The sequence below is a fragment of the Podarcis gaigeae genome (assembly GCF_964106915.1).
Source record: "Podarcis gaigeae genome assembly, chromosome: 14".
Taxonomy (NCBI): Eukaryota; Metazoa; Chordata; class Lepidosauria; order Squamata; family Lacertidae; genus Podarcis; species Podarcis gaigeae.
The window spans coordinates 35,689,089-35,974,961 of record NC_139690.1 but is presented as its reverse complement, the minus strand read 5'-3'; the positions used below and the strand labels follow the sequence as shown (position 1 = coordinate 35,974,961).

Genomic DNA, 285,873 nt, shown 5'->3' with positions numbered 1-285,873 from the left:
CTGGCTTAATAGAAAACCAGGATCTTCGGGACGGAGCCAGCATTCATTGAGAGGAGGTGATGGGAGAGTGATCTTTGCTAGGAACACTGGAAGTGGCCTTATACAGAGTCAGACCACTAGTCTGTTTAGTCTAGTATTGTCTACACTAACTGGCAGAAACTCACCAGTTTTTAGCCCTACCTGGAGATGCCAGGATTGAACGTGCAGCCTTCTGCATGCAGACCATATGCTCTGCCTCTAAGCTATGTCCTATCCCAAACCAGGCCAACAGCAGAAGCAACCTTCTAAAGATGATGGAGGAGACCTTTCCATTGACTAGAGAGTTTTGACAATACTACTGGTCAACCCAGAAGTTCATGCACAATATCATTTTGGAGGTTCAACTAGGGGACTAACATTTTCAAAGCAAAACAAAAGAAGTAACCACTTCAGCAGTTAACACTACCTAGACAATGCCTTTCTTGTCAGGATTCCTCCAAGTCTGCCGATAGCTCCCTCCAGTGTGTAGGTGCTGCTGTTTTGGCTACAGAAAGCAAGGGCAGTCACAGCCTAAGCATCAGAATTACACAATTGTTGCAATGACGTCCAAGATCACGTTGGCACACCTCTTTGAAGAGTCTCAAATGCACACTATGGGAGCCCCAAGGGCGATTAATTGCAATTAAGGTGACTTCGAAGAATGGTTGTTTTTTTAAAATGCAAACCTGTGAGATAAGCACGACGACCTGTAATGAGAATTAAATCCACGTGAAGGAATGCCATCTCAGCCAACTGTTTAGGCTGAATAGCTCCCATATGGTGTGTGTAATAGAGCTATATATACACCCACACAAGCCTTGATGTAGAACGCCTTTGACATCTTGCCTTCGAGACACTGCTGGATTACTCTCATTTTTATTATGCCACATTACTCCACTCAGACATCCTCTCTTAGAACTCCCATTTCCAACATCTTCTAAGTAAACGGATAGGTAAGGTGTCTAATTTGGATTTTTTTAAAAAAGAGACCAATTACGTACAGCATCTTCACCGAGAATGAAGTAGGCTACCTGCAACTGCACATCTGAAGAGTTACACCCAGGCACACACCCTACAGAATAATGATTTGTAGCACAGTTTTAGGCTAGCATTATGCAAACACGTGCCAGAACTCCTCCTGCTCTTTGGAATCACTGTTTACCCTTCACTATTCACCCCCCCACACCCAATTTTTGATTGCATCACATAGACAATTGCAGCAGGTTTCACCTGCAGCAAAGTGATATTCTGAAAGCTAAAGCCATGCCAGTATCAATGCAAACAGATAGCAAATTTCCCAAACCTAGTAACATTTGTTTTAATGGGAATCTAGGGGGAAGATGGGGAGCGGAGGACCAGGTATGCAATTCATGTTTCCCAGGTGTCTCCAGGTGTGCACAATTTGGCATCGCAAAGCTGATGCTCTGCTTAACATTTTTGCTCCCATCTGCAGTAGAGGCTGGTCCATTAGGGCAATTGGGGCATTGCCCCCCAAAAATTTCAGGCAGCCCCACCTGCCTCCCTTCTTACTTACAGCCAGTCAGGGGGTTGCTCCTGCTCTGGCGGCACCTGCTGTTGGTCTCCCTGCCTCCTGCCCTACCAGTCCCAGGGGGCACCAGTCGCCACTGCCCACCAACATTTCACCCCAGGTTAAACCTAGTAGGTAAAAACAGCAGACCCTCCCAGCCAATTAAAGAAAGTTAAGTTGGCACACCTGTGCCAGATCTGAATTTGCCCCTCACATCACCTCTAGTCTTTTTACTGTTTCATCAGATCTCTACAGCCAACTGGAAGACTGACAGCACAAACCAAACCACAGCTACTCAGCAGTAACTCCTACTGAATTCAATGGGGCTTACTCCCACATAAACAGGGTTAGGACTGCAGCCTTATGTAAAGAAGGCTACAAAGGCAATTTTTCCCCAACCCCTTCCATTCATGGTTCTCTCTATTGTTCAAGATGAGAACGTCTATGGAAACAGATACACACCAAGCACAAAAGTAGATATCAAATTTGATCAGATTCCATAATACCACTTAAAAGTAGGTGGGATCACAGTTACACACACAGGTGATGGTTACAGTAGATGAAGAAATTAAAAGCTTCCAGAGCCTTTGGCCCCATTTCTATATACAAAAAATAAAAATCAAGCCACAGCTGGGGGTTTTTTTCATGGTCTATGTCATTTTTTCCTACAGGTCAAAACAGCCATGTGTGAATGCTTTCCCCATCCAAACACACAGTGGAAAATACCTTGTATATATGGTAGAGCAGACATAGGCAAACTCGGCCCTCCAGATGTTTTAGGACTACAACTCCCATGATCCCTAGCTAACAGGACCAGTGGTCAGGGATGATGGGAATTGTAGTCCCAAAAAAGAGGGCCGAGTTTGACTATGCCTGCAGTAGAGAGCTGGCTAGGCCTCACCTTCTCAGTGGCCTAAAACAGACAACCTCAAAAGAAAGCCTTGTTACTGGTATAAACTGGGCCTAAGGCTGCACTCTTCTTACCCGTACTAAGTCAGCGCTGGTCCTGCTATTAGACATCATGAGACAGCCTCCCCAGGCAACCAATTTAGGACATCATGAAATACTAAGTCATTAGTTATTTGTTTTTGTTATCGTAAGTCAATTATCATTGTATATTTACTCCCAGGGAGAGGCACTTGTGAGACTTTCTGTCTCAGGTGTCAATGTAACTTGGCTACACTTGAGTACTAAGTTCCACTTGACGTAAGGTGGCTGTGCAGTAGAATATCTTACCAGACTTGACTTGAATGTAAGCCTCACTGGCCTCTCTGGGGCTTACTTCTGAGTAAACATGAATAGGCCTGGGCTGTGAAATGAGAGTGCCATTAAGAGCATAAGCATTGGCTGGAACTGTTCAGTACAACTGCTCTTCCTCAATTCAACAATGGAAGCATCCACGAAAACCTCCCTCATAGAACCAAAGTTATGTGTTGGCTTGGCTACAGAACAGAATAAGATTTATATCAGATACACATATTTTAAAGCACAGGGTAATTCACTATACACAGGAGAAGCCATCAACCCTCAACAAAATTAGCCTTAAGAAAAAGAAAACCCTGTTACCTGCTCTGCTCCATAAACCGTAGCAAACTGGACAAACTCCTCTATCCGGACAAATCCATCACCATCACGGTCCAGGGCATCGAAGACGGCTCGGAGCCGGGGAGCATCATCTGGAGAACTTGGAGATTCCTCCTCTATGTGTTCAGTGTGCCCAAATTCAAGGTGTGGGCTGAGATTATTGGGAGAATGGAAAGCAGGAAAGAGGTCCACTCCCGTGCCAATTTGGGGAGCAAGAGCCAAATCCAAAGGCCGCAGCAAAGGGCTCTGCGGACACTTTTGAGAGTCACAGCTATCCATATCTTTAGTCCAAGGTGGGCTTGGAAGGCCTCTGTCTAAGGGGCCTTCTTCCTCCTCCTCTTCCTCTTGAGAAGGCTCACCAGCCAAGATCAAGGGTTCCCCACCTTCCACAGGCTCCTGGGGTTGTGGAAAGGGTTCTCCTTCACTCCACTCCTCTACAACCAGTTGTAAATCCTGAGGAACTGGAGACTCAGCCTGGCTGGAGCAGCAGGAGACCAACTGCTCCTCTTCCCTCAACGCTGTGCTTTCCTCCAAGGCCAACCCATCCCGGACAGGGGCAAGCCTCAAATCCAAACCCTCCCCAGGGCTATCCGGATTACTGTTATCGCCCACACCTGAACCGGTTTCCCCGTCGCTGATTGGCCCCTGGGCCTCCCGGTCCACCTCCTCCGGCTCCTTCTCCACGCGGTACAAAAATTCAAGGGGGCCGTCGGGGAACAAGGCTTGGCGCTCCATCTCACCCAGCTTCATCCCGTTCAGGACGCGCTCCAGGGCCAAAGGCTTTTTAATGTCCCCTGTTCCGGGCAAGATCAAGGCGGTGTTTCCCGCGGTTGTTTCCCGGGAAAGCAGCACGAGTTCGGGGCTGGGCAAAGCCGGTCCTCTCTTTTGCTCCAGGAGGAGGTATTTCCCATTCTGGAGGGGCCCCAGCGTCAGCAGCGGCTCTCGATCCGGTTTGGTCCCTGGATCGGAAAGAGTCATTAGCAAATCCGGATCCATTTTCATCAGAGAGAAACTGAAGGGGGGGAGGGGAGAGGAGAGCGGGTTGCTTTTTCTTGTTTCCTTTTAAATAGAAAAAAGGGACTGCGAGGAGGAGAAGGAGGGGCGGGGAGAGAAATGCAATATAAAGGCCGCTCCGCTTCTCCTTAGCAACCGCCGCCCCGCTACTGGAAAAAAACCCGATCTCCGGTTATGGTGCCGTTTTGGACGCCTCGGAGGAATCGCTGATGCCGCCGCCTCTCCTACAAACCGGAGCCGCGCTCCTATGCCATCGCCTCGCGTCCATCACCTCCACACCCTTCGCATCTCCCCTTCCAGAAGGAAAAAGCAGCCCGCAAGCACACGCACACACCACCTCTGCTCCGGAGGAAAATAGAAGAGTTGATCTATTAGATCACGTGAAAAAAAAATCGATTTCAAGGAAGAGTAAGATGAGGTGCTTGCAATCCAGGCAACGGCAGCGCGCGCACTCGCAGAACAAACCCCCCCCAAAAAAAAGATTCAATGGAAGGAGCAAAGGGAGGGGGAGGGAAATCAGCAGCGCCCCCACAAGAAGCAGGGAAGGAAAAAAAAAAAACAAGCCAGGCAGCGTTTTGCAAAAGGAGGCCCCGGTTCAAGCCGGCATCCAGAAGGACGCAGAGAAAGCGCGACTCACTCCGGGGGTACAGGAGGAGAAATCAGGTGTCCCCCTCTTTTTCCCCCCTCTCTCTCTGTCGCCTCCTCCTCACTCGCCTACCCGACGGGTCTGTATCCTGGCAGCGCTGCTCTCCCCTTGCGGCAAGAGGTGCATGGCAGGCGGCGACCGTCTCGCTCCTCCTCTCTGCAAGCAAAGCCGGCTGGTGGCGAAGGAGGGCGGGCGGGCGGCTTGGCTTTTCGTCTGCCTCGGCGCCTCTGAATCAGGCTCCTCCCGGGCAGGGGGAGGAGGAGGCCGGCTTTGTGTGCGTCTCTCTCCGGATCAGGCTCCACCCGTTGCTTGCCTGGCCGGAGGGGACATGGGAAGAGGGGAGAGCAAGGAGACAAGGTGTTTTTTTTTTAAGAAATAAAAACGGGCCCAATCTGGGGGTTACTCAAGAGAGTAGGGAGCACTTGCCTTCCAGCTGTGCGTGCGGGAGATCCCACTGAATGAATCTATTGTGTTCATTGACTGCATTTACAATATCCTCCCAAACAGCCTTCGGCGTTCGCACTCGCCACTTAAAACAGCTTTTAACCTTCTGCTTGACTTGTTTGCTTCTTAACTCTGTTCCCGTAATTCTGTTCTGTAATTCTACCACAAGTGTAGAAAACCTCTAAAGCGAAACGGGCCAAAGATGGCACCGTATACCGGAGCCCACCTTCCTAACTTTCTGCCAACTACTTAAGACCCCCCTTTTTCCAGGCAGAAGGTTGTCAGGACTCCTAGGGGAATCTTAGCCACGTCTGCTCATAAGTAAGCCTCATTGAAGTCCGTTAGGTTTACTCCCAGCAGGTAAGTGTAAAAAGGAGGGCTGCTCTGCTACCCCCAGGGGATGGTGCACCTCACTACCAACAAGTGGGCCAGAGCATGTTGGCACGTGATTATGAGGGGGCATAAAGTTGGCACCGGCACTTGGCAGTCTGGGGCAACTGCCTTGGCCCCAGTCATGAGGACAGCCAAGGGGGGGGGGTCAGGGAGGGACAGCTGCCCCCCTAATCAATATAAATCCATAGCAAACTGAAGTTCTGCCCCTCACTAACAAAAATCCTGGCTTTGCCCATGGTCCCAGCACCCTATCTATCTAAAATGGCTCCATCTGGGTGTTACTCAAGTGTGTGGACAGCACTGCCCTCCAGCTGTGGGGCTTGGGGTGTTAACCCACCTCATTTCTAAAATCAAACAAACCCCAAAACAAATTGACTACTGGACTTTGAGCTGCACCAAGCCAGTTGATCCAGCTGCCATTTTAATTTCCCACACTGCTCTCACCAGAGGTGTTCAAGGGCACTATGGGAAATTTAAAATGGTGGCAACTAGCCTTGCTTGAAGAACACATGCTGATTGCACTTAGGTTAGCTCACGGCAGAAGTCCAAAAAAAGAAAGGGGCTCACTAGACAAGTTCTTCCCCAGAGACCGCCCCCCCCAAAGTCATAGCCAGATGAGTCCTTTGTCTTCACCATCCAACTGTTGCCTCATTCAGACTGACACCTGTCACCTTGGCCAGCTGCAGACGTCAGAGGTGACACCAATATGGACTACAGAAATGAATGAATAAATGTTTATTATGGCCAAACAGCCAGCATACATGGATTACAGAAATAGCATAACCAGAATGTTTGGGGCACTGGTTTCCAAACTCTTCTCCCCACTACTGGGGGAAATGGCTGAGGGTCTTGGCGGATCACTTAACAATTCTTCTACCTGTTGTAGCCATTGTAGTGCACTGTGTCAGATGCTGTATGGTTTTTCATTGTAAGGTTGCCTTTTATTGTATTACAATTTGAGTTCCATAAAATACAATAGAAATCACAATAGAAAATAAAACACAATAATAATAATAATTAATAATAATAATAATTTTTTTATTTATACCCAGCCCATCTGGTTGGGTTTCCCCAGCCACTCTGGGCAGCTTCCAACAGAATATTAAAATACAATAATCTATTAAACATTAAAAGCTTCCCTAAACAGGGCTGTCTTCTAAAAGTCTGGTAGTTGTTTTTCTCTTTGACATCTTTGACAGAAATAAAAAGTAGTAATAAAATCCAGTTACAAATATATTTGATGCGCTGTGCCTGCCATTAACGACCACTGCTCCTGCTGTTCTTTAGACACACCACAGATACCATGTCAGGTGGAAGCTGAATTAAACACATAGACGAGAAAATATTTTTGTGGAGCATAATTTTTTATTATATTTATTGCACTTGTACCCCACCCTTTTCTCCAAGGAGCTCTAGGTCTAGGTGGTGTACATGGTTTCCCCCCTTCTCATTTTATCCTCATAACAACCCTAAGCTTCCTAGCTGAGTGAGTCCTTGAACCCTGTTCTCCCACATCCTAGTCCAATGCTCTAACCCCTAAGCCACACAGGCTCTAATCACTTTTCTCTAATGTACCATAGCAGGATAGTTACACAAACTTGAATAGCCCCCAGTAACCCCCAAAGGAAAACCCAAACCCCCTGCAGTATATTTTATTTGTGACTTGCACCTTCTGTACTTATTTATTATTCTTTTAGTATATAATTTTATATTCATTCATACATTCAGCCTTGGGGGAAGATAAGCATTTTAGATCTGAATATGTGATTCTGCAGTTCTTGTTGTTTTTATTTAATAGATGGTTGTTTGAATCTGTTTTGTTGTATCTGCCAGTTTTAATTAGTGTGTTTTGTTACTCAGAAGAAATGCTTTGTGTTTCCCATTATCTGCAACCTTTTATTTGCTTTGAACATGCAATATTATATAATGTAGTTATCTTTTATTGCACAAAGTATGCCCCAAATGGCCCATGTATGGGGTCTCCACCAGGTTTGAGGAGTCTCTGCGCAAAGCATCATGTCATGAGCCCTCCCCCCATGTCCATTGGTAGGTCCTGGTGGGTTTACCTAATGGTGGAAGCAACAGCACTCAAGGCAGCAACAGACAGCTGACTCTAGCCATCCTTTTAATTTCCCACAATGCCTGTGACATAGTTTTGCTCTAGGGCATTATGGGAAATTTAACTCAGGTAGCTTTCAGACAACCTATCTGAAGAAGTGTGCATGCACACAAAAGCTCATACCAATAATTAACTTAGTTGGTCTCTAAGGTGCTACTGGAAGGAATTTTTTTATTTTGTTCAGACAACCTGTTCATTGAAGGTTCATTTGGACTTGTTTGTGGGGCAGTTAGATGACGTTGCTTCTTCAAGCAGGTGTTTATCCCACATGTTCCAGTGCCTTTACTCACCACTTAACTTTATCACAAAAAGTCCAACCTTTGGGAAACCTTTGTTGCAGAAAACCTCTCAATCAACTAAATGTGCAAGCTGAATTTGCTGGCACATAATTGAATCCCACTCGAAAATAGTGGCTCTTCGGTGGAAATGTAAAGAAAAAGATGGTACATTTTATCATATGTGGTGGGAATGTAAGAAAGTGAAAAGCTTCTGGGAGCTGATATATAATGAGTTGAAAAAAATGTTGAAATATACATTTGTCAAGAAACCAGAGGCTTTTCTCTTAGGAATTGTTGGTAATGAAATAAATAAAAAGGACCACAAACTTTTCCAATATGCAGTAACAGCGGCAAGAATATTACTGGCCCAGAAATGGAAACAAGAACAAATACCAACGTTGGAGGAATGGAGAATGAAGCTGATGGACTATGCAGAACTTGATAAACTGACTGGGAAGATTAGATATCTACGAGATCAAAAGTTCATCGAGGACTGGGGGAAATTAGCTGAATACTGGGAATGTATAAGTGATAACGGAATAACGTTAGTGGCATTCAGAGAAGCTCTGTAACAGCATAAGAAATATTGTAAAAAAGCAAAATAGAAGTGGGGGGTAGGCATAAAGGCAATACTAAAATTTGGAAAGGTGTATTTAAAGAAAATAATTTGGATGATTGGCAGAGAAGCCGAAGGAAGTCAAAAACCGAAAAGTTTAATAGAAATTGTAATGTGGTATGAATGTATGGATTGGGACGCAGGTGGCGCTGTGGGTTAAAGCCTCAGCGCCTAGGACTTGCCGATCGAAAGGTCGGCGGTTCGAATCCCTGTGGCGGGGTGCGCTCCCGCTGCTCGGTCCCAGCGCCTGCCAACCTAGCAGTTCGAAAGCACCTCCGGGTGCAAGTAGATAAATAGGGACCGCTTACCAGCGGGAAGGTAAACGGCGTTTCCGTGTGCGGCTCTGGCTCGCCAGAGCAGCGATGTCACACTGGCCACGTGACCCGGAAGTGTCTCCGGACAGCGCTGGCCCCTGGCCTCTTAAGTGAGATGGGCGCACAACCCCAGAGTCTGTCAAGACTGGCCCGTACGGGCAGGGGTACCTTTACCTTTACCTTTATGAATGTATGGAAAATTAATAAAACATATTTTTTTTAAAAAAGAAAGAAAATAGTGGCTCTTCGGAGCACCGGGCCAGAATTTTTTAAAAGGGTGGTTCAAAAGCAGATGTCAGCAGTGGACTTCAGCAACCAGTTGGGGATCTGGACTGTCCAAGAATGCCAGACACTGGTACTTCTCTAGTCTTCCCTGCATCGCCACTCTTTAATATGCAACACGGTTCAGGAGGTGACCTCTAATGCAGCAGCCAGGCTGGCTTAACATATGTTGAATGAAGTGGTGTCAATACACATTGCTCTTCCCCTGCCCAGAACTGGGATAGGGAACCTTCGACTCACAGGCCAGATTTGGCCCGTGAGTCGTCCCCATTTGGCCTGCAAGACCTTTTTCCCAAAAAAAAAACCCACCCACTTGCCCACATCTGATGTCATAAGTGTCATCAGGCATTGAGCAGGTAAAATTGTGCAGCTGATTCCTACAGAAAGCAAGCTTGATCCTCCTTGGTCACTCTCCCCACCCCCATGGGGCAACTTTTGCCTGTGGGCACTTGTCAATCACCTGATGCAATTATTGTCAAAGTTGTCCCACAGGGTAGGGTGATATAAAGACATGGCCCACTGGGTTCCCCATGAGCTAATGTAGAGTCTAAAAGGACTCCTATCTGCACCACAGTCTGAAGCACACTCTTCAAATGAGAGTCCTTCCCATTTCTCCAAAGAGCTCAGAACGACTTATATGGGGAATGTTCCCATTTTATCTTCACAACAGCCCAAGAGGTAGGTTAGATCAGGGATGGCCAATTTGGTGCCCTTGAGATGTATTGAGCTCCATCTCCTGTTATCCCTGACCATTGGCTATGCTGGCTTGGACTAATGGGAATTGTAGTGCAAGGGGTACCATTGAGGGTTACCAATGAGTTGGACTGAGGCTGGTGGCTGGCCCACACGATTTACAAAAATAGCAGCCTTCTGGAATATATCAGATGGTTAGTGTAACTAAGACTGCTTCCAGGTGGGTGTTTATCATCAAATGGGGCCCATTCACACCCATGCAGGCTTTTTTTGCAGTCCACAAAACATCAGCATCAATACCAGCCCCTATTTCTGCCCCATTTTTCACGAAAATCTGATTTAAAAACAATGCCAACAGCCCATTTGCAATATTAAGTCCCAACTGCCACTACCACCTAGGTAACTCTTTGTGGTTAGCCAGTTTTGAGGGGGAGCACTCTGTGCATGCTTAGCTATGCTCTTCTGTCTTTATTTCACAACCTGGGGAAACTGGTTTCATCAGGTCCTGAAGTAGACATGAGAATATTTTGTACCATTTATTTAGGCTGAGATTTTAAATTGTAGATGTTGGCTGACCTCCGCTGTCAACGGCAAGCTCAGATTAGGCACCGGGTTTCTCTATATTCACATGCCATTCCATTCATTAGGCAGGCCTGCATAAATGAAAAGCTCTCCTAAAGCGAGGTGGGTTGTCTAAAACAAGTGCCCGCGCCGCTTTTTTTTCTGGAAATGCGATCTATGAACCACAGTATTTATTGTCTTTCTGGCTCCGACCGCCGCCGCTGCAGCAGTTTCGTCGATGATGTCACACCCGCAAGCGGGGAGGCGGCTTAAGTCACTTTCCCAGCCCCCGCCAATGCCGCTTGTCGCGCACGCGCACGGAGAGGGTTGATTTAAAGGGCCAACAGCTCGTTTTAAACCTATGAAGTTTGTATTCCGGTGTCACCATCGTGGAAAACTGGTTTTGCACGCAGCTCAGGGTAAAAGTTAACTCCTGCAATCCTAGACACCCTGTGCTCAGCCTTTTCGACCCGAGTCTGAAGACGATGCGAAGGGCGACCTTTTTTCTGTGGAAATTGCAGGTGCTGAACCGGCTTTGTGAATGGTTGCAAGATGAATCCGCATCACCACCACCCCAAGATTCCTTCAGATGCTTTAGGGCAGGCGTGGAGAACCTCAGGCCTTGGGGCAAAGGCGTGTGCATGGGAGATTTGCCCAGTGAACTGTTCTGCCTCGTGCATTAATAGCGGAGGCTTCGCTCCATTGGATGTTATGCTCCGCAGCCTGTAAATGTCACTGCTTTGTTTATTTTCCCACCGCCACAACTATTCATTGCACAGCTCAACACGTCCCCCCCCCTCCACTTCACCAACTTCAAAAGAAAGAAATCAAAGAACAAACAGCAAAGAAAGCGAGAATCTCATGACTTTGACCCTTCTCTTTTCAGCCTGCACTGCCTTCCTCCACTTTGTGCAGCCATGCCAGCTCCCTAGTCCTTAATGTTGAGTGCAGGCTCTTGTCCGCAACAGAGCCTAAGAGCCCTGTGGGCTCAGACCAAAACTTCAGAACAACCAAAGCTCAGTGGCTGACCTGACTAGCATGCAGAGGGTTCCAGGTTCAATCCCTGGCATTTTCTAGGTAGGGTTGAGGGAAGACCCTGTCTAGATGTCTGGAGAATCATTGTCCATACACTTGACATGTATTCAACTTTTTTTCTTTTTTAGTGTGGGGTATCTGACAGATAGTTTGTACTGCTGGAAAATCTGCATTAATAAAGCCCTGTGCTCTTAAATTACCTATCTGCACCACTATTTCAGAGAAAAATGCTTCTGTGTTTTCCAAAATAAGACAGGCTTCCCAACTGCTGTGGACATACTACTGTTTTCTCCCGAGAAGGCTGCCAGCCCCCCCCCCCAATTTTAGGAATTCATTGTTGTTAAAATAAGCTCTCTGTGCCAAATTAAGATGAAAAGAAGAAAGCTGTTCCTATCACTGAATCACACAGCATTTCTGGGCTGTAATACACCACCACAGAAGGTGTCATTATTGCACACTGGGGCTATTTATCATGCCTTTATTTAGCCTGCAGCAGAAACTCACTCAGGTCCAAATATGGAAAGCGAAATCTGTCACTTGAAGTAAATAGAAAGGGATGAATTTAATTACATAACACCAAGGATCGGGAGAAGAGCATATGCAAGCTTGTGTTGGTTGCTGATGAGATCTTACAGCCAGCGAGAAGAGGTTCAAACTATGCATTATGGGCAGGCATGGTTTTCTCCAAAGGTGCTTTAAAAAACAAAACAAAACCCCAGCAGTTTCTGATGCTTTGATCTGATTTTGGGTGGAGGAATGCTGGTGGAAAGGGCTCCTCTACACTTTTGTTACCATATTCCCTTTAAAGTAATTCCCAGACACTTTGCAATACGTGGAGAGGAAATGATCCAGGTCCCTGGATTTGCCCCATGAGGCAAAAAGCAGCTAGGTGGGTTGTTTTGAATGGAAACGGAGCTGGAAGAGAGAGGGTTGAGCCACTTCTCCTCAGCTCCTGTTGCTGCTTTGTGAAATTTGCCATCTCAGAGAAGGCCTGTGTCAGCTCTCCAGTAGAGCACAATGCACTGTTTCAAATCTCCCATAATGGCCCCGAGTGCCCAACATAGGGCAGGCGAGCCTCAGGCCTGGGAGCCAAACACCGGCCTCCAGAGCTCACTGGCTGGTGGTTGGAGTTCTTCCCAGGCTCCGCTCACCCTTCTGGACTGCACCTCTTACGAGCTCCAATTCCCACCCACTCTGAGTGCTTTGGCCTGGTCTGAATACCCCCTTGAACTTTGATAATCTCTGTTGCTTGCCTGGATGGAGGGCAGAGAGGGGTGCATGAGAGTGTGTAGAAACAAGGTTGGAAGGGCTGGGTGTGCACTAGCAAATACTGCTGATTCTTCCCTTGAAGTTTGACACTGGACCTCGTATGGTGTCTGGTGATTGACAGGTGGACAGCCCTGTCAACCTGCCAAAAGTGACCCGTGAAGAAGTGTGGGCCAGATCCAGTTCCCCATCTCTGATCCATATCCTGTCTTTCTGCCTGCCAGAAACAAACCTGGGAACAAAACGTTGCATTGTGGAGCATTCTGGTTCAGGGTTGCAACTAGTCAGACACACCCTGTTTCAGAATATACAGTTCTGTTCCCATCTCCCCTCCCATTTTTAAGGACTGGGAGTCTGTGACAGGAGGGAGTTAATGGACCCAATATTATTTCTGGAGACTTCCTTAATGACCAGGGCAAAATGATCAAGTGCCTATTTTGTTAGGGAAACTATAGGCATTGTGTTTCCATGGGCACTAATTGTTACAACAATCTTTTATGCTATGCTTTCTACATTAGTTGGAAGCCACCCTGTGAGTACTAATGCAATGGACAATTTATCAAGTTGGTTAGTAAATAAATTTGGTTGCTGAAACATGTTTCTGAAGTATCTGCATAGCTAGGGAGTACCTGAAAGAGGGTGTGCCTCTCTCTCTTTTGCCACTCCCATGACTGGGGATGTTATAACCTAGGTATCTGAGATTGCAAAGAATCATAGACTACACAGCAAGCTCAATTTTGGGAAGCTAACGGCATTGGAGATGCAGAGATGCCCTCTCTGAAAATCCAACAGTGGATTTGGCTATCTGCCATTGGGTTTTAGCTGTGCTCCCACCTGTGTTTAAGCAGCACATCTGAAAAGAAACGAAAACATTGAAAAATAACACAAACTCCCGGTGACACCACCACCCCTTCCAAGGGAAGTGAAACCCAGGTAAGTTTCTCACCTTGTGAGCTCCTCACTGAACAGAGAAATGGGATGAGCATAGCAATATAGCTGTTCTTCAGGCATCCATCCTGCTTAAAGTTCAACTAGGGTCCCTCTTTAACCAGCAAAGTGTTACTGTATTTGCACAGCAAACAGTGATGAACAAAACCATTGTCATTTATGAGAAGTTCTTCTAAGTCAATTACGTGGGTCATTCCTCTCTCCTCCACTGAAGAAGCACTCAAACTGCAGAGGAATGGAAGCAGACTTGGCTTTGTCTTGAAAGCCCACCTTCCCCTTGGGGGTGGGATAAGGGGTGGGGGGGGGGGAGAGCAGATGAGTTTTTTTGTTGAGGGGCAGCAGCTGCACTGAGTCAGCTCCAGCAAATGGAACTTCCAGAGCAGGCGTCAGCAAACTTTTTCAGCAGGGGGCCGGTCCACCGTCCCTCAGACCTTGTGGGGGGCTGGCCTATGTTTTTTGGGGGGAGGGTATGAATTCCTATGCCCCACAAATAACCCAGAGATGCATTTTAAATAAAGGACACATTCTACTCATGTAAAAACATGCTGATTCCTAGACCGTCCGCGGGCCAAATTTAGAAGGTGATTGGGCCGGATCTGGCCCCCAGGCCTTAGTTTGCCTACCCATGCTCCAGAGAGTACTCCAGGCAAAGCTTGCCTTCAATTTGCACAAGTGGGACCTGTAGCAGGTTGTTGCAGTATTATTATTATTGTTTGAATTTATATACCGCCCTATACCCAGAGGTCTCAGGGCGGTTCACATGGAATGCGCCTCTTCAAGGTCCCAGCCAGTCTCCCAGCCAGCCAGCCATGCTCTTTTCCTGAACTCTCCATTCCAGCACCCCTCCACCAACAGACAATCAGTCTTCTGTGACTAGAGATGAAAGACAAATTTGGTTCAGTTTTCATTTAAAGGAGAACCTGCTGGCTGAAACAATATGCAAACAGAAACAAAGCCCCCCCCCCAAAAGTTCACACTTCTTTGGATTTTGCGATGCAGTATGCAATATATATATATATATATATATATGCATATGCTAAAATGCATTTTCACTAATATGTGCATATAAAAATTCACGTATTAGTGAAAATGACATAAAATATGCTGTAGTAGAGGAAATTGTCTGGCCAAAATGTGTTTATTAGGGAATATTTCATATGACAATGTGTTTATTAGGAGAAAGTCACACTAAAATGCTGGTGAATCTCCATGAGGATTGCAAATTGCTGCAGAACTGAATTTGTGACTGGAAAAATGATAAAATGAGAGAATCAAATTTGATAGATCTATCTGCCTTGCTAAGTCCTCATTAGCTTGTTTTTAAACACTCTCCTGGGAGCATTTTTCCAGCAGAGCTTTCTTGCCATGCTGCCTGAACGTTCTCATTGGAGATGCTGAAGTCCAAATCTGTGTGTAAAACATTTGCCCTACTACATTTGCCTTGGCTTCTTAAATTATTACTTTTAATGAAAACCACTGACAAGCAAAGGTTTGCAGGATTGTGCAGGAACCACCTGAACTCATATTGCATGTTCTGAGGATTGATTGTGGCCATGTGGGCTCCTGCACCTGCATTGCCAGAGACTTCAGGTGCCACCCAAAGACATGCTTTGAAAATCTGCCACCCAAGCCTAGTCATCCTAAAAGCACTGATGGGGATGATGCTATCATATCGCCTGCTGGTTGCTATAGCTACAAGGGCTTCTGTACAGTAGTAGGAAGTGCTGCAGGGTGCCAGCTTGAGAAATCCCATTGGCCACAGAGGGGAGGATGGATTAATTGCCTAGCAACGGTTCACTTGACAACCTTCCATGCGAAGGAAGGAAGAATGACAGGCAGAAACCTGCCCACTCACTACGCAGTCCTAAGCAGCAACTGCATTGCTTGCCTACAACAAGCATGGCTTAAGTTGGGGGTGGGAAGTGGGGAGGAAGCATTTTTCAGTCTGAGGACCACATTTCCTGGGGGGGGGGGGCGCAGGCCAGTGGTGGTGGGGCCTAGAGGCAAAAGTGGGTGGAGCAACAAATGTGAATTTTACCTTTGTACAGTAGGCCGTTTTCTGTACCCACTTGCCCACTCGCTTGTCCATCAGGGCAAGCGAGAGGGATTATCTCAGTTCAAGGGCACTTTCTGGCCAGGTAAAAACACTCAAAAAGGGTGCAAAGCAGAGCAGGTGAGGGGCGGGGGGCTGCAGAAGGGGTATTCCAAGGTCCAGTTGTCAGGAGCTGGAGTCAGGCATAAAGGGACCCCGACCATTAGGTTGCGGTGCTCATCTCGCTTTATTGGCCGAGGGAACTGGCGTACAGCTTCTGGGTCATGTGGCCAGGATGACTAAGCCGCTTCTGGCGAACCAGAGCAGCGCACAGAAACGCTGTTTACCTTCCCGCCGGAGCGATACCGATTTATCTACTTGTACTTTGACGTGCTTTCAAACTGCTAGGTTGGCAGGAGCAGGGACCGAGCAATGGAAGCACACCCTGTCACGGGGATTCGAACCACCAAGCTTCTGATCAGCAAGTCCTAGGCTCTGTGGTTTAACCCACAGCGCCACCCACGTCCCCGGAGTTAGGCATAGGTCAGCATAAAAAGTACCTGGCATCAGTGAAGTTAACTCTTTATTCAAAGAAAACAAAGCAGCTCAGGCCTCGTGACCCCAGCAACTCTTTCCAGCATGTCTTGCCTAATGAGGCAGTTGTAAGGACTGAGGTCTCCACTTTCCCACTGCTCCCTAAGGCTCTACCCCAGGGGGACGAGAGCTGGTTGAAACAGGAGGGGGAGACTCCCTGGGTTCTTCAGCAGCTTATCTTATCTCTGTCTCCTGGCCCCACTCCTCTCCTGCCTCTGAGTCTGGACTGCCCTCTGCCCCAGCCTCTTCCTGCTCACTAAATCCTGACGCCTCGTCGTCCCCCCACCACCAATCCCCTGGCTCTGAGCCTTATTCCCTTGGGGGATCCCCAGCTGGTTTCTTCCACCATCCCTCTGCATCCTGCCAGTCCATGACCCCAGAGAGAGAGAGAGACCTGGAGGGACACATTTGGCATAACTGATGGGCTCATATCTCCCCATCCTTCCAGAGGGGAGAATAAAACCCCTCCATCATCATCAAGTTTCCATCCATCAGCAAGCATAAAAAGGGAAATTTCCTAAAAAGGTGAGCCCCAAGTCAGGCCAGAATCATTCTACATTAGGGTTAAATGAAGACCCAAATGCCTGGATGAACAGACATGATTAAAGGCCAATGACACTGGCGCCAGGCAAGTCCTGTTTGTTGACGTCATTTAGTCCTAAGAATAAATGTGAATATTAAAAACCAAAAGTACGGTAAATAGAAGACAACACAGAGAACAAGGAAGAAAGCAGGTCTCTTTACCGAGAGCAAGAAGATTAAACATTCACTGATGGATGTGTGAAAGCCGCAAGAAAAGAGGAGGCAGGAATTCAACAAAGATATAATATACAGGAGGTTACAGGACAAAAAACTATTTTTAAGCCTCATTCTCCTTCCCTCGGGAGTTACATGAGGATGACGAAGAGAGCTGGAGGGGGGGAAGGGGCAGGCTCAAGTACAGCTCTTCATGTAAATGAGCTCTTGCGTCATGAACACGACTATCTGCATGCCCTAATTCTTCAGGAGCAGTGCTGGTGAGAGAATTCAGAATATTAAAAACAAAAAACCAAAAAAACCCTCAACTATAATTTAAGAGGAAAAGAACACATTAAGTTCCTGGTCCTCATGGAGGTAAAGGTATGTGTGAAAGGGTGTGGGCAACAACTGCTGAAGGTTAACCGACATTCCCACTGGTTGTGGGCAGGACCACAGTACCACACATAGCTTCTGGGCATTGTGCCCTCTAGCAAAACATTCATCAGTGTCAGATTTGTTTCTGTTTGTGTACATACCAGAGGGGATGGGGGTGTCTTTACCCTATGTACCTTGCCTAGATATGGATTAGGGATAGCTTAAGGACTCCAGTCGGTGTGAAACAGATTTAGAATAATAGAATCAGAGAATTGTAGGGTTGGAAGGGACCAAGAGGGTCATCTAGTCCAACCCCCTGCAATGTGGGGATCTTTTGCCCAATGTGGGGTTCCAAACCATGACCCTGAGATTAAGAGCCTCATGCTCTACTGACTGAGCTATCCAAGTGTGAGAAACAATGCAGCGAACACCAGTATTTTTAAAAAGAAGTCAAGGATAAATGTGCATTTGGGATAAATGTAATGTGAACAGAAATTAAAAATCCAGCCCTGGAAATGAAGCGAGTGCCTAGTAAACAGGTGTATTAACAAAGCTATAAAAGGGCTGCTTATCTGTGGGGATTAACTTGTTTTCCCCCGTTAGAGATGCATTTACTTTGCTTAGATTCCAAACTATGTCCATACAATACCTGAGGAGTAAATTATTTAATAGGCCTTTGTGTGCACAGATCAGGCCGGATCAAATACATTGTGCACTATATCTTGTTTGGCCTTTTACACAACTCACCCAGGGATAGAATTTCTTAACTCATTTCATAAATCTGATGATTTCAAAATTAGATGGTTGCTGAACAATCATAGACAAGTTTATGACCTATACCAGTGGTTTTCAACCCGAGTGCCGTGGTACCCTGGGGTGCCTTGAATGTTGGTCGGGGCACACTGGCAACACTGGTCTCTGTCCTTCTTTCCTTCCCTCACTCCTCTGATGCCCTCTTGTGTCTCTGCCTCCCAATGGCTTGTACAGCTGTTTGTTGCAGCAGCCCTGGCTATAGTCCCCTCTCTTTGGGGTGGGACAAGGCAGCTCCATGGCTGCCCAGAGGACTCCAAGAAGAGGGGAGATGAGGCTGAGGGAACACTCCACAAGGGAGGATGTTCAAAAAAGGGTGAGAATCTGCCGGCAAGGGGTGACATAACTGGGCTCCTGAGCCCCACAGGGGTGCCATAGAAAGAGTGTAGTTGGTCAAGGGAGCTGTGGGCTCAAGAAGGTTGAAAACCTCTGACCTATACAATAGGTTTGAACACAGTAGCAGTGACAAAAGCTATTGCTGCTGTTTTGATTCAAATCAAGTTAAGCGTCAAGGAAATCTCTTTTTAACCTAAACAATTCGGGTTCATTCTGTATTGTTTTTAATCCTTTTATTAGTTGCTCTTTTGGTACTGTTTTTAGAACTATTTTCATGGTATGTTTGTGAATCATAGCACTGTAGAGCAGGAATGCTTTGCCCAACATGGGGCTTGAATCTATGACCCTGAGATTAATGGTCTACCAGCTGAGCCATTGCAGTTCCATTGCCCCATGACAATAATTAAAGGTAAAGGGACCCCTGACCATTAGGTCCAGTCGTGACCGACTCTGGGGTTGCAGCGCTCATCTCGCTTTATTGGCCGAGGGAGCCGGTGTACAGCTTCCGGGTCATGTGGCCAGCATGACTAAGCCACTTCTGGCGAACCAGAGCAGCACACGGAAACGGCGTTTACCTTCCTGCCGGAGCAGTACCTATTTATCTACTTGCACTCTGACGTGCTTTCAAACTGCTGGGTTGGCAGGAGCAGGGACCGAGCAACGGGAGCTCACCCCGTCATGGGGAATCGAACCGCGACCTTCTGTTCAGCAAGTCCACAGTGCCACCCACGATATTTTGCACTTCCAAAAATTGATATGTTTTAACTTACTTTTGGGTTGGTTTTTTTGTTATTAATATTCATAGAATCCTAGAACTGTCAAGTTGAAAGGTACACCCAGGGGTTGTGCAGTCTACCTCCAGCAATGCAGGAATCACAGCGGAAGAACCCCTGACAGATGGCCACCCAACCTCTGCATAAAAACCTCCAGCGAAGGAGAGTTCACTACCTTCCCACGTGATCCGTTCCACTGTCAAAACACCTTTTACCATCAGAAAGTTCTTTCAAGTGTCTAGTTGGCCCCTTTCTTGTAATTTGAACCCATTGGTTTGGGTCCTACCTTCTGGAGCAGCAGAAAACAAGCTTAAGAACAAAGGAAGAGCCTGCAGGATCAGGCCAATGGCTCATCTAGTCCAGCATCCTGTTCTCAAACCAGCAAGCCAGAGCCTTTCCCCTTCCTGTGGTTTCTTACATTTGGCATTCAGTAGTGCTGCTGCCTCTAACCGTGGAGGCAGAGAATAGCCATCATGGTTAGTAGCCATCAATTGCCCTCTCCATGGATTTGCCCAATCCTCTTTTGAAGCCATCTAAGTCAGTGGCTGTTGCTGCTTCCTGTGTTTTCCATCGTTCAACTATGTGCTTGCTCCATCTTCCACGCGACAGCCCATATTGGAATGACTATTGGCTACAAGCAATAAAAATATGACTGCCTGACAAGGTAGCTGGGGGCCTTTTAAGTTATTAAGTAGTGTTGTCTTGGTGTGTGTGTGTGTAGTGTAGTGTTAGTAGGAATCAGTTTTCAACCAGCAGGTTTCCCTTTCCCCAGCCCCACAGGGCTCACTGAGGAAACTGCAGTTAAAGGACACACTTAAGGGAGCTTAAGATCCGTGTGCACTTCCCTCTCTCTGCCACTTTGCTCAGCAATCTCCGAAATCAATAGCAATTGCATAATTTCCTCACTTGCCTGCGGGTGGTGGGCAGGAGCAGAAATGCTGGTGAGAATCAGCATCACAGCAAAGAAACAAACGGTGCAAGCATCCTGTCCCTCTCCATTGTAGGAGGGCATGTAGGGGGGAAAAGGGATCGGGGTTTTTTGAGTTCATTCAGTGGCAGGCAAGCAAGGGAAACCCGCATGTGATGAGCAACTTTCTGCTCCTACCCACCATTCACGTGTGACACCTCCTTGGAAGGCTGTGCATGAGATAATGTGGCCCCTGAACTCAGATAGCTTTTACTCCAGGGATGGGGGACTTACGGCTGACTCCAAAGGAAGCAAAGCTGCTTTCATGGAATTTTTGGAGGCAATATATGGGCTATATACCAGGAACAGAGCCTGCTCCGCTTATTTTTTATGATCTGCAGTTCCTTTGTGTGTGTGTATGGATTGTTTTTATAAGAAATGCACTAAGTTTAAAACACAAATACCTGTAGTATTACTTTCTAAGTATGTAAAATGGACTTAATTCGCTGTTCATATGTCTTGAGACATTTGCGGAAGGTGATTAATAAATGCTAATAAAGTTCCTGTAGCACATTTATCCAACACAGGCCATATTCCAATGATCAAATATCAGCTTGATACGATGAGATAAAAATGAACTTCATGCACCCATATACAGCCCCTTTGATCCCATTTTACTCCCCCTTTTTATGAGTGAACAAGACAGGAAGCTGAAGGTAACCACAGCTTCCTGTTACACCCAAACAAGAAGACTATGGTTGGTGGCTTCCAAAAAAGCCAGGATCTAGAAGGCAACTTTATACCATGGTTTTGTATTCCAGCTTGTTTGAGAGTCACTAACTGGGTTCGGATGTAACAGGAAACCATGGTTAGCTGAAGCCTTCTCCCCTCTCATGCAAAGGGCAGTGGAGCGGGAGCAAAGGGTTCACATGTGGGTTCATGAAGCTTGTGCATGTTGCAGCTTATTAAGCCAAGATGTGATCACCCAAATGCAGCTCATGTTTGAGTGCTGACTGCAACTCATAAAATGCCATTTTAGGGAGCGCAGCATAACGCAGTACAATATCGTCAAGGGGAATAATGAATTCTTCCTTCAAGGAGCAGAGACTCTCATAGGAAAAGCATGCTGCTTTAGGAACTGGAACAATACTGAAAGCACAAGCTTAGCAAGAAGCAAAGATTGCATATGGAATTTATTAGATGAAAAAGAAGAGTGTTGGGGTTTTTTTTGATGGGGAGAGAGGTATTTACCCTAACAGAAAAATAAAGAGCATTGGCAAAAAAGTGTAGAATCACCCTGTTTGGTCCAGAACCATGAAGATTAGAGGTGGACAGGATTCAGGCTGGAGGGGCAGATACACAACACAGACGGACGGATGGACACACTCATCCCTTTCCTTGACAAAAAGGCTCAGATGGTAAACAGCACAGGCAAAGCAAAGGATGCCAAGGTTTAAATGTAAATCAAGCCAAATCTCTGTTCTTCCAGGCTGCCACTGCAGACAACGGTTTTGTGCCACACAAGGCATTCATGGGAAAGCTTTTAGGTGAGAATATAATAGGCTGCAACCTCCTAGCCTCTGCGCCCAGCATCAAGCTCAAACAGCACCATTACCACTGTTGTCTACAAGTTATCTTGCTGCTAGAGGTGGCGAGTGGCTGACTCCTTTGGCTCTGTGGAGAGTAGCGTCGAAGTTGCAGTGTCCCATCCGTCAGGTTCCCAGGGTCATGTTTCATTTCTCTTTCTTTAATTCTGTAGCCCAGACGCCTGTATGAGAGAGAGGAGGTTGGAGAAAAACTGAGATGGAATCCAAAGCAAGCAGCTGAAATTGTTGCAAATGTTAAATAACTTGAGAATCAGAATACCTTGTGGATCTACTGTCATTCCTCCAATTTATCTTCTGCTTCCCCCTGCACTGGAGGGGCACATGACAAAAATTCTCACCTGAAGACTGTGGCTTTCTTGACACAAGGACCTTTACAACAGGTGTGGGGGACCTCTGGTTCTCCAGATGTTGCTGAACTACAACTCCCATCATCCCTGGCCATTGGCCATGCTTGCTGAGGCTGATGGGAGTAGTGGTCTGACAACATCTCAAGGGCCAAAGGTTCCCCCCAAGCCTGCTTTATAACTATCTAATCAGGGACGTTGCTAGGGGGTAGCCAGGCCCCAGGTCTTCTGTGCTGGGCTCTCTGGATAACCCTGCTCCTCCCTCCCCTTTTATTAAAGGACTATTTCTTTTCTTTTCTCTCCAATTCTTAATGGGCTGTTGAGCATGCTGCAAAGTGTGTTTGCATCCATACAGACACATGAGCATGTACTAATTCAGTGCAAATGTGTGCACCGCAGCACATGAACACCCCCGCCCCGCCATGGCCCTGCAGCCTCTTTATTTTTATTTTATTTTATTTTAGTACCTAGCAACGCCCCTGCTTCCAGTCCCACAGAGGGGGAAAGAAACGTCACCTAGAGCTTAGCAGAGTGTGAGGCAATACCCAACAGTGCGGGGAAGTTGTTCTCAGAGGTCATCCAGGCCCCGCCGTCCACCACCAGGGTTGTGCCGCTCACGTACGAGGCGAGGGGGCTGGCCAGGTACAGGACGCTATGGGCAATCTCCGTCTTGTTCCCCACCCGCTGGAGGGGGATATTCCGAAAGAGGTTTTGTGCTTCCGGGTGAGGCTGAACTAAAAACAAGGAGGAGGAAAGCAATGTCTTTGCTTCAAAGTGGCATATATAATTTTTATTTATTGCATTTGTAGTGCACCTTTCCTTCAAAGAGCTCAAAGTGGCCTATGTAGTTCTCCTCCCCCCTCCCCATTTTATCCCCACAACAGCCCTGTGAGGCAGGTTAGGCTTAGAGTGAGCAAACAGCCCAAGATCACCCAGGGAGCTTCAAGGCCGAGGGGGGACTGCTAGGTCCTAGTCCAACACTCCAACCACTGCGCCCCACTGGCTCTAAGTGGTGTACATCATAAACAGTATCGTTAAAACAAAAAATGCAACATGAAAACCAGCATACAGTGGTACCTCAGGTTAAGTACTTAATTCGTTCCGGAGGTCCGTTCTTAACCTGAAACTGTTCTTAACCTGAAGCACCATTTTTGCTAATGGGGCCTCCTGCTGCCGCTGCGCCGCCGGAGCACGATGTCTGTTCTCCTCCTGAAGCAAAGTTCGTAACCTGAAGCACTATTTCTGGGTTAGCGGGGTCTGTAACCTGAAGCGTATGTAACCTGAAGCGTATGTAACCCGAGGTACCACTGTAGAAGAATACAAATTGAAACCTGGTCCCAAGTTGTTCAGAGCTTTAAAGGTTAATAACAAGGCCTTGTTGTTGCACGTCCCTCAGTACAGATGTGCCATCTAAACCAGGATTCTGTTTTCACAGTAGCAACCAGATTACTCTGGGAAGCCCACATAAAAGAACAAAGCCCAACATCTCCTGAAGAACTCCTTCACGTTTCCTAAGCACTAAGACCTTATTCCAATGGTGGTGCCTCAAAGGGAGGAGTCCCCCCCCCCCTTTTAAAAATGGCCTTTCTTTTCTCTCCCTCCCTTTTGTACCTCATTGCTTAGCTGCAAAGGGGGAAAACCCCCATTCTCCTCAGCTGATTGGCTTACAAGCAGAGAGGGGGTAGTCCGAATTTATGTATGTGGTCTGCACCTCTGTTAGCCACCCCTATTGTAAAAGCAACTCCAAATGCTCTGTGATGTTTGAGTATAAATAACATATTGTCTGATTCCCTGCTTGGCACAGAAGATTGCTGGAAGTGTTTCACTGCAAGTTCATCGAGTCTCAATCTAACAAGTCTTGATTCAAGTCATCTACTGAATTTTATTAATTCTTATGAACCACCCACCCTGGAAATTCTAATGGATAGTATAAGGTAAAGGGATTCCTGACCATTAGGTCCAGTCGTGACCGACTCTGGGGTTGCGGCGCTCATCTCGCTTTATTGGCCGAGGGAGCCGGCGTTCAGCTTCCGGGTCATGTGGCCAGCATGACTAAGCCGCTTCTGGCGAACCAGAGCAGCGCATGGAAACGCCGTTTACCTTCCCGCCAGAGCGGTACCTATTTATCTACTTGCACTTTGACGTGCTTTCAAACTGCTAGGTTGGCAGGAGCAGGGACCGAGCAACAGGAGCTCACCCCATCACGGGGATTCGAACTGCCGACTTTCTGATCGGCAAGTCCTAGGCTCTGTGGTTTAACCCACAGCACCACCCGCGTCCCTGATGGATAGTACAGGCATGCCTATTTACTTTAATTTATTAACGCTGTGCTCTTCCCCCAAAGAGGTAAAGATGGTATGCATTCTCCCCCACTTTACTCCTAAAACAACCCTGTGAGAGAGGTGACTGGTCCAAGGTTGCCCAGTGACCTTCATAGCTGGGTGGTCTCCCCAGTTGTTGTTTTTCCAGGTAAATCACACAGACACAGACAGCACTTCAAATTATATTTAATGCTTTACCTAAGCGGCGGTGACCCTCTGTACCCGAAATAGGACCTGGCGCCAAGCTATTCACTCTGATTCCATTAGGACCCCATTCCACAGCCAGATGTTTTGTCATTGAATCTGTAAGGGAGAAGACAGACAGAGAGGTTCAAGAGCAAATCTTGAAAAGCTAAGAATTGCAGCGCTAGAAGGGACTGGAAAGTCATCAAATCTAAATCTGGTTCTTGCCCATTCATAAGGCACGACCCTCCCCGCATCAACTCTGCCCCTGCAAAAGCACGGTCTCTTGGTGATTGAAAGAGGCCCTATCCACAACAAACTGGAATGGAATTCTCCTTTTGCACAGGGAAGAATTACACATTGCATGTATGTGAGTTAAAAATATATATTATTAGGATAATAAACAGAAGCAAAACAAACAGAATTTCTCAAGCCATTCAGCACTTCACAAGAAGAAAAGAAATAGTGAAACCCACCACACAGAAAACAATGAATGAAAGCCAGCTGAATTTGCAAAACCCTTGACAAGACATTGGGCTGATTCAGATGTTAATGCTTAAGTGCAGGCTTCCTCAACCTCGGCCCTCCAGATGTTTCTGGCCTACAACTCCCATGATCCCTAGCTAGCAGGACCAGTGGTCAGGGATGATGGGAATTGTAGTCTCAAAAACATCTGGAGGGCAGAGGTTGAGGAAGCCTAGTTTAGTGCCAGGAGAACGCGCCAAGCACTCATACAGCTTCCCTTCCTCCTCCAGCACAGTTACAAGTTTGACTTCGGAAGCTTTTGCTTCTGTTTTTGATTAACCATTTTGCTTGAACCTGGACAAACTGTTGAAATGAGCTAATGTCAAACCATAATTGATGAAGCCAGCTTGTTTTCACTAACTGAAGTTACGGTGAACCACTGTTTGGAGTTCAGACAACATGCTGAACTGCAATTAATCTAGAGCAGAACTTTCCCATAACTTCATTGTTGCCATGCCAGGGAGGGGAATCACTGCTGTAGGCTCACTGTAGTAGTAGTAGTAGTAGTAGTAGTAGTAGTAGTAGTAGTAATAATAATAATAATACTTTCAAATAAATAATAATAATAATACTTTCATTACTTATACCCCGCCCATCTGACTGGGTTGCTCCAGCCACTTTGAGTGGCTTTCAACATAATAAAAACACAGCAAACCATGGCTTAGCATTACATCCAGACACAGTCAATATGATAATACTATATGCATTTGCAGATGGCAAATCTTCTTTTAAAAAATCAGACGGGGGGGTGGGCACCCATGTCCTAGACGTGGTCTTCCCAGGACAAATTATCACTGTGGGCCAGAAGGCTTCTCTGTTGCTCAATCTGGAAGCTGCAACATCTCTTCCAGACTGTAGGTGGTGCCAGAACACCATAACTTGCACTTGGGTGGGAGGGACAGGGAGTGGAATAAAACTCGATTAAGGGTGTAGATGAGAAGGGGAGCCAAATTGCTTACGATACCTATGGCTGCCTTAGCTGTCCCTGCATGCACCTGGAGAGCCTGACCTCTGTAGCTCAGGGTTGCCGAGATATTGACAATGACTCCGCCATGGTCCTAGATCAACAAAATAAAGTCAGCTCTGGGAAAGAATTAACAGCAAATGCAGGAGACACAACCCAAAATGAACATTGCTGGCATAAATAGAAACCTTCCCCCAAATTCTTTTCTTGAAGGGAACATGTCCCTCAGGTGTTAAAAAAAAGCTCCCCTACCCCTGCCCAGGGCAATTGACCCTAGAGCGCAGGAGCTGAGGAACGTCTCTGTCCGCAGGGAGAAGAGCCTCTGACGGAGAGAAACTTACGCGGAGACACTTCTCATACAGCACTTTGGAGACGTTGAATGTTCCCAAGGTGTCGATCTCAATCACAGTTTTGTAGGCATTGAAGGACAGAGCACTGGCTGGGCACAGGAAGTTTCCAGCAGCATCTGGGAACAAGGGAGAGAGAAGTTGGAGACTGAATCAGCATGGCAAGGCAGGCATGGCTGGTACAAGGGCATGCCATGGGCCTGCTGTGGCATCAGAAACCACTCCATTCCACTGCTTACTACAGGGGTGGGGAACATCCAGCCTAGGTTCCTGATGCAGCCCTTCAGGACCCCTTTATCCAGCCCCAAGCCACACCCTTCAATGGCCCTGCTTTTGCCTGGATGGGATGTTTTCTTCAACTTCAAGGATGCCTCTTGCTTGTCTGGACAAGCAAGAGAGGGGTATGTGCATCGGTGTAGCCAGGATTTTGGGGGGGGGGGCAGTGAAGGGGAAGGACAACCACCTGTCCTGTTCCAGAACTGAGCTATCTGCGATGCAATTGGCCAGTTTGCGGAAGCCACGCCTATTGCTCAGTCAGGTTTCCAGTTGCATTGCTAGAATGCGCCACAACATCATTCAAGTGACCTCAGCGAGACTTTCAATTTTGAATGTTCTGGTTTTTTTCTACTTTTGGTTAAGTATTTTTTATTTATTTACTTGATTTACCGGGGGGGGGGGGGAGGCGCAGCTGGGGAGAGTGTATGTTTGCAGAGCAACTAGTTTACGTTCATTGCTCTGCCCACTTTTGTCCTTGCCCCCCCCCCCCGCCAAACACCCCTGGAATATGGCTCTCAGAAGGTTTCTCAGAAGGTCATGTGGCCCTTGGGCTGAAAAATGTTTCCTATTCCTGGCCTCCTACTAAAACAGCCCTGCCAGTACCCTCAAGGATCACCCTCCCAGAGCATGCAACAGTGAGCAGTTTTTTTTCAGCTTGCAGACAGGTGGCTAGCAGTACGCCCCCTGAATGTCCTCTGCTGATGCAAATAACTTACTGTTGACAAGGATATCAATCCTCTCAAACTCCTTGAGGGCCTCATCCACGGCTGCCATGATCATCTGTGGCTGCCTGACATCCAGAGTGAGGGGCAGGCATCGCTGGCCAGTGGCCACTGACAGTTTCTTGGCAGCCTATAAAAAAAGGAAAAGAATATTCGGTAATAAATGACCACCCTCTTCTGTCTTCCTGCTGCAGCATGGCGAGCTGGACACATAACAGACTGGGAAAAGGGATTTGTGTCAAGAATTAGGGCAACATTTCCATGTTACGCACCTGCTGTGCTGTTGGATGGGGAAACCCTTCCTGGTTTCAGCAACATATTGCATTGTTTAGGAAGGTTCTCAAAAGGCTTCTGCGAAATGTTTCAGGTACCTCTTACGTGGAAACAGAGGCTCACCTCTGAGAATCTATGATGTGGTATGCTAAGGGCTGTGCACCCAGGAGCATTTAAGATGACAACAAATATTCATGGGAGGGACCACATCTCAGTTGTAGGTAGACAAGAATGGATCTTGCAGTTTTTGTTCCCTACATTTCTTATTTCCCCCAATCTCAATTCTCTGCATTTCTGCAACGATTTGGGTGGAAGATGGGGAGACCAACAGTAGGTGGCGTCACAGTCAGTGACAGAGCCAACTAGTTTTAGTTTTGTCCTTCTCCCCCCTGCTCAGTTCTGCCAGGCCAACCCTGAGACTAAGGAGAAGGAAGCTGATTGGCTGTTCCATCCCTAGACTGAATGTAAGAAGGCAGGTAAGCAGGGGCTGGCTGGTGGCAGACTGAGGTTAGTGGGGCAGTTTGTCCTAAGAGAGAAACACAGTTTAGGATTTTCTTCGCTCCGTCCCCTGCTTCCAAGTTTTCTTCAGGCCTCACTCACAAGTTCTCCTATCTACCACCTTTTTCTTAACTTAAAGAAGAAGGAAGCCATTGTCTTGTGAAACTTTTCTTCCTTTGAACAGATCTTGCACAAGAGTGCCCACAGATCAGATCCATCTGTCTTCGTGTATGCCAGCGCTTGTCAAGGGTGAGGCCACATTGGAGAGGGTGGCAAGTGTGGCAGGAAGATTCAAAGGCAATCAAAGAAACATTTAAGTGAGGTGTGTTTAAACTTCATTTAAGTGAGGTGTGTTTAAACTTGCCAGTGTTGTTTTCCAATGTATTTCTCATCAATAAGAAATTTGGTGTGGAGCGAGCAAATTTTTATTCTGAAAGTGTGGTCCAGAGAAAAAAGTTTTAAGAACCGCTGGTCTATACCATCCTCAACACCTCCCCAATCTATTGCTTGAGACAGGTGACTCCAGCAGAACTGCCTCTGCCAAGGCCTTGCTTTGCATCTGAAAGGGATGACAGTCTCCCATCCACTCACCTCTGTTAGCCTCTGAAGGTTCCTGCTGGCAATGATAGTATGGCAGCCATGCCTGCAAGCAAAACCTTAGATTGTGAGGGTGACACAGAACACCTTGTGCTCATCACTCGCTTGTCTACTCAGACACACCTCTGCTACCAGCCGTGGGGATTCAGTATGCTTGTGAGGTCTCCATGTGTACCTGCAATCTGCCATCAGATTGGATAACCCAGAAACCATAAAGCTCAGGTATTAACACTGGCCAATACTGTGCAGTTTGGATAGGTTTTAGATATAGTCATTTGTATATTTAATTTGGTTATGCTTAGTGGGGCTTGTGTTCTTCTCCCAGGATGTGGAGCTATGCATTCAGATTTTTCACAAGTATGTGTGTGTGTGTGTGTTTTGGGGGGACAACTCTCCTTGATAACATCCTGCCACCTTTCCTTCCAACCAGGCTGCTACATGGCAACTGGGCGTTCCATGCAAAGTGCAGAGATACGTCCTGATATATGCAGTGGAGAACCCCAAACGGCTGCAGTTCCATGGCACATCTCACCACATGTTGTAGGACACACATTGCAGAAAAGCTGCAGACAACACAAATGGCACAAAGCACGATGCAGCTGCAAAGGGAAGGAAGGACTTGCTTCCTAGGAACAGGCTGGCGGCTGCTGCAGGAGAATACAGCAGAGACCAAAAGCATCGCAAGCTAAGTAAGGCCTGGCTGCTCCCGCACCAGAGTGTCCATACCTCATCAGAATCTCAGCTGTGCGGAATCCAATGCCGGAGCTGCCGCCAGTGATGAATGCAACTTTGCCCCTTGAAAGAAAAAAAGAAGACGACTGAAACCAGTGGGATCCATATAGACTTTTCATAATGCACGTTCAGAAAGAGCAGCATCAGTGAAGATCGTGACACATACAAAAAGGATGGATGAGGGAAATTCAGTCAGGTCAGACCACATCAATCCCAGGCAGACCAGAGGTTTCCTGCATCCTCCACTTAGTAGATGTCACTTGTACAGTGGTACCTCAGGTTACATACGCTTCAGGTTACAGACTCTGCTAACCCAGAAATAGTGCTTCAGGTTAAGAACTTTGCTTCAGGACGAGAACAGAAATCGGGCTCCGGTGGCACGGCAGCAGCAGGAGGCCCCATTAGCTAAAGTGGTTCCTTCAGGTTAAGAACAGTTTCAGGTTAAGTACGGACCTCCGGAACGAATTAAGTACTTAACCTGAGGTACCACTATACTATGAAATGCATGTCTTAAATGGGAAGGCAGTTTACTAATATGCTAAGAGTCAGTCTTGATTTGTCACGGTAATTGAGGCCTCACAGGAGTCTCGTGAAGTAGGTTAGGCAAAAAGATAACCACTTGACCAATTCAACTGCATGAGCCCTCAAAAGGCAAAACCATCCAACATTTTCACCTGTTCTGCTACAAGTAGTGGCATAAACACATACCTAATAAGGAATTCTGTTTGAGAGGAAAAATATGAACTCTCAGAAGTAAATAAAAAGCACACTGGATCTGCTGCTGGTAGAGGCTGTGACTAAAAATTGCACCTTTAGAAATCTTTAGAGATGAGAGCAATGTACTTTCAAGCAGGCCTAAGACATGGACATATTTCTACAAAGCAAACAGCCATTCCAAGCTTGAAGGAGCTTGGGAATGAAGAGGATAGTATGAAAAGATAAACTGAAACTGCACGAAATCCATTTTATGATGCATCAGTTTTGCCTCTGGGAGAGATATTTGAGCCCTTCATCTCTTATGCCACGTGTACCTTATTCTAGTTTAAATGTGTCTCTGACAGTATTTTTAAAATGTTACATTTCCCTATCTTTGACAACATGTAAACTATTGGTACAAAATCTGAAAGGAGGGCTCAGTAAAGATGATTTCCCGAGCTCTGAAGATGCATCTCACATCTTCCTAATATTTTATTTTATTACAAAACACACAGTTTTGTGGCTACTCTGACTCCTACTCCCTTTTTTAAAAAAGAACACAAGTTAAAATAAGCAACACACCACTATTAATACGCCAACACCAACTATAAATTGACTAACACCAAAGATCAAGAGGAGCAGGTGAGGAGGTAGACATAGCAGAGGTGAGGAATGAAAAATGCACAGGGTAAATTAATCTAGATAAAGGTTTCAAAGCAGTGTTTGAGTACTTGGTAGTACTCACTTGAGAATGTCTGGACTGAAGAGGTAGGAGTATTCCGGAAGACAGTCATCAGTGTCAACATCAGGAGGAGGCTGGCAAGCAAAGCCTAGCTGGGACATGACTTCCAAGACAGTTCTGCAGAAAACAAGACACAGCCATCACAAGTCCTGAGAGGGAGAAAGAACCAGCAATATTTCCATACAGCCCGAAATTACGTAATGATCACTATGCCCAGCACATGCTGCCAGCTGACCTGATCTACGAAGAAACAGCTGGGAGGCAAAGAGGCGTAATTCATATCCAAGATTACCCATGGCCAGGCAGCTTCATTCTTGACTGATAGAACTGAAGACAACTTCAAATTATCATTTCTAGTCTAACATGCACACATACCCTCCAAATAATTAGGGGGAAATGTGAGTTTGTTAATGAAAAGATTGGAACTTAATGTTATGCACTTAGTTTCTTATAGAAAAATGCTGTTAATAAACTGTAATAAAAACCATGTGCATGGATAAAACACTCAATACTATATACCGGTGTTTCTCAATCTTTTTGCAACTGTGCCCCCCTTCCGACCTTGTTTCCTTCCTGTGACCGCCCCCCCCAATCCTACCAGTAGAAAGGTAGCTATCTAAATGTTTTGTTTGTAAATAGAGCATGTTTTATTTATAATTTTTTATAATGTATACAAATACAATTACATAAAAAATTATACCATTTCTGTATCAATGTGAACCTTGTGCTTGATGACAAAAAAGGGCTTTTTTATATCCAGTTCTATTGCCGGGAGGGATAACCAAAGATCATCTCTGTCCGTTATGTTAAGGTGATTCTGCGTTAGACTGAGTAAATAATTCACACGACTGAACCCTTATTCTACCAAATACAAAGTAGGAAATGCCATGGAAAACAATTTTGCTTTATCCCAAAGTTATGGAAACTTTTTAGATATTATACTCTTTATCCAAAAATGGTGTTTTTCTTGACTGAAAGTTACTTTGGCTGCTATGTCACTCTATGAGCACTTCTTGCAAAGAAACATCAACTTCTTTTTTTCTTCTTTCTTTTCTCAGTCACTTCTCTGTTCTCTTCACTTCTCATTTCCCTCTGTGGCCCCCTAGTCTCGTGCCGTGGCCCCCCATTTACACAATTTTCACTTGTGGCAACCGCTGCTATACACATTCTCTCCCCACCCCTAATTGACTCTTGCACCAACCCCACACATACGTTTTTAAAATTTAGGAGTGCTTTTTGTGTCATGCCTTCTAGACCGCAGGTCTGAAAGGGAGTGACTGTCTTGGTTTCCTTCACTGAAGTATAAGCTGCTCTGGGTACCATTTTGGCTGAAGAGTTGGGTAGAAATGCTTTAAATTAATAAACAGAGGACGAATTTGCTTTATCAGATATGTAACAGCCATTCAAATATTTGAAGGCAGCTAATGTATCAACTCTTAATTATCTCTTCCCCTGGCTAAACATTTTCAGCTCCCTCAGCTCTAACAAGCTTTCCCTGCCAAGCTTATCAGAAAATGGTTGGATATTAGCAAATAATGCATTCCAGAAAGCAGTGGCAGGTATATCTTTGGCATCCTTTTTGGTTTATTTGTCTTCCTCCACCACTAAATTATTTAATTTATATACTACCCTCTCATAAAATTCAGGGTGGTGTGCAGCAACACAGAAATATAGAAACATCCAAAACAACCTCTAATATTACTGGCTACTCAAAAATAAAAATAAACAATTGCATAGGCCCCTTGGTGTAAAAAAAAACACACTCTTCCAATATTTTTGGAAGTCAAAACTACACCTACCAGCCCATGAGAAAATCCTGCTCTACAAATTACATAAGAAGACTAACTTCCAAGACTAACTTCCAGTGCATTTATGGAACTCCCCACCAAGCAATAATCACATCTAGAAGTTGAAGGCACAAAGGAGGTGGAAACTTCTCCAATATAGCAATTTTTAATCTGGGACTAAAACTGAGCATTGACACTCATTTATCCTAATTATTATCTGAGCATGTGAGCCTGAACTCTGTACTACTCGCCAAACAACGGAACATTAGAAAGGAAAATGCTATAACCAGGAGGAAGTTGGGGAGAGACTGTACTATTTTACCTCAATAATGTGAAAATATTTTATATATAGATTAAAAAAACAAAAGCAAGAATACCTGCCAAATATTTACTGGAAGAATGTACTACAGCATGGGGCCAGCAGCCGAACTTCTAGTAGAGGCCAGTTAGCTCTGCAACACAAGGATCAACCCATAGTTTTACTCCAGGCAATTCAAGCCACTGGTCTTCTACTGGGTCACAGCCTGATGCAAGGTGGGTCACAGCAGGAGCACTACCATCATGCAAATATATGGCAAGATATTAAGAAAGGAGTTCCCAAATGCATGTTTGGGTTAAAAGTGGGTCTTGGGTCTGAAAAGGTTGAAGACTACTGATCTAAGCAATCCAGCTGGGTTAAAAGGACTCAGGCAATCCTCATCCTTAAGGATGGCGTTGCTTAACTAATAGTAGATAGTTAATGAATTATCCAGCTTAATCTTTATATCACATCTGAAGCACTTCACAGGCTTCATCTAGTTGTGCAATCCTTACACAACAATCCAGTAAGGGCAAGTCAGTATCCTTCCCCCACATACTGCAAATAGGCTGCCTAGTAGTCAATTCATAGCACAGAAGAAATTCAAACTCATAGATTCATTGCTCAGTCTCTCAGCTTCTATGCTACTCCAGCAGATGTAACCAGGTTTTAAGAATGGGTAACTCCCCCATTAGTCCTTCCCCTTCAATGTGAGTCTATAAGCTCTTTGAGGACACGGCTCTAACTATTCTGCCTGCTTTATAAACTTCGTAAGGCACCCATGTGCAGCAACACTGCCTAAGCAAACCCATCAAAACCTTTCTGCTTTTAAGAGTGCTTTTAAAACATTTCCTTTCAGCAAGGCTCTTTAGGATTACAGTGGTACCTCGGGTTACATACCAGTATGCTTCAGGTTACAGACTCCGCTAACCCAGAAATAGTACCTCGGGTTAAGAACTTTGCTTCAGGATGAGAACAGAAATCGCGTGGCGGCGACGTGGCAGCAGTGGGAGGCCCCATTAGCTAAAGTGGTGCTTCAGGTTAAGAACAGTTTCAGGTTAAGAACGGACCTCCGGAACGAATTAAGTACGTAACCAGAGGCACCACTGTACTTTAACTTTTAATTTTTTAAAAACATGCATGCTTGCTGGCTTCTATAATAAACCCTTTCTACTGTGCACATTTTATTGTTATACCATGGACATTATAATGTTATTTTATCTAGATCCCTGGGTAAATAATTTGTGAATCACTTTCTGAGAAGGCTTTCTAAAAGGCTGGGGTATCTAGGTCCATAAAATAAGAATAAAAATATTAATACAGCTTGGCTTTTATAAGAAATCTTTCCCCCCCCCCCCTACTCTGCTGTTTTTAGCATGCTACTGTTTTTCTGTACAGATTAAACAATGCAAATCACCTTTTGAGAAGCCTTTCTAAGGGTGTTTGGTGGGGGAAGTCTATAAAACAAACAGTGACAATGCCTTTAAGTGTTACTGCTTTGGGATTAATGCTCCAGGATTACAGAGCATTGAAGCTGGAGCCCCACATGTTGTGGGGGAAGGGAGCTGAATGGCTTTCTCAAATTTGGGAATCCGGGGCCCCCATAGAAACGCTGCAGGGGCGGCCTCTTCGCCCTCCTTTACTTATCTTCTTTCTCTCTATATTTTGGAGGCTCATGGCTGTCCTAATACCGCCGCTGCCGAATCCCCTCAGGCGGCTCGGCTCTCACTTACCTGGCCAGCCGCGGACTTCGCACGAACAACAGTATACCTGCGCGCAGCACTCACCCGCAAAGCATGCTGGGAATTGTAGTTCCCGGCCAAGAGGCGCTCGGCCACCCAAGGGCATTGTGGGATGTGTAGTTCCCTTACCCAGCGGCAGCAAAGCCGCTCGTCGTCCCCATCCTGGTAAACCTTTCCTGCCTTGGCGTGGTCCTTCCACACAGCTGTGGGAGGACTTCTAGGCCTTGGCCGTTTCCCCCCTTTGTTTTAAAAGCCCCCAACCCTGCATAAAGCCCGCTGTAAATGGAGAAGCACATTTCCCGCCGCCCCCTCAAAGAATTCTGAGCAATGTAGTTTATCCTCAGAGGTACAATTCTGAGCAACTCTTAAGAAACTGCGGTGCGATTCTTTGAGGGGGGGAATGGTGCTTTAAAGGTATAGTGTTATGTACTGAGTTGAATAGGATCCAGAATGCAGCAGTCTGATTGGTCCACAGGAGCCACCCAATCCCTCTCCAGGTGGAAGTGAATCCGCAACCTGATTGGCCTACAGGAGAATCCCAGAAGTAGCCAATCACGTGGGGCCCATTGTGTAAATAATGTATATAAAGCAGACATTCTGGGGGGAACTTCCATTCCTCCTCACCGCTATGAGCTGAATAAAGAGCATGAAATCCACTCTCGACTTCGAGTATATTTCATATAATGTGAACCATAGCCCAACTAGTTTAATGTTGTCTACATTGGCAACAGCTCAGCCATGTGAAGAAACGTATTGGGCGCTCAGGAATTAAGAAATCCTTTTAGAAGGAAACAGCGGGGTGCTTGTGGCTGATAGAGGGTAGCCCCTTTACTTTTATAAATTCTAGCAATTCTAGAAGTATGTTTTCTGCCTTGGTCAGACCCCGAATGAAGTCCTGTGTCCGGTTCTGGGCACTACAAATTAAGCAGGATGTTGACAAGTTGGAACGCGTGCAGAGGAGGGCGGCCAAGGTAATAAAGGAATTAATAAAGGAATTCCTCTGAGTATGTGAAGAGTGTCTCTCTCGTGCATGCTTTTAAAAAGGTAATCAAAATGATGAGTCTGCCTAAGGATGCACAGATGTACACGCAAAACGTTTTTGAAAACCAAAACCACTCCCACCTGGCTACATTCTGAATAGGTTGGCTGTAAATAAGGCTGCAAACACACAATGCATTTAAAGAATCATGTGAACTGTAAAGGTGCTGGGAATTGTAGCTTTTTGAGGGGTAAACTAGAGTTCCTAGGATTCTTTGTGAGGTGAGCTTTAGATATATTCTGCGTACACACGGCCTGAAAAATTAGAGGTTTTGTTCTGTGAACGGCATCACTGTTTAAAGGGGTGTCATACTGCTATAAATGCAGAATGCAGATGGGGTCTGTGACTCAACAAAAAACGCAATGGTGGTAGGCAACATTTGGTAATTGTGAGGAACAAATACAAGAGGGGAAAAACCACCTTGACAGTGTAGAAGGAGTTTTGATGCTTTTAGGTGTAATTTTATAAAGTAGAGAGTAACATAAGCATACAGGCGTGAAAACACAGTGCCGCACGCAGAAAGACCACTCACTGCCCAGTGAATTTAAACCCTAAATGTTGACAGTGGATTGGAGAAAAAAGAATGAAGACAACAAGAATGAAAGTAATCTGTCTGTAATCACCTAGTCTCAAAATGTATTAAAATTGGACAGCTCCAGGCTGCTACAGAAGCCTCAATTTTTGCCCATTAAGTAACTTTCAAGTGGTACTTGATATTTTGTCATCTGTAGATCAACCCTCAATTCCACCTGTGTCTTTATTATGGCTGAAAATGGTTCCCAATTATTTCACTTGAGTAAAAGACATTCAAGTTAGGTACAAAACCTCTTCAGGTAAGAGGCTCTTAAGCAGTACATTCATACTAGGAAATAATGAATCCCCTTTCCTGCACATCTTATTTTTAATTATGATCTGCCGCATTGAGCTTATATGTGTGTCAAGGTCTATTAACCAGAGAAGCAAAAATAGCTGCATTTATGTAAGCTGATTCTGTTCCATTAACAAGTGCAGAATCTTCTTAATTTAAAGGAGTTACTGACTCGGCAATTTGTGGATCAAGAATGACAGATTATTGTTTTCTCAAATCCTCACTCAGCCATGATGCTCACTGGATGGCCTTGGACCAGTCACTGCCTCTCCATCTAGCCTACTTCACAGGGCTGCTGTGGGGATTAAATGAAGAGGGAGGAACCATGTACTCCACCCTTGAGCTCCTTTGAGAAAAAGGTGGGGTGTCAATGCAAGAAATAGATTCCATTGTTTTCCCGGTTATTTATAATTTAGACTATTACGGCATTTTATTGGAAAATTGGAATTGGAAACAAAATAGATTGGAAACAGTCAAGAAATGGCAGCACTGTTTTTATTTCAAACATTAAGGCAAATTATTTCACATTCAAAGTGCGAAGTCAGCTTTTAAATTTAGCATTCAGAATTTGCAGGTACAAGTTTGGAATGCTGCCAGGTTTTGAAATATTTGCAAAAGTTTCAGTTCTATCTGGGTCAGTTGGGGCTCCCCCCCCCCCAAGTACTTCATATTGATTGATGCTCCATCTATAACCCATTCACCTTCAGGGGAGGAAACAGCTGCTTCTGGAGGGTCTCGTGAAAAACACATGTTAATTTGTTTTCTGTCAATTGATCCTTTTGTAGCAAGCGGTGAACAGAGAGTCCTCCCACAACAACCTCCCGACAAATATGTGGTTCTCAACATCCTGTCTGCAGGTTGGTTTGGTGTCATGCCATAGCCTGTGCAGTGCGACAATGCCTTAGAAAAAATGATGATCTAGAATTCTTGGTCCAGACAATGTGATGGGGAGGCCAGGCTGTGTGTGCTCCGCAATTTTATGTTTGTTTGAATTTTACAAATGCAAAATTCGGCATTGTTTGCAAAATTCAATTCCACTCAGCTGTTAAAAACAGCAGTAGGTTGTTTTTAAAGTTCAGTGATTACTAGAAATGGGCAAGTCTGTCTCATTTTTTCCAGTCTTAAAATCTGTTTGTGATAGCATATTTTTCAAAGTCCTTATGCAACTGAACCTATATTTTAGTGTGCATTTATCCTATTACACACATTTTTGTATACAATCTTGCCTAATATACACATTTTTTGCAAAACATTCCCTCCTAATAGAATGCATTTCCCCAATATAATGAAACCGATCATTAAAGACATGGATGAGGATTCTGCGTCTCAAGTCCCTACCATTAGGCAGAGTGGGGCAGCAGATCTTAGGTGCCAGGAAAAGACAGCAAATCGTTAGTTATGTAGCATCTGCTTTGCATGTCGGAGGTCCCAGGTTCCACCCCCAGAATCCCCAGGTAAGGCTGGGAAAGACTCACTGGCTGAAACCTGGAGACCTGCTGCCAGTCAATGTTGATGCCCTTCAAATGATGTTGGACAACAACTCCCATCAGCCTCTGCTAGCCAGGCCTCTGGTTGAAGATGATGGGAACTGTAGTCTCAACAACAACAAGAGGGCACCATGTTGGCTACCCCTGATGCAGATAATACCACACCCCTGTATTTCTGTAGCAGGTACAGAGAGAGTTGTTTGTGATATTTATGTATTTATTTTGGTCTGTTGATATATTGCATCTTGAGTTGGGGATAGACACCAGGCAGCAAAATGTCTTGGACCAGCCCTGCGCCATGTGAATTAATCATAGGGTGGGGGCGGTGTGGATTTTCCCCTTTGGGTACCAAAATGCCCTGTTGAGCAAGCATGGGAAATTGTTTTCTCTGTGCCTGGTAGCACAATGCCAGACACTCATAACTTTGCTAGTTCCTGGCAAGTGTGGGCTAGGTCTTTTTTTTTCCTGTAGTGGTCACCCTTCTGCACTGGGTTGTCTTGCAGCTTTTGAAATGAACAGGAAGGAAGATCAAACGAGACCCACAGCACAGGAAGAGGTGAGTAGCATTTTTTAATTTATTTAAAAAAGAATGAGACGGAAAGAAAGCAACTCAACTGAAACAGCAGCAGCAGCAGCAATACAGAGACAAGGAAATCCGTAGTTATCTGCGTGGCTCAGTCTTCTTTATAATTCTACTTTCCTTGAACCGAGGGCGTTCAAAAGAGGCTAAAATTCATCTTTGCCTTATGCCAATTGCCAAATGTTTGGAAGGAATCCTAATAGATAGAAGGTCTTACTGGAAACGACACGTTCTCTTTCAGTTCAGGCCATCAAGACAAGTGCATTCAAGTTACCCAGGAAGCATCCTGGTTCTGACAAGGTAACTTTGAAGCAGGTTGCAGTGGCCTTTGCTGGAAGGCTCAAAATGAGACACCTGTCTTAACAGAAAACCCCGGGGAGTCTGCAAGAAATGGAGGCATTAAAAATATATGTATTTATGAATTTATAAGAGAGCAAAATACAGAACTGAAGAATAAAAAGGAACAAACTGAAAGAAAAGGAAGGGGGAAAAGGAAAACATTACATCAATCCATAATTCTATTCCACTGACTTTCCTTCCATGGCTCCCTAAAGTTTCCCATTCCTGCTGCATTTGTGGAAAAGGTAAGGGGGGGGGGAAATGGTGTGATTGATTTTCATAGGGTTGGGATGGGTTCTTGCCAAGTTATTAAGGGGAAAAGAAAGAAAAATCCTTCTCGGGTCCTTGGGTGGGGTTCATTCTTACATTTCCTTGAAAGTTGCACTTAAAAGATGCAGTCTCCAGCTTCTCATGCAGGTATGATAAATGTTGAAACTTGTTCTATAAACAGCAGACCTAAGAATGCACTTATGTATTGTTGCATTTTTTCATTTACATGATGCTTGCTTTGGTTTTTGTTTTTTTTACATTGACCTTTTCTTCCATCCCTCCTCCGCCTCTTCCCCCATAGCTGTCTATTTATACCTGGGTTTTCCCAAAGTGGTTGATGCAGCGCCAAATTTAGGGCAGTGCTGACACTTCCCTTGCAAAGAGTGCTGAGCTGATGGGGTGCAAAATCGGGGTGATCCATAATTGAGAAGATCCCTTTGGGGGGGGGGTCACCAAATTTTGGCCTTGCGCAGGGCGCCATAGTACAAAAGATTACCAAAGTTGATTACTGGGTTGATGGATCTGTGCAGGGGGTGAATAAAGACAACGGGGTCAAAAGGGCAGATGGAATGAGCCTGGGGTGGAAAAGAAATTTATAAGGTATGGTGGGAATTTTTTTATGAGCTTCAGATTGTTTTAAATGTTATTTAAATGTTGTAGCCCTCCCTGGGGCCTTATGGTGAAAGGCAGGTAATAAACAGACAAAGAGACAGACAATATTGATGCATTTCCCTTGCCAATGAGGAACCTCTGAATTCCATCTCATTAGAAAAAACAAAATGCATAGTATCATTATTGATGGAATACTTGTTTTACTTCCTTCTTTTTTATATTTTATGATTCACATTAATCACAGTGATGGATGATTAACAAATGTTGATTATATATTGGTATTTCTTCACTTTATTTCAATTGCACGCCCAAGAATTTGGGTTGGGGGACGACTCAAGCTTTGTTAGCTTAATAAGCTGATCGAGGGATCAGTAAATTCCAGGGGTCATATACTCCAACCCCTTATAATGCAGGAATCTGTGTTTTAATTTGTGTAAGCCAAATTGGTTCCTGGTCTGCGGCATATATAAACAAATATAATAATAACAGCAGCCACTACTACCATTGGCAAACCGGCACTAAAAAGGCCCTGTCACTCTTATTTTTTATTTTATTTATGAATTTCAGATTTATACATTTCAATAATTTTACAGACATTTTAGCATTTCAAAACTTGACTTCCTCCCCCCTTTTTCTGCGGTTCCTTAAATTTATTTTAAATATCTTTTGTATATCCAAATTCACCTAATTTGTTCACTCTTCAGATACTTCGATTGCAACCCATTTCGGGCTTTCTATGCTAGTACTAACACCTTGAATTTGTCCTAGTAGTTCACTGGCATCCGCAATGCTTCTCACCCATTGTGAGAAGCGATTCCCCACACAGCTCCTGCTCTGTTGAACTCCTCTGCATAAACTGTGTAAAGAAAGCAGGGAACACGTCAGGGTCGTTGCCAAAGGAGCCACTTTCCAAATGCAGCCTGCCACACTGGAGCTGCCTGTTCTTAGCCACGTTTTTGCAGAGCCATCCACACAGCCAGTTCCAATTATGAATTGAGTCTGAGATATGTAAAAACAAAGTTAAACTGTAGTTTCCCTGAATGAGTAGTAGGAACAAATTATTTATAGAACCTATGTAAAGACACACACATTTCTATGTTTTAAGAATGAGTCTGGATGAGTATATCAAAATTTTGCTGTCTTGCTGCTGATACCAGTATTTGTTTAGTCACTTGATGTGCACACTGCGCCTTTCCAGGCTTCTAAAACTGGGATCTTCTCCTACTCTTCCTGAAGATGCCACGGAATGAACCTGGGGCCTTCTTCATTCAAAGCAGATGCTGTTCTGTAGGGGGCAGGTGCTCCCTTGAGCTAGATAGTCGGGAGCACAGAATGAGGCATAATGGGGCTCAAAACCTGGACAGCTCAGTTGGTTAGAGCCAGGGCTGACTTCAGCAGATGTGGCGCCAGGGTGCAAATATCCGCCCAGCGCCCCCAAATTACCACGGGTAATGTTGGGGTGGCCATAGCTGTGCACTGCCAGCCATCGGGGGGGGGGGCTCAACTTGTCGGGATCTCCGCTTGGCCAAGCTCATTTTCCTCCGGCCAAGCCTTCGGAATCGCCCCCGACGAAATTAACGACCTGAGCCATTGATGAGGCCTCAGGCACATTCCCATCCAGCAGAGAATCCAGCAGCATGCGGAAGTGATGAGATTTATGGCTACATCGCTATGCTTTATTTCTTACTACGCAGACAGCAAAGAAAAATACATCCTCTCCCTGTGAGAGCAGAGAGCAACTGAACAATAAAGGAAGAAAGGAACAGGAAACCAGTAACGTCACATCCGTCTCCTCTCCCATGAGACTTCCAACAGTATGGAATGTGTCTGGAATGTAAACAGAGTCCTGTGACTCTAAGCAGCTGCACAGTGGCAAACAGAAACTAACACAACTCTCCCCCATGCCGCTGCGGGAGAGTGATTCCTGCAGAGGCTTGGGAGGAAAGTTGCGCCCCTCCCAAGGCTCCGCGGCAGGAGAGCGCAGCTTCCCTCCCAAGCCTCCTCAGGAGGAGAGCTATCCCTGCAGAGGCTTGGGAGGGAAGCTGCACGTCTGCCAGCCTTATGGTTGGCGGGGTGCAGCTGGCGGGCGTGCAGGGAAAGGGGAGGTCACCGGCAAAGCTGTGCAGCTCCCCCACTAGCTGGGGCCCCCCTGAGAGGCCAGCGCCTTGGTGCGAGGCACCACTAAGTCCTATGGGAAAGATGACTCTGGTTAGAGCGTGGTGCTGATAACACCAAGGTTGCAGGTTCGATCCCCGTCTGGGGCAGCTGCAGATTCCTACATTGCAGAGGGTTGGACTGGATGATCCTCAGGGTCCCTTCCATCTCTACAATTTTTTTATTCCCAACCCCCACTGATTTTTTTGTTTTGTTTGGCATCTAAAGGGAAAAATCTGTTGGTGAGAGAGATTGCCCAACATCCACTTTTCCCCCTCAACCCATTTTCTCATCACTGGGCTGGCTGCAGGGTGGGGCTGATAATGTGAACTGCTGGACTTAGATGAGATCATCTCCAAAGGGGGCAGCCTTAATGCAAATAGGGCGCAGGGGATGTGATAAGTTAATCACATGCCAAGAAAACCCACAGCTTCCTGAACTTTGCAGGAAAGTTCAGTTGCATTTCCAAGCCAGTGGTATTTATAAGAAAGTGTTAAGGGTGTCTGATTATTTAGTTAGGTGATGCCTTGAACTGCATAATCTATTCTCATTTCAGAGGCCAATCACACGAACACTTGAAGGAATTATTTATAAGCAGTGGGGCAGCGTCCGTGGCAGGTAATTCAGCCGAGTCAAGTGTGATAAGTTCCTGAGTCATAAGCTGGGAGGTATGCCAGCCTTGTGCATCCATAGCAGACTCCCTGCAGGTTAGGAAAGCATATGTATTATCTAAGCTATGTGTATCTGAATGACTCAGCTATGCAACTTGCAAAATGCCATTATGAGCCGAAGCTGGATTACTCTGTATTTGTTTAAAAGGATTTTCTTTTTAACCCTGCCTTTCCCTCCATCTGAAACTGAAGACAGTTTAAAAAGAAAAAGGAAAAAAAAGAATATATCAGATTTTTAAAATGACAAACAAACCAGGAAAACTAAGCAAACAAAAACCAACAGCATTTATCATTGCATCTTCCCCATTCCTTGAAAAGTCTTTGGGTTGTACCCAATGCTAATGCTGCTCAGAGCAGACTCCATCCACCTAACTACTATTGCCAAATCCCCCCATTTAATACAGATTTAGCCTTTCTAAGGGAAATCTGATAAGTGGGGAAAACCCAGTTGCAACGATCCCCTTGTGATACTTGCGTGATCCAATTGCAATATCAAACCATTGTCTGAAGGTACCCAGTCCACTTCTGCTTTCTGTCTCTCTATCCATCACTTGCAAACTATGGCCTCCCTTCCTTCTCCAGCAGAGCCATGGAGAAAGGCTAGCCCAGGGAATCTCCACATGCAGCATGGACAGAGCAGGGTGAAGTAGAATCTCTGACCTGCATCCCCCACGTGCAGGTGCTCATTCAGGTGCTCCAGGTGATGGTCAGAGCAAACCCCCCATGGATGGTAAGTGGGCAGTCGGTCCTGCTAGCAAGGTAGGCAGAAACCCCTTTCCCCCAAATTTGGAGGAATTTATTTCCCCTCCTCCTGCTCATTATTTTTGAGGAGGGTTTCGCTCACCAACTCAATGATAGAAAAAGACTTGATTTCTCTACCTCCAGCATCCTGGGGATCCATGCCTGTGTGAACAATGACATGGATTCAGGTTCCTCCTTTGAAATTTGGTCCCCCTAATTATGTCAACAGAACTGTAACAGAAATCTGCATTTCCCCACAAAAGCCTGTACTGGCACCACTGATTTACCTTTTGGGGGTTCTGATGAGTTTCTGCACAGTTGTGGCGCCCGTGGTGGGTCCTAGCCTGCCCAGTGGTATAGTGGTTAGTGAGTTGCACCTGGGAGACCAGGGCTCAAATCCCCACTCAGCCTAACCTACCTCACAGGGTTGTTGTGGAGATTAAATGAGGAGAACCTTGAGCTCCTTGGGTGGGGAAAAGGTAGGATGTGAATACAATAAATATGTAAATGATTTAAGGTGTTTGCATCCTGTTCTAATTCCTCTTCCGACTTCTTCCGCCGCAGAGCTGATGGTGCAAAAACATATGGAGACTCTGCAGAGCTGGTGTGGCACCAGCACAGGAGGAACCTCCTTGGAGAGACTGACTGATCTCCTCCTGGTGGAAGGGCTGACCGATCTCCAGCAGAAGCAACATGATTTTGTACAGATTGAAACGATCAAAGGAGTGAGGAACATCTCCAAGAAGATCCCCTTGGAGAAACTCTTCCTGCCTTTGTCCAAATTCACCATCCCCCCGCGGATTTCGGTGACCATTGGAGTTGCCGGCATTGGCAAGAGCACTTTGGTCAAGCTGTTTGTCCACACCTGGGCAAAGGGAGAGATTGGCAAGGATTTTACCTTTGTCTTGCCTCTCACCTTCCGGGAACTGAATGCTTACGACAAACTCTCTGCAGAGAAGCTGATCCGTCTGGCAACCCCCCAGTTAGCTGAGCCCAGCTTTCTCTCCATCGACACGGCCAAGACTCTCCTGATCCTGGATGGTCTGGATCAGTTTAAAACTCTGCTGGATTTCTCCAATGCCGTCGTTTGCACAGACCTCCGAAAGGAGGTCCAGGTGGATAACTTGATCACCAACATCATCCGAGGCAATCTGTTGCAAGAGGTTTCTGTCTGGATCACCTCGCGGCCGACGGCAACCACGCAGATCCCAGGAGGTCTAGTGGACCGGATGACTGAAGTGCAGGGCTTTGGAGATGCAGAGATCAAAGACCATTTAGATCACATGTTTGCTGAGAACCAGGGCTTATCCGATGGTGTCTTGCGGCATCTCAAGGCCAGCAGGTCTTTGTACATACTGTGCACAGTGCCAGCTTTCTGCCAGACCTGCGGGTCCTCCATGGGGTACTTTCTAAGGAGCGCCCATCAATCTCCAGAAGCATTGGCTGCTCCTAAAACTTTGTCAGAAATTTATTCCTGTTACTTTAAAATGGCGCTGTGTAGCGAATGGCCAGGGAAACCGAAGGAAGCCCTCAAAATAGACCAGCTGCTGAACAATGGCAAGAAAATGATGAACTGCCTAGGCCGCTTGGCATTTTACAGCCTAATCAAGAGGAAATATATGTTCCATGAACAGGACATGAAAGCCTATGGCGTAGACCTCTCTTCTCTCCAAGTTAGCCTGTGCAATAGGCTCTTGCTTAAGGAAGAGACTTCACTTTCCACCATTTACTACTTCCCCCACTTAACAGTTCAAGAATTCCTGGCAGCCACCTATTATTACACTGCCGCAAAGCGGGCTCTTTTTGACCTCTTTGTGGAGAGTGGCATGTCCTGGCCAAAGTTTGGCTTCCTCAACCACTTTAAAAACGCCTTCCAAAGATCTCTGCAGTCTGAGGATGGGCACCTGGACATCTTTGTGCGCTTCCTCTCAGGCCTCCTCGCTCCACAGGTGAACAAAGTCCTGTCTGATTGGTTCTTGGCGAGAGACGAGCACCACGGTTACCGAAGTCATGTGGTTGGCCTCCTGCAAAACCTCCTGGGAGCAGACCAAGCTGTCTCTTGTAGGTCCGTCAACCTCATGCGGTGTTTACATGAGATTCAGCACGTGGAAGTTGTCGCGAGCCTCGAGGAGGCAATGAAGAGCGAGGCTCTGGCTGGGATGTTGACGCCGGTCAACTGCTCTGCCTTGGCTTATCTCCTGCAGACCTCAGAGGTTTGTGTGGAAGAGGCAAACCTCTCCAACTGCCTCACCTACCATGCTTTCCAGAGCCTTCTCTCTCAGCTCCACTACTGTAGTAATCTCAGGTAGGTCACATTCAGTGCTTGATGGGAGCCAGGACTTGCCAGGACAGGAAGAAGAGGGTGAGGAGAGCTACCTGTGATCCTCTGCATAGGTTTTGCTGGACTGCAGCTGATAGCCATGCTGGTTAAAGGATGAAGTTCAGAGGTAGTACGCCTCTCTGAATAATGGTTATGGAGGGGAAGGGCCATAGCAAACAAATCAGGATGGCGGCTCAAAAAACAGGTTGACTAGGAATGTGAGAGACTTCAGATGGAAATGGAAAGATAACAGAAATCACTGGGTTAAAGCTGACCAAAAGTCCAGAGGTAGCGCTATTATCAATTTACGATGAGGTGGAAGGTTCATAGGCTATGAAGGACTTGCTCACAAATTTATTGACAGCTGGAAGTGGAAGGGGTAAGCTGAATATAAAATGGAAGTATGGTATAAAGAGGTGTGGGATATAGCTATTAATGATGAATTAACATGTGCCATTAAGGTAAGACGCGGAATATGCAAGAGAAATGATTCTGAGGAGATATGGAGGGTGTTTGTAGAATTTGTTCTGTTAAAATGGAAAGGGGTCAAACCATTGCAAGAGGTGTTGAAATTTTGGGAGGTTGGATAGTTACAATGGAATGGCCTTGGTGGTGGGATGCGCATTTTTATACTTATTTATTTATGATTATTACTTAGTCAAAAAAAATATAAAATGTAAATTAATGTATAAAATATAAATAAACGAATGAATTTAAAAGGGAAGGGAGAAAAATGGAAATTGAAACAGGAGTGGAAGTTGCAGATGTTTGCTTATTTGTCCAGAATGGGAAGTAGATCCAGAGAATGTGATTAGTATTCACAGCTGCTGCTGCTTTTAGGCTGCAAACATTACTTGATGGATTATGGGGTTCCTCCCTTTCCCATTCTCACTGTGGTTTCATCGTGATGAAACGAACTGGGTGGAATAGCGTAATGACAACATCATTTACACAGTTAATTAATTAGCCAGTTGCATAAATTTGCCATAGCAGACAGTGCGACAAATAACATTGGCTTTGGGAGGAAGACAAATTGCAGTGGAATGGAAACAGTGCTGCGTGTGAGGAATACAGGGCAGAATGGAAAAGTGTTCCCTCTTACATCCCTAGAAATGGCCTGTTTTTCAGCCATACTCACATGACTCACCCACCTTTTCTCTCTCCTCTGGTTGTATGTACTAAGAATATGCTTTGTTCTCTCTCCTCCTGGCCCTCCCCACCCCCGGCCATAATTTGGCCCAGGCTAGACTACAACCAGTTTAAAGACAGTGCTATGGACCTGCTGGGCAGCGTGCTGAGCGGAAAGGACTGCCAGATTCAGAAAATCAGGTGATGCAGAATAGCTAAGTGTGCAGTACTTATTTTCTGCACAATGTGTACAGACTTATGGCTTCTTGTGGGACAACTGTGGTTGCCTCTACCTAGGCTGGCAGTTACATTCATGCTTGATTTGCTTGGGAACAACCACAAAAAAGGCTGAAGGGCACATGACTGTAGCAAGCGTATGGGTATAGCCAAGGGGTACGGGGGGATCTCCCCCCCCCATAATCAATAAAAATCAATATGAATCTGCCCCCTCCAACAAAAATCCTGGCTACGCCCATGAGCAAGAATATATTGATAAGAAGTTACAATAGAAAGACAAAATATTATTACAATTGCAAAGTGTGCATATCAGCAAAGCTTTCAAAAACAGTTGCAAAAGATATTGTTATTGTGTTGGAGAAAGCTGTAAGGAGCTGACAGCAGGCTTTTGGATAAAGCCCTGCTTCAGAAAATCTTCTTCAGTCATAATTGCAAAACAAAATAAAACAAAACAAAATTCCCCATAAGGGTTTACCAAACATTCATAAACTACCATTATAATTACCAATCCACATGTGAATAACACACCACCTCAAAATACATGGTGGTGGACTCTCCTTCATGGAAGGTTCTTAAACAGAAGTTGAATGGTTATCTGTCACTGATTTTTTAAAGTTGTGATTCCTGCATTGCAGAGGGTATCGTATATGGTCTTTACAGTCATGTGCTCTTCTGCACTTTTGTGGTTGCTATATACAGTGGTACCTCGGGTTACATACGCTTCAGGTTACATACGCTTCAGGTTACAGACACCGCTAACCCAGAAATAGTACCTCGGGTTAAGAACTTTGCTTCAGGATGAGAACAGAAATTGTGCTCTGGCGGCGCAGCAGCAGCAGGAGGCCCCATTAGCTAAAGTGGTGCTTCGGGTTAAGAATAGTTTCAGGTTAAGAACGGGCCTCCGGAACGAATTAAGTACTTAACCCGAGGTACCACTGTACTAGTATTGTGCCTTTGTATGTGATTTTCACTTGCTTGGGAACCAGATCTAGCAGGGTACCTCCAAGCCATCAGTTTGTTGTGGGAGGGATCCAAGCGCTTACTGGGAAATTGAGGTTTGCAAAAGTAAAGTGTATTAAATCGCTCTGCCCCACAAATCTACTTTAAAAAAACCCCAAGACAAAACTGACTTTTTGTGCTTGAGAAAGAGAAGGGGAAATGTACTGAAAGGTGTGTGATGGATGAATGATTAATGGGCAGGTGTGAAAACACCTGCAAACAAATCAGGATGAATACTGAATAAAGACTTGACCAAGTCTGACCTCTGTGTGAGCTTTGTGCTAGTAAATCAGGATAAACAAACAGCTCATCTGGAGGATCTTGCAGTCTGATTAGGAATAAAAGGAGCTACAGTTGCAAAGGAAATGCTGTGCACACTCCCCTTTGCAAGGCAGTGAGAGGTCCCCAAGGGTAGTGCTTGCAAGGGTTTTGCTTCCTGTGGTAGGAGAGATCACCAGAATCTTGTGGCATTTTGCTGCATTTGAATTAATTGCAAATATAAAAGTAGAGCACAGTGGAGGAAAGCAGCTTAAGCGCTTCTACAAGGAGCAAACCTGCTGATCTCAGGTGCCCACGAAAGTAGGGAAGGCCATAGATCAGGGGCAGAATATTTGCTTTGCTTGCAGAGGGTCTCAGGTGCATTATAACCAAAACCTTTTGCCCATTTGATCATGCCTTCTTTAACTTTTTCTTCTTCAGATTCAAATTTCAGCAAGAGTCTATATGTTTTTGCAATAACTATCAGGCCACACCATACGTAGAGGAGAGCACTATTAAATTACTGCTAAGGCAACTTCCAATAGAGTTACAGGTCCAGTAAATAAGGAATGGGTTATATTACTTAGAAAATGCATTTAACCACCTTTGTTTTACATCCCTGGACAGCTTGGTGGAAAACAAGATTGGTGACAAAGGTGCTAAAGCTCTTGCCCGGTCCTTGATGGTCAACAGGAGCCTGATGGCGCTGGAGTAAGTATCTCAGAAGTTCTGCTTTAAAGGGTTTGGCATTTGTCATGCACTGCAATAGGGATCAGCAACCAGCAGCCAGTGGGATGAACCTGCCCCTGATGGAACTGTGGAACTCACTGCCACTGGGAAGGCTGGTAGCCACCAACTTGGATGGCTTGAAAAGAGGATTAGGCAAATTCATGGAGGGGAAGACTCTCAACAGCTACTAGCCACAGTGGCTATGCTCTGTTTCCACTGCCAGAGGCAGCAATGCTTCTGAATACCAGTTGCTGGAAGCCACAGAAGGGGAGAGTGCTCTTGTGCTTGGGTCCTGTTTGCAGGCTTCCCACAGATGCAGGAGTCACTGTGAGAACAGGATGCTGGGATAGGTGGTCCATTGGCCTGATCTTGCAAGGCTTTTCATGTTCTTAGCCCACGTATAGCAGATGACAGCCCAGGGACAAGAGATGTGCACAGAGAGACCTGTTGCCTGTGCCCAAGGGGGAATCATGTACAGTGGTACCTCGGGTTACATACGCTTCAGATTACAGACGCTTCAGGTTACCTTGGGTTAAGAAATATTACCTTGGGTTAAGAACTTTGCTTCAGGATGAGAACAGAAATCGTGCTCCTGCAGCTCAGTGGCAGCGGGAGGTCCCATTAGCTAAAGTGGTGCTTCAGGTTAAGAACAGTTTCAGGTTAAGAACAGACCTCCAGAACAAATTAAGTACTTATCCCAAGGTACCACTGTATGACTGCCTTGATACTGTCATCGTGAAGAACATGATGAAAGGGACACTGTATAAAGGAGGTCTTGGTGAGCAATCTATAGGTAACCCCAGCAGCGTAGCTAGCCGCTTGGGTGCCTGGTGTGGGGGCATGTCCTGCAGCCGGGAGTGGGATGATCCATGCCTATGGGGGCGGGGCAAGCCTCTCCCATACTTGGAGCCTCTCCACCACCTCCCCCTCAGCTGCAGGGCAGATGAGTGAGGGGCAGTAGGTAGACGCAAGTCCCACACTGTCGTTTCAGGCAACACAGAACCTGCAGGTGCCTAAACCACCACGTCACTCCTAAAAAGTTTTGTGAGCCCAATTGTTAGTTTTTGTTAGCCCAATGGTTTTTTTAAAAAACTCACCCCCCCCCCCCCCGTGATGGCACCCGGGGTGGTCACACACCCTGCACCCCCTTCCTCCACCACTAGGTAACCCTGGTTCTCTCTCCTTTCTTTACTTTTTTCGGATTCAGTCTTCGGAGTAATTCCATAGGACCCAAAGGAGCGAAGGCCCTGGCTGACTCGCTGAAAATCAACCAATACTTGCTTTCTCTCAAGTAAGTGCTTGCTTTTCTTGGTCTCTAACCGACAGGCGAAGGCAGATGTGCATGGCATTCAATATAGCACCATGCCACTGTCTGGTAGTTTGCTGCTTCTTAGCCTATACAAAGGCTCCCTCTAATACCAAACTTGAGTTGGCTGTGCCAATCATGAAGCATGCCCAGATGGGCCTCATCCACACACACAAAAATAAAGGTCTCTGAATGATTAGGGAAACCCCAGGGTTTTCAGCACTCGACAACATGGCACACTGCCAACTCAAAGCAGAAGTGAAAGCTTTCAGACTCCTTAGTAAGATTATGTTTAGCTCATGCAGACTAAGCCTGGCACCCTCCAGATGTTTTCGAGACCCATCAGCCCCCATCAGCATGGCCAATGAACAGAGAGGGGGAAGAGGAGGATGGGAGTTGTAGTCCTGCAGCATCTGGAGAGCCACACTAAACTATAGCAAAACACTCAAGCCAGACCATTGTGAACTGTTGGCGAGAGACCTGAAAATTGCGGAATGGCATAAATTTACCAAAGCCCTTGTCCGTGGCAAGGTCGGAACATTTGTCACTTCCTGCCCCTCAAACGCTGGCTGGAAAAAGTAATGGAGTTTATTTTCCTCTTTCAGCCTCCAGAACAACACCATCAAGGAAGAAGGTGCCAAATGCCTGGCCGAGGCTCTCACCAGCAACCACAGCCTGAGGACTTTGCAGTGCGTCTCTCTGGTCTTTGCTAAGCAGCATCATGGTTTACACACCTGTTCCTTCCTGGGTGCCTGTTCTTCCAGTCTGTGCAGTTGGCTGCTAAAACTGTGTTTGGGTTGACATCTCAACTAGAGCTAGATAAAGGCCTGTGTATGCAATTAGCTGGGACGCGGGTGGCGCTGTGGGTTAAACCACAGAGCCTAGGACTTGCCAATCAGAAGGTCGGCGGTTCGAATCCCCGCGATGGGGTGAGCTCCCATTGCTTGGTCCCTGCTCCTGCCAACCTAGCAGTTCGAAAGCACGTCAAAGTACAAATAGATAAATAGGTACCGCTCCAGCGGGAAGGTAAATGGTGTTTCCGTGCGCTGCTCTGGTTCACCAGAAGCGGCTTAGTCATGCTGGCCACATGATCCGGAAGCTGTCTGCGGACAAACGCCGGCTCCCTCCCAGTAAAACGAGATGAGCGCTGCAACCCCAGAGTCAGCCAGGACTGGACCTAATGGTCAGGGGTCCCTTTACCTTTATGCAATTAGCAGTTAAACAAGAAAAACTTTTCTCAGGTTATTACACTGCGGGCTGAAGGTACTGGGGTGGGTGGACTTGGCATGGTTGAAGGCGTCCCTGCTGTTGGGAAGCAACAAACCTTGCATGTAGAAAAGGGGAGTGTCAATGACATGGCTCAGTTAAAAGCCTTCTCTCTGATGTGCTAGGATTCTGTCTGTAGAGGTTTTCCTTCCCCTAACATTCAGCCCATCAGACCTGCAGTACAATCCAAGAAAAACTATGCCATTTGATTTTTCTCTGATGTACGTACTGCCTTCTAAAGCCTGTTTGATTGTGTTTCTTGGAAGAACAGGTATAACGCCAAACGAGCAATTAGCAATGGTGTGATTGGCTTATTTAGTTATTTATAAAAGTATTTATATACTGCTATTTAAATAGATATAAATATAGGTATACTGTAGATATGGATATCTCAAAGAAGTTTAGAACAAACATAATATATGCAATAAAAGCCATGCAAAAGTTAGAGCCAGAGCTAAACTAACAGATAGATATCTGCTTTATTGCCTGCAGAAACCTGGTGGGATAGAAATGTTTTCAGCAGGCATTCAAAGGTTAAAACAGAAGGCACCTGCTTAATCTCTGTTGGCAGAGCATTCCATAGGACTGGGCTGATGACACTAAAGACTTGGTTTCTTGTTGCTGTCAGATGAGCTTTGCCAACTCTGCTGATGCTTAACCATGTTCCTGAATATGATATCAGTGATCGAGCTGGAATATAATAATCAAAGACCAGTATTTAAAGAAAGAGCTTTGTACAAATATGTAAAATAATACCAAGCAAAACAAAACGAGAGAGCCATAAACAATAAAAGTAATAGTAACGGTATCAGTAATAGAGAACTGACATAGAGAACAAAATTATAATTTTGCTAAAATTAGTCCTTGGCAAGTTTTACATGCATAAGCTTTTCTTCTTCCTCCTCCTTGGAAGAGATGGGTCCATTTGGGTCTGAAAGGAATAAAAAAAAACCCATAAAAGGCATCTTTTTCCTGGGAATCTCCATGAAAGCACTCAATTAAAATCCTATGTCTATAATGATAAAAGGAGCAGTTCATAAGAACATGAGTTATTGATTCCACATTTCCAGATTCACAGGGATATTTGCGATGACAATAAGGGATTATATTTGTTTGCTTAAAGTGGCAGCGCTGCAGCTGCTGATCAAAAGGCTGGGGGATGACCTCCCTCGGCTCACTGCTCATTAAGGATGTCGTCTCCTTTGCAGCCTCCAGAAGAACTCAGTTGGACCCCAAGGTTCAAAGAAAATAGCAGAAGCACTGATGACTAACTGGGGCCTCAAGGAGCTGATGTAAGAGCCGAGAGAATTGACTCACAGATTTGCATGAATAGTGAGGCAGTGGCATTGCCCTCACTGTGGGGTCTGCACCTCTTTAGAGAGTGCCCAGTAGCATGGAGGCAAAGGCTGCTCATCAGACGTCTACACCATGGTAAAGCAGAGGGTTGACTCCCCATCCTGCCTCTGCAGCAGGGAGTGGGGGAGACTTCAGATTCAGTTGGCATTTAAAGGCAAACCTACCTAATTTGCCTAATTCACACTTTCTGGCACAGTACAGGAACACAGTTCCATCGAAACCCACACGTCTCCCAAACTTGCCGTGCAGTTCTCCAACCGAGTAATGAGTCAAAAAACGAATAAGCTAGGGTAAAGCATGCCTTAAAAACCACATGCAAAAAATGCATTCTACTGGGGGAAATTGCTTGGTCAAAATGTGACTGTTAGTCAACACGCCACTCACACATAGTATTAAAGTTTTTTAAAGCCCTGGGCATGGTTGCTAATCCTGCTGTTAAAGTAATGTCTAGTGCTGGTACACATTACATTTCCCTTTGTTCCTATTCTAGATTGTCCAGTAACTCTGCTGGAGACACTGGTGCTGCAGCCCTGGCAGAAGGACTGAAGGTGAACCACACCCTTTTAACCCTGGAGTAAGTGACTTCCGCCTCCATTGCCCACATGTGTTTATTTTGCTGCTCCCCCCTTTCCTTGAAAATGACTATTGAGAGAGTTCTCTAAAGCAAAGTGATTCTGGAGAGCAGAGTTTCCCCCTTCCCTTCCTCAATCTCTGTTGCCTTGATAGCCTGTGTTGGCGCACAAAGTCTGAGGGACCCTGGGAGGATGCCACAGCCCTCGAGGGAACTGCAACTTCCCCTAGTCCCACATCCTTTGTCCTCCTGGGGCTTACAAAGCCCTCCTTCGAGGCAGGCTTTTTTTTATGAGCCCCTGAAGCTTGTTTCCAAGGCTGTGCTTGGAGGACTGTGCCAGCATCCTTTCTTTCAACAGGTACAGCCCACACACTTTTAGGTTTTCCTCTCCCTCAACACAAGGTAGGGATGTAAGAAGGCATCGTTGTCCATTCTGCCCTGTATTTGCTGCATGCGGTGCTGTTTCTGTGCTGCTGCAGTTCATCTTCTGCCCAAGCCTACATCATTTGTTTCACTGTCTGCTGGGAGAAAAATACATAAGTTATGCAAGTTACGTCATCATTAGCTTTATGCTGCCCCATTCCTTTTGATACAAATGAAACACAGTCAAAGACTGTAAGATAACCAATGACAATTCTATAACTGATGTACTAAGGTAAGTAAAACTAAAATTAAAAAATAGGAAGGAGAGAAAGAAAGGAAGACAATGCAAATGGTAAGTCACATGTTGTTTGCTGAAAACAACAGCAATACCAATCCCAATCATATTTGCAAGATTGATTTCTGTTCCAGACAATGGAAAAAAATCAATGAATGTCAGCAAATTCTGCTCTCACTTAAGTTTTATTTGGAGTTCTCTGGCATCCCTCCTCTGAGGGGAAGATACCTGAGGGTGTTTGTTTGGGTTAACTGAAAGCCAAGCCCGGATTGCATGTAAGAGTAGAATTAAGACGAAATCCAGCGTGCCTCCCTCCCTCACCCATTTCCACTTTTCTGTGTTTGCCTCTTCAGTCTCCAGAGCAACTCAATCAGCGACACAGGGGTGACTGCGCTCACTCGAGCCCTCTGCTCTAACCAAGGCCTCATCAGCCTCAAGTAAGTCCTAGCCTATGCTTTGCCACCTCCAAACCCCATCACCTGCCACAGTTCTTGGAGTAGACTCAGGGAAAGAGAGTATGGGGGCTACACTGCTATAGAGAGCACAAGAAGAACCCCTGGGTATTCCTAGACTAAATATTTTGGGGTGGGATTGGTTGAATCACATACCAGCAAACAGAGGCGGGGCTAGCTGCTCCAGCACCCACATGCTGTGCACCTGGGGGCAGGGCGAGCTGCCCACGGGGGCGGGGCAAGCATCCCAGGGGGGTGCCGGCCATGGCAAGCATCCTAGGGGGGCAGGGCAGTGATGTCACACTCCCCCCCAGGGATGACACCCGGGGCAAGCCCTCCTTCCTCCGCCAGTGCCAGCAAAATCAGACTGTGCAATTAAACCTGATTTGGAGCTCTTGTGAAACTTCCCCAGATCTGGTTGATTTATTTTTGTGGTGAGGCAGGTGCACTAGTTTGTGTGGGCTTGACATGAGGTTGCTGAGACTCTGGGTTTTCATTAAAACAGGTTTTGCTTGTTTTGGGTGCCTGCTGGTATTTCCCCCTTTCACATATGTGATTAGGATAAAGTCCTCTGACAAGGAAACAGAACTATGGAAGTCTGCCCCCCTCCCCACTATTTTCCATCCACTTGGGGAAGAGCAGTGTGTGAAAAACAACAAAGGCATTGATAAGGATGCAATAATGACTTTTCTCCATATGCCTGTAGCCTGCGGGAGAACTCTATAAGCAAAGACGGAGCTCAAGAGATTGCCAGTGCCCTTCGAGCTAACAGCACCCTGAGGAATTTGGAGTGAGTCATTTGGCCTTTGGAAAACAGGGGCTCTGAGAAATATTTTGCACACCCTAAAAGGCTTTATGGCCTGGCAGCATGTCCTTAATTTGGTGCTTTGGGGCTCAGGGTGGTATAGAATCATAGAATTCTGGAGTGGAGAACTTTAGCAAATGCTTCTTCTTCTTCTTCTTCTTCTTCTTCTTCTTCTTCTTCTTCTTCTTCTTCTTCAATTCATCTTATGACTACCATCAGCAGAAGCCCTATGCAAAGACCTCCACCTGCACAACAGGGCTTTCCCTCCTCTCCTCTCTCCACATGCCTCCCATGTCTCCTGGAATTGACTTGGGGGGGGGGGAACCCCAAAGAAAAGTGTGCAAGGGGAGGAGGGGACACAACATCCCATCTAGCCAGCTTGAAATGTTTACGCTGATGTGGAACATTCAGCGGAGCGATGTCAAATTCCTCCCAGAATGGTGGCTATTGTTTTCCAGGCTCACGCGCTGTAACATTCTCAGGGAGGTGTGTGAGTGCAGGAGGAATGAGGGAAGAAAAGGAGAAAACTCATGAAGGGTCCAGGCAGGGGCAGAGAACATTTCCCAGACTGAGAGTCGTGTTCCCAGCCTTCCTAGGGCCACATTCCAGATTATTTATTAGATTTATATACTCCCCTCCATCAAACGATCTCAGGGCACTTCACAGATTAAAAATATGAGATGAAAGCACAAATAAAGAGTTAAAACACAAGCAACAAAACAACAACCCCTCCTCCCACAAACACATTTAAAAAGCTGTAGAATATTAATCAGTAAATGTGGCTTTTTGTACTGTAAGCTAGCTTGTCCCATCACTCACACATCCCCTGATCTCTCTCCAACATTCAGGCAACCTAGAAACATGGTGAAAGTCCAAGGGCACATTCTAGCCTGGCAAAAACACTGAAGGAGGGTGCATGGCAGGACCAGTTGTGAGCATGGCCTGGTCAGAGTCCCAAGGGTCAGATAGAGAGGTCTGGAGGGCCACCTCAAAGCTGAGGCTCCCTACCCCTGCCCTAGAAGCAGGACAAGGCTTTTGGGGACTGATGGGGTTGAGGCCAAAGTGGCAAGGCCTGGATTTCATGTATTACTGTAATTGGAACCAGCCAACCAGCTCTTGCAACCAGCTCTGCATTGCTTTAACTCTCATTTTCCCTGGGCTTTTTTTTCTAGCTTGGCTGCCAACCTGCTGCATGATGAAGGTGTCCAGGCCATTGCGTTGGCACTGAAGGAGAACCAAGCGCTCACTTCCCTGCAGTGAGTTTCAACGGATTAGTCTGCATTGCTCAAGCATAAATGCATCCAAAGAGTTGAAACAGGATTGTTCAGGCTTTTGCAAAGCGGTGTCTCAAACATTTGGAACTGGCTGCTATAATCTGAGACTGCTGCCTAGATGTTGGCATTGTTTTTCAGAATGAATATTATGTGGCTGGCACCTGTAAACAGCACCAGTTCCACCAATCAATTCAGTCAGATGGGTGTGTATTAGGCAAGGTGATCTTGTAGGTAAACTGGTTCCAAGTTGGCCCCTCCCTGCTTATATGCTGAAGTGGTACAGTCTAGGAAGGGCTGTACCAGGCGGGAATGTGTTGTTGGGTCCTCATTCCTTTTCTCGTTCTCTCTCCTTCTAGCTTGCAGTGGAATTTCATCCAGTCCAAAGCAGCCAAGGCCCTGAGCCAAGCCCTGCAGGTCAACGAGAGTCTCTCTATCTTGGAGTAAGTCCCTGACTTTTGCCTCAATAGTGTGACCAGTTTTTGTGTTAAAGCAAACAAATCACTTTTGAAATCACTTTAATAATAACAATAACAATAACAATAACAATAACAATAACAATAACAATAACAATAACAATAACAATAACAATAACAATAACAATAACAATAATTTATTATTTATACCCTGGTCATCTGGCTGAGTTTCCCCAGCCACTCTGGGCGGCTTCCAACAAAGATTAAAAATATATTAAAATGTCACACATTAAAAACTTCCCTGAACAGGGCTGCCTTCAGGTGTCTTCTAAATGTCAGGTAGTTGTTTATCTCTTTGACATCTGGTGGGAGGGTGTTCCACAGGACGGGAACTGCCAGAAGGCCCTCAGCGCTGGACCTCAGCGTCCGGGCAGAACAGTGGGGGTGGACATGCTTCTTTGGCTTATTTAAGCAGCAGGATGAGAATCTGGAGGTGGTGGGACAGAACTGCATGTTCACCCATATAAACATTTATTTTATTTCGTCTGAGGATTACAGGTAATTTTATCATGCGATGGAAAAGGGAGGCTCTTGCTGCTTCTGAGTGTGGGGGGTGGGTGGGGTGTAACTTTTTGCACATAAGTGTACATTCCTCCGGCTTGTATAAGTAAGTAAGTGTTTATTTCAAGCTATTGGAGACAAAATTACTGAAGAGAGTAACATTGTTAGGGATAACACAATGTTCTGATCAATTCCTTCTAAGAAGTGTCACATTTGTTACATTCATTCTGCAAATCTAAACTCATTTCACACCTGTTTAGCTGCTATAGCTTTTAACCTGGATCTCTGGGAATTACAGATCTGTGAAACAGTTCCCTGGGAATTTGCCATAAATAATAGTCCATCCCTGTCATAACTATAACCCCCAAGATTCGGGGCGGGGAAGTCATAGAAAGGGTTCATTGGAGTCGAGCTCTGTAAGCATTTTCAGGGAGGTGCCCACAAAAATTTAGCTCTCTCGGGGCTTCTTAGAGCTGCACCTTATATGGAATGAGGACTACACCACTTCAGAATGCAGGTAGGGTGTGTTTGTCATATTTTTTTAAATATCCCGCCTACACACCCTGGAGCAAATAATCAAAAATTCCCAACATGGAGCTCTTGCTAAACTCTTGCTTCTTCTCAAAGTGTAGGGGAGGTTTTTTAATGTTAAAAATGTGGAAGAGTATTAAAAAAACACACCAAAAGCTTTGCCTCTTCTGTGTTTCAGTTTACAGGAAAATGCAATTGGGGATGAAGGAACAGCTGCCCTGGCTTCTGCTCTGAGGGTGAACTCAACACTCACTGCTCTCTAGTAAGTTTCCATGTTATACACAAGGATGGAATACCTGTTAGGGGATTTATCAAGAGGCAAGACTCATGGAGGGGGTCAGCAACTGCTGGCCTCTTAAGTATATCTGGCCCAGTGTTGTGTACATGGCTGCTTGTGCCACATGCCCTTAGTGACTGTTGGATGGACGAGGAGGGCTGTAGAGGGTACAAGGGACTTCCTGAACAGCACATTCAGTGGCTGATGCCACCATGGAATCCAGAATGACCATGCAGAGAGGAAGGAATGATGTGGAAAGGCTCAATAATCAAGCTATTGGTTAAAAACCCCAGAAAGTAAACTGTGAATGTTAAGAGATGGGGAAGCTATAGCCCTCTGTATATTGTTGGACTACAACTTTCATAATCTGTGACCATTAGCCATGCTGACTGGGGCTGATGGGAGCTGGAGTTCGGCAAGATCCAGAGGGTCTCAGCCCTGCCTTCCTGCTTGCCTCTTGCTTGGGTGGCTGAATGGTGCAGGACACCTTCAGAAATGTGAATATACCAGTTCCCACAGGCATCTAGCTGGCCACTGTGAGAACAGGATGCTGGACTAGATGGGCCATTGGCCTGATCCAGAAGGCTCTTCTGATGATCTTAAGATGGGAGCTGAGTCCAAGGCCTGTTCCCCGCTAGAACTTCCTTAAAATTAAAAGCCAACACAAGCCCACCTTCATTTCTCCTGCCTCTCAGAAGCACTTACTACTACTACTACTACTAATTAATAAATAATAATAAATTTTTATTTATACCCTGCCCTTCCCAGTTCAAAAACTGGGCTCAGGGCGGCAAACAACAAATTTAAAACACTTAATTAATGCAACAAAAAAGCATAAAATACAGTAGAAAATGTGAATAACAATAAATTCAGAATTGAAAAATCAATTTAGGGGGGATATCCATCCAATAAACATTAGATGATCACCAGGGCTAGCTGGCTAAATTAGTCCTATTTGGGCCAGCGAGGAGACCAGGGGAGAATTAGCTGTGGGATCCCAGAACGGGTAATCTTCAAAAAAAGGGGAAGGGGAGGGAAGGAAGGGGAATAAAAGATCAGGCTAAGTTCAAGTTGAAAGCCAGGCGGAATAGCTCTGTCTTACAGTCCTGTGGAAGGAAGTTATATATACCAGCCATTTCAGGTGAAAGGAACACAAGGCAAGGTGGGGGGGGGGGAGGCCTTTCAGCATCCAAGGGTGCCCTAAGCTATTTTGCTGCCTGAGGCAGAGAAACAAAAAACAGCCGAAATAGCAGCAGCACTTGGTCAAGGTACATCATGGAGAGCCAACACGATGCCCTCGTTATTGTTGGATTACAACTCCAGTCATTGCTGGCTGGGACTGATGGGAGCCAACAACATCCGGAGGACACGACACTAGCTATGCCCCTGAAGAACACAACACCCACAGTCAGAGTTACTTTGACATCTGAGGCAGACAATTCCCCTTTCCTGGCTGCAAAAATGCAACAATAATAAATTGAATGACTATTTGCTGTCCTTTCAAAACAGCCGACATCAGCTGCCTGAAGTGGTTGCCGCCCTTTGCCTAATGGTAGGGCTGACCCTTCCAGCCCTGCTTGAGTGTCCTTGGCACAACTTGGTGGTGCTACCTTGAGTTTGTTCTAAATGTGCCCTGTTTTGTTGCAGCCTCCAGGTGGCGCTGATAGGCGAGAGTGGGGCCAAAGCTCTAGGAGACGCCCTGGTTCTTAACAAGAGCCTCGCGACACTAGAGTAAGTCCTCCTCAGACCCTATGTTCATCCAGGAGGGGGTGGGGGAATTATAAGTTTAATGGTGCCATCACAGAACTAGGCCAGTTGGTGCAGCCAATGGCCCACCTGGAATTCAGCAAGACTCTTCTGGCTTTGTGGAATTGTGGCTTCATTTCAGCATCAAACTGAATAAGGTAAAGGGACCCCTGACCATTAGGTCCAGTCATGGCCAACTCTGGGGTTGCGGCGCTCATCTCGCTTTATTGGCCGAGGGAGCTGGCGTACAGCTTCCAGGCCAGCATGACTGAGCTGCTTCTGGTGAACCAGAGCAGTGCATGGAAATGCCATTTACCTTCCCACCAGAGCGGTACCTATTTATCTACTTGCACTTTGATGTGCTTTTGAACTGCTAAGTGGGTAGGAGCAGGGACCGAGCAACGGGAGCTCACCCCATCGCAGGGATTTGAACTGCCGACCTTCTGATCGGCAAGTCCTAGGCTCTGTGGTTTAACCCACAGCGCCACCCACGAACTGAATTCCTGCCCTTAATTTATCTTCCTTGTTTCTTTGACAGCTTGAGAGGAAATGCCATTGGTTTGGCAGGGGCCAAGGCAATGGCCAATGCCTTGAAAGTTAACGGTGCCCTCCGCAGGCTGAAGTAAGTAAAATGATGGACAGGATACAGATGGGGTCAGTCTGTCATTCAAGACTGTCAAGAGATGGCCTTTGGGTTTGCATAATGGCTGAAAGTGCTTGTTTAATGGCCTCGTGAGGTTGGTGGCCAATTCTGAACCAATAAAAGGTGTGCCACATGTATCTTGCTTCGGTTAGGGCTAAAAGAAATGAGAGTTTTGCAGTGGAATTCCAGGCAGAGCAAATCACTCCCCTCCCCCAAAGCCTGGGTTTTGCACCCAGATGGCAAAAATCACATTGAAAGCTGCAAAGGTTTGTTGTTGCTATTGGAGTGACTGATACAAGGCTAGAACCACCTGACTAGGTGCCAGGCTGCTCATGTAGTGCATTTATAAATAGATACAGCATTGTGAAACCATCACAGATCTCCAGGCATTTCTTCCCGTAAGACAGCTGACCCTGTGAAAAGCTCTCCTGAACCTTTCTAACGCTTGGGGAAACTAGCAATACAAAACAATATTTGGGGGGACAACTAGTCTTTTAAGCACTGCTTTTGAGTGGGGGACCTTTTTCGGCTTGAGGGCTACAATCTCTTCTGGCTGACTTTCTGGGGGTCAGTGCAAATGTGGGTGGGCACAACCCCCCCCCCCAATCTACCCATATGCATTCATGCACACTTAACACAGTCATTCATTCTTTCCCCACACAGAAGCAGTTAGACTTGGCTGGGGCAGGGGGAGAGGCACTTTTGTCAAGTTTAATTCTGGGGGCTGAGGAATGTGCTGGTGGAGCTGTCGCAGTGCACAGGCAGGGGAGGGCAGCCGTGATCTCCACGAATAGCCCAAACGATTAGGCTAGAAAATGGTCTCCCCTTGAAGCCAATAGGAGGTATTTTTCCTAGGCCGACTGCTACATTTTGACAGGGGGAATCAGAGCTCATGAGGTTTGACCCAGCTATGAACCCCACCAAAAATACCATGTGGCAATTAGTGTTTTATTTTTTAAAAAACTAATTTGCACCAATGGAAGTTATTGTCTAAAAAAAATAAAAGGCTGCATGTTGGGAGGAGAAAATGGCTTTGTGGACTTCATCTGGGCTGTGGGATGGAACTTACCCTACCTGTATTGTAGATACTCAATGGCCATGCAGATGTTACTTTACACTTTTCTGGGGGAAGCGAAACAAAGCTGGAGCAGACACTGTGTGTGCGCCTGTGCATAATGGATTGCATATGCCCATGTTCTCTTGCCCACAGCCTCCAAGAGAACTCCCTGGGCATGGACGGAGCGATCTGCATTGCCACAGCTCTGACTGGAAGCCACAGCCTCGCCTACATCAAGTAACTCACTTTTCAGTGCTCTTGGTCTAAAAAGTGTGTGTCAAAGCCATTTCATATCCAGACCCCATAGGATTTGGCAGGGATGGGTGACTGGGGTGGAGCAGAACTTGCTACTTAATCACAAACATTGCATTCCATACATTAATGGATGTACCATGGAAGCAGAACTCTTCTTCCCGAGCTCCTAAACTTTTTTGAAAAAAAGTTTCCAGTCCATTTATGGCAGAGAAGCTTGAAAACATATGGATCAGTATGTGGTTTAATCTCAGGAGCCAGAATGGAGGTGTGCAGGAAGCAGTGAGAAGAGGGTGCCCTGCCCTAGTTAGGTAAAGGTAAAGGTACCCTGACTGTTAGGTCCAGTTGTGAATGACTCTGGGGTTGCGGTGCTCATCTCACTTTACTGGCCAGGGAGCCGGTGTTTGTCCGCAGACAGCTTCTGGGTGATGTGGCCAGCATGACTAAGCTGCTTCTGGCGAACCAGAGCAGCGCACGGAAACGCATTTACCTTCCTACCAGAGCGGTACCTATTTATCTACTTGCACTTTGACATGCTTTCAAACTCCTAGGTGGGCAGGAGCTGGGACTAAAAAATGGGAGCTCACCCCATCGCAGGGATTTGAACCACTGACCTTCTGATCAGCAAGCCCTAGGCTCTGTGGTTTAGACCACAGCACCACCCGCGTCCCTCTGCCCTAGTTACTTTTCTTTTATAGCTACCACTCCTTGGCCCTTCTCCCGCAGGAGCTAACCTACCCCTTCCCTCTTTTCCTACTGAAAGAAGAACACAAAGGACTTATAAAGATGGATGCTGGAGCCAGGGCAGATTCCTGGAGGAGGGACAGGCAACTTAGACTGATAGCTGTATGATGGTTAATTTTACTTCTTTGTTGTAATAGTTATTAATTCCTGAATATTCAGCAAAGGAGTTAAGAGTTAGCTGCTGTTTCGTGGGCCTGGAGGACAATCCCAACCTAAAAACTTTTCCTGTGGGGTTGAGACTGGCTAAATATTGACCATGGCTTGGCAACCAAAATGCATTAGCTGTCTTCCCTAGCCCCACTGCTTCCCTGTATCCAGCTTTTAGATATTAATTGGTTGGAAAGCACTCCAGTCCAAATCTGTCACAAATCTGGAGTGTCCACCCTCTGCAGCTTCTGCTGTCCAGACCTTTAGGGCACAAGCACAACAGTTATCACTCGATTAAGTTGCCCATTGAGCAAAAGCTCCAACTGGTTCAAGGAACCTAACAAAGTCATGTGCAACAGGGAAAGCCATTCAACCTCTCCCCCAGCTCAGAGCTGCTGCTGCTTCTTTTTTGGTGATTCTGACATGGGAGAAAATTGCAATTACTGCTCAGACTGTGAGTAGTGCCCAGACAGTGATGCTGCATTAAGAGTCAGCCCTTTGTCTTCCCTCCACAGCTTACAGGGAAACAAAATAGGTGAATCTGGAGCCAAGGTGATTGCTGATGCCATCCGTACAAATGCCCCCAGCTGCGTTGTGGAGATGTGAAAGAGAAACTTCCCTGGAGGTGGTGCTCTGGGATTCCAGACATCCTGCGCCTGGAGACATGCCCCTTCCTCACAAATGGCTCACTGACAAGGATGTGGTGCAAAGGCAGATCGCCAGGATGCTGCAATGGATGGTACTAAGTGGGGACGTGGCCTGAGCTGAAGGCAGTTGTGGAAGAGGATGACAAACCTTGTCATTTTCATTCTGGACATTTGTTCCTGCTGGTGAAGGTGGTTGGGTGCTTCAGACATTTTGTGGGGGATCTGCAGAAGTGGTTTGTGCCTTCCTCATAAACTGAAAGCAGCTGACACCACAAGAGGAAACAAGATTGTAAAGTCGTTTATTTTGTGAAACGAGGGAATGAATGTAAAAGTCAAAGAGGTTCAGATCGAGTCTGGAAAATACATACAACTTGCAAGGCATAAGGAACTGAGGAATCCTCAACACAGAACTAGCTCAACAGGTGATACCTGCCACTGTTAGGGGATTGAATCTATAAAATATTTCTCATTTATCCTCTGAAAATAAAATTATACCCAGAGGCATTCAGAGACTGGTAGCACTGTGTGGCTTGTGACAAGAGGAAAGTATTCAGTCAAGCCTGTTCAGTGCCTAGAAACTTACTGGCCCAGAATAAGGGGAGAAAAACAAAATAAAACTTGTATTTCTACTAAATGAGGTGTTTTTAAAAAATATATATGAAAAGTTGCTTAGGAAAACCAAACTGATGCCTGGTTTTACATTAGCATGGACACGTGTGGCAAGGACTTGGTATTAAATAATGAGGTTGGAGATATTATCATTCCTAGAGCTTCTTTTATCCCAATATGACGGTGCTTTATATGTGCTCATATAGCAAAGGGGTAAATTAAAGACAAAGCAGACCCCCAAACTAATTGTGGGCTCCTTTCCTGCCTTGTCAGCTTTGGTAAAAGTGATGGAAACATTTGCTGGGGCTCTAATATTCCTTTGTTCTTGGCAAAAGACAGAATTCATTTTCTTCTGCCACGGTTAGTGAGGCACTTGGGATGATAGTTCAGAATTCAATCTGAAGCCCAGCTGTTAATTTATCCTGAATTGTCCTTTGAAACAATTCCAGATTCATGTTTGTATCAAAAAGATACCAGGAATCTTGTAGGAGTCTAAACTGCTTTGTGTTGCTGGATTGTGTGTGTGTGTGTTGCTGGGTCTCTTAAAACTTTGGCACCATGGAGCGTGACATGACAGCTCCCCGAATGTAAGTGTTCTTTCCTTGTTCATGAACTGACAACAGCAAAAGAGCTAAGCTACTTTGAGTTCCAAGATATATTACTACTTTGGTACTCTTTTCACTGGTATCAAGGTTGCCTTACTCTATAGAGTACATCCTGTCAGAGTCATGTGGGTCAATGTTTTAGCTGCTCTGTGCTCCTCAAGGTTTGTCCCTGGAGATGACCCGGCTGCTCAAAAGTCATTATCACTCTCCTCCAGGGGCTCGGGCTTCCTCACCCTCCGACTCGCCTTGTTGGGAGAGAGATCCATGCTGTCGTCTTCCAGGTCGTCGTCATCATCATCATCGTCATCATCCAAATCAATTTCACTGTCTTCAGTGTCCTCCTGTAAAAATATTTTATTTATTATTTGGTGTTTTTTTAAAAAAATCTGCCTTGTCTTGAAGGCTCAATGTAAGAAACTCTTAGACTCAAACCACTAAAAGAGCTTATCATTATTAATAACAAGGCTGTTATTCAATTTAAAATATTTGTCAATCAGCTAAAATTGATATGGTTAAGAGCACAAGAAGAGCCTTGCTGGGTCAGGCCAAAGGCCAATCTAGTCCGTCCCCCTCCTCTTGCAGTAGCCAGTCAGATGCCCCAGTGGGACGTCCTCAAGCAGAAACTGAGGGCAACAGTAACCAGTATTCAGAGACATGCTGCCTCTGACACGGCAGGTGGAACATCCAGCTACCAGGGCCTTCACAACATCTTATTGGAGCAAATGCCATGAGGTGCTGTGTGAGGAAGGACATCAATTATTGCGTTCCACCGCACAACCTTGGGGGGAGGTGTGGCAGGAAAAGGGATTTGAAGAAAATCACGTGGCAGCAGCTTGCAAGAGTTGCTTTTCCATTTTGACCATGCCCCGCTTTTAAAGTAACAGATAGGAATATCGTACAATAAAGTATATATCTGAGCACGCACAGAGTGTTTTGCTTTCCCCAAAACAAATAGCTCTGCTTAATTCTGGCGTGGCTTCCAACCAAGATCTGTCTTTTTAAATGCTGCCCTTGCCTCTCCCTGGATAGAAATCTAAGAAGACAGGCCAAAACATTTTTGACGCTTCTCCTGACTGTGTAAACTCCATATGCATCTCGCCATTATTCACTCTTTTCACTGAGTGCTACCGATGGCTGAAAATTGCTAAAGAAGCTGCAGGGAAGGAGGCTGTGCACCATCAGAGCTGTGTGTGGGGGGGGGCCTGGCATGTGGAGGGGAAAGAACTGCAGACAGGAGTCACACCCACCTTAGCCTTGGCTCTGGAGACTTTGGGCTTACTGGCTTGGGCTTGGACTGCCCCGACCTTGGAAGAGGGAGCAGCAGCGCGCAGAGGCAACGCGAGATGGAAGCAGAAAGGGGAAAAATTAGGAGAGAGAGAGAAATGAAACCAGCAAATACTGCAAAAATGAATGGGAGTGAAAGAGGCACTGGGGAGAGGGGGCAGAGTCTCCAAGGGAAGGAGAGAGGAGAAGACGACAGGTGAACGGCACAACTGGGTGGGGTGGGGCAGCTGCCTGCCTGCCTGCCTGCAGAGAATTCAAGCAGGGCAGGTTGACAAGGTACAGCCCCCTCTCAGTGGCACCAAAGAGACCACACTCACACCATACATTGAAAGCACTTGTTCCACTTTGACAGCCACGGCATTCCTCAAAGAATCCCGGGAACGGTAGTCTGTGCTGAGAGAGTCCAGTGGTACATCGGGTTAAGAACTTAATTCGTTCCGGAGGTCCGTTGTTAACCTGAAACTGTTCTTAACCTGAAGCACCACTTTAGCTAATGGGGCTTCCCGCTGCTGCTGCGCCACCACAGTGCGATTTCTGTTCTCATCCTGAAGCAAAGTTCTTAACCTGAGGTACTATTTCTGGGTTAGCGGAGTCTGTATCCTGAAGTGTATGTAACCTGAAGCGTATGTAACCCGAGGTACCACTGTAGTTAGGTGTCAGGAGCAGGTCAGCAATAAAACACCCAGTGTCAGTGAAGTTAACTCTTTATTCAAAGACCCCCAAACAGCTCAGGTCTAGTGATCACAGTATCTCTTTCCAGTAGGTTTTGCCCCAATGAAGCAGTTGTAAGTTTCAAATATTTTTTTCCGGAGAACATCGTGTTTGTTTAAGTCATATGAGAGTGCTTTAAATGTGTGGTGTGGATGTGACCCAAGCTTCCTTAGAGGTGCCAGGAACCTGCTTGACTGCAATTCAGGCTGGGAGAAGGGGCTTGTTTAGAATCACTGTAGGATTGGAAGGAACCCCAAGGGTCATCTAGTCGAGCCCCCAGCAATGCAGGAATCACAGCTAAAAAAATCTCTGGCAGATGACCATCCAATCTCTGCTTAAAAACCTCCAAGGAAGGAGAGTTCGCTACTTTTTGAGGGGATCTGCTCCAAATTATAGCCCAAGCTCTGTGTGGCTGTTATCCTGCCATACACCGTTTAAGGGCATCTGCTTATTTTGAGGCTAGGGCAGAAATGTTCCAACAGGGTTAGGGGCACATTAGTGTGCCAAGAGAGAACTGCTGGAGTTCTGAGAAAAATCACTCCCCTATGTGGGGTATGCCACTGTCCACTGCTGGCCTTGGCAAATGCAAGACCAATTTCATATCTGCCTTCGCTGCCACCCTGATGCAGTCATAATTAAAAACAACAACAACAACAACAACAGAAGAACAAACCAAGTTGCAACAACACTTTAAACCTAACACCACAATTTAAAACAGCTATCCAAACAAACACAGCCTCTTTGTCTACTTCAAGTGAGCAGCCACCACCCTGAGCCATTCAAAGGAGGCCTTTGTGTGGGAGCTCCAATTCAGTAAACTTGGTTTTCACACAGGAAGTGCAAATGCTTTAGTATTTCCTGCATCCGTGCAATGACTTCAGGCTGACCTGAACAATGCATATTTAAAACGCAAGCAGCAGTTTCTAGCCAGGGAGGTAGTCTGTCCTAAGAGGAAGAGCCCAGGAGCTTGGCTCCTACATGAATAAAAATGACAGACTTAAGAGAAGCCCAAGCTTTAGTGGCAAATTGCTTTAGAGACAAAAGGTTTTCTTAGTCAGAAAGTACTTAAAAACATTCTGCTGGGAAGAAACACCCTGATATTAAATACACAGAGTGAAATCTTGCAGATCTTAGGGTGGCCAAATCCCACTGAAAGCAGTGGGACATAAAAGAGAGTTAAATTGCAGTTAGATATTTACTTATTTCAATGGGACTCAGGCCTAAGCTACAAATTATTTAATTTTTAACCCCCACCTCAGGCCAAAGACTCTCATAAGGCAGTTCATAACTAAAATAAAAACAAATTTCTAGCCCAAAACAATTAATTTTAAGTTATAAAAGGAGCAGCAGTTTACATGATATAGACAAACAACCAAATTCTTTTGAAAGCAGTTTAAAGCACATTTGAAAATAACTAAAGGGAGATCCTGTGCAAAGAGGGTGAGCAATTCAGCAGGGATAGAGCCACCACCGAAAAGGCCCTGTTTCTTGTGCCTGCCATCCTGATGGGGCTTAATGGTGGGCCCTGATATCACCACAGTAATGCTTAGGTATGAATGACCTGGAACCTATCAGCAAGACAGCTAGGCCTTCCTTGTCCTCTGCAAGTTGCACCAATGACATGGCATGTGGGGGGGGGGAGCAGAAAAGCATTGAGCATGGTGTGGTCATGTCTTTTCTTAGATGTCATTTTCTTTAGCAAAATGTTACTAGGAGGACAGACAAGAGAGAAAAAACAGAGCTGCCGGCGGCCACATGCTCCTCGTCACTTTCATCTGTCCCACTGGGGTAGTAGCAGCACAGGTTCCGCAAAGACCAATTAGCACCCCTGTCAATCAAGATCTGTCTTTATCTATTGTAAAGTGCTTAATGCTTTTAGTAACAGTAAAATTACCAGGCGCCGTATGATAAATTTTGAAGGCAAAAGAAATGATAGTGATGACATGATCACAAAAGGAGTCTCTGTCCCCAGAGAAAGAGGGGAGGGGGGAGGGAGGGAGGGGAGGGGGAGGGAGGGAGGGGGAGAGACAGACCTCTGAGAAGCATCGCTTGCCAGTCTGCTGCTCTGCTTACCTAACTTAATCGCAAGAACAGCAGGAAAAGGAAAAGAAGTGGCTGCACTAGGAAGGAGAGAAAGAGACCTACAGTGAAGAGAATAGATGAGATGGGGAAGATGCAGGAGCTTTTGAGGAAAGTGGGGGAGACAAAAGCAGAAAGTGAAATAAGGCAGGGGAAACTGAAGAGACAGGCTACCTGTTGCGGAATGAGAAGGTATGCCATGGAAAAAGCACCTTTTTGCCAACAGCGTCTTTAGCGACTACTTACATCGTCCTCTGTGTCTCCACCTTGCATCGTTCCTACAATCCGTTTGTTTGGTCTCCCTGGAGCAGAGAAGGAGACAGAATCAATGAGAATGTGGCTGAACACACAACAATGCTGGGTATCTTTCTTTCTAGGGAGCCAAAGGTGGTATAAGAGGCACTTGACTCTCAGACTCATCCTGCCAGTATCCCTGTTCTCAGATTTGGGGTGGGTGGTTGTAGGGTTTGTTTGTGTGTTTGTTTGTTGTAGTCTCTTTGAGAGGGAGACGAGAAAGTGAACATGGGCCCAGCAAGCAACAATGCCTCAGGTCACACCTTTCTGATTGTGTTAGAAAGAAGATGCTTTGAAAGACTATGTTGGACTTAGAGAAATAATAAATAATAATAAATCAAATGAAGTGCTAGAGAGCCCTAAATATGTGATCTGTTTTCTGCCTGAGAGGCCAAGAGAGGCAAACGTTCGCTGCCTGTCAGAACGGGACCCTTCCTGACGGTGCTCCTGTCTTTCCAAAAGCTGTAGGACAATCCGCATGCCATCTATAGGGAGCACCTTTTCACTTACCCCTGCCTTTGACGGGATGACACAAACTTAAATAAAGGCACATTAGGTTAAGCTAATATGTCAGCTTTGCTCTAATGACTGCTTTCTGTGTTCCAGTAAAGGTCACAGCTCTTTTGCAAGGAGGAGCCGAGAGCACTTGACCAAAGCAGGAGACAGCTGACATTCGGAGACAGATGCAAGAAGCTCCTGAAGTCATTTGGTGCATTAACGCTTCCAGCTTAACATTGTTGGTGAGGCTGCAGAGAGCTCCACAATGCACTGCCATCCTTGTGGTATCCTAATATGAGAATCTGGGGAAGGAGTGGGAAGGCAACTGCATCTCTTGCTCTTGGTTGAACTAGAGGAGCCATTCTGGGGATGGAGCCACATGCACAGGGTTCAGTTATAGCAGAGGTGGGGAATCCTTGGCCCTCCAGACATTCCTGAATCATCTATGGCTATTGGCCATGTTTGCTGGAACTGATGGGAGTTGTAGTTCAGCAGCAGTTCAACCACGTACTTCAGAAGGGACAAATATTCCCCACCTGTGAGCGAAACCATTTTTTAAATGAGTCCAGAGCTCCACTTACTGTAAGGGCCATGCTAGAAGTGACAGGACAATTCTGTGTATTTAAACATTAAAAAGGCTCCAATTATGTGGAAAATGTGGCAGGGGGAGGAGGATTTGATTCGAAAAACAAACTGGATGCCTGGATCTCTCCTGCCCCTGCAATAGGGAGATGCTTTTCCAATTCTGAAAGTGAACCAACATGGAGAGAAGTTCTTCAGGAGAGGAACTGCGAGATAGAAATTACGCAGCTTGCCCGTCAGCCATAAAAAAAATCACCTCATAGCTCCTAACTTCTCAATGCCTGAGGCAGTATCATATTCAGTAAACACATAATTGTTCCTATAAATGTGCAGCTTGGCCAGAAATGCAAGTCCAGAAAGCGGCTTGAGAAAGAATATATTTTAGACTCCCAACCTCATTTTGTTGGCCAGCCCTTCCCAGAGCTGAGAAAGTATTTCAAAATTGTAGGCGGCACCATCAAGTTTCTAGGCACTTGCTGTTTCCCACCGCCCTGCAGGACAAACCACTCAGCCCCCTGGGTCCCTTTCATCTGCAATGGAGCGTCCACCAGGTGTACAGGTACAGACAGGTACCTTGCATCAGCATCTCCATGGCCGTATGCTGCTTCATTAGCTGCCTGTCTTCCATGTCACTGTCAGATCCCTCATCCTCATGGATCTCTATGTCCGAGTCGTCATTGTCTAAATAAAAACAAGAATGCCCACCAAAGACGGTTATTAGGACATCAGCTCCATCTCTTTCTGTTCTTTGCTTCAGCTTGAAGGAATGATTGTGGGCTGACAGGCAGACCACAGCTCAGCAACAGAGTAATTGCTCTGTGTGTAAAAGAGATCTCCGGTTAAGACTCGGGAAAGAACTTTGCTTCAGGCATGGCACAGGGGAATCCACAGTCAAGAGTACACAACTTTAAATAATAATAACAATAAAAACCCAGTCGAGGTGAGGAATGACCTTTTAATTGAGATGGCAGAGAAGAGGTGCTCCAAGCTTCCCCTCAGTGCTGCTGCTTCTGTCAAAATTATTCCCTTCTGGGACTACTATTAGCATCGTTTGATAGGGGTGGAGAGGATAGGGGGATAGGCTCTTGGTTGTCATCTCCCTCACACTGTAGGTGTTTAAATCCTACTGCCATTTAAGCAGTCTGAACAATGTGCAGGATTGCAGTGCAAGAAGACGGAACTGCTTCTGTCCAGAAAACTCACATATTGATATGAATGGAACAAAGGAAGACCGTCCACTAAAGGAGACCCTCCCTTTATTGATTTCAGATCTTTTACTCTCAGAGATCTAATTCTACAGTGTGTGAAGGTCAGGAGTAGCTACGTGGTTACAGCCATTAGATTTTTCATGTGGTCTCTGCAATTATCACACTTAAGAGAATCAGCTTGGAAATTTGATAACATTGCTCATTCCTTCTTATCATGCCGGCTAGCTATTCCCAACAGAACACAAGATGAGCGGTGATAAATATAGGGTGCATTTGCTGTCAAGCTGTGTGAGCCCGCTCACAGATAACTATTTACCCCTGTTCATAACACTGGAACCTGCAGCTCAATTCAATGGAGCTAGCCGGACTTTGAAATATGCCAGAAACAGCTCCCCAAGCTGCCTTCCATCTCATCTCCTGCAGATAAATGACACAATTGATTTCCATGCCCTTCTCAAACACAGTTAAAGGATCCAGAGAAATTGGACGCCTATCAGAACACACAGAGACACAAATATCCATAGGCTTGCATGGGGAAAATAGTGGCTAATCAGAGCGTTTCAGAAGTTACAAATGTAGGGGTGGAGAACACTTTGAAATTTGATTGTTGCCTACACATTCATCACAAACAAGGTTTTGGAAGTTTCTCTCTCTTTTCTTTTTACTGTGATCTTTTCTAAAGAGAATCAGCGCCATCCAAAACCACCAGGAAGCAGGGAGGTGCCTCACTTAGGGGAAAGAAAGATCAATATGTTCTCAATTCAAGAAGATTTGTAGAAAATTAAGGATCTCTCACCCAAGTGAAATTAACAAACTGACGTAGTAATAATTATTGTAACAACAACAACAGGGACAAAATGGGCTGCAGATTAATTACAAAATGTTCTTCTCTACATTCCAAACTTCTATTAGTTTTTGGTCCTGGTTCAATGGTTATGGCTTCCCCCAGAGAATCTTGGGGATTGTAGTTCAGGAACTTCTAACAGAAGATTCTCAGCACCCTCACCCAAGTCCCCTGCAGAGAGGACAGACCATTTCATCAGTTTAGAACTGAACGTTAATGGGGTGGAGGAAACTGTGCTGCACACCATCAGCCATGGCATGTCACCTGTCCTTCCTACAATAATGCAAAGTGGGAACAGAAAGGATGCAGTTCTAAGGGGGAAGGCTTCCTCTCAGAGGCGGTGGAGTGATGGTTGCCTGCCTGATATACTGCTGCCACCGCCACCTTCTTTCCTCCAGGCAGGGAGTGGGGGACATCCAACCCACAGGCCAATCCTGGCCCACAAAGGGATCCAATTGGCCACCAGGCCATTTTCCCCCACCCCCTCATCAGCTGAGGTCACAGGTGATGTCAGCTGATGGCTGGGAGGGTAGAGCATGGGCGTAGCCAATGGAGGGGGGCAGGAAGGGGCAGCTGCCCCCCAATCAATAAAAATACATAGCTGAGGTTCTGCCCCCCCAACAAAAGTCCTGGCTATGCCCATGATTGGCTGCACCACCCCATTCCCAGCAAGGACCAGGATCATGCAGCCTAGGCAGCAGGATTTAATCTCAACTCACCAGCTGCCTTCTCCTATAAGGGGGCAGGGATGGCGGCTGGCAGATGGAGGAATCCCTCATGCCACTGCTTACACCCATCCCCTTTTGAAAGGAAGCAAAGTACCATTTGAAATTGCCTCTCCCCACCACTTTAAAGGAACCCATGCTGTTATTAACTAAAAATACAAATGACTTCCCTAAAATATCCTAACATGTAGATGGAATCAGATGAAAAGGTAGTACAAATTGTGCCTTTGTATGCCACTAATTTCAGATGAAAACCAAAACTGAAGAAGGAAAGAACGACCCACACCAAACCCCAAATGTGTTTAATAAATCTTTCACTGATCATACTTTGTTTCCACCTTAGCTGCAGGCAGAACCCACCAATAGATGTGTCACTTTCTCAATAAAGCTTTGTTCAAGCCAAGAACAATATGTGCTTCATGTTCACTGTGGGAACTCAGATTTCCCCACGGATCAAAGCTGCTCTTGTTTGCCCCAGTTGCTTCAAATCTTTGTAAACAAAAGCAAATATGTGACATACTCCATTTGAGCGGCTAAGCCCCAGGAGCTCATCCATTGCTTCCCCAAACAGAATTTTGCCAATACTGTAACGACAAACAACTGAGTTTGTAAAACAGAGGCAGTTTTATGATTGAGAAGGAATTATGCTCCAAAGGAAAGCTCTGTCATTGAAAGTCCAGTCCTGTGTACTTCAGCAGACAAGCCTCTGGGATGAGGATCCTGGTTCAAATCTCATCTTACCTATATACTCACTGAGATGGCCTTCGGCAAATCTCAAAGCCTCAGTACGCCATCAGCATATGGTGATCACTGAGAGTATGTCCATGAACTGCTCTGAACGTTCTAAGAATTACGTATGTGAGCAAGTGTATTTATTCTCCTTCAGACTCCTCTAAATTCATTTTTTAAAGTCCTTCGGCGTCATGTTCAAGTCTGATTATGCTCAGCTTTGCTCATAGCCATCTTTTCAGAGAACCATCTACAGTGGTGCCTTGCTAGACGAAAAAAATTCGTTCCTCGATTCTCTTCGTCTAGCGGTTTTTTCGTCTTGCGAAGCAAGCCCATTGACAGCTTAGCGGATTAGCGCTACAGCTGTCAAGCGGCTTCCAGCGATCAGCTGTTAAGCGGCTTATCAGCAGAACAGCTGATAAGCGGCTTAGCGGCTTAAGAAAAGGGCGAAAAAAGTGAAAAAAACCCATGGGGGAGATGCAAGATTTTTTTCGTCTTGCGAAGCAACCCCATAGGGAAATTCGTTTTGCGAAGCGCCTCCAAAACAGAAAACCCTTTCATCTAGCGGGTTTTTCGTCTTGCGAGGCGTTCGTCTTGCGGGGCACCACTGTAATTGTAGAGTTGGAAGGGGCCTTGGAGATCATCTGGTTCAACCTCCTGCTCAATGCAGAATCAAGTTCCAGGGTAAAAATCAGCTGGGGGAAGGCCCTTTCAAGTCTCCTTCTAGAAGACAGCTGCAAGATGAAAAAAAATTCAGGATCCATAACAGGAATGGGGAAACTTTGGGCCTCCAGATGCTGCTAACTACAACTCCCACCAGCCCCAACAAGCACGGCCAATGAGCAGGGAATATGGGAGTTGTAGTTCATCAACCTCTGGAGCACCAAAGTTTCCTCATGCCTGATCTACAAAGACCCAGCAAGCCAAAACACTAGTCCTCAGCAGAACCAACAGTGCTCTGCTACTTAAAGCCTGCTGCCACATACAAAAGGACAAAGACAAGGAAGGTTGAGATAAAAGTATTAACAAGCCGGAACTATCAAATGCGACTTGAAAAGCCTCAGCCAGTCTCAGTCAAAAGCAAAAATTCCCTTAACTGATCCACAAGAGAAAACCTTCTGGGTTTCTCCCTCACATGCCCCCTGCCTCCCAATAAATGTTCGAGGCATACAAAGCAATATTAAAATAACTGGGATGATTCACCTAAGGGTCTCTGCTGACGTCTTAGTTAAGAATAAGCCAAAATTGAAATAACAACATCAGGATAAAATTGCTCCTTCCAATCTGTCACTGATCCAAATTTTCTGTCAAAAGTTAGCATGTGGGCAACCTTATTAATTATAGTTCCCTTGGTATTAAAAGCAGGCCTAAATACTCCCTCCCACTGGAGAGATTTGACCTAGAGTAAAAAGAGAGGAAACATTGACTGGAATTGCTTATCAGATGAAGAGCAGCATCTTTGGCCAATAAAATAGAGTTAGTTATTTTCATATGGCTTAAACAGGACCCAATACTATAAGACCCGGTTTTAGTTCAATGTAATCCGCAAATCGGTGAATTAATCCAGTTTTGCATATTCATCTGCAAAAGTTACTAGCTCATAGAAAGTTTTCTGCTTGCCTCTTGCATGCCTGTAACTTATATTAGCCATTTATACCCTAAAGGAGGAATATGTTGTTGCTCCTTGCCTGGTTGTAGGTTTTCTTAGCTAGTAGCCCAGGTGAGTTGCAATTTACAGCTTTGAATTAAAAGTCAGGTGGATAATAAAAAAGCCAAAACCTGTTTTTTGTTGGATAGGCCATCCATCAATTTCTTTCACTCCATTGGTGTCTATTCATTCCCCATAGTTGCATGAGCTGGAGAGGTGAGGCGGTGAGGCCCCTTCCACCAGACCAGTTACCATTTGGCTCTTCCACTCCACTAACAGGCAATGCACCGGCCACATCAGAGAAAAGAATGTGAGAGTGTAAGGCCCCCTTCTATGGGACCAACTACTGTTTGGTTTCTCCAAGATGATGTGCGCCAGGCGCATTCCACCCAAATCATTATGTAACCTTATTACAGATGAACTGGTATGTGAATTTACTCTTTACCGCCTTCTATTATCACCCTTTCCTTTTTGTAGCCAATGGACTGGTGGCCATTATTTTACACAGCAAAGTGTCTTGAGCAAATGGGCGAGCGGGGGGGGGGGAGTGGCATATAAATGCGGTCAATAAATAATACAACAAATTCGCTATTATTATCGCACAGCATGGCAAAACTGCTTCATAGAGTTGTAGAGTTGGAAGGGACCATGAGTTGTATAATTGGAAGGGACCATAATCCAACCCTTCTGCAGCTAAGGGGTTTGATACTACATTGTTAAAGTGAAAGTGACTCACCTCTGTTCCTAACAATAATAGGGCTTACCCACCATGCTACCCATAATGCAGCTGATTTGGGGCTCAGAGATAGATATTTAGACAGTAAGCAGCCATGACTTACCCAAAGCTCCCAACAGACAACATACAGCCTTGACTTCCCATTCTGCCTTGAAAATAGTAAATTGAGTGACAGAACAATCAAGCAGAAAGAGAAAACTGCTGTAGCTCCATATGCCTCTCTGCCTGCCTGGTGTTTAGTTTCCACCTCAAATGACCATGGTGACATGCAAATGGAAAGGGTCAAACTGCATGGGACCCTGGGTCTGCAGACACCCGAAAAAGTTAACAAACAGAGCTCACTTCCACTCTTCAGCAAGCGCTTCTCTTCCTCCTTCAGCTTGTTCTGCATCAAGCGCAAAGTGTTCTCTGCTTCCTGCAGGGAAGGGAAAACATCAAAATCAGAAAGGCAGCTGCACCAGGCTTCCGCTCAGGAGGGTAACAAGACATAAGCTGTTGCTTGGGTTAATATCAAAGGCTTTGCAGCCAGCTTAGTTCCATAGAATGGGACTTAAAAAAAAAGTGACTATAAGCTTCTCTCTAAATTAGATCAACTCTAGCTGTTCAAAAGTGCTGCAAACCTTTGAATCTGGGCACACTCCTGTTTGATTCGTGCCAGCAGATTATTCCATGAGGTTCAGTAGACTAAAACACTTTTTATGTAACTTGTTGGTTCAATAAAAGAACATCTACAAATGTTAATCAACTGTCTATGAGAATCTATACAATTTTTGTGTGTGCTAGCCATGAGGGAAGTAAAGCCACTTTCCCTGCAACCAGTATGAAAGCTAACTGGGCTAACTTTGGTCCTTATCCCTAGCCTGCTTAGAAGAAGCACCACCTGAGCTCGTTCCAGTCATGTCTTCCAACTTCATTTGCAGATAGAGCCAGCTCAGAGGTGTTGCCTTGTGGCACAGCAAAGCACAATGGTAAATGTTAACAGGAAGGGTAAGGACCCCTTTTTAGTGCTGTCACCCATAAAGGGAGTGGGGGAGAAGAGCAGAATGACAAAGACAGAGGAGAAAGTGCTTCTAGCCTCCATTTTTATTTACTAGTCTGCTTTTTTTAAGCCAGCAAGCAAAAATTCAGATATGCACTGCCAGTTGTGTTGGTTTTACGCTTCTTTGTACGGCAGAATGAAACAAAGAGCTATATCCTAAAGCCATGCACAACACTTGAAAATGTATTCCAAGTGCTTCTGTGACTTCTTGTACACCTGCACATGGGTTTATGCAATTAATCTAGGAAGGGAAATATCCTTCAAAGGTCAAAAACATAAAGCAATTTCATCACTATTATGCTGACAACAATATGGCAAAGCAGCCAGTTCTATGAACTTTCCTGCTTTCTCTGCCTAAGGTAGAATGCATGCTCCAGAGCGATGCACATAGGCTCATGTTTCTTACCATAACACATTTTCTTACATTGCTTACTCCTTGATTCCAACTATGGTCGAGAGAAGCAAACTTATGTGAGCTCTAGCCCACAAACACCGTTCAGGACCTTGAGGGTAGCTCACCGACATACAGAGGGAGTGTGGTGGGTGGGGGAGATGTGCCATTAACGAATGAGAACAGGAGTGCAAGATCTGCCACCCTCCTGCTTCCTCTGTGCCCGCCACCTCTTCTCTCTCACTGGGTGACAAACAGGAAGGAGGCAGAGACCCAACAGGACGAGACCCTTCTCCTGCCAGTTTGCGTAGGATCACACCAGGGCTCAATTTATTTGTTAGATGATTTATAAACCACCACTCATCAAAACAGATTGGAGGGATTTCATAATTTATTATGTTTATTTTCATAAATAGTTTTCCTTTTAGAATTGTATGATACAATTAAAGCAACAAACGAAAAATAAAAAGGAAAGTCAACATAGTAAAGGAGGACACAAAGGCTTCCTATGGGCATCTAGTTGGCCACTGTGGGAACAGAACGCTATATACCAAAGGGGTCTTTGTCCTGATCCTGCAGGCCTCTTCATATGCCTACCCTTCCTGTCCACTGGGCCAGCTTGGACAGAAAGGGCTATCCAAAGGTACCCTTTGGGGCCAGGACCTTGCCTAAGCCACACCATCTTCTTGGCTTTGGGACATTTCTTGGCATCCCTTGGCTCATCTCACATTGGACAGCTACCAGTGGCTGGCCCCTGCCACAGAGGGAGAGAGGAAAGGGAAGAGGAATGTTCTGCATTATCAGGGGGGTGGGACTAGATGACCCTTGAAGTCCCTTCCAACTCTGCAATTCTATAATTTGCATCTAATGGGTACTGCCTCTGCAAGCAATCCTGGAATGACAACATAAGAAGGGCTTGCTGAATCAAGCCAGCAGCACATCGATTCCAGCCTCCTGTTTTCACAGTAGCCAACCAGATGCCTCCCTCCTATAGGAAGCCCACAAACAGGACCCAAACAACACTCTCCCCACTTGTGAGTCCCAGCAACTGGTTTCCAGATGCATAATGCCTCTGAAGGTGGAGGTAGAGCATAGCTATCATGGTTAGCAGCCTCTGTGAATTTGTCTAATCCTTTTAAAGCCACTAAAAGAAATCCATCTAGTTACACTAGCCCACTAGCTACAGTTGCTCTGAACTGAACTGAACTCATTGCAAATCTTAAGATGATTTCCTTGTATCTCACTCCTGCTCCAATAGGCACAACAGATTGCCCGATAGCATGAGAGAGAGAGTCTCCAGCAAGAAAGTGTTAGACATAGCATTTGGGAGCCCTGTCTACCACAATAGTAAATGCATCCATTTATTTCCCATTGTCACAGATACTAATTAATAGTTTTCCAAATGTCACCCCTGGGGGCAGAGTGGGGAGAGTACAGGACCCAGAGGCAATCAATCATTTTGCAAAAAGCTATAAAAGGAGGGTATTGATATTAGAAGCAGAACGGAACTGAGCGTCTGCAAAGCTATTTCCAAAGAGTCTAATAGCAGCTGCTATGGAAGGTTGCTGTGAAAAACATGCCATCAGTTAGCAGGAGGCTGATGATCTATTGCTAAACAAGCTCTGAAAGGCACAGCATTGTTTAACCAATGATATTCCCAGTGAAGCCTCTGCTGCCTTGGACATCCACAACCTGCTCAGGTCCACATTGAAAGCATTCTGCTTACCACAAAGCAATCTGACTGCTATAGGCAGAATTAAAATACAATTAGAATGTAAACCATTTACTGCCTTTATTCCAAATTCTATCTTGTCGGTAGGACTTTGGATGCCAGTTTTCTACCCTTCCCTGAGTCTTCTCTATTCTTGGACATAAAAACTGCTGTAGAATCTATATGGCATGTTTCTTTTGACTGATTCAGCAAAAAAAAACCTTTTTTGGGTATATTGGACTCCACAGCAGCTCTGTATGAAGGGGTTGTCTAAGCCAGATGCATTTTGGAGGTGTAATGCTAGAAATGTCTCATTGAGGCATATGATGTGGGCTTCCCCTAAAATGCCCTGTTTGGTCTGAAGTTGCTGTCTGTATAAATTTTGTACTGGCAAAATATTTGCAGATGTTTGTGTACTTTAAGTTATATTCCTGCAAAATAAGGACTAACAACTGGACAACAAAAATGGAATTTATGAGCCCTTGCAGTTGCTAAGAGACATATACCTTGAGCGTGGAAGGATAAAAATTCACCATCTATTACGCAACAGTTTAAAGTCCTTAATGCCCTTGCTGCAGTTGAATGCACTTTCTTGAAACACCAACTTCCTTTGGATATCTGTTTTGACATTTGGAGGGCATTTATGAATCTGTATGTGTATCTTAAGATGGACGTATTGGTTTTTATTTTATTGTGAATGTGAGATGACAATTGCGCTTTTGCTTTCTTTAATAAATCTGCAGTAAAAAAGAAATGTAAATTTCTTGGAGCAAGAAATGTAAATCTTATCTTTTCTCAGTAGACTGTTTTCTACATATCCTTTCCTAGCCTCCCTCCAGGCTTTGTGGAAGGGTTTTTATGGTTTTTTGTTTTGTTTTACTATGCATTTGGTATGCTTTATTTTGTATTTTTCTGTTGTGAACCACTCTGGAATCTTTGAATAAAGGACAGTATACAAATTAATTAATTAATTAAATAAATAAATAAATAAATAAATAAATAAATAATACTTCAAACTCAATATTCACAAGTCAGAGAAAGCTACCCTTTCAGAAGGCATCAGGGAAGCTATGTGATTCCCCCCCCCCCCGATACTTGGCTATATGTACCAACAGTTTGGCTTAGTAAAAGGTAGCTTCTGAGGAGCTGGGTTTTCTCAAATCATACATGACACATGACTTTAAGTTGCCAAGAAAACGTCCCTGGACCTTTTTTGCTAGCAATAATAAAATAATAATAATAATTTTATTATTTATACCCTACCCATCTGACTGGGTTTCCCCAGCCACTCTGTGCGACTTACAGCACATAAAAATTGCAAAACGTTAGACATTAAAATTTTCCTGATACAGGGAAATGTATGACTGATGGGGAGTTGCAGTCCAAAATATATGGAGGGCACCAGGTTGGGCAACGCTGTTTTAGCTGGAGAAGCCAGAAACTGACCCTGGGTCCTCCTCCTCTGTGCAAAGCAGTTGTTCCGTCACCAAACTACAATCCCTGCCCAGCAAAGGGCCTTTTTGAAAGACAACTGGCTCAACACTTGCACAGCATCCTGTCCCCTGACTGATCATGACTTATGCTATAAAAAAATCATTACAAATCAGTCTTTAATTTTAAAATGATATTTCCTAGCCTGTAGTTGAACTCCCCCCCCCATGTGTTCTTGAAGGAATTAATGAGCATCATGACTGATTGCTTCATCTGGCAGTCAACAACCCTGTCAACTTTTAAAAAGATATAACTAAATGAATTTTGACAAGCAGCTGGCAGAAAAAAGTGAAACTTCTGTAATATACTGGAGAAATTCCCAACACAGGTGCACAACCATTTTCAAGCTCTCTTCACCATTAGCCAAGGTAAAGCAGCCCACCTCAGGCAGCAGATTTGAGAACACATTAAAAAAAGCAGCAAGTTCTCATTTAATTCTTATATTTTCCAACATTTGGAACCTATTTGCATCATCTGCCTCAGGCAGCAGGCCATATCCACCAGAGAGAAAAACCTTCCCGCAATTATTCGTGCTCTGGTAATACTGCTGTTGGTTATTGCAATATGTCATTACAGCCATCCCATCAGGCCATAGCAGAGGGAGAGAGACGGGACTGAGGGGCATTTTCTTGCCCTCTGCTGAAAGAACAGCAACATTTGCCTCCTCATCTCCTTGAAATCGTTTCATTTCAGTGATCATTACAAGATTAAGTGTTTGTGTCTATGTTTCTTTTTCTCCTTTTCCCTCCCTAATGTCTGCTCCTATTGCATCATATTTTTTCTTAGATTGTATGTCTGAAGGACTCAGTTAGTTCTCTGGGAGCATTTCTCAGCTGAGGAGCAAAATAAAAATGTTTAAAATAAATATGAAGACTAGGTGTTACCTTAAGAGAATTGGTTCAGAACCTGACAGCAACATTTTAAAAGCCTTTCTCCACCCTCCACCCTCCAGTATTTTATTTTTAAGCAAAGAAGAATTTGAGGCAAATCTGATACATCTATCTAAGCTTAGTGGCCAGTTCCTTAACATTTGCTTTTTCAAGTTTAGGAATGTGAGCCACTGACTTCGGTCCCAGAACGTTGCCACCCCAGTGATGACCAATCTCACCATATCTCTCATTGTAGTTCCTGTGAGGCAGTAGATAAGAGGGAAAGATGGGAAGCAAATCCCACTTCTCCAGCTTTGCACTGAATTTTCAGTTTCATTATGAAAATGCTGACCCAGTGAGCATCTGATACCAATGGCCCTGTTTCCAAGCATCCCTTGGGCACCTGGCTGGCCACTCTGAGAATAGGATGCTGACCTAGATGGTCCTTTTGGTCTGATCCAGCAGGGGTTCTTCTTATGCCCTTAAATAAAGCATTGCGTTTTTCGTCTAAACTGCGTCTATATTCCTCATTCTTAATAATGTTGTACACTGGAACTCCCACCCTTTCATGTTACGTAAGTCACAAAATGTCTGCTCATTCTAAGGAGGGGGTACACACTTCAGTTAAAATATTGTGATGAAAACTGAGATCCTGAGCTAGGTGGAGCACAGTAACCAAAAAGAAGGGATGGGCAAAGGCTTCTTGAATCCCAGCAACAAAGATGTGTGCCTCGGGTATCTTCACAAGGCTATATTCGGAAAGACAGGTGAGCCAGAAGCTCTGTGACCTTCCAAGTATTGTTGGACTCCAATGCCTGCCAACCCCAGCCAGCATGTTATCCCAGAAGGGATGCTGGAGTTTTATTACAGCAACTTCTGGAGGACCACAGGTTCCCCATCTCAGCTCTAAACCTATGTGTTTCTTGCAGCCTTTCATTCCCTAAGGTCCTGGGCACAATGGCGCAAGAAGAGTCCTTGACCGTGCAGCATCCTTATGATGCTATCAACGGGAACTTCAAGTTTCAACCGTCCCTTCTTTATGTCAGCAGTTCCAGAGCAGGAGACATTAATCCTGCCTGGTATCTTGTCCTAACAGCTTGCAGATAAGCACAATGTCCAGGGGGAAATGCCAATTTCCTACTAACAGGAGCTCAAAATCTTCACACTTGAGCACAATGCACAATCAATAGCAAAGAGACTGAAATTCAAAATTATGGCTGGGAGGGAGATTAAGGAAGGAAGAAACAAAGTGACAACATAGGGCAAAAGAAAAGAAAGGCCCCTCAAGAGACCATGGTGTATTAACAGAGTACTCTTCAAACAATGAGTCCCCCGTTTTCAATGACCAAAAAACAAAGCCACCAATCTGGGACATCTCCAATTAACTCAACCGTGCCTATATTGTAATACAAATTGCCTCAACTGCTCTCATATTTATTTGCTTACTTCTCTCTCTGGACCTAGGGAAAGTACAAATTGTAATGATTCAATAAAAGCTCATTTGCTACTCTCCTGGCATATTACAGTTCTGTTGTATTAGTTTATTTGGTGTGTTGGTTTCCATGCATGGTCTTTATGTAAATATGTGGATGAGTCCATGGTGTGAACATAGTTTATCAGTGTACATAGTTTATCAAATTATGTCAGATGAAGAAATTACTAGAGCAGCTGGGGCCTCTCATAGCCTTATAAAAAAATATTTTACCAGCAAGGAATATCACAATTTACTCTTGTATATTCTGCTATTGTTTAAGGCACACCTGCGCAATCGGAAGCTGCACCTTGGTTTACAAACTTTTCAGAAGTCGAATGGATTCTGTTTGACTTCTGAAGTACGTCTGTAATTTATACTGAAAGCAGGGGTTTGGAGGGGACCCCAAATTTCAGGGCCCGTAGTTAATGAAGCTCTTTACATGGTGTTAAGGGGACAGCGCTGGTGGCTGCTCACACCTACAGCATCAGTTAGCCTTAACAAGGACTGAAAGAGGCCACCTATGTAAAAGCACTCAAAAATCAAGCACAATAAAAAATAATTGCGAGTGTAGCATGGCTTAACAAGTTTTTGTTTCCCCTCCTCCGTCTCGGTTAACTTGACCGCAGGCCAGCTGGTGCTTTGATATCAGAATGCTTCACTAGCAGACCATAATGACGAACTGGGATTTAAACTCTTCTCAGCAGTTAAGATATGTCACGATTGCATAATGAATGGTAACTCAGATACCAATAGGCAGCACACGCAAGCTTTCCCAAGCCAAGCTTCTGCAGGAACAATTTGTACACAAGAATTTAATTGTAATGAATTCTCAATAGAAGCGTCACAAAGGAGAGTTAATCATTTCAGGATTGATTGCGCTACATGGAAATTTAAATTACAGCTCCTGCTGCCTCCTTGAAGGAGAATGGCAGCGCTCGGCGTGCATCGCAGATGGTCAGGGGCCTTCAGGGAAATGCGGGAGATGACTGGCATTTCTGGGCCTCTGTTGTCCCCAGGAGCATAAGAAGAGTCCTGCTGGACCAGAGCAAAAGGTCTTCTGGCCCAGCAGCCTGTTTCCAAAAGTGTCCAGCCAAATGCTTATGGGAAACCCACAGAGCCTCCCCCTTGCAAACCCTGTGTCCTGCCCCCACCTCACCACCAGAAATGGAGATTCAGAGAACCAAGTGGGATCTGGGGGGGGGGGGGATGTCGCAGCGTATTCCCTCTCCTAGAGGGAGTGCTCCTAATCAGGTTTCCAGCTACTTACTCCCTCCAAAGCAAGGCATTCCTTATTATTCCAATTTTCTTTTACAGTTGATATTCAACATCCTGAAGCTACTGGGCTTCCTCAGTCTCCCTTAGACTGCCTTTTTTTGAGTTTTCATGAAATATTTCCTTTTTGTACTTCTACCTACTTCTTGCTTCACCCAAGCATGCAGATACTACCCTCATTTTCATTGCCTCTGTTTTGGCTCCATGGCCCAAGATAGCTATTAGAGATAGGCTTACTACTAATGGATACGGTAGCACAGCACCACCCTGTGTTCTTCAGCTGATGCCCTTCTCTCTGTGTGTGAGGAGGGTAGCAAAAAGAGAATGGGACATGAGAGTAGTGGCTCCCCAGTTGTGAAATGCTCTCCCCAGGGAGGCATGCCAGGCTCCTTCACTATCTGCTTTTATTCAGCCAGGCCTTTGGAGTTCTCTGCATGTTTTTAGTGGCGTGGCACTGAGTTGGATTTGCACTTTTATGCATATTGTTGTATTTTAAAGGTTAAAAGGTAAAGGACCCCTGACAGTCAAGTCCAGTCGCAGACAACTCTGGGGTTGCGGCGCTCATCTTGCTTTACAGACCGAGGGAGCTGGTGTTTGTCAGCAGACAGTTTTCCGGGTCATGTGGCCAGCATGAATAAGCCGCTTTTGGCGCAACAGAACACCGAAACCAGAGCAGCGCACGGAAATGCCATTTACCTTCCCGCAGGAGCGGTACCTATTTATCTACTTGCACTTTTTGGCGTACTTTCGAACTGTTAGGTTGGCAGGAGCTGGGACTGAGCAACGGGAGCTCACCCTGTTGTGGGGATTAGAACCGCCAACCTTCTGATCGGCAAGTCCAAGAGGCTCAGTGGTTTAGACCACAGTGCCAGCCGCGTCCTTTGTTGTATTTTAGGTTGTTTTTATTCTTGTTTTTCTTAACAACAACATGGTTAGACATGCATATTTCCCTCCAAGGACTATGCTAGTGCTTGTATAAGAGCAGGAATCTTGAGGACAAAGATCTGCTATATTACATAGACTTGTAGGCCTTCCGTCTTTTGGGGATGTAGGGAAGAGGGGGTAGTTTTAAGAGACTGCTGCATGGCATCCACAGTGCTGCACTAATTAAAATGTGAAAACCTTTCTTCAGCCTTTAAATCACTTTTCCAATTATGAAACGCAACCTACCCGATGTCATTAGTTGTAAAACAACAGCAGAGAACATCTGCCAAGTGTTCCAGAGATTACAGGCCAATTACTCAATGATGCTCTTTAGGCTGGAACACAGTTTCACTTGATAAATATTCATTTGTCCACCAGCTCATTCCTCAATACCCAAAGAAACCAGGGAAGCAGATTAACCTAACCACACAGTCATTGCCATTGTCTTAGCATGCTGTTGAGTGAAATTCTGGAAAAGGCGGCACAAAGCATACCATTTCCTCTGCACAATAATTGCAAAAGACATATTAACTGGAACGAAGGCAAGTCAGTATACAAAGATCAATGAGCCATCTGATTGTTTAGATGAATGGGTGTTGCAAATATTGGAATTCAATTATTTATGATTTCAAGTCCTATTTTTCTTTGACTCCCAGCAAGCGGCACATATTCCAAAGGGGCAGGGCTTATCTGACACCAAATTGTCCTGGCAAACGTGATGAAAGGACAGTCAGGAAGAAGAGGAAAGGAAGAGAGAAACAGCCCTTTTAGAACTGTGCCTTGATCTCCCATTGTGTACAGCACTAAATCATAAATCTGCAGTGGTTCAGAAAGTGGGGTGAGACAGGCGAGGATTTTTTAAGTCCATGGTTCTTCTTTTGTTATGACACACTACTTAAATCAACAACACCTGTCAATGGGCAGGTTTTCAATGTTGCAGACCCTGAATGGGGAAGAGCTACCTGTGAACAGTGCCTATTGGCTCATGCATACAAAGTCATTAACCCATTATAACCACACACACACTTGTGTCCCCCGAGCATTTCTCAAATTTTAAAACCAATGTTTGAAGTTATTATTAAAATAAAATAAATAAATAAATGACAGACAAGTCAATCAAAATACATGACCATTCTGGGCAGACCATCTGAAGCAAGGAAGCAAGATGACTCAACTAGTATTCAAGGCACTGCCATGTATACCTTTCATGCAAATTACATAGGCAGGAGGAAACTGTGTTAAGCGCATGACTGAACAACCCACTTGACTTTTTAAAATTACATCTGTCTTCACCCAGAGTTTTAAATTTATTTATTTATAATTATGTTTTATTTTTCTTGGTCTTTATATACCTCATTTCAAAAAGAGCAACCCTGGGCAGATGGGTAACAGCAGTCGGATTCTACCATAAGCAAATGGGTCAAGCCCCCAAAATAGTGACAGAAAACAAGAAAGCAAGCTTGTATTGGAACCTGGGTTGGTGCACACTTGAGGATAAATACAGACAAAACTGCAGAAATGCATACAGAAGCATGTGGAGTAGAAATAAAGACTAAAGGAGTTCATGTAATATTTGAGAACCCTCACCTCAAATCTCTCCTGCTCCATTCGGTGCTGGTCATCCAGTTGCTGTTCCAGATATGTAAGGTTACGGAATTTTTCCAGGTAACAGCTATATTGTTTCTGCAGTTCCTCCTCAATCTTCTCATATTCATCCATAAAAGCTGGGCTGATGGGGACACAAGAAAAAAGGAACATGGGAGAATCTGTGAGTTTTGTTTTTTTAGCTGAACTGAGGGATTTCAAGCACTACCTTACCTCCCACCCAGCTCCTAAATATTTTCTGGGAACATTTAAAACATTCTATCAGGTTAAACCAATTCTAGAATATGCTCAACTACTCTTTTTCCAATATCTTCCAAGAAAAAATACAGTTAATCCATTATTATGGATTCATGCTTCATTAAGAGAGCCAACAAAATTTAAGGTCCTAATTACATCTGAAAACTATGTCAAGGGAGTCTTAAGTAAGATTTGATTGCTTTTGAACCATCTGGGCATAAATATCTAGTTAAGTGGCAACAAAGCATGCTGATAATAATTCTAGAAGATAAATGAGTATGGATTTGGGGGAAAAAATCTTGCTTCACTTTAATTTTTTTTAAATATAAATTCATTGATTTTTGGCTCCAGTGAGATTGAACAAAATATACCCAGAGACTACAGGTGATTGTTGCATACGTAAAACACTTGAAGCAAATATATTCCACATTATGTGGTGATATACAAAAATCCAGATATTTTGGAATCTAGTATTATCAGAAATAAAAACTTCTAGGTTATGATGTCCCAAGAGATCCAAAGGTAATATTATTTCCTTATCTAAAGGGCAGTATACCAGAAGATGATTTAGAAATGACAGCTTATTTGTTAACTGCAGCCAGAATGATAATCTGGCAGAATTGGAACAGTATCACCCTTCCTTCTGTAGATTCTTGGCTAGCTAACATCTGGGATGTTGCATGTATGGTAAAGCTAATAAATCTGGTCAAAGCAGGAGAGGGCAGACAGTGAGAGAATCTGAGTACAACCACTAAATAGGCCTGCTCTCTTATCTCACCCAACTGTGATTCCATCCTAAATGGGCCAAGGAGAAGGTTCTCTCCTTCTGTTCTTAGGAAGTAGGCAGGATGGTATGAGAGGAGGCAATCTTCAAGGTATCCTAACATGCATAAAGTTTTTAAAGGAGAAACTGGCTCACTTGTCTTTTAATGATCCATAGTTCAAAGAAGCCTGATAGGAAAGGTTTATTGGCCTGCATAAAGTCCAACAGATCCTTGACTATAACACATTATAAACCAGCTTTCATTTTATGATTTAAATATCTAGCCCATGAGTCTGCAGCTGCATTTGATGAAGTCACAGTCAAAAACACAAAAGCACACAAATACTCAAAGTCCCAGAAAAAAGGCACCAAGCAAAAACAAACACCTTTCCCCCATTTCTTTATGATTTTTCACTCTTATATATGCATCTGGGATATGCCATGCAGGATCACAATTTTTAAAAAACTAAAATCAGCTATATGGTCACTACAGACTGACCTCTCCAATATGAACCCGTTTCTTTTAAAAACAAAGAGTCAAATGTCACAGATTCAATCTCATTTTAACAACTTTGTTTTTGTGCATTTTTAAAACAAATCATTTTTTAAAACACAATTATCAAGTGATGCTCAGAGTAGGAAAATGTTGAGCAGTTTTCAAAAGGTCAAATGACTGGAAAAATGGATAATTACATAATTGCAATTAGAGAGTGTACATTAGCAGGTACAGTGGTGCCCCGCAAGACGAACGCCTCGCAAGATGAAAAACCCGCTAGACGAAAGGGTTTTCCGTTTTGGAGGCGCTTTGCAAAACGAATTTCCCTATGGGGTTGCTTCGCAAGACGAAAAAAATCTTGCATCCCCCCGCGGGTTTTTTTCGCTTTTTTCGCCCTTTTCTTAAGCCGCTAAGCCGCTTATCAGCTGTTCCGCTGATAAGCCGCTTAACAGCTGATCGCTGGAAGCAGCTTGACAGCTGTAGCGCTAATCCGCTAAGCTGTCAATGGACTTGCTTCGCAAGACGAAAAAACCGCTAGACAAAGAGAATCGCGGAACGAATTCTTTTCGTCTAGCGAGGCACCACTGTAGCAAGTAATTCTACTGCAGAGAGTGCTGTCGGGAATGACCTTGGATTGGCAGGCTCTAATGCAGGAGGAGGAAGAGGAAACAGAGGAGAAGACTGAATGGGGGAAAACTGGGCTGGAGTAGATCTCCTCTTTCTGCCCAAACATCAGCCACTTTGGATGCGAGAGCAGGGATGCTGGCTTTCCCCACTTAGAACAGAGAGCCTCAGTGGAAGATGGAAAAAGATCTGTTCAGCCAAGGGAAGGAAGCGAAAGAGGAGGCAGCAGTGACTGAACAAGAGCAGGGTGCAGTCTTGTTACCTAGAACCACATGGTAGCAGAACCCATCTACTCTGACGGAATGTGTGTTTGCAGTGCCAACATTCCCACAAGGCAAAAGAATCTTGATAGTGAGTGCACCATGCCTCTTCTTTAAAAACTTTGTGGGAAGGACATGGAAACTTGTCGAGACATCTTTGTCACTTTTGAACTTCCTGCGCTGCTCCTGAATCGTGCCTCTTGCACCCTGTGTCTGCTGCTGACCCTGTTCCACTGCTTGCCCGAATAAATATCTGTTTCTTACTTACAAGTAAGAGCCTCTGCTTGTGTTTGGGGCCTCAATACTTATAGCACTTCTTGGACAAGAGAGTTTCTTAGGCTCATTGCAGGCTCTTCACTCTCCACTGCACTAGGCATTAAGCATGCACATTAACACTCTGCATATTCATTTCTCATGGGACAAACAGTACGCCAGTAGTTACCGAACACTTTGAAGGGTCTGTAACCGCTTGCGGTTTCTTTCCAGCTCCAATTTCCTCTTTTCAATCTTGGCCTCCAAACTGGTTTCATCTGATGCCACGTTGCTCAGCATGTCTTTGGTTTTCTGGACCTGCTCCTGAAAGAGATACTGCAAAGATGAGTGACAGTTGCTGACGGAATCAACAGATGACATTTTTAGTTCCTAGCTCTGTTCTGGCCACATTTTCTGATGGTTATATTTATGACTGTGTGTGCTAAAAACCACTGGACTAGGACCAGGGAGATCCGTGTTCAAATCTCCACTCAGCCACTAAGCTCATTGGGTAAGTCACAGCTACTCTCCCTCTCTTCACCTACCTCATAGAATTGTTGTGAACATGAAATACAGCAGTGAGGTAGGGGTAGAGGTGGAAAAACATGCATATCACCTAGGAAGCTACCTTATACTGAGTTAGACCATTGGTCATTCTGGCCCAATAATGTCTACACTGATTGGCAGTGGCTCTCTGGGTTTTGAGGCAGGGGACATTCCCAGTCCTACTTGGGATCTTCTGAATGCAAAGCAGATGCTTGAAGGATAGGTGGGATTAAAATGTAAAACAATTATAAACAAAAATTATACACCAAAGCAGCACACGTTCTGCACCAATATAAATGCATATAAACAATGAGAACAGGAACTGTTTGCATAGTTTATTCTGCAGTTGTTCTCATTTTTCTTGTCATGAGAAGGGGAAATTTTATGCATCTGCTCTTCTGACTTTTTCCAAGTCGTGCTGGAGGGTTTTTGTTTTTGGGTTGCGTGTGTGTGTGTGTGTGTGTGTGAGAGAGAGAGAGAGAGAGAGAGAGAGAGAGAGAGAGAGAGAGAGACAGCGTGCTACAACTCACAAACAGGACAAGAACTTACTAGGATAAGGATGAGTAATTTTGAGAAAAGTTTGGGCTAGCACACAAATGCCTTAAGAATCTAGAAGTGATAGCCAGGATAATTCAAAGGAACATGCCAGACTTGGATGTGGAATATTTCAGAGCAGGACCAGTCCCATTTAGGAGGAAGGCAGAGTCCACTTCTGCTTGCTTCGAACTGCACACAAATAAACATTCCACAGCTCTTTGGTTCTAAGCATATTAGCAAACCAGAACCTTCATATGTTCAGAGGCAGTATACCTCTGAATACCAAATGCTGGAGGCAATTAATAAGGAGGGTTGTAACCTTCATCCCTTCCTTGTGAGCTTCCCAGAATCATCTGGCTATCCAATCATGCACCTGTTTTGTACCGGGTCCTTGTCTGCTTGTGACTCTCTTGATGCCTGTTTCCAAGTGCAGGCTGACACCTGGTTTGGAGTCTTTGCACTAGGGATGGGGGACTTGTGGTCCTCCTGATGTTTTTGGACGACAACCCCATCATTCCTGCACACTTGCTATGCTGGCTGGGGATAGTGGGAGCTGGAGGCCAGCAACATCTGGGAGGTTCCTCACCCCTGCTCCATCCCTAAAAGCTGACCAACTAGTAACACCATGATTCAGAAACCTGTTGTGCAGCCAGGACTTTTATAATCAAAGAGAATACCCAGACCCAAGTTCTTTCTGTTATCTGTACCAAGTCATGCTTTATGTACCGTAAAGAGGCTTGATGGTTCTGTCTCAAACTCCCGATTCTCTGCGTGCATTTTTAATCTGAGGTGGAGGCCGCTGGGATCAATTAGAGCCCCATTAAAGTGAGCAAGGCAAATTGTTGATGGTACAAATCCAAGGTACTTGGGTCCTAAATGATCCCAACATGGGAAAAACTCCATTTTTAACAATGCACAGGCTACTTTATACTGATGCAGCTGCTAAAACACAGCAGTACTAACCATTCAGCTTAACCAAGGAGCTGTAGGGAACCTGATCTCACCGCTGCCTAGTTGTACCCCAGTACTATCAACAAAAATGCTTAAGGAAATTTTATAATTACTTTTACATTAAATTGACATCATTGTCCAAGTGCAACCCTGTTATCAGATTAATAATGTGCTTTCTACCAAACATACAAAGAAGCAAGAGCTCCCTGGTGGATACCTGAGAAGGAAAATAGGAAAGATCAGCTCTGGGGAGTGCTGTCTGCAAATACAAAAGCAAAGGAACAACTGTTTGCAGGTTTTAATCCTCTGCCAATGTTTATAGCTGCTTAGGATAAATCTTCATTCAGAAGTGCTGCGTGTAAGGGAACATGCAGACCGCTTGGGCCTTGTTAAAAAGCCTCACTTATAGCCATTTCTCTCCCACACAAACCCAAATGTAATCAAAAGGATGAAAGGAAATCAAGAAAACAGGGAGGGAAGGGGAGAAAGGAAATACAAAAATGTGCTGCACAGAATCAAAGTACTGATGACCTTGAAAACCTTGCTCTTTCAGAATTATTAATTGGCAAAGAAGGAATATTTTGACATTTAAGCACCAATTGGGATTGCTCTAGCAGATGGCTACTATTGATTGGACTCACTAGTTCAGGCAGCTATGAAAGCAGGGCCCCATCTGCACTACGCATTTGAAGCAGTATCATACTACTTCAAGCAGTTACGACTTCCCCTAAAGAATCCTAAGGACTGTAGTTGTTAAGAGTGCTGAGAGTTGTTTGGAGACCCCATTGTCTGCACAGAGCTATAATTAAAGCAGAGTGGTTTAACAGCCAATCCCTCTTCCCAGGGAACTCTGAAAAATGGGGCCAGAGTGGTTTCTTGAAACTGTGCTTTATGGCGGGGTGGTTCTGGGGTGGAAGAACAGAGAGAGAGAGAGAGAGAGAGAGAGAGAGAGAGAGAGAGAGCAGTTCTGCTCAGGTCCAGTTTGCAGGTTCCCACAGGCACCTAGTGGACCACTGTGAGAACTGGATGCTGGACTAGGTGGGTCACTGGCCTGATCCAGCAGGGCTCTTCTGATGTACATATCAAATTTTTATTACAATATATTTCAAGTTATAGTCATGAAACAGGGCCTCTCTTCCTAGTTATACATGTATAGTCCACTAGGTGGCTTTAGGCAAGCTATTGTCATTCAGCCAAAGGTCAACACCTGTAAAATATGGGTAGAAGAATATGCTAGCCTATTTTCACAGGGATGTTGCAAAGATTACTGGGGGCTAACCACACGTGGGATGTGGGTGGCGCTGTGGGTTAAACCAGAGCCTAGGACTTGCCGATCAGAAGGTCGGCGGTTCAAATCCCCGCGACGGGGTAAGCTCCCGTTGCTTGGTCCCTGTTCCTGCCAACCTAGCAGTTTGAAAGCACATCAAAGTGCAAGTATTTCCGGCGGGAAGGTAAACAGCGTTTCCGTGTGCTGCTCCAGTTCACCAGAAGCAGCTTAGTCATGCTGGCCACATGACCCAGAAGCTGTATGCTGGCTCCCTCGGCCAATAAAGCGAGATGAGCACCGCAACCCCAGAGTCATCTGCGACTGGACCTAATGGTCAGGGGTCCCTTTACCTTTACCTAACCACACATTACATAAAACGCATGTAACAGACTCTAGCAGATTTTAAAACATTTTAAAGGGGAAACTGTGGGAAGGAAGGATGAACTGGAAGAAGCAGGTATGGAAAGGCTGATGCACTCCTTCCCTGCTCCAAAACACCCTCCAAGCCACACATTTGCCATAGGTTCTGATCTGTGGCACACAGAATCTAAAGAGGTTTTAGGAATAAAAAAAAGAACATGAAAACTGAGTAAGATAGTATTGAACAAGATAACCGATTCAAAATAAAGCCACAGAATAAAACATTTTTTTAAAAAGACCACCTTCCTTACCAAAATGTCTTTGATGGCAACTCTCATCACCTTTTCAGTCTCATTTATCTCCAGAGGTCTGGCAATTGCTTCTGTTCTTATTTCCTGAAAGACAAAAACCCACAAGAAATAGTTCCAGGTTTGAGTCTCTCATTAATATTCATTGAATGGCAGGCAGCTGAACCGCTTTGGCAAAGTGATTTGCATAACAAATGGAGTGTAGTCTAATATTTATGCACCAACAGCTTAAAGGCCTTCACAGAACTGGAGCCCATTAAGAAGGTTAACAAAGGTCCAGTGTTAAAATGTTTTCTGACTTGGCAGCCATTAAAGCTGCCAACTAAGCAGCAAGTTTCATTAAAATTAAGGGTATTTATGACAAAATGTTGACTGGATGCTGAGAGTTCCTCTTAGCTCCCTTCCCTCCCCAGACAACAGCCTGTAGATCAGTAGTCTTCTTATCATTAACTCCTTTTTAATAGATTCAGGTAGGTAGCCGTGTTGGTCTGACGAAGTCGGAAAATATATATATATAAAAATTGTCCAGTAGCACCTTAGAGACCAACTAAGTTTGTTCTTGGTACAGTGGACGCTCAGTTGCGAATGTGACCTGTGTGGGAAGCACGTTCGCAGCCCGCAGCTTTTGCAACCTGCAGCACCGCATGTGCGGGTTGCAATCCGGCGCTTCTGCGCATGCACAAAGTGTGATTTAGCGCTTCTCCGTTCCAGTGCTTCCAGGTTTCGGCGCATCCGTAACCCAAAAAAACGCAACCTGAAGCGTCATGGAGGAGAGAGGTCTATTTTGGCTAGGATAGCTAAAACAGAACTTCACAATCCAGGGGCAATTCACCTTTGAATACCAACAGATAAGAGGCAATAGCAGGGAAGGAATGTTGCCTTCATTCCCTGCTTGAGAGTTCCTAGAGGCTTTTGATTAATCACTGTGGAAAGGGGGATGCTAGACTAGATGGACCTTTATTCTGGTCCAGCAGGGCTTTCCTTATATATTCTTTAATACGGCTACAATCTAATTAAATAATTGAATTGATGAAGTTCTAGCTGACTAATCCTTCAACTAAATTTGGATAGGTGTAAAAGCAAGACTAATGAAGCCTAACGTGTACTTTTTTCCCCAGAAGATGCCACACTGGCCTGAGCAAGCAGAATCTTAGAAGAGACCTGGTGGTGGTACAGTGGTTGGAGTGTCAGATGAGGACATAGAAGACCAACTGTGAAGCTCACTAGGTGTCCTCAGGCCAGTCAGTGTCTCTCATTCCCTTCTGCAGCTTTTATAAGTATTTGTATTAAAACAATTATATATATTCAAAAATGCTTCCAATTAAATCAGGCACATCTTTAAGCTATTAAAGTTGCAACCTCTAGCTGCTAGATCTTGAATGTACTCAAGTCTAAACCTTGTGTCCTGAGAAGCAGCTCTCCTCCAACTCTGGCAGGTCTAAACTTCAAAGCCAACTTTTCTTTGCTATTTGTCAAAGCAATGACTACAGCCCATTACTCATCACAAGCGGTCAAACTTGGTTGCACATATGGCATCCAAAAGCCTCAGTGCCTCATTCAATTTCAGCAAGTGATTTGGCCAAGGAAGAAATGTAGACTGCAATGACAGGAAATGCAGGATTCCCCACCCCCACCCCCGCAGCCAGGAGTCTGCACTAATGTACTCAATCATTTCACGTAAAATACCCAAGGATTCTTAGAAAGAACTACCAGCACACAAGAAGGAAATGTGCTGAACGCAGGGAGAGAAATCTATTTTGTGGCCAGCAGGGAGAAGGAAGAAGCAGATAACAGCTCTGCATTTACAAACAACAGGACTTTTCCTACATCAGGTTGTCTTGCAAAACTCCTTGAAACAACACAAAAGTATTTATAAGTGCAGTTCATATTACAATGCGAAGAGGTGGCAAGTTTCAGACAAACTGGCATTTCAAGCAGACACAGGAACTATTATTAAATAATGCATATTGCACTTTTAATACACAACATGGAGTGCAATTTTAAAACTTTTCCCCAGATGCACAAAACAACAGATAGCCACTGTGGTAGGGTGGCTTAAGCTCAGGGATAAGATCACATGCTTTGCATACAAAAGGTCCCAGGTTCAATCCCTATCATTTCCAGATAGGGCATGGGAGGAATCAATTGTAGAGTTGGAAGGGACCACAAGGGTCATCTAGTCCAACCTCCTGTAATGCAGGAATCTTTTGCCAAATGTGGGGTTCGAACCCACAACTCTGAGATTAAGAGTCTCATGTTCTACCAACTGAGCTATTCCATCTGATGTCTGAAACTCTGGAGACCCACTGAAAGTCTGTCTGGGTAGTAGTGAGCTAAATGTGCCAATGTGTCTGACAATATTATTTCCTATGTCCCTTGAATGACTATCAAGGAACTATAGTGTTTTTTTGGATGTGTCCACAGCTCAGCAGCAGAACACAGGCTTTCCATGCAAAAAGTCCCAGGTTCCATTAACTGGTACCTCTGCATAAGGCTGGGAAGAATCATGGCCAGTCAATGTGGACAATACCGCACAAAGTGAAACAGTGATTTGGTTTGGGATAAGGCAGCTTCCTGCGTATGTGTTGTGTTCATCAGAATTTTTGTGTGAATTTCTCCCAATAGACACCTTTTTGTATGCATTTTCCCCAATATACATGTTTTTCTAAAGCAATTTCCCCTAATGTAGTGCACTTTTGTATGTTAATTTCACAAATAGATACATAGACACATGTACACTTTACTCCAAGTATATGTATTTTTGTATACATTACTTGGCTGGAGAACCGCATTGCAATATTTGGAGAAGTGCAAAGAATGACTACGTTTCGGTTCTTGTATTGTTTTGGGAAGTGTACATTTTAATACGTTCACCTTTAGATGCAAACTGAATGGAATTTAACCTCATTCCTAGTTGCAAGCCACCTTGGAGGCGACTGGGAAGTGACAGCATAAACAAAACTGTTTTCCCTTGGCAAGTGTTCACAGTTTCACAGAGAAAAATAAAATGGCATGTGAATGGACACATTTAGTCCAAGACAGCAAGAGATGGAATACTTATCGCTACAGCCAGGACATGCTATTCCAGTATAACTAGCCTGAGATTACAGTCTCTGCATTTTGATTGGGCTAAGCAGCCCACAAGTGGACAGAATGCCCTTTTAAAATATGGAATGTTCTATATCCCTTGAGCACTACCAAGGGAGCACAGGACAATGAGAACATCTTTCTCAGCATGAAATGCACACAGGCAGTCAGATCAAGGGGGGAAATAGTAGTGATTAAGTCTTGACGGAACCCTCTGTGGAGATTACAGAAATGACAGTACAATGAAGCTACCCTAGAAATATGATCGTAAATCAAAACTTGATAAGTGAATAACATTTAAGAAAATATGTTTAAAACTCAGCCTCCCTTCATGCAGCAGTTGTGGATACTAGCAGAATCTAAGGCTGCAATGCTATATATACAAACTTAAAAGTAAGTGGCACCGAAGGGATAGGATTTACTTTTGAGAAAGCCTGCAAAAGAACAGGCTGTAAAGCTGTTGTCCTATGCACAAACCTACCTGGGAATAACCTCTGCTGAATGAAAATTTACTTCTGCAAAAATGTGCATTGGATTTGTCTTACAGTACACCATAGCTTTCTTTTTGTAGTTTAACATCCTAAAGAAGAAAGTTGGTGTGGGGAGTTTAAGAACATATGGTCTGACTTGCAAGATCAGACACAAGGGAGAATGACAACTGGAGAACAGCTATGAGATGGGAACAATTATGAATATTATAATTGAAAGATATATCTTATGAATATTAAATTGATTAACAGAAAGGAAGAACTTGCAAAAATTGTTGCTTACTGTTTACTAGGACCATGATGTTGTGAAACAACTGCTAATTAGAAATCAGGGGAGCAGAGTGTAAAATTAACGTTGATGAGCAAAGGAGGAAAATCATTTTAAAACAATTAACATGTACACAATCTCACAGAGATGCTATTAGCAGGTGTTATTAATACTGCCAGTGTTGAATCACACTGCAAGCAAAGGAAGGATACAACATCAAAGAAGTCCCCCAAAAGTTGAAGGGAAAAGATTCAAAAATTAAGCCAATTTATCTCTTTTTACATCTTGGCCGAGGAGAACAGTGGAAGGAACATAGCTTTAGGTCCTGTGATTAGAAATGGCAGTCTCAAGCATGCTTTCTCCATGCTTTAACCCTGTGTCAGTGGTAGTTTCTGCATAGGAGCAAGCAGCTATTATCTACTATATAAATAATGATTCATTTCTGACTCTCTCTCAGTTCAGAAACTATCAGATGCCAAGAAGAAGAAAAAGAAGAAGGGGGGAGGGGGAGGAGAAAGAAAAAGGAGCACTTTAAGAGTATAGTAAGCCTGCAACATAAAGCACGTAAGTTGCAAGATTGCTGTATTTACAATAATGTGATGAAGCATTATCGGCCTAGAGATTAGGAAGATGAAGTCCTTGTCTTAAAAGAAGTATGATGTTTTAGTATGGTTGAGGCAGTTCGTCTTAAGTGTGCAAACTGAAATCATTCTACCCTTGTATAATTTGTGTACATCAGGTGTTGGCAAACTACGGCCCCTGGGCCTAAATCTGGCCCGCGCTGTGAAGCAGAGACTCCCGGCAATGGCAACGGGAGGAAGAGGCTGAGCAGCCGGCGGCTCTGCCACTCAAACGCCGCACCTGGTTTACCTCAGCGGTGTTTGATTCGCAGAGACACCCCGTGCTGCGCTGAGGTAAACCAGGTGCGGCGTTTGAGTGCTCGGCCTCTTCTTCCCGTCACCGGCAAAGCTGCCAATGCTTGGCCTCTTCTTTGCCATTGCCACCACTCGGCCTCTTCCTCCCATTGCCGCCCTGATGCTCCTGTGGGCCAGAGAGTGCAGCAGACGAGCTCACTCTGCCCACCCATGAGAAGCAGCAGCAGTGGCGGTGGTGGTGCTGTGGCAGCTCCTGGGAAGGTAAGCACAGTGGCTGGGACTGGGGGCTGCGGAGGACTCGCCTCTTCTTCCAGCTCCCCCCCCCCCCAGTGCCCCTTCTCTGGCCTGCCACAAGGTCTGAGGGACAGTGGACTGGCCCACTGCTAAAAAAATTTGCTGACCCCTGGTGTACATGCTTTCCCTGACATTGCCTGTCATTTATGCGCTTAATAAACACATACACTTAATGTGTCTAATTTCACCCCACTGTTCAGAATGCATGTTATTAGCTTTCCAGCTGCAAACCATGTTTTTCAACTTCACATTTTTGTCCACTGCATACTAAAGAAACAAAACACCCCTAACCCTTGTCTTCAAATCAGAAAGGTAAAGGGTTTTCCATCATCTTCCCCTCCTTGGAGGGACTATAACTTTTTCCCACCCTTTTCATTTTTGCCGCCCATAAAACTAATGTGAAAACCACCCCTTTCAAAAGTAAAAACATCATGATTAAAAAAAAAGACCTGAGAGATCCCTGACAGAAACATGTCATGAACTCCATCCACCCCTGACACCCTGCAGAAGCAAAGGCCACATCTTGCATGAAGTACTAACACCAAAGTAGTTCACTGTTGTCCTCCTCATCTAATTTGGGGCTTTCCGATTTGGAAAACATACCCAAGAGCTTCTTGCGGATATAGTTTTGGACAAAGATAAAGAAACAGCAGCAATGAGCAGCTCAGTTTGGGAGCATCTGTGCTGTTGCAGAATGAATGGACATACAGCAAGAGAATGAATAACTACAGACGTCCTTTGTAAGTGAAGCACAGGGGTCATTTCACATTTTTTCTTTCCAATAACCAAAAAATAGGTGGGGAGAAAGCTCAAATCGAGAGTACAATAGGATGTTGCATAAGACATCCAGTTTCTCTGCTCCTTGATAAATTGCTAGAGATGCAGATATATTTGCTTTCAGCAGCGGTCATCTTCCATTTTATGGTCACTCAGTGATGAGTGGGGATGAGGAAGAAATTCATTTCAGTTTGCATCTAAAGGCAAAATCTAATTTGCACTTTCCAAAACAATATGAGAACCAAAACACAGTTTTCCTTCAAAAATTGCACTTCTCTATATATTGCAATGCAGCTTTCCAGCCAAGTAAAATGCATATACTGGGGGTGTCTGTGTATGTGCTATAAAATGCGTATGTTAGAGAAAATAACATACCAAGACGTGTGTGCTTATCCCACATAACAGAAATGCAACTTGGAGCATCTTCATGGAAGTGAGGTATTCTCAGGCATGGGGATAAGCCAAATTTTCCTGGCTTGGTGTCAGACTATCTTGGCACAACTCTTCCTGGCTCCCCTCTTAATAAGCTGTCTATAGCTCCATCCTAACACTGTACAGTGGTACCTCGGGTTAAGTACTTAATTCGTTCCGGAGGTCCGTTCTTAACCTTAAACTGTACTTAATCTGAAGCACCACTTTAGCTAATGGGGCCTCCTGCTGCCGCCGTGCCACCGGAGCACGATTTCTGTTCTCATCCTGAAGCAAAGTTCTTAACCTGAAGCACTATTTCTGGGTTAGTGGAGTCTGTAACCTGAAGCGTATGTAACCTAAAGCGTATGTAACCAGAGGTACCACTGTACAACATCCAAGATGGGATCACATCCCCACTTTGCATGTATGTACCTAAGATCTTGTAAGGATACTCCAATGAATGCATTGTGTGAAGTGGTCCATGCGCTTGTGAAATTGTTTCAGGAACAAAAGGAGCTTTCCCAATACCTTTTCTGATATATTGTAAAATTCAGTCTCATTAATTAAGATGTTCAAAGAAGATGTAGTCAAGCATGTTTTTCATGTTTTTTTAAAAGGTCATTCCACTATAGAAGATGTTTTGGGAATTTTTTTTTTATGCCTGCTGAGCGTAAGATCTTACCATGTCAAAGCAAGGCCATTTCTTGACAGGCTCCCGCTTACCCATCTATGACTTGACAGATGGGAGAGCGCCAAGAAGAGCTGTGAAAGACAACCAGCTGAGCTGGAGACATTTAAACACACACTTCCAAAGCAGGGAGGGGGAGCTATAGGACACTGGCCCCCAAAGGACCTGAGTCTTTGCTCAACGCTTCAATCAATCAGTTCAGAACAAATCCTACAGGTGTACAGGTCTGACCACCTCATTTCAAAAAGGATATCACAGAGATGGAAGCCGTTCAAAACAGGGCAACAAAAATGATCAAGGGGTTGGCACAACTTCCCTATGAGGAAATGTTACAACATTTGGAGCTCTTTAATTTAGAACAAAAGATGGGTAAGGGACATGATAGAGGCGTATAAGATTATGGGTGGAAAGTTTTTCTACTTCTTTCATAATACTAGATGGAAGCCATCCAGTGAAGCTGAATGTTGGAAAATTCAGGAGAGGCAAAAGTGCACTGTTAAAACTATGGAACTTGCTCCCCCAAAATTTAGAGATAGCTAGCAACTTGGATGGCTTTAAAAGGATTAGATAATGATTAGACTACCAATGGCAATGTACTTTGTTCTCTACTGGAGGCAGCATAACTTTGAATGCCAGTTTCTGGGAATCACAAGTGGGAAAAGCATTGTTGCACTTTGGTCCTGCCTGCTGGCTTCCCATAGGTATTTAGTTGGCCACTGTAAGAAAAGGATGCTGGACTAGATGGAACTTTGGCCTGATCCAGAAGGCTCTTCTTAGTGAAGTAGGAAAATACTGGGTTTTTAAAACTTCGTGCAAATCAACAGTGTTCATGAAATCTCAGCACTTTTAACATGGGGGAAAATGTTGCAATGTACTTATTCTAAATGACCTGGATCCTTTCCCTCGAACCATCCTCTGACAGATCCAATGCACACCAGAGGAACTTCAATGCACTGACAGCACCCACAAATGAAGGTAAGCACTGGAGCTTGTCTCCCACCTGCTAGGTTGGGTATTATAAGATGCTCTTCCAGTGGTCTATAATTGGCATCTTTCTACCACTTCAAAATTGCTCAAACGGTAAGAAGTGTTTTTTCTATATAACAGCTATTTCGACCACTAACTGAAAGGGCTCATTTACACCTGCCTTGCAATGATGGGAAAAGAAATTTCATTTCAGCTCTCAACTAATATAGCAAGTCTAAAGTATGCAATCTATAATCCTTAAGAAGAAAAAGAACACCTTCAACCTGTACAATGGAAAAATAATGGAAAAGAGACAGACAGATTTAAAACTCAAAGAAGCATCTCATAATGACAAACCCAAGCGCCTTTTGTTATAGTAAGGTCAGAGAGATACCAAGTTGAGTTTTTAAGAGAGAGCAATTCTTACGCCTAACTTTCTTTAGCAAAAGTGTACAAATATGTTATATGAGAACTTTCAATATATGTTCCCCACCCTTGCCTGCCAAAATTCCTATCAGTAATAAGGAGTTAATGGTACAGACCTACTTTACAGGGTTGGTTGTAAGAATTACTGAGGCAACATATGAAACACACTTTGACAGCTCAAAAAAGGGTAATCTATGTGATGCTGTTGGCAAAAGGTTTGTATCTGAATGGGGAAATCTGGATACAAAACCCTATTCTACCATGAATTTTTTTGGGGTGACCTCAGGCCTGACACACACTCATCTGCTTCATAGGGCTACCATGCTAACAAAATAGGGAAATGTCACATAAACAGTCCTTTGAGGAAGGGAAGGAAGCAACTGTGATAAAGTATTTACTATCAGCAATTTCTAATTATTGGTTACAGGGTTTCCTGGCATCAGTTTTAAAAACAGCACATATATACAAATACATCCATAGATAAAACACAAAATTTCCCACCTCAATCTTTATTGTTGTATACTGATCTGGAATCTGTTTTGATGAAATATTTCAAATATATAAATGTAATTTATTGCCCATAAAACCTAGCTATTAAGATTTAGCAGGGGCGCCGACTTATAAAAAATATTGGGGGGGCGGGGGCCCATGCCGACTTATAAAAAATATTGGGGGGGCCCAAGACCTCCAAACCGCTGCTGGGGGAACGAAAGGGGCGAGCCCGGGCTGCCCTGACCTTAAGTGAACCTGTGAGGGCCCGCCCTTTGCGGCAGCTGATTGGCTGCCGCCGTGGGCGGTGAATATTAATGAGCTAGGGGGAATCCCCGCTTCTGGCGGGGCTGACACCAGCCCCTCGAGATTGTTGATGGGTCGAGAGCCCGCAACCCCACCCCCTCTCTAGATTGGGAGTGGCTTTGTTTTAACTCATTACTGAATGTATTTTAAAAGGTAACTATCGTCAAACAAGGAAAATAAAAAATACCAACATAATTTTGTGATTTTACAAAGCATAATATAACTAATAATTTTCTTAGATTATTGGGGGGGCAGAGCCCCCCCCCAACGAATTTTTGAGGGGGCTCGGGCCCCCTCAGGCCCCATGGAGTCGGCGCCTATGAGATTTAGCAAACATATCAAAGTAGACCCCCAACATTTCCTTACACTACGGTGTGAGTGGCATATAAGCAAAGCACAGGCAAACTACATGTAACCTTGAGTTCCCTAGAGGAGGAAGGCTAGGATTAAAATCAGATATAGGAAATAAAGGAAAGACAAAGATTCTGGGGAGGGAGGGTGCACTGCAGAACCCCTTGATATTTATATTAAGGGAGGATTTGTAAATATTAAGTTCACACATAATTAATGGCTTAATTATGGCTTAATACCCATAATTTTGCCAGTATAATTACCATAAAGTTCAGCTTCCCAGCAGCAAAAATGGATATCAATACACTGTTTCAATAACAGACTAACGCTAATGTATTTCAGAACATGCCATGGGCCCAGATCCCAGAGAGAGCAGAGAGAGTTCAGCTTAACTATCCAGCCTTGGGCTGGAATTGCATTTCACAGTTTTAATTAATTGCTCAGAACAAAAAAAGCAGACACATATCATTAGGAAGGATACCGGAAAGCGCTGCTTGTTACTTTCTTGAAGGTTTTTCACACAACTGGTCTTTTGCAAAGGCTTTGTACCTTACACTAACAATGTCATACCAACTCTAATGAGGCAGAGTCATTTCTCCCGAGACAGGATATGGCAAGTTCAGTCTGATAACTATTTTTGGCTTAACATTATGTATGCATTATGTATGCATTAGAGCACTGCCTTTGAGGGACAGCTCAATACAGCACTGACCAAGCCTGCTAAATCTCTAAAAAAAAAGGGATGGGGAACCCCCAACCTGCAGGCCAAATTTGGACCACCAGGCCTCCCTGTGTGGCCCACTACGATGTTTTCACCAAACTATGCCCACCTGCCTCACACCTCATACATGACTTCAGGTGCAGGGCAAGTAGAGAAACAGCTGAATCCCACAGATGGAAAGTAGGATTGAACCATGCAACAGCTGTTCAATCCTGCTTAGTTTGGGTGTATGAGCAGTGACCTTGCTGGTGTACCTGAACCCCACAGCAAGCAAGACGGAACTGCTTGCGCATCATTATAATGTCAGATGATTGGAAGGGGGGAAATAAAGATCTGCCCTGCTTGGCTGAAAATTTCCCCCCTCTTGCCTGAAAGATCAAAATTATTTGATCAGAATACTGCAAAACAGAAGCCTTTACAAGGCTGGATCAGGAAACAAGCAGTATGTTTCGGAGCACAATTCAAAGTATTGGTGCTGACTTTTAAAGCCCTAAATGGCCTCGGCTCAGTATACCTGAAGGAGCATTTCCACCCCCATCATTCTGCTCACTGAGAGAAATGAAGCTACAGGGAATCAGGCAGAGGGTCTTCTCAGTAGTGGTGCCCACCCTGTAGAACACCCTCCCATCAAATGTCAAGGAAATAAACAACTATCTGACTTTTAGAAGACATCTGAAGGCAGCCCTGTTTAGGGAAGTTTATAATGTTTGATGTTTTGTCGCTTTTTTATATATTCTGCTGGGAGCCGCCCAGAGTGGCTGGGAAAACCCAGCCAGATGGGCAGGGTATAAATACTGTAATAAATTATTATTATTACTACTACTACTACTACTACTACTACTACTACTACTACTACTATTATAGCTGGCACCTGTCACAAATACACCAGCCTACTGCCTTCTAAACTATCTCAAGTTTTAAAAATAATTAAATTGCTGCAATCCCAAAGCTCTACACATAGAGCCTTGCACATCCCGGAGCTGCCTTGTGCCTTGCCCTATGTCAAAGAATATTCTGTGTGCACAACGAGGAAACTGCTACTCACAGAAAACAGGAGAGTATTCCCTATGTGTGCAGTTGCTGGCTAAGCTATCCTAATGTTCCAGTGGGTCTAGCCAGGCAGACAAGCCTCTAGATGCCAAAGATTAAATTGCTCCGTCTGATCCATCTTCTCTAAGAGTTGCATCAAATTAACTTTTACTCAGAGTAGACCCACTGAAATTAACAGCTCTAAGTTACTCATGAATTTGAATGGGCCTATGCTAAGTAGGACTAACACAACACAGAACCTTAAGTTTAGAGCACCTCCTTTAATGACACTTGTCTTTATGCGTGGATCAGACAGGTCTAGAGAAAGAAGAGACAACTGGCCAAAAGAAAAGAGCAATGGTGGATGAAAAGGACTGGAAGAAGCAATTCCTGAGATGGAAAGCAGGGAGGAGAACAGGAAGAAATCTGAGAGGGGATAGAAAACTGAGTGAGAAAATAAGCAGAGGAGAACTGTTATCATGACCAGGAACTGACAACTAAAGGAGAGCTGAAATCCACAACTGGTTGATTTGAAATAACCCAATTTTGGGTTTCAGGATTCTAGAAACGTTACAGCACAAAGATGGATTGCTTCAAGTATGATAGCTGAAGAATTCTATTGTTTTTTCCCCAGAGCTTGCAAGTTCTTTTTACCAACTCACCCTCAGCTCTACTTCTTTGCCCAGTAAATCAAAGAGAGATGCTCCTTTGGAAGTGATTTCTGAAGCAAGCTGCCTGGCCGTCTTCAAATCGCTGATCTAGATAAACATCAGAAAAAGAAGAGCTTTACCTTCATGAAAATTCCAGGGGTGGGGGGAAGATAAGGATATTTCAAGTGAAACCACCATATCTGGTCAGTTCTGCAACTGGAAGGGCATGTCTCAAAACACATAAAAAGAAGAGATCATATCTATACCAGTTATGGTGGAAACAAATCATGCTTTAAAGGGACAAGCTGCATATCATGTTATTTAGGGTATAGGGTGGTATACAATATCATCATCATCAAGTTGTCCACTTTTATTCAGAAAAAAGAGCAGTCATATGAGATCCCAATCCAGATTGGAGACCTACTGTTCCCCATCAACAATCCTCCAATTTTCTCTCTGCTGTTTGCCGTGAACAACATCTCTGTGAACATGTAGCAACCGGGGGTGGGGGGTGGGTGTGATGTTCAGCTACAAACTGATGTGGAACTGAAATCTGCATCGGGAGCACATTTTGCATTAGGCCCTCCCATGGATACCTTTCCTTTAAAAAAGAAGCAGTTAGTTTAAGCACACTTTTAAATAACTGTGAACAATCTGAAATGTGTATTCCAGCCTAAAGATAGTATTAAACAAGTAAATGAAATCATACCCGTAAATGAATTTTTTACATTGCCAAAAAAAGAACATTTCCTGAGTAGGAGGTCATCTTAAATGAATGAGCTGCAGCTTCCATTCAAAAGAGTCATTTTCTCAAGACGCTTATAGTTAGTATATTTTTGCACAAAAGTTGGAAAAGGATGAGAGAGATAAACGAGTTAAGCGGATTGGCACAACCTTAAAACCTGCAGTTCTTCCGGTCTCCAATGGCAACTACCAATTATCGTACAAAGACTAGATATGCCATGATGGGGTGTACACACAACCTACTCCAGCCTCTTTGTTGTCTTGGGGCTCCTGGCCCTTTTTAGGAGGAGAGAGGCAGCCTGAGATGGCAGAGAGCCACAAGGCTTTCACATCAAAGGAAATTAGCCTTCCCGCTGTGGGGCAACAAAACACACAGGTGTCTGTCACCTTGGATGAAGATCAGCACAGCCAAAGCATCAGGATGGTGGCCCTAACCCTGTTCACACAGTGGTCGACTAGATGCCTCTTCTGGGAAGGATGCAAGCAGGCCTTGAGCACAACGGCATTCTCCTCTACTGCAGTTTCCAGCAGCTGGTATTCAAAAGCACACTCTTTCAATGGAGGTAGGACATAGTCATCCTGGCTAGTAGCTACTGACAGCCTTATCCTACATGAATCTGTCTAGTCCTCTCTTAAAGCAATCAAAACCGGTGGCTATCACTACCACTTGTGGAGCAAATTTCCATTCAACTATGTGCTGTGTGAAGAAGTTACTTCTTTTTATCTGTCCTGAATCTTCTGGCACCCAGCTTCATTGGATTTTTATTCATCTGAGAGAAACGACAGCTGTGGAAGAAGGCGAAGCAAGAGAAGAGACAGTGGGGGTGGGCAACCTCCCCGCTCCATCACAGTTGGCTTGACCCATTTACAGATTCATAATTACTAATACTCTTACAAAACATTTTTTTTTTTGTATGCAATGTGCAGACTCATTGACAGGCCAGGAAGAAAGGCCAGACACACTAAGTAATGGGAGGGCAGAAAAGTATAAAAACAGCTGGAAGCCAGAATGTGAACATATTCTTGGTGATAGTGATACTTTTTCTGAAAACCTGGGAGATGGAAGACTAATGGGTTGGAAATTGGGGCAATCTCACAGTAAATTTGGGCTGCAATCCTCAGGTCACATCCTCCAGACAAGCCTATGGATGATAGATGCTAAGAATGTAGGGACAAAACAGTCAGCTTATTATTTGTATGTATACTTTGCCTTTTTGCCAAATCTTTTCTGAAGAGGATGGCAGTGATAAAAGAAGCCACAGTTAACACATACAATAGTAACAAAATTAATAAAAATGAAAATATAAATAAATATATAAAGTACAGTAACCTCAACAAAAAACGTAGCAAAAAAGAATTTGCAACCACACCGTGAAATGTAGGTGTTTGAGATACACTTGTAGACCTCAGTGGGTCTCACTGGAGAGAAAGTTCCGTAACACCAGAACCACTGCTGAATTGGTCTTAGAGCCAATACTCAAAGGATATTCATCTGCGATTCTCTTATGAGTACTGGCTCCCAGTCTCAAATACAGGAACAAACATTTAAAAATTAGTGAATAGTGAGAAATACTGCTATTGTCTTCACTAACACATCCCAGGCCTAAAGCTTTATCTGGACTATACCTTATCTGGACTATACCACTTCAGACTGTAAGGGGAGCTTCAAAGGAATGAGTGCTCCTCCATACTATTATTAAAAAATAAATAAATCATTGCATATGGAAAAATAGCATGTCAGGAAGAAGGCTAGTTTATTATATACAGGAATATATTATATGCTGTACGGAGGAACACCCCATTATATGATCCCCCATCAGTGGTACTGGCCAGAGACAAGCAGACCACCTCCATAAGGACTAGCTCCAAACCACTGCTGATCAAATCAAACTTTGCATCAAATCAGGGACCAGTCCCCAGAATTCCCCACGCCAACTGTTTTAATCAACTAGGGTTGAATGTGTGGTTAACACATCCCTAGATTGTACACATTACTTCAAAACAACAACACAGGGCTTCTACAGCTAGTGTGAATTGGCTAGGTGGCCCTTTGTCTCAACTTAACCTGGTTGACAGAGAAGTTGTGAGGCTAAAATAATACTCTAGCGTTCCTGAAAAGAAGAACAGGCGCAAATGTAATAAATCTTGAAAAGAAAATGAAAGAGAAAGAGAAAGAAGCACAAAGCTCCTTACTTTTGAGCCAAGGTCAAATTTGAATTTGCTTGTGTCTTCTTCACCCACAGCAGTGGCTTCCATTCCTTTGGTCTTCATAGCATTGTAAAGAACAGAGGTGATCTTTAAGAGCTCCTTCACTGCATAGCCATCTGCTTGGTAGAGCTTCTTGGTGTTGAGCTTGATGTGAGCTTTTGTCGCCTATTAGAAAGCCAAAAATAAATGCCGATTTGTTTTACTGTATTTTCTGCTCCACCTTTCTTCCATGACCAAACTCAAGGCAATATACATAGCATTCCCAAGCAATCTCCCATCCAGCCACTAACAAGATCTGGATCTGCTTTGGCTTTCATAAAGCTGCTTCATCATGTTTTTAGGCCATGCTCTGGGATCGCCAGACTCTGAAGAGGCAGATCTCAAACTCCTTCTCCAAGAACACAACTTATATATCTTAGCAAGTGTTTCCATTTTTAAAAGACGCTTTTGCCCATGCAATAGTTGTAACACAGTAATTCAGATTGCAAAAAGACAGCTCAAGCCGTTCCCTGATGCTGTCAGGATAAAAATGACCCTTATACAGCAAACGCCCTTGGAATCAAGTGGTTCCTTAATTAGCCAAAAGAGAAAACTCAGCACAGCAAACTTTGCTGATCTACTTCGCCAGGGTGGAACTGCAGCTGATCAGACCTTTGCTTAAATGGCAGTTAAGTGCTGCCCACCCGTGCCCACCTTCCACACAGAGGTCAGTGGCTTCCCAACCCCACTGTGAATTGCCATAATGAGATCATTTACCTTAATGAATTCTTCCCTTTCAATGATTCTTGTGGACAGGCAATTCAACATTTATCTATTAAATTACTGTTTTGATTTCTCTCCCTGGTATGTGCCATGAAATCAATCCAACACCTCTCCGTGAACACACATAAACATTTACCATCTGGAAATTAAAAGGAAGGGTGTTGAGGAGGGGAGGGAGTTCCATAGTGGGGATCATTGGGAAAATGGAAGGTGCTGGCATGGAACTGTATGTAGCAGTTCAGAGCATGGAAAAAAAGCCAGAGGGGTTTCAAAATGGAAAATATTTATAAGTAACGAAAGAATGAAGTAAGAAGTAATAATAAGGTAGCAGGTTTGCATTTCAATATATTTACCCCTTGCCAAAGAACTGAAAACTCTTCACTTTTGAATCACACTTCTTGGAGTAACAACCCTCTAACCAAGAGTGTTGTTACTCAAATGCCTGGGTGCATGTAGCAGAATCACAGTTTACAGGAATAGCAAACTAATGAAAGGAAGAAAATAGGGGGGGGGATATTGGGGCTGCCATCTATGGATAATTCTCCAATTTGTTTCTGAACAAGTATGAAGTGAGATACAATTCTGAGATCTTGTCTATCTTCATCTATTTTATTTCCGCAATTTTGTTGCTGTTTATACAGTGGTCACAGCTCGGGTGACTTGCATTTTGTATTGTGTACACATATATTTGCATATGCTGACATGTTTATGTTTCAATAATCACTTCTGTTTTGTTACTTGGGTTCCTGTGACTTTGTCTTTTAGCTACTCATAGTTCACTCCATGACATGAGTGGATACTCAAGGAACTAAAATCATAGATGGGGATGGTGTGGGCCAGGGTGGTGGAAGAAAGGTTTGCCTTGAGAGGCTCTTGGCAGAAAGGTGACATATCCCCCTGCTAAGCAAGATGGAAATATTTTCACACTGCAAACATCAGTGCCTGCAGACAACACAATTTGCTTTGGACAAACCACTAGGGAGAAAAAGCAGGGAAAGTGCACAGCAGGAGGGGAGACCTGCCAGGAGGAGGTTTCAACAGCCCAGGTGAAGTTTAGCCCAGACAGTGATAAAAGCTTCAGCAGGGAGGTACAACAAGGAATGGCTACTTTAGAAATGCTGAAACCGAAGAAGAGGAAAGATCAAGTGATTGCCTGATGTGAGGATTACATGAAACAACCTCAGCAAGAATAGAAAAAATGTAATTGCTGGACTAAAAATGGCAATTCTTTATAGACACTGAAAAGACCTAAGCAATTTTTGAGCAGCCCAGAAAAGGAAGAAGTGGTCAGCACGCATTGGCAAGAAAAAGTATCATGGGCAATTGTTTAAAAACAACAAGCAAAGTGTTTTTCCTTCTGTTTCTTTCAGCCAGAAGATTGTGAAGTGTTGCTTCATGACAGCATTGAGTGCAAAGTTTTGAAAGAATAATTTCTATATTGGTAGCACCTACAATGTCAGTTTCACTGGGAGGCTGATGGAAAGCAATCTGAAGGTATTGTTAAAAACTGAAGTGCTACAGATCCATTTAAAAAACGAAGAGGAAAAATCAATAATTGTTATGGAAACAGAGACCAAAGTTAGTAATGAGAAAAATAATGTACTTTCTGTATTTCTCAAAATAGCAATAAAAGTGCCAGTCCTATAAGTTTAGAAATCAAACACTTGAGTGATATTCACATCTGCTACCAGCAAAACATTTGCAAAGGTCAACAGTTCTTCCTAGTCTATCGCTTTAAGATTGACTCAATTACACCAGCAACATTTCAGAACCTTCATCTTATTCTGGTACCCACTCTTGTTGGTTTTAATTTCTACTGGATGTGCTCCACAGAACAACAGGAAAATAAAACTATCCAATATGGACAGCAGAAGCAGTGTGTAAGACTCACTTCCAAGGAAATTTATTTTCAATAGTAGTAAATCAGTGCCTTGACCTTGCTTGGTGATGTCTCTGCTTTTTAAGATGCTGTCTAGGTTTCTCATTGCTTTCTCCCAAGAAGCAGTCGTTTTTTAATTTCGTGACTGCTGTTACCATCTGCAGTGATCACAGAGCCCAAGAAAGTAGCCGGGGAGAAATGTTCAAGAAGTGCACAAACAGGACATCTAAGGCAACAGAGCTCTGCTAGTCCTGCTGCCCATCAACTGCCTCTTAACTGGAATGTTTCATTTAGCTAATGGCCAGTGACAGGCACATCCTTCTCTTAATGTTACCTCAGCCAGAGGCCATCACCCCATCTTGCAGCAGATCATTCCATTAATTTAATTATGCTAGATGTATGGATGTACTTTTTGTGATCTGTCCTGACCCTACGGTAACCAATTTCATTGGATGACCCAGTTCTAGTGTTACAAAAGACAGAGAAATTTCTATCTATGCATGATATGGAGAAAGTGGATAATTTGACAACTTTTTATCATGTGGCCCTTAGTCATCTTTTTCTAACATAAAAAGCTCCAAATGCCTCATACCTTTCCTTGCAGGAAAAATGCTCCATTAACCTGATCATTTTGTGCCATTTTTTCTACAGTTTCCTTTTTTGAGATGAAATGACTGGAACTGGGTTGAGTACAATACTGGGATTTTAAAATTTTCAGTCCCTTTACTAGTAATCCCCAGTATGGAATATGCCTTTTTCACAGTTGATACTCACAGAGTTGACAATATTGTTGAGCCCCAAGATCTCTTTCCTGGTTAGTCATCATCAGTTCAGAGGATGGCTGAATATGTCACCATATATGTGAAGTTATGGTGGTTTGTACTTTACACTTAATTATACTGTAACACATTTGTCATTTTGCTGCCTATTCACCTAGTTGGAGAAATCCTTTAGGAGCTCTTCACAGTCTACCTGAGTTATCACCATCACCAAGTACTATATATTTTAGAATATGGTTCTCTATGCATTCTGATGTCTCCTGAAATATCATCACCAAGCTCAGCATAAGGGTTCCCAAGGTGGGGGTAGGAGTTTTTGTCAACACTGGGATGCCAAACACCATTGTGAATTAAGATGGCAGTCCGAAATATTACTTTAGTGTGCCTTCACCTCATTTTTGGCTCATTTCAAACTTGGCACGAGGGTTTGTGGAGTGGGGCAGTAGTTTTATTTGGGGGGGTGTATTTATTGAAGATTTTCTTAGGTTACAAAAGTACATACATCGTCTCTGTTTTCAGATCATAAAGTCCTTTTTTCAGATCATTTATAGTCAATGTGAGACTTTAATATTGTATACAGTATAAAGTTGGGAGGGAGACATAAGGGGGGTTGAAAGAAGGGGGTGGCAGCAGTTTTTGTTGACAATGTGCCATTGGCCACCATTCTGAATCAAGATGATGGACCAAAACATGACTATGGTGTGACTGCCTGATTTTTTGGCAGCCATTTTGGATGCTGCTGAAGAAATAGTTGCCCTGCATTTCAACATTGTACCTAGTAATTTATTTTTTCTTCTTCCAGGACCACAGCTACATTTTCCCAATGCCAATGGCGCTGATGTGTGCCACAAGTCCAACCTTATCAACCAGACAACGCCTCACAAACCCATCTATTACAGAGCCAAAGCCATAGTTCTATGTTAAGAGTGAGTCATCACATTACACCAATAGAAGGATATTTATAAAGACCGAATCATCCGCTGTCAAGAAAGTCTTTAATATTTTCAGTCTCAGGATCTATATTTAGCCTCCACTTGCAACACAAGACCAATTCTCCTTAGTGTATTCCTGGGCAGTTATTTTAAACCTATAGGAACCTTATTTTACATTGTTTTCATTTGGAATTAAAGTCACAGTGGAAAGGATGTGTCAATCAATAAAATGCTAGCAAGACTCGGCAAGGCAAGAGGAGACCTGCTGGTCTCTCCCCCTCACTTCATGGTAAAGCGTAAAATAAATAGACTCACCATAAATTGAGCAACTGCTTTAATGAAAAAGACCCGATCCTGCTCCGTATCAACATCTGAAGGAATATCAGTCTGAGGCTCATACCTGCAAAATGAAACAGCTCTAACAGTTTAAAAGGTATGCTGCTAGAACATATTATTTTACCCAAATGTTTCAAACTGACAAAGAACTTTAAAAAAGAAAAACACATACTGAATACATAAAAATCAACACAGGCAGTCAACAAAAGGCAAGAGTAAGAGCCCCAATACATCAAGAAGCAAGAAACAGATCCCAGGACAGTGCAACCACTCACTGAGAAGTACAAATGCCCTCTGAAACAAGACAGTCCTAGCTTGACCCTAGAAAACCAGCAGCAAGAAGGGATTTGTAGAGCCAGTTTTTTGCAGTCTTGGAGGACCACTACAATAAGGTCCCACATGAAGATGAACTTTGTATTTGTGGTCAACCTCAGGTGGAAGACATTCTGAAACCTTCATTCACAAAAGCAAGCATGTACATCCTAGCAGAAATGGTCATGTTTCTTTTGAGTGACAACAATAACATAGAAGTGTTATGTACTAGCCGCAAAAGGAAAAATCAGGAAAAGGGATTTAGATGAAATCGTTATAAATTGTTGTGGTGATATGGAGGCTTAATTTGAAATCAAGCTGCATATGAGTTTGTTAGTGTCTCTGGTAACCTCTCTCTTATATCTTGGCTCATGTTATGGATGTATTACTATTATTATTATTATTTATTAAATTTGTATAGTACCCTATACCTGTAGCTCACCTGCAGTGTGTCACTAGAGTGGATGTATGATCTGTATTGTTCTATTGGTACAGTTGCTGCAGCTTTGTCATGGCCTTTGGCTAGAACAATAAACTTACATTGTGTTTGATTTGGGAAAACAGTGTGAGGCTATTTTAATCTCAGGAACATGTATGACTTTGAACTGAGGAAGAGTCAAGGGTTTAAGTTGCTCAAGTATGAAAGAAAGCTTCAAAGATGTTCTAGAAGCAGAACCGATGCTATTTTTTGTGGGCTTGAGATCTTGTAGAAAAAAACAGCATCTAAAGTTCATCTATAAGCCTGTTCTTTTCCAAAGATCCAAGTATTCCTCTGGTAATTATCACATTTTAGCTGATATTTGCTTTCAAATGAGGATAAAGTACCAACCTTTTCACCAGCCAAATGAGTATCTCTGAAACCAGCATGAAGTTTGGAGTGCGAAAGTTCTCCATCGAGATGAGCCGGGGATAGCCTAGAGCCCTCATCATCTCAGTAAAATCTTAAGAAACAAATATGCAATTTTTAAATGTATACAGCATCATGATCTTCTGTCCTTACATCTCGATCTCAAGGGCAAAACAGCTTTTCCAATTATACATGGGAAAGGTATCTAGTAGATCATACATATATTCCCTAACTCACTAGTCATCAACTAATGGATAATGACCTAATACTAGGCCTATGGTGGGTAGCAGCAACAACAAAACTTTCTTTCTAAGAAGAGAAAAACAGCAGACTGTGATAAAGAAAATGGCTTCTGTGCTGCATTTAAATGTTGATCCAGTGTCTGTGAAGTCTGCACTAAAGCTCTTCTAGTGCGAACTATTATTCTCAAATAGTTGTACCCTGCAATGGTCAACCCTTCCTTGACCTTCTCTCATGGCTTTCCTATGACAACTACCAGTGTGGGCAAAGCCAGGGCAGCAATTTCAGAAACAGGGTTAATTCCAGTTGAGTTTATGGGCACTGGACATGCATAATGGCAAAGGACAGGAGTTTTCAAGGGTGCTGCTGAATCTGTGCACCACATTTCAGAGCAGGAAGTGCCAGCAAATTAAAACAAATTAGCTGTCATCCTGTTGCTTTCCATAGTTCATTAACTAGAAGGACAGTGTTTATTGTTTGGCAACTGGGGAAATTTGACAGGAAATTAGTAACTAACTGATGTTAACAAGTCAGTCACAAGTCTGAGAAGAACAAACTAAATTCAGTTGTGCATAAAAGGTAAAGGGACCCCTGACCATTAGGTCCAGTTGTGGCCGACTCTGGGGTTGCGGCGCTCATCTCGCTTAATTGGCCGAGGGAGCCGGCGTACAGCTTCCGGGTCATGTGGCCAGCATGACTAAGCCGCTTCTGGTGAACCAGAGCAGCACACAGAAACGCTGTTTACCTTCCTTACCGGTATCTACTTGCACTTTGATGTACTTTCGAACTGCAAGGTTGGCAGAAGCAGGGACCGAGCAACGGGAGCTCACCCCATCACGGGGATTCAAACCACCGACCTTCTGATCGGCAAGTCCTAGGCTCTGTGGTTTAACCTACAGCGCCACCCGCGTCCCTTTCAGTTGTGCATAGATATCATTTTAAAAAAAAAACTACCAAAGAGAACTACAGCACAATTTCTGATCCTGCTTTTTAGTACATGAGCCATAAATAATTATGTGTACCTATGATGATGGTGCCTGGGACTGCCTCTCTTCAGAGCTCAAACTACCAAAGGGACCAGCCCCTGTAATTTTTGTGTGCCAGCTTGTTCATCAAATGCAGGGATAGCCAATGCTGAGCATTTCAGAAGTGCTGGACTACAGCTCCCTTAATCCCTCACTACTGACAATGCTGGTCGATGAGTTGTAGTTCAAAACATCTTCAAAGCACCACACTGGTTATCAGTAACCTACTGTTTTTAGAAGACTAAGGGGAAAGGACATGACATTGGAGGTAATCCAGAGTTGAGGTTTGTGGGTTTCACAGGCCCCACTTTTCCCCATATAACTCAAACAATACCTTCCTGCCCACTTGCCATCTTCAAAATATCACCTCCCTCTCTTCTTAAAAATCTCACCTCAGAACCTACCTTTTACCTGCAGTCTTTCCTTGAAGCCTCAGATCAGAAGTGTGAGACCTATGGGTCCTCCATATCTTGATAAACTAAAACCTGCCACCATCACTGACCATCAGCCATGCCAGATGGGAGTGATGGAGGCTGGGGTCCAAGAACAACTGAATAGCCACAGGTTCTTAATCCCTGACTTTGATCTCTGCACCTGAAACCAAGACCAAAATACTGCGGATTTTAAAACTATACTTTTAGCTATTGTTTTTGATTATGGTCTTATTGGATTTTATGTTGCAAGCAGCCACCTTTCAAGGAGGAAGGGCAAGATATAAGTAAACCCATATGCTTCTCCTGTTTACTTCCCTGCTCCAGTCAATCTTCCTTCCCTCCATATTTTGCAACTGTTGTGCTCAAATTTGTAAGTTCCTTGGGGAAAGGACACCATCTTCTTATTACGTATTCCATGCACATTATTAATACATTAATAACAATTATTTACACATCACCCTCAATATACATGGCATTTTGCAGAGGTTATTGTGCCAATGTGAGATCTGTACACAAAGCTTTTGCAATTTAAACTCTGACAGGCAGAAACGTTAAATGTAAGTTGTGGCCAGGTTTTGAAAAGAAGGGTAGAAAATGCAATTACATGTTTTAAGGCTTGCACAGATCTGAGGATGAGTATTGGTGGATTAAGCCAGAGGATTCCAACCTTTTTGAATCCATGGCTCCTTTGACCAACTACATTCTTTCTGTGGCACCCCTGTGGGGCTCAGGAGCCCAGTTATGTCACCCCTTGCTTGCAGAGCTGGCAGCCTCTCACTCTTTTTCAAACATCATCCCTTGTGGAGTGTTCCCTCAGCCTCCTCTCCTTTCCCCTCATCTTGGGAGTCCTCAGGGCAGCCGCTGCCACTACCCCTGGTTTCTAAGCTGCCACCCCCCCCCCAAAGAGAGGTGCCTCCTCACACTGCCCCACAGGAGCCTTGGAAGATGATGCCCCCAATGGAGTCCGGTAAATGTGAGGCCAGCACTTACTTTGGGAGGCAGCAGTGGCAGCAGAGGACAACGCAAGGCCTGCATGGCAGAAAGGCTCCCTTTCAGTGCCGGGCACTCAGCTCCCAGGCAGGGATTGTATACAGCAAGCACAAGAAAAGCCAGCACAGTGCCTGCCCAGCCTCCCACTTTTCTGTCCAGACTGGCTGGCTGGGCTCTCTCACCCACTGGCTTGCTGACTCTGAGGCTGCCTCAGTTCTGGCAGCCAGCACCCCCCGGCCAGCCCCAGAGGCACCATTCACCTGCAGAACTTGTAGCCAGGGCTGCTGCAACAAACAGCTGTGCAAGCCTTTGGGTGGCAGAAACGTGAGAAGGCATCAGAGGCAGCACCCCTGACCATCCTTCAAGGCACCCAGAGTGCCACAGCACACTGGTTGAAAATCACTGGGTTAAGCAATAGGCTTCATAGCAAAGGCAAGGTTTGAAGGGTCTGGTAAAAGTGTGACCCAATAGGATTTAATATAGATCCTCCTGAACTACCACAATATCTGGGGTATGTTGGCATCCCATGTAACTTAAAACCCCGTAAGAACCACATTTCTGCGAAGATGCGATTTTTAGCATGCAGTCTATAGACACGAACATAAGCTTTGAATTCGGAGTGGGGTGGATCACGTGTAAAATTATGCAGATTTAAGAGGATTACAAGGGACGCGGGTGGCACTACCACAGAGCCTAGGGCGGACAAAAGCCGGCTCCCTTGGCCAGTAAACCGAAATGAGCGCTGCAACCCCAGAGTCGTCCGCGACTGGACCTGACGGTCAGGGGTACTTTTACCTTTACCTAAGAGGATTACAGACATGGTCAACAACAGGTTCGGTGCCTGAGGCCTGATCAACTTTGGGAGCCAACGTGAGCAAGCGCGTACTGGACTGCGGTCAGGAAACCCAGATTCAAATCCCCCTTTAGCTATGAAGCTAACTAAGCCTTGCTCACAGGGTTGTTGCAATGATAAAACGAGAGCGCGGGATGGGGGCATGCACGCTGCTCCTCAGCTCCTTAGGAAAGGTGGAATCATAACAATGATTAGTAATTAACCCCCACATTGGTGGTACGATCAGCGATGCCCGGGAACAGATCGGATGTTGGACACTGCATCATTGTGGGCAGCCTTCAGGCACATCGGGAAGACAGAGGACGGGGAGGCGGGGGGGGGGGCTCTAAACGAAATAAAGGCCACTCGACTCACTCCGGAGGTCGCGAAAAGACATGGTGGCTCCAGGAAACTCTGCGAAATATCCTCTGCTGTTTTGACTCACTCGGCCAACGCTACACTCGCCGAGGCTTCCCCGCGCAGCTTTTCGAGACCAGGCCGCGGCGCTTTGGTCGCTATGACAACAAGGCTACGGCGCACCGCCGGGCTCAAACCGCGCAGGAAGACGAAGAAACGCCTTTGAAAGAAACGAGCGATATGTAAATCGAATGCGAGGCTCAGACGCGGGGATGGGCGGGGCTAGGCTGGAATCCCAGCTGCTTCTGAGGCCCTGTGACAAGGGAGGGGCGTGGCTTAGCTGGTCGTCGGAGACAGCCATCCAAGCAGAGATTTTTATTTGTAGGCGGGGGGTGGGCAGGGAGGGTCAGCTGCCCAACCCTAAATCAATAGTTCCAGTTACAGATAGGTAGCCGTGTTGGTCTGCCATAGTCAAAACAAAAAATTCCTTCCAGTAGCACCTTAAAGACCAACTAAGTTAGTTCTTGGTATGAGCTTTCGTGTGATCAATAAATATACATAGCAGACTGAGGTTCTGCCCTCACTAACAAAAGGCCTGCCCCCTAACAAAATCCTGGCTACGGCCATGGTGTATGTTTTATTTTATCTGCATTTATTTATTTATTTTTAATCTCTACCAGATTTGCAATATTTACTTTATGTGCAATATTTCTAGGCTGCCTTTCAAAAAAAATTATAAAAACTTTACCAGTCAATCCCTCTTCCTACAGAACTCTGGGAATTGTAGCCATGTGAGGGGACCCGTAACAAACTACAATTCCCAGCATTGTTTGACAACGGCTATAGAGCTATAAGGGAAGCGGGTGGCGCTGTGGGTAAAACCTCAGCGCCTAGGACTTGCCGATATGAAGGTCGGCGGTTCGAATCCCTGCGGCGGGGTGCGATCCCGTCGTTCGGTCCCAGCGCCTGCCAACCTAGCAGTTCGAAAGCACCTCCGGGTGCAAGTAGATAAATAGGGACCGCTTACTAGCGGGAAGGTAAACGGCGTTCCGTGTGCTGCGCTGGCTTACCAGATGCAGCTTGTCACGCTGGCCACGTGACTCGGAAGTGTCTGCGGACAGCGCTGGCTCCCAGCCTATAGAGTGAGATGAGTGCACAACCCTAGAGTCTGGCAAGACTGACCCGAACGGGCAGCGGTACCTTTACCTTTACCTATAAAGCTATAAAGTGGTATGATACTATTTTAAATGCATGGGAGCCTTATTCTGAGCCCCAGCTTCTGACACATTCGCTATCAAGGTACACATTGACACCTACATGCAACATAGAATGAATCACATTCGTTTTGTGCCAGAGTAGCCTTAATGCTCATCTTTGCAAAGGAACAAGTGTGTGTTTGCACTACTGTATAGTTTCAGCATCAGAAGCATTTATGTACTTAAGCACCGGAAATTATGTTCCTAGTCCCCTGCTGCTCTGCACACCATTCCTCCTTATCTTCAGTAATCTAATGAAAGTGACAGCTCACATCATCACAGTTTCATAACAGATCCCTTTGACTAACCTCTTCTGAGATTCTTTTGTTGGAGTGATGGAGGGAAGCTGCTAATCTGAACGATGACAGGATACTTTCCGAATTTCTTCAATGATTTATTTCCAAATTGTGTGCCATGTCACATTAATGTGTTGGCTGCAGTGTGTATGTATATCGTGTGAACACTCCCCGAACTCCTCCTGGGGCTGGAAAGGGGTTAGTTTAACCTCTGGTTGGCTAGTAAAACTTTGAAATGAAGCATGTCTAAGAAGCGTGTCACCAACATGAAAAGTTTGGAAAGCTCTGATGTACACAATTCCTCCACATATGCTCAGTTGGGATATTTTAAAGGATGGAAGTCGGGGGGGGGGGGGTGGCGGCAGCAAGGGAGTCTACCTACTTATTTTAAAGGAGGGTTGCCTAACTAGATATTATCTTGGGCTTCCATACTGAACTTTTACTTACTGAATTATTTATAAAATGCTTGGTGGCCATGTTGGTATACTAGAATAAAAAGAAATAAAAACATTCATAAGGTGATATCTTAATTGGGATGTTAAAAGCCAGCAAGCTGTGTATGACGTTTCTTAAGGCTATATATTGTGTTAAACAGCAACAGGAGCAGAAAACACCCAGCGAGCAATTTTACAAATGCGGAAAATGTAATTTCAGAATAAAAATACTATAGAAACCCCCACCCCATGACTTATGAGATGATGTGTATGGGATGGGATCACAGTAGATATGAGTACAAAAGCTTCTGTAACCCCTCAGATTTATCTTATTTTATTTTTTTGCTATTAGGTCCACCTCTTAGCCTGGGTGCTTAACACTGAATATTGGCCTGTGAGGAGACACAGTTTGACATAATCTGTGAGGGGGCTGTAAATGGAAATCTTATAAAGCACCAATAGACCTCCGGTGACCATTCTTCCCATGGAAGACAAACCTGGGTAAATGTGGCACTTCAGGGACAAACCACTACTCAGAAAAAGCAGGAGGGCTATTATTATAATTAATATAATTATACTAATTTATTTAATTATACTAACATTAGGCAATTGTCCAATTTCTGTTTCCTCCCAAAACGCTCTTCGCAGAAGAAAGAAGTGATGGGATCCTTTTTCATCCTGGCCTCAAACTCATGCACCCACCCCGCCAGGACCAAAATAATGATCAACACCTGCCCAGCATTTACGTCTTGACACTAAAGGAGAGAAGAGCTCGTTGTGAGGTGCCGCCGCAGCCTCTGCTCATAAATGAAACATTTCCCTCCTCATGTCAGCAGCAGCTCTAACTAGATATAATGAAGGCACTGGTTTGCCAAGTCTTCCTCCAGAGCGCTTTGGCTGTCAACCTTAAACCTGTCTGCAATTCCATCATGGAAGCCTTGCAAAATTCTGGCATTAGAGGGACAATCAGTGGCTGGTTTTTCGGTTATGAGTCGAACTGAGGGGCCATTTTGGTCATCAGAGGTTTGCATCATCAGGCACCTGCCCCACAGTTGCTCCTGTCTGTCCACTTGCTTTGTGGCCTTCACTTGTCTCTCCTCCTCCTCTCTGGGCAGTGGTGTGGATTGAGGCCCAGAGGGGAACCCTCTCCCTACCCTGGCTCTCTGCCAATTTGTGCCAAGTCCTGTCTATATAAAGTGAAGAGCCTGGAGTGCACAAATGAACAACTGGGAAATGGGGGCAATATGCACCCCTTTAGCCATTTCTTAACCTTATTGAGATTGCCAGTTGGACCCAAAAGGAACTGAGGCTGGAGGAACAGCATAGGCAATTTATGTGAGTGGTTCCTTGGAGGGAGGAGGGGAGACTTCTTGGAGCTGCCTAGACGGGGTCTTGTGCCACTAGAAAACAACAAATAAATCTCCTTCCCTGGAATCTCTTTCCCTGAATTCTTTTGCTTGGCAGAGAGATTTGTTAGGTGGGGTGATCTGATGCAAAGGTAGTGTACTCTTAAAATTAATAATTATGTAGGTGAAAGAATTTCAGCAGATGCAGCTTTTCATACAAGGTGCAAAGAAAACCAGCTAAATTTCTACACAACAGTTAGAGACACAGGAGTCCTGCCTTCCTTTATATTGGGCCACAAATGGGTAGTCTCGTGGCCCTCCAGGGCTCCCTGTCTGGCCCTTGAGACCCTCTTCAGGTCACACAACCTCCCAAGCCACACCCTTCACCAACCCTGCTTTGCAGCCTAATTGAGGGGTTTTGCAAGGCTGGAGTGTATCTTTAAACTGTGGTGATGCCTCTTGCTTGCCTGGATGGAGAACACAGGTGTGTGTGTGTGTGTGTGTGTGTGTGTGTGTGTGTAGAAGCTAGCCTACTGTAAAAATAGGGATGTGGGTGGCACCGTGGTCTAAACCACTGAGCCTCTTGAGCTTGCTGATCGGAAGATCGGTGGTTCAAATCCATGCGACAGGGTGAGCTCCCGCTGCTCTGTCCCAGCTCCTGCCAACCTAGCAGTTTGAAAGCACACCAGTGCAAGTAGATAAATAGGTACCGCTGTGGCAGAAAGGTAAACGGCGTTTTCGTGTGCTCTGGCTTCCGTCATGGTCCTTCATGCGCCAAAAGTGGTTTAGTCATGCTGGCTACGTGACCCAGAAAGCTGTCTGTGGACAAACGCCGGCTCCCTTGACCTGAAAAGTGAGATGAGAGCCACAACCCCATAGTCGCCTTTGACTGGACTTAATCATCCAGGGGTCCTTTACCTTTTACCTTTACTGTACAAATTTAAAATACACACCTGTTTCTTCACCCACTTTTGCCCCTAGCTCCACCCACCATTGGCATGTGGTCCCCAGAAAGCTGCTATAAATGGAACACGGCCCTCGGACTGACAAATGGTTCCCAATCCTGCATCTGGTCATCATCATCATTCCTGCATTGCAGGGGGTTGGGTTGGATTGGATGGCCTTTGGGATCACTTCCAAATTTACTAATTCTGTGATTCTAAGGGAAAGCATCATGGCAAAGAGTGTGAGGAGACTAACTCTGACTTACAGCCCTTGCCCAAAGAACGAGCAGCAGCAGGGATCTTTCTTCCACTTTCCCTGTGTGAAACAACATTACAATAACTTTATAGCAGGAGCAAGTGCTTGAGTTTGCTTTTCTTCCCTCCAGCCCCCTCCCAGTCGCTTTTGTGCTGTGCCTTTTAGATTGGAAGCCTGAGGGCAAGGAGTTTATTATTGATTGTTGTGAGCCTCTCTGGGAGACTTTTGTGGCTGAAGTTCCCTCTCAAAGTGCTTTTGAGAAATAAATGTTCCAGTTCCAGGCAGACCAATGGACTACTAGGGCTGTCTACACATTTAAAGCCCTCCCTCCTCCCCGAATCCAGGGAACTGTAGTCCAGGGAACTCAGAGCTACAGTTCCCAACAGCCTTAACAAACTGCAGTTCCCAGTATTCTTGAAATGTGGTGGTGGAATAAACTTTAAATGTGCTTTAAATGTATGGCTTGTATGCAGCCCTGGTCCATCGATGTGCCCTGAACATCCAATTTCTAAAAGCATTTTGAGTGTGCTTTGAATGTGTTTTAAATATATGGTGTATATGCAGCCTGGGTGGTGCAAGGAATGTGTTGCATAGGTCAAGTGTTCCCTTTTACTATATGTTTAATTCTACCATAGGACGCTTCCAGAGGACCCACTGTCCCGATGTATTTTGGGGGATGTTAGATAATGTTGGCTGCTTAATGAGCATTCATCCTGATTTGTTTGCAGGGAGAGTAGATGATGTGGCATCAAAGCGAGTAATACTTTCCAGTGCATTTCCCTTGTCCACTTTCCTTATCACAAAATGGTCAAATATTTTGGGGAAGCGGGATTTTTGTGCAAGAAGAAAGACAAGCAGGGTGGAGCGCTCCTGTTTTGGATTCTAGCCAGCCAGCCACAACCTTCTCCAGGTTACTCCATTCCGTTCTACCTCCCTCCTTGGTTGCCCCCCTTCAACATTCTTACAACACTCTCCATTCCCATTGCAGTGTTTCCAGAGTATCCCCTCCCCTTCATTCACCGGCAACAATGATCTTTTGCACTTTATAAACCTCATGGTTCCTCTCAACCTTGCTAATATCTCCCTCTTATGCATGCGTGCATTGCTAAATAAGGTACCACGCTCATAGAACGAGTTTGCTATTAGCATATGGAATAGCCAGGAATTTGCAGAGCTTAACATGGAAGCAGCTAAGCCTAGAGAACACAGAATCTCCCTGCCCACAGACAGTGCATCTCTGAATATCAAATACTAGGCAGACAACAGCGGAAGGCTTGTGGTTTTCCCAGAAGCATCTGACTGGCCATGATTGGAAACAGGGTACTGGTCCAAGGGTGAAAAGCACATGTTTCGTCAGCAAACACAAGTTCCGAAGCCTGTGGTTGCCAAATAATATCAACATGGGAAGGCAGCATTTTTCAGCAGGGAAGCAGCGGTGGGGAAGGGGAGGTGTTTAACCTACTTGTCAAAGTGGCCTGTCAGGATTGAGTGAACCCAGGATCCAGCCCACCAACAGAAACAGCAGCAGAAATGGCCAGTGTTTATGTCCGGAGTGGAAATCAATCCAGAGAATTCAATCCATACTTACTGTTGTTGTTGTTGCTTTCAGTCCACAAATGATACATAACTGATTAAGTCAAGACCCCCATTTGCACAGTTTTCTTTGTAGTGAAATAAATGCAGCAGAATAACATAATGGCAATGTAAGTTATGTAATGAATTACATAAATTATGTAAGGTACGTAAGTTCACTACGGCAAACAGCACTCATTCATTGCATTTGTATCCTACCTTTTTCCTCTGTGGAGCTCAAAGTGGCATACGTACTTCTCTTCATTTTACCCACACAACCACCCTGTGAGGTAGGCTGAGAGTAAGTGACCGCCAGCCCAAGGTCACCTAGGGAGCTTCATGGCCAAGTAGGGATTTGAACCCTGGTCTCTCTCAGGTCCTAGTCTGACACTCTAACCACGACGCCACACTGACAGAAGACAAACTGCAGTGGAATAAAAACACGGCTGCACGTGACAGGGTGGAATGGAAAATGGAGTTTTTTTTTAAACATCCATATCTATAAGGACTTTTCAAATCTGTGATTCATTTTCTCCCCAGTGAACCCTGTTTTGTTAATTTTCCTGCAAGGGTGGAAACAACAGTTGTGTTGTTCTTCCCTGTTCAAGCCAGTTGTGAGGGGCTTTGCCCTCTTCCTTGCTCAGAGTTCAGAAGCTGGAGAAACTTCAGTTCATTATGGAAGTCTATCACGTTGCTCTGACTCCCAAGAGCAGCAAAGGTTACCTTCATGTCCCACATCCCCCATGCGTTCCTAGCCTATAGCTCATTGTTAAGACTTCTTGGTGTTAGAATGGATTAAGATTTTCAAGAGCATTCAAATCTCCACGGTGTCTTCTTTTTTGAAGAGTTTATCCTCAGCTGAAAATTTCCACTTGAGCTGTGAAAGAGGCGTAGGGAGGGCTGCTTTTTCTGCGGATGTGAAGCTTGTTGAATGAGGGCCTCCTCTGTTTAGGATAACTTACTGAACATGAAACATTGATGAAGAGCTTTGCATATAATAGAAGCCCTAACCTTTTGTCTTCGTTTAGGGAAATTACAATCCAAACAATTATCTGCATGCAGGGAATTACTCATCCCCATGTTAGCTGCATTCTGAAGATCATGGTATTTAGGTTGCTGAATAAGAGCCTATTGTTGTTGTTGTTTAGTCGTTTAGTCGTGTCCGACTCTTCATGACCCCATGGACCAGAGCAAGCCAGGCCCTCCTGTCTTCCACTGCCTCCCACAGTTTGGTCAAACTCATGTTCGTAGCTTCGAGAACACTGTTCAACCATCTAGTCCTCTGTCGTCCCCTTCTCCTTGTGCCCTCAATCTTTCCCAACATCAGGGTATTTTCCAGGGAGTCTTCTCTTCTCATGAGGTGGCCAAAGTATTGGAGCTGTTATGCTCACTCAAATTGGCCATGAAAACTACAGGAGCACGGGATACATCAGCTCAGCTCAGCTACAGCATTTTATTCTAGAATCAATGGAGACTTATTTCCCCCCACGTAGTTCCACCCTTCTATAGTTTCCAGCACCTGTTGTTCAGAAGCATTACTGACTCTGACCAGGCAAGATTACAAAATGTCTGGGTTCACATGTAAGGGGTATTATAGTTAAAGATCGGTAAGCCAACAATAAGCCATGGCTGTGATTTTCACTAGCAAATCATAGTTAAGGTGCCAGTTTGGGTTCCCCCATGGTGGTTTCTTAACTAAGGTTTGTTTAAACCATGGTTCAACATGGGTAAACCAAGCTATTGTTTTTATTATGCCCAATGCATGTTTCCAGGTTGTCCCTAACAAATGAATTCCTTAATTCTGAAACAGCTCAGTTTATTTCCCATTTTTTCAAAATGCCAATCTACATTTCTGTTCCCTACTCTGTGGATCCCTAACCTTATTCAGTCTTATTAAGGTGACACGGCAAGTATAAGGATACCTACACAGAGGGGACTAGGGACCAGATCTCACTTTTTTGCCCCTAATTCCTAATGCAGCATTTTCATCCAAAATGGCCCTGTATCTACTTTTATAGGGTTTCAGTACTTACACACACACACACACACACACACACTTTGCATTATGCAGGAGAGCTTAAGTGAACCCAATATATAGGATTTTTCCCCCTTCTGTGTCTGCTGAGCTTCTCAGACATTTCTGGGCTTTTTCCACTTTTCTTTCAGAAGCGCCTGTGGCTACATGGATTGCAGTGTCAACTTTTCTGCACTCAATGGTCTTGTCAGCCTATCCACAGGAACAAGAACAATTGAGTTTCCCAACTGCCTGGCTAACTTTTGAGCTGAACAATACATCAAGTTGCCAGGCCAGGATCTTGAAATGCGGGTTGCCACGAGGGATGGAAAAATTTGTCCATTTCAGTTTCTTACTTTTCCAATCTAAAGTTCAGTTCTCCATACTTCCATAGCAATGTGCAATTTAAAAACCAAAAACCACAAACCAGTCCTCATGAAAATTCATCAGCATTTTAGCGTACATTTCTCCTAATATATGCAAGTACTTCCCCCCAAATTTAATGCATTCTTGTATGTTATTTTCACTAGTATATGCATTTTATGCACACATTATCCTAGTACAGTGGTACCCCGGGTTAGGTACTTAATTCATTCCGGAGGTCCGTTTTTTACCTGAAGCTCCACTTTAGCTAATGGGGCCTCCTGCTGCCGCCGCGCCGCCAGAGCACGATTTCTGTTCTCATCCTGAAGCAAAGTTCTTAACCTGAAGCACTATTTCTGGGTTAGCCGGGTCTGTAACCTGAAGCGTATGTAACCTGAAGCATATGTAACCTGAAGCGTATGTAACCTGAGGTACCACTGTATATGCATTTTTGTACACATTACATTACTGAAGAACTGCATTGCAAAATTCAGAGACATGCAGAATTCAGAGGATGGTTGTGTTTGGGTTCACATACTGTTTCAGAAAGTGAAAATTGGTAGGTTCACCTGTAAATGTGAGCTGCCCCCAATTTCCGGCTGCCATCAAATGTGTAAAAAGTGAGGGATAGGTGACTTCAAGTAGCAATGCTATGGGCACAAAGGGGCTGCTGAATCCTTTCTCTGACCATTGGTTTTGCCCCCCACCTCAGCCTCCTCTACAAGGGTAGAGCTTTGAGTGATGGAGGAAGACCATGATCAGGAAAGCAGCGCAGGATGGAAAGAGTTAAGCTCCCCTCCTAAAGCAGCATCGTCCCATTCTAGATAGCACCCCCAGCTGCTACTTACCAAAATGTAAAGCAATCCAGCCACAGTTCTCTGTTGTCCATTTGCCTAAATAGTTTTACGTGTGCCTCACTATTGCTCCAGAATTCACAGGCTCCTATGTTCATTATTTTGGCAATTCTCCATGTGAGCTTTTTGAATCTTTGAAATGTTTCAGCTTTGATTTTCTCCTGATTTGCTTCCACCACCTGATTTCCCTCCACCACCCGCCACCAGCATTCATTTTGGCATCTTGTGAAAGGTGTTCTGAATAAATGAGAGCAGGGAGGGCTGGGAGCCCAGCTTCAATCAGAACACCTGAAGGAAACTTTGCAAGCAGCGGAAAGAAAATGTTCAAAGCATCCAGAAGAGCTTGGGATCGATTCCTTGGAGACGTCATTTTCGGCTCAATGCACTTGAAGGATGCAGCATTATCATATGCATCAGAGCATTAACTTACACATCATGATTAAGATTGTGATAAACTTTTAAAGCTCCAAGTTCAGTTACACATTTGATTATTCTCGGGGGGTGGCTAATCCTTACACGAAAGTGGTATGAGATAAAGGGCAGGTAAAGCATCAGCTGGGGAGAAGTTTGGAGCCCTGAAGGGCAATGCAAAGCAGATGGAAATTTGAACAAGGGAAGCAAAACCCTTTAAAGGACCAGCTAATGTAGAAGAAGGACACAAAGGATGTATTCTTCATTGACCCAAGACTCAGGAGTGAGGTGTAATGGTCAGAGTGCTGGACTATGGCCAGGGAGACCCAGGTTCAAATACTCAATCAGCCACAAATCTCATTAGGTATCCTTGAACTAGTCACATGCTTGCAACTGAAACAACCTCACAGGGATACGTGGATTGTAGAGGGTTCTTAATTCTAAGACCCTTGGGTATAATGTCCAGGTTCTTGCATTTAGTAAGAAAGAAGATATCAGTCTGTACCTGTGCAAGTTTCTTGGTGAGGTTGATGGACTTCCATTTCATGTGGCTCAATGTGGTGCCTTCCATAGTTCCAGTTACAGATAGGTAGCCGTGTTGGTCTGCCATAGTCAAAACAAAAAAAATTCCTTCCAGTAGCACCTTAAAGACCAACCAAGTACTTAGTTGGTCTTTAAGGTGCTGTTAGAAGCACACGCAAGTACTAAGTACTTAGTTGGTCTTTAAGGTGCTACTGGAAGGAATTTTTTTTTGCTTTGACTATGGCAGACCAACACAGCTACCTATCTGTAACTGAAACCTCACAGGGTTATTGTGAAGATAAAATGGAGGGTGGTGGTGGTGGGCAGTCATGTTGGATGCCCTGAGTTCCCTGGGGACTCATTTATAGGATGTTGCAAATAGTCATGAGAATGAGGTCCACTTAAACATTGGTATGGGTTTCCTATGAGATTTCAAGGTGGATTATCATGAGGCAATACCCAGACTTGACAAAGTAACATTAATAGCCTGGCAATGGGAAATAATTGTTAGACCGTTTTTTTTCTGAATAGCTAAGAAATAACCAAAAGAGGGCAAAATGCAAACCCTGACCCCTCCCAGATAAGGATGCTGTACAGTGGTACCTTGGTTCTCGAACTTAATCTGTTCCAGCAGTCTGTTCAGCTCCCGAAACCGTTCGAAAACCAAGGTGCAGCTTCCGATTGGCTGCAAGAGCTTCCTGCACTCAAGTAGAAGCTGCTTTGGACGTTCGGCTTCCGAAAATGGTTTGCAAACTGGAACATTTACTTCTGGGTTTGTGGCGTTCAGGAGTTGATTTCAGGAGCCAAGCTGTTCAAGTACCAAGGTACCACTGTATTCCAGATGTCACTCTATAAGGAGAGGCTGCAATGGAAACAAGAGGGGTGGGCATCTCAGGGAAGGCTGTCTGTCTCCCTAGTAGCTTGTTGATGGAACAGTGGACTTTAGCTCTCTGGTGGGGAAATTTCCACTGTTTGCTCTTTGTCACCTCTTCACATACTGTATATATGTAATGCAAGTTTTACAAAATGCCTATAAGCCTCCAGTGACCTCCTTCCAAAGGAAATCAACCCCTGGAATATCTCACTGTTTGGAGAAGTGGGGAGAATTTAACAGTGTGAAGCCGATCAAAGGCTCATTTCCCATTACAGTACTTTCTAGTCTGGCTGAAAGCTGCTTTCCAAGGACTCCAGATCATGTATTCTGCAGCTCTTTCTGGGAGACCCTTGTTAGCTGGAGATGCTGAGGAGTGACTCCAGGACCTTCTGCTCCAGCTTACAGTAGTTCTCCAACGGGACGGGCAAAAGCTCATTCCTAGTTGGAGAGTTTCTAACCAGAGAGGTGCCAGGCATCAAGCCTTCTGCATGTGCGGCACACACTTTCCCAAGTAAGCACAACAAGGGAAAACATGGCTAACTTGGGGCCACGGGGCCATTTGCGATGTGATGCCCCATGCAGCAACATCATGTGAAACCTCACAGGAATCAAGCAATGGGTGAAGGAGAACATGCAATGCAACCACTGGTGGCTGATGCCCATTGGAACTGGTGGAAGATAGGAAGGCCAAAGGTAGGCCGAGCTTAATCCAATGACAGGCACAGCCAGAGCCAATGACAGGTGGGGCCAACTCAGTCTAGTTCTGTCCCCACCCCCTACCCCACTGAGTTCTCTTTTTAAAAATCATTTTTATTTGATTTTGCCAATACAGTGGTACCTCGGGTTACATACGCTTCAGGTTACAGATGCTTCATGTTACAGACTCCGCTAACCTATAAATAGTGCTTCAGGTTAAGAACTTTGCTTCAGGATGAGAACAGAAATTGTGCTCCGGCTGCGTGGCAGCAGCAGGAAGCCCCATTAGCTTAAGTTCTGCTTCAGGTTAAGAACAGTTTCAGGTTAAGAACGGACCTCCAGAATGAATTAAGTACTTAACCCGAGGTACCACTGTACAAAGTTATAAAAACTCAAATATATATCCATATACAGAGATTTCTTCAAATCTCAGGACTCCCCCCACCCTGTCCACCGAGTTCCATTTTAAGCATTTAAAACTGCATCTTCTTCCAAACTCTCAATTTTGTATCAATCCATATTGTCCATGGTAATTGTTACTCTACAAGTGAAATCAAAATCCTGCCAATGTTTCCATCTGCTTACAGTGGTCTCTTAGATAACTTATAATCCCCCCCCATTCTTTGGTAAAGCTTTGGTTCTCTTGGTTCCTGAGTTTTCCAGTCAGCTTTGCCATTTTGGCACAGTCCATCAGCTTGGTTTGCCATTCCTCTCTGGTAGGGACCTTGTCTTCTTTCCATCTCTGGGCTAATAGCATTCGGGGGGGCTGTTGTTCCGTACATAAAGAGTCTTTTCTGGTCCTTTGGAATGTCGGTACCTGTAATTCCTAATAAAAAAAGCTTCTGGTTTTTTTAAACAAAAGTTATTTTAAACATTTTGTTAAATATCATATCCCAGAAAGCTTTTATCACCTTACAGTTCCACCACATATGATGAAAGGTACCTTCTGAGTTCTACAAGGGCAGCCAAGGCTGAGGAAGGTGACAGCCAGGGCCACTCCTGGACTGCTTGTAAGGATGAGGACAGGCAGGTAGATGTCTGGTTCTGGGCAGAAGGAGCAGTCGATGGGGCAGTCCCTCACTCATCCTAGTGGAGCAGCCTCCATTGTGCTTCACCACACCACCACTCTTGCTCTCAGTTCAGACATTCAGCTGCCACCAGTGACCAAGAGTTGATGATGTTCACAATCAAGTCATTCAAAAAAGCTACGTGCGAGCCCTGCAAGGAAGCTGTCTTGTTTTGTACGCACTAGGATGCAGGACATGAAATTCACAAACTGATACCATTTTCTGAACTTTTATTTTTCAGTACAGAAAACCCGTATAAGCTCTCTCTGGTCCTGTAGACCAAACAACATGATTCTTATCACCCTTCATCACATCCTTGTGCAACCCATGTCTCTTCTTAATAGCATTACGCTTAAACCCACCCCCACCCCCACAAAACTGTTCTCTGATCACATTATCAGAAAGGTATACCTGGAGCACAGCAATTTTTCCTGCTGTCATTTATAATGTTCAGAGTTCAAGGAGTTTTCTAACGTGCGCTACGTGAGCCACTCGCGTCCAAGCTGGCTGCTCCCAGATTTGAGGTACACATCTTCTCGACACCAATACCAGCATCGGGATTTGTAGAGGAAATCAAAGATTTCATTCACAATTTTGTCCATTTGTTCATTAGAACACACGGGATGCATTGCCGGATCAGCCTGTCTATTGGATCAGCGTGTGGCCTGGATCCATTGGGTGGGTTTAACCCAGCCAGGGCCAGCTCCAAGTCTGGGTGGGTCCTAAGTACAACACCCTCCAGTGTGTGTTTGGGAGTGGGGTCTCCTCCATTGAATGGTCCCATCCTGCTCTGTGGTGCATTGCAGCAAGGCAAAGCTCACTTGGGTTGTATGACAAGGCAAGGTTCAGGCTAGACATGAGGCAAGGTGGGGTGAATTTCAAGAAGGATACAAGACAGGGTTCAGGTTGCTCCAAAAAGGAACATACTAAAACCAAGGCCTTATGTCATGACTCCTGAATCTAGCAACAATCCAGACATAGCCAGAGGCTACAGAGGCACCAGCTAAAGTTCAGGGCTCTGAGCCAGCTGCCAGAGATCAGGAGAACACTGCAACTAGAACTGTCAGACAGAGCACCCAGGAGAACCTCCTGGACCACCAAGGCCAGAATCCAGACCTTCACGGGCACCTGCCCCTGAAGCTGAGGAACCAGATGCCTCACCTCACAATTATCAGTCTGGCAGCACAGGCAAGAAGCAGGCTATGCAACAAAGAAGGTTTGTCCATCTTCTGGCCAAAGGGTTGGGCCATTAATTTTTTTTTCTTTAAGGGGTGGAGCCTAGGAGAGGTTGTCTGGAAGCAGAAGCTTAAAAGGCATCAGCCTGCTCCCAACCATTGAGCAAGTGGTTCTCTTGGAGCTGTCCATGGTCCTGCAACCTCTAGCCATCCCTGCTGCTTTGTGGGATCTGTTTGTTGTTGTTTAGTCATTTAGTCGTGTCCGACTCTTCATGACCCCATGGACCAGAGCACACCAGGCACTCCTGTCTTACTCTGCCTCCCGCAGTTTGGTCAGACTCATGCTGGTAGCTTCGAGAACACTATCCAACCATCTCATCCTCTGTTGTCCCCTTCTCCTTGTGCCCTCCATCTTTCCCAACATCAGGGTCTGTAGGATCTGTTACTGGACCATATAATAACAGCACCAGATGCAGCTCAATTCTTACTGTGCTGCATAAGGCTGTTCTGCTTAAAGGGACCCAGTCTTCTCTAGTAAGCTTCTTCTGCAAGAGAGAAGGGGAGGCTCTGGTTTTCCAGGATCTTCTCAAGCAGAGTCCTCTGGGACTGAGGATGGCTGTGCTATATCCTCAGGCCAGGGTTGGGGGCATTGCCCTGCAGGTTCATCTAACAGCAGCACTAATGTGCCCCTATGTGCCATTCAGATTTTCGCCTCCATCGCCCAATAAAGAGGGCTCTGACTCCTCATTGGCAGTAGGTAGCACAAGACACACTGTTCAGACCAAAGAACAAGTGCTGAGTTGTGGCTTTTATAAGCCCTGGTGGAGCTGGATTGGTCTTTGGTGGGGTGTGTCAGCTGACCTGAGTTTTGTCAGGTGGCAAGGCTGGTATTGCAGCCTAGATGGCGCCACTGAGGAGCGCAATTCAGCCTGTGCATGCACCTGGTGGTGCACAGTGAGAAAGTGCTGCAACTCAACTGGTGGCAGCCCTAGCTTGCAATTCTGCAAGTCCTCATAGCAGAAATCTAACCCAGTAGTATAAGGGTTGACTGGTGAGACTCTGAATGGCTTGTCATCCTCTGGCATTGTGGGAAAGTCCTCATTTGCAAATCTGCATATAAAATTTGCATGACGCCTCGGTGACAGCTTTAGCTGGAACATTATTCCTCCCCCATCCTTGCGTAGGATGGCCAACAGTCAGCGCCTGTTTCTCCAAGTGATGCTTAAGATGTTTCTTGTGCTTCCTGTATCTGAAACTGAAATATTGAAAAATAAAAAAGCCCTTGCAGACTTGAAAACAGATGTCTTCTATTTCCACACATATGAGCATCACTTTCCACTACTTGTTTTTCCTTTCGATGCAGACAGAGACACAAAAATGGAAATCTCAGATTACAAGTTTGCAGAAAAAGAGCGGTGGGGTATAATTACGCTCTGTTTAGAGGAGTGATTTATACCCTGAACTTGTCCTTCGTTGCAAAAATTTGCACTTCCATCGAGCTCTACCTGTCAAGTCACTCAACTGGAAGCATTTTTTTAAAGTGCTACGGGACATTACCAGTCCTGCCTGGAGGGTCCAGGGACTGAATACGGGACCATCGGCATGCCAAGCAGATGCCTTCAGACTGAGCAATGACACCTGCCATAATCATTCTAGTTCGATCTTTCTTTTACTGCTATATTGTAGTGATATTATACTGTTCATTATTATTCATTGCTGTTAAATATACTAATATTTAGACTATTTTTATGTGAACTACTTTGAGCACAGATTGTGGGAAATGTGGTTTATCAATAAATTGACTGTGACTGGGTGGCACTGTGGTCTAAACCATTGAGCCTCTTGGGCTTGCCAATCAGAAGGTCGGTGGTTTGAATCCTTGCGACGGGGTGAGCTCCCATTGCTCAGTCCCAGCTTCTGCCAACCTAGCAGTTCAAAAGCATGCCAAAAAGTGCAAGTAGATAAACAGGCACCACTCCTGCGGGAAGGAAAACGGTGTTTCCGTGCGCTGCTCTGGTTTCGCCAGAGGTGGCTTAGTCATGCTGGCCACATGACCCAGAAAAACTGTCTGTGGACAAACGGCCTGTAAAGCGAGATAAGCGCCACAACCCCAGAGTCGTCTGCGACTGGACTTAGCTGTCAAGGGTCCTTTACCTTTACCTTTTTATCAACTCTCAGTCTAACTTGCCTCAGAGGGTTGTTGTGACAATAAAGAGTATGTGTGTGTGCGTGTGTGTGCCATCTTTATTGCCTTCAGCTCCTTGGAGGAAGGTAAATAAATGGCATAGTTACCATGATCCCATTGACTACTTTTGTCAAAGTCAGAGAGGACAGACAGCCTTATGGCCATTTTCATGGGAAAGTGGAGTGTCTTCAGAATGTACAGCAAAGTATAGAAAAACGTAGATCCAAATGCTTTATATACCGTAGGTATAATGTACCAGTAATCTATGTATTGTCTACATAGAGATTCATTAACTTACCTGTTTGATCTTTATCCCACCATTCCTCCAAGAAGCCTTAAGGTGGCAAACACAATTTGCCCCGTCCCTATTTTATCCTCACCACGACCCTGTCAGGTAGGTTAGACTATGAGGCAGAGACTGGCCCAATGAGCTGAGTGAGAATTTAGTACAGAATGACAAAAGGAAAATATGCAATACAATTATATATGTGTGGGGTATTTTTTTAATGATTGCTCTTTCTTTCCTTCACTTCTTATTTTCCTTTCTCTTTAATGTTGCGTACTGCATATTTGTATATCATATGAAAGAATAATATTGAAGACAGATAACTAAATGGGCAGCAGTGAAAATAGTGATGAGTGAGGGGGGGCTTTTTCAGGGAGGCGGCCCACAGAGTACATTTTGGCTGAAAGCCACACACCCCTCCTTCTTGAGTGGACACAACTCATATTTTTGACTCTGAGGTGGTCAGCTGCCATTCAGAGCTGGGGGGGGTGTGTGTGTGCTTTGCTAGAAAGCAGCTAGTGGCTCCTAGCTGTAGAAACAGCCGCAGTGCAGTGTTAGCTGATGGGGCCAAGACACAGAAGGTTAAACCCCACGCGGACTTTAATTTTCCACTGCTGCCTCTGCCATTAATGAACCCTGTTGGACACATCACCAGAGACCTTGCTTAATCTCCCCTTATCTTGAAAATCACTTCTAAGTAGCGCAAACTCACCCAAGGGCTGAGCTTTGCAAAATCGAACTTGCGCATACTGAGCGAGAGGCAATTGGAAATGCAAAGCGTACCACAAAGGCAGATGACGGTGTGTGTGTGTGCGCGCGCGCACGAACACACACACAACCTCTTCCAAAGTGCAGTCACCTCAGCTAAGGTCATATGCACAGATTAAAGTACAGGGAGAGAGCAAAAATTACCTCCCCTGGCTCCTTGTTAGAATTCTGTCAAGTCAATTAAATGTGCAGGGAATTGGGGGTGCTACAAAAGAATATTCACATAAGGTCAATTTGCCTCTCCATTTCAGTGGTTACCTTAAGCCACCTAAATTATAATATAACATAGGAAAGCTCCCTTTTATAAAATCAGACCCTTCGTCCATCTAGCTCAGTATTCTCTACATTGACTGGCAGAGGCAGTCCATGGTTTCTGGTATGGCATCTTTCCTGGCGCCACCTGGAGATGCCAGCAACTGAAATGGGAACTTCATGCCTGCAGAATGGATCCTCTGCCACTGAGCTATGTCCCTTCTCTTAATTCTGATTGGAGGCTGAGGCAAGAGGCCTTGACACAAAGAGCTGGTTACAGCATCTCCAGATTGCCAGGATTTTGTGGCAGGGATTTAAGCACATATTGGGAAATTTAGGTTTGTGCAATTAAAGTTCTCTGGTCACAACTGCACCATAGATGTAATGCACTATTGCCCCACTTTGAGAGAGCCAGTGTGGTGCAGTGGTTAAGGGCAGTGGACTCATAATCTGGTGAACGAGGTTCGCTTCCCCGCTCCTCCACATGCAGCTGCTGGGTGACCTTGGGCTAGTCACACTTCTCTGAAGTCTCTCAGCCCCATTCACCTCACAGAGTGTTTGTTGTGGGGGAACAAGGGAAAGGAGATTGTTAGCCACTTTGAGATTCCTTAAGGCAGCGGTTCTCAACTTGTGGGTCCCCAGATGTTGTTGGACTAGAACTCCCATCATCCCTGAGTTCTGGCCTTGCTAGCTAGGGGTGATGGGAGTTGTAGTTCAACAACATCTGGGGACCTGCAAGTTGAGAAAGGCTGCCTTAAGGGGAAGGAAAGGCGGGGTATCAAGTCCAAATTCTCTTCCTCTTCCTCCTCCTCTTTCTTCTTCTTCTGTAACTGTCAGGACTTGCCCCAAAGCATGCAGGGACCTGTAGTTAGTTTAAAGTGCTGTGAGACCACCTATTCACTTCACAGAGCTACAATTCTCAAGAGTTCCCTGAGAAATGGGATTGACTGTTAAACCACTCTGGGAATTGCAGCTCTGTGAGGAGAATAGGAGTCACCTAACAACTCTCAATGGGACGCGGGTGGCACTGTGGGTTAAACCACAGAGCCTAGGGCTTGCCGATCGGAAGGTCGGCGGTTCGAATCCCCGTGACGGGGTGAGCTCCCGTTGCTTGGTTCCTGCTCCTGCCAACCTAGCAGTTCGAAAGCACATCAAAGTGCAAGCAGATAAATAGGCACCACTCCTGCGGGAAGGTAAACGATGTTTCGTGCGCTGCTCTGGTTCGCCAGAAGCGGCTTAGTCATGCTGGTCACATGACCCGGAAGCTGTACGTCGGCTCCCTCGGCCAATAAAGTGAGATGAGCACTGCAACCCCAGAGTCGTCCGCGACTGGACCTAATGGTCAGGCGTCCCTTTACCTTTACCTTTAACAACTCTCAGCAGCCTTAACACACTACAGGGCACTGTCAGCTCTGGTTAGCTGCAGGTTTTTTTATGTGCCACCCCAAGTGTACATTGAGACAGAGTGATGAGCTCACACGCCATGTGAGACGCTGTCGCTTCAAGCCTTTGAAAAGGCCACTCCCTGTTACAATCAATTCCTCAGCATCTGGCCTTTCCCTCTGTCCTCTCTCGACACAACGCAATGCACTGATTTAGACCAAAAAAGCCCTAAATGGCTTAGACACTGCACGTACATCCAAGGGTTTGAATAAATGGCAATTTGGGGGAGCTAGAATCAATTTTGCCCACAACACTGTGCAGATAAGGCACATGAAGTTGCTCTCTATAGCTCAGCCAGCCAGCCTTGTCTACTCTGGACGTTAATAGCTCTCCTGGGTTTAGGGGTCTTTCTTAGCCCTGCTACCAAAGGCGTAGTAGTTTGGAATCGCAGGGGTTTGGAGTGGTTTGAAGACGTTTCACTATTCCTGCAGCAGCGTCGCAGCAGGGTCTCCATCTCCAATATCTTTGAGCCCACCAAGAAGCAGGAAAGTGGAGCTTTTAAGCACGGAGAAGTCTTCTTGCCCTTCGTGCTGACTGGAGCTAACCAGAGCGAAAGGAGGTGAGTCAGCCACTGAGAAGTGGCTCCCAGAGTGACTCTGGAGAGGGTGCTCAGGAAGAACATGGAGGAGTTGCTCTGCATGTGCCAAAGCTCTGCACTTAGGAAAACTGAAAACACAAGGGCCTTCAATTTCGAGAAAATGGTGTACAAGTTCTGTTCCAGACAATCAGCCTTCAAGGAAAGAAAAACCTTAAGTCTCTCTGAAAGAAGATGTCAGAACACTCCAAATCATTTGCCCGCGTACATGCACAGAAAATCATAGATTTTTCATTTCACTTGTGTTTTGGTTTTCATATTTATTTTTTTGTGAGTGTGTGGATTTGACAGATTCACCTGTAAATGTGAACTGAATCCAATCTAGCCCCTATCCATAGTTCCATCTTACTTTTTGCACTGGCTTTCAGTCCTGTCTCACCTCAGAATGCTGCCCATGGCCCAGATCTCCTAACCACTCCAAACTCCTTGGAGAAAATGACATTTTTATTTTTATTTTTTTTAAAAAGAGAGGATTAAACAAAACAGCTTGGCAACTTTTACATATGGGCAGCAATCCTTCAGTGGAGGAAGGCAGATATGGCCAAAGTGGAAGAACAAGCAGTTCATTTAAATGACTTCCAGACAAACGTAACTGTTAAATGCTTCATTGTACCATTAACCTGTTTTATGGGGCCAAGGTGGGGAGGAACGTCCCTGAAACGAGGGGGAGACAGGACCTGATCCACGGGTGGCTAGGGATACTGTCCAAGCTCATCAATCCAGGAACATTCAGACATGAAAGACATGCAATATAGGTTTTGCTGATTAAATGTTTCAATTCAATAATTACCCAATAAGCCAAGAACATTAATTTATCAAAGGGCATGCAGGGTAGCAGCAGGACAGGTAACAGACTGAATATGACCTCTGCTGCAGAATGTTAAGTGGAGCCAAATGCCATGGCTACGGTGGCAGAAAGAACAGGAGTGTGCATGCATAGACAACAAAAATCAGATTGTACCTCCTACTAGAACTAGAGTCTTCTTCTTTGGCGATCACTCGTAGCCCAGTAAGATTGTCTTCCATAAACACGGTTTTAACAGTGAGTCTGTAAGTGACTGTGAAGGCCAATTCTGGATCCACACATCCTTCTACAGTAGGGACATAGGTTTCTGGGCAGGAGTTGATCACAGTGAGGATTTGGCAAACTTGCCTTCCTCATAGCACGTTTCTCCCTTGCATCCTGAGTTCAAGTGTCTTCAAAGCCCATGACACCTTTGATAAAGGCTGTTCTCCAATTGGAGTGCTCGCAGGCCAGTGTTTCCCAGTTGTCAGTGTTTATACTACTTTTTTTTAAAGATTTGCCTTGAGAGAGCCTTTAAACCTCTTTTGTTGACCACCAGCATTACACTTTCCATTTTTCAGTGTGGTGCAGTGGTTAAGAGCGGTAGTCTTGTAATCTGGGGAACCGGGTTCAAGTCTCCGCTCCTCCACCTGCAGCTCCTGGGTGACCTTGGGCCAGTCACACTTCTCTGACGTCTCTCAGCCCCACTCACCTCACAGAGTGTTTGTTGTGGGGGAGGAAGGGAAAGGAGAATGTTAGCCGCTTTGAGACTCCTGAAGGGGAGTGAAAGGCGGGATATCAAATCCAAACTCTTCTTCTTCTTCTTTTCAGAAGTAGAGTACTGTGTTGCATAGTATACTCTGACTCTGTGGTGGCATGCAAAGAGCTTTCACCCAACACCAGAGACCAGACAGCTAGTTGAATGAAAATAAAGACAGCTCCTGCTCATTTGATGCTACCTTCGGGTTAACCCACTGTGCTGTAATGAAGGAGCATAAATGTTCAATTACTTTGAGTTTTGTGTTCTCAAGCCTGGTTCCAAGGCAATGTCATCATCATCATCAGATTATAATTAATGTTGTTGTGGTGGTGGTATGTCCTTACACCATATAACAGGTAGACAGGCAATGATATGCTAAGGTAAACTCTCTCAGGGGTAGTATACACTTCAGGTGGTCCTGACCTTAGAAAGTATGGAGCCAAGAGGTTTCATGCTTGTCTCATGTTTTCTAGGCACGGGTCTGAGTGGTTTTTCATTTGCCCCATCACTTCCCCCAGGAAAACTTGCTGTTTACCAGCACTCCACAGAAAAACCAGTTGATGTTCATTTTGCATCAGTTGTAAACAGTGGGGTTTCCTGGGGGGGGGGGGGGAATGCAGGACAAGTGAGAGCATGGATGAGTCCTTACTCTGGCAAACAGGACTTTACTGGATCTCAGGAGTCATATTTCTTTGCATGAAGGTGGGGACCAGGGATGAAACTACAGTGGTACCTTCTTAACTACCTTCTTAACCTGAAGCACTATTTCTGGGTTAGCAGAGTCTGTAACCTGATGCGTATGTAACCTGAAGCGTATGTAACCCGAGGTACCACTGTATTTACTTTATATCACCAGGGTCCATGACCCAGTTTGGCAACCTCCCATGCACATTTGCTTACACACACACACACACACAGAGAGAGAGAGAGAGAGAGAGAGAGAGTTGTAGCCTCAGTGGCGCTGCTCTGGAGGCTTCACCCAGGGCAAAAAACCCTGGCTAACCAAAAACAAACTAACTGAAAAAGCCACAAAAACGCAAAATAAATAGCAAAAACAAAAGCATCAAACATAATCTGTTCCGTAAATCTGTTTGACTTCCAAATGTTCAAAAACGAAGGTGCAGCTTCTGGTTGGTGCAGGTACCCTGGAAACAATAGCCGATAGCCGCATCGGGCGTTCAGCTTCCAAAAATGTTTGAAAACCTGAACACTTACTTCCAGGTTTTCGGAGTTGGATAAAGCCGCTCCTCTTCACAGAGGGACAGAGTTGCGGGCAGACCTCACACTTTCCCGCTCTTGGCGGGGGGGTGTCAAGACCCCCACATCATAGGGGAGTCCTGGCCTGCATCACGACCACAGCCAGCCAATCCGGCTGGCTGGAAGGTGTGTTTTGCCGCATTTAAGTGGCCGCGCGGCCCGGAGCTCTTCCTTCTGCTCCCTGATTCCACAAATCTTTTTTCTTTTTATTGCACCCCACTTGGGCTTTGCCATGCTGCCCAGCAATGCAGGATAGTCATGTGGCCATTTCTATTTTCCCCCAGGGAAGGTCATCTGTATTCATCCATAGTCAGACATTCCCTCTTCTTAATTTGGGAGCTGGCGTCAAATAGCAGCTGGAGGGCCACAGGTTCCCCAGCCCTGATCTAGGGGTCAAAGAGTGCTGTGCAACTCCAAATTATGCAACATCTTATGCAACATCTTAGTTGGTCAAACTTTGCCCCAATGGGAAGTTTTGAGTTTTTATTGTGGGCTAACATGGCTGCCTTTGCTTCTTAGCCTAAATTGTAAAACTGATATTATCAGCAATTTCCCACACCAATTATTATCTTTAATCACCGTATCATTTTCAAAACCTTTGAAATACCTCCCTTATTCCTTGAGGAAATTAATGCATCCAAGCTGCTCCTTTCTAAATTTTATGCAATATTCCATTTTTAATAATTACAGTACATCTCAGATACTCTTGAGTGGTTAAAATTACACTATCTCCCCCACCTCTCAAGTTCTGAGCCATTAACATCCTAGCAGAGTTTTAACAAGTCAAATGTTAAAAACCCTTGAGTTTCTCCACCATTTCCCCACAAGTACCCAACAATATTTCACTGGGGTCCACTGAAGTTGTCAAGGCAGTCATTGTCACAACACTTAACATTTCTTCCCAAATTACGTAGGTTGGAGACACACAATAAGTTTAGGTAAAGACTTTCTGCGTCTTCTTCATCCACAGAGTTGAAAGTAGTTTGAAGGAGGGATCACTATTAATGAACCTTTGGCCTTTCAGATATTGCTGGACTCCAATTCCCATCAGCCTGAGCCAGCACAGCCAATGGGCAGGGATGATGGGAGTTGTAGCCCTGCAGCACCCATCACAGTGTTTTGGAAAGTGTATATTAGATAAGCTTGAATTTAAATGTATTTGATGTTTTTGAGTATTTAACTGTTTTGAATATCATGTGTGCATCGCCTTGAGACGGTTTAAAGGTAAAGGTAAAGGGACCCCTGACCATTAGGTCCAGTTGTGGCTGACTCTGGGGTTGCGGGGCTCATCTCGCTTTATTGGCCGAGGGAGCCAGTGTACAGCTTCCGGATCATGTGGCCAGCATGACTAAGCCACTTCTGGCGAACCAGAGCAGCGCACGGAAACGCCGTTTACCTTCCCTATTTATCTACTTGCACTTTGAGGTGCTTTCGAAATGCTAGGTTGGCAGGAGCAGGGACCGAGCAACTGGACATCACCCTGTTGCGGGGATTCGAACTGCCCCGTCACGGGGATTTGAACTGCCGACCTTCTGATTGGCACGTCCTAGGCTCTGTGGTTTAACCTACAGCGCCATCCGCATCCCTCTGAGACGGTTTAATCACCCTGAGAAGGTGATTAAGAAAATCAATTGTGATGAAAATCATCATAATGAAATACTTCAGCTGAATTGAATTTCTCCTTCACTCCTGCCTGGTGCCAACTTTTAATGTCATTTTGGGGTCAAGCAAATGGGTTTTTTAAGAACCTCCCGGAGCTTTTTAAATATATGCAACTGTTTGTTTCCTTCTTCATGAAACAAAGCAGAACACCAAAGACGAAAAAAGGTCCAAACAGTAAAGCTGAGCTGGCAAGCTTTGTGACCTCAATTCCAAAGACCCTTTCCATAAATGACCATGTGTTCTGGGAGAATGAAACCCATATTCCTTTGTGGCCACATAAGTAATAAAACTAGACCAAGTAGCATAAAACCAGTTAGTACAGAGCTACCTTGATTCTCAAAGGCCTTGGTACTCAAACAACTTGGTACTCAACAACACTGCAAACCTGGAAGTAAGTGTTCTGGTTTGTGAACTTTTTCGGAAGCCGAACGTGCTCCGTTTTCAGTGCCACACTTCTGATTTGAGTGTCACACTTCCATTTTGAGGGTTAAGCTGAGGTCTGTCTGTTTTTGCTATGTATTTTGCATTTTTGTGGCTCTTTTTGTTTTCTTTTTGTGACTGTCTGGAACCCAGTTCAGGTACTGATTGATTGATTGTGTGACTGCAGTACATTGTTGATTGCTTTCATTTTTTTGGGATCAATGGTCTCATTAGATAGTAAAATTCATGTTAAATTGCTGTTTTAGGGGTTGTTTTTAAAAGTCTGGAATGGATTAATCCATTTTGCATAACTTTCTATGGGAAAGCGTGCCTTGGTTTTGGAACGCTTTGGCTTTGGAATGGACTTCCGGAACGGATTAAATTTGAGAACCAAGGTACCACTGTAGTTTGATTTCTCTGAGGTGCACAAAGCTATCTGAATCATTTTCTTTGTAAGGTCCAAATTCCACCACTTCTGGGCACCAGTTGCTGGAAACTGCAGATGGGCAGAGTGTTCTTGTGCTTGGATTCTGGCTTGAGGGTTTTTCCACTGGCATCTGTCTAGCCACTTTGATAACAGGATGCTGGACCAGATGAGCCATTGGCCTGATCAAACATGCTCTTCTTATGTTCTTACGCTTCCTAAGCCACTGAAGGTACAACGCTTCCCCTGCACTCATTTCTGTGCAGTCAATAAGTATTGACCAAGGGCACTGATAGGTCTCGGAACAATAAAAACTGTCCTTCCCACTCAACAGCAGAGTACTCCCCAAGCTGTGCCATCTTCCCCTTTCACCAGCTGCCTACAAAGTTATCATTTCCCACATCCAGGGGGAACCTTTAGAAAAACTACAGGAGGGCAAATGGAACCTTTGAGATGAGAAATTAGCTATCGTTGATATGTGGGAATGAAGAATCTTCACTCAGCAGGAGAGGCGGTTGTTTACAGCACAGTTCCCTACGCAGGTTGGAAGCAGGCAATCAGCTTTTGCCACGTTTTCGATAATCTGGTGAACTGGATTCTATTTCTGTATAAGTAATACATTTGCACCTCTATGTATAAAGCAGTATGCACAATTTTTATGCAAATCTGTCTCTCCCCCCCCCCCTTTGGGGAGGCATAGGAGGCACAGAAGTTGCTGGGGACCCTGAAATCCACATCAGAACAGGTCCCACAGTCCTGGCTCCAGTCTAGCCCATGATGATGGAGGCTCTTACTTGAGATTAAGGAAGAAATCTTTACTTAGGCAGAAAAGTGATACAACAGGTAGTCCAAGATCAAGGCAAGGGGTTCGGAACTGCATGGAAGCAACAGAGCTGTCCCAATGGGTTGGAATACCCACAAGCCAAGATTCGACAGAGACTGTTCTGCCTTGTGAGAATGTTCAGCAGACAAAGGCATACTGCATCAAAATAATAATAATAATAATAATAATAATAATAATAATAATAATAATAATAATACATTTTTATTTATATCCCGCCCTCCCCAGCCGAAGCCGGGCTCAGAATGGCTAACAACAATAAAAGTAACAAGGCATAAAATAAATTCATTCAAAATCAAATTAATGGCAACCACTGGGCTAGAGTTCTGTGAGGATTACCAAAGGAGGGGGTCATACTGTGCCTTGGCCAAAGGCCTGGTAGAACAGCTCTGTCTTGCAGGCCCTGTGGAGAGATGTCAAGTCCCGCAGGGCCCTAGTCTCTTGGGACAGAGCGTTCCACCAGATCGGGGCCACAGCTGAAAAAGCCCTGGCTCTGGTTGAGGCCAGCCTAACCTCTCTGTCACCCGGGACCTCCAAGATGTTTTGTTTGAAGATCGTAAGGTCCTCTGTGGGACGTACCAGGAGTAGTGGTCCCATAGGTACGAGATGCATCTGTTCTGAGCCCCAGTTACCCAGGAACTCTCCTTCTTGCCCAGGTCTAGGAAAAAGAGGCAGCAACATTTCTGGCGTAATACTAACCCACATAATCACGGGCATCAAAGCTTCCCATAAAAGAAGGCTGGTCTGATAGGGCAAATGGCACGCTGCCCCATCAACCTCAGCCTTGATTCCTCCAAGCCCAATAGCTTTCTTACTACAGCCCTTTAAGAGGGTGGTTCTGGTTGTCTGCTTCCTCCACCTTAGCCTATTGCCCTTGCGGAAGTCAGCAGGGAAGAAGATGGGGATGTGACTGGAATTAGTTGACTCTGCTCGCTCTTGGCTCTCACTCCACCTGCAGATGGCCTCCTTGCTTTCTCTCCAACCAGAAAGGGGTTATTGGGTTGTTGTTGTTTTTATTTTGATTATGTACTTTGTGGTTTTATAGTCTGATTTTATCCTGTGAACCGTCTTGAGACCTCCGGGTATAGGGCGGTATATAAATTCAATAAATAATAGTAATAACCAGCCTCCCTTGGCCCCAGCTGTCCCTGGGAATAACTGCTTAGAAAGCAACAAGGGGATCTCAACCCCACTTTAAGTTGCTCATGTGTACAGAGAGACATACCTAGGCTCCCTTGCGCCCTTGGCAAGGAAATGTTGCGGCACCTTCAAAGCTGGGAAAGGTCATGGACCAGAAAACACAAAAACTGGCTTTTCTTCACCTTTCGTGCTCTGCCAGTGACTTACTCTGCAGCAATGGGGGTCTGCCCTGCTCCTCCTCCCCCTCCTCTTCTTCCTCCTCTTTGGTCAGTCCATCTGCCTGCCTGCCTGCCTGCCTCTCTCCACCCCCTGCTTTCCATTCTACCTCCTTCCTCTCTTCCTTCCTTTCCCCTCTTCCTGCAAGTCTTCCCTGCTCTCTCCATCTTTCTTCCCTCCAAGCCCCTGCTCTGCTCACACTTCGAATAGCTTTGCCAGCCAAATGGCCTATGCCAGCAACCAGATTTTTCCACCGAGGTGGCCTTGCCCGGCTGCTCAGAGCATGCTCAGTCACTTCTACCTACTTGGCTGGATGCAAGCAAGGGGCAGGCACATGGGCATAGTAGCTAGAATTGGGGGGGGCAGACCTTTTGTTAAGGGGGCAGGCCTTTTGTTAGGGGGAACAGAACCTCAGTTTTCTATGGATTTTTACTGAATTGTATTGATTGGGGGGCAGCTGCCCCTCCCTGCCCCCCCAGCTACGCCCATAGACAGGCAGGTAGGGGCTGGCTGAGGGCAGCCTGTGGTTAGTGGGTGCAGTGCTCCATTCACCCCAATAAACCGATCTCCACTGGTCTGGTGCAGAGGGATAGCCATGGGGCTGGTCTGCCCCCTCCTTGGCACGTCGTCTCCACCACTCTGGCAGCACGAAAGAGCGCGGGGGTGGGAGTTGGGGGCTTTAGAGAAATACTCCTCCCTCTCCATTCCATTGACACTTTTCTCTCGACTTCGTCCGGGGAGCCACGCGCGGCGGAGAGGGCGGAGTCTGGCTGGGAGAGACGAGGCAAGGCTCCTCCGTCGAGGGGACGGGACGCAGAAGCGCGCCGGAGAGGAGCAGGCGGCGTCCAGAGCAGCAGCAGCAGCAGCTGCCCCTCCGTCGGGGCGAGGAAACCAAATCCAAGTCCAGCCTCTCCATCGGGCTGCGGGAGCCTGGAGGGAGCGCCCGCCTGCCTGGATCCAGCGGCGGCGGCGGCGGCGAAGGAGGAGGAGAAAGAGGCTCCTCTAGTCGAGGAAAAGTCGCCCGGCCAGGTGAGGCGCGCATCCGACGGAGGGGTGTGCCTGCTTCGCCTGCTTCGCAAGAAAGAGGCGGCGGAGAAGGGGATTGCGAATAATTTCTTTGTATTCCTCGACGGATGAGTTCTCTCTCCCCGCTTGCGCCCCAAGAGCTGAAGGACGCGCGCAAGGTTTGACCCCCACCCCCACCCCCGTTTCCTGCCCACAACAACCCTGAGAGGTAGGCTCGGCGTTATAAAGCACAGAGAGGGCACGGGGCGTTTTGTTTAAAGAGGAGAGTTTTGTTCCACTGTTGAGATTTCTAAGAGAAAAAGATGAGATGTGGGGGCGGGGTAAGAGACTTGTCGTGGGGGTTGGGGAGAAGGCATGCAGGTTCCCCTTATTTATCTGTGCGTCGTCGTCGTCCCCCCGCCCCCCAGCCGTGCCGCCTGTAGATCCTAAAAGATAGGAGGAAGACCACCTCTCGGGTGCGCAGGAGTTAATTTTGAGCGAGGGGAGGGCTCCCCAGCCTCGAAACGTGGTCGTCTTCGCAGGATCGTGGCTGGAAGTAAGGACTGTGGAAGGGGACCGGAGGCTGTGTGTGTGTGTTGAACCTACATCTCCTTGCACCGGGGTCAATGTCACCCGACTCCCCAGTTGTATTGGTTATCAATTTCGGGGGTGGGCAGGGTGCTCCTATCGCGCAAGCCTACATGTTTACTCAGAAGCAAGCCCTATTTGCTCAATAGGGCTTGCATCCACGTGAGCAGAGTACTGCAGCCTCCTCCGTAAGTTGCATGGGGCGCCTCGACCATCGTGGATCAGAGTTTGCTGCGGATCAAGCAGACAGGAAAAGCTCGACGCTGGTTTGAGGAATCTAGGAAGCTGCCTTAGACTGAGCCGCATCCTTGGTCCATTTAGCTCAGTGGTGCCTACACTGATTGGCAGCAGCAGCCTCCAGAGTTTCAGGACTCCCCAGCCCTAACCGAGAGATGCCGGGGATCCGAACTCAGGACCTTCTGCATGCAAAGCAAATGCTCGACCAATCAGCCTTCAAGGTGCCACGAGACAGTAAAGGCAGCTGCTCCCTCACGCCTGGCATTTGACAAAAGATTTTGGAATTTATCACACCACCATTCCAGGCAGAATTACGTTAGTTTTGTGAAAGACCGTACCTTTGTCCAGACTCCCCCACGCTTTTTCCTTAAAGGAGAGAGTCTGTATGTGCAGCTTCGTTGTGGTTGTGCTATCCAATGGCACACAGATGTTGCATACTTAATAATATCGATCGCAGTAGCATTAATTTAATTGCTATTGAGCACATTCCCTGACTTGGGTGGCAGTCCTAAGCATATTAACCAGGGCGTAAGTTCTGGGTAAATTAATTCTGCGTAAACCTGCCTAGGTGTGCACTGCAAATCCTGCTGAAAGCAATGGTAGAGGATGTAGGCTGTGATCCTGTAGACCAGGGATGAGGATCTCTCCAGATGTTGTTGGCCAGGACCTGTGGGAGTTTGAGTCCAGCAGCATCTGCAAGGCCACAGGTTCTACACCCCTGCTGTAAACAACAAAATCTCATTAAACTTTGTGAGATTTCCTTCTGAGTAAGCCTGCATAGGATCAAGCTGTTTGTCATGGGTTTTACAGCATGATGCTCTTCACTGAGGGATAGCTCAGTCTGTAGAGAACGAGACTCTAAATCTCAGGGTTGTGGGTTTGAACCTCATGTTGGGTGAAAGATTCCTGCATTGCAGGGGGTTGGTCTAGATGACCCTTGTGGTCCCTTCCACCTCTACCATTCTATGATTCTATGTTTATTCAGAAGCAAGCCCCACCAGGTTCACTCCGACTTAACTCCCAAGTAAATGGGAATGGGATTGCAGTTTAGCCAGGATAATTTTTGCTGGATTATGTGCCCATCTCTCTTTTGGAAGGAGCAGCATTTATTATTATTATTATTATTATTATTATTATTATTATTATTATTATTCCTATATCTCATCTTTCCTTCAAGGAGCTCAAGATGGCATACATTATTCTCTTCCCATTTTATCTTCACAACAACCCTGCCAAGGTAGTTTAGGCTGAAAGATAGCGGCTGGCCCAAGATCATCCTGTGAGCTTTATGGCTGAGTGGAGATTTGAACCCTGGTCTCCTGGATCCTAGCCCAACCCTCTAACCACTACACCATACTGTGTTTGGCAGGCACACTTAACACATATGGCTATTTCACTTTTTTGTGTCAGGGATGGAGAAGCTGGTACCTGGGGAAGCTGGGGAAGAGGGCCAGTGTGGTGTAGTGGTTAAGAGCGGTAGAGTCGTAATCTGGGGAACTGGGTTCGCGTCTCCGCTCCTCCACATGCAGCTGCTGGGTGACCTTGGGCTAGTCACACTTCTCTGAAGTCTCTCAGCCCCACTCACCTCACAGAGTGTTTGTTGTGGGGGAGGAAGGGAAAGGAGAATGTTAGCCACTTTGAGACTCCTTAGGGTAGTGATAAAGCGGGATATCAAATCCAACTCCTCCTCCTCCTCCTCTTCTTCTTCTTCTTTTTTTTCTTCTTCTTCTTCCTTCCAGAGGTTGCAGGGATCAGGGATGATGGGAGTTGTACTCCAACATCTGTAGGACCAGAGGTTCCACTAGCTCAGGTCTACATCAACAGATGCCCTGTTCCTAAGAACTGTTGAGTTGTCAGATCCTGAGAAAGAGTGGTCAGAAAGGAGTGGATGGGGAGCACTGCCCAGGCCCCTCCCAAAATACTATGCCTCTGGTGCATGGCAACCACACACTCCTTTCTCTCTACCCATAGTTGTGGGGAAGAACCTACACTTCTTAAGGAAAAGAGAGGAAACTGGTTCCCCTGCCTCTTTCCTTGTTGATGCTTTGTTTAACTCTAACAGAGGTACATTTCTATTACGCTTGCAGCCTCATTAAACGTTTCCGACATGCAGCCCCTGGCCATTTCTTTGCAGAATGCCACTGCAATGGAGTTCCATTTCCAGGAACCTGGAACAAGTACAGCTTTGTACTGATGCTCTTTCAGTTTGTTCTTAGGTCACCCGTGGCTGCAAGTCCAGGGGCGGTTTTGCTGGCAGGGCAGATGGCAGGTGCGTGAAGAGCCCCCACATTTGCCATGCCAAAGGTTCAAACTCCAGCATCTTGACAATGGCATCTTTGGGGATGCTTTCACTTCAAGGCTTGTGCACGCATTAGCAGTTATGCTGGCCCCAACATGCTCCCAGTTGGGAGCCAAGGATGCACGATGTTAGCCACAATCCATCGGTATCTCTCAGCTTCTTGAGAAAAGCTCCTGTTCTCATGCTGAGCTTCCCAGGTAGACTACAGGGTGTGTGGGGACAATAGGTTTGATTACCTATTTCCTCCTGAGGTAGGAGAAGTGACATAGCTAAGCCTGGCAGGACAGCTTACTCTATGGTATTAACCCCTTCGGGCATTAATTAGACTGGTTATGCCACAGGAACCTTCTTATTAATGATAACTGAAGCTGTGGCTCTGGGAGCCTTTCTTTAGCCAAAGAGCAGGATGAAAATGCTTTTAAAAGAAATAAATAAGAAACTGAACAGGAGGGAAGAAGGATATTAAACTGGCAGTGCCCCAGCCCCTCAAACTGCCTGACCTCGACTGCTGGGAACTGTAGCTAACCCCTCACATAGGTACAATTCCCAGTACCCTTAACAATCAAAAGTTCTCATTGTTATTTTTATTATTTAAGAATAAGCCACATGCTTTAAATGTGTCGTGCAGATGTGCCCATAGTCTAGTAATACTGCAGTACTGCAGGTTCCCATCTCCTGCTCTGCAGTATTTGCTCCCTGTTATTTTCCTTACGATCTGGAGGCGGAACCAGCCATGAATGAATTGGGGACCACTGCTTGTTTCTGGAGAACTGGCTTCCATTCACATGGTTCATTCACTGTTTAGAACTTGAGATTTCTTTATTTTTTTCTGAAAGGAGCAGTTGTAGCAGCAGGAAGTGTGTGGTTCCAGTAAGAGGAAAACTTGACTGGGAGAAAATGCAGGGCACTGGGCTTAGAGCATCTGCTCTGCCTCCAGAAGGTCCCAGGTTCAATCCCTATTGGAGCCGAAAGAGACCCCAGTCTTAAACCCAGGAGTATCCATCTGATACTAATCTAGATGGAGCAAGAGTCTGACTTGGCGTCTTTTGTACCTGTGTCTTTTGTACCTGTGTAGCCTGCTTGGTACACACCAGCATGTCCTGCAGCTGTGGCCAGTGCAGTTTCTGCTATTTCTATCATATGAATAAACAGATGGAGGCCGGTCCTGACTGGGATCATCTGAGCACATGCTTAAAATGCCACTCAGAGCATCCTCCAGCTCAGGCTGCTCTCGCTGCTGCGTGTGAACTACTGACATTCTCCTAGCAGGTCAGTATCTGTTGAGCTGTGGATGCAAATCAGCCTATGTGGTGCTGTTACACGATTATGCCTCTCCCGAGGGATTAGTTTTTATATAATGCTTCATGAGATTCCAGCAGGCGATAACTTCGGTTTGTGCTGCGCAAATGACACTGGAGCCAGAGATAAGATACCCATCAAGACAAGATCTTTGCTTCTGTGTTGGGGCTGCAAGTGCTTTTTCACTCCTTTCCTTTAATCCAGCAATTTCCAATTTCTGGAGGCTTGTTTTGATGTTACCTTTTAGGCATCTCTGTGCCGGTTTGCATTGTAAGTAGCTGTTTTGTACCACGTTTAATTTTCATATTCAAATCCTATTTTTAATGTGTTTGCAAACCACCTGGATGACTTTGGGGTGTGTGCGCACATGAACGGCTTAAAATGCAGCGAGGTCATTACTTCCCTTCAATTCGGATTAAAGATGGTTTCAGGGGAAACTCATCAAGATGTGTTTTTCCTCCCTAAGAAATGACAGGATAGGTATGGATTATAGCTAACTTGGTGTGCGAGCCGCTTTGTGATCTGGTGGTGAGATCCTGGCACAGGATACTGAGCAAACAAGAGCGTGCGCACAGCTTTAGTCGACAGGTCATAAGAGCAAATGATTATTTATTGCATCTATTTGTGGATTACTGCATAAAACAGGCATAGGCAAACTCGGCCCTCCAGATGTTTTGGGACTACAACTCCCATGATCCCTAGCTAACAGGACAAGTGGTCAGAGATGATGGGAACTGTAGTCCCAAAACATCTGGAGGGCTGAGTTTGCCTATGCCTGGCATAAAATGTCTCATAGTGACTTACGATTATAAAGGTAAACACAATATGCAATTTAAAATACATCGAAAAGTTAGAAGTGTGTTATTGGCTGAAAGTGCTCATCCTGCAATAGCATAGAAAGGAGAGATGCTACCCTATATCTAGAAAGATGGATACCAATACAGGCTAAGGTAGCATCATAACATATGGTCCCAACTAAAAGCTACACACCTGGGTGAACAAAAGCATCTTTCCCTGGCGCCCTAAAATGCTGGATACAGCAGCCATGCATGGTATGTGGATTGTTTGATCCCTGACCACTGAACAGAGAAGAAATTGAGATAGGGTAGGATTGTCAGACATTTTGGGAAATGATTTACAACGAATTTAAGAAAATGTTTAAATGCTCTTTCCCCCCAAAAACCTGAAGCCTTCCTGCTAGGAATTATGGGTAATGAAATTCCCAAAAAGTTCAAGAGAATCTTTACGTATGTTACAGTTGCTGCCAGAATTTTAATTGCAAAAGGTTGGAAGGGAGAAACTATCCCATCCAAATCAGACTGGCAAAATCATTAAGAGAGTATGCACAATTTGTGAGAATATCAGCAAGGCTATGAGATGTTACAGATGAAAAATTTACCAGATATATAGGGAGAGTCTATGTAAAAGAACATTGTCAAAATATCAATCCATTGGCAGGTATCAACTGAGTTTCTGCGTGTGAATAGGACAGTTTTGGAAAAACCAAAAACAAGTTATATAATAGGGAGAAAATAAAGTCAAATGTGTATCCAAGGAATCTAACTCGGGAACATAATGGGAAGATCAGAGGTCATGTTAAATTGAAGTATAGAATGAGGTACAAAACAAGCAGCAATCAAAGAACGAATGAATGTTTATCTTTATTTTGTTGTTATAATCTATTATTTCTGTTACACAGTTTTGAAACCAATAAAGCATTAGAGAGAGAGGGAGTAGGATTGTGTATATAATGCAGGGTGGGGAACTTTCTCTGGTCCAAGGTCCACATTCCCTGCCAGGCAAGCTTCCCCAGGGCTACATGCCAGTGGTGGGCGGGGCTGGAGGCAAAAAGTGGGTGGAGCAACAGGCGTGACTTACCATTTTGCCATTGGTTGCATTCCAGCCATGCAGTGGCGTAGTGTGGGGGGTGCAGGGGGGGCCGGCTGCACCGGGCGCAACATCTGGGGGTTAGGGTTAGGGGGCGCAAATCCACGGGTTAGGGGGCGCAAATTACTCGCCTTGCCCCGGGTGCTGACAACCCACGCTACGCCACTGCATGCAAAAAACCAGAGGTTTGTACCCCCGCTTTATCCTCCATCTGTCCAGGCAAGCAAGAGGCGTCATCATAGTTTAGAACACATTCCAGCCAGGCAAATCCACTTAAAGTGGGTGTACTGCAGGGTCTGGGGAGAATCCCATGGGCCAGGTACAGAAGCCCAGAGATTCCCAGCCCCCAAATGGGACAGAAAACTAAGGAAGATGAAGCTTGCCACTCCATACCCACCAGCCTGCTGCTGGCTCATTCCGCCTGCTCTTTTTCCGTACTTGGGCATAATCTCAGCTCACACACACACATACACCGCTGCATGAGTGTGAGTCAGACCTCTCCCTGCAGAGGAACTAGGGCTTTCCATCTGTAGCTATCCTTGAGCAGATGTTAGATCCAAGTATCTTTGAGCTGAAAATCAAATACAAAAAAGTGAGACCTCCAGGTATAGTGTAATAATAATAATAATATTGATGATGATGATGATAATAATAATAATAATTGTAATGATTTAATTAGGTACTTAGGTTTGGTGCCTGCTGTTTGCTGTCGTCAAAACTTCTCATTTTTCTGTCTGGATCTATTTCCCCCCTTCATGTTTAATTATTTCAATAATGTTGTGGTTAAATAAAAGGAAGGAAGTTTCAACCAGCTGGGAAATAGTAATGGGAAGAGGCAAGTGTTTCTGTAGCATTCTTTGAGACAGGATAGTTCATCCATCTTTGCTGACTGTCTGGAATATCCTAGAAAAAAGTTCTCCAAAAGTGTCTCTAAACCTGTTTTCCTGCCACGTTCTTCTCTCTTTCTCTCAGGGGCTTTGAAGGGACCATCTTTTGGCTGTGATCCCCGTGCCAAGGAGCAAAGCTAACTATGAGGGATGCATATTCTCCTTGGTCCATGACTAAATTGATTTGCCTCCCTTGGATGAGCCTGATCTTTCTGGAGGTAAGAGTTTCAAGCCAGCCAGTTCATCATCTTTACTCATGCAGGCCTTGATGTTGGAGGGTACCTTTTGTCTCACGGACAGTGTCTTCCTGCTCAAAGCCAGGTGCTGTGGGCTAGGTTTGGCAGGCCTCCTAACATCATAGAATCATAGAATTGTAGAGTTGGAAGGCACCCTCAACTCCAAGTATATTTCAGTTCCCTTTCCCTGAGATTTTACCTCTTTCCCTAGAGGTCCAAAGAGGCAAAGGTCAAGCAATTCCAGACTAAGTACTGGCAACCCTGCTGAGTACCTACCAGAAATCATAGTAGTGTATCTCTCTTGGGAGATGTTTCCAGTTGCAGGGTGGGAACATGCCTCCCTTCCCCTGGATAGAAGGCGTAGATAAGAGGGAAATGGTGCATTGTGCAGGACCACCAAAAAACAACAGTGCAAGAGGTCCAGTGAATGGATTTTGGACTCCTCACCCTCCCTTGCAATGCTGTGAGTCCACCCACACCAGTAGGGAACACAGTGTGGTACTGAGTGCACAGTGCAGCTTTCTGAGACTTTTGTCTAATGCAAAACTGCAGGTTTCTAGTCCTCACTGTGTTCAGTCAGGAGGTGCAGATGGACTATGGTGGCCCCAGGGAGGAGGTGCCGTGCTGTCCTGGGCCATTCTCATACTATCTGCCTAGGAGTCAAGGTGGCCTTTAGCAGTTCCTTTGCCCTGAGTCTCAACAGAGTGTTTTATTTTTGCAGGGCTGCAGCCCAAAAGTTCTGGAGAAGACATTTGAACAATGGATGAGGTATAAAGATGAGTGCTTGAAGAAGATAGCAAGTGATCCTTACCCTTCAGGTAAGGAGCTGTTTCCTTTGTGGCTGATTTTAAAGTGGCAATTGCACTGGGAAAATCTGCACCTCTTTATTTATTTCAGATATTTACATATTGCTTCTCGGGCAAACCTCACAAAGCAGTTTGCATAAAAATATTAGAGCAATACTTGTTCTTAGATACTCCACCTTCCTCCTACAGAAGCCCAGAGCTTGTGGATAGCTCAATTGGGTAGAGCATTAGACTCATGGTCAAGGGTTCGAGCCCCATGTTGGGAAAAAGATTCCTACGTTGCTAAAGGATTGGACTAGAGAAGAATGGTGCAGAAGAGGAAATCCTGAAAAGTGATAGGCTTCTACTATTCCTCCACATGGTCTGAAGGCAGGAGACTCAGCCGCCTTGCTGAAGTGAGGTCAATGAGACTGCCTTAAACCCCCTTTGAGCCTTCAAAGGGGCCTCTAAGGATCACGGAGCATCATCACCTTGTATGAAGTCAGACACACAGGTCCATCTAGTTCAGTATTTGTCTACAGCTTTCCAGGTCTTCAGACAAGAGGACATTCCCTGCTGTATCTGGAGTTGTTGGGGATTGAACCTGGGACCTTCTGCATGCAAGTCAAATGCTCTACCACTGAGCTATGGCCTTATCCCCTTCAAGTTCCATGATAGAAGAGATGCACTAGAAAATGCAGCAAAAATGGTGAATAGTGAATAAATGGTGAATAAAACAGGGACCCTGAGTGGGCTTTACCTGACCACCGCTGGGTGAAAAATGATATTCAAGTTTTTTGGAGACACCTATTATTTATACCTTATGCAGCAGTTTATTAGCCAGTTCTCGGTACAAATATTTTCATATCATCTGTTGTTTTGCTGCTGCTAAATATGACATTGGTTCATATCAGGTACACCTTGAGATGCATTTTCCCTGCACTGATTGGTTGGGGCCACCTACTTTCTCCCCCTCTCTTTTCTTTCCTCCAATCACAGGTAGGCCTGCCAAAGAGGCTAACTATACAGCCCTATACATGCCTACTTAGAAGTAAGTCCCTTGGAGTTCAATGGGACCTAATCCCAGGTAAGTGTATAGGATTGCAGCTTAACGTCTGCATTATCATGGGTACCATTGAACATACCAAGTCTTACTTCTGAGTAAACATGCATGGAATTGCATAGCATAGCTGCAATTCTATACACACCCTTGCCTAGCAGTGAGGTCCATTGAAATTGGTGGGACTGACTTCTGAGTAGATGTGCTGCAAATTATTTTAACTGGGCACCTGCTATAAAGGTGGCACATCAACTGTTTTCTTCCCTAGCAAGGTTTGTATTTCTCTTCCACCTTCCTGAGCTGTCTCTCTCTCTCCATACCTCCTTCTGTCAGTCAGTTATAACTCCAACCTAATACAGTGGTACCTCGGGTTAAGTACTTAATTTGTTCCCGAGGTCTGTTCTTAACCTGCAACTGTTCTTAACCTGAAGCACCACTTTAGCTAATGGGGCCTCCTGCTGCTGCCATGCCGCTGGAGCACGATTTCTGTTCTCATCCTGAAGCAAATTTCTTAACCCAAGGTACTATTTCTGGGTTAGCGGAGTCTGTAACCTGAAGCGTCTGTAACCTGAGGTACCACTGTACTCTAGTCTGCAATGGACAAAAGAGTCTCCAAACATCCCATAGGAATTCCTGGGATGTCAGTCCCAGAAGGGGTGCCCATTTTCACTCAAAGCAGTGAAAATGGACAGGATATTTCACTCAAAGCAGTGAAAATGGATAGGATATTTTTATTCTAGCAAAAGAAAGGGACTTACCTAAGTGCAGTGCTCAGGGTGGATTCTTGTTCTCTCAGTATAAGGAATCCAGTGAAACTCCACGCGCCCCCCCCCGGACCCCAATTCCCAGCAGGCACCTTCCTTGCAATGCTAAATGCAAAGCCAAAAGCCCGCTGAAGAACAGATGCATCCTTTAAGCACCCTGATTTTGATTACAGCAAGGGTGAGGGTGTGTGTGTGTGTGTAGGGAAGAGGTCTGGAGATTCTATTTAACTGCTTTTATAGATGTTGCTCCTGCTGGGAAGCTGATTTTTGCAGAGTGAACCAATTTCTATTAAGGCTCTCATCCAAAAGGAGTGGAAGGGGCCTGCTGAGTTGCCTTCCTGTGAAGACTTTACAGGATGGAACCATTCAAACCATTCAAACCACCAGTATTGTTTAAGAATGGGGAGAGGGAGTAAATGTATTGAATACTTTACTTCCACCCCCACCCCACCCATTATTTTTTAAGGGGCAGCAATATATAGAATTAAAATGTGCTGATTTCATGTAACGCTAAGAAAGCTACCTCGAGGGAGTGGCACTTGCCTCTCTCTTCCCCTTTACATTTTGCAGGGCTATGCGCTTACGATCTGATTTCTGAAAAATGGGTGTGCAAATGCTTTTGCTGAGTTGCGTTAACACTTAGTTTATGGAACTTGCTGCTGTGAAGGTGGTGACTGCCACACTGAAATGACTTTGAAAGGAGGTTAGACAAATCCGCAAAGTGGGATAGGTCCATCATTTGCTGTTAGTTTGGAGACAGTGTGCTGTATATGAACTTCAAACTCATTCTCTGAATGAGGATTCTTGTATAGCCAGAATGGCCCTATCCACACAAGAAAAGGAGGTACCAAGAGGCTCAGGCAGTAAGACAAAAACATATTTATTGGGGGGGGGGGGAATCCTGAATGCTGATGGCCCAGTGAATATTGTTGGTGTCAGAGTCAGAGGTGTAGTGGCCATGGACTATGGGAAGGGAAGGGGGATGTCAAAGACCTGTTATGATCTCTGCAGCAGGGTCACTGTCTCTAGAGTCCCAGAGCCACACAAACAGCATGAAAGGGGAGCTTTTTAGCCAATGAGAAGGTGTCTTCTGACCCTTTGTGCTGATTGCAGCCAATCCGATTTAAAGGAGGTGAGTCAGTGTCGGAGGATTGGCTCCCAGGGTCACTGTGGAGAAGGCACCACGGAAGAAAGAACACCAAGGAGTCGTTCTGCATGCTCCAAATTTAGGGACTTAGGAATACTGAAAAAACACAAGGGGTCCTTTAGCTTCAGGAGAATGATGTACAAGTTGTGTTATGTACAATGGAACTCCATGTCGTCAGTGGAGATTGTGGCTGAGAATTGGTCTAGAAAAGCCTAAGGAGGCTTGGGCAAGGGTCAAACTGGGGTTGTCCCAGGACCAGTTCTCTTTGCTGAGTTAACTCAGAAGTGACAGCCACAGATATACTGAGGATGCAGAAGGCATTTTACATTGTGTTCTGGGATGCTGTGCTGAATATATTGGACCCCCTTCTATGTTTTGCCCTTCCCAACCAGACTTGCTTTTGCCTCTTTCAGGGCTGTTTTGCAATCGGACATTTGACATGTATGCATGCTGGCCAGATGGGAGTCCTGGGACCATCGTCAATGTCTCCTGCCCTTTTTATTTGCCCTGGTATGAGAAAGGTAAGGCTGTTTCTTGGTGGGTTCTTTTGGAGAGTATCTGCAAGGCATTCCAGGGAGCTTGAGGCTTAGATTCACTAAAATTCTTTTACACTCCATCTACAACATTCTCTGCCATATCCCCAAAAATGTGTGCAGGTCTCCATGCTGGGATTTCTCAACTTGTCCTGCAAATCCCTATTTTCTCTTTCTTCTATCCAACTTCTCAAATCCTGTTGACTAGGTCAACTTTGCCTTGTTGACTAAGCCATATTCTTGACTCCTGTTGACTAAGTTTGCACTGTCTTTTACCTCCACAGGACACCAACCAATAAATCAGGGGCCTTCAAGATGTTCTGGTCTATAGCTTTAATCAGTCCAATGTCCACAGTCAGAGATTATAGGAGTTGTGTCCCAGAACATTTGGATGACGCAAGGTTGCCTCTTTGTTCTGTAAATCAAAGCAGGCATCATTTTGCATCAACTGTAAATCAAGCAGGAAATTGGGAAGAGTCGCTGTCCTTGGTGCTGATGTTTCAGATTAAACCCATTTTGTAGCATCCTGCTGCTGTTGAAAACATTGCTGGGGTTCTCATTTTCACCTTTGTAATAGCTAGTTCAACTTGTCCTGCGTCCTGACATCACTATAATCTGAAGGCAGCCCTGTTTAGGGAAGCTTTTAATATTTGATGAATTATTGTATTTTAATATTTTGCTGGAAGCCGCCTAGAGTGGCTGGGGAAACCCAGCCAGATGCACAGGGTATGAATGAATGAATGAATGAATGAATGAATGAATGAATGAATGAATGATACTAGTTTTTTTCTCTCCACCCACACCAACAACTGCTAGTGATAATGGAGTAGAGAAACAGCCACACTGTCAGGACCAGATAAATTGAACTAGATGTTACAAAATGCACAAGGGGAGCTCTGACACTGGATTGTCCTTTTTGACAGTAGCCCTATGACCTCTGAATATATAAATGACAGTGCCTGACTCACTGTGCTGGGGTGGTTGGAGCCCAGCTCTCCCTCTGGGTCCTACTGCTTGGCCCTATTGTTATGATCCCTCAGAGGATTGGAGTCTCCCTTCCTCCCTGCAGCTTAGCTCATGCCTTCAACAAACACACAAAACATAACCGGTTGTGCATAGCCGGTTACGTTTTGTGTGTTTGTTGAATGTATGTTACATAATGTTAGGTTTGATGTTGTTTTGCAGCTTAGCTCATGCCAGCAAGTCTTGCTTTCAGTGGATGTATGTTCTGCACAGTGATGCTAAGCGTTGACATTTCCAAGCATGTCAGCTTGACAATGTCTGGCCTCTTTTTACTCGCAGTTAAACATGGTACGGTGAGCCGCAAGTGTGGGCTTGATGGCCACTGGGCGATGCTGAACGGGACAGAGCTCTGGAGGGACCATTCCCAGTGCAAGGAAGAGGTGGATGGCAACACTGGAGAGGTGAGAAAGGGAGCCTGCTGGGATTTGCTGGCCCTCCATGAAGCTCATAATGACATGTCATTTGCTTCTAAACATGGCAAGCCTGGCTGGCAGTGTTTGAGGGCCTTCCTGCTTGTTTTGCTGAATGGGGCCCGGACCTCTGCCCCAAAGGCCTACCCTGATGGCGCCACTCTCCCTGCCCTCCGATGCTCCCAGTTGCATCTTCCCCAATGGGCTGGATGCGTCCAGAAAAGAGTGGAAATGGGTTGCCTTGGCTTGTCTGATGGCTTCTCTTCTCCTGTACAGGAATCATCCTACCGCCTGATGGTCAGCTTCAAGGTCCTCTACACCGTTGGCTACTCCCTCTCTCTGTTGGCCCTGGTCTTGGCTCTGCTCATCCTTACAGTCTTCAGGTACTGCATCCTGGCTCAGAGCGAAAGACCCTGTGGGATGGTGATGGACGCCTTTGCCTCTCACTTTCTCTCTCAAGTGTGCAGTCTGTTCTGCACAGGTTCAGGAGGTGTGCAAGGAAGAGAGAGAGAAGAGAAATCCACAGCATTTGGCTGCTATAATTTTGGATAGGCACATAGCGACCCCTTCAACATACACAGGACTGTGTCCAGCAATGTCTGTGATCACAGGAAGCTGCTTTTCTACTGGGTCCATCTAGCCCAGGGGTAGGCAACATAAGGCCTGTGGGCCGGATGTGGCCCAATCGCCTTCTAAATCCGGCCCACAGACTGTCCAGGAATCGGCATGTTTTTACATGAATAGAATGTGTCCTTTTATTTAAAATGCATCTCTGGGTTATTTGTGGGGCATAGGAATTCTTTCATTCCCCCCCCCAAATATAGTCTGGCCCATCACATGGTCTGCGGGACGGTGGACCGGCCCACAGCTGAAAAAGGTTTCTGACCACTGATCTAGCCTATGACTAAGATATGTAGGAAGCATTTTGCATTGAGACAGACCGCTCCATGCAGCTTGATACTGTCAACACCAAGGCATGGGGGAACCTCTGGCCCACGAGCCATATTAGGTTCAACAGGGACCTGCTGGGATTGGATGTGCCAGGGAGTTTCTGATCAGGAGCTTACAAGTCTTGCTTTGGGCAGGGATCTTCTTTGGCAGCCTGGCTTGAGTTGAACCCCTGCATGACGATCTCCAGCAAGGGAGGGCCCACCACCTCTCTAGGCAATTGGTTCCACTCCTGAGCTGCTCTGACCATCAATAGGTTTTACACCAGCTTCGTTGAAAGGCTTGTGTTTTCAAAGCATTTATAGAGTAGTGCGGAGCTATTGGGTCACCGGCGAGTGGACAGCATCCAACCTTGCCCACATTGGGTACCCAGTGCAATGTCCTTTTCATCCCCCAGGAAGCTTCGCTGCACCCGGAACTACATCCACGCAAACCTCTTCGCCTCCTTCGGGCTACGGGCCATCTCTGTGATCGTGAAGGATGCATTGCTGGAGCAGATGTGGAGAAGGGAGACGTTCCAGGTGTCCGACTGGGAGGCCTTGCTGAGCCACGAGGCAAGTATGATTCCTGCGGACTGTCGCATGTACCTAAAGAAACCAACACTATTGCACTCAATTCCAATGGCAAATTTTGCATCTCCTGAGCAATTTGCTCATTTGGGCTTAACGTTTGATTTGATTACAGTGGTACCTCAAGTTAAGAACTTAATTCGTTCTGGAGGTCTGTTCTTAACCTGAAACTGTTCTTAACCTGAAGCACTACTTTAGCTAATGGGGCCTCCCACTGCTGCTGCTGCACAATTTCTGTTCTCATCCTGAAGCAAAGTTCTTAACCTGAGGTACTATTTCTGGTTTAGCGGAGTCTGTAAGCTGACGTGTCTGTAGCCTGAAGCGTCTGTAACCCGAGGTACCACTGTATTTGATTTCTTTTTTCTTTTCCCCCTATATTTTTTATTAACATTTCTGTTTTACATTTTAGAATATTCATTTAAACAACCTTAAAATAGCAATAACTTCCCTTCTTCTCTTTCCATGGTTCATTCTGCATAACATAAATCACTGCATATTTTATATAAACTAAACCATTCAGTATTCCATGACTACATCCATCAAAACTTACACCGTTGAATTTATCTTAACACTGTCCATGTTTTCAAATAAACACAATTTCCCTCCATATATTCAATAAACATTTCCCAATCTTCTTTAAACGTATGTTCTTCTTGTTTTTTTATTCTATATGTTAGGTTTGCAAGCTGCGCATATTCCATCAGTTTAAGTTGCCATTCTTTTTTAGTTGGGACTTCGCTCATTTTCCATTTTTGGGCTAACAAAACACGAGCTGCAGTATTGGCATACATAAATAACCTTTCTTGACACCTGGGAATTTCCATCTGAATTATCCCCAACAAAAAGGACTCTGCCCCCCCCCCCCAATTCATTTTTTAAAAAATATCTCTGAGTGGTGTACAAAAAAACTGCAGCAACAACAGACAACTTAAACAAAATATTACAAAAAAATGCAGTGCTACATATAAAAATGTTACATTAATCCAAAGTTGCTAATATATAAAAATCGTAATCAATTCATTTTCCTTCTGATAAACCCTCCTGCTCAGCTTCCGGGTTCCCATGAAGGGTTCAAACAAACTCTCAGCTCACCCACAAAAGTCTCCCAATGAGAAGACTTCTGGAAACAGCACCCTAGTCTCTCACTCTAGACTTGCCTTTTATGGGCTTGGCATGGTGCTTCTACAGGCTGCCCAAAGCTGTGTCCCATTCAGCTGTACTCTCCACACCCAGTTCCAAGTACAGCAGGTTTGTTGAGTTTCCCAGGAGGTCCAAAGGATGGGAAGAAGTTCCCCACCTCCGCTCGCAGCTCTTTCTTCACCCTCTGTCCTCTCCTCTTCCTCCAGTCAGGGAAGACAGCATGGAGCTCAGCATCTAGCAACCTTTGCTGAAAATCTCTTCACGTAAAGTTATTGATTGGGGTGCTGGGGGGGGGGGAATGAAGCCCCATCTTTTTTAACCCTGCCCCACTTAAGATAGTAGCTGGACAGTGAGGCTGAAACTCCCACCAGCCCGACTGCAGGGCCAGTGGTCAAGGATGATGGATATTCTAGTCCAACAACATAGGAAGCCATGTGATACTGAGTCAGACTATTGGTCCATCTAGCTCAGTATTGTCTACACTGACAGGCAGCCCTTCTCCAGCACTCTCAGCCAGGGGACCCTCCTAGCCCTTCCTGGAGATGACAGAAATTGAACCTCGACCTTCTGAATGCAAGGCAGATGTTCTGTTGCTGCTGAGTTAAGCCCCCTTCCTTGTTGGCTTTTTAAGTAGGTGCTTTAAATGCTTCTAATTTTTATTGATGTGTCTTTGGAAAACTTAATTTTATTTTTTTAAAAACAGGTATAACAATCATTGAAACAAGAACAGCAAAAATTAAAATGACAAAAATAACTGGAATAACGATGATGATTGAAATGCCAACAATATGTGTATTACTGTATTATTTCCATGTTTTTCATAAGTGCTGGAAAGTGTTCTTATTAGACACTGATTGACTCTCTTATTCTAGGCTGCGATTGGTTGTCGAGTGGCTCAAGTCGTGATGCAGTACTGTATTCTGGCCAATCATTATTGGTTTCTTGCGGAGGCGGTCTACCTGTACAAGCTTCTGATTGGAGCTGTGTTTTCAGAGAAGAATTACTACACTCTGTACCTGTACTTGGGCTGGGGTAAGGAAGAACTGGGCTGGGAAGCACTTGCTATTACTGGGGCCAGTGCACACAATACATTGTTAAGCACATTTCGTTTTATTTTAAGGAAAAGCCGCTCAGGACCTATAATCTTGCTCAAAGCTAGCATTAGTTGGCTTTCCCTACCATGGGATCTGGCTCCCCCTACTGTTGAGCTCCCTGCCTTTTGCCCTACCAGTCCCACACGGAACAGTCTACAGTTCTTATCCCCAGCTTCAATCTATCTTCTTTTCATCCATTGTGATTTTTTGGGGGGGAGGAGACAATTCCGAATCTTGAGCAGTGGACTTAAGCAAAGGACACTATTTTATATGCAGTGCTAATTTTGGAACTCCAGCTGCAGCCATGGCATTACCTGACAATTTGCCCATTTGGGCTCAACGGCTGAGTCAAGACAGGGAATAGGAAGCTCAGCATCTTGGCTATCGATGAACCTTTGCTGGGCTGAAGACCCCTTGATGTACGGTGCTTGATTTGGGATGCTGAAGAAGGGAAAATAATAATAATAATAATAATAACACTGGACCTCAGTGTCCGGGCAGAACCATGGGGGTGGAGACACTACCTTTTAACCCAGTAATGCAGTAGGGTGGACCTAGCTTGCTTCTCGACTTCCAGTGAGTGTTTGGTTTTTTCCAGAGCTTTTGCTGTGTGACTTGCAGGAACCCCCGTGGCTTTTGTGGTGCCGTGGATGGCTGCCAAGTACCTGAAGGAGAATGCAGAGTGAGTGTGGTGGTGCTGGGATGGGGAATTTGGGCTGATTGGCACAGGGAGGGATTTTATGTTATACAGTCAAACGGGGGGGGGGGGGGAAGATGTAGGTCAATGACTGAACAAGATGACATGTCTCCCACAGTCTTCTGTGGCTTCTCAGTGGAGCTGATGGAGCAGCCCTACTTGCCATCTTTCCCACAGAGCTGTTTTCCTGCCTATTCCATTAACCCCTCTGGAATAATGCCAATCTCCTCCCTGTTTGTGCTGCAGGTGCTGGGCATTGAACGAGAACATGAATTACTGGTGGATTATTCGCATCCCTATTTTGCTAGCATCTGTGGTAAGTGTTGGGATCTTTGCTGCGACCGACCTGATAAAGCTCATTTCCCTCCAGAATCACCCCCCCAACGAATAATTAACAACCTGAGCCTTTGATGAGGCCTCAGGCACATTCTCGTTCAGCAGAGTTTCCAAAGCAGCAGAAGTGATGAGATTTATGGCTACATGCAATGCTTTATTACTAAGCTACTCAGAGAGCAAAGAAAAATACATCCTCTCTCTGTGAGAGCAGAGAGCAATTGAACAAAGGAACATAGGAACAGGAAACCACTAACGTCACATCCGTCTCCCTTCTCCCGTGGGACTTCCAACAGCTTGGAAGGTCTCTGGAATGTAAACAGAGTCCTTTGACTCTAAGCAGCTGCTCAGTGGCAAACAGAAACTAACAGTAAGTGCCTCCCCCTTGTTCCTCTTGCCTAGCTTGAGATGGGGCGAGAGGGGAAGGACGGTGCCTTTCTGGTGGTGGTGGTGGTAGGGAGTCTGGTTGGCTTTTGGTACTCAGGAAGAGCAACACCTTTGTCAGCTGTGTCAAAGCAGTATAGCTTGGCAATATGTTGTGTCTCTCACTCCAAATTCAAATGCTACACAGGAAGCTGCCTTATACCAAGTCAGACTAACTCAGTATTGTCTACTCTGACGGGCAGCAACTCTCCCAAGGTTTCAGGCAGGTGTCTCTCCTAGTAGTCCTACTTGGAGATGCCAGGGATTGAACCTGGGACCTTCTGCATGAAAAGCAGAGGCTCTACCCCCTGAGCTATGGCTCTTCCCCAAAATCTACAGGGGGAAGAAAGAACATGGCACAGTCTTCCCAGCTGCAATGTCTTATCTTCTTGTTAGCATCTTTTTGTGAGCAAGGGGCTTGTTGCTTCCAAGCTTTGATTAACTCACCACTGTGTCTTCCCAGATCAACCTGCTGATCTTCATGCAGATCCTCAAAGTGATCCTGGCCAAGCTGCGAGCCAATCAGAAGGGCTATGCAGACTACAAACTGCGGTGAGTTTGTCCACCAGGTAAACCCCAAAGAAAAGCCCGAGTCCTGAACTCAGGAACTTAAGTTTCATCTCCTGTTTGGTGTTGTCCCTTCCAGGTTGGCCAAAGCCACCCTCACCCTTGTCCCTCTCTTTGGGATCCATGAAGTAGTCTTCATTTTTGTCACAGACGAACAAACTACAGGAGTGCTACGCTACATCAAAGTCTTCTTCACTCTCTTCCTCAACTCCTTCCAGGTGAGTTTGGGAGCACCTGGCTTTGATCACTTGCTTTCTGACATGGTTGCTTACTTGTTTCCTGAGCTCCCCCCCCCCCCATTTCCTACTTCTACCCTAAAGGGGAAAGTTTGTTGGAGAATGTATGTGGCAGCAGTGTGCAGAAATAAATTGTCTGGCAAAAGCCATCGGGCTTTGGCCCTGTTTTCCAATAGGTTCCTGTTTGCTATTGCAAGCTCATGCTTCCTTCTCTCTCTCTCATCTACTGCAGGGATTCCTGGTTGCTGTCTTGTATTGCTTTGCAAATAAGGAGGTAAGCAATGTCCCCACCGCCCACCCTGGCTGAGATGATCCAGTCATTCTTGGGCATGCAGTCTTATACAGCTCATACTAATCCCTGATCAGCCTTACCTATTGGAGCCTCTGACTGGCAGATGAGGACCTGTTGGTGCCCTCATCACCAAGGGATGTCTGGTTGGGGCTGACTGGGCCTTTTTGGTGGTGGTTCCCTGATTGTGAAATACTCTCCCTGGCGAGGTGTATGTGTCTCCCATCATTATTAGTTTTCCAGAAGGAATTTGAAAACATTCCTGTATACCCAAGCATACTTGGTGGCTGAATTATACTGATTCTGGCAACCCCAAGATCACTGGATGGAAGGATGTTTTGAATCACAGTTGCTTTTAACTGAAACAGCTTTTAGATGTTTTTAATTGTTACTGTTTTGGGAATATTTTATTCCATTTTAGAAGGCTTTTGCTTGGTTTCTCAGTTGTATATCTGGTCTGATTCCGGAGGCTGTTCTTGTGCTTCCTTTTCATCCAGGTGAAATCCGAAATGAAGAAGAGGTGGCAGCTTTGGAAACTGGACCACCCTGCCCTCTGCTGCACCCAGTAAGAGGAAATTGGGGACGCCAAGAGCTCCTTAAGACAGCGATTGATGCTCTGTTCTATGATGCTGCACCTGGCATTCTCAGATGGCCACAGAGTGCTTGGGGCAATGGTGGTGGTGATGGTCACAGCTTTGTTGGAGGACCACAGGCAACGTTCTGAAACCGGGGGCAGAGGTTATTTCTACCAGTTGGGCAAAACATAGAAATTGACATTGCTGGCTTACAGCACCCGGATGATTATATACCAGCCATGAAAGGGCATTAGGAAGTGCCAAAGAGCCTAATGGAGGGTTTGCATAACGCTGCAGAAGGAATCCTGAAGCTCCAGGAATTAGAGAGGGATGTGTGTGTGTCTAGCTCTGTGGTACAGCATCTGCTTTGGATGGAGAAGGTCCAGGTTCAATCCCCAGGATCTCCAGATAGGGCAGGATGAGACCCCATTGGAAATCTTGGAGAGCCACTGCCCAGCCAGAGTAGGCAATACCAGATGAGGCAATGGTTTGACTTGGGATAAGGGAGCTTCCTGTGTTCCACGTCTCAAAACCAACTCAGGATTCAGCTTTGGTAGGATGGCAGTCCATCCTAGGAGATCACCAAGAGCCTTAATACTGTCCTCTACCACCTGTTCCCATTGTTCAGCAGCTGCTATCTACCTTCAAGCTTCAAGCTTTTCACAGAGATATATTCTGTATCAGAGAAACGAAGACCTCCTCTCTCGACTATGAAGGCTACAGGCTTCTAGGCCAAGATCAAGATAGCCTTGCAGACAGAGGCACTGAGATCCCTCTTCAGTTTTGTTTCTGAAGATGCCAGAGCAAGAAACCCATTGAGGACCCCTTCAAGTGACATCATTGAGGACCCCCCAGGCATTGGCCAGCCTGACTCAGTGTGGGAACTCTGCAACGCTCCCCTTAGCTATGGCTGAGCCCAGTGGTTTGGCTCCAAAGAGGACATTTCTGGGGAGTCGAGAGGACTGTGCTTCGCTCAGCTTCTGCATGAGGTCCCTGTGCTCATTAAAAAGCACAAGCTTCTGATGCATCACTTTGCAAGGCGCACTGTTAACATCGGGAGAACTCAGAGTACTTTCCCTGTACACCCTGACCTTCTTGGGCTTCACGCAACCAGCGGTGGACGCACTTTGCATCTCAAACAACAACTCCTGCCTCTTTTCCCCTTTGGGCAGCTCTGAAGGTTTTCTTTGGCTGCCTAGTGCGTGCGGGACGATGGTCATTCTTCATATACTACCATCTATCCATATATGACACTTTGCAAATAACAGGTCCATGGCTCCAGGGGCCTGACGTGCAGCGCAGATGCAAGGGAACAACATGGGAAAGGGAGAATTTAGAGGCATGGGAAGAATATGCAATTATTTTGAGTTGGCTTTGTTACAGGGCAGTGACTGGCGGTGGGAGGAGGAGGAAATGACGACTCTCCTAAGGGAGGTTGCCTGGAAATGCCTCTCTCCCACCAAAGCGAAAAGGCCGAGTCATTTTGGGTAGAGGGGCAAGGTCGAGGTCAAAGGTCACAGGAAGGAATGTGCCAAGAAATAAAGCACATAGAAGTGTAAGGCCATGGAGGGTTTTGAAGGGGAAAACTTTGAGGGCATAGGAACATGCTCTGAGAGGAGGGGCTGAATTGTGCCTTATTGAATTGAAGCTACTGCCCCCTCCCTCTGCAGCACTGACCTTTCTCTCTGGCTGCAAAAAACTTTTGAGGGGTGCAGGCGCTACGGTAGCCCCTCCTTCTCCAGGGAAGAATAAGGATTGCTGCACACAGCCAATTCACAATGCCGAGCAACTTGCAGAAGTCATTGCTATGGAAAAAACAGCCTAGAAGAAAGCAGGAAGGGGGTGTCAGGAGGCTGTATGAACTGAGCTACCTTGGAGGCGGCAAAAAAGATGCATTTTGGAACGGGCAGTGCTACGAAACATTTAAGTCAAGTGTCCCTTTAGTTTTATTGCAGGGGGTGGGGGAATGCAGGAGGTGATCCAGCTCTTGGCATTTTGGAGAATGCTTGCTCTGCAGCAGGAGTAGCAAACCTTTGAGCCTCCAGGTGCTACTAAACTACAACTCCCATCAGCCCCAGTAAGCAGGGCAGGGGTGATGGGTGTTGTAGTCCAGCAACTTCTGGAGGGCCAAATGAATCCCATCTGTTCTGCGCCTGCTAAGACTAAGTAGGCCACTTCTTTTAAATGAAACACTCAAGGGGAAGGATAGTTTCACACAGACAACTGTTCTGCACATGTTTCAAAACAGTGCCAATTATTTCCAGCAAAAGGGATGTCCCTTGGGGCAAGGAGAAGGAAGCACAGCGGAGAAGAGCTGGGTGACTTGGATGTCAGGGTTGCGTCAAAGAAGACACAGGCAGGTTCATCTTGCTGTGACCTAATCCCTGCACAGCTGCAGTGGAAGATTTGAAGGATTACAGGTCTGGAGGCTCAAAGGGATTCTAAAGCACAGCTATTCCCCACCACAAGTTTAGCATCTTCTAGAACTTGTTGCAGAACTTTCATTTTCTCGGCAGGTTCTTCCGTTCTTGGAGGTAAAGGGTACACGATGCACAGCAACTGTAAGTAAGATGGAATAGAGGACTCCAATCCAACACCAGTCCCTTCACTGCAGGCTTCTGTAAAGACTCCAAGAGTTTTTCAAGCTAATAAAACTTTAAATGCCTTCTTCATTACTGAGATACATTCATGTTGGTTGCCATTCTGTGTGACCACCTCCAAAAGCAGTTGTGTCATAGTATTATTATTTTTTTGAGGGGGGGGGTTCTCTAATTCTTGCACAACACCAGAGCAAGCCATTTCACCAGGAAACAGCCAATATAGGGTGTAATCTGAATCTGTTACAAGCAGCAGCACAGCTACTCCTGTTCTGCTCAGGTAATGTTTGGAGGGGATCATGAGGGATGGATCTGCTTCCTGTGAATTTTGCCATGAGGATCGGGTAGGGCTATAATCCTCTTGCTGCTGCTATTATATGGTGCAGGATTGTAGCTCTTACGAAGCACAATGGAAGGAGGAAGAGAACACGCCTGTAAAGATCTGAATCATATAATCACATACTATGCACAACAACCAAGCAGCAACTCAGACAGTAAAAGTAAAATTTATTCACAGATCAGTCAGTGCCTGTTAAATGCTGGTCATCAAATATAACTTTTTTCTGAGATCTCCCTCTCTGCCCCATTGTTATGACCAGAGATGTACCCAAATGCTGAAACTAAGCCCAGATTAATAAAACACCCCAGAACAGAGAATGGCAACCTCAACAGCCATCAACTCGCAACAACAATCTTGCTAAACCACGTCCAATCCTATTCTAGTTAGACACAGACCACCTTGGGTTTTCAAAAGCTCCAGATCTTCTGTTTAAAAAAATGATTTTGCTCCACCGTCACTCAAAATCAGCAAATCAAAAGGAAATTGCCACCACCTCTAGTTCTCACAAGCAGTAAACATAATGCTGGAAGTATGCTCTGAGCTGTAACACTTTAGCTTGTCTAGGAATGAATACCCCACCATACAATATAGTTTCCTGCACCTTATAAAGCATGGCAGGAAAAAAGACTGGGTTAGAAGAGCCATCATCTCCCAACATCTGGTGCACGGAGGAGGAATCCTTTCAGCCCCTCGGTGTAGTCTGAAGTTGTACAGCCCAGTCATAGGCTTATTTTATTTTTATATAATACCCCCCCATTACATAACTTCAAGGCAACTTCACAATTTTAGCAACACAACATTAAAGGCAATAAAATATGCAACATTTAAAATCTTTTACTATCTGTGAGAACTAGGCTTAAGATGTACATCAGAAAAGAAGGCTGTGAAGCAGAGGGGTTTACACAAAAGCAGCCTCCCTTTGCAGAGCCTATCAGAAGTTGCTTAAAGACACACACATCCCCCTCTGTGCGTTAATGGGAAGGCTCCATTTTGCACAACAGATGCAGAACAGCATCCACCAGCCTGCTAAAATGTGCACTTTTTTAGGTAACTGTTTTGCATGTTTCAGGAGTGGAAAAAAAATGGGACAGCTTTGCTACTGGGTGCAGCCATGCCTGGCTTTGGGATAACTTTTTATCCTGTAGGTTAAACACATGGCCGTGTGATTCATCTGCTAGCTGCTTCAGATTTATGCTCCTGCTGTCCATGCACAAGCCTTGCTTCACTTTATACCTGCATCATGTGAAGACCTAATAATATTAACACAATAATTTTCTGAGACGGATATGTGCTTTGTGCTTAGGTCTCCACACAATATAGGTGTGCAGCAAACCAAGGCTTATGCATGAACTCTATGTGATGATGTGCATATCAGAAGCAAGTCAGATAAATGAAAAGGCTTCACCTCTCTCTTTCTCCCACCCTCACCCCCATTCTCCAAAAATCAGAGAAGGCCAAGCAAGACACAGTAGGTGTTATTCAGTAACTCCAGGACTGCCTACATACATTGCTAGCTGGGCTTGGGGAACCCTCTTGCTCTGAATCCCAGAACCACTTCACACCATCAGCTAGCCTGGGATAAACATTCTCAAGTTCACATCAAACGCTGGATTTCCATTCTCCAAAGTGGGCATGAGTTCTTGCGCATTCCAGGATAAGCAATCCCTGTAAGTTGTGGTCTTTGGTTGCTGGAACTCACAGATTTTCCCAGCCAAGCCATGAGCACCCAAAGTCAAGAGAGCAAGAAGTTTTATAACTTCACGCCTACAGTGAGAGGTGCTATCTCATTGTAAGTTGTTGTGAATGAAGCCACAAGTTCCCTGCTGGAAGAATAAAAGGCTAGGAGAGGCCCAATGGTTGCTACTATGGAAGCACTTTCATTGAAAAAGTGTGTGTGTGTGTGTTTCTGTGTTTGGGTTGCTTTCTTTCTTAAACAATGGGCTTTGATAATGGAATCTCCTTCCCACCATTTCAGTGCCATCTTATACATCAGGCTTCCATGCAGCTGGGCAGGACACAGAAGGCCTTGCATCCCCCAAACAGGTAACCTCCCAAAGATAAAACTGTCTAAGCGCGGGGTCTCCTGGCCACCTCCCGCCTCCTCTTTCCTCCCATTTGGGCACAGGGAAGGGGACAAATGGAGAGGAACCTGGTTGCCAAAACAGACAGAATATCCAGCAAGAGATGCAGACACAAAATGCCAGCCTTGGAACTTCCAAGCTTGGAGAGAACTCTTTGCTTCCAGCTCTTCCAGAAGAATTTAGGTGCCATGGTCCTTCTTCAGTACAGCAGACCTGGCCTCCCTTCTCTGCAACAGCACACCTGCATTCCTAGGACAGCCGCTGGCAGCTCTCGCTGCAAATGACCTGTGCCGTTGAGCCATCTCTCTCTCTCTCGCACTCACTCATGCTTCCTCCTCAGGTAAAACACAGCTTCTGGGTGGAACGTTCACCCGACGTCAGAACCTCTGCAAAAACAATCGCACCCAGGAAACAAAAAAGAGGCAGCAGCATGAGCACTTGTCCTGCATGGACTATGGCCAGTTGTTCAAAGTGGTGGTGGTGGCAGGGGCGATTTAATTCAAAAGTTGCTTGAGCTCCAAACATTTGCATCCAGAAAACTCAAGAGCCCTGCTGGATTGGAGCAAAGTTCCATCAGGTTCAGCGTCCCCTTTCTCCATAATACAAATTATAAACTGGTTCTGTTATCATTTTCCACCTTCTTAGGGCTACTGCACTGCCCCACCATCCTCAGTCTGCTCTCAGCCAGCCCCCACTTGCTTAACTCTTTACTGAAAACCAGTCCGGAGGGTGGTATTGCCCGGATGGGGACACAGCTAGGGATATCTCACTCTGTTCCTCATTGTTGGCTCTCTGCTCTCCGCCTTCCACCCATCCAGCCCCAATGGGTGCCAGCCACCACTGCCCAAGTAACCATCATTTTACAAGGGTGATGACACTGCTTTTGCTGGGGGCTCGTGTCTGCTACAATTTTAAAGCAGGATCGAAAATTTGTTTTTTTATACTGTGATGGCTCTCGGTCAGGCATGAGTTGTGTAGAAAGACTGTCAGTGGGGAGCAACAACTAGGAATCCTGAGGATTTGGGGAGGGGAGGAGAGGAAAGGGGACATTAAGCCAGTATAATGCTTGCCGCGCAGATATGCCTTTACGCAACCCTGACCTTGGAGGAGAGCGGACAGAGAGCTTGAAAGCAGAATACCACTTTGCTACCAAGTGCTCTCTCTTCTCAGACAGACATGCATCTCGTTCAACAGCGCTCCACTACGTACCTTCCTCCACTCCTAGGGCTATTTCTGGGGTGGCTTGCCCTTCTCTAGACTCTGCAGGCTCTCGAGATTAAGGTTGACAGAACTAAGAGCCTTCCCTGGGGACACAGAGAAAGCTATAATAAGCACAGGTGCCAAGAGATGGAGATGTTCTTCAATGCAGGGCAGGGGAGAAGGGAAACGGCAAGCCAGTTATTTGACTTGGACTTTACACCCACCAACTGGTGCCAAACAAGGGGAACATGAGCATCTGATGATCTTCAAACCTTACCCATTTCCCCCCAGCACTGCTCCAGAAGAGCCGAGAGCTCAGGCAGACTGAGGACCTTCAAGGAAGACGGCCATCCTTCTGGGCCTAGGGTAAAGAGGCAGAATGGGCACAAAGCATCAGCATATTGTGGGTCAGCACCCATTGGCCTGGATTGGGCCAAACATGGAGTGTGGGGGTGGGGAGCAAACACTGGTCGGGGGGGGGGGGGGAGAGGAGTCAGGACAATGGATTGAACCAGGGACTGCCAACTTCAAGTGGTGGATTTGGCACTGAATAGTCTTCCAAATTTTTATGTCATGGTGTGGTTGAACACACACACACACACACACACACACACACACACACACACACAGACTGACTTTTTACTTGTAAGGAAAAGCAGCAGTCAGTCTCCATGCATTTTTCATATGAAATAGCTGTGACCTGGGGAAGGTGAAAGGGTGATGAAGGCAGACTGGGCTCAAAAATAAGCCTGTCCTCTGAAGCCACTTCCCTTTCTCTCTCTTGCACACAGACAGACACAGGGCTGGGGAACCTACAGCCCTACAGATGTTGCTGGGTTGCAACGCTCATCATCCTTGCCTGCTGGCCCTGCTGGATGGGACTGATGGGAGTCCAGAGACACCTGGAGGGCCACCTGTTTCACATCCTGCACTAGAACTGCCCACTTACTGGGTCCCAGCTGTGCTTTCACTTCCAACAACCGGCCAGCCGGATGCTCTCGGTTCATTCGGGAAGACAGTTCTGCCTGACAGGCCCTACCAGAGAAACCAAAATACTGTCAGCAGGATTCTGTGAAAAGAAATAAAAACCACACAAAGTAGAGCACAAGAAAGCAGGATAGTGCCGTAGTCTCAAGTGCCACACAAATATCCTACAGCAGTGGGGTAAACCTTGGTATGCCACCACCACAAAAATGAGGCATCAGCACTGAGCACTCAAGACAGAACTAAAGAGGAAAGGAGAGTTAGGACAAAGGGAATTTATCCCCTGGCTATCTTCCCAACTCCAGGGTCATTTGCACGCTACAGATGCTACTACCTGAAAAGGTGAATTCTGCCGCTTATACGGGTTGTGTAAAAAAGGCATACATGTTGGAGAATTCTGCCATTTATTGTTCCACTCAAATCATTTGGGTCTTCTTAGCTGCCAATGAGACGGCAGGAGCAGGAAGAGGATGAAGCCCCTCAGCAAGTAGGTATCCGATTTAGTCATCTCTGATGTGGCAAATGTCCCACTCACTTTCTCTTTAGGCTTTTGACAGGGATCCTTCTATACTCTTTAGATCAAGGTGTGTATACTTTGAGTTGCTGCCGGCTTGTAGTGTAATTCTGCTGCTTGAAGCAGCATCCGTATACTGTCCTTTTCATGCTTTATTCCTCAGGTGAGCACTTCTTGGGGCATAATACTACATTCATAACAAACACATGTTATAACTCTATCAAAAACTCCTAAGCCCCTTGGTGGTGTGTATAGGAATACATCTGAGTGCTGGATACACATGTGGGTTTGGGCGCACAGCTTGAAACAATGCGACTCCTACGATTGCACCAGGCATTGCACCCACACACTTTGATGTAATCACAAACCCCAGGGGCTGGAAACTTGTGTTTATTTTGTAAAGTTTTTAAAAAATGAAAAACAAGATTCTTAACAAGTTGCACTGAAATCATATCCAGTGCTTTTCGCTGGCACTTTTTCAGAATCATGGATGCAACTCCCACATTAGGCAGCTAAGGTTGAGAACAAGAGGGAAGGATGAATTTCCAGACACAAAGCCACAAGCCTTTGGCAGTCATTGTCACCGAGTGCCTGGGCTTTTCCCCAATTCAGAATCCTGCAGGTGGCACGCTGGCTTCGCCTTGAGGAGATGAAGGAGCTTACAGAGAAGGGAGTGTAAAGAAATGGCGAGAAAGTTTGACCTTTGTTGGAGGCACTCACTGCATCTGCTCTAGGAGGATTCCAGCATTCCTGGCGATGGCCTGCACCTCTCGGAGTTTGGCCTGAGCACTGCTCCAGACCACATCCCGCTCCATCAAGCAGCTCTCCACCACGGCACGCAGCTCCTGCTCCTGGGACACCTGACCCTTCAGCCCTTCTACCTCCTCGCACCTCTGGAAGAGAACATGGGGAAAGTTGCTAAGAGACAAGGGTCCACATTTGTGATTTCCAAAGGGTTTACAGAACTCCCACAAAACTCTGGCCAACCACTGTTCCTCTGCTTCACTTTGCTATCAAACTGAGTTTGGGTTTGGGGTAGTACTAGCTTGCCAAAAGCTTTCCAATCGCACCAGGTTTCAGATCTCTCTCAATATATAATTTTTATTGAGTTTTTGTTTTTCTACATTTCAGATTAAACATTTTACAAACTTTAAAATATCCAGTGGCTTCCTTCCATGGTTCACATTGCATATCATGTTCTCCTGCATGCTTTACTATAACCATTCAAATCAATTTTCCACTTTTACAGTCAAATATTGTTTACTCCTGTTGAATTTATCTTAATGCTGCCAGCGTTTTCAGCTGTGTACAATTATTTTCCATATATTCAATAAATATTTTCCATTCTTCTTTAAATATATGCGTTCTTCTTGCTCTCTTATTCTGTGTGTTAAACCTGCAAGTTCTGCATATTCTAACATCTTAAGCTGCCAATCCTTTTTACAAGGGACCTTGCTCACTTTCCATTTTGGGGCTAACAGAACACGGGCTGCTGTTGTTGCATACATAAATAGACTGTTCTGGCTCCTGGGAATTTCTGTCTGGGTTATTCCCAGTGAAAGGGACTCTGTTTTTTGGGGGAAGGTAAATTTTAAATTCCCCCCCCCCAACTCATTATAAATCATTTCCCAATATTCCTTCACCTTTCTACTTGTCCACCGCATGAAAAAAATAAATTCCTCCCATCAAGTTTCAGGTCTCTTAGCTGTGTGTCTGATGGTGTATCTTTCTCAAGCAGCTTCAGATGAACAAGGACATCCTCTATGAGTAGGAAGGGACAAGGGCATTCCCCATGCAGAAGCAGGTGCGCTTGGCCAGAGGCAGAAGCTTCTCAATGGGCTTAAGAAGCCGGCTTCCTTACCTTATGGAGCTGAATGGCCAGTTCCTGCATTTCTGCTTCCAGGCGATCCGCATAGGCCAGCTCCAGGGCATCACTGGGAGGCCGGGCGCTGCTATGCCATCGAGCAATGGCAGAGGTCATCTTCCTCTTTGGTCCAAAGAGGCTACAGGGGAGAAAAAGCAGGAAAGGTTTAGCAGCAAAGGTACTGTCTCCCTTTTGCTACTCCCTTCCTTCACTGGGGAAGTCTGCAGGCAAAACAGAACCACCCTGATTTTCCTAGACATGCTGAGACCCAAAGAGAGATCAATGTGAACAATAGATATCCACACATAATGGGAGCTTCAATTAGATCAGTGTTTACTATGCTTTCAAAAAACGCAAAGAAAACCATTCTGAAAACATATGTATATTATGTTCAATTTATTCTGCTTTACTCAAGGCTGGAGATGGGCTATGCTACATTGGGTACTGCAGCCTTTCCCCCAGAAGCAGTGGGAAACATGCTCAGCCCTGAAATTTTGCAAAGCACTGGGCTATACTTTTGAAGCAATATGGACTAGAAACATAAAAAAAGAAAATGAGAAAACTGCAATTCTCAGAAAGCTAGCTTCTGTGCTTGTGCAGTATTGCCACACAACTGTGTACATTCTGCAAAAATATTGCAGATTATACACAACTGACAAGGGCAGCTGTCCAGGTTATGCAGTCTGTGTAACATAGAGCAGAAAAAAACGTTTCTAAGAGAGAGCATTAAAAATTCTTTGGGAGCTATTCCTATATTGAACTGAGAATAAATAATTGCACAGCAGCCTTGCCAGCTGGGACCTGGGATTCTGCTAACAATGACAGCAAAGTTCTCAGTATCTCTGGTCGGAAGGTACACGTTGTTCCTGGGGTCATTTCCTATGTTCCTGATTATATGACAGCACTTCAAAGCTAAGCCTCCAGCCAGCCAGCAAAGAAAGGGACTCACGTGATGCCAATCTCTTTCAAGTCACTCTCTGTCAAGGTCAGGAAGATGCGAAGGTCGACGTCTTGCTCCTCAAACACTTGCAGGTACTTCAGGCAGCCAATCTGCTCAAGGAAGGTGGCCAGATCCTGCAGCCCAGGCAGCGCACAGAGGACAAAAAAGAGGGAGAAGTTCAGGACTCTTAAATGCTGAGACACTCTAGCTGCGTCACAGCATGTTGTAAGCCAGAATCTATGCCCCTCTAGGCCTTTGGCACCACCTTGCCCCCTGCCTGGCACCTAATACACAAGGACTGTCTCTGACACCATCTCCTCTGTCCATCCCTCTGTCCCTCGCCCTGTCCACCCCAGATGGTTTTCTGACCACTATGCCATGGTTACCTGGGGCCCCGTGTAAGATGGTGCCTCTGTGTGAGAGGGGCTGCTGTGATGGCTGGACACCCGGGATCGGTAAGACCAGTGGCTGTCGCTGTTGCTGCAGCGATTCTTTGCCTTCATGTAGCTCTTGGGGTGCTTTCGAATGGAGAGCTTTGTTTCATGGTCTGAATCCTGGAAAATATAAAGTAGTGGCGTGTTTTGAGAAGAAGGAACACGACGCAGCTGCAAGTCTCAAACGGATGCAAGGACATCATTATCCTTTTGTTCATGGTGTGAAGCATCTGTACTCTTACATTCTTATGAAGCAGGAAGAATGGAAGTGAGAGAGGCTCCTCTTACCAAAGCAGAGGCAATGGGAGGAGAAATCCAACACCACGGAAGGACAAATGAATCCTCTTACTCCAGCTTCCCAAGATGCCTGAACAAAAGCCCCTTACCAGCCACCCACAGACAAGGCAGGGGTAGGGAATCTTTCTGAACCCAAGAGCCACATTTCCAAATGGAAAACCTCTTGGGGGCCACATGCCAGTGGTAGGCAGTGTTAGAGCCAAGAAACAGATGTGAATTTAACTTTTGTACAGTTGGCTACAAGCTCTTGTACAAACAAAGGAAGAGGAATTACCCTGGTTCAACGACACATTCCAGCCAAGCAAAAACAGAACAAAATTTGAAGATGTGAAGCAGGAATGGTGAGGGGTGTGGTCTGGGGGAGACTCCAGGAAACCAGAAAAGAGAGGTTCCCTAATTTGAGGAGTCAAGGTTTCTTTCTATACACTAGGAGTGGGGAAACCTTGGTCCTCCAGGCTCTTCTAACTTGAATGATAGCAAAAGACTTACCTCGTTGCTTTCCAGAGAGCCCTCGCTGCTGACCCCCACAGCTTTGGCAAGACTTTCGCTGCTGCTGCTGGTCCTGATGGTGGCTAAGTTATTGGTGAAGAGGGAATTCTCTTCTGAAATAGGCAGAAGTCATGAAACAGTAAGTTTCACATTCAGGCCTCATAGATGTTTACTGATGGCAACTTTGTGGATTACCTATTCTAATGCAAAACATACACTACCGCAATAGAAAGTGATTACGTCAGGAAGTCCCCAGAGTTTGCCAGGCTCACCCAACAGCAACAAGAAACTGGCTCACTCCTGTGAAATACTCTGCCAATATTCAGCAGGTGCCTTCTTTTTCAACCTTTAAAGGTCTATTGAAAACTTGTTTTATTCCCTCAAGTTTATGCTGGCAATTAAGAGTACATCTTTCCATAATACAGTAGCTGAATTCTGATTCATTTATTTACACGGTTTTATTGTATGGTTTTATTTAAATGTTTTTTTTTAAAAAAAAATGAACAGCAGTATAAAATAAAAATTGTGTTTTAAGAAAGGTACCCCGGCTGCTGCTGCTTTCCACATCATGCTCATTGATGGGAGACGTGACATCTCTGTAGCGGAGATCTCCTCCTTCAAAGGCACTCCCATCATCATTAAAGGTAACATAGCCTTCTGGAGGGACCTGCTCTGTGTGCAAAAGGGGGGCAGAGGGAGAGAGAGGTGAACAAATGAAAAAAGGAAAGGAAGAGATTTTATTTGTTGATAGGTTAAATGAAGAGGCTTATATTCTCCTCCACCAGCCAAGAAGTTCAGTACTGCCTCTTGCTTTTTCTTCTGCTGGAGCTCATCATGTTACAGCTCTACGGAGGTTTAGAGGCTTGCTTGGAAGTTTTATTTAAAATTAAGCACTATACAAATTATGTTAAATAAATAAATATAGAATCCAGAGAGCAAGCAGGTGTGTTCCAAGTTCATCAGTATAGGAGCATAGGAAGGTGCCTAATACTGAGTCACATCATTGGTCCATCTTGCTCACTGTGGTCTACACTGATTGGCAGCAACCCTCTAGGGTTTCAGAGGACATTCCCAGCCCTACCTGGAGGCAGCAGGGTCTGAACCTGGAATCTTCCACATGCAAGGCCGATGCTCTACCAACCAAGCTACAACACTTCCCTGAAAATGGTGTTCAGGGAAGGAGGGTGATAAAGTAATCAGCCGCAGGACAAGAGGAAGCTACCCGTTGAGAGAGAGAGAGGAAGTGAGCCTGAACTCACCATAACGAGATGGGCTTTTCACTCCAATTCTGACCGCCGTGATCTTGGCCAGAGCGTGGGGTCCTTCGTGAATACTGGGGCCTTTGGACTTGCGAACAGGCCTCTGCCTCTGAGGGGCAGAGTAGGATTCGTCCGAGGAGCTGAGATCTTCATACTTTCCTAAGTGTCAAAATGCATCAAGTCAGTGGACGCAGAGTGCAGATATTAAATTCCAAGGGCAGCATCCAACTAATTAGTTCTGCAGTGCCAAAGAACGTCCACTCCTTCTCCCCTGCCCCACACTCACTAAATCTGTCATGGGATTTCCCCACTGCTTTGCCACAACCCTCATCCTTGGTCAATTGGTCCATGGAGGGGGAGGGCGGGAGGGGGAAGCACTGGTCTAGTGAAAAGATGGGAGTCAGTGACTAGAAATACAGGCAGCAAGCAAGGTTTCTGCCTAAGCAAGCTGAAAGGTCCTTTCCATGCGAAACTATAAGGAGACGTGAGAGTCACCTGGGCCCCTGCAGAAGACCTTGGGCACAGGGGCTGTGTGCAGGTCTAAGAGCCCCACAATCTTCATGTGTCCATACTTCATGGCCAACATCCGTGCCGTCGCCCCAGTGCTATCGCGTACATCCACTCTCACACCCTGTTGGGAGGAAGCAGACATTATTAAATTTTGCCGACAGGAAAGGGGAGGGAGGCTTAAACAGATCCAAGGGGCTGTGTAGTTGAACCCAAGAGTGCATTTTCACATGCTGTGTCCCTGAAGAATCGACCAAAGGATTTGCACCACCAGCAAGGCTCTGCATACCCACCATCACCATCGCATTTGTGCTCTAGCCAACCTGGACTCCTTAGGGAGAAAGGGCAGGGCATAAATTCAGTAAATAATTTAGCTTTGAACATTAAGCAGTTTTCAGGGCACAAAGTTAGAAATCTTTGCTTGCATTTGTGCTATACAAATGGCACCACTATGTGGTCAATGTATGAATTTCAGGCTTCAAGAGCTCCAGCTGCTCTTTGGACAAGATATGGCTACGAGAAGCACCAGGCTGCATGCCAGCGAGTCGGGCTCCTGATCCCTTTTGAAGCACGAGAGCAGAGGCAAGTGGGATCTGCGACAAAATACTGCAGTGCATTATACTAAATCCAGGCTGTCTGGTGTGTTTTGAAAGATGGACACACAAGCTCATCCTAATGATGGAAAGTCAATGAACTATCTTCAGTCCTGCTTGAAGTTTACTTGCAGGCAGTTACAGAATGTGGAGTGTCCACTTTTGGACGGATATGTAACAGGCTATAGCATCCTTCCCTCTTCCTTGGATGTCTCTAGTGCAGCATTCCATCAACTATTAAAGGAAAAGGTCTGGGAGAAATGAGGAAGGTGTGTGGGTGGGTGGAGTGTATGACTTCCTAACCCAACACTGAACAAATGAACCCAGCCTATTAAAAACTAGTTTGATAGGCTTAGAAATCAACCACTTGAAAAAGCCTCCATGACAATTAAAAATACTATTTTAAAAAAATATGGGTAGACAAGCGTGTAGGCATGAGAACCACATAAAAATCCAAAGGTCTACACATGCTCCATGTAAAGAAGCCTTTGCTGAAAAGACTTTTGTGTGCTGCAGCTGTTAGGGAGACATGTACAAAAAAGGCTTTATTCTGTACGTTTCACAGCTCTCAAATCCCGTTGGGGAAAGGAAAGAAACGCAATATATGCAACCCTTCCCTTTCAACCAACTTCACCCCACTTTTATCAACAGAAGAAAGGCCTACATGAACACCCTTGTTTGACTGACCCAACATATTCCCTCCCTCTAATAAGACATGTACAGGATGACTATGAAGAAGGTCTAGATGTGATGCTGAAGCAAAGAGCTGGCATTTCAAGAGGCTGCTACAGAAAGTGCTATTCATGCTGAATGTGAATTAACTGCACAGAGTGATTCAGAGACTAGTTTCAAAAGCATGGTATCTCTCAAGAGCGGACAATGTTTCTAATTAAGGCATCCTAAAAGAAATGTTATGCATGAAGGCAGATCAACGGGAGCATCCAGCACGGATCTAGGCGTGGGAACATGCTGAAGAAGCTGCATGGATGTAAAGCTTCTCTGATTTCCCCTCCTGTGGCAATAATCAAGAGCAATCATTGAAAGAAATAGCCTCGAATCAAGATTTAGCTTTCATAATATAGTGGCTTATCAAATTGGCGGTATTTCTGCATACTGGGAAGCACAATTGGTTGCGGGAAACCAAAGGTGCCTTGGACCACCTGAGAAATGAACACTCACTTACATGATTGAGAAGATACTGGACAATGATCTCATGGCCAGATGCAGCTGCTTCCATCAGAGGAGTATATCCATAAAGGGGCTCCCTGGACAACAGAAATATATAGCCCATGAAAGGCTCAAGTCAGAAAACGGGGCAGTCATCAATGCAACGGGGGCATGCTAGTCATCCACAGCTAGAGGAAGCAGGGAGAAAAGTGCCAAGGGCAGGCAACCTTAGAGGCTTGGATCTTGGGACTCCTTGGTTTTCACCACATTCCAGGTTGAATAAATAAAGCGACCTTCCACAGAATCAGACCACCAGTCCACTGAGCATAGTAATGCTGACCCTGAGAAGCGGTGCTCTTCAAGGGGTTGGGGTTGGCCTTTGCCAATGGCTCTGCTGGCCTCCAGCTAAGGGGCTGAACCTGGGATGTTCCACCTGCAGAGCAGGTTCCATACTACTGAGCCATGGCTCCACCTGTTGGCTGTGTCAGGCTTGTTCTTGAATTGTGCTCTACATATTTTAAGCTCTATCTCCGGGATGGCGAGCCTGTGGCCCTCCAGGTGATGTTGGACTACAAATCCCACCATCCCTGAATGCTAACCTTGCTGGCTGGCCCTGATGGGAGTTTGAAGGGCCACAGGTTCCCCATCTCTGCTGAAAGCTATGGGCTACCAACTGAAGCTCCTGGCCCAATCCAATACCTTGAGAAGCCTTGCCACCCCTCATTCTCTTCTCAAATTGACAGGAAACTTAGGCTGAGTTAATGGTGAGCGGCAAATGTGCCCCTAAGTTGTACCACCTCAAATTGCAGGTGGGGTCTCACATGCTTGAATACATTTCCATTCAAGAAAATGTCTTCCACACAAAATACTAGTGTGTTGAGAAGATGAGTTCTAGCTTGGTTTTCTCTCCGATATGCTAGGCCAGGAGAGCCATAGCTAATATTAAAAACAAAAAATAATCCTTTCATATATGGAATGCCCACTGTGGTGCTCTCTTAAAACATCAGTTGAAGAGAAAAACTGGGAACGATGCCAATACAGTCTGATGGTTTGTCTTCAAAACTAAATTACCAGTTACTGTGTCAGAAGTATGAACTTTTCCTGCTGGAGTTTCCACCCAATATGCTCCATGGAAGGAAATGGTTCTTTCTGGCAAAACAAACAAGCTGATGGCACTCTGAATTCTGAGACTGTTCCAGGAATATGGATCAAACCCACCTCAGAAAACACATTTTTGGTTATTGAGATGGAAGGAATACTGTAGAGAAAGCAACATGAGATTCATGTCCTAAGAGGAGAAGAAAGAGTCCACTGAAAGCTTTTTTTTAGTAGTCAGGGGGTGGCATTAAAGCCAGAAGAGAAAGTTTGAAAATGAGCCATCAAGGCAATAGGCAAGATAAAGAGAAGAATCTCAGAAGAATGAATTGAGAGGTAAGATTTGATAAGGAAAGAGTAAAGAGAACCAAGTACTTTTTTTTTTTGTAGAAGTGAAAAGGAAAGAATGGAACCCCAACAACAGCATAGCATGCACAGATTCCGTCTTGCCACCAGGTCATCTCACTAGTCCCTGCGCAAGTTTGTGAAAATCTGCCCCTTGCAATATGTTCTCCACGTCTGCCCATCCCCACAACTAAAAGTTGTTTTTACTTTTACCCTCTTCCAGAAGAAATAGCTATTACAAGCAAAACTGGTGGGATGTAAGATTTTAGATAAATATGTTTACTCTTGTTACTAATTATTTTTAAGAGAGCAGTCAGAAAGTCTCTCCTCGATGCTCCATTTCTCTTACATCAAAAAGAATGGAAAATTAATCATCTGCCTAGAAAGTCTGAAGGCAAGGAGATCTGACTCGTCAGTTAGCCAGCCTGGGCCAAAATCTGAGCAAGATTTTATCTGAACCTATTTTAACCAATGTATTGCTTTAGGCATAACTCCTCCTACCAATACATTTACCCCCTTCAATTCATGCACTGTGCTGGGGTTTTTTTGCCCTACCTTCAAAGCAGGCAAAGTTTAGTTCAATTTATCCAAGTCAGGAGTTGTCAACCTTTTTGACAAATGCTTTGCTGATCAACCCCAAAGTACTGTTTTAGTGCCCACCTACAATGCAGCTTCTGTACCAGGGATGACTGGATGGGTGTTACCTCTAGTCTACTGAGCCAGGAAGGTGACAGGAATGTAGAAGAGGAAGGCAGGCCAAACCTAATCTGTGTGCCATAGGCCTTCCAGCTCCTGCCTAAGAGTGTTACAAACATTGGTGATCTGTATTATTTTATCATGCTTTTAATATTCTGTTGGGAGCCTCCCAGAGTGGCTCTGCCAGATGGGCAGGGTATGTATAAATAAATAAAAAAAGTATGTATGTATAAATGTATGTATAATTAATAAGTTTCCCCTCTTGAGGTTTCCAGCCACTGGTACTCAGAAGCATACTGGAGATGTCCGTCACATACAGCACTCATGGCTTAACTACACACAATCTAGATGCAAGAGTACAGCAGTGTGACTGCCTATGTTTCCCCCTCTTTTGCATCTATCATGAAAGCATTTTTTCTATGAAAGCTAAGCTACTTCTTCCCCTTAAAATACCGCCAGATATTTGAAACATACATACAAATAAACAAACAAAAAAGCGGGCCTTTCACAGGCCCATTTCTCTCTTACCTGCAGTTCGCATTTGCTCCATTATCCAATAAGAACTTGACCATTTGCTGATGGCCAGCACTGGTGCAGTGGAAGAGGGCAGTCCAGCCATGGATGTCCTTCATCTCCAACTCGGCACCTTGCTTCAAAGAAATACAGTGGGGCCGTTAAGACAGGGCACCTACTGCCTGTGACACTGAAGCCAGGATGCATTTCTGTACAAACAAGAGCTCGCAATAATGAACAGAGAGGGAGATCGCTTATTTCAGGCAGAAATTTACAATCATGTTACTTTTAGTTTCTTATTTCTATATCACTTTTCTATTATGCTAACAGAATAACCAGGGGAAAAGAGCAGCAACCCATAGAAGACTCTTCTCACAGCAATTTAATTGCAAACCACTTACAGTTGCAGAGTGTTCCCATTTTATTCTGGGTTATTGCATCAATTTTATTCACTGACTGATTGAATGCATTCAGAAAAATCATTCGAACAGGATCCTGCCCCTGCCCAATTCAGTGTGTGGGGTGAGTGGCAGGTGTGGAGGAGTGACTGGAAACAGCTCTAGCTCTCACACTCCACCAGATCTGACACAGCTGTGCCAAAGAGGGTGAGACTCGGCTGCCAGAGTCACCTGAAGATGCTGACTCAGCTCTGCTCCTGCATATCTGAAGAAAGCTGGGATGGGAAAGAGACGCCTCAGAGGCAGCAGAGAAAACCTAGATAGGATAAACTTAATGTGCAACCTGATAAAACAGAGGAATATTTGTAAAGTAAGGGCACAGCCCTGGACATTGGAAATACCCGGGGTGGAGGAGAATGGGTATATAAAACATATCACAGTAATGAAAACTTTACCACTGAACCTCACAGGAGTCTTAATGATGAGAAGGCACTCTAATCACCGCTAACTATGAAGCAACAGCCTGTAACTTTGAGTAGACTCGAGACTTTGAAGGATCCTATCATGCTGCTGCACCCTACAGGGGTTATGAAAGAGAACAGCAGGCTTTATCTCACAGCACTGATGGTGTCTGAGATTGCCACCCTTCTCCTTAGTCCCATAGAACTTAATGGGAGCCACTGACTACCACCCCTGAACAGCCCTGTTTGCACCTTTGGTTCCACTTCTTAGTCATGCATGATATCTTTAGACTGCACAGTTGGTGCCTTTCATAGCTATTGCCAAGTACACCCACCTGAAGGAGGAAGGCAGCAACACTCTCATTTCCACAGCTAGAAGCCAGCATCAGCGGAGTCTGCCCTTCTGGTGTTGGTACATTCACATTCACGCCAGCCTCTAGCAGTATGCGCACAATGGTGTCATGACCGATGTAAGAGGCATACATTAGCGGGGTCCAGCCGCCGCAATTCCGCTGATTCAGGTCTACCTTCCCACTGAAAGGCATGAATCAGATTAGTGCTCCATTGGCAGCTTATCACAGGCAAGTTACATAGTTTTTGAAGGTTTTCCCTAACCTGGCCTGTTTCACTCAAGGAAACAAACAACTTTAGAAGTCTTGCCGATATTCCTGGTAGCAATGTGTGCCCCCACTTTGCAAAGTAGCAAGTGAAAAGGTTGACAGCAGCATTCTTCTAAGCATTTTGGTCACACCATTTGCAGGTGGCACATTTGCACCGCTTTTAACAGCCATGGCTTCCCCCAAAGAATCCTGGGAACTTTGCTTTAAGGGTGATGGGAATTATAGCTTTGTGAGGGGGGGGGTGAACTACAGTTCCCAGGATTCTTGGGGGAAGTTGTGACTGTTAAAATGGAATAAATGTGCTTTAACTGTAGGGCGTGTATATAATCAACTACTACCTTGTTTCAATGTTTTCTGGTAGCCTTTAGCCACCTTCATGTTTCACAAAATTATTTTGAATTGCACACATAGTGACAAAAGCCAAAGAATGAGGTGGTAGAATGGACTCTTTTTTTAGGCTGAAGGTGGGGTGGGATTCTGGAATAATCCCCTATGGATAAAAATCACATGGTGAACTAAAAAGTAGCTCATTGCAGGGAAAAGGTTATAATTCAGACTGCTCCCTGCTGTGCTCATTTTCTGCAGAGAAGGGCTGTAGCAGAATGCCTCAGCTCCCATTTCTGGCATCTCCAGGCAGGGCTGGAGAAATAGAGCTGAGTGTCATCAGGATACTGCTGACAACAGACTCCGAACCTCCGGATAACCCCAGCCAGTGGTTTCATGCAGATGTTAAGAGATAGGATTGAGCCCTACAGAACCCCACACTGAAGGTTCCACAGGGCTGAAAAGCATTCCCCAAGCAACAACCTCTGGGGATGACCATCTAAGTAGGACTGGAACTACCGCAAAGTGGTGCCACCCACCCCTAGTTCGGACAGCCACTCCAGAAGGATACCATAGTCAATGGTATCAAAAGCCTCTGAGAGGTCGAGAAGAATTAACAGGGACATGTTTCCCTTGTCTCTCTCTTGACAGATGTCATCATACAGGACAACTAAAGCAGTTTCTGTGCCAAAACCGGGCCTAAAACCTGATTGAAATGGATCCAGAAAATCAGTTTCTTCCAAAAGTGTCTGGATCTGGTCTGCAACCATTCGCTCCAGAACCTTGCTCAGAAAAGGGAGATTAGCAACTGGCTGGTAGTTAGGTTTTCCGAATCCAGGGACAGTTTCTTAAGGAGTGGCTTTACCACTGTTTCCTTCAAACAGGTAAGGACCACCCCCTCTCATAAAGAGGCATTGATCACCTCCCTGGCCCAGCCAGCTGTTCCCTCCCTGCTGGTTTTTATCAGCCAAGAGGGGCAAGGGTCTAGAGTACAAGTGGTTGCCCTGACTGATCCGAGCACCTTGTCCACGTCATCAGGCCTTATCAACTGAAACTCATCCAACACAACAGGACTAGACTGTGCTCTGGACACCCCATGAGATTCATCTGCTATAACAGCAAAGTCTTGGTGAATGCAAGCAATCTTATCCTCAAAATGCTTTTCAAACAAGTCACAGCGAGCTCCTGTTGGTTCTATCACCTCCTTTGGGCCAGCCTGTAAAAGGCTCCGTACAACCTGGAAAAGCTCTACCGGACGAAGTAATGAGGCTGCAATGGAGGCAGCAAAGTATGCCTTCTTTGCTGCCTTCACTGCCACTAGGTAGGCTCGATAATGAGCCCTTACCAGTGTTTGGCTGCATTCATTCGGATCTTTCCTCCACTTGCATTCAAGCAGTCTTCCAGTTTGTTTCCTCGCCCTAACCTCTGGAGTATACCAGGGGGACAAACGGGCATCACAAAGTGGGAGAGGGCACTCAGGGGTGATTGTGTCAATAGCCAAGCCATTTGGGTGTTCCAGGGGTCGGCCAGGGCTTCGACAGTTATATCAGCCGGAAAACCTCCCAGAGCTGTTTGGAATACCACTGGATCCATCAGCCTCCGAGGGTGGATCTTCTTAATAGGTCCCCTGCCTCTGCAAAGGGGAAAAGCTGCTGACAGTTTAAATCTCAACAGGAAGTGATCTGACCATGACAAAGGACTGATATCAATGTCCCCCACCTTCAAATCACTCTCTTCCTGCCCAGTCAAGAAAACAAGGTCCAGAGTTTTGCCTGTCATGTGCTTTGAGCCGGTGACATGTTGCGACAGCCTCATGGTTGTCATTGTGACCATGAAGTCCTGAGCCGCCCCAGAGCCAGCTGCTTTGGCATGGATGTTGAAGTCTCCCAGAACCAGCAGTCTGGGAGTCCTCAACACTGTCTCCGAGACCAGCTCTGTCAGGGAGACTGCTGGGCAGCGAGGCGGGCGGAAAAGTAGCAGAATCCCTCATCTGTCCTGATTGCCCAATGCCAGGAACACAGTATTATTCCCTCCCCAAATCTCTCCTCCTTACCGTTGAATATTCTCCTTTACCACCTCATACTGGCCAATTGAGGCTGCTGTGTGAAGGTCCAGTGGAATATCTAACTCTTGGCGACAGACCATCTGACCTGCGCCATGCCACATGGATAGGCTGAGATTCAGCAGATCCGACTCGCTGGCTTCATCACTCAGCTCTGACATTGTGTCTTGGTGGGCTGAAAGACAAGCACCATCAGTTCTTCACTTTCACTACCTTGCTAAAAGGGTTTCCAATCGTCTTGGCGTATGATCTGAAAGCTCCTGAAGTTGGGACCCTGGTGTACCCTACCTTAAGTTCAATGGGTGAAAAGGCAGTATACAAATAAACAAAATAAGGAAATCTCCTGTCTTTGTGCATTCTTCACAGGATTAGAGAACTATCTTCGCTTACTAATGCCTAAATACCAATGTGCTGTTAAAGGCACAAAAGCAGAACTGATCCAATCACAAGACTCAAGGAAAACACATACAACCATGCACTGCAATTACTGGGAAACCTAGTCTTTTTGAAATGTCCTTGATAGGTTGACTGTTTTGCAGGTGAGACCTATTCACAGTGAAGGGAAGCTAGAAGGTGACAAATTACCGCTCTGATACTTGGTTCAATTTGCTTTTTGTTCTTGAATGACAAAGAACTATACAGGCCATGAAACCTCATGCCTTAAACACTGGAAGTCCCACACAGACAGACGAAAGGGTCCTTAATAACGTACCAGCTATCACCCACACTTTCAACTTTATCCTCAAATCTATAAGATTCTCATTTTAATTTCACAATTTTCACAAACACATCAATTTTATACCCATTATGTGGTACATTTTATGTTATTAAAACAGTACAATAAGTTGCCTTGATGTGGCTTAGTTGTTGTATTAAGCACTTCGTAATCCACTCCAGGGACAACACATAGTACAGAACTGTAAATGCATATAAATAAATATTTCAGTCCCCCACCCCTCAGAGAGCTCTATTTTATTTTGGGGGGAAATGTTACATGTCTGAGCTGGAAACCCTCTAACAAGCTGGTGTTCTGTGTGCAAGGAGTTCTTGTGTACAGAGCAGCACACAGCAAGAACAAGAAGACCAGGAACAAAACAATTCCCTGCACCCAAAAGATGAGCAAGAAGACCAGGCTATAACTGTTCTCTCTAGCAGAGTAATTCCTATGAGCCAGAATTGCTATGGCCGTTATTCTGTACGGAGGGCCAAACAGTGAAAACTAGAGCCAAAACCTACCTAACTTCCTGCAAGCGGAAAGCAAACATGTGAGTGCAAGAAAGCTAGGGCCCAAACCTCCCTCCCAGGACACTAGCTCTACTTGTGCAGTAATCTTTGCTTTGCTCTGGTTGCTGTTCTTTTGTGTGGAGGAGCCCTCAGCCACGAGGCACCTCTGCCCTTGCAGTTTGCAGCCCGGGCATAAGGCGCGAAGGGCTTTCTGCGCTGAGGGTGATGCCTCCAGAGCACAGCTGGGGGAATCTGTGTGCCCACCCCCAACCACTGGACTCCAACTCCCATCAGCCCCAGCCAGCAGGGCCAAAGGCCAAGGTTGATGGGAGTTGGAGTCCTGAAGTACCTGGGACGCTCACAGGGGCCCCCCGCCCTCCAACCCTACGCAGGAGGCAACAGCTCAGAGGCGCCCGCTCGCCTATGCCTCCAGGCTGCCCAGAGAACCAAGGCCCGGCCAATGTACTGGGCTCCACCTAGTGAGGCAACGAGCACGCCAAAGGCCTCCTGCGTCCACAACCTCCTACGAGGCTCCGCTTCCAGCCCGCCTAACACAACTTCCGCCTCCTCTGCTGCAGTACAAGCCTCACCTGCTTCACCTCAGGTCGCCTCAGCCGCTGTCCCGGAAATGCCCGACAATGACGTCGCGGGCAGAGCGTCAGGACTGCCGGAAGGCCCCGCTCTCGCTCTCTGCACCACGTGATCATCACCCGCCTCCTGCTGGAAGCGGCGAGATTGCTCAGCCAGCCAATGAAAAGCTAAGACTGTCGCGCTCCCCACCCGCAATACTCCTTCGCCGCGCCTTCCGAGCGGATCAACCAATACAGGAATAGGTCCTGGCCGGGCAAAAAAAACGGGAAAAGCAGCGAGCGGAACGGAAAGGAATGATAGGAATGAGCTTGACACCGCTGTTTGTGTTTTCTCCATATTCTTATTGCATATTTTTTTGTTGCGATAAGTTTCTAAGAGAGGCTGTATTGGGTAAGCCCCAAAAATGTTGGTTTATATTAGCCTGTCAGGACTCCAGAAATGGGCGGGGAATCAGGGGCGGGGCGAATAACCGGGAAGCGCACGCCGTTTGAATAGAGACGTGTGGTGACGGCGGGTAGAAGGGACGTTCATGACAGCTCTCGGGTAGGTCGCTTGCGAGGGACTGAGATACAATGAAAGGCGGTGGGGAAACGTCTTGGTGGTTTGTCTGCAACCGGGATGCGGGGCAGGGAAGTCGCCTGGTAGGTCGCGAGCGAAGATCGGCGTCCGGTTGCTATGGAAACGGAAAAAGCGGTACCCGCCGCCCTGCGGGGCGTGGCCAAGCGATGCAACGTCGCCATGGTTACCAGCCTCCATCTTGCCTCTCCACCAATCCCATGCTTAGTTTTCTGCTGTCAGCTTCATCGCGCGCTCGTCAAACTTTCCATTTTTAAATTGAAAATATAAAATTATAGAAATATTAAGGAAAGAAATCCGCAGTCCTGTTAAGAAGAAATCCTCCTCGATTTCAGTGGGACTTACTCCCCGGTAAGGCTGCAGTCCTAAACCCACTTCCTTGGGAGTAAGCCCCACCGATTTCACCGTGACTTATTTCTGTGTAGACATGGTTAGGACTGCAAATATGTGCAAATATTTTTCAGGAGGTCAAAAGTAGAAAAGGAAAATATATGTCACTCTGATAGTTAACACAAACATTTAAATAAATATTATGTACAGCATCATCCATGCTTACCAAAAATATATATTCCTGGCCTAAATATATAGCAATGCTATATGCAAGATTTTCTCCCTCAGCTTAATTCTGTGCCGCAAACATAAAAAAGGCATCAAATGTGCCAGAAATGTTTAGTGGGCATTCCTTTTGCCTTCCAATAAATTTCAATTTATAATATATGTATCTGTTTATTTAATATACATCTTGTCTTGCCTTTTTTCAGGCAACATATCTCCAAGGCAGCTTATGATAATAATAATAAACTATTGTGTGTTTTATTTTAAGTATAAATATATAAGTAGGTGGAGTTGCAACAACTGCTTTTTCAAGGTTCCATAAAGGCTATATAGGGCAGCCATGCTGGCTGATGCGAGTTGTAGTCCAAAACATTTTGAACGCATTACCAGGTCAGTAAAGTTTAACACAAGGAGATAGCCTCATTATTTCGTCCCTGCGACTGGATCACCTCCTGTTCTTAATGGCTGTTTAGGTGGTACAGTCCAAACAACAGACTACATCACTATGCTGTGGTGCTAGCCCAGAATACCAGTATTTTATCATTCCTAACAATTGTTCATGCTTGCTGGGGCCAATGGGAGTTGTATTTTAGCAACATCTGGAGGGCCAAAGGTTCCCCACTCCTGTTGTAGACCTCTGGTCCTCTAGATGTTGTCCCCAATCCACCTCAGCTAGTGTGAATGATTGTTAGGGGTGATGGAAGTTGTAGTTCAATAACATCTGGAGGGCCACACATTCTCCATCCTCGATGTAGACATTCCTACCCTGTGTTTATTCTACTCTGTTCTTTCTTTAGCACCAGCATCTGAAATTCAGCTGAGTAGGTCACATAGGATCACTTCAAATGGCATCAGAGGATCAAAACAAGGAAAAAGAGGGGGGTCCTAACCTTCCAACAGCTCCTTTCCAATGGGGAGCCATCCTGTCTGCAGTGAAAGATCAGATTCCTTCAATGGATTCTGACACCTTAGTGGTAAGTGCCATTCCCCATTTTCTGTTCTTTCAATCTCAAGCCATCTGTATTAGCCATCCAAGATACAAATACTAGCAAAATTTGCAGGAAGACAGTCTTCAGCTCAAAATATCTTGCCTATGTAGAGTCAAAATTTAAGGAGTTGATTTTATAAACCCTGAAAAAACAGCTTTTTGCCCATGACATGTTGTGGTAATTTAAGTTGTATCTTGATAATTGTGGGATTCTTTTTTACATACACATAATTAATCTCATTGTTAATCCTGTGGAGCACACTGCAGTATTTACCATGAACTCTGTTCAGTTCTATTGTATTGTTCCATATTTTCAGTCGCATAAATTTTGACATTATTTACTTCCAAGAAAGTGTGCTTGAAGTTCACAACTTTATGTAGTGCAGCTAGTGTGAGATGCCCAGCAGAGAGTGTAGTTGAGTATCCACACTTACTTCCTTTCCCATCTTTTCTGCCTTGGAATGAATGTCACCCAGTTTCTTTTCTCTGTTTGATAGTCTGATTGCAATGAAGATGATGGGGAGCTTTTCATCTTCCAGCGTGATCAACCCAACCTGGTTCCTGACTTCTCAGAGGAACTCGAAGACCTTCCTCCAGAAGAAGCACATTTGCAGTTCATTGGTCCTACTAACATCACTGGGTTCAGCCCCAGTAGGGTAATGCCTGTATTAAGACCAACAATATTTATTTGTTTATTTCATTTATGAATTACTCCCCATGAGACATCCTGAAGTGATTTATTGTATAGAACATATATAAAACAGTTGCAAGTATAGTTATAAGTATTGCATAAATAAAAACTTTTTTAAAAATAAAATACATATAAATATGAAAACAACAGCAGCACATACATAAAATCAATTCAAATCCAAAAGAGACACCTTCTGGGATAAAGAAGGCATAAAGGCACCAATCAGAAAGCTCTTATATAAATGACCAGCGTGAAAGGAACTGAGAGGTGGAGTTGGTTTCTCAGCAAAGCTGATGAGGTGGACCCTTCTTCGCATAACTTCCTCTGCTGTAGCCATCTGAAATGGCAGCTAAAAATGACTGTGTGTGTGTGTGTATACACACAGGAAGCTGGTCTCTCAGCAGTCCCTACCACAATGACAAACAGGACCATAGAAAGCTACCTCATACAGAGACAGATGGTTGGTTTATTTAACTGAGTATTACCAGTAGGGAAGAGCTGCCCAATATTTCTCTCCTAGCCTTACTTGGAGATGCTGGGGATTGAGGCTGGACCTTCTGCATGCAAGGCAGATGTTCTACCACTGAGCTACATTTTTCTGGTTTTTAATGGTTATCATTGGCAGGACCCAACTAGTAATTCTCACAAGCCACCATGTTTGAATTCACAAGTTGCTCATTTGGTCTTTATAATTTTGAATACCTGTTCTTCACATACTTAGTATTGCTTACCAAGATGTAACTGGTATCTTTCTTGCACTTTTAGAAAACATTTGAGTTTATGAGACATCCAAGAGAGACCTGGAATGAAGATGGAGAAGGTTCCGCTTTTCAGAAAGACAAGAGTCCTAGGGGACATGTGTTACTAGACAGGGACGGATTTGGTCTTGTGACTGAAGAAAAGTCAAAGCAAGAGGCCATTGCTCCTTCAGTGTCCTCTATAAATGAGAATAAACCTGGAGAGGGAATCTCAAGGGTCACCAGAGACCAAGAACGAGATATCAGGGAAAATAAGGGGAGACTGAGCTCTTCACCTGATACGTTACCATTTGTGGAAGTGTCACCTTTTTTGATGCTAAACACCAGTGAAAAAGAACGAAGGAAACTAATAGAAACTAAAATTCTCTCCAAGGCGACATTGGGACCCCCTTCTGGAGAACTAGGTCATCCCCAACCAAAAAACAATAACAACAATTTAGAAATTGCAGAACAGGAGCCAGGAGCTATTTCAGCTGAACACCCCCGAGAGCTGATGCTGTTTGCCTTCAAGGTACACATAATAATATGGTTCTCTATTCTTCTCAGAACAGCCTCTCTGTATTCTCTGTTCTTTGTTGTCTGTGGAAGTTGAAGGTCTAAGCATGCAGAATGTTATCTGATCTTGTTAATTTTACTGGTAGATAAAGGGTAGGAATTTGCATTTGTTTTTAAGAGAGACTCATTGTTGTGAGTACACTCATCACATTATTGTTTTTCTATTAAAGGGGTCCTTCAAGTTTTTCTAGTGTGTCTATTGGGACAGAAAAAAATGCTCAGTACAGGTGACAATGACTGCCATGTTGGCTGTTTGGCTAAGGATGTCATAGAATCCCAATGGAACCAGATATGGGAGTGGAAATTGTCATTGTTTGCTTATTTGTTCCATGTATAGAAATCAGTATTATCCACTGTTGTTGTTTTCCAGTCTGCAAATGATATTTAATTGATATCTCCCCACAACCATCACCATTTGCATTGTGTCTGCTTTGTATTGAAATGGATGGTGTGGAATAATGTAATTAATTATGTCAAATTGCACTACAATTGAGAGCAAGCCAAACAACATAGTTTTCATTCAAAGCAGAAATGCAGCAGAACGGTAACAGTGTTGCATGCGATGAACATGGGTCAGAATGGCTTAATCTCCTCCAAAGTCCATCAGCTCTGGCCAACTGACAAGGCCAGTGCCAAGAGTAGGGATGCACAGCTCAGCCTATTGGTCAATTTCAGATGTGCTCATTCTTAAATCCATTCCATCCTATTTCTGTATTAATCTGTGATCATTAATTTTTTAATCCACACAGATCTTTTTAAATTTAAGTACATATTTCAATGCATGTTTTATGGCAAAATTGTACAGTATTTAAATATGTGTTGCATATTATTGTTTGCATTTGTAAATGCGTTTTATCCTGAAATGAACATTTAAACACATTTTGGTGGTTTTGAGGAGAGCAAAATCTGGAGATCTGTGAAATCCTAACCGTAATTAGGTTCTGATACGCTCATTACTTTGAGAGTTGCAAGGGAGGTCTACAAATGGAATTAAATTCCTCAAGCATCCCTAATCAAGAGCAGACACTAAAGTAAGGTAGGTTGATTACGATGCTGGTGTTACCAACTGCAAATCTGATGTGACAGTGTCAGAAGGATACATTGGAGGAGATAATTTATTTTAGTCCCCTAAAACGAAAGCAACTAATAAAACCATGTCACAGAGACAATCCCCTAGCCCTGCTATGCAAGTCTGGCAACAAGCTACTTCTCTTGTGTAAAAGGGTTATTCTTGAAGAGAGTGCTAAGTTAGCCTGCTTCTTGAATCACCTTCAGCTATCTGCAGGGGGGTGGGGAATGACCTATCCCTGTCCCAAAGGTGCTGTGTTAGCCACCTGGAGGCTACTTACTATGAGGTTTTTGTGGTGGTCTTTTTCTTGTAAAACCCAACCTAGGAAGTTCATAGTTTTGGAACTGTTGCATTATACATGCCTTATGCAGGGGCTCTGTGCTTAACGTTTTTATCACACCTCCCCAAGACAGTCTAATTGCTCTTGTAAGACTTCCTCTTGAGATTTTATACGCTGAAGAAATAAATCTTAAGTAATTTGTTCTGATTTTTTTTTAAAGCATTGTGAGTATTTTATGCCAGCTGTGAAAGTGGCAAGATTTCTGCCACCGCTGGAAGTCTGATTTAGCCATTTTCTTGGATTGCTTCATTCATTTCACCAGACAAGGAGTCCCATTATCAGATGCTTCCCTGCCAATAAAGCCCCAACCCTGTGCCAGTAAAAGAAAACCCAACCACATTAGGGAGAAAGGATCTAGCCCTACCTGCTCCTTGTTATACTAGTTTTCCAGATAGTGCTGCGTCCATCCTGTTACCTCAGGGGTCTCCCCACTTCGTGCCACTGTATTCGTAGCTATTGCCTTGGAAAGGGGAACCGTTGGTCCTCCAGAGGCTGATGGACTCAGGCCCTCATCATTCCCAGCCAGCATAGCCCATGGGAGCTGGAATCCAACAGCATCTGAAAGGCCACTGATGCCCCCATCTCTGCTCTAGCCCTAGCAAATCTATGGCTGAAGTGAGATTTAAACTGGGGAGCGTCCGTCTCAGAGCTCATAAACTTAGCCACTGTACTGATGTATTTCAGCATTTGACAGTGTTCCCCAACCTAGTTTCCTCCATATGTTTTGGACCACATCTCCCATCATCCCTGCCCATTGGGCCTGCTGTCAGGAGCACTTGGAAGAACACCAGATTGGGGAAGGCTGCCATATACAATAACTGTGTAATTGGATTTCACAGTTGGGGAACCTTAGGCCAAGGGGCCAAATGCAGCCCCTCAGCCCCCCCCCCCCCTTGCAGCCATGCTCCTTACCAATCCTGCTTCATACTGGACTTTGATAATGACACTGGCTTGACTGGATGGACGATGAAGAGGGTTGTGTGACTGTGTTTAGAAACTAGTTTACTGTACAAAGGTAAAGCTAACATCCATTGTTCTCCCCACTTTTGCCTCTGACCCTTCACCATTGGCACGTGGCCCCTAGATGGTTGCCCAGGAGGGAATGTGGCCCTTGGGCTGAAAAGGTTTTGCCCACCCTTGCTTCTGAGTAAACATACAGGATTGCTCTAGATTTGTTCATTTCCTCTGACAAAGTTCTGGGATCCAATGCAGTTTCTGTTGTCCTACTTTCTCCATCTCCTACTCTTTCCCAGGAGAGACAGCGCTTGTTTCAGCCAGTAAATCTTTCTCGCCTTTGCCAAACCACGGTTAGTTAGCTCCAGTCTTACATTACAAATTAAATCGAAGGATCTGGCGACTGCCAAAAGCAAAGTCTGCCCTGTTAGAGAAGCGCTAATCAGAGCTCCTTCACTCCTTTGAGGTTTATCATCCAGGAAACAGTGAAGAGAGCTCTTTTGAGATGGCGTGACAGACAAAGGGGATTATTACAATGGAAACTGCATTAGCTTTCAGCGCTGAGACTGTTTGGATCAGAATGAAAGGATTGAATTTACATGTTTGTTGTAACTGTGATGCTAGTGAGTTGTAATTGGCAGTCTTGTGTCGTCTTCAGAATGATATAGCAAATGCTATTATGGTCTGCCCTGAAACTGTCAGATTATAACAGAGACCCACAGCTCTGGCGTGGAAAAAAATAACAGCAACAACATCACACTCGTAAGAGTTCATATTATGAAAAACATGCTGTTCCTATTACCTTTTTCCACATGTGATTTGAGAACAAATATACAGAAACATAGCTAACGCCCCGTTGAGCAGCCTGGCAGCCTAGTTCAGATGAATAGGACTTTATCTTTTCCGCAGGACAATCAGAAAGTGCCTTTTTCTTCTGTTTTAAAAGTTACAATACAAAAATGCAATTGAATCAGCCATAACACTGCTAAATGCTTTAGAGAGGAGCTGAAACCATGTTTAGATTCCGGCTTCAGATTATCTATTACAGAGCCATGATTAGCTCTCAGCTGCCATAAATGGCACTTTCAATTTAACCATTATCTGCAGTTAAGCCTGGCAGGGGAATCAGCCGTCTAAAGGGAGCAGGTAGGCCAGTGTTTCCCAACCTTTTTTGGGCAAAGGCACACTTGTTTCATGAAAAAAATCTCGAGGCACACCACCATTAGAAAATGTTTAAAAAATTAACTCTGTGCCTATATTGACTATATGCCGCTTGGGGCGGCAGCCTGTTGCCCGAAGCACAGGGAGCCCTACGGAGGGCTCCCCGTGCTTCCGGCGAGTGTCTGCAACCCTGCGCGCCCGGCAGGAGCTCCTGCCAGGCGCGCAAGGCTTGGGGCGGCAGCTTGTTGCCCGAAGCACAGGGAGCCCTACGGAGGGCTCCCCGTGCTTCGGGCGAGTGTCTGCAACCCTGCGCGCCCGGCAGGAGCTCCTGCCAGGCGGCAAGGCTTGGGGCGGCAGCCTGTTGCCCGAAGCACAGGGAGCCCTACGGAGGGCTCCCCGTGCTTCGGGCGAGTGTCTGCAAGCCTTGCTCCCGGCAGGAGCTCCTGCCAGGCGCGCAAGGCTTGGGGCGGCAGCCTGTTGCCCGAAGCACAGGGAGCCCTACGGAGGGCTCCCCGTGCTTCGGGCGAGTGTCTGCAAGCCTTGCGCGCCCGGCAGGAGCTCCTGCCAGGCGCGCAAGGCTTGGGGCGGCAGCCTGTTGCCCGAAGCACAGGGAGCCCTACGGAGGGCTGCCCGTGCTTCGGGCGAGTGTCTGCAACCCTGCGCGCCCGGCAGGAGCTCCTGCCAGGCGCGCAAGGCTTGGGGCGGCAGCTTGTTGCCCGAAGCACAGGGAGCCCTACGGAGGGCTCCCTGTGCTTCGGGCGAGTGTCTGCAACCCTGCGCACCCGGCAGGAGCTCCTGCCAGGCGCGCAAGGCTTGGGGCGGCAGCCTGTTGCCCGAAGCACAGGGAGCCCTACGGAGGGCTGCCCGTGCTTCGGGCGAGTGTCTGCAAGTCTTGCGCGCCAGGCAGGAGCTCCTGCCAGGCGCGCAAGGCTTGGGGCGGCAGCCTGTTGCCCGAAGCACAGGGAGCCCTACGGAGGGCTCCCCGTGCTTCGGGCGAGTGTCTGCAACCCTGCGAGCCCGGCAGGAGCTCCTGCCAGGCGGCAAGGCTTGGGGCGGCAGCCTGTTGCCCGAAGCACAGGGAGCCCTACGGAGGGCTCCCCGTGCTTCGGGCGAGTGTCTGCAAGCCTTGCGCGCCCGGCAGGAGCTCCTGCCAGGCGCGCAAGGCTTGGGGCGGCAGCCTGTTGCCCGAAGCACAGGGAGCCCTACGGAGGGCTGCCCGTGCTTCGGGCGAGTGTCTGCAACCCTGCGCGCCCGGCAGGAGCTCCTGCCAGGCGCGCAAGGCTTGGGGCGGCAGCTTGTTGCCCGAAGCACAGGGAGCCCTACGGAGGGCTCCCTGTGCTTCGGGCGAGTGTCTGCAACCCTGCGCGCCCGGCAGGAGCTCCTGCCAGGCGGCAAGGCTTGGGGCGGCAGCCTGTTGCCCGAAGCACAGGGAGCCCTACGGAGGGCTCCCCGTGCTTCGGGCGAGTGTCTGCAAGCCTTGCGCGCCCGGCAGGAGCTCCTGCCAGGCGCGCAAGGCTTGGGGCGGCAGCCTGTTGCCCGAAGCACAGGGAGCCCTACGGAGGGCTCCCCGTGCTTCGGGCGAGTGTCTGCAAGCCTTGCGCGCCCGGCAGGAGCTCCTGCCAGGCGCGCAAGGCTTGGGGCGGCAGCCTGTTGCCTGAAGCACAGGGAGCCCTACGGAGGGCTCCCCGTGCTTCGGGCGAGTGTCTGCAAGCCTTGCGCGCCGGGCAGGAGCTCCTGCCAGGCGCGCAAGGCTTGGGGCGGCAGCCTGTTGCCCGAAGCACAGGGAGCCCTACGGAGGGCTCCCTGTGCTTCGGGCGAGTGTCTGCAACCCTGCGCGCCCGGCAGGAGCTCCCGCTGGGCGCGCGAGGCTTGGGGCGGCAGCCTGTTGCCCGAAGCACGCGGAGCCCTCCGGAGGGTGCCCCGTGCTTCGGGCGAGTGTCTGCAAGCCTTGCGCACCCGGCAGGAGCTCCCGTCGGGCGCGAGGCTTGGGGCGGCAGCCTGTTGCTCTAAGCACATGGAGCCCGCCTCCCTCCCACGGCACACCAGGCAAAGTCTCGCGGCACACTAGTGTGCCGCGGAACACTGGTTGGGAAACACTGAGGTAGGCAGGTTTCAGATCCTTATGTGGGAACCTGGGTTACTTAGTTCTAAGTACGATTAACACCATTATCAATGTAACAATTACTGGTAAATGCAGTTGAATCCTCTAGGGACAATTTGTCCTCCAAAGTAGGGGATGGGAGAAAGAGTGTGTAGTCCGTCAGTCCATTCCCTCTTTGCTTAACTACGATTCAACAATTGGCAGTGCTGTTGTCGGTAGGGATAGGGGAGAAATTCAGTTTGTGTTCAGAGGTGAACTTGTGGAATTCGTGTTGGTTCAAGGAAAAAATGACACATAGAAAGGAGAATTCCTGGATGCCAAGACAGTGGCAGAGCTTCAGGCTCCGGCACCAGGGGTGGACAGCAGGTGGGGGCAGGACTGGCAGGCATCCCGGGGGCATGATGCACTGCCCGCAGGGGCGTAGCATGCATTCTGGGGGCGTGGTGCACTGCCCGCAGGGGTGTGGTGCGCTGGGGCACCCAGTGCGGGCGGGGGGGGGGGAGCAGCCACGATGGAACCCCACCAGGATCACGCTGCTGGGGGCGATGCGCTCCCCCTGCCCCCCTCTTCCTCCGCCAGTGTTCCAAGATCCAAGTTTGGAGCAAGTACTCTTTGGTGAAGGAACCCCAGCAGAGATTTAAAACCTGCAACAAATTCAGGCTTGGAAATATAGGCTATTAGACCTTATAATATGCCCTTCCAAGTGATTTGCAAAATACTCCCCTCTTCTCCCAGCATAGGGAAAGACCAAATCTTTAGTAAGTTAAAAATTATTTACTTGGAAGGACAGATTCATGTGCTTTTCCATAGAGCATTCAGAAAAAGTTGTATAGGCGGTAAAATGTTGCTTAGTTACAGAGTGGTGAAAGTTTCTAAATTATTGGTATAGGAACTCAAGAGTGGTTTGTGAGAGCCATGCGGTCTGAGCTGGAGCAACCTGGAGCGTCTATACATCAAGTAGACTGGGGGAGAACAATAGTTCTGACTACCTAGTTCCTCCCAAAGTGAGCGGAAGTGAACAACATACTCTATGGTTTTAAGCCCTTCATGCGTTAATTAGACCTAAGCATGTTAGTTATAGGCGGCTGATTATCTCACAATTCACACCCTCCCAAATAATACACAAATGGAACCACAGCCATCCTTTGAAATAATAACTTTTCCAAATTTTGCAGTGCAATTCTCCAGCCAATCAAAATGTATAAAAATGAATATACTGGTATAAAGTGTGCATTGAACTGCATCACTGAAAAAAACAAAAAAGTATTATATTGAGGGAAATTGCTTGCAAAAATGTGCGTATACATCAGAATTGCATGCAAGAATGTATTATTAGAAGAAATTAGGATAAAGCTAACAGCCTTTCAAACTTAAACTTTACGGTGGCCCCATTCAACTGCAAACTGTTCTCCTTTCAGGACATTGAAAAGTGGAATCTAGACAAGGTACTACAGGACCTGGAGAAGCAAAGTGGCGATAGAAATTGTACAGTGGAAACCGCTTTTTCTTCAGTGAACCATGGTGAATGTGCATCCATGAGAGCTGAAGTCAGATTGCAAAATTGAGTTCAAAAGTCATGCCAGATTTGAGTCCCACCCTCTCCAGTTTCCTGGCCAGTGGGCCAGATCCTTATTTTTCTACTCTGCCAGACCAAATCTGTAGAGGGGCAGTGGGAATGTGCCTTGTTCCAGCAAAGGAACAATCAGGAGGTCACTTTAAGCTCCTGATTGTTCCTTTGAAGCCTTGCCCTTAGCTGACCCACAGTTGGGCATGGTTACCCCCAAGATGGCTTGCCGGGCCAAGTTTGGTCAGCAGGCTAGAGGCTTTTTACCCTGTTGTGCAGGTTTACTCAGAAACAAGTCCCATTGTTTCATTGAAATCACTTCCAGGGAACTATACCAGGAATTGCAGCCTGTCTACAGCAGGACTAGAGAACCTCTGTTCTGTCCATGGCCACGTTCCCTGGTGGTGTAATTTCCACCAGGGATGGGTAGAGTCACCATTTTGCGTGTGCGCTCTCTCTCTCTCTCTCTCTCTCTCTTTCTCTCTGACATGCCCTTTCTTTCCTCCATCTCTTCCTCCTCGTCCAATGGGCTGCTGAGGAAGGGTCAGATTTTGCTAGAGATCTGACTGGATCAGTTTTATAGGGCTTTTGAAGCGCGACACATTTCCATTATTTTGAATGGATATGCTCTGAGAAGAACTTAATTGGGTACAGCTCATTATGGGAAAGTTGTTCATTGCGCCTGCATTTGAGCACCTCTTAAGATACTATAGTCAAATTTGGCATGGTGATTCACAAGATGAAGGAGCAGTCCCCCCCCCCCTATGTTTGGATACAGTTGGAAGCCAATTGGAATCAAGATGGCAGATGGAACCTTTCAAAACCGCATTGATGTTTTGGTTTCTTAGAATTATCCATCAACGCTAGGAAAGTTATGGGAGTCCAAAGGGCAAGAGCAGGGGGACAAAATCCTAAAAGACAGATTGTAGTGAAGTGAGGAGCATGCAAGGATTCAAAAGAACTGGGTCTGAGGAAGAATAGCCTGACAGAGAGCAGTGGAGTGGTGTTGGCTACCTGGCCTGACAGCATCATATTGAAGACTGGGGTTTGACCTGTCTAATAATACTAATAATAATACTAATAATAATAATAATAATAATAATAATAATAATAATAATAATAATAATAATAATAATTTATTGCTACTCCACCCATCTGGATGGGTTTCCCCAGCCACTCTGGGTGGCTTCCAACAAAAGATTAAAAATACTTTAAGACATCAGTCATTGAAAACTTCCCTAAACAGGGCTGCCTTCAGATGTCTTCTAAATGTCATATAGTTGTTTATTTCTTTGACATCTGATGGGAGGGCGTTCCACAGGGCGGGCGCCACTACTGAGAAGGCCCTCTGCCTGGTTCCCTGTAACTTCATGTCTCTTGGTGAGGGAACCCCTAGAAGGCCCTCGCCACTGGACCTTAGGTTGAACGAAGGGGGTGGAGACGCACCTTCAGGTATACTTGTATACCTTCAGGACCTTGTATAGCTCCTAGAAAATCTGGGAAGCAGGCACGTGCCCTGCAAAACCTCAGAGAAAAGTGGCCCACCAACTGACAAAGGCCTCTGCCTCTGCCTCCAAAATGCCCCAGGCCATAGGAGCTACCATCTGTCAGATTGCAGCTTTCCCTTCATCCCCAAAGCCCCTCCAACTTGGGTAATGGATTTATACTGCTTCTGCACACTTGTATCTCCCCCATCTACATCTTGCATTGCTCTTCCCAGCCTTTTGCATTCAGCCAAACTTAAAATTCTGCCAGAGAACCAACTGATTGCAATAGATTCCAACCTCCCTGTGCATTGTCCCCCCACCCCTCACCCCCCGGCCAGGCTTCTGTGTGCACCTCTCTTGGTGGTCTGGCACTTCACTTTTGGGAAGCCTGATTTAATTTCTAGTTTTCTTGAATAACGATGTTGCTCACTTTACCATCCCTCCCATTCATGTCCTTTGGGGAAATCATAATGATGCTAACATTGAAATTCTTTCCGGCAGCTGGACTGAGTGTTTCTCTTCTTTATTTCACCTTCAGAAGCTGTCAGGGCTCAGTCACAAACAAGGCTCATGGGAAAGCTAGAAGAGCTATGCCTCAAGCAGTCAAGGGCATTTTTCTCACACCGCAGGAGGTGCCTTGCCAAGTTTCCCAACTTCAGTGAGTGCCAGGGAGATGGGAGGTAGGTCCTCAAGCCTTTCAGAATTCATTTTTGTACACACCTGACGTCAATGCTTATGATAAAGACTTCCAACAAAAGAAAGGGTAGTTTCCAGGACTGGGCCAAGGATGTAAGGCTGGTTTAATTGTTATAGCTTCTCCTGCCCCCAATAAGATCTCTTAAAATTAAGAATTTTCTTCTTCTTAGCCTCTGCAAAGTACTGCAGTTTCTGGCAGTCCTTGTGTAGGAGCAATGTCAACTAAACCATTTTGTAATTGGTTTAAATTTGTAGTGTAGACATGCCTGTCATGGACAAAATTCAATAGGAGATGCTTTCTTTTCTAGAACATTATACAACAGACTTCTTGTTATGTTTAGAAATTATTTTAAGAAAATCTATTCTGTGCCTTACTTTGTGATGGTGGATAATCCACTGACACAATGATTTGTATTCCCAAGAGATGTACCCACCCTGGCATCATGGACGAACGGCCAAAGCCTTCCTCCAATTGAACTGCAACGTTTTCCAGAGCCGCCAACGGTATATATCGATCTAAGGGACACAACATCTCAGAGGTCTGAGTCGTTGGCTGATGAGCAGCAAAGGTAATTGCCAGCATGTTAACATCTGTGGGATCAGAGGCAGCGAAGAAGCAAACACCACCCTTGTAGTGTGAGAACTAACATCATCATATGGGATGTTTTAATCCATCCTAGGGCTTAACAACAACTGAAGGTGGAGGAGCTGCAGTAGCCACCTCATGAGACCAGTACTGTATTCCGGGAGCACGTAGCTCAGTGGCAGGACACATGTTTAGGCGGTTGAACTGGTGTGGAGAACTTCTGGCTCACAGATTTTGCTAAACTACAGCTCCATCATCCTGGCCCTTGACCATTCCTTTTCCCAGTCTTACATTTAGTTCTCCATGTTTCCACATTGGTTTGTGATTGATTGATTTCTTTAAAAGTCCTCATGAAAACTCACCAGCATTTTAGTGCAAATTTTGTCCTAGTAGACACGTGTTTGTATGCAGTTTTGCCTAAAAAGCACATATTTGTAGAGCAATTTTCTCTAATATAAGGCATTTTTGTATGTTTTTTCCCCTCACCGATGTGTGCATCTTTGTGCTTTATGCCTTTTTGTGCGCACTGCTTGGCTGGAGAACAGCACTGCAAAATTTTGAAAAGTTTGAATTTTGAAGGATGGTTGTCTTTTGGTTTGCATGATGTTTCACAAAGTGCAAATTAGGTAGGTTCACATTTGAATGTGAACCAAATCAAATCTCTCCTATTGTTCCTCCGTTGGTCTGGCTTGGCACAAGGCAGCTTCTTAGGTCCTTTTCCAGCTTGGCAGGGCCTCTTTTCCTTCTCATTAGACACATGTCCGATGGAGCCAGACTTTTGATTTCCAGCAGAAGAATTGTGTGGGAAATACCAGGACTGTCAGCAGTAATCAGTATAAATGGTAGGTTAATGAACTAGAGCTATTGTTGGTCAGCTAGCAGGGTTCATTTTGATCAGCAGGGCTGCAAGTCAAGGGGATATTGAGTTGGTTCTGGCATTTTGCTGGAATGAAAGAGAGAGAGAGAGAGTAAAGATGGCCTTTTCTTCTGGAGATGAGGAGTAGCTTGTGCATGTTATGGTACACTTTCTTCTCTTTTGCAGAAAGCTACCTATATTGTGAGAGTCTGACACCATGAAAATGCATTTAAACTGAACTGACTTTATCAAGCAACATCGTTATTTTAACTGGTTGGCAGTCCCGGAAAACACCCTTCACAAATCTGGGCAGGTTGCTGGGCTTCTCTCAGATCTTTGAGGGGAATGGGGATCTCTTAACAACTCACAGCACCCTGAACAAACTACAGTTCCTACAATTTGGGGTGGGGGCATAACTGTTTATAGTAGTATTATAGTGTGTTAAATGTATGGTGCAGGTAAAGCCAAAGGTTGGTTGTGCTGAGACCATGCACACTTAATTGGGGATTTCTGTAGTCTGAGGACTTCCATATAAAAAGGCCCTGTGTCTTGTGCCTGCCAAGTGAATCATCCTTACAAGCCGGCATACAAGTCCAGGTTCTGAAGTAAGTCCTGAGTACTCGGAGCACATCTCCTTTGCATGCAGAAGGTCTCAGGTTCAACACCCAGTGTCTATGGCAGGTGTGGGGGACACCCACCCTCCACAATGTTGCTGAACTAACTGCAACTCCCATCAGCCCCAGCAAGCATGGCCAATGGCCAGGGATGATGGGAATTGTAGTTCCACAACATCTGATCTTCAGGTAGGGTTGGGAAAGACTCCTGCCTGAAACTCTAGGAAGCTGCTGCCAGTCATTGTAGACAGTACTGACCAAGATGGACCAGTCATCTGTGACTTGGTATATGGCAGCTTGCTGTAAATATATTCTCCCTTTCTGTGAGATGCCCATGTCATACAAAGGCTATGTTTTGCTCATAGTTGTATCCACCATAACTCAAGCTTAACTGAGAAATGGTGGATATTTCCCTCCCCCCTTTAGACAGCCAGTTTTGTTGAATCATCTTGTGCCAGGGCTGGGGAATCTATGACCCTCTATGTTGTTGGACTCCAGCTCTCAGCATTCCCTGGTAATTGGCCCTGCTTCGTGGGTTTGATGGGAGTTCGTACTCATCAACATCTGGAAGGTCACAGCTTCCCCATCCCTGTCTTATGTCCACATCCTGCAGTTCTGTTGATCTTTGTATTTAATATGGCAATATGAATTCAATTCAGATTCACCTGTCACACTCCATCTCATGACCAAGGCTGATTTTAAGAAAACGCAAACTGGGAAACCAGTTTTTATTGTCTCTGAAATAGCAGGATTGTTTTTTAAATGCACTAGTGCTGGATGATGCCTCTCTGTGAATTCTGGGAACGCAGTACTGAACCATTCTGACAGAGGATCTCAGGGGAGCTGCTGATTTGTTTTCTCCTTGAGATTGAAGGATTCCCAGCACCAGAATAGTAAAGGGAGATGAAAAAGGCCCAAGGGCAATATTAATCAAGAGTTAGGAGGAGCTTACTGTAGACATGGGCAAAGGGGCTTAATTACATTGCCTGTTATCATAAGCCATAAATATAAAGTAGTCATTCATGCAATTGCCTGTAATATTCTGTGGGTAAAAATAAAACAAAATTGCAAGGCAGCTCTTCTAACTATTAAAAACTGAGTTCTGAGCATGAAAGGGCACACAATATTCCTTTTTAGTTCCGACTACATCAGATTGTGCAGAAGAACCCTTTTAGAGGTATGCGGAAGCAATGCTGTTCACTTCATTATGTGTGCTGTTTTCAGAAATGAGTTTCAAGTACATCAAGTCCAAAAGTGGCCCTCCAGACTTCTCTGTCCAGCCCTCAGGACACATTCCAGGCCACAACTCCTTGCCCCCAGGCCACTTCTGAAACTGGACGTACTCCACCTTTCCTCAAGTGCTTCTGCCTTCTTGCAATGTGTCCTTGAGCTGCAAAACTGCTTCTTGCATATCTAGATAGATGATCAAGAGGTGTGTGTGTGTGTGTGTGTGTGTGTGTGTGTAGGGGTAAAAGAAACCCATGGCATTTGTGTGGCTGGAATGCAACCTTCCACATAAAGGCAAGGGTTACGAGATTGTTGTTCTCCTCACTTTTGCCTCTGGCTTAATCCATCATTTACATGTGGCCCCCCAGGAGTTTGCCCACAAGGGAATGCGGCCCTCAGACTAAAGTAAGCTTCTCCACCAGTGCCTAGTGGCCTATGCTAAAGAGCAAAACAACAACAACAAACCTATGGTTACGTGAAACATACTCAATAAACACACAAGACGTAACCGGCTATACTTTTGAATAAATAAGGTATACTATTCATTGTATCAAATTGTAGATTTCCACAGAAGTCTCATAAAGTTCAAGAAAAAAGCAAGACCCAGTGGACCAGTTCATTTTCTAGTTAGTTCATGCATAAGGTGCACACATGTATAAGTATCTATACCACCTGTCTGTTCTTAGAGTCCAATAATCCACATGAAGGGTTGTTACTGTTCCACAGAATCCTTTCACAGAGTCTAAGACAAGGATTTCCAGAATATTTGCCTTTTTTCACCATCCTAGGCTTCATCAGTAGAACAGACATATGTAATATTACAGGATAGTGGATCTTATAGCATAGTAGTGCTTGCCTTCCCCTGTCTTCCCACTGAGCAACATGCCCCCCCCCCAATGTCTCCTGGATATCTGCTGCAGAAATGCCTCTTCAACTCCCAGTTTGCATTGAACTTGTTACGAACAATATCTGGTGGCATGAACGCTCTGATCCAGTCTTTGGGTATTGTGATAGAGAACGGGAGCAATCAGTAATGAAGCATTAATGGGATTTCTCATTCACTTTGTAGCTCGAGTGGCAGCTCCACAGATGAGGAGGAGGAGGAGGAAATGGAAGTGACAGACCGAGAGAAAGTGGAAGAGGGGATGAAAGAGTTTCCCCAGCCATCACGGTACAGAATAAAGACACCCCACATTTCCATGAACTGCTAACGTGACAAGAATTAGATGCCTTTCCAGAGCCAGGCCTCTTCTGCAGTCACAAGGAAGACCAACTGACACAGAGCTTTACAGGCGCTGCTAAATTGGCTTTTAAAAACTGAACACTAAGGGCCTTTTCACAGATTATCTGGCACCAAACTCAGGTTTGCCAACTGCACTGCAGCTGATCTGGGCTCTTTTGTGAGTGTTCCTGTATGAAACAGGTTTCCTATCCTGCCCTTCCTCCTGAAGGAGCCCAGGGTGGCAAACACATCAATAATGGAAAATATTTTTAAAAGCATTCTAAAAATGGTGGAAAATATTCTCTCAAGCAGTGATCTCAGGGTTGCCAGGAACAGTGTGTTTTGGAGGAGTGCCTTGAGTGAACTATCTTTCAGCCATCAGAGCCCTGGGTAAATAGGAGTGTTTTGCATAGTAATAATAATAATAATAATAATAAACAATAATAATACTGTACTCCATTTACATACCCAAATGGCTTCTAAGTGGTTTGCAAGTATTATTATTATTATTATTATTATTATTATTATTATTATTATTTCAATGTATATACCACCCTTTATCAAAAGATCCCAGGGAGGCGTACAGCATTAGGAACACATTTTATTCTTGTATTGCAGGGGGTTGAACTAGGTGATGGTCCCTTCCAACTCTACAATTCTATGATTCTACAGTGCATAATGATCAAAACATAATACAAAGCATAATGATAGACAGATAAAATAACCATAATAACAGTCCCCTCACTTTTAACTGGCCATAGATTCTTTAATGGCCAAAGGTAAAGACATATGTTTTTGCCTGGCATCTAAAGGCATGCAATAATGGTGCCTTTCTGGGAAGAGCGTTCCACAGAAAGGGAGCTACCACAGAAAAGGCTTGTTCTAGTGTTGCCACCCTCCGAACTCTCAGGGAGGGGGCACGTAAAGAAGGACCTCAGAGGCTAAGTGTAGGGTCCAGATCAGTTTGTATGGGGAGAGGCAGTCCTTAAGGTATTGAGGTCCTGAGCCATGGAAGGCTTCATAGGTCAACACCAGCACTTTGAATTGGGCCTGGAAACTAATTGCCAGCCAGTGCAGTCAGGATTAGTGCTACATGCTCAGAACATCTTGTTTTGGTGAGCAAGAAATCAATTTTAAAACCCAGACATAATTTAAATACAAAATAAAGCAATTCCATGAGAACATTAAAAACATCCAGAATTAAGAATTATTATTATTATTTTACAAAAGCCTGTTTAAAATCATGACAATTAAAGCAATTCAAAGAACAATTGGGTCAGGCAGTTCAGGTTCAGAAAGTTGCCGGAACAAGTGCATCTTCAAAAGCTGGTGGGATGCCAATACGGATGCCAACAGAGAGGGCATTCTATAATGCTCCTGCTACCAGTGGTAGAGCCCTCCTCTGTGTTTCCACAAGCTAATAATGACCAGGCTGTGTAACTGGGTTCAATTTGCTGATCTTAATGCCCTTACCAGGCAGTGAGGCAGAAAACGGTTCAAACCAACTCCCATGGAGTTAGGATCTTTTAGGTAAGGCTTGATTGAGCAGCTCTTTTGTTTTAATTCACAGCAAGAGTTGCACTGCGAAAAGCTTTCTGCTGCAGCAGCTCCGCTACTTTCGCAAGACATCTCAGTCTTCATCTGTTGCCCAGGACAAGGAAAAGTGCCAGAATCTCAAGAGCTCAGAAGGAAATGACCAGCTGAGAGTCAGGAGAAGACAGAGCCTAAAACTGAGGAGACCGACCTCCACAGGGCCAGGGAATTCAGAATCTAGTGCAAGAAGCTTCTCTGCTCCGGATCTTAACAGTGTGGTGAGGAGCTCAAGAGAACTCAAGGAAGAAACCAAGAAAGGATCAAACAGAGAGACACCTCAAGATACTGCAGACAAAGACACAGGATACCCAAGGTAGCCTGGAATATTCTTTAGATATTAACTGTATTTACAGTATATCTCGCCTTCCCTTCAAGGAAATTAGGTTGACCTACATGACTCCTTAATCCTCACAACGACCCTGTGAGGTAGATTAGCCTGAAAGAGAGTGAATGCCTAAGGTCACCCAGAAAGCTTCATGACTGAGTGGAGGTTTGAACCTGGGCCTTTTCACCCTGGACCGGCTCCTTTTATAATACGAATAAAAATTGTATAAACACAAAAACCATGTTGACATCATAACGCAACTGACAAAACCCCCCCAAAGTTAACTACTGTTTTATCATACACTAAAAATCTTCAACAAAATAGCCTCACTTTTAGTCAATGAAAAAGAATACAAAATTAAATATTGTTTTAATCCTTTAAAGGTTATTTACAATTATAAATTCAATCTGGCTTCAAAGCACTCTCAACAACCGCCCTGTGATCTTAGGATGGGTAGTATATAAATTTAATAAACAACAACGAGTGTGGGTTCATATTTCCCTGTATCTTATTCTCCTAGTAGAGAATAAAGCTGATCAATTTTTCAGCAAAACAGTCATAATCCTGCCTGCCTTCTCTCAATTCTGATGATATTGGTTTGTTTGACCATGCAAGCTGCGTCCCATGCTTTATTTAGCCAGTTGTCCAGTATGGGGATTCTGGGAATTCTTCCAATTATAAGCAATTTTCATACAAATAGCACTCAGCAGATAAAGGACCATCTCTCTTTACTTTGGGCCTGATGCGTTAACAATCAAATAACACCAGCTCAGAACAGTAGATGATGGTCATTTCGTCTAATGTGTAATAAGAAGTGTACCCTAGTCAGTGGCATATGGGACACAGGGATTGGGGGCAGCTAAGGAAAGCCTAGCTTGGGAAATATGAAAAAGGAGATGGGTTGAATGAAAGTGAAATTAGGATTGTTTCTGTGTTCAATAAATCACGGTCAAAATCCAAAACATGATCCAGAGACTAGGAGGGCCCTTCAAGGAGCTTTTCAGCCCTGGTTCCAAGAGATGCTGCCTGTTCCTCGAGGCCCTCGAGTGGCGAAGTATCTGGCTTGTCTTTTGAGGACACAGTGTATGGCACCAGGTCAGGGCCAGGTATGACACTGGAAGAACGTAGGATGAGCCAGCTGGATTAGACCAAAGGCCCATGTAGTCCAACATCCTGGTTTTCACAGTGGTCAGCCAGATACCCATGGGAATCTCAAAAGCACAGGACCTGAGTTCAGCAGCTCTCTCTTCCCTTGTGAGTCCCAGCAACTGACGTTAAGTGGCATACAGCCTCTAACAGTGGAGGTAAAACATCGTCATCATGGCAAGTAGCCATTGATAGCTTTGTTTTATATGAATTTGTTTCATCTTCTTTAGAAGCCAACCAAGTGGTTGTGGGAGGTGGCAAGGTCACCATGTAACGGGAATAAAAATGCAACATGATGTCCCTCTCCTTGCATTTTGTAGGACAGAAGAAAGCCAAAAAGAAAAGCAGGCAGAAGAGAAGCACAGGAAACAGAGGCTCAAGGAGCAGCTGGAAAACTTAAAACCTCAGCATTCCACCACTGGAAAGCAGCCTATGGCAGAACAGACCCCCATCTTATTTCATACGGTCAGTAGCACAGAATAGCCAGAGAGCAGCCTTCTTCTCAAAGGGATCTTGTGCTTCCTTCCAACCCTGGTTGTCTTCTGGCTCTCATAACTGAATGCTGCTCTGTACAACAAATTCCATGCTCATAATAAAATCAGTATGTCAGGGAACAGGGTTCTAAGCCTAAACTTCTTCACAGCATGGTCTTTTTCCAGGTTTGTTTGTTTTCTGGAGGAGAATAAGAGTTTGGATTTGATATCCCGCTTTATCACTACCCGAAGGAGTCTCTAAGCTGCTAACATTCTCCTTTCCCTTCCTCCCCCCACAACAAACACTCTGTGAGGTGAGTGAGGCTGAGAGACTTCAAAGAAGTGTGACTAGCCCAAGGTCACCCAGCAGCTGCATGTGGAGGAGCGGAGACGCGAACCCAGTTCCCTAGATTACGAATCTACCGCTCTTAACCACTACACCACACTGGAGCATTTAGTTATGTGACACACATGCACACTACTATCCGAAGTTGTCCCCTGGTTTACCACTAGGCCTTCAGGACTACAGACAGCTCCCAAATGGTAACCAGTGCCTTCAATAAAGTACAAAGCTAAAATTGTGAGATCTCAATTGGCTGCTCAAATATTCTGCCCTGGGGCTCTCTATATCTTGGGTTGCATCCAATGTTAGTCCTACCGAGAGAAGACCCACTGAAATTAATGAGCAAGACTAACTTGGGTTCATTAATTTCAGTGGGCCTGTCCCCAGCAGTAACCTTACAATATCCCTTCCAGCTCTGAAGAGCAGGTTTCTGGAGCGGAATGAGACATCTTGGGCAGATAGCAGAACAACTCATCAAATGGTTTAGGCTAGTAGTCTCCCATCTTTTCAAACTCAGGACCAACCTTTAACGTAAACACGCATTTAGGGATCCCTTTCCTATTTTTTTTAAACCAAATATTTGCATGGTGGTAATGCTGCTGTCATGATCCACCTTGGACCAGGCTGTGACTTACATAATACAGGGTCCCTAGCCACTGGTTGAAGGCTATCCACTCACTGACTTCTAGATCTGCCATTCACTCCTCTTTGCCAGCCAGGGCTTCATCTGAATCTTGGAACATGCCATTGCTTTGGGTCAGCTTTCACCTTTAGGTCTCTGAGTTGTTCTTTAGACCAGGGTCATGTCAGCTGTAACCAAGTAGGAGCATTGCATGTTCAGGCTGAAAAGTGCCTGTTCTCTTGTTGACCCAAAGAGAAGAAAAGAATGAGCTGTTGAGTCTACAATCTCACACTCTCTGATATTTTACATCTGTCTTCATTCAGTTTCCCTTTCTCTGCAGTTCTGTCATTTATCAAGATCATTTCATATTCAACCGTATCCTATAGAGTCTTATTTTTTATTTTAGCAGCCCTCCACAGGTTTGTGTCATCTGCAAATCTGATCAGTAGACTCAATTCTTCTGTATAAATCAATAATAAAAAGAGAACTCTTTCACTTACAGCTCACTTCACAATACACTGTTAGCACAGTGGCAGGTTCTGAAGAGCTCCACACAGCTTGCAATCCACGCATGCCTCTTCTGTCTGACAGCTCCTTATTCTTCATAAACATCTGCTAATAAAACATTTAGAAAGGGAAGAGGCAGTGGCATCACTGGTCCACATGCAGCTGTCCTTTTCAAGACAGGTCTGACAGCCGTGCTTTCTGCGTCTCAGATTGGAATATTCTTCCTTTCCTCTTTTTGATTCATGCACAGATTGAAGAATTAAATTGTTTTGACATGTGAAACCAAAGCAGTTATAATTTGGCAGCTGTGTCCTTAGAGATTTGGAAAGGAGCATGACTAAGAGAAATATAAATAAATTTTGAGGCACCACATTTCCACAGTGCCCCTTTTTTCAAGTTCATTATCGGATGTGCGGTTTTGGGGCAGGCCTAACCAAACGTTCACCTCGCCTCATCCGTGACTGGGTCTTCTGTTTCTTGCCCTCCCAATCCATCTTCCTGATCTGGTTTCTGACAAACAGTCCATTCTCAGCCCCATTTTTTACCTTTTGCCTGCTGGCTACTTCTCTGTCTACATAAAAAACCAACCACAGGGCTGTTTACATTAGTCCAAAGACTAAGTCTTAAGGGATGGAGCTGTGGTTCAGTGGTAGAGCATCTGCTTTGCATATAGAAGGTCCTACGGTACAGCAGGGAGATAATCCTGCCTAAAATCCTGGAGAGCCACTGCCAGTCAGTGCACACTGTACTAAGCTAGATAGATAATGGTCTGACTTAGTATAAGGCAGGTTCCTATGATTCCTGGGCTAAAGTGTTAAGGTGGCCTTGTGGCTTTCTTTACAGATGATAATCCTCTTATTTTAAGGGCTGCCTAGTCCTCGTTTGATTTAAAGATAAAGAACCATCAGAAGGGACAGCAGGAAGGGCCTTGAAGTTGCCAGTCCCCAGGAAGACTGAGCAAGCACACTGGTGACATATATCATGTTTCTGTTTAAATTATATTTCTGAATTTGAATGTGTATATATAAATTAACATATGCACAACTTATGCCAATCCTTGACCTCTTTGGTCCTCTTTTTTAGCATGGAAATTGGTCACTCTGTACTGTGTTTGGCCCAGAGTTTTTCTCTCATTTTGGGAGGTTGGTGAGTAGGGATGGGTCAGAAGGATATGCCAAATAACATCGTTATTTCATAGTGGATGATGAAAAATATATTTGGGGGGCGGGGAGAGTGGAGGCAGCCATTTATTATTTATTTACTTACTTACCAGCAATGCTCCTACGAATTAAGCAAATGCCATTGGTGGTGATACAGTTGCAATCTTTCTTGGAATGATGCAATCATTCCTGGTGATTTATCATTTCTTGAAGGTTATTTATCAAAATCACCATGATTTTTGATGATTATTTATTGGAATCACCATGACTGGAAGGAGCATCATTGTGGGGTTTTTTTGAACCAATGAAATCCTGATGACACAACCATGGGTCAACAATGCTCTTGGGGCTGATGCAGTGTAACGATGAAGCATCAGTGCCTATTGAGTCATTTCGTAGATATCTTTGTCACTGGATTGCTCTTTGTGACTTTGCCACCTCTTCAAAGGGGTAGTGGAGCTTTATAGAGTGTTTTCAAAACAAAACTGGAACCCCCTACCACATTTTCTCAAAATGGTGATTACTTCCTCCCATTTTTGAAATTAAATTATTTTTATTGTTATCTCCACCCACTTGAAAATGGATGAAAAATTTCCCTCGCCCTTTTGCAAGCAAAAAATGTTCCTGCAAGAGTAGAAGTGGGGAGGAATGTTTGGCCCAGCTGGCCTTTGGACTACTCTTTTTAGGAACACAGGAATCTGTCTTATACAGAGTCAGACCATTGGTCCATCTAGCTCAGTATTGTCTACACTGAATGGCAGCGGCTTTCCAAGATTTCAGGAAGAGCACTATCCCAGCCATATCCGGAGATGTTGAGGATTGAACCTATCACCTACTGCATGCAAAGCTGATGCTCTGTTGTGTCAAGGCCAGAGCAGCGAATCATGCAGGAAGAGATCAGGAAACCTCTACCCAGAGGAAGAGCTTTGTGCTCCCAAGGGAGGCTTAAATTATTTCCTTTATTTCTAAGGTTGCCTCGTGGTTCTTTTATGTCATTCTGGTGTGGCCCGGCATGTAGATTAGGAGTGACTCCCCTAGACCTGGAATACTGTAATCTTGCTGGTCGTTCATAATACATCTCAGTAATTGAGTTGAATGGTAATTACACTGGAGGAGCTTAGAAGCCCTTCGCTGCCTAATGAAGGTGCTTAGAAAGTAACACTCTTCTTCTTGTTAAAAAAAAAATAAAATAAAAATAAAAGTACATTAGCAATTACATTAATGGTCTCGGCTCATTTAGTGCCAGGAGGGAAATCTAGACATTGTGCGCTCTCTCTATCCTTAGCTCACCCCTCTGCGCTGCCTATAGGGAGGCAGAGCCCTCTGTTCTTTTGTGGAATCCCTTTTCTGCTTCTGTTCCTTTTGACGTTGCGGAAATGTTAACTGTGAATTAAATTTGGTCTGGTCGAGCTAAATTGGGAGCTAATCTGTGTACAGATTCAGTTCTGTGGCTGGTTGTATAAAAATGGAATTTGGCAGCGAGGTAATCAGAGGTCCAACACTCATTCTGGTTAAGGGTACCTTGCACAGAGTTGGTTTTTGAAAAATTAACAGGTGAATTAAATCAGGCACGTAAACACACAGTTGCATGGTCACCAGGAACTACTTTTGTGGAGCGTGTCGGGAAAGCCTTTCAAAACATCAATTTTTCTGCTAGGCCACAAAATGACACAGGCACAATTCTTAATGGGGTAATCACTTCCTTGAGCTAACTTGTAAGCCTGCTTTAAGAGTAAATCATTGGTGTTGTGGTATCCCAGAATATTTAGATTTAAACTTCCTTCCTTTCCCTTTCTGATTTGTAGTCCTTTCAGCTCTCTTTCTTTCTCAGAAGTAAGTGTCTGTGACTGCGCATGTTGGGTGGGAGCCAGGATGGCTTTATTACTGGATTTGGGACCTAAGAATCAACATGGTGCACTTTTTTTATGGGTGATGTGAGGTTAGACATGCTAGGAAGGAGTTCAGCTTAACCTCTTTTGTCACAGATGAGCCTTTGCCAGTTTTCCCAATTATGAGAATGAAATACACGAAGCCCCTGAGGCTCTCCCCAGTTCAACCTCCTTTTGGTTCTCTTTCTCTAATTAGAATTTTTTTTAATGACCTTATAAAGATATGAAGAATTAAGTCTCTTCTAAGCCTCGCTTCATCTCGGGGTTGATTTAAATGACCTTTTAGCTTTCTTATGGAAGCTATTCCTGATAGAATTTGACAGCCCAAACTACTTGTTGCTTTGACTTAAGGGGAAAGCTGCCGCGAGCTTTATTTTTTAAAAAACGACTACACTCTACACTTTTGTCCATATTGATTGGGTGGCCAGCAGAGGTCCCCATGTGCTGATCCAACTGCTTCGCTGGAATCTTTCAGAAGAGGCTGACAAAGGAGAGGCACTGAGTAAAGCAAGTTTCCCCACAGCGAAACCCCAGGCACTGCTTTGCAAGGGAATTTCATGCACCCTTATCACCAAGCAGAGCAGGAACTGTTGCACGGATGAATTTGTTAGCAGGCTAAGTTCAAGATGCTGGTTCTGATATATAAAGCCCCCTACAGCTTGGGGTAGGATGCCAGAAAGATATTGTCTCCCTGGTTATTTAACTTATATGCAGAATTCATCATGCGAAAGGCTGGACTGGATGAATACCAAACTGGAATTAAGATTGCCGGAAGAAATATCAACAACCTCAGATATGCAGATGACACAACTTTGATGGCAGAAAGTGAGGAGGAATTAAAGAACCTTTTAATGAGTGTGAAAGAGGAGAGCGCAAAATACGGTCTGAAGCTCAGTATCAAAAAAACGAAGATCATGGCCACTGATCCCATCACCTCCTGGCAAATAGAAGGGGAAGAAATGGAGGCAGTGAGAGATTTTACTTTTTTGGGCTCCATGATCACTGCAGGTGGTGACAGCAGTCACGAAATTAAAAGATGCCTGCTCCTTGGGAGAAAGGCGATGGCAAACCTAGGCAGCATCTTAAAAAGCAGAGACATCACCTTGCCAACAAAGGTCCGTATAGTTAAAGCTATGGTTTTCCCAGTAGAGATGTATGGAAATGAGAGCTGGACCATCAAGAAGGCTGATTGCCGAAGAATTGATGCTTTTGAATTATGGTGCTGGAGGAGACTCTTGAGAGTCCCATGGACTGCAAGAAGATCAAACGTATCCATTCTTAAGGAAATCAGCCCTGAGTGCTCACTGGAAGGACAGATTGTGAAGCTGAGGCTCCAATACTTTGGCCACCTCATGAGAAGAGAAGACTCCCTGGAAAAGACCCTAATGTTGGGAAAGATGGAGGGCACAAGGAGAAGGGGACGACAGAGGACGAGATGGTTGGACAGTGTTCTCGAAGCTACCAGCATGAGTTTGACCCAACTGCGGGAGGCGGTGGAAGACAGGAGTGCCTGGCGTGCTCTGGTCCATGGGGTCACGAAGAGTCGGACATGACTAAACGACTAAACAACAACAACAGCTTGGGGTAGGATGCCAGAAAGATCATCTCACCCCTTATATACCCCATCGATCACTGTTCTGAGCTGGTGAGGCCCGTCTGTAGATAACACCTTATCAAAAGGTCTGTTACGCATGATATAGGAATCAAATCTTTAGTGTTGTGGCACCTAAACCTTTGGAATTCCCTCCCCTTGAATATTATTTATTTCTGTATGTTTTTATTACCTGCCCTTCACTTCAGGGCAGGTCCAAACATTGAAACACAATATTTTAAACAGTTTAAAACAAAGCCGTCTCTGTTGTCTTTTTGGCACCTACCTGAAGGTCTTCCTTTTCCAACAAGGCTTTTAAACGTGGTTGGTTGCGGGGTTTTTTGTCACCCAGGTCTCCTTAGTAACAACAACAACAGATTAGTCTCTTTTTGAGAGTTTACCATACAAATGTGCATGTATTTATATATTCCTGGGCAGTGTGGTGCAGAAGATGAGAGAATTTGGATGGGAAAGTAGCATACAAAGGCATCAATCATAGGCAGCCATGTTTGTGGGCACCTGAGGAGGAACAACTCCATGTCTATCTGTACAAGTTCATATTTTGCATAAATTATTATGCTTTTTTTAAAAAAAATTGGCATATTTATTTCTGTTTCTGGTGGTCATGGCACATGGAGGAAGCAGATATACAAGGCATTGTAGCCACCCCTTCCTATTCCTAGAGTTCTTACTCAGCAACTTTTGAGATTTCGCCTGGTGTTGCCTATATTCTTAAGTATATTGCTGCAAGTATAAGGACTAGAAAGTGGAAGATTGAGCAGAATTTGAACCCAACAGCTGATCTGCCCCCCCCCCCCGCTCTGTTATGAGATCACTGTATACTCACAGCCACAAAAGTATAATGAAAGAAGCTACAGAGCTCAGCAAATTAAGCACTCGTTTTGGCATTTTAAATATCTGAAGCCATATTTTGCCTACATTTTTCAATTACTTCCCTTTGAGGTCCATTGCCCATTTGAAAACAAAATGCAGCACAGCTGAGATCCAGAAATCTCAATGCTGTCCTAACGGAGTCGTTTGTTGCAGATCAGTGACCCCACCATGCTTAATATGGAGGCAACTGCTAGTTTTACGGAATGCAGAATTCCATAGTAAAGTGCATTAACTGGAAGACCATTTAGACCATTACTGTCAGTATTGCCCACTTCTTTACGGCCAGTTTCTTTTCTAATTACAGTGTGTCCAGCCCGTTGAATGCAGGATTATTATTATTATTACTCTTTTTGCCGTCACAAAGCAATTGTCACCGAGGTTCCAGGGTTTATTTTACAACTTAATGTGGAACTTTAGATCTGTGAACAGATGGCATTGTCATTATTTTAGCCTTCCCCAAAGAATGGAAAGAAACACACAGTTGACATTTCCAAAATGTTTTTATTCAGTAATAAAAATTAGCTGCATCTCATTGGAGAGACTGACTTAACTCCCGAGTTCATGGGCATAAGCAACGCAGTGGAAGCAGGGTTGTGTTGGTGGTGCTTCCAGTCCAATTTGCACAATGGACAGACAGGGCAGCACGCTGCTTTGTGTCCCATCCTGAACACTAGCAATTTAGAACTAGGGCCTCCTCCTAACAACCTACTTATGGAGCATTCATCCTGATTTGCTTGCACAAAGTGCGGGGACAAGTTACATTAGAACTGCTCTTTTATACAGCATTCATTTTTGTTTGTTTGTAGGGAGATCATACAGCAATAATCATTCACCCTGCTTTGCATGGCATTCGTCTATCTTTCTGTTAATCATTCATTCCCTCCATGTTTTTCAATGCATTTCCCTGTCACTTTCCTAACCGCAAAAAGCCTGTTACTTTTTAAAAAGATGATCTGTTGCCAACAGAGAGCTTGAATCCCTTCTTCAATTGCACACATCTAATTTTCCCAGAAGGCACTTGACTCCTACAAGATACTGACAGTCTGGAGCCTTCCTGCTGGGTGTTCCTCTAACCGCTGTACCACATGACCAGAAGTGGGCTGGTGTTAAATTACCGCTACAAGATCCAGCCACTGTCTGATTGCCAAATCAGGCAATATCACATAACACACACACACTGAAATAACTTGTTATTAATGCTGGTATGCCAATATTACAGACAAAAACATTGGTGCAAACAAATCTTTCTCTTCTTCAAGTGTCACCTGGCAGCAGCCATTCCACCAGGCTCCCTCAGTGGGAGAGATGAGAAGCAGGGCTCATTGCCAAAAGACTTTGCCAACAGACCGGTTCCTTCAGGCACCACCTTCCCTGAGCTGTTTCTATGCCAGCTGATGATTATAATAACTACTGCTTAAGAATCGGTGCCCCCCTCCCTTGTCCCTTTCCCCTTGTGTGACACTTTTTTAGATTGTACGCCTGTAGGCAGGAACTGTCTTGTTTTAATTGATTGTGTGTAAGCTGTTCTGGCACCCTTTTTGGCAGAAGAGTGGGTAACAAATGCTCTAAATAAATCAGTGTTGAAGACTGGGATGTAAGGTTTGTCTCTTCTTCTGGAGCAAGGAAGGCAGACTTCAGGCTTCTGGGATCTGCTTTGTGTTTTACTAGAACCACAAAATCCACAAACACATTCTGCATAAAAGCCCATTCCTGGTTACCCTAAGCTTTCAGCAGTCTAATTTTCTAACCGCTGGGTGTCAGAATCCTTGCCAATCTACTGCAAATCTCCCAGAGATCTCCCTTCAATCTGATTTCAGTAGGCGACTGAGACACCTCCGTCAGACCTCAGCCAACTGCTATTGTGGGATCCATGGGCCAGAATATCCAGAGCATCGAAGGCAGATGGCATGGCCAAAGATGGGCCTGTGGTCATGTTCTTCAGAGGGAAGATATTTTCAGCAGCTTCCGTCAGTGGTGAGTGGCTCAAACTGAGGAGCCAAGCCTGGAACAGCAGTTACGTAAAAAGGCTAGCTAGGCCTGAATTGGTCCCTCAAGTCATCTGACTGTGATGGGCTGAAGAACATCTGTAACATCTCAGGCCATTACCAAGACAATGCTGCTCTGTCTTAGAATAAGATTACCAAATTTGTTTCAATGAATCTGGGGACACTTTATAACTTCAATGGATTTTGTATAGGGACTGATTTGTAAATCTGGGGACTGTCCCCGGGAAACGGGGACATCTGGTAACCTTATCTTAGAACTGCCCTCTGTAGTCCAGGGTGAGAGTCTGGCCTTGCTGCCAGAGTCTCCAGTTCACTTGGTGGTCTTGTGCCGACATAGCTGTGAAGCTCCCTAGGCAGCCTTGGGCAGGTTGACTTGCCTTTCTGACTAATCTGCTTCACAGGGTGGTTGTTAGGATAAAATGAATGAAGCCTCACATAAACAGCTGTTCTGTGATCCTCGGAAGGGCACATAAGGAAAGATGTCTCTTTCTGAACGTGTGTATATTATATAGCTGCTTAGTATGCATTCATTATGTTCATTATGTATTAGAAATTATGTAGCAGGTCTGTGTACTACCTGGATCGTGAATTGAATTGGGTCAGTTTGGGTTAACCCGGGATTCAGTCGAATTGGGTTGAGGCAACCCCAGGTTGAATGAGGTCTATCTGGAGTGATCGGGGAGGGGCAGTCCAGTGGAGAGGAGAGGAGGAGTGGAGATGCTTACAGGCCATCTAATCACATATTTAATTAGGGTTTTAAACACTAATTAAATAATGTGCAAGGCCTCTGAATTTATTTGGGTCCCGGGATCACACTGGATTGAATCAGGGCCACCCTGAGGTGCTGGATTCTACTATTTTGTATTATCTATAAAGATGTGTTGCTTATTTTTATGACTTGTATTTATATAATAGCTTTCATTTTTTGGTATGAATGTAAAGTTATGTATTGATATAGTTTATTATCTTCTATGTTCTAGATTGCCCTGTGGACTTTTGACAAAGTGTGGCATATACATTTTAATAATAACAGTGCTGCTGCTACTATCTACTCAATCAAAGAAGTGCTTTGAGACTTGAGACTTGCATTAAGTTTCAGCAGTTTCTGTGACCAGCCCAAAACTCAGTCACCCAATGCATTTTCTGTGCCCTCTTGTTTTCACACATGGCTCCCATGGAGCGTGCAAAGGTGGAGACATCTCACCAAAAAGGCAAAGGGAGCCGCTGGCTGCCGGAGGATTTCTCCGGAACTGCTAAACTGCCTAGAGAAGTCAGTTTCCATTTAGAAGTGTGCAGCAGATGTATCATTTGGCAGATGTCTGCAGTCAGTAATTTGCCACTCGTCAGTGATTGCCTGCTAAGTTGCCATGACCAAAGCTGGGGGTGAAAATAACAGCGAAGGATACGCTTAGACCTGTCCATAAGCAATTTTCTAGAAACCTCTCCAAATCTTAACTGTTCTGTATCCCAAAGCCAAAATGACAGTCCTTTAAGTCCACCTTTTGTATTCTTTCACCAGAAAGTTTGATTTATTTCCTCACATTTTCTACAGAGAACATAAAAAGAGCTTGCTGGATCAGGCAAATGACCCATCTAATCCTTGACGAATTCCCCTCCCAAAGCAACACTTCCAAGAGTGGTTTGACGGTCACTCCCTCTTCACAGGAAATTTTGGGAATTGTAGCTTTGGGAGGGAAGCTAGGGGTCTCCTATTAACTCTTAGCATTTTTAACAGACTACAGCTCTCATAATTCTTTGTGGGAAGCCGACTGTCTAAAGTAGTTATCAGAGTGCTTTACAGGTATGGTGCAATTGTTATTTGAGTTTGATATCCGCTCTCTCTTTTAACAGGAGGCCTCCTTCCTTGCCCCTGTCAACACACTGCCCACCCCACAAGGCACCAAAAGAGAGATGCTGCTCATGACCATTTGGTTATCTAGCTGCGGACAGGTTGCCCCTTGCTGCCAGCAGACCAGCTTCTTTCCCAGAACCCCCTTGGCAGCAGCTAGCATCTACCCTGCAGTTGTGACCTGGCTCCTGTCTCTGGTGAGTGGAACAAATAGCTTCTAGGAAGTGTTGCAAACTGGAGGCAGGCGTCTTTGCAGGACAATCTCTTAGCCAGATGAAAAGGGAGATATAAAGCTGCAGTGCAGATATGTGAGATTTCCAATAAATCAGAAAGTTGCTACTAGCCATAATGGAACTTGCGGGAAAATTAGGACAGCAGGATAGTTCAGCTGGTAAGAGCACAAGGATCTGAATCCCATGGGTTCGAGCCCCAGGGTAGGAAAAAGATTCCTGCATTGACTTGCGGGGTCCCTTCGAACTCTACAGTTCTATGATTCCAGAAGCCTTGTGTGACCTTCTCAGAGTCCGGTAAGCAAGGCTTAAAATGTTCCTTCCATGGCTGGAAAACATGACACGGAAAGCACTTTTTAAGCAGGGGGATCCTGTGAAATCTTGGGCGGCCCTTCTATGGGGTTTTTCCTGCTGTCCTGCCCCTTTTATTTGCTTCCCAAGTTTTGACGATACGTGTAAAGCTGCAATCGTGTTTGTAAAAGCTGCGTAAGATGAAATCAACCTGTGCAGCTTTGGGCAAATGCTAAAGACGCATCTCATGACCCTGGGCTTTGACACGAGGTAATAAAATCCTAGAATTGTAGACTTAGAAGAGACTCAGAGGGTCATCTAATCCAACTTCCTGCAATGCAGGAATTTCAACTAAAATAAAAGGTAAAAGTAAAGGACTCCTCAATGGTTAAGTCCAGTCAAAGGCGGCTATGGGGTGCCCCATTACAGCTGGCCATCCAATCAGATGGGGACAGCATCTGCCTGCCTCCAGTCTTCAGGGACCTCACTTGTTCTCCAAGAACTCTCAGTGATCATAGACAGAGGCCCTGAGATTACATCCACAAGCTCCTTTAATACCCTTGGGTGCACGTCATCAGGCCCTGAAGATCTGAATTCATTTAAAGTAGCCACCTCTTTCCCTATCTTGGGCTGCAGCTCCCACTTTGCATCATTTGTTCTGTTATCACCAGGTTCCTTTTGGATGAAGACAGAGGCAAGTAGGCGTTGAGTTCTGAAAGTTCTGCCTTCTCTCTGTCACCCAGTAGCATTTCTCTGTGTTCCCTACGCAAAGGACCTACTACTTGCTTGTTCTTCCTCTTGCTTCAAACATAGCCAAAGATACCTTTTACAAATATTTTTAGCCTCTCTTGCAAGCCTGAGCTCATTCTGAACTTTGTCCTGCCCGACTTTCTCCCTGCAATTATTGGCTACTTGTGTATATTCCTCCTTCGTGATTTCCTTTTTTCTTCCATTTCTTATACATGCCCTTGTTAAAACTCAGCTTATCTGTAAGCTCTTTATGCAGCCATACAGTTTCTTTAGAAGTCTTCTGCTTTTCTGATATAGTCTGCTTTTGTGCCTTCATTATTTCACCTTTAAGAAATTACCACCCATCTTGGACTCCCTTCTCTTTGAGTATTCCTGATGTGTGTTTTCAAGACCCACCTTGTTCAAGTGATTGTAATATGTTTTAACTGTTTTTAATTTTAAATATTTTTAACCTGCCCTCAATCTGCTGCTGAAGGGCAGGTGATGAATTTAATATAATTTATTAGTAAATAATATTTGAACTCTTCCCTGAATTTTCAGTTTCTTTTTCTAAACAATGAAAGCCTCTAACCCTTTCACCCATAAGGGGAATCGTGCAGGCAATATTCTATCCTATTTCTCAATAATAAGCAAAATGCCTACTCCTACTTTCAGTGTTCTGGTCAGCAGTCTGAAAGGCACCAGAATAATTGACCAAAGCTTGGCAGTGTTTATTTTTTTAAGATTTCATTTGGAAAAAAAATCAATGTTTAAAATGATTTAATAATTTAAATGCATTTGACTGCTCGAGCACGATCCAGCCAAAGTTAAGCACTTTTTATGCTCAGTCAATTTCAGTGGGAAACTTAACCTGGAAATCTTATACATGTCTACTCAGAAGACAGTCCCTACTGATTTCAGTCGGACTTACTTCCAGCAGGTAGGCATGCATAGAAAGTTGCAGCATTAAGCCTGGGTGTTTGAAGGCTGCAATTCTAAATCTACTGGGATAACTGGCTCGATTACCTGCTGAAGCCCTTGATTATACAAAATCTGCAGTGTTTGGCTTGCGAATCTGGTTAGGGGGGGGAAAAGACTTTACCTGTTGCAGTCACTTGCAGAAGATGCTCGTAGGTAAGGAAATAATTATTGTAAGAAATATAGGAAAGGGTTCTAGTCTGAGTCTAGAGAAGAACAAGGCAGTTGTGCTTGCTCTTTTGTTCTCTCAGAGGATAGTTCAGAGATGACCACTCATTTTGAGGTCTGAAAAAGAGGTGTGAGGAGGAGGTTTTAATGAGGATGCAACCTAAGATGTATCAGTCTAAACAACAAAGCGATACATAGAGAAGTCAGCATGGTGATAAAGGTACAGGGATAGTTGGGGAATCTGAATGTTACTCACTTTGTCTGTCTTAACTTCATGCAAACTCCTCTTCATGCAAGTTGAGTTGGTCCCAAACTGCCAACAGAACCCCTTTACTAGGCTTTAGTCCCATTGAATGCAGCAACACTTTTTTCTGAGTAGGCATGGACTTTATTTATTGATTACACCAATGTATATACTGCTTAATATAAACAATATCAAAGTGGTGCATTACATAAGAACAAAACATGTCATAAAAGCTGCATACACATTTTGTATAGAAATTAATTCACATTCATCAACGGTGCACACAACTGGGTCCCACTTCAGAAAGCACCGGGGCTGAAAAGGAAAGATTTACGCAAGGCGCTGCACATCTCTTTTGTCCATGTTGATGCGACAGAAAAGTGCTTAGCTTTATTTGGATGGTGCCCCTTGTGTTAGCATAGAAAACTGTATTATACCAAGTCAGAACGCTGGTCCACTAAGTTCAGTATTGTCCACACTGACTGGCAGCAGCTCCCCAGGGTTTCAGAGGAGGAGTATTCTAGCCCTACTTGCAGATGCTGGGGACTGAACCAGGGACCTTCTGCATGCAAGGCAGCTGATCTCCCACTGAGCTATGACTGTTCCCTAAAGTTGCTGGATGGTGTTCCTCTCCATATACCGTATTTTTCGCTCCATAAGGCGCATCTAACCATAAGGCTCACCTAGTTTTTAGAGGGGGAATTCAAGAAAAATGTATGCATCCCAGGCTCTGCTCAGCGCTCCCTTTAAAGAGCCGCGTGGAGTGTGTGATGGGCTGCCCCCTCCCTCCTCAGGGAAAAGCCCCCAAGAGCCACACGCACACTCCACGCGGCTCTTTAAAGGGAGCGCGGCTATCCCTGGCTTTTGCTGGAGGTGGGGTCTGTCCCTTCCCCCACCTCCCGCAAAAGCCAGAGATAGCCGTGCAAAGCCTCTGCAGGGCAGCGGGGAGCCTTCATCCTGCTGCCCTGCGGAGGCTTTGCGGGCTACCCCAGAGCTGCTCCAGAGCTGGTCGGGGCTGGTGGGGGAAGCCCAGGTCCCCCCCCCCCCAGCCCCAGGGACCACACATTCACTCCATAAGACGCACAGACATTTCCCCTTAGTTTTTAATAGGGAAAAAGTGCATCTTATGGAGCAAAAAATACGGTACCTCACTGCCGCAGGCCCAGCTGTTCAAGTCACCTTTTGAGTAGGCAACACAAGGTACACTGGCATGCTGGGTTGTCTGATTACCCCTTCTTTTCTGTCCTCCTGATGCAGTCTTCCAGCAGCTTGCAGTTGATCAGGATGGAGGCAAGACTCCTTTCCCCTCGCAGCCTGCATTTCTCAAGGAAATATATCATCCTCCAAATCTGCCTTTCTTCCATCTTCCACCCATGACAGCAATGGCTCAGCTTATGCAAAGCAGGGCTTCCAATCCTCTCTGGCTGCTTCCAAAGTCAATAGGCTGAATCTGGTTCTTAGTTTCCAAGTCACGTAGAAGAAAGGGGAGGGGGAGAGAGGAAATCAAGGGGGAGAAATGAGCCAAAGATAATTAAATGTGATGGGTTAGAATGGAATGGAGTTTTTCCTCTTCTGTTCTTCTTCCTTTTTTTTTTTTTGCCTAGTGTCAAAATTTGGTTTCTATTAAAATATGTAGTCAGAGCGACGAAGGTCATTCAATCTGTGTTTTTAATTAGGCTTTGCGTGAAATTGCTTGTAAAGGGTTAATCAGTGAACTGTCAGTGCTATAGCTGTCAGTTCCAGAGTTTCCTGGGGAGAGGAATTGATTGCTAAACCACTTGTAGCCTTGGAAGAGGGATAGGGTGTGTGTGTGTGTGTGTGTGTGTGTGTGTGTCTCCCAACAAACTCTCACTCATCACCCTTTAAAAACCACAGCTCCCAAGATACTTTGGGGGAAGCTGTTGTTCTAGGAAAGAAAGGCCAGCTTCCTTGTCCTGTCTGTTGAAGTGGCATCATAGGGACTTAAATGTGTGTGGATGTGGCATAAGTGGAACATCCTCCTTCTATTGCCCAAGATAGAATCTCCTGAAAAACTATTTTCTCATTCAAAGTGGAAGGTAACTGACAAGCTTACAACTATTAATGCACATTACTGGGGGAATAGGAAGGCTCCCTGGGAAAAGAAAAAGCCACACACCAGCTCTTCATAATAGCGTAATCACTTAGCATTGATTTTCAACGGAGGTTATTGACCCTATTATCATCAATAAGGGCAATGTACTGTGTTGCTGCAGGAGAGAACATGCCAGTCGATAAGGACTCTCTGTTCTCTTCCTAGGAAACTTAAGAGTGAGTTACAGGCTTGCTCTCTGTTGCAGAGCTACCCAAAATGCATACGTTGGAAGCAATGATAAAGCACATAACCATGACGGAACCCTGTAATTTTTAGCTGTCAAATGTGCTTCTCGTATAGTTATTTAACTTGTTTATCTATTTGGTAAGATATCTATCCCACCCTTCTGCACTGCATTTGCAGAGCTCAGGGCAGCTTACAATTTAAAAGGGCAAAACAAGTCTGGCAGATTTAACACTAATTAAAAAGGAGTGGGTTGTATTCAGCTAACCTAAGTTAGTCACAGCCATTCATTTAAATGGGTCTACTCTGAGTAAAAGTTAGCTGAATATAACCCAGCACTGTATTCAGCTGACTTTTGCTCAGAGTACACCCTTTGAAACTAAGGGTGCTGAGTCCATCATGTCTGTTAATTTCAGTGGTTCTGCTTTAAGTAATCCCCAGTTATTTAACAATAAAAGGAATAAAAAGGGTGGCCAGTACAGCAGGTAAAAGAGGTTAAGAAGAGGTTGTAATTAAAATTGCTGAGGCCAAGTGCCCGCAGTAATATTATTATATTATTCATTTAAAATGTATAAATGTCTCCCAAAGCTTTAATGCAGCTTACGGGGGGGGGGGCAATGAAATCATCACTAAAAACAGTTAAAAAAACAAATTTCAAACATTCAAAAAAAGGAAAACCGAATCAAAGCCTCTAAACGAAGGCCTGGATTAATGGTGTCTGGGACAGATCTCTCTTGGACCATGTTACGCAGAGAGGGCTATTAGGGTTCTCCCAAGCCACTGTGTGGAGCGGCCAAAAGTGAGCTCGCTGAAAGTGGGGTAATGCATGAGGTTCAGGATCCTTGCACTAAGATGAATGTGCACAGGCTTGAGAGAGGAGTGATTAGAATATTACCTTCCCTGCTTCTGTGTTTTGCTTTGTACAGTGTAGAGCAGAGGTGTTGTGGTCCAGGGTCATAGTGGGGGCGTTGAAGACCCATTACTGTTTCTGCCGCCAGCATTCTAGAGCTGCCCAAACAGCACGAAAGGGGAGCTTTTCAACCACTGAGAAGAAGTCTTCTCACCTTTTGTGCTGATGGAAGCCAATCAGAGTGAAAGATGGATGAGTCAGCCACCGAGGATTGGCTCTCAGGGTCACTCTGGAGAGGGTGTGTGGGAAGAGCACTGGGTGGGAGTTGTTCTGCATGCTCCAAAGCTAAGCGTTTAGGAACAATGGGAACACAAGGAGCTTCAGTTTGAAGAGATTGGTGTGCAATTTCTGTTACACACAATAGAACTTCAAGGAAAAGCTAAGCCACTCTGAAAGAAGATATAGGAGTACCCCAAATGATTTCTGCATGCATGTACACAGAAAACAATAGACCTAGCTAGAAGGCAACACACGGAGATCTGCATTGATCATTGCAATGCATCCCTGATTATTCTTATTGTGTAAAATTATTGCATAATCTTAGAAGGGGACCTGATTGTGGGTGGGTTTGGTTGTGAGAAGGTCATGGCTGTGGCTATCATGAAGGGACCCTGTGCTTCTGAATTTGCCACTACAGTACTGCTGCAGAGTATAATAATCATAATAACCATTTTATTATTTATTCCCTGCCCATCTGGCTGGGTTGCCCTAGCCATGTATGGCAGAACATGGCTTTTACAGGGAGGAAGACAACTGGCTGGACCCCAGCTGGAGCTAAAGACTCCCAGGCCATTCTGCAGAGTTTCTGCTCTGCTTTGACCCAGTTAGGCTCGTGATCAGTTAATCCATGTCATCTTTTCAAATGCAATGACAGGTACCCTGCCTGGGAGTAAGAGGAGAGAGCAAAGCACCATTTCAGGTCTTGGGGCTGCAGCAGATCTGGTGTAAGGATGCCCTGGCACTCCACGCTTGTTTAACACCAGTCAGCGAGTCGGAAGTCCACAGCAGTCGGAAGCATGAAGTAAGCAGCAGCACTGCAACTGTCTTTCTGTTCCACTGTTGAGTAAGAGCCACTGTTCTTTGTTTGATGCCATAAATGTGTCTCCCTAAATTTAGAGAGGAGGCCCTCTAAAGCGCCAGTGGGGTCTTGAACCAGGGAGTCTGGCGACCAGGCCCATGACTACTGGCATCAAGAGGGAGCTGCTGGCCCCGTGGTGTCTCTGGTCGGGTACCTCCAAGAATGTTGTTCATGTCCACAGGCTGCAGAAACTGAAAAGACCTGTAGCAATAGGACAAACAGAAACTGATAATAGGATGAGCAATAGGGCACCTCCACAGATTCTTCAGCCAAGGGTCTTAAGTCAGAATGATTACAAACGACTTTGTAAAAGCCTTTTTGCTGACTGGTCACAGCAGACCACCAAGGCATCTCACCATCAGCACAAGGGCTAAAAATATAATTGGGGTTTCACCAAACTGGCAAAAGTAGCAGGAGTGGGATATTTAACCCTTCCCTGTCTGCAAGTTTCCTCATGCTCAGCTGCTGCCTGCAACTGCTTTTCCCCACAAGGCAAACATGGATTCAGAATGTCAGCTTTAGGTGGCTGGTGAGGCTGAGATGGAGGTTTAAAGTAGGGCTGTCAGGGAAAAAAGGGGTGATAACACCCCCCCCAGATTGTAATAAGCTTTGGGCGGGGCACTCACATGAATTTAAATATTTTCACTTTCCCTTTGAGATGGATGAGGGTTTTTGTTTTTATTTTTTTAATGTCCAAGAAATGTGCAATGTCTGGGAGCAGCTTATTTGTTTAATTCTTACTGTTCTAGTTTTGTCTGGATTTCCCTCCCTTGTTTTTATAATTGTATGATGATATGGTTGTAACCTGTCCTGGGACCTTCTGGTGAAGGGCAGGTATAAAATCTTATCAATAAATCATCTGAAGCGTTGGCAAGGATTTTTGTTCTTGTTGTTAGAAAAGAAAGAAAAGGAAAAACAACAACAAAGCCCAAGCACCTCCTATTTAGAGGTAATATGAAAATTAGTTAAATTCACTTGCCCACCAAAGACTAATACGGTTTTGGGGAGGGGTGTTTTCACTCTGCCCCTTCCCAAGAATTTATGAAATTTGGCTGGACTTAATACTTCAGCCTATCACTATTTGAAACCCTTCCATCTTAGCCTCTTTTCCCCAGCTGAGCTTTTGGATTCTTGGACTCATGGATGCATGAAAGAGGATAGGGAGTAGTGAAGTGGGGAAGGGGGGGGGGGCTAAGCACCTCTCCTCCCACTTGGTGCTTTTCTTCTATAAATCACACCCTCCTTCTTGACAGTTTCCAGCTGTTTGGCAGCCCAGGTGCCGAGACACAGGTCTCTTGTCACCATGGCTCTAGTCTAGTTGGGAATATTTTACAATATTTTGGTCTTCTAGGATGCTTGCAGAGATGCTATATGCTTTCTCAGTTACAATCACATGGATGCTGAAAGCTGTACTTATCCGCAAGTTAAGAGTGTGCATGACTTGCTAACTGAGAGTACATAACAATAAAGTAAAAAAAAAAAAAAAAAAAAGCCAGGCACAAGGATTATCTAAAACAGCATTGCCTCAAAGCTGCAGGTCACCATGGTTATTGGCGAATTCAAAATCCTGCACTCCCTTTACCTTCTAATTGCTGGGGTTTTTAAAAAAGAAGTGCAGGAGACAGAGAGCAAAGTGGGTAATGATTAAGGCTTCAGTGTGTATTGATCATCCAATGAGAATCACCGGAAGCTACTAATATTTTGACACTTCTGACTTAAGCAGTTTAGTCCAATCTGGTGCTTAATATTTCAGTGGCGTTTAAAACCCTTCACCCCCTCCCCACCCTGGCTGCAGCAAGCATTTATCATCTGCAGCTGAGGACCTGGCTGCCAGAGAGCAGTAAAGGCCACATTTCCTGCAGTGTGTCATAAAACCCGTAATGTGACAGCTGTGGCTGCTGTGCTCTCCGCTTCCCCTCCTCTTTTGCCTGGAGGAAAGTGATTGATGTTGATTAAAAACTGCAATAAACAAATAAAGGCAACTTTCAGGGAGAAGGGAATTTGGGGGTCCTTAGAGCAGCTGGGCCCAGAAGCACCCACCAAACAGCAGCAGTTTTCAGATGATAAGGGTGCAGGTCCATGCCATATGTTTAAAGCACATCCAATGTCCATGTTGTTGTTGTTTAGCCGTTTAGTCGTGTCCGACTCTTCATGACCCCATGGAACAGAGCACACCAGGCACTCCTGTCTTCCACGGCCTCCTGCAGTTTGGTCAAACCCATGCTGGTAGCTTGGAGAACACTGTCCAACCATCTTGTCCTCTGTCGTCCCCTTCTCCTTGTGCCCTCCATCTTTCCCAACATCAGGGTCTTTTCCAGGGAGTCTTCTCTTCTCATGTGGTGGCCAAAGTATTGGAGCCTCAGCTTCAGGATCTGTCCTTCCAGTGAGCACTCAGGGCTGATTTCCTTCAGAATGGATAGGTTTGATCTTCTTGCAGTCCATGGGACTCTCAAGAGTCTCCTCCAACACCATAATTCAAAAGCATCAATTCTTTGGTGATCCAGTGTGCATGGTTTTCCCCAATGAATTCTAGGAACTGTGGTTTGTCAAGGATGCTGAGAATTGTAGCTCTGTATGGGGAAACTATGGTTCCCAGGATTCTAGGCAGGAAGAAGCAAGGGGCTGCTCAGGCTAAGAAAGAAGGGGACTGGGGGGATGGGGAGCCAGTGTGGTGTAGTGGTTAAGAGCAGTAGAGTTGTAATCTGGGGAACTGGGTTCGCTTCCCCGCTCCTCCACATGCAGCTGCTGGGTGACCTTGGGCCAGTCACACTTCTTTGAAGTCTCTCAGCCTCACTCACCTCACAGAGTGTTTGTTGTGGGGGAGGAAGGGAAAGGAGAATGTTAGCCGCTTTGAGACTCCTTACGGTAGTGATAAAGCGGGATATCAAATCCAAACTCTTCTTCTACTAAGTGGGAACATGAAAGAGGTGTGTAAAATTATCCAGTGGTGTGGAGACTGCTGCTAGAGAGAGGTTTTTCTCCTGCTTCCATAGTCCTAGAATAGGAGCCATCAAATAAAGCTGAATGTTGGAAGATTCAGAGTGAGCAAAGGGAAGGACGTCTTTGCACAGTGCATAGGTAGACTGTAGAATTTGCTCTCACAAGAGGCAGGGATTGTCATCCACTTGAATGGCTTAGATTAGACAACTACATGGAGGAAGAGGCTTAACAGTGGCAACTAGCCATGATGGCTGTGTTTTGCTTTTAGCTTCAGAGGCAAGATGTATCAGAATATCAGTTGCTGGGATTCACAAGTGGGGTGGGTGCTGCTGCACTTGGGTTCTGCTTATGAACTTCCTTCAGGCATCTGATTGGTGACCTTGGGAACAGGAAGCTGGATTAGATGGGTCTTTGGTCTTTGCCAGGCTGTTCTTATCAACAGTTATAGCAGTACAACTAAGGACTCTGCTGGTTCCTTGGGCCACCTGGATCCAGCTGTGCTGAAGAACAGCAGTACCACCTTGGAATGAGGAGCAAAAGGGCCAGAAGCATCAGAGATGGTAAAAGGCAGGCTGGTGCTCTGATGGCGTGGCAGTCTTCATGCCTAATGAGTGGGACACATTGCTGGAGGAACAGTACTATAGCGGCAGCCCAACCCCTGCTGGTTCCTCAGGTCACTTACTCAGGACCACAGCGCCTTCTCTGGTTGTTCTGGGGGTGGCAGTCTGTGGTGACTGGTGCCCATTGTGCTTGGTAGGGTAGAAGGCAGGGAGCCCAGCAGTAGGGGGAGCCAGAGCCAATGACAAACAGAGCCAACTCCTTCTAGTTTTGTCCCCATCCTCCCTCTCCCTGCTGAGTTCTCTAAGGGTCAACACTGAAACTGAGGAGGAGATGCTGACAGCCAGGGGCACCCCTTAAACTGGTTGTAAGCAGTTAAGGCAGGCGATGGTTGGCGGAGGGCAGACTGAGCTTGGTCAAACTGTGCCCCATTTGCTCTAACCAGCCAACCTCTACTGGTGGCACTGCAGCATAGGAAATAACATGCCCAGTAGCTCTGTCAGACTGCAAGCTGCCTCAGTGCCACAAAAAAAGCCTCCTTAGCCTCCTTTACAATGAGCTTTGTATCTGGTGTTTGCCTTCTCTTACAAAGGTGCCTTCAAAATTCTGTCTGCCAGCAATGGATGCTGTTGTTCCTCTTCTTATATGAGGCATTTGTACGGCTGACATTCATACCAGTCGAGAGAGAAAACCTGATGGGAAACGCATAAACCAAATCTTTCCGAAATGTCAGTTGCAGCAGAGAGAGAAAGCAAATAAACACCCGGGCGCTGCTTTCTCCTTTGGCAGCCTCCCTGGGGGTTCTTTTGTTGCTTGGATTTAACTCTCCAGCCTTTCTTGGCAGTGGCGACATGCAGCATCTCTGTGACCTCCTTTAAAAACACTTTAATAGACACCTTGTGAAAAAAACCTGACATGTTTATCTCGGCAAGTTATCTCCTTGGGGACCGTTGCCTCATGGATCTCTTCATGTGGCAGAGAGCTTTTTTGTTTAAGAGTTGGAGGAAAGAGTTGTTTAACAATGCTTCATCTGCTGATGAGTTCAAGGTCCTTGCAGGACAGCCTTGAAGAATATTCAAATAATATAAACCTGCTTTTAGCTAGGTTAGCTCTCTCAGATAAGGAGAAGGATGTGAGGGAGAAAATCTTACTCATTTGATCTCTGTGTGGACATGCGGTTGGGGGTCCTGTGCCCTTGCAGAACAACACCTCAGAACCTTCTAGAACTAACAAGCATGAGCAAGCACTTATGCCCCTGTCTTGAGGAACATATGAAGCTGCCTTATCCTGAATCATTGGTCCATCTAGTGCAGGCTTGTTTTCACAGACTAGAAGCAGCTGTGAAGAGTTTCAGATGGGGGAGGGGCATTCCCAGACCAACCCGGAGATGCCAAGAATTGAATCTAGACCTTCTCTGTGTAAAGGAGATGTTCAGCCACCAAGCTATTGGCCTTCCCCTGAAAACTGATTCTAGTCCTCATGGTTCCAAATAAATGGCTGATGAAACTGAAATGGCTGATATAAATAAGGAGATGCATTATACTAAGTCAAGCCATTGGTCCATGTAGCTCTGTATTGTCTTCACCAGGGATGAGGAACCTATGGCCCTCCAAATGTTGTTGGACTACAATTCCCATCATCCCTTTCCATTGGCCGTATTGGCTGGGGCTGATGGCAGATGGGTCACAGCTTCCGCATCCTTGATATACACTATCTGGCACTAGCTTTTCAGATTTCCTTGAGATTTATTTTCTGTCCATGCCTATGATATTCCAGTGGAGTGCCCTTTCCTGTTGGGTGAGGGGAGACCAAAAATTCTGCTGGTAACATCTAAGGAAGGGTGTGTTTCACAGTCTGTTTATGAACTATGCATTATCTTTTTGATTTAGGCAATTATAAATGTTTGTGATTCCTATACTACCCACTGCAAACAAATCTGCTACGTACTAATGCACAAAATATGGGAAGCAGTGCTGAGCTGTATTAAGATGCTAATAAAATCCCCTCCACTTTTATGTCCCAGAATGCCATTTCCACTTTGCTTCTCATTCTAGGTATTTCGTTTGTTACCGGAGGACCAGACCATTAATCTTGTGTTCCTTTTTTGCAGCCCAAGAACTCCCTTCAGGGAATGTCTATGTTCCATCAGCAGAGCTCCATGTTTCTCTCTCAAACATCTCTCTTGGATGTTATCTGGTGGAAAGCACAACTGGACAGTCATATGCAGAATCAGTCATACCCCTTCCTTCCTGAGATTCCTCCCATCCACTTCAGCCACTTTGCTACCCTTAACTCAGATTCCATGGTAACGTATCCACGCTTTGCCTTTGGCCCTGTTTACTGATGCTGACATGGGATGGGCAAATTTGTCAATTTCTGTTTCTCATTTTTCCATTTTTATGTTAGTCTTCTACATTTGCACATCAATTTGCAATTTAAAAAAAGCCCTCGTGAAAATTCATCTGGATTTTAGTGCAATTCCCCCCCCCAATATGTTTTAATGCAATTTCGTCTAATATACACATTTTTGCAAAGCAATTTCCCCTGCCATGATGCATTGGATTTTTAAGCGCACCATCTCCTAGTATATGCATTTTTGTACATATTACTTGGCTGGAGAACTGCGTTGCAAAATCTGGAATAGTGTGAATTTCAAAAGTTTGCTGTGTTTCTTTTTTTTATGAATATTTATTAGCATTTTCAAAAACCACACAAAAACAAAAATAGACAAAAAATAACAAAAATACAAAAATACAAAACTTAAAAACAATTAAAAACACATAAAATTTCAATTACTTATTTTCTTTTAACTTGTTTCTCAGACCTCCTCACACCTCCCCTTCTTGTATTCCAATTTAAATTATCAGCTCAGCAAGTCCTTAACTTATTTCTCCACTTTGACTTAATGATTTATTCTAACATATTGTTATTTTACTTTTCTTCTTTCTTCCCTTTCCTCAATTTATTTTGCAAACCCTATTTTCATTTAATTTAGACCATTTTAGAAACCAGTTTTGACTTATCCTAACTTCAACATCAATACTTATACCTCATTATTCATTCTTAAATATTTTTCCTAAAGTCGACCACAATTTCCCTTCCACGATTTTCCCAATTTCCGTACAAATATCAGAACCAAATAAAAACAGAACAAATTATAATTATATACCCTTTGGATTCCCAGGCTCCACCCACCCTTTTCCTGGTTTCAGTCCCCAACCAAAGGTTTGCTGTGTTTCAGTTCTCGTACTGTTTCAGAAATTAAGAATTTGGAAGATTCGGCATCAAATGTGAATCAAACTTCTTCCCCATCCCTACCAATGGCAGCACTGCCAATAGTTTTAATCATGGTTAAACAAAGAAGGAGTGGACTGGTGGATTGCAAAAGCTTTCTCCCACCCGCTGCAGCTCAGAAGCCCAGGTCCAGCTAGGGGCTGGCATAACCATCTCCAAGAGCCTTTCATTCCACAGAGCTGGCATGCTAATGTAAGCAGTGTGTCCGGCATGAAAGCCTGGAAGGATGGTGGAGTGCTAGGCTAGGCTCCAGGCCAAAGGGCTGCCCCTTTAAGAGTCCGTGCTCCTCAGTGAGAGGGCCCAAGAAGTGTAGTCAGGGAGGAAACTTAAAAGGGCTGAGTTGAGAAAGAGAAGCTATTGGAACAGGTTGTCTGCTCCCTGAGCTCTGTCCAGGGTGCTGAAAGACCTGCTTTTCTTAACCTCCTTACTCTACAGCAGGGGTCAGCAAACTTTTTCAGCAGGGGGCCGGTCCACTGTTCCTCAGCCCTTGTCAGGGGACGGACTATATATTTGAGGGGGGGGAGAACGAATTCCTATGCCCCACAAATAACCCAGAGATACATTTTAAATAAAAGCACACATTCTGCTCATGTAAAAACACCAGGCAGGCCCCACAAATAACCCAGAGATGCATTTTAAATAAAAGGACACATTCTACCTATGTAAAAACACACTGGTTCCTGGACCGTCCGCGGGCCAGATTTAGAAGGCATTGGGCTGGGTCCGGCCCCTGGGCCTTAGTTTGCCTAGCCACGTTCTACATAGGAATCCTATCCCCGATGAAAACTTTTATCTGTTTCTTGCTTCTCTTCTTTTACACTTGAGGCTGCTTGCAGGATTAGTACCCTTCTGACTATGCCATGAGTTATGCCTCACACAACAACAATAAAAAGGAAGAGGAACTGTCCACTGGGGCACAATCCCTTGAGAACACCCATAGCTCAGTGGTAGAGTATTTGCTTTGCATGCAGAAGGTCCTTGATCCAGTCCCTTCTAGGGAGTACCCCAGAGGAGTACTGTGCACACAGAACTCAGCTAGGTGGTTTGGCCTGCTATAAGGCAGCTTCCTGTGTCCCTAAATTCTCATGTGTGAATGCCACTGGAATTAATAGAGCTGCATAAGAATAAGAATATAGTTTCCATTTCAATGGAATTTATTTATTTATTTACATTCCACCTTTTCATATCAAGGTGGTGCACACACGTCTCCCCTTCTCTGAGTAGACCCACTGAAATAATTGAAGACTGAAATGGATTTATTTCCGTGGGATCACTCTGAATATGACTTAGATACAGCCCAATTTTTTGACCAAGGTGGATGAGTTTACAAAGCAGTTTGGATGAGCCATTGTGGCCATTAGTTTAACAGCAAATGGCCTTTTAATCCCCAATGCATAGTGCTGGTTTATCTCCCTTTGAGTGTAGTCACAGATCTGTAGAGATTCTGGGTGCAACATGCTGTAATTTCTTCCTGCTGTTGTTTATTTGCCCGAAAGTGTCAATTAGGGCAAATGGTGCCACTGGATTTAGCTCGGTCTCCCTCGCATCGGACTGGCTGGCACAGAAACAGCAGAGGAAATGATGTGTCAGTGACTAATGCCTCTGCTGCGCCATCTCTTCTGATTTCAATCCTTGGCATTCACTGTACTATCTTTATTTTCAGTCCCTGCCTTTGAAGAATCAAGATAATTCACAAACAACAGCTCTCCCTTTGTGCATTTCAGGCGCTGGAGAAGGCCTTTGCAGTGCCAGCTGGGTTTTACTGGCAGACTGTAGAGACGGATGAAAAATACTTCCCCAGTGGCAGTGATATCAGAGAGAGCAGCGACACAGAAAGTGAGGTACAAAAGAACCAACTCCCACCCACAAAATATCTATCTCCTTGCTTCTTCAGAAAGCCCAGGTCATTCATACTGTGCAGGCCTACTTCCTGCCAGAGTTGGGTCATTCAAAGGTTATGACAATTCTGTATGGAAATGAGAACTTCCTAAAGCAGGTGGCCCTCAGAAGACTGCCTGTGAGAAAGTTTGCCCACCCCTGCCCTAAAGAAACAACCAGGAATATATAATTTCACATTATTCCTTCCTGCATACCATGATCATTTCTTCAGAAGCCCAAGTGAAGTGAAGCAGCTGATGACCAGGGAGTTGGGGGCCTTCTTTGTGGTGGCACCACTGTTGTGGAATGCCTTCTCCAGAGAGATTCTCCTGAAAGTTTCTTTATGGTCATTTCAGTGCCAGGTGAAAACTTCTTTTATTCTACCAGGTCAGGTCTTTGTCCAGGGTCTTAGTTTCCAGTCTATTCAGGAGCCCTGGGTCTACTGCTCTCCATCTTGCTTGGGCCATCACTTGATCTCACTTGATCTCATACCTTCTTATATCTCTAAGTGTCCAGATGATTTCTACAGTTTGAACTGGTTACAACTGTGAGATGATCTCTAGATAATGTAAACCAGCGACAGGGAACCTATGGCCCTCTAGATGTTAGTGGACTCCAACATCCATCATCACTGTTCATAGGCTATGTTGGCTGAGGGCGATGGGAGTTGGAGTCCAGAAACATCTGAAGGGCCACAGATTCTCCATTACTGATGCAGGCAGACCTAGGGCTGAAGAGGGTTTCAGAGGCTACTGGCTTAGGATAAGGCCTCATGTAAACAAGTTTTGATAGAATAACCTGTGGGTTGCAGAAGCGGGTGCTGAGGTCAAGTATGTCCTTGCAAATGATTTGCAGATTCCAGCTTTATTTTTTATTATTAAAAAATAGGATCAGCATCCTTTATGCGATGGGGAATTAACTACAGGATGGTTTCTTATCAGTGAGCTGAAGGCAAAGTCAATACATGGGGAGCTGTAATTAGTTTGATAGAGCAGAGTGGGTTTTATTCTTCTAGCTGGAGAAGGCTTTTTATTACTTTAGTAGATTTATAACTGTGTTTATTATAATGGAGTAAACCTCAAGATGCCTTTACGGAGAAGGAGCATTTGGTAACACTCCATTTCAAGTGCCCGATAATGATGAATTCATTGGGCGTTTATTGGCATAAGAACAAAGCTAGTTCTTGGAGGTAATTCAAAATAAAGTGTTATAGGAAGAATGCAGATCCTCAAGTCAACCCAACCACAAGAAAATAACTATTCTTTCAGGAGCTAGACCCGCACACTTCTATAGAAAATGTTTTGTTTCAGTCGGTAAGTCTGAAATCAGATCAAACACAATTCCAAGTGAATCACATTCCTAATGGTGTCTTCATTTCAGCTGGTGGTGGAAGAGTGAATACTTTCGGACCAGTAATATAAATGCAAGAGATTTAGGATAATCCTAATCTCTTGCAAGGCTGGGCTTAGAAAAATAACTAAAGCCAAATGGTGTGTGCCATTACTGTGTAGACCCAGTGGGAGTTGGTAGCCCAAAACATCTGGAGAAAAAAAGTTGGGGGAGAGGTGGATCTGTACTAACTGCCAATGGCTCCCCAAGGTTTCAGAGAGGGATCTTGTTTTTGGGCTTCATCCCTTTCAAAAAGGTTGTGTTAAATCTGTGAGGATTCTCTCTCTCTGAAATCTGAAAAAAAACACCTTAATTGTAAATTTTAAAATGTCCCCTCCTCCTAAGTGTGTGACTCTCTGGAGCCCTATCTGTTTTCTTCCTGCTTTCTGTTCCCTGCTCAGGTTGCCATGGCGCTGCTGTTTGAGACCCTGCTCAGAAGCCCCCTGGCTGTCCATCACACACTCCAGCTGATTCTTGCCTCTGGTTTGGATATCTGTGGATTCCGCCTGCTCTACCCGCAGCCGGACATGTTCCTCTCTAGCACAGGTGAGGGGCATGGAGTGTCTGGGCAACTTGGACTGCAGCACCACAATGGTAGGCAGTTATTGAGCCACCATTGGTAAACTTCAGGTACATTCTCACTGTCATAAAATAGTAAATGGCAGACAGTTATTAAAATATGGCAAACATATTGGGCTGCAGCAAGGAGGGAAGAGAGGTAAAGCATCTGTTTTTCATATAGATGATGCCCGGCATCAATCGCCGGCATCTCTGAGTGGGAGAGACTCTTTCCTGAAAGCCTGGAGAACCACTGCCAGCCATTGTAGGCAGTACTGAGCTAGATGGGTGGAGAGTCTGACTCACAGGTTCTTGTGTTCCATTTTCACCTCTCTTATTTCTCTTCCCCAGTAACTCCGCCTTCTTGTTATACCCAAGAGAAAGGGCCCTCCGTGCTAGCACTGAGCCTGAGAGGACCAAGAGCCCGTGGCATCCTGCAAGATATCATGGGCCCCTCTGACGCGCAGCTGGCCAGAGTTACGGACTGCCACTCGATCAGCGCAATCTATGGTTCAAGCCGAGCCGAGCCCCTTGCCTACCTCCCTCACATGGACAGCCGAGTACACAGGGAGCTGTGCTTCTGGTTTGGAGGGAGGGTGAGCTGCGACGGGACGCTTCGCGGTGGAGTTCCAAATCCTGTTGGCAAATGCAGCAAACCAAGGTGACAATTCCAGATGGGTGTGAGGTGCTGGAATTATGTGAGAGTAGCTTGTGGGTAGTACTGAGCTGAAAGATCTCCATGGAAGGTAGTTTTTAGTGAATAATCGGTGGAAGGGAATGTTAGCCAAGTCACTTAAATAACACAGATGGAATCTGGGGAGAAAAGTCCTGATAGTACTTCAGTTAAGATACTGAGCAAAAAAGCAGTGTCCAGTTTAAGGAGAAAGGAACAGAGAGGTTTTGTCCTTTTTTGTTCAGTCCTTGTACATAGCAGGGAGGCATTCAACCAAACATACAGAGGAAAATTCCCCCAGAATTACATAGCCAATCAGAGCTCGTGCAACCTCAGTGAAGATCATGCCACTCTGCCTGGTTGCTAAGCACAGTTTCCAACTGTCCACTTCTGAAGGATAGCCATGTTTCAGTTCATGCATTGGTTTAGGAGGTGTGGAATTAAGTAGGTTCTCATTGAAATGCAAACCAAATCTGATTTCTCCCCCATCTGTAACTGCATCATCATGTAATGTATTTCCAAGGGGGTTACTGAGCAGGAAAAGTGTGATGACACAGCTATCAATAGGATCACAGCTGCTTCTTGCTTTGGGAGCAGCAAAATTAATTTGGATTTATGTATTTTTTAAAGCAGACAATCTATTGCTGACCCCCCTTTCCCCAGGAAGCCAGTCTCAGCTCCTGAACATTTATAGAAACCCCCTGCCCCCCACTTTTTAAAAAAGTTGTGGGAATTTATTCTAGGGAAAGTATGCTCTAAATCACACCATTAACTTGAACTGACTGTAAAGATTTCAGCCCTGACCATTAGATGCCGCTTGTACTTTTGAACACCCATGCCCAGAGAATTTTCTTTAAGAATTTTGAGCTGCTGGTTGGACAAGAGAGAGAGAGAGAGAGAGAGAGAGAGAGAATTTTCCTATTCCATGTTTTGAGATGGAAGACCAAGACACAAACAGTGTGTTGGGTTTCTAAATGGGTTTCTATTACCAGCTCTGATGTTCTGTACATTTCACCTTGCTGCTTCCCTCCTCAGCTGGCCAAAAAAAATGTGTGAATCTGAAAGATGGCTGTGAAGGCATTTTATCAAGGCTATAGAGGCTGAGGGGTGATGAGAATAGATATCGCTTGCCAAAAAAATTGCTGTTTGCTCTGGTCTTTTGATGTGATGTTGGCAGGTGTAAAAAGGACTGGGCTGTGTTTGAAACTTTGCAGTTCTATCCTTGTTGCTCTGCCACAGGATTTTAACTACATCCTATGATAAACGTCATCCAACAAGCCACTTCATCTCAAGTAGGATGACTCTGTCAATTTTGGTTGCTCACAGTTTCTCATTTTTCCAAGCTTAAATTTGGTTCTCCCCATTTCTGCAGCAATTTACCAATAGTTGTGGGTTGTTGGTGTGTTTTTTTAATACTTGTGAAAAATCATCAGTATTTTAGTGTGAGTATTTCATAACATATACATTTTCATGTGCACTTTTGACCAATATATACATTTTTGCAAGCACATTTCCCTAAAATGTATATTTGTATGTTTTTTTAATGAATGTCTGCATTTTTATGCTCCCTGTCACCTACATTTTTGTACGCATTGCTTGGCTGGAAAAATGCAATGCAAAAATTCGCAGAAGGGTGAATTTTGAAAGGTAATGGTCTCTTGATTAAGGTATTGCTCTCTGCAAACCTCAGCCCAAGTAGTTATTTGGAGGGAATATTTGTATAAGTGTTGGTGGATTGGTGCTCAATGCAAAATGCAGTTCCCGGAATTTGCTGGGGCACAACTGTGTGGGGTGATCCCACCTGAATTCTAGACTGCAACTGTTCAATATGTTTGTCTTTCTCATTTATAACACTTCCACCCCAGACTTCCTAGGCCTTCACTCCACAAGGCAGATGCTGACCAAGAACCAAGCAACTTGCAGGACGCTACAGCCTTATGGCCTCCAGCGGCTCTTGTCTCCACCACCAAAGGTTGTTCTTGCGAAGCAAAAATTGCACAATAAATCGAATCTCCTTTCCTTACAGAACTCTTCTTTCATGCTTCCACCACTTCTTTGCAGTAGGTTGCATTAACTATGTCGCATTAAGTTCAGTCCTTAGCAAGCTAATTTGGTAACGTAACCCTGTGATCATCATCAGATGCCCTGCTTTGTGTGCCTCCTCCATGAGATGTCCAAAGGGTGGCAACATGGAGGGGATCCCCGTTTGTGGAATGTTCTCCCTAGGGAGGCCTGTTTGGTGCCTTCATTATTCCTCTTTAGGTGCCAGGCAAAAACGTAGCTCTTCAGCCAGGTCTTTGACGGATTATCATTCTATGTCCTTTTTTAAAAAAAAATGGGGGGGGGGTAATTGGTTTGTTTCGTTCTTGTTTTTATCATGTATTTTGTGTTTTTATGTTGTATTTGTATGCTGTGAAGTGCCCTGAGATCTTCAGGTGAAAGGTGGTATAATAATAAATAATTAATAATAAGTGGAATAATAGCAACAACAACTCTCTGGCCTCCCTAACTGAAATTGCCTGCATAGAAGATTCAGAGCAACTTGGCCCTCATGCCTCCTCCTTTGCTTCCAATTTGTCTCTGATTCCATACAGTGGTACCTCAGGTTACATACGCCTCAGGTTACAGACTCTGCTAGCCTAGAAATATTACCTTGGGTTAAGAACTTTGCTTCAGGATAAGAACAGAAATTGTGCTCCAGTGGCGCAGCAGCAGCAGGAGGCCCCATTAGCTAAAGTGGTACCTCGGGTTAAGACCAATTTCAGGTTAAGAACGGACCTCCAGAACGAATTAAGTACTTAACCTGAGGTAGCACTGTAATTTGGCAATAGTGATCAGAACAAAGGACAAGGATGATATTCTAACACCAGCCTTCTTCTTGGGATTAGTCACGTGTAAAAAGGTCCCTGCAGTGGTACAAAGAGAGCCAGTCTGATAACCTCCTTCTGCTTCCCTGCCCCACATTGCACTTCCCAGGAGACATTATTTTGATGGCATCGCCTGTTGTGCCTCCTCACATCTATGGCCTTGTGATTTCAACCTGCACCCAGAGAGGATTTGCACTCCAGGGGACCAAACAGCTGCAGCTGTTGCCCAAGCAAGCTCACGTGCTCGGTGTGCCAGCAAGCCAGGTAAGACTGTGATTGTGGGGCTCGTATCCCCACCCTCTTCTTAGCCTCGTTCTGGTGGGACAATGCCAGTTGGGCCCAGAGGAAAAGGCAAGGCATATTTGAACTGCGGAACTAACTCTCACAGGAAGTAGTAGTGATGGCCACTAACTTGGATAGCTTTGAAAGAGGATTGGACAAGGGCTATCAAGGGCTGCGATCCACAAGGGCTATGCTCCTCCTCCATGGTTAGAGGCAGTAATGGAAATCAATTGCGTGGTGGGTGAGAGTGTTATTGTGCTTGGGTCCCGTTTGCAGTTCTCCCCACTGGGCATTTGTTTTCCACTGTGAGGATAGGATGCTCGACTAAATAGGCCATTGGTCAGATCCAGCAGGCTCTTCTTACGTTCTTATGGGCATTGACAAGAGTTGTATTGCCTTTCACTGACAGCTGTGGTCAGTGTGGTGTGAGAGCCAGTGTAGTGTGGTGTAGTGGTTAGAGTGTTGGTCTAATACCTGGGAGACCTGGTTCAAATCCTCACTCCGGCCATGAAGCTCACCTTGGACTGGTGTCTGTCTCTCAGCCTCACCAACCTCACGGGATTATTGTGGGAAGAAAGGTGGGGTGGGAAGGAATCATGTATGTCGTCTTGAACTCCTTGGAAGAAAGGTGAAATATAAAGAACAGGATGATAACTCAGCCGTTCTACCATGCTCCTCCTCCATGCATCCTTTTTTCTGTGGTAATAGCACACAGGTTCCCGCTTTCCAAATACAATACGTTCCCAGGAAATTGTTCCATAGGTGAGCATAATGAGTGGACGATTTCCATTATTTCCTATGGGAACATTTCTGATCCGTGTTTTGTTCAATCTCCCACCTCCCTCCATGGTATCTTCCTGAAATGGCTGCAGCCAAGTACCAAGGGAGAGACAAAGGGGGGGGGGGGAATGATTTGTCTGATCTCTCACCTTCCCTCCTTCCGTGGTTTCTGTCTGAAAATGGCTGCTGCTACCAGCAGAGCACAAACAAGTGAGGAAGTAGCTGCTTGCACATCTGAATCAGCCATTCAAGTAGCAATAGCGGGACCTGTGTACAGTGGTGCCCCGCAAGACGAATGCCTCGCAAGATGGAAAACCCGCTAGACGAAAGGGTTTTCCGTTTTGGAGGTGCTTTGCAAAACGAATTTCCTATGGGCTTGCTTCGCAAGATGAAAATGTCTTGCGAGTTCCTGCGGGGTTTTTTTCCTCCCCCCCTTTTTCCCAAGCTGCTAAGCCGCTTATCAGCTGATCCGCTAAGCCGCTTAACAGCTGCTCCGCTAAGCCGCTTAACAGCTGCTCCGCTAAGCCGCTTATCAGCTGATCCGCTAAGCCGCTTACCAGCTGATCCGCTAAGCCCGCTAAGCCGCTAATAGTGCTAATCCGCTAAGCCGCTAATGGGCTTGCTTCGCAAGAAGAAAAAACCGCAAGACGAAGAGACTTGTGGAACGGATTCTTTTCGTCTTGCGAGGCACCACTGTATTGAGCATTGTGACAGCAGGATCTGTGTGTACATCCAGTTTCCTAACATAGTTGCAAAAAGTGGGTTATTCCCTCTAAGGCAAGAATGAGGAACCTGTGGCAGCCCAGATTTTGGGGACTCCAAATCCCATCAGCCCCAGTCAGCATGGTCAGTGATCAGGGATGATGGGAACTGGAGTCCAACAACATCCAGAGGGCCACGGGTTCGCCATCTCTGCTTTTAAGGCATGGGAAATAGTTTTCTTCCAGTTTTTTATTCTGTCCTTATTACAAAGCTCCCACAATATATGCACTCTGTTGCACATGCAGGGTGTGGAAACACTGGCCATGTAGTACACATGCGCTTCATGCATTGATGAATGAAAAGATAGGAACATGCTGCCTTATACAAAGCCCATTTCGCTCAGTACTGTCTACATTAACTGGTAGCAGCTTTCCAGGGTTTCAGGCCAGGATCTCTCTCAGCCCTACCTGGAGATGCCAGGAATTGAACCTGAAACCAGCTAAAGCAATGGCCTTAACAAAGGAACTGGTTTGGAAGGTTCTGCAGCCTCTTCTACTAGATTCCAACCCTTAATGGATACAGGATCATAGGGTCACAACTTTTAAGGCAGAGTTGGGGGACCTGTGGCTCTCATGACATTGCCAAACTTCAGCTCCCATCAGCACCACCAAGCATGGGCTGCAGTCAAGGATAATGGGAATTCTAGTTCCAACAGCTGGAGGGTGGCAGACTCTGCTTAAGGATCCACTTGGGACAGCAAGACGTCTTCTCAAACTGAAATCAGCCCCTGAAATTGGCACAAAAAGGATGTTGCTTTTCCAAGGAGATCCCATATTGTTGATGACAAGCTTGCAGACATTTAAAGTTTCCCGTGGGATGAAAAGGCAACAAGACGAACACTTGGGCACATAATACAACCTTGCATCATCAAGCGGCAGCTTCCTGACACACCGACGTAAATGCGATGATGAATCACCGCGCTGAATCATCGCCTGAACCACAAGAAATGTTTGAGGAGCTGTCTGGATGAAAATTCAAGGGTAATAAATGTCCTCAAGCCCATTGGCCTGGGAGACATAGTCCAACGATAGAGCATCCTGCAAGTATTGAAAAGCCATAGGTGGTGGTGGTGGGAACTTGGTTGTCAGGGGCCCAGTGATTTCATGGATTTCCTATCTGGGGAAAAGGGCAGCATATTTAAGGGCATGAGAAGATCCCTGCTAGATCCGGCCCATGTTCCATCTTGTCCAGCATCCTGTTCTCGCAATGGCCAACCAGATGCTTGTGGGTGTTGAGGCAGGTTTTTGGGGGCATGTAATTATCTGATGCTTTTTAAAATCTCCTGCGCCCATCTCTGTTTTTATTACACTGTAGTGGCTCAATTTTTTATATTATTTTTAGAACATTACTGTATTTTATAATAGATTTCAAATCTTGTTAGCTGTTCTAAGTGATGTGTAAGAACTAGAAGAGTATATATCATCATATAAAGAAAGAAATACATCTTCTGGCGAAGAGCCATAGTTCAGTGATAAGAGCATCTGCACACAGAAAACTTAACGTATCGGGGAAAAGTTTCTAGTTCTGGTGTGCAAGGGGGTATTTTTTCTATGTAAGGAGATCTTGACGGAATGTGGGGTGGGTTGTGGAAAACCAGCCACGCAGTCAGCTGCTTGCAGTCTGAAGTGGTACAACCCAAGAACAGCTTTTAACCATTTTTGCAGACTAGGCCTAATATCATTGTAAAACCAGCACAGTCATGAGCATATTGTGGTATCGCAATGGCAGAGTCACCTCAACCTCTGCAATGATTGACTAATGTAGCAAGCCCTAAAATTAGCCCATTAATGATTGGTGTTCAATTTAAGTTTTCTGAAGATAATACATTAGTGGCATATTTTGAGTCCATTTCCAGGAGGCTGCAGAACTGCTGAAATTCTTGTGTGGGAGGATTTTGCTCAGATGGCGAGTGCCCAGTGGAACATTCTGACACTCAGCACTTTTCCATAAATTGGTTGCCTTGCCATTTAGATCAAAAATTGCTGGCTTGTGTCATTTCAGGTAACTGTATTTTGTCGTAGTGAGGCTTCATATATACCAGAGAGGAGTTTCTTGGAGGATAAACTACCCAGCCAAACACGTGTGCATTGCCTGGCTTTGTTGTTGAGAAAGGAAAATGCCAGCCATCATGTCCCTGCGTTGCTCAAAGGTAAAGAAAAGCATGAGCACGAGAGGTGGGAAAGTGTGGTCCCTCCAGTTGTCCTGCAGACTTAGCGTACACACTAGGGATGCCTGATAATTGCAAGGAAACAGAGAAAGGAGTGGAAATTGCCAATGCTCACTTATTCGTCCCATGTCCAGAATGGAAATCAATCCAGTGTATATGATCAGTATCTGCTGCTGTTGTTGCTTTCAGTCCACAAATGATACGTAATTGATTACATCGCATGCACACTCAGTTTGCGTTGCCTTTCCTTTGGATTGAAATGAATGGGGTGGAGTAACATACAGTCGTATCTTGGTTTTCGAACAGTTTAGTTCTGAAACGTTTTGGCTCCTGAACGCTGCAAACCTGGAAGTGACTGTTCCAGTTTGCAAACTGTTTTTTAGAAGCCGAATGTCTGACGGAGCTTCTGATCAGCTGCAGGAGCTCTCTGCAGCCAATCCAGAAGCTGTGCTTTGGTTTCCAAACATTTTGGAAGTCGAACAAACTTCTGGAACAGATTCCAGGGTACGACTGTAGTGACAAGTGGGTTAACAGTCAATCCTTCTTCATAGGGAACTCTGGGAATTGTAGTTCTACGAGGGGTGTCTCCTTTACAAACTACAATTCCTAGATACTTTGGGTGAAGCAATGACTCTTTCAAGTGGTATGATATTGCTTTAAATGCATAGTGCAGATGGAACCTAGATTAGATCTGATCCAGCAGGTTTCTTCTTTGCCTTGCAGAAGGCAATGTTTATCCATTACTGTATGTATGCACACATATGTATAATTTCATTTTTTAAAGAATCATGTGTACAAACTCAGCAGTAACTCATAGGGCTCATCCTTGGCCAAAAAGACATCAAATTCGAACCAGCACTCTGATTGGCAGGTTGTTGAAACCCTGCCTCATAAAAGTAATGGCCAAGCCATCTTTTCCATCAGCCTCTGTGGTGTGCCAACAGCAGAAGATTGCTGTGGCTTCCAAATGTTTGTATGGCACAGTTAATACGACATCGACCGCAGATACCATGCACTTACTGTACTATGAGGTTTTTGGAATAGGCAATTGGAAATATGAGCCAGGAATATCGTACATAATGACATTGCTATTAGATTGTACCATAAGCGGACTCAACCACCTCTTTCTTTATAATTTTTTCTATTTCATTTGTTTGTTTTAACCTAGGGCTTATGAGTGCACTGGCAGAGAAAGGTTTCTTGGAGGACATTCAAAGCAGTTTGCACTCCCATGCTGAACCAGAACCCAGTCTGTGTTTTCATGCGGTTCCTTATACCGACAGTTTGCTGCAGGAACTGGGTGCGTCACAGCACAGACATAATCCGCTAAGTATTAGGAATCTGAAGATGGAGCTAGTGGCGAAGAATCCATGGCTTCACATTATGTTTGAACCCAACCAGTGACCATGTTCACGCATAACAGCCAGTCATAAACCAGGTTTTGTTGTTGGTTTAGCAACCTTAGTTGGTTTGGGCAAAATAAGCCTCACTCCAAGCTTTAGACATAACACTAAGTGGTCTCCTTAGTGGTTAGTCCACCTGATCACAAAAAAGAAAGAAGGCTGTGTGCACATTCTCTTATAATCTCGGTTTCCTTTCAGGCTACGAATGTCAAGAGAAATTGCAATGTAATAAAAACTAGCACTACTGTCAGCCATGATGAAAATCCGACAAGTCTTTAGTAAATAGAAGTGGGTTTCCCCTGCCCCCTAAAATAATTCAGAGTAAATGCTGAGTATATATGAGGAAGGCTATTCCATAGTTGGAATCAGAGGCATAGGAAGGAGGCTGTGGGGGGTGTGGGCTGCCCCAGGTGTCATCCCTGAGGGGGTGACAAAATGGCACACTGCGGTTGGTGGCACTTACCGCGGGGCCTGGCCTGCAGCACGCCTGAGCCACATGTCTCTCCTGGAAGTGACGCGGTGGCTCGGGGCCCTGCGCTGCCCGAAATGGCCGCGTGGGGCTTGTGTCTGCCAAGTTGACTCCGTGGGCAGCTCACCATGGCGCCCCCATGTGCAGATTGCTGTGGTGCCCCCGTGGGCGGCTCACCCCGCCCCCACTGCTCCAGGTGCCAGAGCAGCTAGCTATGCCCCCTGGCTGGGATAGCCTAACCTTCAAAGATGGGAGCTCCTGGAGCAGACTCCCAAAAGGAAACTGAAGCATATTTCTACAGCGACTTCTTTCTACAGCAGGTGTAGAAAGCATGGCCAGGGATGATGGGAGTTGTAGTGCATCAACATCTGGAGGGCCAAAGGTTCCCCCCTGCTTGTCCTGCATCAATGGAGCTGTAGGTTTCCTCTGCAGTAAAAAAAAGTTTCCTCCTCCCCCCACTTTTCTTTTGCAGGTGGCAATTTTAGTGTTGTGCCAGATCCCTCGAACATTCCCCTGGAGGTTTTGCACAGTTGGATGTATGCCTCTGAGCCCGAAATGGAACAAGTGGTCCTGTTGACCTTCACTGGAAAGGAAGCCATGAAAAGCGCAGGCAGCGTCCTTCACCAAATCCTTGCACTAGGCTACTGGAAGCAGCCTGCTCAGACTCCAGGTCATTCCCAGCTTAGAGCCTGTGTGATAGAGAACATAGCCTTGATGCAGAAACCCTATATGCACTGTGATTAGGAACAGGGCAGAAATTCCAATCAGTTCATTTTAAAGGTGAACCTATCAAATTTGTGCTTTCCAAAAACAATACATGAACCGAAACACAGCTCTTCTTTAGAAGTCACACTTCTTTGAATTTTGCAATGTAGTTCTCCGGCCAAGTAATGTGCACAAAAATGCACTCTATTTGGGGGAAATTGCTTTGCAAAGGTGTATATTTGGCCAAATTGCATGAGGAAAAGGTGTGCATTAGAGAAATTCACACCACAGTGCAGGTGAATTTTCATGAGGAGTTAAATAATAATAATTAACAAAAAATGTGGAGTCACTGAAATTGATATATTTCCCCACCCTAGTATTGATGTATGCATTCTATTATGCACATAATTAGGGTAAACATCAAAATAGCCCTGCTGGACCAAACCAAAGACCTATCTAGCACAGCATCCTGTTTCAGCCAACGGCAAGCCAGGCGTCTATAGAAATACAGGGCATGAGCACAATAGCCCTACTTTACTGTTCCCCAGTTGGCTTGGCTCTCATTGGATGAAGGACTCAAACTCTGATTGCAGATACTGTATATATTATGCATAAAAGTTGGTGAAACTGACATTAAAATGCATTCTATTTAGGGAAATTCCTTTGCAAAAATGTGTATATTTGGCAAAACTGCATACACATGCGAATATTAGGAGAAATTTGCACAGAAATCCTGATGAAGTTTCACGAGCACATTTTTTTTTAAAAAAATGCAAACTGATGTGCAAAGGTTGAGAACTGAAGTTAAGATTGGAAAGTCATACTGTGATTGGATACCAGGGGAGGGACTATTCCGCAAGGGGCAAAACAGTAATTCATGCTGGCCATGTCTCTCTCGGCAGTGTTGGAAGACTTGGACCTGCCATTTGAGCTTCTCACTCTGAAGTGGTTGCCCCACCTCACTCGGATACAGGCTAAGGAAACCACACCCTTCGAAGTGGGAGACAAACGCTGGCAAACAAGTATTGATGCGCTTATGAGCAGCCCTGCCCTTGTCTGTGTGCTGCGGAGGATTGGTGCCTTTGTGGTCCTTGCCAAAATCCTGAAAACACTAACTCCTTACAACAGCAAAGTGAGCTCTGGCTCCGGCTCTCTTCCAAGAATGATGTCATCAACCCCAGAGACAGCCTTCAGGCAGGCAGTACTCTTCTTCACTGAGAAGGATTTTGTAGGCGGTGGGTAGAGTATTTTCATTCTTTCCCTTCACCAATAGAGCTGATCTAGACCATGGCTTGGCTGAAGCTTCTTTTGGTGTCAGAAAAACCCAATGGTACCCTTTCTGCTAATTAATGCAAGACACTCTGTTCTTACACTTCACCGTTTTTAACCTGCCATTTGAGACTGTGACCTTGCATTGCCTATTTTTTTCTAAGCATTTGATAAACCAAGAGTCCTTTCCCACAGGCTTCATGGCAGGGAGAAGGATAGGAGCAAAAGTAGAATGAGTTGGCTCCACCTGCTGGTGACCTCCTGCTTTACGTCCTCTCTATTCCAATTGGCACTTGTTACCACTGTACCAAATTCTTTTTTCCGTCCTGCAAGAGGCCTTTCTTTAGAAGAACAAGGATCTCTCAGAGGTCTTTGCATTTGTTGTTTGGATAGCCCTTTGGCTACTGTTCTCTTTGCCAAAAAGCCACTGTGGATGTTTTGTCTTTTTCTTCTTCCTCACAAAATGCCCATCTCCATCCTTTTCCAGATCCCAAACGTCGACCTGCCCTGAAGTACTTGCCACCTCCTCCACAGCACCCCCAGTCTGAAGGTAAGACTTGACCTTGCATCCACTTCTTCAACACATCACATAAATATATTTTTGGAAGTTGCTACCAGGAAGTCATGGGTTCCAAGATCGCTGACTTCCCCGCCCCCCTTGCCCCCCCCGGAAACAAGGTGGTCAGGCAGGAAGCAGTTTTATGAAACCCTTTGCTCATCCCTGGAATCCCCACTTTCAAGCCCCAAAAAAGTTCTGAACAGTCGGCAATGTCTGCCACTGTACAACTCCATGACGAGAACCCTTTCTGTTGTTGCTCTTGTGCACTAAAGTCCTTTCACTTTTCTTACGCAACAGGAGAGACTCACACAAGCCATGCAGAATTGCTCTTCCGCTCCATGCAAGTTGGTAAGGATGCCAAGGCTAAGCAGGCCCTGCTGCTTTCTTGGGGAAAGTTGGATCTGTCAAATTCTGCGCAGAGAGGGCTCCATCATTAAAAACACGGAACTTAAGTGGACTTAAATAAGGCCAGAGGAGAGGCACCTTGCATGCTGTATTGGAATGTCTTCCTTTGCCTGAATTTACTTCTTTGGAGAAGAGAATATACACCAAGCTTGCCATCCTGGAATTTACTTCTTTGGCTGCTCTGCTTATTTTCAGCCAAGCACATGTCTCCAGTGCTTGGGTAAACAGGGCACTTTCTCACCAACCTCAGTCTGCCCTGAGTCAGCCACCATCTGCCTGCCTTCTTACTTGCAGCCAGCCCTGGCCCTGACCCTGGCATTAATGCCCTCCTCATAAAACTCAACAGAGGAGGATGAGTTGATTATCAGACCCTCCAAGTGTCCCTATTTTCCAGGGACGTCCCTGATTTAGAGAAGCTGTCCTGGTTTCTGATTTGCTCCCAGAATGTCCCACATTTCCATTGGATGTCCCTATTTTCATTGGAGGAATGTTGGAGTGTATGGAATTATTTGACTCCCAAGCTGTCTGAAGGCAATCCTGTGTAGGGAAGGTTTAGTAATGTTTAATGTTTTATAATGTTTTTATATATGTTGGAAGCTGCCCAGAGTGGCTGGGGCAACCCAGTAAGATGTGTGGGGTATAAATAGTAAAATCAAAATTATGGAATGGGATGTCCCTATTTTTATTGGATAAATGTTGGAGGGTATGGATTCTGCCTGTCATTGACTCTGGTTCCCCCTACGGTTGGGCTCCTGGCCTACTGTCCCACCAGCCCAAATGGGCACCAGCCGCTACTTCATGTCTCAGAATTAAAAATGGGTTTCTTATATGGGACAGCCTATTGATCAATAAAGATAAAGCATTGATCATTGTGGGGTTTTTGTTTTTAAGCCCTAAAATGCTAGTCAATATATTAATGGAGAAAAAGACAAAACTGGAGATTTGTCTCCAGCCAGAATTAGTCACGATGCAGCAAATTTAGGATTTCCAACCCTGTGTTTGCAACCTAAGATTAGTTTATTATGCTATGTTATATTGTTTCATTTATGACTCTATTCCTGCAAAGCAGCTGGAAGCGATTTCACAGTATCATAAAAAATGTGTCTAAAACAATTGCATCTGGGAGAAGAGTTAAAACAATTACATCTATAAAAACAGTTTCAAATACAATACAGAAATTGACCGGGGTGATTTTCAGAGAAGCAGCAGGAGGCTGCTCCTTGCCCAGTTTCCTCCAGCTGAGCTCTGGGACTGGTAGGAAGCCTGGCTGAAGGAAGAACAGTCTGGGTAAGGGGTTGCAGGAAAGAAATGGCTGGCAGAGGGAACAGTTATACATCCCATTTCTGTTGCAAATGCCCATCTGCTTTCATGCATTCGTATTAGGAGCAGAGTTTCAGTTCCTATAGAATAATATAGCGTAACATTGAGCAAAGAAACTTAGAGAAAAGCTTTTAAAAATAGTCTACTAGGAATGAGCAATCCCTCCACCTTGCAAAAAATAAACAAATCGCTGTTCTTTTTGCAAGCTGTGATTTGCTGCAGAATTGTAAACAAGAGCAAAGTGTTTGACCACTTAACCATAGCAGTGATCACACTTCTGCTGCTGCCTTTTTGAAAACCTGGGGTTTTTACCCATGAGATGCCACAGTGAGAGGAAAAAGCATTGCTCTCTTTGTGATTTTACTTTTGACATCCTCATCACACTGGCTGTGTTGCATAATCATGAGGCCAATGCAGAGTGAGGGCATGCTTTCCTCACTCTGCATTGATCAAAAGCCAAGCAGAGCTTAATGATCTCTGTTGCCAAACTATGGACAGGTGGCAAAACGTGATGAAAACGAGGGTGGGAGCTTTTGTGAAAACTCCTTCAGAAAAGCCCCCTTGTGAGCTGGCAAAGTGTGCTGGCAAACTGCTACTTTAGCTCTAAATAAATCTTGTAAAGAATGGAGAAGATTGCTAAAAGCAATTCAAGACACTCAAGGGAAGAAAGTTACAAACCTCGAGAAGCAAGTTTAGAAGAGACACTGACAAATGACATCATTTTCCAGCACAGAGTATTCTCACTAGTCTGAATGAATGTTATGACTAGATCATATGCTGCCTACAAGAAATCTAAAAAATATATAAGTTTTTGAAGGCAATCGTGAAATATTAAATTCCACGTCTATCGAGGCATATGACTCACATTTGCTAGAAAGACTGTAAAGGCTTCCCCCAAAAAACATAGCAGGTTTTATTTTTAAAAAATCAAGGTTGTGAATCAGTGTGAAGAACCAGATTTGGAAAGAGCTAAATCAGGGATGAGGACCCCCCCCCATGCTTGTTGGAGTCTGTATTCCCTAGGGGTAATCTTTGGAGAGGCACGTGGTGTGGTGGGGGCAAAGTTTTCTAAGGTGGAAATTTCCATTCTGTGACCTGCTGCCACCTGCAGTCAGCACACAACTTGTTAGAATCAACACGCTGGTTTACTGCCTCTCCCCTGCCCCTGGGAGAGCTAGGCCATTGCTCTGCTGGTTACAATGCTCCATAGTGCAATATCTTTTCATCCTCCTTTTGTTGATCTTTTATACAGGAGCCCAAATCCTCTGCACTGTGCTGCTGCTCAAACCAGGCACATGGACCCGTAACCTAGCAAGGATCCTCCGGAAACTGGATCTAGAGAAATTCAGCCTGGTTGGAATGAAACACATAGACCTTACCCCAAAAGATGTCAAGGCACTCCTCTCATCTGAAGCTAAGCAGGTTTGTTGGAATGAAAGACCAAAGGGCATCAACGTAAGAGCAATACATCTGACTGGGCACTGTGAGAAAAGGGTGCTGGGCTGGATGAGCCATTGGTATAACATAAGAAGAGCCTGGTGGGTCAAGCCAGTGGCCCATCTAGTCCAGCCAGGTGCCCATGGGAAACTATAAGCAGGACCTGACTGCAATCATGTTCTCCCCTCCTGCAATTTCTAGCAACTGGCATTCAGAGGCATCAACCATCAGGTCAGTAGCCATGGCTAGCCTTCTCCTCCATGAATTTGTCAAGAGTAGAGAGACTACAGAACTCGAGAGGTGGACGAACTGGGCATAAATGAGAGTTCTGTATGTCGTTTACAATGCTAGTCTTTTCAGACCTAGCTTTTAATATCAACCTACAGCATGGAACCTACTTTTCATTTTATTATTATTGCATTTTTCCTTCTCTCTCTCTTTGCCTCTACCTTCCTTTTGTGTTTGATTGTCTGCTTTCTTCTTCTTCCAATTTTCTTTGGGCACTTCTAGACCGCTGCTGTTTTTGGGATGCATTTTGAGTTCAAAGGCAGCGAATTCAGGTCGTGCAATTAAAGCGAGCTCAGTGTCCTTGGGAGGAGACTCTTGAGAGTCCCATGGACTGCAAAAAGATCAAACCTCTCCATTCTGAAGGAAATCAGCCCTGAGTGCTCACTGGAAGGACAGATCCTGAAGCTGAGGCTCCAATACTTTGGCCACCTCATGAGAAGAGAAGACTCCCTGGAAAAGACCCTGATGTTGGGAAAGATGGAGGGCACAAGGAGTAGGGGGCGACAGAGGACGAGATGGTTGGACAGTGTTCTCAAAGCTACAAACATGAGTCTGACAAAACTGCGGGAGGCAGCGGAAGACAGGAGTGCCTGGCGTGCTCTGGTCCAGGGGGTCACGAAGAGTCGAACACGACTAAACGACTAAACAACAACAACAACAACAACAACAGTGTCTTTGAGGAACAAATTCACTTCCCAAAAAGTCCGGACTTTTTGCAGTAAGAAAAGTGAGGAGGAAATTTATGGAAACTGTGGAATGACAATTATTTGATGTGGTGCTATGTAACCTCCATACAAGTGAATCAGAATGAACACTCAGCAAACAGCTGATTTTGTACAGCCTCCCTGTGCATGCAAATTGGGATGACTACTCGGTCAAGAGGTTATCAGTGTGTTCTGCTCACTTCCTCTCCCCTTGAAAGCAACACAGCTTTTCTTCCTGAGAGTATGACTGCACAAAGATTGCCAGAGTTCCCAGAGTTGGCCCCAGGTTCTTGGGGGTCTTTCAGGCAAGATGTTCTCAGTTGACCCCCTTTAAACGGTGAACCATCTTTAAACTGCTTTTTCTAAAAGCCACTGGATAGCACTCCCACTGAGATGTTGAAGACTGTCCCAGTGGGGTGACACAATCTCCCAGTTCCCAGTAGGAGGGGCTGCCAGCTGTCCCACTGCAGCTGCACTTGCCTGAGATTTTCATGATCCAAGGGAATGCTTAGATCTTTGTGCGGAGCAGAAACAGGATCTCTCTGGTTCCTCATGTTAGGGCACCCCCCCCAGCAGCCCATGGGCCTCAGAAGGAGCCCAGTCAACACCACACACTGACACTGAGTTTCATTTGCAGTCATTTGTCTTGTGATCTGCAGCAATCTGAGCCGATCATTATTCTTTTTCTATCTTCGTCATCAATATAGACATTCTGAGTCACTCCTCCTGGCCTTTGGACACCTGGTGCATAATCTAATGCATTGCTGTGGCTTTCTAATCATATTAACCATTGAAATACTTCTGCTTGCAGATCAATAGCCATGCTTAATTTTGAAAAGTCACCCTAAAGTTCTTATAAATCTGAGTCACAGCTTTATAAAATGTTGATTTGCGTTGCAAAGGCCTATATCATAAGTGTATGGAGCTGCCTTACCCTTCTTCAGATCCTATTTTATTTCTTCATACATAACAGCTCTTTCTCCCTTCTGCCTCTTAATATGTTGTAATTTCCTGAATTAACTCTGGGAAAGAAATCACATGGATAAAATATCAGTAAGGCACCTTACTCCAAAAATACAACAGGTTGTTTCCAACTAAATCCTACTCAGAGCAGACCCACTGAAATTAATGGACAAAGCCCCTTAACTTCAATGAGTCTACTCTGAGTAAGACTAACATGAGATACTACCCATTGCTGATATCTAGTAACTTTTTAAAAAGTTTATGGTAGAACTGGATGCTAAATATATATATATAATGATGCTGGTGCCTAGGATTCTTAAATATAATTTCAAAAGTATACTATAAGGTGAGTAAGAGGGGACATAATAGAGGTGTATTAATTATGCAACGCGTGGAGAAAATGGGACGAGAAAAGCCTTTCTCCTCTCTTAACACTAGAATTCAGGGACATCCAAGGAAACTGAATATTGGAAGATTTCGGAGAGACAAAATTAAGTACTTCACATAATGCATATTTAAACTATGGAACTTGCCCCCACAAGAGGCAGTGGAGGACATCAACTTGATGGCTTTAAAAGAGGATATTTAACAAATTCAAGGAGGATAAATCTAACCAATGACCATCAGCCACAATGGCTGAATGTGCTACCTCCACTCTTGAAGGCAGTATGCCTCACTTGAGAGCTGCTGCACCTAGGGCTTCCCACAGACATCTGGTTGGAGACCTCATGTTCTAATACAAAGATTATTTTCAGGTTTACTGTTAGGCCACTTTGAGCACTTATGTAACATATGGTGAAAAAGTGACTCATGCAAGCTATCAATAAGTAGAATTTTTAAAATGGTTCGGTTTTCTTTATCATCAGCAATCAGCTATGAATCATGAGGAAGCAGGTTATCACAGTCATCCGACAGAGATCTTTTATATTCTTCATATAGCTCAGTGGTAGAGTATCTGCTTTGATCCCTAGCATCTCCAGCTAGGGCTGGGAATGTCCCCTGCCTGAAACCCTAGAGACCTACTGCCCATCAATGCAAACAATAATGATCCAAACAGGCCAATGGTCTGACTCAATACAGCGAAGGGCTGTATCCCAGTGATAAAGCACCTGCCTTGCAAGTTGAAAAATCGAGGTTGGATCACCAGCCTCCCCAGGTAGAACTGGGCAGGTCTGCCAGGCAGTGCACACCCTGTTGAGCTAGAGAGACCAACAGTCTGATTCAGTATAAAGCAGCTTCGTAGGTTCCCTCGGTTGAGAACGAAACTTTCCAATGGGGAAAGGCTGTGATTGTAGATTATTCAGAAGGTCCCAGGTTCAATCCCTCCCATTTCAACGTAGGGCTGAGATCGTCCCCTTTCTGAAATCCCGGAGAGCCACTGCCAGTCAGTGCAGACAGTATTGAGCTAGGTGTGTCAATGACTCGATAGAAGGCAGCTTCCTATGTTTTGGGGAAAGGGCCACAGCTCAGCGGTAGAGCATTTGTATGTTCCTAGGATATGAGAGAAGGTTGGGGTATACATATCTTAATGTAATGTAATGCAATAAAGCTGTGGTCCTCAAATTCATTCAGCCTCCCAAGAATTGCAACATCTCTTCCTCAGTTTCTTTTTCAATATCCTCACGCTACCTAAAACATTTATGTATGTAAAGACTTTATGGCGTCGTTCACATTGGAGTATCTCCCCGCTCAAGCCAAGGCTCTTGCATCTTCTTAGGGAGTCTTTAATCTGTATGTATCTTTAATCTTTATGTACAGCTCTCTGTAAGTCCCAAACCACTAAATTAGAGATCTAGTTTTACAAGAATGTATGATGCTGATGCTGAATCATTTATGAAGCATTTGAGTTTCTCAAACTGATTGAAATCTTACGATTCATATTCTATAGAGGAAAAGTACTGCTTTCCAGTGGGGCTGACATGCTAAGAGCTGGGGACACTGGTGGGTCAGAAATGAGAGTTGAGCATTGGTTTCATCACAGGGGAAGAAATGCCTATGGGCAGAGTCAAGATAGAGAAAGTTGAGCAGAGCCAGGGGGTGTGGCTTGTCTAGATCTCAGAAATGGGGGATATTAGCTTTCATTGACATGATAGCACTGTTCAATCCTGGTGAAGCCAAGAGGCAGAACAAGCCAGGGGTGTGGAAGGCTTATTGTTGCCTAAGCAGAGGTTTCATCATACATTTAAAGTACTCTTACACCACTTCAACAGTCCCAAATAAATAGTTTGCTAAGTGTGTAGGGAATCGTAACTGTGAGAAGTCTTCTAACAAGTCATCACCCTTCACTACAATTCCCAGGGTTTTGTGGAGGGAAGCCATGACTGTTTAAGTGGTATAAGAGTGGATGGTGTGGATGTGACCAGAATCCCTATCTGAATAGAGCCTCTTCCTGTTGGAAAGAGCCATTCCTTTTACCTTCACAGCTCTCCCCGGCATTCCTGGTGGTTCATTACAGATTCACCTGCTACCTGGGCCTTTTCCCGCTGAAGGTGCCAGAGACAGAAACTGGCACCTTCTTCATGCAACGCATGTGCTCTACCATTGAGCTATGGTCCTTCCCATAAAACATCTCCCAGGCCGCTAGACCCAAGTGGTGAGGAGCACCCTTAAACACAACAAGCCACACATTATGCAGGAACAGGCAGAGAGCTAGGGGCTACACATCCTGATCCTAGCCCTGGCAGCCCCTTGTTCTGGCGCCCCAGCCTCCTTTGTTCCAAAAATTGGCAGTGCAGAGGGCTACATGAGATCATAAGAGCCTGTAGCCGTCACTGCCTTTTGCGGAAGTGAATTCCATCATTTAACTATGCACTGTGTGAAGGACAACTCTATTTTGTCTGCCCTGTGCTCATTGCAGCTGAGCAGGTAGACTGACCGGGTGGGAACTGACTCTAGGATGTAGAGGCAGCTCCCTTGTTAGCTCTTGACAAAGCAGGAAATTGCCAAAGCACATTGGTTCAAGCTTCTTGGCAGGCAGAGTATGACACTGGCTTGTGGGACTTGCCATTGGCTGGCTGCGCATGGAAGATGTGGCACCAGAAAGAAAGGGCATACCTTATTAAATATGCCTGCTTTTCATGTTATGGCCAGGTTGCTGTGTGGGTCAGCAGCCCTGAGACAATGCAAGCTGAGGAGAACGTGCCAGGATGGAAACAGAGTTTGCATCCTGCTGTTATCAGTAAAGTTGCATACACAGATAATGGGAGAAATTTGCACAAAATTCTGAAGAAGTTTCATGAGAAGCCTTGTTCTTTTTCAAAAAAAAAAATGCAAACAGAAATTGCAAAGAACTGAATCTGAGATTGGAAAAAGGAAGATGTGAGAGAAACTGAAATTGACAGATTTGCCTACCCCATGACTTGATTGACTCAACAGCCCCCCTCCTTATGTCTAACTGGGTATAAAATATTCTCCTTTTTCTAAACCTCCTTTTTTTCTTGTCACTCGCTGCCATGGAACTGTGTGCTAGGCTTTAGCTAGCTATTGCATGTTTGCTTAGCTTAGCGGTCCCTATTTCTGTCCAGGATGCAAAGTTTCTATAAGTCTCTCTTTTCTTTTCTGCCCAGGACCCTGCTACCTTGGAGGCTCACTCCAGCTACCTAACTTCAGGTTCCTCCTTGGTCCTCTGCCTTCAGCGACAAAATGCAGTGAAGAAGCTCCTGGACTTGCTAGGCCCTGAAGACCCCAAGGAGGCTCAAGCAGCTAATCAGTTATTTTGGAGAGCTCAGTACGGCCACAGCTTACTCTATAATGGGTTTTATGGTGAGCCTGTCTGTTTAGGATTGCTCAGAAGGTTCCCACTTCAAATAAGTAGTTTTTGATGGAAAGATTCTAGCTATTTAGATGTAAGAAGGAATTGGTTTCTGTTCCAACCTGTGTTTATAACATGCAGTGCTGTTTCCCTTCTGCTGCAGTTCAGCTTCTGACAAAAAACACATAATTTGTCTCACTGTCTGCTGTGGCAGAATTTTATATAATTAATTGTGTTATCATTATGTTATTTCACACACTTATATTTTAAGCGCTAAGGAAATGTAATTCAAATGGGAACAAGTAATCAACTGTGTGTCATTTGTGGACTAAAACAAACAGCAAATACCCACCGTATTCACTAGATTCATTTCTGCTCCAGATGTGGAATACTTAAACAAACTTTGGCAATTTCTGCTCTCGTTTTGGTGGGAATTCTCTGACATCCCTACCCCAAAGTAAGTCTCATTGAATTCATTGGGACTTATTCCAGAGTAAGTATGCATAGGGTTTAGAAGCAAGTGCTGTCCAACATGGCTCCTGACATGGTGGGTATCAGAGTGACGTGGTCTCATATTACAGGCACAGCTTAGAATCGTCTCCCTTTGGTAAACAGCATCCCCACCTCCCAAAAAGCAAGGTGGAAGCCTATTTCTGTGGAACAATTCTCCGGGCAGAGATGGCAAGGCTCCTCCTCACCCAGATCTGTTGCTAAGGGACACACGGCCTCTGCGGAGTCCTGCTACTAAGGGTGACAGCTCCCATTTTCAGCTCCACAGAGCTTTCATTCGGGCACACCATTTCTGCCTAGAGCTGTTCTCTACGGAGACAGAAGCTTGTGCATTGTCAGCCGTGGAAGTGGGTCAGATTAAAGGGTGGCTTTTCCTGCTCAGTCTCCATGTTCACAGAGAAGAAGTTGGAGAGAGGCAGTGTGGTATAGTAGCGAGGGTGCCTGGTTTAGGACCTTGGGGACCAGGGTTCAAATTTCTCTCTAGCCATGGAGCACACAGGTTGACCTCGACTCAGTCACTGTCTCTCGGCCTAACTAGCTTCACAGGGCTGTTTCGGTAGATAAATTGGAGGAAGCAATGTACGCCACCACCTTGAGCTCCAAAAGGAAGAGTGTTGCTGTAGTTAGTTGTTATATTTATAGCTTACCTTACCTCCAAGGAGGTCTCCCTGTAAGCCATGGCCCTTCACCATTATAACGATGGTGATTATACTATCCCTGCACATAGAAAGCTAGTATACCAGGGAGAAAATTAGACTAGCTTTCTCCCTGACACGCTAGCTTTCTGCAGATAGGGAAAGTCCCATGTGGAACAATGCTCAAGTAAGCCATCTTCCCACCTGCATTTCAAAGTGCCAGCAGGTGTATATTGCCACATATGCTTTCCCTGAATGTGAAGCCTTCAGATCCTGGAGACATATTTGTGTTGTTTGCCTTATCCCTACTGAGTTTCATTCCAGTGTTACTGGCATGAAAATATATATGTATCCAGGCCTTCCTATTTACACATGGAGAAAAAGAACTAAAGATAGTGTTATTATGTTGGACCGAGGCGCCAAAATGATTTCATTTCCTGATAACTCTGCCGCATTCAGCAGGCAGCCCCCTGCCAGGTATCTGCAGCAGCTTCGCTCGATGCCCTGCTCTGAGTTTCCCAACACTTTATTTCTTGGCTGCAAAGAGGAAGAAAATGGTGACATTGTGTTGGTGTGGAGAACAAGCCGAGTCACAATAGAGTGAAGTCAAAATAGCAAGGAGACAATGAAACTGTTCTCGGCGTAATAGGTTTAAATGTTTGCTGTTACAGTGTATAACAGCTGCCCTTTAAAGCAATTTCTCCAGGAATCTGTGTGCCATCAATCATCCCGAGAGAGGAGCAGGAACAGAGACAATGTTTAATTCATGGGCTGATAGAATCATCTCTTTGTATTTATCTCTCTTAGCCTCCACATCGTATTGGGTTGCTGTGCGGGATGTGGAGCTGTTCTTTCCAGAAGGGCTGTGTGGGGCTGGGCCCCCGGCTCTGCAGGGAAAGGAGGTAGGACCCTCCTCATTCCTGATGTTCATCCTCGATAGCTGGAGCTCTCGCCTATCTGATTTCTCTCTTTTACCTCCTTTTGCATCTGTTCTCTTTTCCATTCCCACGGCCTCATCCAAACACGCCTTCCAAACACAGCTAGCCAAAGGTTACCATCCGCTCCAACCTTTAATAATAATAATAATTTTTTATTTATACCCCGCCCTCCCCAGCCAAGACAGGTCGGCATCTAGCTTTTCCTCAAGGACCCTTTGACAGCGTGGCCGTGGGTGGCTCAAAGTCCCAGCACCCTACACCCCAAATGGCTGTGTTTCCCTCGTGGATTTTTTGAAAACCACAACATGAAATTCTGTGCCAATGGAAGCAGAGGGTGGGTTATCTGGATCAGTCGAGGAAATTGTAGGGGCCACAGAGATGTTTGCTGCTTCTCAGTCCTGGTTATTGAGAAGCAGAGATTTCAACCGATCTGGCAGCACTCGGCTTCTGACATTGCAGCAAAATATATTGCCCATGTCCTTTTGAACCTTGGCTTAGTTTGTAAACGGGTGCTGAAATCCTCGACCTACAGAGTTTCCCATCGCTGCCCTCTACCAAACTGCAAGGTATTCTGTTCATGGGGTGTGATGCTGCCTTGTTTGGAAGTGACCTTGATTCCAATGTTGTTCTTGACAACTTTTAACTCTCTTCCCCTCCCCCCAACCTTTGCCAACCTGGTGTTCTCCACAACATCTGGTTTACACTAGGTTGGCAAAGCTCACGGATTCTGCAGGCAGGGAGTTTTCAGACAAACCTTATTGGGCACTGAAAGAGTGTGGATGTTTGTGTGTGTGTTGTAGGGCTGTGCCAACCTGCCTGCTCTGCCCCCAACGTTGAGGTGCATTCTGGGTGGCATGCAGCAACCGCGTGAAGCGACCCTCCGTGTTTGTAGATGTACGCACAAAAGTGAGGGCCATAGCTCAGTGGCAGAGTGCCTGCATTTCATGTAGGTTTGGGATTTCCAGGTAGGGGTGGGAATGAATCCCGTCTGGAATCCTAGAGACCCACTGCCATTTAGTGCAGATGACACTGTGCTCGATGGACCAATGGTCTTCCTTAGCCTGAGGCAGCTCTATACCCTTCCAGGCATGATGGCGGGACCCTGACTGGCCCAGGAACCCCCAGGATGTGGAGAAGCTCTTACGCGTTTACAGCTCTAGACACATGGCAGCAAAATACCCAGTAATGCAGGCATGGTGAGGGCACGGCCAGGCAGCACGAACCCACAACCCACTTGTGTCTGTTCCACATCTTTCAACGCAAGAGGGTGTTTGTGTGAACCTCCCTTAGAGGCTTTCAGCAATGGGCCAAAGACCCAGGAATCTACACCGTTAATGAAATTCACTGGCCAAGTATGTGCCATGTAGATTCCTTCTTTCTTTGCTGAAAGCCAAAAGATTTCATAGCATGCGCATGCACAGATAATGGAGTATGAAATTTAGGTTGTGTACCAAGACAACTGCTCAGACACCAGGAGGTGTGGTGTAAAATCATTGCCCGTGGTTTACACAGTCATTATTCTCTCCCTCCACTGTCCATGATCAAACAGTTTTTCAGGCTTCTCTAGTGCTTTGATCTGTATCTTTACTTGGAATAATAAGAATAAGAATAAGAATAACAAAGTTAGTCCCAGAAGCATGGCCATTGGCCAGGGTTGATGTCTGGGTGCCTTTTGGGTTGACTGTCATGAGTGCCTATTTTCCTGCATTTGTATTGGTTCACATAGTTCTTCCTTTCAACACTTGGATTCATTTTGCTGTCCCCCAACATCTCTCTCCCCCCCCCCCCCCCGTTGTCTCTCAAAAATGTGATAAATAGATGCATGTTATTCAGTGTGTGTGCTCGTGTAGCCTTAAAAAGGCAAACAGTGCAAGGTTGGCATTAAGAGTGAAATCAACTTTTTATTATGTACTGCAGTAGCAAAGAATATGGAATCCCAATATATATTGACAGGTGAACTTTATGGAGTGCTGGGCAGGTGCTTTGCCAGGCAGTGCAGGATCAAACCCCAAGGAAATCAGGGACAAAGAACCCTCTCATCACTCCTGTGGCTTTTGCAGGCCGGCAGATAATGCATGGATTTCTAGCAGAGTTGTGGACAAGCCGTTTTGACTCCTTCTACCAGCGTTTACCGGTATCTGTCTCCCGGCAATGGTGGCTCATGTGATGTGCATTGCTCTCTCTCTCTCCCATCTCCCCTGCAGATTTGCACTGTTGCGTCTGACCCCACAGCCTGCCTGGAGATCAACAAACAGCACAGTCTTGTGAAAAGGGAAGCGAGAAGGCAGCTCAATTTACTGGGCCCTGAGCAGCCACAGACTCTAGGTAAGGAAATGTACAATTCCCTCCTCATTATATGAGCCTAAAATGGCTATTGATTAATTGGGTAGCAAGACAAAAAAAAAAAAAAAATCAAATAACAGAGGCAGCCTAGAGTTGGTATTGACATCTGGAGAATGAGAATTGCTGCTTAGAATGGGGGAGGGGAGTGTAGTTTAGGCCTTTAACTCATTGAATGCTGAGCCCATCAAGTACCAGGAGTTGGGAGTTCGTTAAAAAGTGTGGGGTCCCCCCACCCCTCTTTACTAAAAAATACATGGATGCTTGATGGATTCCTGATCACAGCATTCAGATTGTTAAAAAAACATGTCTAAACTCCCCAGAGCAGCTCCTTGCATTTTGGCCTTACAATTGGTCACTTTGGGGTGATCTTGCAATGCGCCCATTTCCCCCATCTCTGTGCTTTGTAGCTCCCAGGTTAGATCTGTCTATCTCACTCTGCCCATCCACCCCACCAATTATTTCCAGTTCAGAAATGTAGTATGGAGGCCACCCACTTTTTAAAGTCCATGGATCTGAGTGAGGCTCCATGAAGCCCCCACAGAGAGTCTGACATGAAGAGACAGACAGACAGACGGAGACAGAGAGAATGCACACCACTTGGTGTAAAAGTAATAAAAAGGGTAAAGGGGACCCCTGACCATAAGATCCAGTTGTGGCCGACTCTGGGGTTGCGGCGCTCATCTCGCTTTATTGGCCAAGGGAGCCGGCGTACAGCTTCCGGGTCATGTGGCCAGCATGACTAAGCCGCTTCTGGCCAACCAGAGCTGCACAAGGAAACGCCATTTACCTTCCCGCCAAAGTGGTACCTATTTATCTACTTGCACTTTGACGTGCTTTTGAACTGCTAGGGTGGCAGGAGCAGGGACTGAGCAACAGGAGCTCACCCCATTGCAGGGATTTGAACCGCCGACCTTCTGATCGGCAAGTCCTAGGCTCTGTGGTTTAACCCACAGCGCCACCCACGTCCATGTAAAAGTCATACCCAGCAGAATAAACATTAACCTTGAAAAGCACATAGAGCTATAGTGAGGAAGTGGGAGAGAGGTTCACTTTCCAACTTCCTCCTTTGGCTCTACATACTTTTCAAGGGAGAAAGTTAAACACCCTCATGTTCAAGGTGGCAGGGAGTGGGTGTGCGGGTGCTGAGAGGCTTAGTGCATGGCAGGGAAGACCTCAATGGCACCATGGTGCCCATGGGTGCTACTTTGAGAACCCCTGTTGTAGCAGAACCGAGTGGCAGAGCTGTTCCTGGATTCACATTGGGCAGCAGGCAGAGGGGGCTGCACACCTGAATGCTTATCCATGGGAAATGGATGCCCCCCCCCAATCACCCGCCTCATATCCCTCATTTAGTTCTGCTGAACATGTAAGGAAATCTTTGCTCTCCCATTTGAGTTCCTCACATAAATGATCCCTACTTTGCCCCACTGTTGCCTCTTTTCCAGCTCTTGAGAATACGCAATAAATGGGATGGCAGCGGCATAGCGGCTGTCAGATCCTTTCCAGAACAGGATTGTTTGGGGGGAACTGGTGCTGTTTGCTGGTACACAGGGTGCGTTTTTCTGCTCTGAATCAGGCTTGGCCACTAGAGGGAGAGATTGCACACCCAAGAACTCGATGATGTCCTTTCGATTTGGTTCAATCTCCTCTTCTGCAGATATATGAGCAAATGTAGCATTTAATGGAAATGTGGAACATTCCAAATTGAAAATTGAGTTAACTGAGTATTTGATTTTGGGAATGTGTGTATATATATATATATATATATATATATATATATATGCATGCAGCTGGATAGATATCTCGGTCTTTCTCAGATACAATGGTAATTTGGACAAGAAAAATTGTTCATTTAGTACGTGAAAGGGTTTGAACAGCTGGAGCTCACCAAGAGATTAGTTAGATATTTGATAGTTCCCTTCCTTTCGCTTCCAGAGTGCTCTCAGCTTTCTGTGCTCTGCCAAGTCACCTGCCTGATCCTTCCAGAGACCTCCCTGTGGAAGGTGAGCCCCCCGCCCTACCTGGTCCTGCTGGAGCAACTGATTGGCCAAGGCTTCCTGGTGACGGGGGCACGGCTCACCACCATGGACGAACCACGGGCCAGCTTCATCTCTGCAGTCCTGAGTGTGACCGACAGGGAGGCACCAGTCATGGTAGGCCAACTCATAGGAAGGGCCCTGATATTGAGTCCAATCATTGCTCCAGTCTTTGGTATTATCCACACAGACTGACAGCAAAACCCTGCCATTAGTGTTGGACCACAGCTCCCATCATCTGTGACCATTGGCCTTGCTGGCTGGGGCTAGTGGGAACTGGAGAGCAGCAAAATCCATGGGGATGCAGATCCCTTATAGCATGAGTTGGCAAACTAAGTCCTGTGGGCCGGATCAGGCCCAATTGCCTTCTAAATCTGGCCCGCGGACAGTCTGGGAATCGCCATGTGGATCACCAGTGTGCACGTTCTTTCCCTCTCCCTCCCTCTCCCTCACATGGCAGTGGTAGCACCCCTTCCCTCCCTCCTCCTGGCTTTTCCCCGCCCTGCCTAGAGGAGGAATGGGGCTGAGCTTTGTTGGTGCCAGCCCCTCTCTGGAGCCCTTTCACACACCGCTCATCATCCCTCTGCTGCCACCACTGCCAGCCCCTGCCGCTCACAAGACACAGGAGCCGCAGTTGGCTGACCGCCCCTCTTGAGTGGCCAGCTTTTAAAGCAGCCCCTTTCCAGAGCCCTTTCACGTGCTGCTCATCGTCCCTCAGTCATTATTATTTTTTTCAAAATATAGTCCAGCCCCCCACAAGGTCTGAGGGGCAGTGGACCGGCCCCCTGCTGGAAAGGTTTGAAGACCCCTGCCTTATAGCCAGTGTCCATCAGGGCAAATGGGGCTCTGCCCCACCATACGCAGTCTGCCCCTTCCTAGAACCTGGGACCTTTCGGATGTAATCTAACACCGAGCTGCAGCTCCTCCCGCAAAGCTCCCCTCTTCCATCTAAGCCGCACTGCTTATTTATTTACAGCTTATTATACTGATGGGCCCATTTGGTTTCTTCAGGCAATAGTTAACTGGAGCCTTGAAAGTCAGATGAAATATACTACTGAATATTAGTTACTGCCAAGGAGCAGAAATGGAAGAGGGCTCCTGCCCCACTTGTGGGCCTCGCAAATGAGTTCTCCACTTTCCCACAGCAATTTGCAATCTTTTAAAACGATCCTTGTAAAAATGTACCAGCATTTTGTGTGCAGCATTCGCCCCCAAAACAGTTTTGTATGTGGTTTTGACTGATATACACATTTTTGTATGTGTTTACCTTTTTGTGCACTCTTTCATTAATATAAACTTTTTTTTTGTACATGCTGGTTGGAGAATTGCATTGCAAAATGCACAGATTTTGAAGGATAGCTGTGTTTTGTTGTTGTTGTTTTTATTTTGGAACATATGCTATTAATTCCCCAGGAATCCCTGTATCTCGAGTTATTATAGGTATTTAAGAAGTGCTAATAACAAAGTGTCCTAAAATGCATTGCTAACTGAAGGCTGCTGAATATTAAGAGACCACAATATATTTTTGTGGGGGGAGGAGGGTGTCTCATTCCTCCAGTTAATACAGCCTCAAATGTTCCCTTCAGCCTTAGCATGGAAGTTATTTTTAAGAGCAGAATGTTTAATCAACAGCAGCTGTTTTAAGGTACATCTGTGCAGGAGAGCAATTACATTGTTCACTGAGCAATTAGACTTGGTTTTGTAACCTGGGGACACCAGTAGGGCCTCCGCCACAAAGGTGGAAACCCAAAGGTGTGGGGAAGCATGAGGAAGTGTTGCATTAACAGGGCAGCTCTACTGGGAGACGGGGATGCGGGTGGCGCTGTGGGTTAAACCATAGAGCCTAGGGCTTGCCGATCAGAAGGTTGGCGGTTTGAATCCCCGTGACGGGGTGAGCTCCCGTTGCTCGGTCCCTGCTCCTGCCAACCTAGCAGTTCGAAAGCACGTCAAAGTGCAAGTAGATAAATAGTTACCACTCCGGTGGGAAGGTAAATGGCATTTCCGTGCGCTGCTCTGGTTCAGCAGAAGTGGCTTAGTCATGCTGGCCACATGACCTGGAAGCTGTACGCCAGCTCCCTCGGCCAATAAAGCAAGATGAGCGCCGCAACCCCAGAGTCGGCCACGACTGGACCTAATGGTCAGGGGTCCCTTTACTTTTACTAGTGGGAGACGACAGACCTCTTTCCCTTCTAAGGTGGAGTCTTGTCCTCCGAAGGGGAGGAGCTGTCATGCTTCCAGCCAGAACGATTGTATCTGAGCCAAAGGGAAGCTTTCTGGGATCTCCTCTCCTCCCCTCTTGCCAAACAGATCTTTGTAGGGGGTCATCAGTGGCACAAGTTTCCTGGCACTGTGAAGTGTGGCAAGTGCAGATTCCCCATGCAGCAGGCTGGTCTTCTGGCACTGCTTCCCCCTTGATTTTTATGGAGGCTGGCGAGTGCCAATCCATCAAAAGGCAACACCCCTCCTGGTTAGAGATGGGGAGGCAAATTGCTGCCGAAATCAGAGAAGTGAACTGAAGATTGGAAAAATAAGAAATGCCGAGAACCCGCACGAACCAATCCTTCCGTCCGTACCTCTGGTGCACCACTGGGTGTTTGGGTGAGAAAAACAGGAAGCCCACTGGAAAACCATGTGTAAATAATGGGTTCCTTTTAAATAGAGTAGGCTGCATTACTGCCACCCAGCACAGCATGTGATGTCAGATGCCCATTGGACTCCTGGCAAAGTGCTTTCACTGGGTGCCTGTAGAAGGCGGCTCACATTCGCTTTTCTCTTTCAGTGTTCTCAGTTACTGAAGGGCACCTGCCTGATCATTGCAGCCCAGCGAGACAATGCAGTAGTTTGCTTTGATGCCCTGCTGAGCAGGTAAGCAAGAACATCACTGTCCTATTAACTGACCTCATCACTTGTTTCTGGGCCTACCAGGCCAGAGGAAAGATCCAGCTAGTCGGCCCAGTATGCTGACTCCAACAGGGAGCAGACAAGTGTCCGGCAGAACTTCACAGGCAAACAGCGTTGCCAGTTTTTTTTCAACCAGACTCTGTAGCTGCACCTTATAAAAGTGCCTTGTGTGATGTCCCTGCTTGTCATGGCTGGTGCCATTTTCAAAGTGCCCCTTCTGGGAGGCAGGTGGTGAAAGCAGCTAGTCTCCACTAGGGAGGGAGAGAAATTCAATTCGCTTTGCATTTTAATGTGAATCTGCTTCTGTTGCACTTTCCCAAATATTTGCGCACCAAAGCACAGCTAACCTTTAGAATTCACACTTCTTTGAGTTTTGTGATGCAGTTTTCCAACCCCAAAATGTGCAAATGAGGGGAGAGTATGCATAAAGATGCATAATTAGGGGAAATAACTTACAAAAATGCATTGTAGCCAGGAAAATTACATGCAAGCATTGGAGGGAAATGCTGGCTAATTTTTGTGAGGATTTTTGTCTTGGTAAACAAACTGCAGATTGCTGCAGAAATATAGCAAGCTGAACCTAATAATGGAAAAGTGAGTAATGGAGAAACACCATTCTGTCCATCGCTACTCCCAACTAGTATCCCTGCTTCATTTTCTTTGGCTGAGTGTCCCCCTCCAGGAGCCCATTCTGCCCATCGCCCTGACCCTGAGGCAAATTCAGAAGTGCAGGGGTGCTTCATGACAATTTCAGCCACACTCCCTGACAGCCACGCCCCCTTCTAAGATTATGCAATAATCTCATAATTATACAGTTATACAATAATAGTAATTAGGGATTCATTGCAATGATTACTGCAGATCTCAATGTGTTTCCTTTTGGCTAGACCTATTTTTTTTCTGTGCATATATGTGGGCAAATTATTTGGACTGCTTGAGTTGTTTTCCCTGAGGTCCCATTGTACGCAACAGAACATACACACCGTTCTCCTTGTGTTTTCAGTGTCCCTAAACGCTTAGGCTTTGGAGCATGCTGTGGCTCAAAAGCTGTACTAACTGAGTGACTCTTAGGATGCTAGAGACAGGGACTCTTCAGGGACCCCGCTGCAGAAATAGTCTTCAACCCCTTCATGTGACCCTGGGTTGCCTGGTGTCTGAGGGCCCCCAAGGAAGAAGAAGCCCTAAATCCATTCCTCCCTCCCTCCCTGCCCCTCCCACTTCCTCCTTGCCAGTAAAGCAGAGGTGGAGAATTCTTTTCAGCCTGAGGACCACATTGCCTCATGGGCAACCTTCACATGCCAGTCTCCAAATGGTGTGAGATTCCAGGCGTGCTTACCAGGGTCTGTATTTCCTTTTGGGCAGAGAGCCCCAGCAGAGACTGTGGTGTCTATGATATATGGTTTATTTATACATAGATACAACCTGAGCCTACGTGGAGAGAGTGCAGAGCCTTCACATCCCAAGAGGGGCCTGTTCCTTCCATTGCAGCATCCTCAAATTCCAAGGGCCCCCAAACATTTTGTTTGACCCATTCTACAGCATCAAACAAACAGCCCACCTCGAGCTCTTCACCCACCCCATCTCAAGCTTGCAAAACTGACACTTTCCCCTTGTTCGCTTACTGCAGTCCTAAACTGAAAAAACTGGTCTTTCACCTTACTAACTGTCCCCCATTTGTGGCTGGCACAGCCTTTGCTTTGCTGGTGGCCAATCTTGATGGGTCATGACTCTGTCTTCAATTCTTAATGGCTTATCTTCTGGCGATTCTCTGGTGGGGGGGGGACACACAAAATTGAGCCTGTATTTTTACACTGCTAAATTCAGTGTCTGGCACATTCTCTTAATACTCCAAGTATTGGCTAAATCCTAACAATTACTAAATCTAGGAAGTACAGGTGCCTCGCACTCACAACACAAATTCTGGTACCCCAAACCTATAACAATTGGCTGCATCCCAGCCATGCAAAACCCAGAGGCTTCTGCACACACCACTTGCCATCCAGGCAAGCGAGCAGCATGATCACAATTCAAGGGCACATTCCAGTCACTCAGGGAGGGTGTGGAACGGGGCAGATGAGGGGAGAAGCCTGGGAAGAAGGGGTGGGCTGCAGAGAGGGGCTGCGATGCTCCTCCCCAGTTGTTCTGGGCATCCTCTTGGCATGTGGCCCCCAAAGGGTTGGTGTTATGTACTGAGTTGAATAGGATCCAGAATGCAGCAGTCTGATTGGTCCTAGAACAATAGGGTCCAGAATGCAGCAGTCTGATTGGTCCACAGGAGCCACCCAATCCAGCTCCAGGTGGAAGTGAATCTGCAACCTGATTGGCCTACAGGTGGGGTCCATCGTGTAATAATGTATATAAAGCGGACATTCTGGGGGAACTACCATTCCTCCTCACCACTATGAGCTGAATAAAGAGCATGAAATCCACCCTCGACTCCTAGTATATTTCAGTTGACCAGATGGGAATGTGGTCCCCAAGCTGAAAAACATCCTCCGCCCACAACTCCTGGCTTAACAGACTCTCAGGTGAAGCGCAGGCAACCTCAAGGCTATGTTTTCTGATGGGAACTTGGAGGGTCCACCCCACCACCACCTTTGACACAGTCCTCCCTAAGCACAGAGAACATGAGTTGCCACTTCTCTTATTCATAGAATCGTAGAATTGCAGAGTTGGAAGGGACCCTGAGGATCACCTAGTCCAACCCCCTGCAATGCAGGACTATGCAGATTTATCTTAAGCTGTTCTCTCCCCCCTCCCTCCCTCTCCCTCCCCCGCCATCTTTTCAACTGCAATGCCAAGGAAGGCACACACCCCATTATTTATTGGGCCACTTGGTGTGTACACGCTATCAAAAGGCTCTTGGTTTTGGAGGCTGTACACTGAGAGAGGAGGCAGAGCCCAGCGGCTAAGGGAAAGCTCTTCTCAAGGTCAGAGAAAGAGAGATGGAGAAAGAAGCGCAATAGGAGGCTTCCCGCGCTGGTCGCATAGCTACAGGGAGCTCAGCGAAAGGGAAGTCTCTCTTTGAGAATCAGTCAGCTGAATCAATAAGCTTCCCTGGAGAAAATCACCACATTCAGCGTTTGCTGGGGGGGGGGGGGAGAGAGAACAACCCAAGTCTACATCAAAAGGCAGACTGCAGTGTGCAAGAAGAGATGTGCTGCAGGAGATCTGTGATCGATCAGATCTGCTGGATTTCTTTTTGTCTACTCAAAATCAAATCGTGTGTGTGTGAATTTGATCAAAGCAAAGGTACTGACAGCAGGAGAGAGGGTGTTCAGTTCTCTCACGTACATTTTTCCTGACCTACATCCCCCCACCCTGAAGCTGGCATTCTCCCCATTAGGAACAAATATACTCACAATATTAGAGATCTGCATTAACTTTATTTATATCCTGTCTTTCCTCCAAAGGAGCTCAAGACTCTCCCTCTCCCCTCCATTTTATCCCCTGTGAGGTGATAGTGGCTGATAGACAGTGACTAACCCAAGGAGCTCTGTGGTCCAGAGATTTGAACCTGGGTCTCCCTTGCCTTAGTCCTACAGTCTAGCTATGTTATGAAAGAGAGTTGGGCCCCTTCCTGCTGATCCACAGAAATTTAGGGTCTCTCTACGTGTTCTTTTTTATTGTGCATTCATGTTGATTTGTGCTCATGATGCTATTGGGGCAGTTAGTCATTCTATCCTGCCAGGATATAGCATGTTATAAGAGACTCTGTTGCTTTTGCTAAAAAGGAAGAGAGAGAGAATAAATATAGCTAACTCTCTGGAACAGGCTAATATTCACTAACACAACAGTGTTTGGGGAGACAGGCAGGTTACTGGGTTGTTCTCCTTCCAACCCCATGGGGCTAATAACCTTTTCTGGACTTTATTTGTGATATTGGTTTGGCAGGGATGTGCAGATAGACACCTCTTTGTCCTGGACCAGTCAGAGTCATTTAACACATGCAGACTTTTGACAGGAACCAGGATCCTTCCTCAAGCGCTGCTTGTGGACACAAATGCACACTGTTTATAATTAATTTGCAAATTGACTCTGCTTTTCATGTTGTGGTTGTTTATGTATTCATTAACAATATTTACATGCTGCCCAACAGCAAAGATCTCTGGAGAGTTTGCAAAAGCAATAAAAAACCTCTCCAAACATTCATCCCTCTTCGTGTGTGTGTGTGTGTGTGTGTGTGTGTGTGTGTTGTCATCTGCAAATCCCCTTCACCCAACTCAGGAAGAGCCTATGTGAGTGCTTTTTTGGAGTTTTGGGACTCCAGCACCTGTGATCATTGGCAGTTTTGGTTGGGGTTGATGGGAAGAGTTCACAAAGTTGGCTGATCTAAGTCACTGATGGCAAAGAGTCCTGGGCCCAGGACAAAGGCCTCTGACACCCCCTTAACTTATGGTTTGATGAGGAGACATTGAGGAGCAAAAACAGTTGAATGCACCTTTGTCTCTTGGCATGTAAGTAGTCTTTGACAGCAGACACACAGAGACATCCATGGAGATGTGGGAGAAATCTGACTCAGTTCACATTTAAAGGCAAACTTGTCCAGTTCCCCCATATGCCCACTCAACCACTCCAATCTGCAGAACTGGCATTGCTACGAGTGCATTTGTAAGAAATTGATATTTTAGCATGGCAGCACCTGCACTTTGGAACTCCCTGCCTCTTGACATAAGGCAGGTGCCTTCACTGTATTCTTTTTGGCACCAGCTGAAAACATGTTTCTTTAGGCAAGCCTATCCGTGTGTTTTAATCTAGTTTTCAGCTTATTGTTGATTTAAATTTTAAAAAATGTTTTTAAATAACATATTTTTCCATGTATAAGACTAGGTTTTTAAACCTAAAAAATAGGTTTAAAATTGGGGCTCGTCTTATACACGGGTAGTGCTGAGGGGTGTTTTCTTAATTTGGAGTCCCCCAAAATAGGGGGTGTCTTATACATGGGGGCATCTTATATATGGAAAAATACAGTCGTTCCTTTCAATTGGTTTTTATTTATTTTATTGTTTTGTTCTTTTTGTAAACAGCCTTGAGGTTCCATTACAATCAAGCTGCATATAAATCTTATGAACCATTTGCAAGGCAGTACTCTAGGCAAGCACTGTGTACAAAAATGCATTGCCTGGGTACAGTGTGCATTTAATGCGCATACAAACTGCTATGTGCTCCTACATGTTGGTAACTGTGTGTGGGTGTTCATCAGTGGGTATGGTGCAGTATTGGCCTTTTGATATTTTTTAAAAAAGGCTCTGGTAAGGGTGGGGGGGAGAGAATAGTAGGACCATCACTGGGGGGAGGGACAGTAGAGGCCATTTGTCCCAACTTAAGTTACATGGAATGATACACAGTGCAGACCATGGAACATGATGCAGACTGGACAAGCCACATCCGTTTGTAAATGCTCATCCATAAGCCTATTTCTAGCCTGTATTAACCTGTAAACCAACGATTATGCTGTAGCCAACTGAGTTTTACTCAGAGTAGACCCATTGAAATTGTTGACCCTAAGAGAGCCATGTCCCTTAATTTCAATGGATCTACTCTATATAGGATTAACATTGGCTGAAGCCCTAAATTCACACAATTTTAAAAATTTAAATCCACATTGTTCAATATAGATATTTCTAAATATCAGTTTCCCTAAAATACTCATTTTTAAGCATATGTTGGTACATCTGTTGAGCAGAGAACTGTATCACAGAATTCGAAGAAGTGTGGTATCGGGTGGATTGTTACATTCAGGTTGGCACATTAGCCCAGGAGGTGCAAACCAGGTTGGTTCCCATTGGAATTCACAGGAATCTAATTCCTCAAATATCCCTAGACACACCTGGGGAATGCAATCTGTGGGGATTTTTTTACAGTACACTTATATCCCATCCAAGGAGCTCAAAGTGCTGAATGTAGTTCTTCTTCCCCCCATTCTTTCTTCCCAACAACCTTGTAAGGCTGGTTCATTTGAAAGCCAGTGACTGGTCCAAGCCTAGTGAGCTTCATGGCTGAGTGGGGATTTGAACCCTCCCAGGCCCTAGTCCAAGACTCTAACCTCTCCACCACACTGTCTCTCAGAAGTTGCTGAACTCCAGATCCCATCAGCCATGGGATGCATGGCATCAGGCATGCTGGGAGTTGTAGTTCAACAGCTATACACTGTCATCAGGGTGTTGGTTTGCTCCTTAACAGCAGTCTGTCTCCCACCCTTTGCAGGTTGCATAGATTAACTCTTAACAGGTGTATTTTCTTTGGGATTAGGGGTTAATGGGCAAATCGATCTTAAATAACAGAAATGCTGCATAGGCTAGAACAATTGCTTCCCTACCTATAAGCATCATTCAGATTATGGTGAGGAGATGGAAACTGAAAACCAGAGGTGTCTCTCAGCTGCGAGGGTCTTTGGAAGTCTGCCGGTCCAAATAAATTAAAATCTATGATGCTTAAAATGGCTGCGATTCAGTTATTATTTCACGTCTATCCTTCCTGTAGGTTTTATTAAACTAAGTTTTACTCAGAGTTGATCTACCCAAATGAATGAACCTAAGTTAGCCACGTCCATCAATTTCAATGGGTCTACTCTGAGTAGGACTAGCAGTGGCTACACCTGCTTTGCCTTTTACCCTATGGAGTTTCAGCTGCCATAAATGGGATACGCAGAGGGTCTCCCATCCAGACGATGACCAGGCTCAGACCTGCTTAGCTTCATCCTGGTGGCTGCAACCTCTGCTTCCAGGCTGGGGTTTCCAGAGCTATTAAATGCCCATAAGCACCTCTTCCCCCTCCCCGCCCCCCTCCTCTCCTACATTTCTAGAGAGCGTCTTACATAACAGGTCATTACTGTGTATATTGAAGGATTATATTTTTAAATTCTCAAATCCATTTAGGCAAAGCTTTGTTGAACCCTGGATTTAAAAGGCTTATGCGGTTCAGCAGCAGACACAGGCAGGCCGACCCATAAAGCCCCCTCCCCAGAACTAGGCAGTTTCTAGGCGTTGACAGATTCTGCTGCAATGTGTTAACAGTTGCTTCCCCCCCCCCCTTGGTCTTTTTTCTCTCCTCAATGCCCCCTCCCCCTGCCTCCCAGTGATCACTGTCAGAAACAAGCTGTGTCAGAGTGCATGAAACAACTTCTGTATCCAAAGACTGAAAAACAGGCAAGTGCAACTCTCCTCTTGCTTATCTATGCCCCGGATTTGACACCCCACTCCCTTTTCTCCTCTTGCTGTTACCATTACGTGCACCCCAATCTCCGAGCAGCGAGAGACTCCAGCGATGCCTGTGCCTACCCAGGGCTCAGTTTCCTTGGAATGAAGGTCAATGGAGACTGTGGTGTCCCTAGGATATAGGGTTTTATTTAGACAACATGTGCATAAGATAGGGGCGGGGATCTTGCCTCGCCAAGAGATTCCCAGGGAGATCCTGTAGCTGCAGCTTTGAGTCCAGTGCAGAGCAAAACAAGCCTCTGTGTCTGCAAACTCCAACGTCAGCCAAAACTCTCTCTCTCTCTCTCTCTCTCTCTCTCTCTCACACACACACACACACACACACACACACACACGCAAACACACACACACACACACACACACACACAGAGCCCGCCTTAGCTTCTAGTTCTCCCTTCTAGGTTGATGTGGCATCCAGCCAGACGAGGTGGAGAAAGGACTACCCTTTTGTCTCTACGGCAACAGGGAAACCTCTTTGGATATGTAAATGGAAGTACAGTGGTACCTCGGGTTACAGACGCTTCAGGTTACAGAGTCCGCTAAATTAGAAATAGTATCTCGGGTTTAGAACTTTGCTTCAGGATGAGAACAGAAATTGTGCAGTGGCAGCGGGAGGCCCCATTAGCTAAAGTGGTGCTTCAGGTTAAGAACAGTGTCAGGTTAAGAACAGACCTCCAGAACAAATTAAGTTCTTAACCCGAGGTATCACTGTACTTAACTGGCCAGCTCAGGCCGTTATCTTACAAAGAAACTGGTCTGACTGGTTCAGCAGATAGGTTTGGAAGGGACTCATAGGTATCATCCAGACAGACGGACACATACCCTGGTTCCATAACAGCTACTGCTGCTAATACTACTACTACTTTGAATGGGGTTGCCAACTTCTTTTTACTTTTCTGGTTCCCGTGTCTTGGACTGCAGCTTAGCACACAGAAATTATGCACTCTGAGGCTTTTCCCTTTGCTCATCTCCCTGCAAAGAAAAGCCTCACTTACTAAATCTCCATGTACCAGGCTGCTTTTAAGGGCAGAGGAGTAGGGTTGTTTTTTTTTAAGAAAAAGAAAAAGGTTGGCAACCCTACAATCACTACCATTGTTAGAATTCCTACTAGCTATTTACCCCATACCAGCATTCTGAGAAGATTTAAACATAGAACTGTTCAGACAGTCCCTGAAGCCACACCCACATTACATATTTAAAGCACATAGCGTCCTCCAAAGAATCTTGGGAACTGTAGTTTGCTAAGGGTGTTGGGAACTGTAGCTCTGATGGGGATGAGCTACAGTTCTGAGCTGCCTTTGGGGGAATCAGTGTGCTTTAAATATATGGTGTAGCTGTGCAGTGGCGTAGCATGGGTTGTCAGCACCCGGGGCAAGGCAAGATAGTCCCTCTCTCTCTCTCTCTGCACCGCACCACACGCCTGGCACCCCCCCCCCTCCACAGTGGGCGGTGACCCGGCGGCTCGGATTGGATTCGCACAGTCAGCACTGCAGTGAGAGAGAGAGAGTGAGCCAGGTAGGGGCAGAGACCTGCGAGTGTGAGAGCGCCCCCCCCCCAGATGTTGCGCCCGGTGCGGCCGGCACCCCGGCACCCCCCACGCTACGCCACTGTAGCTGTGACCACGCACAACGCACAGCCTGAAGTGCTCCTATGCTCACTGCTTGGGCAGATATTAGCCAAAGCAGATATTAGCAGAGGATATTAGCAGAGGATAATGTGAGGATGGCTCCAGCTGTGTCCTTTAGCATCCCCCATCACTCCCCCATTATATCTATATACGTAGGAACTCATACATACACATTGTTTGGCCATTAAAAGGACCAAAGTCTGTCCCTCTTCCCATCCTACCTGCTTCCCCGTGTGGATGGCTGCATCTCCTTAAATCACAGCACACTTTCCCTGGGAACAAACTGGCAGAAGAACCTGCCTCCAAATATTGCCCCTAGAAAGAAAGCCCACTGGATCATCTTCTGGCTGCATCAGAATGAATTTGTGAAATGCCAGCCAAGACCCTTGAGTCGGAGCTTAGTGCAATATATTAGGCATATCAACAGGGTTAAATAGCAGGATTTGCGATCTTAAATCCTTGTAGATAGAAATGGCTCCTGGGGGCACAGCTGCAGTGCTCTGCAGAGATCAATCCCAGGAAGCTTTTCATATTTTTTAAGAGCGCTGCACATTTTGCTTTCAGTGGACCACAGCCTGACTCGCCGGTTGCTTCCAGTGGTCAGCTAGTTGTAAATCAGCTTGCACCTCCCAGCCGAGAGGCAGCTTCCGGTTGCATATACACCGTGTATCTAAAGCGCAGGATTTCCCCCTGGGAATTGCAGTTTACCCCTCACCAAAAGTCCTATTCCCATAACAAATTGCAGTTCCCAGGTTCTTTGGGAGGGCTGATTCAAATGTGTGCCCTGGAAAGGGAGCCATTATGTCGTTAAGCTGCCCCAATACTCTGAGAGGAACAAAGAAACAGATGAGGGCAGCCCTCACCATAGCAGGATTGTTCTAAAAAAGAAAATAACCAGAAATGTGACAGGAGGCCAGGAAGAGCGCATAGCATTTGGCTCCCTTGTTCAGAACAGCAGGTTGATGGTTCCACCTGGAAGGATCCCAGCCAGTTAGAAGTCCTGCAGTGACCCCCACACTTACATAAGCTTTCCCTTGGATACAGATACAATCTCACGCTGTCCCCATCAATTCCGGATATCCAGCCCATGCAGTTTCTTGGTAACTGTACATGTACATCTTTATATGCAGCCTCGGCTGGCCAATCAACATGAAGCATTTTCTAGAATCTCAGAACAGGTTTTTTAATTTTTATTTTGGGGGTTGGGCAGCTGCCTAACTCACAATTGCACCCAGACCTGAATATTCCGACTGCTAATCTCTTCTTTTCTAAACCCTCAATTTATTAGACAGTTCAGGCTACATGTCAGCTTCACACTTGATGAGAAGCAAACCCTTGTTTTCAAAGGTGTGTGCATCTAGCAGAGAGACTCACCTGCTCCAGTCTTGAGCTGCTGTTTTCTGTTTGTGTCACGCATAAAGTGAATTATTATTATTATTCACTTTTTCCAGCAACAACAGAAGGAACTCAGGAGTGACTTACAAAAACAAGCATCTGTTCAACTGTTGTAAACCACTCTGATTTATTTTTTATGAATAGGTAAAGGTAAAGGGACCCCTGACCGTTAGGTCCAGTTGTGACCGACTTTGGGGTTGCGGCGCTCATCTCGCTTTAGTGGCCGAGGGAGCCGGCGTACAGCTTCCGGGTCATGTGGCCAGCATGACTAAGCCGCTTCTGGTGAACCAGAGCAGCACACGGAAATGCCATTTACCTTCCCACCGGAGTGGTACCTATTTATCTACTTGCACTTTGACGTGCTTTCGAACTGCTAGGTTGGCAGGAGCAGGGACCGAGCAACGGGAACTCACCCCATCATGGGGATTCGAACCGCCGACCTTCTGATTGGCAAGTCCTAGGCTCTGTGGTTTAACCCACAGCACCACCCGCATCCCTATTTTATGAATAGTGGTGCATAAATATTTTTCTATATGATTTAATTAAAAACAGGGGTAAAAACAACTTAATGCTCACGATAACATGCATAAAAGAGCATCTCAACCCCACCCCAATACAAAATATGCAGAAAATTAAGATCCAAAGGTTTGGGTGGATAAAAATGTTTTTCCTGGTACGTAAAAAGAGATAGGGAAATATGCCAGGTATGTTTCCTTTGGGAGAGCATTCCACAAATGGGGAGTCACCACGGAGAGATGCCATTCCTTGTTGCTGCCCTTTGCACCTTCCACAAGGAGACCATACAGAGAAGGGCCCTAGATTGCGTAAGTGAGCATTGCATCTTGGGCTGCCATTTCCAAACCGCAGACATGCATGTATGGCGACTTCATGGCTGAGTGTTGGTTTCGAACCTTGGCTGTATCATAGTCAGAGTCCAACAGTCTAATGGCTATTTGCTTTCCTTCCCAGGCTGAGGAGCTTCTCTGTGTCCTCTTTGACTCTCTGACTTCTGATAGCAGCTACCAGATTGAAATCCAGGATCCCTAGCCAAGGGCCACCTGGACATCTGCTTGGATCCTGCTCAATCTTGGGGGAACAAAGCAAAGTCAAACCCCCAAAAGAAGAATATGAGTACAAGGCACCCACAGTTTCAATAATAAAGTATATCCTTTGTCACATGTCTCAGGTCTCGGGGAGGGGATTTATATTGGTGCGTGTGCCCCACTTTCCAAGCAGTGAGAGGCTTCAGGGATGCCAGTGCTTATGCCACGTCTAGTTTCCTTAGAATGGAGGTCACTGGAGACCACGGTGTCTTTGAGATGCATGGCTTTATTTACATAGATATACAAGCTGAGTGTAAGAGGGAAGAGCTCACTGTGTTACACACACACACACACACACACACACACACAAAAAAAAACAAGTTCTTGCTGCCCTGTTAGGTTTCCAGGGAACAGCACTCTCTTACCCCCAAATCATCATTTTGGCTTCAGCACACAGAGTTAGTCAAGTCTCTGTGTCTTCCCAGCTCCAAATGTGATTACCCCGGACCTAGTGTTCTCCTACCCCCTAGGATAAAGTGGTGTCCAGAGAGGTGAGAAAGAGAAGCCTACAACTTCCTTCTAGAGGCATCACTATCTAGTTGTTGCTATGGCAACACATGCACACTGGACCAACTCTTTAGACATGTAAAAAGGGTCCTTAACTAGCTTGGCTAGAGCCATTAATTTCGCAAAGTTTGATCACTTCAGCAGTTCCTTATACTAGGGACTCTCATCTTACAGATACACAAGCTTGGAGGGGACCTGAATACATCATCCAAACCAGCCCCCCAGTTCTGTAACACCAGGCATCCCCAACCTGCGACTTACTACTCCCATGATCCCTAGCTATCAGGACCAGTGGTCAGGGATGATGGGAATTGTAGTCCAAAACATCTGGAGAGCCGAAGGTTGGGGGTGCCTGTGTAACACTGTATTCGTTTGCTTGTTTGTTTAATATTTTTCTAGCCTGCCTTTTAGAGTCCTCACAAGGCAGCTGGCATGGAAAGTGGTAAAAACAAAGGAATTTACAAATCACAAATGGCTTCAGATAAAATACGAGGCAGGCGGGGGAGAGGAGAACAAGAAAGTCATTGTATGTCCGCAATTTACATGCTGATTCATTCACATTATAATTGCATATGCCACTTGTTAGCTTGATATTGAGACACTGCTATCATCAGCCATCACTGCCTTCCATTCAGCTCAAGCAAATACTCAGATGGAATTTGGGATGGGATACCTGCTGGTGAGAAAAGCAGGCCCAGCCTGCTGCTATGCCTTTAGTAGCCACTAAACCTGCAGAAATCAGCAGGTGGAGCTCATCGCAGCATGGAGGCAGGCATTATTACCAGCGAATGTCTACAGAACGAACTGCGGTTAAAGTCACAGGAGCAGAATCCGGCAACCTTCAGTCTACTGGGGCCGGTACGAATGCAGAGATGAGGCAGAGAGAGGAACGCCAGGGAATGACACAGATACTGGTGCCATTGTGGTTAATTGGAAGGAGTCATGAGCTTGGCTGCTTTGTACTGTTGGTGAGCTTATCATTGGAGGGGAAAGGAAAGAATAGCCTAACTTGCTCCTTTTCCTGCAACGAAGGTGTGGCCTCTACGTATAACTTTGCCATGGAAAACAAAACATTCCCACCAGCAAAGCAAGATCTTGTTACAGGGGATACACCTTGATGATACGGCGCCCAGAATTTGATGCCCTCACCCCACTTTCTCCAAGGTGGAGAAAGCTTGCCGGGCTTTGAAAAGGTGTCCTCCTTGGCTGCGCAACGAATGCAGGTGAACTGGTGGCACTGCCCTAAAACTGCCTCTGCTTGTTAAAGGGGCAGAGCAACAGAGGCCAGTTCAAAAGTTGGCAGTCCTACCCTGTTGGACCAGGTGTGGGGAACCTTTGGCCCTCCACATTTTATTTGTTTATTTAACAAAATTTAAATATCGCTTGGTTGTTAAAAAAAAAAAAAAAAACCTCTAGCCTGTGCACAGGAAGTACTTCAGTAACATTTTTTTTTGGAAAAAAAATTACAACTCCCATCACCTGTGGCCATTAGCAATGCAACTGCCCACCCACATGGTAGAGTTGCCAGCACCTTCTAGCTGCCTTCTACCACATCAGACCATTGGTGTACCTGTGGCAGTATTGTCTGCACTGACTGGCAGCAGCTCTGCAGGGTTTTGGACAAAGGTCTTTCTAAACCAGGTTTCCCAACCTTTGGTCTCCAGCTGTTTTGGACTACAAATCCCATCATCCCTGACCACTGGCCCTGCTAGCTAGAGTTGATGGGAGTTGTAGTCCCAAAACAGCTGGAGACCCATGGTTGGAAACACTGTCAGCCTTTCTCAACCTGTGGGTCCCCAGATGTTGTTGAACTACAACTCCCATCACCCCTAGCTAGCAAGGCCAGAGCTCAGGGATGATGGGAGTTGTAGTCCAACAACATCTGAGGACCCACAGGTTGAGAACCGCTCTGTGGAGATGCTGCCAATTGAACCTGAGCCCTGCCACTGAGCTACAGCCCTTCCTTGGCCCCTCTTGAATTGCCTTTCACAGCAGCTACAGGTAGAGAGACATTAGTGGGTGATCATGTTTATCTCCCTGCAATCAAAACCCTTATGTGGCTGATTCTCTTGAAAAACAGCATGTTGTTGAAGGCACAGCTACAATAACTGCTTGGAAAGTTGGCAGCCCTCCTGCGGTATCAACGACCTGCAGTGATATAGTAGGCATTGGTTTGCACTGGTGTTAAAAGCCCAGAACCTATCCTGGGGAAAACAAATCCTTGGGAGTGGTGGAAAATAGTTATGTGTGCTTTTGTCCTGAAGATGCATTTCTAAATGTTATGTGCCTTTGGAACCGAGGGAGGAATGTAAATGTTGAGCCTTATCTAAGAGGAGTTTTTCCAAATCTTTGTTTTTTTAAAAAAAAGCAAAAAAAGAAAAGAGGGGGCACCTGGATTTGAACCAGGGACCTCTTGATCTGCAGTCAAATGCTCTACCACTGAGCTATACCCCCACAGGCTGGAAAAGCATCCTCTATAATAACACTTAACAGACCGTGCTTCTGCTGTTTGCTTCCATCCCTCTGACAGGTTTACTCGGTGCTGCACTCCTTGCTCAGAGTACCTATAATTATATTTCATTATCCTTAATTGTTTAATGGCTGTGTTTTCAGGACCAGTTACATCTCTGTGCCATTACCCCCCTTGCCCAAAGCCTGCTAGCAGCTGCCTCCCAGGATGGGCTTAGCACATACAGTTCTTGCAGCAGCCTGGAGCTGTTGTCACTCGAGAGGCGGGTGTCTGAGGACACAGCCCTGTTGACTAAGAGAGCTCAGCTCACGTGGCCAAAGTGCAGCCCTGACAGCAATCCACAGTGAGGCCCAGAAAGCCCCACAAATGAAACAAGACAACGTGAACTGCCCTAACATACCTGGCAGAGGTGGCTGCAGGAGCCTATAGGATGGAAGGCAGGGAGCCCAACACTAGGGTGAGCCAGAGCCAATGGCAGCTGCAGACACCTAATGCTAGGTTTGTCCCCATTCTGCCTCCTCCCTGCTCAGCTCTACAAGAGGAAGCCGGGAGCCAGGGCCACCACCTCCTGGTCTGGTTGTAAGTCAGGAAGCAGGCAGGTGGGGGCTTTCTGAGGACAGACTGAGTCTGGTGGGGCAGTGTCCCATGAGCCTTAATGGACTAGCCTCCACTGATTCCAGGGCAATGCAGCACAACACAGTTCCCAGGAACTGTTCTGCCCTGGGCATGTGGGACCTGGGAAGTAGGGCAGATGCCTCCAGGTAGAACCAGCCCCCAGGTTCAATCCCCAGCATCTCCAGGCAGGGCTGCCCAAGAGCTGCTGCCAACCAGTGTGTAGACAGTGCTGATCTACATGGGCCAATGGTCCTTCCTCCCATGGGGGGAGGGGCAGCCAAAATTGTTGAGCTTTTTCCAGCAGATACACCAAAGTTCTTTTTTAAGGAGATCACCCCCTAAAGTTGAGCTTTTCTGGGGAGCAGGGCTGGCTCCAGATGGTGCCAAGGCTGAGCATTTGCTAGTGTAATGGTTCTAGGGGTTGCTCGTGCGTAAGTTGCCACTCCTGGCTAGGTTACCTGGTTGAACCCTTTCTGTCTGGACAGCCTCTCACCCATGGCTGTCTCAATCGCTGGCAGAATCCGTCAGTGGGCGTTTCTTGAACTTCTTCCAGCAAAGAAGTTCTT

The 285,873-nt window shown here is 45.3% G+C and overlaps 7 protein-coding genes across 42 annotated transcripts in view; 3 read left to right on the top strand and 4 right to left on the bottom strand.

Annotated features, from left to right (window-relative positions):
* Positions 1–5,027, bottom strand: part of RAB11FIP3 (RAB11 family interacting protein 3) — an 87,317-nt gene extending 82,290 nt beyond the window's left edge. For 5 of the 17 annotated variants that reach the window (XM_083711100.1, XM_083711104.1, XM_083711090.1 and 2 more), the window contains exon 1: positions 3,113–5,018. In XM_083711100.1, coding sequence (XP_083567226.1) covers positions 3,113–4,132 — 1,020 coding nt within the window. In that variant the 5' untranslated portion in view covers positions 4,133–5,018. Of the gene's footprint in view, positions 1–3,112 lie in introns of all 17 variants that reach the window. The other 12 variants (XM_083711089.1, XM_083711102.1, XM_083711098.1 and 9 more) reach the window with 7 other exon arrangements.
* Positions 5,028–21,479: 16,452 nt separating this feature from the next.
* On the bottom strand, positions 21,480–35,095 carry DECR2 (2,4-dienoyl-CoA reductase 2). 7 transcript variants are annotated; one of them, XM_083711154.1, is made up of 10 exons: positions 34,950–35,095; positions 31,135–31,248; positions 29,688–29,756; positions 28,956–29,007; positions 27,588–27,723; positions 26,590–26,714; positions 26,249–26,342; positions 24,775–24,879; positions 22,772–22,989; positions 21,480–22,072 (listed from the first exon to the last, which is right to left on the bottom strand). In XM_083711154.1, the coding sequence occupies exons 2-9, from the start codon at positions 31,230–31,232 to the stop codon at positions 22,772–22,774; spliced, it is 897 nt and encodes a 298-aa protein (XP_083567280.1). In that variant the 5' UTR covers positions 31,233–31,248; positions 34,950–35,095; the 3' UTR covers positions 21,480–22,072. The 7 variants fall into 7 exon arrangements, with proteins under 7 accessions (XP_083567280.1, XP_083567277.1, XP_083567276.1 ...); XM_083711151.1 differs by having other exon boundaries at positions 22,801–22,989; XM_083711150.1 differs by having other exon boundaries at positions 35,004–35,029.
* An 886-nt stretch (positions 35,096–35,981) lies between these two features.
* Positions 35,982–64,730, top strand: NLRC3 (NLR family CARD domain containing 3). Of its 5 annotated transcripts, XM_083711086.1 has the most exons (21): positions 35,982–36,002; positions 38,856–38,908; positions 39,299–39,516; positions 42,864–42,925; positions 43,564–43,708; positions 44,284–46,024; positions 47,282–47,368; positions 49,289–49,372; positions 50,598–50,681; positions 51,302–51,385; positions 53,171–53,254; positions 53,809–53,892; positions 54,901–54,984; positions 55,706–55,789; positions 56,977–57,060; positions 57,435–57,518; positions 58,762–58,845; positions 60,508–60,591; positions 61,145–61,228; positions 62,460–62,543; positions 63,965–64,730. In XM_083711086.1, the coding sequence occupies exons 5-21, from the start codon at positions 43,702–43,704 to the stop codon at positions 64,053–64,055; spliced, it is 3,018 nt and encodes a 1,005-aa protein (XP_083567212.1). In that variant the 5' UTR covers positions 35,982–36,002; positions 38,856–38,908; positions 39,299–39,516; positions 42,864–42,925; positions 43,564–43,701; the 3' UTR covers positions 64,056–64,730. The 5 variants fall into 5 exon arrangements, with proteins under 5 accessions (XP_083567212.1, XP_083567210.1, XP_083567213.1 ...); XM_083711088.1 differs by lacking the exons at positions 35,982–36,002; positions 38,856–38,908; positions 39,299–39,516 and adding an exon at positions 40,057–40,141; XM_083711084.1 differs by lacking the exons at positions 35,982–36,002; positions 38,856–38,908; positions 42,864–42,925 and having other exon boundaries at positions 38,934–39,516.
* Positions 64,379–118,763, bottom strand: CLUAP1 (clusterin associated protein 1). Of its 4 annotated transcripts, XR_014557743.1 has the most exons (14): positions 118,547–118,732; positions 114,633–114,744; positions 113,471–113,555; positions 108,789–108,968; positions 105,864–105,959; positions 94,029–94,112; positions 90,247–90,380; positions 87,407–87,548; positions 76,991–77,063; positions 71,332–71,439; positions 69,631–69,686; positions 66,558–66,614; positions 64,592–65,651; positions 64,379–64,561 (listed from the first exon to the last, which is right to left on the bottom strand). XR_014557743.1 is itself a non-coding variant. In XM_083711138.1 (13 exons), exons 1-13 carry the CDS (start codon positions 118,566–118,568, stop codon positions 65,499–65,501), a joined length of 1,302 nt encoding a protein of 433 aa, XP_083567264.1. In that variant the 5' UTR covers positions 118,569–118,732; the 3' UTR covers positions 64,379–65,498. The 4 variants fall into 4 exon arrangements, 3 of the variants coding, with proteins under 3 accessions (XP_083567264.1, XP_083567265.1, XP_083567266.1); XM_083711138.1 differs by having other exon boundaries at positions 64,379–65,651; XM_083711139.1 differs by lacking the exon at positions 118,547–118,732 and adding an exon at positions 118,402–118,420 and having other exon boundaries at positions 64,379–65,651.
* A 27,863-nt stretch (positions 118,764–146,626) lies between these two features.
* Positions 146,627–169,344, top strand: LOC310831002 (glucagon receptor-like). 3 transcript variants are annotated; one of them, XM_083710999.1, is made up of 13 exons: positions 153,858–154,061; positions 154,801–154,897; positions 158,249–158,356; positions 159,671–159,792; positions 160,078–160,184; positions 161,147–161,303; positions 163,331–163,490; positions 164,174–164,234; positions 164,496–164,565; positions 165,469–165,557; positions 165,652–165,790; positions 166,041–166,082; positions 166,595–169,344. In XM_083710999.1, the coding sequence occupies exons 1-13, from the start codon at positions 153,987–153,989 to the stop codon at positions 166,664–166,666; spliced, it is 1,299 nt and encodes a 432-aa protein (XP_083567125.1). In that variant the 5' UTR covers positions 153,858–153,986; the 3' UTR covers positions 166,667–169,344. The 3 variants fall into 3 exon arrangements, with proteins under 3 accessions (XP_083567123.1, XP_083567124.1, XP_083567125.1); XM_083710997.1 differs by lacking the exons at positions 163,331–163,490; positions 164,174–164,234; positions 164,496–164,565; ... (2 more) ...; positions 166,041–166,082; positions 166,595–169,344 and adding an exon at positions 146,627–146,670 and having other exon boundaries at positions 153,929–154,061; positions 159,671–160,184; positions 161,147–161,628; XM_083710998.1 differs by lacking the exons at positions 163,331–163,490; positions 164,174–164,234; positions 164,496–164,565; ... (2 more) ...; positions 166,041–166,082; positions 166,595–169,344 and adding an exon at positions 150,955–151,039 and having other exon boundaries at positions 153,929–154,061; positions 159,671–160,184; positions 161,147–161,628.
* Positions 169,345–169,756: 412 nt separating this feature from the next.
* Positions 169,757–190,372, bottom strand: ANKS3 (ankyrin repeat and sterile alpha motif domain containing 3). 5 transcript variants are annotated; one of them, XR_014557716.1, is made up of 17 exons: positions 190,267–190,372; positions 188,444–188,627; positions 185,782–185,980; positions 184,603–184,724; positions 181,955–182,036; positions 180,167–180,302; positions 179,672–179,830; positions 178,956–179,084; positions 178,413–178,525; positions 177,579–177,746; positions 177,202–177,326; positions 176,250–176,391; positions 175,109–175,281; positions 173,840–173,959; positions 173,168–173,251; positions 172,900–172,994; positions 169,757–172,076 (listed from the first exon to the last, which is right to left on the bottom strand). XR_014557716.1 is itself a non-coding variant. In XM_083710848.1 (17 exons), the coding sequence occupies exons 2-16, from the start codon at positions 188,611–188,613 to the stop codon at positions 172,918–172,920; spliced, it is 1,965 nt and encodes a 654-aa protein (XP_083566974.1). In that variant the 5' UTR covers positions 188,614–188,627; positions 190,267–190,370; the 3' UTR covers positions 169,757–172,076; positions 172,900–172,917. The 5 variants fall into 5 exon arrangements, 3 of the variants coding, with proteins under 3 accessions (XP_083566974.1, XP_083566975.1, XP_083566976.1); XR_014557717.1 differs by having other exon boundaries at positions 173,840–173,925; positions 175,090–175,281; positions 190,267–190,371; XM_083710848.1 differs by having other exon boundaries at positions 173,840–173,925; positions 190,267–190,370.
* Positions 190,373–190,711: 339 nt separating this feature from the next.
* DNAAF8 (dynein axonemal assembly factor 8) lies at positions 190,712–281,790 on the top strand. The gene is made up of 32 exons (XM_083710808.1): positions 190,712–190,810; positions 192,196–192,372; positions 192,884–193,000; positions 193,843–194,346; positions 201,434–201,536; positions 203,605–203,746; positions 204,185–204,331; positions 208,115–208,216; positions 209,838–210,173; positions 211,652–211,796; positions 222,668–222,862; positions 229,386–229,532; positions 235,198–235,392; positions 238,106–238,222; positions 240,050–240,194; positions 240,558–240,867; positions 242,745–242,851; positions 243,856–244,010; positions 247,572–247,719; positions 248,906–249,037; positions 250,082–250,279; positions 251,217–251,549; positions 252,071–252,133; positions 252,440–252,490; positions 255,120–255,289; positions 260,826–261,021; positions 262,963–263,057; positions 265,298–265,418; positions 267,372–267,589; positions 270,252–270,337; positions 277,452–277,521; positions 281,582–281,790. Exons 2-32 carry the CDS (start codon positions 192,244–192,246, stop codon positions 281,657–281,659), a joined length of 5,055 nt encoding a protein of 1,684 aa, XP_083566934.1. The 5' UTR covers positions 190,712–190,810; positions 192,196–192,243; the 3' UTR covers positions 281,660–281,790.
* The last annotated feature ends 4,083 nt before the right edge of the window (positions 281,791–285,873 follow it).

What these genes read in the sequence shown, in the direction of transcription:
- ANKS3 (XM_083710848.1), bottom strand. Translation starts at nt 188,613, where the DNA reads ATGTCAGAGCTGAGTGATGAAGCCAGCGAGTCGGATCTGCTGAATCTC. An exon ending in GGAAAGCAGCAGCAGCCGGG is followed by an intron (nt 178,526 to 178,955) that starts GTACCTTTCTTA and finishes TGCCTATTTCAG; the next exon opens with AAGAGAATTCCCTCTTCACC. An exon ending in CATCTTACACGGGGCCCCAG is followed by an intron (nt 177,327 to 177,578) that starts GTAACCATGGCA and finishes CCTGGGCTGCAG; the next exon opens with GATCTGGCCACCTTCCTTGA.
- DECR2 (XM_083711149.1), bottom strand. An exon ending in ACAGCTGAGATTCTGATGAG is followed by an intron (nt 29,008 to 29,687) that starts GTATGGACACTC and finishes TTTTGCTTGCAG; the next exon opens with GCATGGCTGCCATACTATCA. An exon ending in TGTATGAGAAGTGTCTCCGC is followed by an intron (nt 26,343 to 26,589) that starts GTAAGTTTCTCT and finishes TTGTTGATCTAG; the next exon opens with GACCATGGCGGAGTCATTGT.
- DNAAF8 (XM_083710808.1), top strand. Translation starts at nt 192,244, where the DNA reads ATGGCATCAGAGGATCAAAACAAGGAAAAAGAGGGGGGTCCTAACCTT. An exon ending in TGACCTGGCTCCTGTCTCTG is followed by an intron (nt 222,863 to 229,385) that starts GTGAGTGGAACA and finishes ATGCAATGACAG; the next exon opens with GTACCCTGCCTGGGAGTAAG. An exon ending in TGAGAAGGATTTTGTAGGCG is followed by an intron (nt 251,550 to 252,070) that starts GTGGGTAGAGTA and finishes ATCCTTTTCCAG; the next exon opens with ATCCCAAACGTCGACCTGCC.
- LOC310831002 (XM_083710999.1), top strand. Translation starts at nt 153,987, where the DNA reads ATGAGGGATGCATATTCTCCTTGGTCCATGACTAAATTGATTTGCCTC. An exon ending in AAGTGATCCTTACCCTTCAG is followed by an intron (nt 154,898 to 158,248) that starts GTAAGGAGCTGT and finishes TGCCTCTTTCAG; the next exon opens with GGCTGTTTTGCAATCGGACA. An exon ending in AGGCCTTGCTGAGCCACGAG is followed by an intron (nt 161,304 to 163,330) that starts GCAAGTATGATT and finishes CTCTTATTCTAG; the next exon opens with GCTGCGATTGGTTGTCGAGT.
- NLRC3 (XM_083711086.1), top strand. An exon ending in GGTGCCCTCCGCAGGCTGAA is followed by an intron (nt 61,229 to 62,459) that starts GTAAGTAAAATG and finishes TCTTGCCCACAG; the next exon opens with CCTCCAAGAGAACTCCCTGG. An exon ending in CACAGCCTCGCCTACATCAA is followed by an intron (nt 62,544 to 63,964) that starts GTAACTCACTTT and finishes TTCCCTCCACAG; the next exon opens with CTTACAGGGAAACAAAATAG.
- CLUAP1 (XM_083711138.1), bottom strand. Translation starts at nt 118,568, where the DNA reads ATGTCTTTTCGCGACCTCCGGA. An exon ending in CTCATTTGGCTGGTGAAAAG is followed by an intron (nt 113,556 to 114,632) that starts GTTGGTACTTTA and finishes TTCATTTTGCAG; the next exon opens with GTATGAGCCTCAGACTGATA. An exon ending in GCAAAGAAGTAGAGCTGAGG is followed by an intron (nt 94,113 to 105,863) that starts GTGAGTTGGTAA and finishes TTTGTCTTTCAG; the next exon opens with GAAATAAGAACAGAAGCAAT.